This window comes from Dicentrarchus labrax, unplaced genomic scaffold (assembly GCF_905237075.1).
Source record: "Dicentrarchus labrax unplaced genomic scaffold, dlabrax2021, whole genome shotgun sequence".
NCBI lineage: Eukaryota > Metazoa > Chordata > Actinopteri > Moronidae > Dicentrarchus > Dicentrarchus labrax.
Genome location: NW_026136708.1, coordinates 15,630,686 through 15,919,043, shown reverse-complemented (window position 1 = coordinate 15,919,043; position 288,358 = coordinate 15,630,686). Strand labels below are relative to the sequence as shown.

General features: G+C 39.4%; 13 protein-coding genes and 2 long non-coding RNA genes across 26 annotated transcripts; 9 read left to right on the top strand and 6 right to left on the bottom strand.

Moving 5' to 3' along the window:
- The first annotated feature begins 14,576 nt into the window (after positions 1 to 14,576).
- On the top strand, positions 14,577 to 48,839 carry kcnk3a (potassium channel, subfamily K, member 3a). The gene is made up of 2 exons (XM_051409621.1): positions 14,577 to 14,982; positions 46,225 to 48,839. The coding sequence occupies exons 1-2, from the start codon at positions 14,700 to 14,702 to the stop codon at positions 47,133 to 47,135; spliced, it is 1,194 nt and encodes a 397-aa protein (XP_051265581.1). The 5' UTR covers positions 14,577 to 14,699; the 3' UTR covers positions 47,136 to 48,839.
- Positions 48,840 to 65,684: 16,845 nt separating this feature from the next.
- Positions 65,685 to 72,568, top strand: slc35f6 (solute carrier family 35 member F6). Its single transcript, XM_051409346.1, has 6 exons — positions 65,685 to 65,885; positions 68,024 to 68,096; positions 68,601 to 68,772; positions 69,144 to 69,359; positions 69,891 to 70,001; positions 71,107 to 72,568. The coding sequence occupies exons 1-6, from the start codon at positions 65,809 to 65,811 to the stop codon at positions 71,595 to 71,597; spliced, it is 1,140 nt and encodes a 379-aa protein (XP_051265306.1). The 5' UTR covers positions 65,685 to 65,808; the 3' UTR covers positions 71,598 to 72,568.
- LOC127368490 (uncharacterized) lies at positions 69,245 to 69,891 on the bottom strand. The gene is made up of 2 exons (XR_007885839.1): positions 69,485 to 69,891; positions 69,245 to 69,388 (listed from the first exon to the last, which is right to left on the bottom strand). It is a non-coding gene; the product is annotated as an uncharacterized LOC127368490 (long non-coding RNA).
- Positions 72,569 to 81,635: 9,067 nt separating the features above from the next.
- hlx1 (H2.0-like homeo box 1 (Drosophila)) lies at positions 81,636 to 85,947 on the top strand. Of its 2 annotated transcripts, XM_051409550.1 has the most exons (4): positions 81,745 to 82,427; positions 82,967 to 83,149; positions 83,309 to 83,493; positions 84,990 to 85,947. In XM_051409550.1, the coding sequence occupies exons 1-4, from the start codon at positions 81,983 to 81,985 to the stop codon at positions 85,314 to 85,316; spliced, it is 1,140 nt and encodes a 379-aa protein (XP_051265510.1). In that variant the 5' UTR covers positions 81,745 to 81,982; the 3' UTR covers positions 85,317 to 85,947. The 2 variants fall into 2 exon arrangements, with proteins under 2 accessions (XP_051265512.1, XP_051265510.1); XM_051409552.1 differs by lacking the exon at positions 82,967 to 83,149 and having other exon boundaries at positions 81,636 to 82,427.
- Positions 85,948 to 110,408: 24,461 nt separating this feature from the next.
- Positions 110,409 to 183,373, top strand: LOC127368083 (uncharacterized). Its single transcript, XR_007885582.1, has 3 exons — positions 110,409 to 110,710; positions 138,125 to 138,233; positions 174,545 to 183,373. It is a non-coding gene; the product is annotated as an uncharacterized LOC127368083 (long non-coding RNA).
- On the bottom strand, positions 162,774 to 174,480 carry dusp10 (dual specificity phosphatase 10). Of its 3 annotated transcripts, none has more exons than XM_051408530.1 (4): positions 174,271 to 174,476; positions 172,268 to 173,097; positions 168,562 to 168,930; positions 162,774 to 166,933 (listed from the first exon to the last, which is right to left on the bottom strand). In XM_051408530.1, the coding sequence occupies exons 2-4, from the start codon at positions 173,049 to 173,051 to the stop codon at positions 166,668 to 166,670; spliced, it is 1,419 nt and encodes a 472-aa protein (XP_051264490.1). In that variant the 5' UTR covers positions 173,052 to 173,097; positions 174,271 to 174,476; the 3' UTR covers positions 162,774 to 166,667. The 3 variants fall into 3 exon arrangements, with proteins under 3 accessions (XP_051264490.1, XP_051264488.1, XP_051264491.1); XM_051408528.1 differs by having other exon boundaries at positions 174,282 to 174,476; XM_051408531.1 differs by having other exon boundaries at positions 166,861 to 166,933; positions 168,512 to 168,930; positions 174,282 to 174,480.
- A 9,290-nt stretch (positions 183,374 to 192,663) lies between the features above and the next one.
- taf1a (TATA box binding protein (TBP)-associated factor, RNA polymerase I, A) lies at positions 192,664 to 197,957 on the bottom strand. Of its 2 annotated transcripts, none has more exons than XM_051408533.1 (11): positions 197,850 to 197,957; positions 197,152 to 197,333; positions 196,625 to 196,788; positions 196,112 to 196,225; positions 195,805 to 196,003; positions 195,464 to 195,585; positions 194,927 to 195,085; positions 194,642 to 194,708; positions 194,417 to 194,540; positions 194,161 to 194,315; positions 192,664 to 193,656 (listed from the first exon to the last, which is right to left on the bottom strand). In XM_051408533.1, the coding sequence occupies exons 2-11, from the start codon at positions 197,276 to 197,278 to the stop codon at positions 193,604 to 193,606; spliced, it is 1,284 nt and encodes a 427-aa protein (XP_051264493.1). In that variant the 5' UTR covers positions 197,279 to 197,333; positions 197,850 to 197,957; the 3' UTR covers positions 192,664 to 193,603. The 2 variants fall into 2 exon arrangements, with proteins under 2 accessions (XP_051264493.1, XP_051264492.1); XM_051408532.1 differs by lacking the exon at positions 192,664 to 193,656 and adding an exon at positions 193,714 to 194,075.
- Positions 197,958 to 198,861: 904 nt separating this feature from the next.
- mia3 (MIA SH3 domain ER export factor 3) lies at positions 198,862 to 216,744 on the top strand. Of its 3 annotated transcripts, none has more exons than XM_051408264.1 (28): positions 198,862 to 199,077; positions 202,030 to 202,163; positions 202,263 to 202,349; positions 202,475 to 204,620; positions 205,561 to 205,890; positions 206,043 to 206,173; positions 209,110 to 209,241; positions 209,598 to 209,619; positions 209,729 to 209,817; positions 209,934 to 210,011; positions 210,197 to 210,307; positions 210,391 to 210,462; positions 210,558 to 210,662; positions 210,811 to 210,933; positions 211,060 to 211,144; positions 211,305 to 211,357; positions 211,454 to 211,544; positions 211,663 to 211,801; positions 212,030 to 212,192; positions 212,290 to 212,325; positions 212,444 to 212,511; positions 212,757 to 212,842; positions 213,067 to 213,180; positions 213,833 to 213,895; positions 213,982 to 214,028; positions 214,149 to 214,217; positions 214,699 to 215,101; positions 215,968 to 216,744. In XM_051408264.1, the coding sequence occupies exons 1-28, from the start codon at positions 198,957 to 198,959 to the stop codon at positions 216,222 to 216,224; spliced, it is 5,355 nt and encodes a 1,784-aa protein (XP_051264224.1). In that variant the 5' UTR covers positions 198,862 to 198,956; the 3' UTR covers positions 216,225 to 216,744. The 3 variants fall into 3 exon arrangements, with proteins under 3 accessions (XP_051264224.1, XP_051264222.1, XP_051264223.1); XM_051408262.1 differs by having other exon boundaries at positions 198,866 to 199,077; positions 211,060 to 211,108; XM_051408263.1 differs by lacking the exon at positions 214,149 to 214,217 and having other exon boundaries at positions 198,867 to 199,077.
- Positions 216,745 to 217,259: 515 nt separating this feature from the next.
- aida (axin interactor, dorsalization associated) lies at positions 217,260 to 224,133 on the bottom strand. 2 transcript variants are annotated; one of them, XM_051408270.1, is made up of 11 exons: positions 223,821 to 224,133; positions 222,941 to 223,007; positions 222,794 to 222,847; positions 221,754 to 221,808; positions 221,596 to 221,659; positions 220,932 to 221,035; positions 220,756 to 220,764; positions 219,508 to 219,630; positions 219,172 to 219,294; positions 218,541 to 218,658; positions 217,260 to 218,453 (listed from the first exon to the last, which is right to left on the bottom strand). In XM_051408270.1, exons 1-11 carry the CDS (start codon positions 223,925 to 223,927, stop codon positions 218,354 to 218,356), a joined length of 924 nt encoding a protein of 307 aa, XP_051264230.1. In that variant the 5' UTR covers positions 223,928 to 224,133; the 3' UTR covers positions 217,260 to 218,353. The 2 variants fall into 2 exon arrangements, with proteins under 2 accessions (XP_051264230.1, XP_051264231.1); XM_051408271.1 differs by lacking the exon at positions 220,756 to 220,764 and having other exon boundaries at positions 223,821 to 224,132.
- Positions 224,134 to 225,029: 896 nt separating this feature from the next.
- Positions 225,030 to 233,044, top strand: rnf8 (ring finger protein 8, E3 ubiquitin protein ligase). 4 transcript variants are annotated; one of them, XM_051408266.1, is made up of 9 exons: positions 225,030 to 225,270; positions 225,559 to 225,687; positions 226,997 to 227,436; positions 228,742 to 228,949; positions 229,635 to 229,697; positions 229,821 to 229,910; positions 230,001 to 230,108; positions 230,230 to 230,434; positions 232,666 to 233,044. In XM_051408266.1, the coding sequence occupies exons 1-9, from the start codon at positions 225,148 to 225,150 to the stop codon at positions 232,857 to 232,859; spliced, it is 1,560 nt and encodes a 519-aa protein (XP_051264226.1). In that variant the 5' UTR covers positions 225,030 to 225,147; the 3' UTR covers positions 232,860 to 233,044. The 4 variants fall into 4 exon arrangements, with proteins under 4 accessions (XP_051264226.1, XP_051264225.1, XP_051264228.1 ...); XM_051408265.1 differs by having other exon boundaries at positions 232,663 to 233,044; XM_051408268.1 differs by having other exon boundaries at positions 230,230 to 230,441; positions 232,666 to 232,704.
- Positions 233,045 to 238,229: 5,185 nt separating this feature from the next.
- tcte1 (t-complex-associated-testis-expressed 1) lies at positions 238,230 to 242,918 on the top strand. Its single transcript, XM_051408647.1, has 5 exons — positions 238,230 to 238,317; positions 238,598 to 238,741; positions 238,825 to 239,393; positions 240,498 to 240,947; positions 242,060 to 242,918. Exons 2-5 carry the CDS (start codon positions 238,645 to 238,647, stop codon positions 242,228 to 242,230), a joined length of 1,287 nt encoding a protein of 428 aa, XP_051264607.1. The 5' UTR covers positions 238,230 to 238,317; positions 238,598 to 238,644; the 3' UTR covers positions 242,231 to 242,918.
- Positions 242,696 to 252,502, bottom strand: tmem151ba (transmembrane protein 151Ba). 2 transcript variants are annotated; one of them, XM_051408646.1, is made up of 2 exons: positions 251,944 to 252,502; positions 242,696 to 248,784 (listed from the first exon to the last, which is right to left on the bottom strand). In XM_051408646.1, exons 1-2 carry the CDS (start codon positions 252,025 to 252,027, stop codon positions 247,345 to 247,347), a joined length of 1,524 nt encoding a protein of 507 aa, XP_051264606.1. In that variant the 5' UTR covers positions 252,028 to 252,502; the 3' UTR covers positions 242,696 to 247,344. The 2 variants fall into 2 exon arrangements, with proteins under 2 accessions (XP_051264606.1, XP_051264605.1); XM_051408645.1 differs by having other exon boundaries at positions 242,696 to 248,787; positions 251,944 to 252,501.
- Positions 252,503 to 255,972: 3,470 nt separating this feature from the next.
- On the top strand, positions 255,973 to 264,779 carry nfkbie (nuclear factor of kappa light polypeptide gene enhancer in B-cells inhibitor, epsilon). The gene is made up of 6 exons (XM_051408650.1): positions 255,973 to 256,757; positions 260,082 to 260,184; positions 261,387 to 261,597; positions 261,860 to 261,948; positions 263,082 to 263,330; positions 263,900 to 264,779. The coding sequence occupies exons 1-6, from the start codon at positions 256,438 to 256,440 to the stop codon at positions 263,966 to 263,968; spliced, it is 1,041 nt and encodes a 346-aa protein (XP_051264610.1). The 5' UTR covers positions 255,973 to 256,437; the 3' UTR covers positions 263,969 to 264,779.
- A 2,165-nt stretch (positions 264,780 to 266,944) lies between these two features.
- slc35b2 (solute carrier family 35 member B2) lies at positions 266,945 to 272,408 on the top strand. The gene is made up of 4 exons (XM_051409356.1): positions 266,945 to 267,211; positions 268,915 to 269,102; positions 269,224 to 269,384; positions 270,332 to 272,408. Exons 1-4 carry the CDS (start codon positions 267,192 to 267,194, stop codon positions 271,262 to 271,264), a joined length of 1,302 nt encoding a protein of 433 aa, XP_051265316.1. The 5' UTR covers positions 266,945 to 267,191; the 3' UTR covers positions 271,265 to 272,408.
- A 6,204-nt stretch (positions 272,409 to 278,612) lies between these two features.
- Positions 278,613 to 286,299, bottom strand: hsp90ab1 (heat shock protein 90, alpha (cytosolic), class B member 1). Its single transcript, XM_051409352.1, has 12 exons — positions 286,159 to 286,299; positions 284,821 to 284,964; positions 284,445 to 284,651; positions 283,868 to 284,027; positions 283,457 to 283,590; positions 283,060 to 283,365; positions 282,790 to 282,955; positions 282,469 to 282,659; positions 280,611 to 280,758; positions 280,174 to 280,442; positions 279,266 to 279,599; positions 278,613 to 279,168 (listed from the first exon to the last, which is right to left on the bottom strand). Exons 2-12 carry the CDS (start codon positions 284,962 to 284,964, stop codon positions 279,050 to 279,052), a joined length of 2,178 nt encoding a protein of 725 aa, XP_051265312.1. The 5' UTR covers positions 286,159 to 286,299; the 3' UTR covers positions 278,613 to 279,049.
- Positions 286,300 to 288,358: the final 2,059 nt, after the last annotated feature.

Here is a 288,358-nt window from a genome sequence, read left to right as displayed (position 1 = left end):
GAATAATTGAGAACATTGAAGGTTAAGAGGTTAAATAACATCTTAAAAGAATGTTTTAACAGACTGACTTTGTGATTGTATGTTTTACTGCATGTTTATTTTATTCTTGAAATATTTGCATTTACATTTTCTCTTCCACTACTGCGTGTTTATTTATCTCCTGTATAGACCAGAATAAATCCATTATTAACCAGACAACCCATAACAAACACATTAAACTGAACCTTTCTCTTATCGGCAACAAGTGACAGCAACAAGTGATGCAGGTCTTTTTTTTATATCACTTTTACAGTCTCTGCTGTCTGAGTATGGTGCTCTAAAATCAATTTGGCGTCACTGTTGGAACAATTCAAAGCCCCCGGCGACACTTGAAGTGAAGTGCAGTGTGTCTTGAACCCAGGCCGAGCTGTGACTTATGAATAACACATCGAGGGAGAGCAGCAGTAGGTGTGCTTAAAGAATTCATCAGCTGACAGTTATGTTTCCCATGAGATTTTTCTGTAGGCGCGTGTAAATCTTCCATGAATTATTCATACAACACGACGCAATCCTCAGCACGTTATACTGAAAGCTTCTGTCTTCTCAGACATATCTGTCACTACCTGTCAACCAGGATTTACAGTAGAGCTGAATGTCTTCGGTCTGCTATTTTTTGTTGTTGTTGTCCTGGAATAATGAGCACCTTTCAAAGCTTTTGATATACCGTCACCCACAACCGGAAAATAAAATAGTGCTTCCCACCTACTGAGTTTGTGTATATATTTTTTTCTTTTCACTGTTTTTGACACTTATTGAGCTCTTAAGGGTTGACAGCATAAACTAAGACTTTGACATGTACAAATGTTTGCTTTCTGGTTGTTATATTTGTAAAAGTCAGTACTAATCTAACCTGTATGTTTTAGAAATATATTCCATACAGTGGTCGGAATAATGGGAGACTAAGCCTAAAAAAAAATAAGCTTATTCACGCCTCCATCAGTCTGTTCGAGAACAGAATGGGGGAGTGAATTCTGGTGCATGCAGTTTACAGCTTCAAGATTAAATATTATCCTTGCTAATGATGCTGTGAATATGCTGAGATGGCATTTGACAGTTAAAAAAAGACTGTGGATGTTGTCAAATTTGCTCTTTTATAACTGTGAGAATTTCCAGCAGGTGTCCTTTAAAAGTTTCTGTACTTGCTTCTGTTTTATCAGAATACGACTCTGGGCAGGTTCCTGCGGAGGGCCCCCCCGGGGGCTAAGCTGAGTAAAAAAAAGAGCCGTGTGTAAATCTGTACTCTCATCAAATCCAAAGGATGTGACACTGTGACATCCCGAGTGCCTTTTTCTCTCCGCCTCCCTACAGTGTCAGCAGGGTGCAACATGAGCGAATGTTAGCTTATAAATGGAGTCTGCTAACGTAATGTCATCACTGTAATCCAATACAGAGTTGAAAAAGTCAGAGCTAACATTACTTTAAAGCTTGTGATTATATTGTGATATTGTGGTTTAAGATGGTTAACTTTAGCTTTGATTGATTGATTGATTGGCACTGGATAACATAATTCATAACATTATAACATATTATTTAATGTTGCTAGGTTGCAGCTGGCTGACTAATATTATCGTTAGCAAAATACTGTTGTCTATATCAGTTAATATGTTTATGTTTTAGCCAACAATAAATGATGTAAAGATACAAAGCAAACAGTTTCTACTATCCAAGATACAAAGCAAACAGTTTCTACTATCCAAGAGTGAATCAATGCATGAGCAGCCAACTCGGTAACTGTAACCTAAACTAGCTGGCTGTGGCTTGGCTGCGTGGTGCGGGTCTGGCGTTGGTTGCTCATATAAAATAAAGGTATATTGCAGTTAGTAATGTTATTGATTATGATAATGTAAATTTTTTTTGTATGTCACTTTTGGCCGATACCCAGGATGATGTTGTGCCTACGACTGTTAACGAAGTGCAAGCGAGAGCAACAGGACACAACTGCAGTTCACTTAATGGCCACTGGTGTCAACAAGTTAACAACAGTTCTCTAAAATGTACATACAGAACCTTTAATTATAAGCCACGTATTAAGAATTAGCAGTAAATTGTACTTAAAGTATCAAATGTAAAAGTGCTTATTATGCAGATTGGTCCTAGTCAGTGTTTTACTATCATACGTGATATTTTGTGATTAAAACTTCTAGTGCATTAAGGTATGTTGTATTTTACTGCTGTATTTGTTTAATGTGGTTTTTATATTACTTTATATACTGCTAGGCAATTTAATCCACATTATTGCATCATATTTTATAAGATCATCATGTATTTATAGTGTAATTTCAGGTATATACTGTTTTATAGCAGAATAACTAAACTAAAAGAAAAAAATCTTGGTGAATGTCACTAGAGCTTTCTACCACTGAACAAGATATATTTTGGGAAATGTACCCCAGTGCAGAGAGAACAGCAGGACACCACGTCTACAGTGCACAGTGACAGGTTGGGACACATACTAACAGACAGTGGTATGCTCACATCTCTCCACACATAAACGTATCTGTGGAGGAGTTATGGTCAGTGTCTGCAGCAACATTTTCAGCCCAGGAATAAATTCTATCATGCGGTCTGCCAACTCTGATCAGTAATAGTAACAGTTTTTTTACACCTTGCAGTCAGACTCAGTGTTCCTTTTCTTAGTATAGTTTCTTCAGTCCTCTGTCTGCTGAACCTGAACCTGCAACTCCTTCCATCAGATTTCCTTAAAGAAAACAGCAGTGGCCTTAAGGTCACATGAGGCTTTTACTGCTGAGAACGCGATCAGAATATCAACAAAATGCAGTATTATTATTTCTAGAGAAACCCAAAGAACACGCCTGACTGAGTGTTGTACAGTATTGCTGTTGAAGTAAGTTTTTCCATGTGAGAAAAACAAACCAACATGTCTCTTTAATGCAACCTCTGAACATTTGGCTATTAAAAAAGTGACGTGTTGAACTTGTTTGCCACGAGGGGGGAACAGAACAGCAGTTCAATCAATAGCAGACAGAAATCAAGCCAACAAGTGTGACTCACTCACACAGTCCCTCATGGCCAGTGCATGTGGGATATTAAAGAGTAAAGAACATGCAAGAAGATTGACAGCCAGATGGTGGGAACAGAGGTCAGTTCACGAAAAGAAATCCCTTTCTCTGAACATAAAGTGAGTGTCGAACAGTCCAATTTTACTGGAGAAATGTATCTGGTTTTACTTTTCTCTAGTTTACTTCACATCTAGCAAGTGAATACTGCTCATTCTCCAAGCGTGTCGAAAGGTGGCCTTAAATAACACAAATCAACTGTCTACTATAAAGCCAGTGTTTGGTTTGTCTGTCCTGGGCTACTGTAGTAACATGGTGGTTCAAGATGGCGGACTCTGTAGATAAAAAAAGACTCATCCTAAGATAACATTAATATAATATTTCATTTCTGCCAACAGATCTTCCTAAATGTTAAACACTGGACTTGTGAGGTTTGCTTGGCTACAATGACGCTTTTTGACTGTAATGCCGAAGGTAACCACTCGCTTCCTCTTATTTATTCTGGGCAGTTTTTGCTGCCATTGGAAAAATAATGTCAAAGGCAGAAGTTGTAACAGATTTTTTCTGCTGGATCCTGTTTAGAGGAGGATACGTCATTGTGCTGAAAGACAACTCAACATATCTTTCAGAAAAATGTGGAAATGAGACAAAAGTGAAACAGCTGACAGTACAGGGATTTCTGAAATTCAATACAATGTTGGAAACATTGACCAAATAAGTCCAACTTGAGTCCAACTTGTGTCCACTCACTTGGGGCTCACTCTTTTCATTTTAATGAAGTTAATTGTGGAAGTTGCTTTCAGTCAAGTAAAGTGCTTATGTCAGTGGTTTCTAACCTTTTCTCTAATGTACCCTCAGCCCTGTCTGATGAGTACTCATCACCGGGACGGCTGTGGCGCAGAGGTAGAGCAGGTTGTCCACTAATCGGAAGGTTGTTGGTTCGACCCCTGGCTCCCCCCAGCACGTTGAAGTATCATTGAGCAAGATACTGAACCAATGCTGTGTGAATGAGTTAGTTTCTGTTTGATGGGCTTTGCCATCACTGTGCAAATGTGGCACGTAGTGGACTGTGAGTGGTCAAAAGACTAGAAAAGCGCTGTACAAGGTCCATTTACTATCAACACCATCCGTCATGTTCTAAATGTGTTCATTTAAACTGGGTGTTATAATTTTATACAGCTGAACTGTAAATCTTTATGGATAGGTTTACGTTTTTCACGGCCACCGTAGTTTCCATTACTTTGCAGTCATTTATAGTCCAGGTGCTGCAGACAAATAGCTGATTTACAGCAGTGTTTATTATGTTCTCTGTCCCAGTTAAATAAACCAATAAACATAATTCAAGAAAGAAAAGTGTATTCTTTGTCAACTCTTTGAGGCAATATATCTTTTATAAACACTGAAGAGGAAGAGACTTGTAGTTTGAGTCCGCAGTTGGACACAAGACAAACTCTTTAAGTGCAGTCATCAATTAATGAAAATCACCTTGATTAACCTGAAATCTTATCTCTGATATTTAATAAAATTGTGCTGATAACCTCTCAACAAGAACTGTCTGAGGAACATCTAATCAGGAGTAAACATTTTTGTTAGTCTGAAAGACAGATGACCTGAGAGATGCTCTAACAGGCAGCCAGACAGACAGACAGTTTCATGTCCAGTCGACGGGAAGCTCAGCTGGAAATCTAAGGAGCTGTTAAGTGTCTCATTACCGTGTGTCAGATGTGTCACTCAGTGGGACGCTGAACTGCGGCAAGAACCCCAAGTTTACTCTCTCAATCATTAGCATCCATCAATATTACACAGGAGGGTCAGCCGATCGAACAATGTAACCTCAGAGTACCTTACGAGGCGGTGAAAAGGTTGTCACTCACTGTCTTGTACCTTTATTCTCTTTTTCTTATTAGATTTAACTCTATCAAACTTCAGCTTTGAATGTAGAAAAATATCAACAGCAGCATCTCAAGACCTTCAATATCAAAAGGTTTAATGAGGGAAATGAATAGACGATAATGGCTATGAAAAGATAAAGTATTGCTAATAATTTGTTTCAACAAGTATTTATAGTACATAAGCAGGCTTATAGCTTTTCAATTCCATGAAATATATAGTAGAATAAAGTAATGATTCTTGTTGTAATTTGTATTTCCCTCAGTAATATCTAATTGCATAATAAACTATACTTTCTTTGTTGTTTTCCTGAAGATATCTCCTGGTGTCCTCATCTACTCATGATTTACAAATATAGCCCTGGTATTTCCTGTGTCATTGATCTATTTCAAGATACATCAATAACAGAGCCAATACGTGACCTTTCACATTTTAGGTTTAATGAGGGTCATGCTGTCAATGTTTATTGTGGATCTACAGGAAGAAAAGCTGGTGACAGTGTGGGTAATCACTCCTGAAATATATATGTAGAGAGACAAGTGTTATGTAATAACACATCAGACATGTGACAGTGTTCATTAGAGTGGATGGTGTAATGCGGGCAGCAGGGACGACTTGTTAGGAAGGACAGAGACTGAAACAGACTGTGGGATGACAGGTCAGTGTTTATATAAAAGTAGATCTTCTATGTGAAACAAATGCATCCTTAGAGCAGCAGAGGAGTAGATGTTGACAGAAAATGTATTTTGATCAATACTTATTTAGCGGATTCTTTAAAGGTCCAGTGTGTTACATTTAAGAGGATCTATTGGCATAAATGACTGTAGGCTATATGGTTTATCATACTCACTAACTTAGTTTAGCATCTAAGCATGCTAACATTTGCAAATCAGCACTAAACAGAAAGTACAGCTGAGGCTGATGATGATGTCATACGTTGATGGGTCTTTGTTATAAACCAAAGTATTGGACAAATTAAAAGTTTTAACCAATGATGGTATCAGCAAGGAATCAATGTTTGGGAACTATAAAGGTCTATACTACCTAATTTGTGTCAAACCTATCCAGAAGATGTCAAATTATATCACTGAATAAGTGAAGAGTTTGACCTGCTGGTGGCACTAGAGGAGAGGTCAGAGGCTCACCAGAGTCATTGGGTTTCATCTTCTGGAGACCATGAATGTATGTGCTAAACAATACATATCAAAATATTTAATTCTGGATGAAAGTGGAAGAACTGCTGGTTAATAATTGTTAAGCAAATTTCTTGTAAATTAACTGCAGAATTAGGCACCACCATGATTAATAAATACTAGTATACTTAGTATACTTGTTAGTATTTCATATATATTACAGTATAGAATGGGGAAAGTGATACTGTGATGTTAAGAATGTGTCAGATGGAATAATCAATTCTGAAATTACCCAATTTTGCGTGTAATGATTTTAGGTTCGACCCAGGGTCACATGGTTCAGTGGAACGACTCAACCATGACAAAATACCAAAGGTCTTCAGGTTAGAGGTGAAGACTCATGAACCAGAATCTTCTGACCAGTCAGCTTACTGCTGCTCTCCTACTTTCCAAGTTCAAAAAAAAAATCCACAACATCTACATCACAGTACATCTGGCATCCTCTCATCCTGAAGAGCAGGGCAGGTGCGTCACCCCACTGAGGTGCGGAGGCTAATAAATAGATTCACCTCTAATTGGAGGGATGTTTGGAATAATTATCAAATGACAGCAGGAGCAGCAGCAGAGTTACGAAGGCAGAGCAAATGATGGGAGAATGAAAGACTTTAATTGAATGTCAGCGGGAAGCTGCAGGCCACGTTGAACCTCGTGTAATGAGATGTGGGCAGCTGAAGGGCACCCCTCCCAGGATGCTTTGCTGGTAGGGACAAGACAAGGGTGCAGATGGGGGAGGGGGGTGTTTGGGATGGCTCCTGTTTCCCAGGCTTTGCCTTAATGATGTCCTCATATCATAGCATTATGTAATGTGCTCTCCAGTGATGTTTAGTCAGCCTTATACACCCCAAGCCCTGCCAAGCTAACATGCTAGCGGTGTGTTTGTGTGTGTTTGTGGAGGACTTTATGTATTTATATATGTGTGTGTGTGTGTGTGTGCATGTACACATATGTTGGCTATAGAGTTGGAGTTATTTCACCTGGATGGTCTCAAAAATCAGTGGTCATCATTTCTACATGTGGTATGGATTTTTTGTTTTACCTCTCAGTTTTTTCAGTTTGCAAAGTATTCAAGAAAGTGAACTGGGAATTTGAGAGTGGGACATTTATGACAGAACATGTCACAAGAGAATTGATCAATTGTCAGTGAAAATGTAGAATTATTCTGCAGAAGAGACTCAACTGCAGCTCACTGGTTGCATGCAGTGGCACAGCAACCATTAATCCACTCCATCTGTTCATGAGTGTTACACAAAAATCATTCTTTAACAAAAATCTAATAATTTTTATTTTTACTGCACAAAATCGCAAATGTGCCTCTGTACAGCATCTAGACTGATGCAGGGAAACACTGGGAAAAAAGAACAACAGATGCGACAGAGACATTCAATCGATGTTGTACACAATAAACAGTTTTACTAATGGTGTGAAAGGTTGGATTATCCAGTGGGCAAAACTGGCAGCTGTCCCAGGACTCAAGACCTTCAGGGGCTCTGAAACCCCCAGGTTCACTGTGTGTCAGTCTGTTTTGTTAATTTAATGATGAGAATATGCACAAAATTAGGATATCAACAGAAAACACTCTTATCTGGGTCATATAACTAGCAGGGGCGGATCTAGAGGGGTGACATTGGAGGTGGCCCCCCTAAAAAATGCCTTGCCAGCCCAGTTTGTTAATTTAGATTAATTAAAAAAAGGAAATGAACAGATAATTTAAAGATCTGTTATGACCATATTTTAGATTCAGATATAGTCTTAAGTTCAATCAAATTTAACATGTGAGGCATATTAGGAAAAATGTCTGAAGATTTAGAAATCAAACAATTTATTGATGCCACCTTTATACATTTCTATTCATTGGTTTAATATAAAAATAAGAATATGAAAATCATTTTATAAATATCTTAATTCAGGGGCTTTTCCAAGCAAATATTCATACATGTAATTGTTCAAGATTTAATCTATTTTTCTTTCACCTCTGAAAGTCTCCATGCCACCCTCTGGCCACAACATGAATATTTCTCTAGATCTGCCCCGGATTACTAAGGCTAGAAATTCATATTTTCTTAAAACATTAATGTGTTTACAGATTGTGTAATTAATCGAATAATGATTTAGTCTATAAAATAGTGAAAACACCGTGCATTTTGAGCCCTATGTGACTTATATAAAACCCCTAAGAAAATCAAAACTGCAACCGGTGAATATTTGGCATTTTTGTTTAAAAGATTATCAAAACTCTTGTCAGCTACTTTTCTGTTATGCGATGGATAATTTCAAACCCACATGTTACTGAATACATTATCAGTATGTTTATTTGCGTGGGCATCCTAGTGACCCCAGTTTACTTCCAGCTGGGGACCTTTGTTTCATGTCATTCCTCATCTCCCTCTCCCCTCATTTCCTGTCTACTCTCAGCTGTGTAATAAAGGCATAAAATGTACAGAAATACTACTAATACTAATATGTTTACTTAAAGAAGACACAATGCACTGAGAAGATGGGGGGGTTAATGATGCCACGTTGATGTAATGTTAATGTGTTTTGACCCACAGCATCTGTCACAAACCAGGAGGGAAATGTCATGTAAAGTAAAGATAAGGTTTGCTAACTTTGCTGCGAGGTCACACAGTTAGAGTCACACGTTGGTGCCTGGTGACCTGCCTGCATCCATTCTCCTCCTAAACTTTCAGCTGAGTGCCTTATTATCTGAGTGTCTCTGCATATCACAGAGGACACATTTCAAAGAGTATGTCATCAAACCGAAGGCCTGTTCATGTGAGAGGGGATGAATCACAGATAAATCACAGTTTAGAGAAGCACAGCAAATACACTTTGACACTTATTATGTCTGCTGGGTTTTTCTGTTTACTTGACTTAGCTCTAGAGATCAAATAAATATTGCACAGGCATTTAGTTTTGCAATTAGTAAATGCCATTTTGCAGTGTTGTACAATTTACAGCGTGCAGTCTGGAGATTTGCTCTCAGTTGAGTCATTAAAAATTTATATTTGGTTTTCAGACGCCTATTTTAAAGCACCAGAGTATAAATAAAACAACAATAAAGTCAAAATCTAACCTAGTTATTTATTATTTTTGCTCAGAGGATCCTCACAAGTTTTAACTTTAGTTATGCAGCAGTGTACTTTTTGGAGGTTTTTCATTCTGAACACCCACGAGGTTCAAAGTACATCAAAGCTCTGACTGCAGTGTGGACTTTGCAGCCTCTCCAAAATTGCAGTAATGAGGGTCCAGGCTCGATCCCCTACTCAAACCGCCGGGGGTCAGAACTTGCCACCGGAAAATTTTGTCTGATGGGTCAGTGGCTGCAGGAAGTGCTCGGCCTCATGAGGATGTATTGGTGATTACGCAGTGGAGGGTACGCAGGGAGCTGAGCGGCCTGCAGCTGAAGCCCTCCAGGTTTGCAGAACGCTACAGCTGAGACCCAACCTGAGAGATAAATACCACGCACAAAACAAAGCAGCATATTAAACACATTTGTTTTTGTTTCTGTTGGTCTGTCAGCTTGTCAAGTGGTTTCTCATTTGCCTTTTACCACCTTGGCATCGCAGGGCGGCTCTCATAACTTCAATACCTGTCACCTCCGTTAACGGGTTGCAACTGTAACAATTAAAGGTCCAGTGTGTAACATTTATAAGGATCTACTGGTAGAAATGGAAAATAATATTCATAGGTATGTTTTCATTAGTGTATAATCACCTGAATAAAGGAATCGTTATGTTTTTTTACTTTAGATTGAGTCAGTTTTATCTTGTTGGACCGCCATATTTCTACAGTAGCCCAGAATGGTCAAACCAAACACTGGCTCTAGATATGGCCGTTTGCATTGCTGGCGAGTTTCTCCTACACACTTTTCAGTCCACTCTCATTCCCAGGTTGTCAAATACCGACGCGAGAGGTGTTCAGTTAGTTGCAATTTGCAACTTTGTCACTAGATGCCACTAAATCCTACACACTGGTCCTTTAAAAGTAGGATGGAGTGATATTTATATATTTTTCTTATTGTCAACAAATCCTTTTGAAAGACCATAACTAACAATGAATTGACTTTACTAACAAGCATTATCTGTTTTTCTAGTCTGTTATATCTTATTCCTCTGTGTCATAGAGCTCCATTGTGAGCTTCTCTTGTTTTTAAGTTTATCCTACATACACTCTCCCACCACCAAATGTGTATTAATCCTCAGCTGAAAGTAGTCCCCAACAAATGTACTTTTTACTCCTGTTTCAGTAACATTTGTTAATACCTACACTGACGAGAAAATTACTGAGCCTTTTTAAAAATTAAAGTATATATATTCTGTCCTGTTTTTAAAGATGTATGTCTTCAGTAGGAACCAATTGGCTTGGGACTAGGAGCCACAGAAAGGCTGCATAAGTTAGAAAATATTGAGAGATGGACTAATACATGGTTGTTTTTTTTGTCTTTCTGTGGAATATGTTGACAAAGTAGTCATTTAATCATGCGTGTTTACTGTCTGTGATGTTTGTAAAATGTGTGTCAACCGGCAACCAAATCATTTAATGTTTTATTATACAATACCACTGTAACCTTTCATTCATAAAGACATGATTTTTCATACAGTGCACTGTACATTAAAAAGCCTTTGTAGACATGAAAATGGTATAGATGCCATGTATTAAACGTCTTTGTTCTTTACCTTCCAAAGAGGATTTTTTGAAAGGTCACATTTTGGATCAAAGTGTGATGGATTAATTGACGTATTGATCGGGCCGAGGCATGCAGCACTTCAGTTTGTGAAGGGAGGATTTATGCAGGCTCAGTCACGGTTGACTTGACTGACCTGGTTACTGAAGCCAGAGCTATTTTGGGCCCAGCTCACAGTGTGGAACTTAAGATTGTCCAGGATCTATCAGTTAATGATAAAGCAGGTGAGGTGCAGTACAGATGACATCGTCTATTGCAGGTTGGTAGAGGTGCGGTTATACTGTAGATATATCTTAGACAGAGAGGATGTTTTTTGAAGATCAGCAATAATTAAGGAATAAAAAAGCGATGAAATATGATCGGGATTGCCTTGACCTCTTATAGCGTCCTCGCCAAGTAGAGCCGTCTCCCACTGACGTACAACACATCAGGGAACCACCGACTGGAAACCAGTGACACTGGAGGTCATCAAATTTGGCCCCAGTTAGACTTTCACTTGACATTTTGTCTCTCTGCATCAAATCATCATCATCATGTGTTTCTCTCTCAGCTTAAACACATTAAATCCACTCCAGACACACATGCCACTCATGCTACTAAACGTCCAGTCAATGTAAACAGGCAATATTTTAACAAGGTTGGAAAGTTTCATATGCGGTTTATATACTCTTAAGTTTGAAAGAAATCTTCTGGTATTGCCTTGTTGCGCAGGGGAAAGAAAAAGGTCAAAGAGCAGACATTTGAGTTTTTCTTGGAGCCAAAGTAACAGCTGGATTCTGTAGAAGTTTTGTGGTGAGTCATGTTGAGAGCATCGCTCATAAATGGAGAAGTTTCCTTTCATTTGAAAAAAAAAACCAACCCCTCTGACAGCAGTGAATGTGAATGAATAACGGGCTTTTTACCCCCAGCTGCTCTGCTGAAGTAGCTCAGTGGTCACCAAAAAAAGGCTGCCCTAGTCTACATAGTCTCATAGGAATGTACATGATTTCCCCCCAAAATAGCAAACAATTTTATGTTACAGCCTCTGAACACCCTGCTATGTGATACTCTTTAGGGAGTTACAGTTAGTTAAACGTCTGTTTGGTCAGTCGTTATAGTCTGGGATAAATGTTCAAGGTGACACCTCAAAATGTTTTAATTCAGTTTACAGTTATATAAAACACAGCAGCAAATCCTCAGATTTGAGAAACTGGAACATTTCTGTCAATCGACTAATTGATGAATCAACTAATTGTTTCAGCTCTAGTTCATTCATTTGTAGCATTCAGGCTCATTTGCCGACACAGTTTGTGCACACAGCTTTGCACAAACACTGGTGTGATCCTTCATATGAGACTGTGAATGAAATAGGACTAAGTACGTTTACTCAAGTACTGTCCTTAAATATTTGAGTTTTCCAGTTTCTGAAACAGTAAACGTTTATTCCATCACATTTCAGCAAAAAAATGTTGTATTGTTTATTCCACTATATTTATCTGACAGATTAAGTTTTACCGCCAAAATTATGATGCATTGTTACAATATTAAACTTCCAAATGGTTTATAAAGTACTTAAATTTTTCTCCTATCTGCCACAACATTCAAATACTTCAGTGCATCAGTAACAATAATTAATAATCATAATCCAAGACTGTGCTATGGCAGTGGAATGTAACTAAGTAAATTTACTCAAGTACTAAAAAGGTAATTTACAACTTTATGCTTTATTCCACTATATCTCAGAGGCAAATATTGTAGTTTTTACTGCACTACATTTACAGATTACTCTACAGTTCCTGAATGTTTTCTGATAAACAGAAAGATAAATAAATTGACTATTTAAAAACCATCTTGGATTACCTGGAAATTAGCTGTTTATTTTTTGTTACTTTTTAGAGATATGTGGTTCTTACAGAACAGCAGCTGGTTTGGAAGGGGAGGGTAAAGTGAGGAAGTTGAGACAACCCTAGACACCATTAAATCCTGCACACTGGACCTTTAATGCAGCAGTAATATTAATCCAAATATACAATAGTAAAACACTGACAGTCATCATTTTACTGCCTGATAATAATTAAGTAAGGTTTTAAAGGCAAGACCTTTACTTGTAGTAGAGTATTCCCACAGTGTGGTATAGGTACTTTTACTTTTAACTTTTACTTCCTCCTCCATTCAAAAATCAGTTTTTCTTCTTGTTCCTACAGTTTGATGTTTGACCTTCACTGTGCAGGATGATGTATGTGCAGAGTCTGACACTCAAAGGATGTTTCCAAATTCATCTGCTGAATGTGGAAAGTTTCTCTGTGCTCCGTTCAAAAGCAGATTTTACGGGGTGGGACCTACAAGCATGATTTGTGACATCACAAATATCCATCCTGGTTCAGTTTGAAACTTATTAAAGGGTGATGTAGAAACTTAAAGCCACCAGCGCACACATACACGGAGAATGGACTTTACAGTGAAGACTTGTGCATATTCATAGATTCTGGACATTTTAATAAGGTAGAAGATGATTTAAGGGTTTTAATGTGGAAATTATATTTTAATAATGTGTGTCTGAAAAAACAGACACATCATTGTTCCAAGCATACTATTTGTAAATGTATTAATCAGTGCTCGTGGTGCCTGGAGAAGTGGGTATACTAACTGATGCCTGTCCCACAAAGGATTAACGCACTGTGCTATGTAAGATAACTCTTGCATATTTAGTTCACCCAAAAATGGGCCAGTAATGTTTAGTGTAGTGTCCTAACTTCTGCTGTTTGATCATTATGAACTGATGCTCCTCTGATGCTGCTCAGATGACAAACAAAGCCCCAGACAGCCTGCTAGCCGAGCTGCTGCTAATGTTAGCTGAATGTGTTCCTCTGAAAACCAAAAGATCCAAATTTACCAGAGGTTTTTACTGGAGCCGAATTATCCACTCAGGTCTCCTCTTCTCTAAAACAAACCGCAGATTAAACCTGTAAGAGCACTCACAGTGCCCTGGTAGGTCACCTGGTAGAGCCGGCACCTCACGTACTAAGGCTGAGTCCAATCTGACCTGTGGCCCTTTGTTGCATGTCATCCCCTCTTTCTCTCTCTCTCTCTCCCTGTCGCTGTTCAGCTCTCACTGTCAATTTAATGTGATAAAAGCAGAGAGAACCTGTAAAAACACTCAATAAAGCAATTTCAATTTGTTTCTCAGTGTTTCTCTGATAATGTTTGGCCAAGCTGCTGCTAACCTTAGCTCAGTTTTTCCTGATCCAAATGTCCGATGATTAAAAATCCTTCATCCGGTAGAAAAATATAGTTAACACTGACCAGGATCTAAAAAGTGTATCGTAAAACTGGATAAAAAAACAACAGTGCTGTAAACACACAGAGAGGATATGACGCCATTGACAGGCGACTGGTGAAGCCTGAATAAAAATATAGATTTCTTTGGGTTTGAACTTTGTCGGAAACATTTGGGATAATGAAAGAACACAACTCTACAAAATGCACAACATAGATCCAGTGTTCATAGACACTTTAATGTGGAAATGTTACATAATATATCTTCTATTAAAAGATGTAAATACAGAAATATGACACATGCAAAAAATAAAGAGAGCCCTCAGTAATTTGCATTGAGGGTTAAACTAGGATACACACAAATTTTTGTCTTGAGATGGGAGGGAGAAGGGAGAGAGATAGGGGGGCGGATGGATGGACGTAGGGGGAGGATTCCTGTGGTGGGAGGGAGGGTGAGGGTGGGGGGGTTAGGGAGGTGTGGTGCTGAATGAACAGCTCCTCTGCTCATAAAGTAATCAGAGAGCTTCTCTGCTCCGTCAGAGCAGCACAGCCATGAGCCAGCCGAGCTCCCCGTCCTCCAGACCCGCGCTGACACTCCGCCCGTCCCCCTGACACACCACCATGAAGAGGCAAAACGTGAGGACCCTCGCCCTCATCATCTGCACCTTCACCTACCTGATAGTCGGCGCCGCGATCTTCGACGCGCTGGAATCCCAGAAGGAGACGACCCAGAGGAGGGAGCTGGATCTGAGGAAAGCGGAGCTGCTCAAGACGTTCAACTTGTCCACGGAGGACTTTGACGAGCTGGAGAAGGTGGTGCTGCAGCTGAAGCCGCACAAAGCCGGGATGCAGTGGACATTCGCCGGCTCGTTTTACTTCGCCATCACTGTGATCACGACCATAGGTAAGAGAGCATCACTGAGAGATCATCAACTTTGACTCTTATTTTACTGAGGGGGAAGAAAAGTTTATATATTGGGGTTTCAATCATTTTCTGTTTAACCTGAGGGGAGATCCTTCACTGTTAATCTTTATTAAATGAAGTGTAGACTCCAAATCCTAAAGGGAATATTGCAGCAGATACCTCAAAATAATTAGGCTTAAAATGAAAGAACATTATATTATTATTTGAGTAATAACCAGAGGTTGAGCATATTCATAAACTCAGTATTAAGTACAACAAGGTGAAAAGTGACTATAACTATTAAGAATATACAGAGGTGAAGGAAGAATTCAGATAGATACTTAATATAAATATTTACTTGAGTAAAAGTAGGAATGCTACACTTAGTACTCCATTAAAAGTTAAAGGTCTGCATTAAAAATGTAGCTAAAGGTATTATTATATAAATATTTTAATCAAAATATAATTAGCAAAATGTACTAAATGTATTAATAATAAAAGTACTCATAATGCAAAAGGTTTTATTATTACATATTATTATTTTTTTTGTGATGCAATCATGTGTATTTTACTGCAGAGGTTTATTGTTGTTCCATTTGCAGTCCACTTTTTAATATACTAGGTAAATTATAACAGTAGATCTTATTTTAAGATTTGTTTGGTGTGTAAAATCTGAATCTGCAGAGAAAGTAGTAACTTAAGCTGTCAATTAAAGGTATAAAGGGAATAAAAAAGAGTATATAAAATATAAATAAAACAAATATAAAATAAATATAAAGTAGCATGAAATGGGAATACTTAGTATAAGTAGTAAATGTATTCAGTTGCTGAGGACATAGAAAACATTCTTATAGGTACATAACACAATATGATGTATTATAATGATACAACAGATGGAGGAAAAAACATATAATCATTATTTATACATTTATAATATAGTGTTAAATCCAACAGGTGGGCACTGAATCCCCTTCAACAATAATTTAAGAATATGGTCCTCATACTATAAAAAAATATCCCATTAAGTCTTACAATATCTTCTTTATTTACATACATTATAGCGGCAGTAAAGGTTAAATATACCATAAATGGGTTAAGCTTATATAATCTAAATGCTGAACATCACTTTCACAAGTCTTTTTCATATCCGCATGAGGTGTTGCTGGCAGCCTGAAACCCCATTACTGCAGTATAAACATTGTATGTGTTGTTTCACACAGAAACAGAGAGGACACCTTTCTTTAAACTGAACACAAAGAAAACTGTATAAAACAAGTCTTTTATACTTGAGCATCTGCAGCAGCCAAGTGAAGGACGATTATCTCAGTATATGAAATCCTGCTGCTCATAACCAAAGGTTGTCATTAGGAAACTTAAGTTATGAGACATTCATTTTCCTCTTCTCTCTTGTGCTCTTACTCATTATTCCTGCTCCAAAATGCCCTACAACAGTACACTGCTCCCAGCTCTTTACTCACTTTATTACACAGCCTTCAACATTAGCCTCGTTGCTCAGCTCTTTGCATAACACTCTGCTTTAAGGCCTAGCTCACAACACAGACATTATAAATATTAGAAAATTAAACTAAAACAAATAAAGGATGCATTGTTTACCTCTTATAATTGGTCACTTTTAAACACATAGTATGTCTGCCTCTAGGGGTCTCTCACATCAAAACAATAACAAAAGACATAATTTTAAATGACTTGAGATCATTGTTAAACAAACTGGTGAAAATCTATCCGACATGGCTCAGGCAGAAATCATGCTCACAGACGAGGTAATGTATTAAAGTTTTATTCAAGTTCGACAACTTCCTCCCTCACTCTCCGTGTCCTTTGATAAAATTACGTATTTCTCTGGGTTTGAACATCGTTGGAAACGTTTAAGACAATGTAGCTTAAGTTCAAAACTCAACAAAAATTTATAACATAGGTCTGGCGTTTTTAGACATTTTTATGCAAAAATATAACATATTGTACTTTTAAGACCGTGTTGTGGCCACAAGTGGTAATTACAGGACATTGGCATATTGAATTCACCTTCATTTTTCTTAGATCAGCTGCTTTAAAGACACCATGTTAAGCTGTGATGTACAATAACAGTGTAACAGAAGCACAAACTTAATGACAGTTATCCAGCATCTACCTAAAGTTTGCTAGCACTGGCTAACTTAACCTGAACCATAAGTTACCAGACCCTATAAGGATGTAGTGGCAAAACATTTGAGTGTGTTGAATAGAGACATTGGGTGTCCAATTGCTTTTAAATTCAACTTCTCATTTGTAAGAGAGATATTGTGTTATTTGTCACACAGTCTCTCTACAACGTCTTCTTTTCATCTATTTACTAGCCGTCCTTATCACCATCTCCTATCTGAATCTTCCTCCGGTATTTAGTGACCGGGACAGTTGTCAGTGGTGACCTGTGACTTGTAACCCTATCAGATGCAGGCAACTAATTGCACACCAACCCAACCCCGGGTGTCTGTAACCGCATTCTGTAATTGTGAGCCCAGAGGCTGCTACAAACACAGTTATTGGCGTTCCAGCCTGCCATTAAGTATTAATGACAACACCAGACCCTTGCTGTTCCATTGGCCTCCTGGCACACAACATTAACACTCTAGATACTGTACTGTAAACACGATATCATGCAGCCATGACTTACAGTTAAGCCCAAATTCTGAACCACAATACGAGGGTGAAACATCTAATTTATCATATTAAGCTAAATCTGAGGTAAAGCTGTGGTATATTACTTTTCTTCTGATGATAAAAGAGAGGCTAAAACTATTTCTGTCACCAACTGAATGCATAAAAATAGACCTCTTATTTCCTGTCGTATTCTTTGAAATTATAATTAAAGTCATTTTAGAAATGAGGACTCAGGACACTCAGATCCAACACAGGACACCCCCAAGGACCAGGGTTCTATGTGAAAACAGTGTTCTCTGCATGAAAAATCAAGCTGACAAAAAGAGCAGAAGAGGCAATGAGTCAGTCTGAAGGCGACTATTTTGAAATTCATATTGTCGCCTGTCGATTCTATGAGGGCAAATAACGTCCTGAAAAGCTATGAATAAATATACACTTCAATTCACATTTCTACACGGCACAACCAACGGTGAAAAACACTGAACACATGATAAAATCTGGCCCCGGCATGCTCTACTAATAATTAAACATAAGTGAAGAAGGGAGGAGAAGCTACAATCAGCAATCAGTCATCACTTTCCACAGAGGAAAGGGGAGGCAGAGGGCAGGGTGTCCATTTACTCCCCAACTGCGGGGGCAAAGGGTTGAAACGTTGTGAGAAACATCACGTGGGGAGAAATATATGAGCTTTGAGCGAGAAAGCGCTCTCAAGATGGTGGGAGTTTGAGGGAGCTCCTCTGCACTGTTGTGAACCACCTCCAGGGGTGCACATCATGTCACTGCAACGTCAGTGTGTATGACCGCAGCACTCACTGCTCGTGCTGCAGTTCAAAGTCATGCAGACCACGTAGAGGTCAAACACACAACAAGAAAAACACACAACACGAAAAACACTGTCGTACAAAATGAGACACGGCTCATGTCCTCTGTGTGTTATCTGATGTGCTGTGTGACAACATGTGAAGCGGTTATGTGTTGTTCTTCTCGGACAATTGGCTTTTTAAACACACGCTGACATACAGTAGCCTCTGTGTGACATGCAATATGATATCACGGTGTGTTTATAGAAGCTATATTGAAGGATCGGCTCACACAAACCATATTTAGTAACAAAATAAAGTTTGGATTTTATTTGGCCAGGTTTTAACATTTCTTCTTTCACCCCAACGCAGTGGAGGTGGGTTGAATTTCATTTGTGGCGCTCACAGCAATGAGAACTTGTAATAATCCCAGACCACGCTGCAAAAAAAGATTGTACTTTCTACGAAAACATAATAGCCCTTAAAAAGAATTGTGTTCTGTCCAGATTAATGAGGACGCTGTTTCTGGAATGACACATTGCATTTTTTTTTAACCTAATCTCAGTCACATATCCCAAAAAACAAACCTCACCAGAAGAGAGGCAGTTTGTTGTTGTTTTTGTGTAATTTGAGTGAACTGACCCTTTAACCACTAACTGGAATGTTCTTTTTTTTTTGCCTTTTCAGCAAATAGTTTTGTAAAAGTTGTGGAGAATTAATACATTTTGACTTGGACCTTTTGTCTAATATCTAATCTCTGAAGTCATTAATCTTCCTGTTAGGCTCATAAACAAAAGAAGAATAAGGACTGTTTTAAGTCGCCATATGGTTGTAGTTAGAAAAACATTCCTTCAAAATCACCTGCTTTGCTTGGATTTTTATTATTGTGAATCACCTCTTGTTAAATAGTTTTTGTTCAAAGATCATTTGGCTGTTTGCCTCTTGTTGATTCGGTAGACATGAGCTCAGCGTTTCGCTCATCGTTTCGCTCATCGTCTGTCGTCTATGAACAGATTATGGAATCTGTTGTAGGGAAAGGAAGTGAATAGAAATGCATTCAGGGCATGCAATCTGTATGAGACGCTATAATCCCAAAAGATAGCATCCAGTGAGTGTTAAAGCCTTGGACTGGTGAGGGAAATCTGCTGGTTGCAGGCAACGCTCTTCCATCACATTAAAAGTGGCTTGGATCAGAGAACTGAAGCCCTTCCAGCTCTCGGTTTAGTTACTCTGTCACCACCAGTACATCAGTTGTTGATGTACTGGGAAGCTACCGAGTGTGGAAGCACATTAGTGTGTGAATGTGAAGCAGGCTGTCGCTGAAAAAGAGCAGGCGTGTTCAGTAAATCCTCTCTGGGTCAGTGAATCTAATTTTTCTATATGTGGACTAACAATGAATAAAATATCGAATCATTTTTCTATTTTCAGCGCTGACATAGACTTTGGTTTGGCACCAGGCGTGAATCCATTTCCAGCAGTTGCATAATTAGAGGGCACATCCTGAATTATTAATGGTAATTACTTACATTAGTATCATCATTATTATTCAGTCAGCTTAAGAGGTTAGTGCAGTAAGTGGTTGAGTGCGCAAAGAATATAACTCTCACCAGCTATTGCACATGGGCACCTATCATCATCAGACAGACAGAGGAAGATGGATACTTCAGCACTTCTCACAGGAGAGGTGGGAGAGTGTCGGCATTGAAAAGATAAAAAAAAAAGGTGACAGTACAAATAAAAATACAGCTGTGAGAGAGTCACCTGTCAGCAGTGAGACGACTTTTAATGGATTCATCTGCAGCGTTCATTTCTTAGTGATATAGGACGAATGGGCCATCTCAGACATTTTTTATCATCCTGTACTCCTTCTACAGATATTCATTGTTCCCATAAGATGTATCCTCATGACTTTGACTTGTAATTTTTCCTCTAGCGCCACCATGAGGTTCACAGTTATGGTTCAGAGTGCAATGTCTCAATGACATCAATTTCCATGAAAGACCCCTAAGAAGGAGTTTCAATAACTTTGGTGATCTTTTAACTTTTCATGTGGTGCCGCCATCAGGTCAACATTTTAATTTGTCCACTCCTGCCTGAAAAACATACCAATTATCTTATCAAATGCACTTTAGATTTAGTTCTAATTGGAAAATATTATATGCTAATGCTAAACTAAGATGGTAAACAAGATTGTACATGATAAACATCAGCACATTATCATTGTCAGTGTGAGCCTGTTGCCGTGCTAGTGTTACCATTTAGCACAAAGTGCAGCCGGCATCAGGGCTGCAGCGGTAATACTGATACCATTGATGGTTTTCATACTGTTTGCAATTGTTTATTTACAGCATCGAATTCTACTGTATTAGTGTAAAAATATAGGACATGCCTTCTCACTTAAAGCTCATGTATTGAATATTTTGTGAAATTATAATAAATTGTTTGTTCAACCAAAGAGAAAAGCCCTCTGTTTTAATAATAATTATTATGTAATACCATACATGTGACACTGGGATATTTCTCTCTCTCTCTGTGTCTATATATATATATATATATATATATATATATATATATATATTCTGAGACCATTATCGTACCGTGAAAATCTCATTACAAGCCTAGCTAGCATGACTTTGTCTTGTTTTCTTAAGTTCCCTGTGCAGTTTGTTGTGGTGCTCCATGACGAGGACCAGAGCTTGGCTTGTCGTTGAGATTGTTATGTTCATTTGAACTAGCCAAGAAATACTGTGAAGGCTTTTGATTGTTTTTTCTTTCATGAAACTTTCTTTCTCACAGTGACACTTCTCAAAACTCAGTGTTTAAAATTGCTCAGAAACTAAAAAAACAGATGTGAGAATGCTTCATGTAGCCCATGTGTAATGAATCATTTGAGAATGAATGGTTTATAATCAACCAGAGCGGTTTCGGTTTACTGTTTAATTGAATTGGGGGTGAATTGATCCCAGCCTGGGTGCGGAGCTGCTGCTGTGTTGGTTTTAAATGATTTGGGAGATAAGGTGACTGTAACTCTCCCTGGTGCTTGCATAAAAGGACCCCAAAACAAAGCAAATTACCTTGCATAACCCAGTGTCGTGCATTGCAGAGAGGACGCCCTCCGCACTCCTCATGCAGACACACTGAGATGTAATGTGACATAGAGCTGTTTGCAGAAATTTTTGTTTGTAATTGATGCCATTGTATTTTTTTTAATTATACAACAGACTTTAAACAGCATTTAAGCTCCCAAAGGCCACAGGACAAACTGTGCATGAAATATACATACATGTCTTTAAATCAGTGCTGCTGCAGGGTTGTCACTGAAAACCTTGAAGAGCTAAAAGGATGACTAAGCTCTCTTTGTTTTTGATGCCCAGCTCTATTTCACTAGAAGATCACTGACTTCAAAACAAAGACAGATATAAGTGTGCAGCTGAATAAGACACACTGGTTGTGGGAGGAGAAGAGGTCAGGGAGCGAGGTGTCCACAAAAAAGTTGAAAGAGAAATATCAGCACATAAATGCATCTCTGCACTGCAGGTTGTTCTGTGGTTTTGCAGGAGTTATTTTAAAAAAGCTCAGAGCAAGTTGACATGCTGGTAGGCCTGGATAAATGTACTAAAGTGACAGTAAATGTCACCGCACACAACATGCACATACATAAGAGATCATAAAGGTTAAGAGGTCTAGTTTTGTTGATAAGTCCGCTAATCCACTGTTTAGGACAGTTGTTCCCAACCGTTTTGACTTGTGACCCTCATTAAAGGTGACGTAAAGTTTTTTTTCCCCCAAGAGATGTTATTAGCACTTCAAGAAAGAAAAGAGCGATTATTTTGTTGAAGTAAAACTGTTTACCAAAGAGGAACAACAGCATCAGAACGTTGTTTACGTTCAAGTGACAATTGAAGCCCTCTAGTGGCCGTAATAAATATGACAGGAACAAAGGAAGAAGTCCTGTTGACGGAGGTGTCTTTGTTAAAGAGCCCAAGGACAAACAATGTATCTTGTTGTTTAATTTGCTAACTTGTAGAAAGCTATACTACAAAAAACCCAAGAAAAATACATTTCCTAAAAATATTGTTCTTCTTCCCTTACTTGTTTATCATCTTGTGACACCTTGTGATTATTCCGTAACTTTTTCTGTTTGGCCCTTTGGTCAAGTTGATCGATACATTCTGTGTCTCCAATGGATGATCCCTTTTGCATGTTAACACTATATACAATATGATATTTAATAGAAGGCAAAAAGTGAGGAAGTGAGACTAACAGTTTCAAAGATTGAGAGGTTTAGACAGTTTAATTAGACATAAACATAAAGATGTCTCCTGCTGACTCTGTTTTGATGTGGTAAATGTTGTTCTATTGATTTAATGGACATATCATGAAGACGGATGTTTTGCTCTCAGGAGGCCAGAAACCATTGATGATTTAGATAACTAATGCATCATCTTCACACTGTGGACACTGCTAATTGTCTGTGATTACTCAAGGCTCCACTGTATAAGCTGAAGTGGCACAGAGATAAATTTGATGTCTGTCCTCTCATCATGTATTGGTTAAAGTTACCAACTGGCCAAAGTCCCAGAAATTAGGTGCAATTTTACTTCTTTACACCTGTAACAAAAACCCACCTGTACAGGCTTCTTATGCTCTAATGGTTTGCAGTCTTCTTATTTTGTTTTATCTATCTATATGTTTGACCATTTGCTGAAATTTGTGTTATATACATGGCATTTTATATGACGTGTGCACCTGTGAAGCAGCTTTTAACTCTGGTTTTGAAGGTGCTCTAGACATCAGTTTACTCACACATTGACAAAAAAAGATATTAATTAGAGGAGAAGCTCTTATCTGTTCACATGACATTATAGAGAGTGTAATTATAAAATAAATTATTGCTCCTCCATTCGTATGGTAACTTTGTTGATTAGTTTGTTGGAAGTTCACTAAAGTTTCTGTGTTTATTAAGTGGACATGAATGAGCAACAGACTTTAATGATGACAGCAGCGCTCCAAGAAAATGGATTTTAATAGTTGGCTGTTTGTTTTGTCATCATAATTATTGTATTTATTAAATAGGGTAAATATTACAGAGCCACCGGGGAAAGTTAAACACACCATAACTCAACAGTTGTATAAATAATTAGACTCAAAGCAAACAATGTGTTTAATGACTTTGCATGCAATTTCCAACACTTGCAACATCCAGTCTCTTTAATTAAAAGCATTTTAACAATAATGCTGAAATCTTTAGCATCACTGGTCCCAAATTGCACTGAGTTGTAGGTACAAGAAAAGACATCCACAGCTATTATTGGCTGAGAGAGCTTGTTGCTGTTCTGGATCTGAAGGACTAATGTCTGAGAAAGTTGATAGAAGTGACTCTCATTGCTGCTGCTGCTCCGTTCACATGACCAGCGAATGTTTACCTATTGTACGTCTGCTTTATGCTCCGCTTGCTCAATGGAAAGTTGAGTGCTGGCCTGACTCACTAAACAAAACATGACTTTGTATTTATTAGACTTCATAATCCAGCGGGGGCTGCCTGGAGTTTAACCAAATAAAATAGTACACAGTAGTGTGATCTGAATCTCTTTCACTTGAAGTTTCCTACTGATTCTCGTCCAGAGTATAAATAGACACTGCAGGACATGTAAAGTCTCAGCTACACTGTGGCAAACTGACTCGTGTGAGGTTTATTTGATTAGAAATGAGAACTCTTTCCTCTGTTTTTTCTCAGAATTGAAGAATGCTATAATCTCACGTCCTGGAATATTGAATTATGTGGCTTTTTACAACCCAGAGCTTTTAGTGACTGCTGGACACAGCCGCTCGATTAATGTCCTAATCCTTCCAGTGGAAATTTGAGATTAACTGAGATGTGCCCTGGCACTCCAGACCCTAAATATGTGTTACAACTCCATCAACACTCTAACAGCATAAAGGAAATATACTGGCTCAGTTTACATGAGAAAGAATTTGTACAATTACATCAGGATATTTCTGGTGTTATTCTACATTTCTCTTGGTGTCAAGCGTGAAACTAACAAAGTGTTGGTCCGTCTCTTAGTACTTTCTGACTTGCCTACCTTGTCTGCTAGCACATTTGGTTCATACTGAAGACGTAAATATTTAAAAATGAGTCACAAATATATAGTTGAATTTTCTGACAAATCTAAACAGTTTTGTAAAACAGCTGGGATGTCTGTAGTTTTTAGCAAACAATACTAAAACTGGAGTTAAATAGCACTTTGTTGTGGACTATTTTTAGCAGTGGATTAACACACATTTGGTGCTCCTGTGAGTATTTACAGCAGCAGTATGGTGTTTGTGGGATTAACTCCAAATAAACTACAGTGCACATGTTTATAGATATTGAAAGAACAAAGCAGAATCATATTTCATATTGGTGTTTGGACAATAACGGAGCTGTATGCAACAGTATAGCATATATCAGGCTTTGACGACACATACAGTGCTGATGGTAGGATCAAGTCATTGATGGACAAATATAAAATATCTCCAGACTTATACTGCATGCTGGGATGTATGATCTATTATATATTATTTAAAAAATAGTTATCTTAGTTTAAACTGTCATCAAAACCTTTTTCTCTGATCAGTAACAAAGATCCTCAGCGTGCACTGACTGACTGAGACACAGAAAATGAGTAATGTGTAATGTGCTCCTCTGTGCAGATGGGACTGAGAATGTCATGGGGCTGTCTCTTGAATAAGGCTGTGTCACTGTGTTGCTCCTCTCTTGACCTGAAAAGGAAAGGTATTGGAAACTGTGCAGATAGTTCTGCTGGTATGTGGAACAATGCTGGTTATAAAGCTGCGGCTACTGTGGCTCTTTGCTTTCGCAGAGGAGTACGCTGCAGAGAGAAAGGGAAAGTTTATATAAACCTTTTCTACAGGCAGTGTTGCCAGATTGGACACTTTTTATTTGATTTGGCATGTAAAAATGTTTTTGGGCAGTTTTTGATAATCTGGGCTACTCTTTGTGCCATTTGGGTGGTTTTCACCAATTAATGTTTGGCTTCATTCTTATTGATTGGCTGCTCTCTTATAATAAACCCCGTTTGGACATTAATCTGATTGCCATCAGTCTCATGTCTGAATAAACAACCTCTTCACTTTTATGTGTATGTCTGGCGTAAAGGCTGCAGAACAAGAGAGATCAAGTGTGTGTCTTGTAATGAGAGTGCCTTCTAAAATTATTATACTGTATGTAAAAAACACTATAATAGATATATTATCTCAATCTTCAACTCGCAAAAAGAAAATAAGAACAGTTATCAGAAACTCGGAAACATTGTGAAAGAGCCAATTTGAGGTTTTGGAGAAGATTTTTTCTCAAATCAGATCAGTAAAATATGTTTTCCCTTCGCAATGCGACCAGGGCAAAAGAAAAAAACCTCTTACAACCACAGTAATAACATCTCAGCATTCAATGCTTGTGCTCTGATGGATATTGTATAACAGGCAGCTGAGCTTGCCCTCTAATAAATTAATGAATGAAAGTGATAAAAAAATTCTAAGTTGATTCACTGCGAGGAGCAGTGGGGAGCTCACAATCATCATTAAGGCTTCAACGGCAAAACAAATGTAAAAATCTATTACTGATACAGCCAGTGAAAGAACAAAAAACTTCTTCCTCCTTATCATAACATTTCTTACTCATATTAAATATGGAACAAGGATGCAGATCTTTTCAAAAATGTGCTGTCATGTCTAATGGAAGCTGTAAGGAACATTAACGTAAACGACACCTACAGTATGTCTGAATGAAAAAATCATGTATTCTATGTCTGAAAAAGGCTTAAATATCACAGAGATAAACAGGGAACTAGTGCATTTAACAGACAATGACTGACAACTGATAACCTTTGAGAATGAATTGCATCTCACTTAAACAAAACTAGCCTGAAATTATTATTGTTGATGAAATCTGAGGCACCCAAGAAGGCTCTTACAAAATGGTTGCCCTTGGGCTGCTTCTTTTAACTAATGCCATGTAGTCACATGATCAGTATGGACAAGTAAGTAGTCACATGATTAGTGTAGACAGGCCATGTTTAGCAGAGGAACACACATTAAAAATCCGACACAGTGGGTGCTTTTCATTATGTAAACGTGTCTCTTCCCTCGCTCGCTTCCCTTCCTAGTGTCTTAGCTCCTCCCAGCGAGGAGGTGAGAGAGATGTGAGAAAGCATGAGTTAGCATAATGAAAATAACCCAGTGCCAGGACAAAACAGCAATGACAAACAGAGAACTATAAACAAAACATCTTAAAACTCTAAAATATTATTTATATTATATATATGTATTATATATATATATATATATATATATATATATATATATATATATATATATATATATATATATTGTTTTGTGACTAGCCTGAAACTATTGAGCCCTGTCAAAGTATTGCCTAGTCACACCAAAGTGTCACATCTGTTTATATAAGTGAAGACTACTACTATTATCACAAAATATCATCATACCAAAGTGTAGACGTGGAGATAAAAACCTTTACGACAGTTGGACGGGTTGAGGTTCTGATGTGGTGTCAGTCAAATCTAGCAGCAGTGCCTATGGGCCACCAATCAAACTCACACTCATGACATTCAACAATATGTCTTCCCAGAGATTTAGTCTCTCAGAAATGAAATGCATTTGTTGCAGCTGTTCGTAGGCTATGTGAGCATAGAAAGCCATTTCATATGAGCCGACTGAAAGGACATGTATTGTGTTTAGTAAATTATGCAGAAATGTGGGGAGAAGGCGCTGATAAAAGCATCTAGACATCTTCCTAAATGATGCTTAAGAGACACAATGTTAGCCGCAAATTGTCTGCATTTATTTAATCGAGAAGCATCAGAAGGCTGATGGGAAATTTGTGCTGAGAAGCTCATTATTTGTACATTGGGGTAAGTGTGGTGTGTATCTGTGGGTCCTTGTATATTCTTTACTGTCTGAACTCTTTTTACCCCCTTCGATAAGCATTAGAGCTTTTCTATAGAGCCACAGAAGCTATATATAATCCCTCAACACAATACATGCAAACAGCTCAGTGTACCAAAGACAATTAAAGCCAATTAAAGTAAAATATTATTTTTTTAAAAACACAAATTATCGTCAGCTGCTTCAAATTAGGAATTTAATTAAAATTGCAGTTCTATGAAGGCTGCATCTCGGGGCACAAAAAAAAAAAAACAGAAACAAATTACAACTAGCCTCTGCTGCTATAAAAAGCAGATACACAGCTAGTCACACGACACACAGCAGAGAAACTCTCCCTGAGGAACACACAATGTCATGAAACGCAGCTCTCACACACATTTCTGTCAGACAGGAGTGTGTGTGTGTGTGTGTGTGTGTGTGGGGGGGGGGGGGGTTATACCAGCCAGCTGACTGTTGATTATATGCCCAAAGCACTGAGCTGTCTCCCCAGTGCCCAGAGATGGTGGAGCCTCAGTAGCCTTTCTGCCTCAGTACATACATGTGCCAAAAAAAAAGGGGGAAAAGAATCTTTCCACATCAAGCATGGTAGGCTCCTCAGCAGTGTGGAAAGTGTCTAAACACTGAGGTGAGAGGTGAGAAGCTAACACTGTATGTTTATGGTTCACAGACAAAATGAAGCGCTCTCATTGCCGTCCTTATCATAACAACCTGAAGTGATTTTCTCACAACTCAGTGGCTGCTGACGGCTCCAACCTTCTCCAGCTCCAGTGAGGGGGGATTGTGTTGAATGCTTTGGTAACCCGCGTGTTGTATTAGCTTTACGCTACTCCGACTGGTTCAGAGCACTGGAATGATTCAGTCCGACAGCGCCAAGCGACTGTAGCTATCCTGGCATATATACTGTGTCCCAGGGGAATTTGTTTTCCAATTTGTTTCCAGCATCTGCTTAATCTCTGAACAAGCCAACCTGGATGAAGTGGACTGTCACACACTTGGGCCTAATGATAATAACAATAACAGTGATAGGTGAGCCGTGTTTACCCCCGAGGGCCGTGATCGAAGCGCAAGCTTATGAGTACGCATTTAATATCCATGCAAAAAAAAAAATCACCCTGTGACAACCTTGGGCTAAAACAACAGGCTGCCAACCTATTTTCTCTGGAATAATCCTAATATCACAGCTGTCAGCGGTGATGTGTTTGCTCCCCATCCACATGCTGGATGTGTGATGGTGGAAAACACTGCCAGAGTATTTATTGTTCATGGTAATTTACACCAATGGGTACTGAAGCAATCTGATTGGTCAAAGATGCATTTCAAGCATTCCAGCTGTGCTGATAATCCCAATAATGACACCGGCTGCCATGCTTTCTTCTGTAATCACCAAGTAGTGAGGTGGTTGTCATGTTCCTTCTCCTGTTTTTATACACAACAGAGAAAGGCTTTTAGTTTTCAGAATTATGTTGATATTGGACGATTCTGGACTTCACAAATTACATCCAAGGCCAACATTTGGTGGCAGTGAAGTAAACAGTGTGCCCCGTGTGATGTAACAAAGCGGAAAGTCAGTGTGCGTTAAAATGGGCTACGTTGGTGGGGGAGTGTTGTTTCAGGTACAGAGGCATGAAATATGATCCAGGAAGCACACAGATGAGTGACAGACTAACACATTTGACACCAAAAACATTGCACAGAGATTTGTAATATTATAAATAAAAGCATTTTCAAATTATCATGGCGGAGACCATTTTATCTTTTGTTGCAACATTTATGTTTTTATAAACAGTAGAACTGCAAGGTTTGCCTTTAAAGTATTTCTTAGTGTGCAAATTGAAACTATTATTGTGTCTTCCTAAATGACAGCAAGCTTTTCTCCCTGCCTTCCTGTGTAGTTGAACAACACGTCATATAAACTAGATCTTTTCTAATATAACCCGACTATAACGGCGTGTAGGCGCCCGTGGTGAACGGGCGTGTAGTGCAGGTTTCGTGCAGTAGACTAAAGTTCATGTTGTATCACACATTTGGAATTAACGTTTGCCTTTTTATTGACCATATCCACAATATTTCTCTAAACTCAAGTGTTATAGTTGTCTATACTTACCTTAACAATAGTTAATTTGCCATAACCACAATCTTCCCTAACCCGAACCATGTCAGAGTTGCCAGATCTCATAAAACAAGGATTTAAAAAAACGTTGTTGTTGAATGTAATCCAGAGTTTTTCAGAATTGTCCAATATCCACGTTATTGTCTGGTAATAGGGTTGCAGCAACACAAGCATTTCATAAAAGGCAATAAATCATAACAATGAGGAACCATTCTTATTTGTGATTCTGGGAATGCTGATTATTTTTATTCCCATCAGGAAAGTAAAGAATGTCCTCACTGGGTATATAAAGTCCACTCATTCCTGCCCAGCATTGGTTCACTATGTCTGTCCCTGTAAACTGCAGATTGATAAAGAGATGAAGGGATTTTTACTGTAAAAAAAATTGCTCAAGAGTAACAGGATACTTTTTCCTCTGTCCAATTTTGGTCAAATTTGCTTGATAAAGCCTCTGAGTAATCCTATGTATTTGTTTTTACTACACTACACTAATGAGGCAGCGCCTCCCACTTTGGAGTGATCCAAATACAAAGCAGAGAGCTTTTGAACTCCTTCTTTGGTGCTGGAACAAAAAGACATTTACACTGGCTTGCCAGTAAACCTACCAGCTATCATTGCAACATTTAAAAGTAATGGCTAGAGATATTTATGGACTTTGGTTACTGTGCTCTGTGTCACCCACCCAAAAAGCTAATGACAAGATGCGAGTTCATGGTGTAATATAACTCACTGTAGGCTTCATGTACATATGTCCCTACACAAACTCATCTACAAGGGTTTTGCCTTATAGAAACTGCAAATAATAACTGGTGTGTGCCACAAGACGAGTTTGAACACTGTCTTTTGTCATCATCTGGTGAAACAGTGGGACAGTCTGGCTGTTTGGGCTCCTAATGAGTATGATACTGGAATATGTGACAGTTCTGTGTCCTTATTATAATGCTTTAGGTCTCTGTCTCAAATTGTCTGAGTTTGCCACATAAAAAATATCACTGAATAACAGAAAGTTAAGACATCCTTTAAAACAGAAGAAGCCAATTACACCCACATTTCTGACACTACTGTATATACAAGATTCACAACAATACTTTTTGAATTAAATGACCTGCTTGGTACATGTGGTAATCCTAAAATTGATTAAATCACGATGATATAATAAAGCTCATCCACCCAGTTTTACAAGTAGGTTAAAACAAATGCTACGGATGGATTTGCAGGTACTGTGCGACCCAGGTCTGGTAAGGTGAATCTGCAGATTGAGCGGAGGTGGAGCTGATGCACTGCTCCCTGTCTGTCTGCTCCCGCCATATGGGCAGCCCGAGGCAGTGGTTACCTCACCAAGGTGACAAGGAGACCCGACACACAGTTAAAACTGGATGGTCATTCAGTAATAGTTTGGACAAAGTTATGCTGTAACACACTACGTAGTGTAATTAGGAACTTGTCGGATTATGTTTGCATGTAACATTATGGGCTGAAAGGCAGAACAAATAGCGGCTTCAAGGTCACTTCAGGAATGAACACTCATAGTGCACATAGCAACTACAAGGAACCTTCATTTTGTGTGGATTTTGGTGGCCCCTGTGGACAAAAGTGCTAGTGTTTCACCGCCTTGTTTCATTGATTTAGGGGGAAATCTGACCCAGTGGCAGGCCTCACAGCGCTGAGAATAACTAAATAGAAATTGCAATCTTCTTGCTGTTGGTCTTGTTTGTTTATGTAGGTCATATAGAGCAGTTGTTCCCAACCTGGGGCTCGCCAAAGCTTCATACGGGGTTGTGAGGCCTTCTTGATTTTAAGGGGTGTAAGAAAACTTTTGAAATATACATAGTAGGCCTATATCTCAGAATTTCAATATTTTTTGTGAAGAAAACTACATTAACTTATTTTAAAAGTTTAGATTATTATTTGAGATCTAAACTTTGAAGACATGAACACAAGCTGCAGTCACAGAGCCTTCACTCTCTGCTATACAGCATGCATTAGAAAAGTACGCAGTTAAAACAACCAAAGAGCTAATACAACAATGCCCAAGCGTTAGGGAGAAGAAAACACAAATTGCTCGTTTTACAAAAACGTCCTGCAGTTTCGTGTTCACTATTTGGGTACATTGAACAGTTTGTCAGTTGTTCTGTACTGTTTTTATGCATTGAATGTAATATAAAATGTCGCCACTTTGCTCAATGATAGAAAAAGGGTCCCTTAAGGAGGAAGGTTGGGAACCACTGATATAGAGGCATCAGTATTAAATTCAGAGTGTTTCATAACCAGTTAAAAACTCCTTGCAGTAGAGTGAATTCGACATTATAGAAATTTGGGAAAGCACAGAAAATGCAATAAATATGTTGCACTTGAAAAAGCAATTTGTTGCTATTGCAGACGCTTATGTTGCTGTGATTTTTTAACGTTTCTCAGCTTTTACAGCCAATTCAATCAAGGCATTGAGTCCATGCTGTGAAAGACAGTCGAAGCTCTCTTATAAAACCGTATTAAGTCAAATAGCTTATTGCTATTTTGTTCAGATTGCTCTGTCAATTTTGCTCCAACAAATAAAATAATCAGAAAATAAACAACAGACAAAATGTTCAGTACAAAGGACGAAGGAAGGAGGATCGGGGCAGCAGACAGTGCTGTTAGGGGTTCATATAACACCTTAATAAGATCCATTACTTAATTTAATTGCATCTGGTCATTAAGCCAGGTGCCAGCATGCATCACATGACATGACATATGATAGCTTTACAATGTGGCAACGAGCCCAGTCAGACAGCTCAGACGGGACGTCGATGGGCACTCATGTCTCCAGTAGAAAGCCATTGTCAAAGGACCACACACACTCCTGCCTTTGTGAGAGCATTGATGTGTGCGCTGTGTGTTGCAAAGCACCCACACATCTCTTCATGTGGGTTTGTGCTTGTGTCTGTATCTTCAGTAAGAGTTTATGTAACCAAATCTAACCGTATTTCATGGTTAAATTTTCTCGACTTTACATAGGAGAGAAGCTATTAAAAAGTTGAAACTTGAAAACAAACAAAACTATTCACTCAAATAAATGTACAGTATTCATTGTAACGAGAGGCCTTATTTAGATTTTTGCCAAATTTTTTAAAACCACAGATAGAGAGCAGTGATAATAAAAAGTCATACTGACTTTGTTAAAGGAATAGTTTTACATTTAAGTAAGTGTTGTATATTAAGTAGCGATGATGTGAAGATGTATTGAAGAGAAGTCCGCTGACACCGTCTTGATTGTATATAAAAAGGTTTATTACAAAAAAGTCCAGCATCAATACAAGCAACCGGTAGCTTGGAGAGCATTCAGCCAAATGAATAACTCTCACTAAACGTGTCTCAAGTAGACTTTTATAGGGAAGGAACATCTGATTCTAAAGGGAGAGTTCAAAGGGCATTGAGAGGCCCCTAACATTTCCAAAAAAAATTTTATATGATCCTCATGGACTACTGACCCTGCTTATTTTGAAAACTTGTTACATATCTTATAACCTTTAGATACCACAGAAGTGCACTTCATCTGGTCAAATACTGTAGCTTGGTCAGTGACCCTTCTAGCATCATGTCTGGACACGCATGGTTGCGTCGTCAAGTTAGCATCAATACATTTGCAACGTCCTGTTACACTTACAAAATACAGCTTGTGTGGTTAACGTTGTGAAAGGTTTGTAGGTTTAGACACAAAAATACTTGGTTAGAATTAGGAAAAGGTTGTAAGTTATGTTACATAGCTGATGTAATTTAAGTACATAAATCAAATTTGAGTTACGTAATGTACCTGATGTGACTTACTTCAAAGAAATTGTTTAGTTTTAGTTTCACATGGGACACAAACAGCGGCCTCCTGGGTTAAAGTCCTTTTGACTTTGATGGCGCATAAAGAAATAAGCTAGATATACCTACCTTTTTCTCCCATATATTGAAACTGACGGTAGTATTTGACAAATGGGACTGGAGTGACACTGGGTCTCAGTACCACTCTCATAATTGTCCATTATGAAGTTACCACCAGGAGACCATTAGCTTAGCTTAATATAAATGCTGGAAGAAGGGGGGAACAGCTAGCCTGGTTTTGTCCAAAGGTAACAAATCCACCAAGATCTAAAGCTCATTATTTCCATGTTTCATCTTGTTTTTACATACAAACGGCCCAGTTGTGGTTTTAAGGAGTGATGTTACCTTTCAGCAGAGCTAAGCTAGCTGTTTCCCCCAGTTTTCAGTCTTTATGCTTTAGAAGTGAACTATCTCCGGTTCCAGCTTCACATGTACTGTACCCACGACACAAGAGTAGTATCGATCTTCTTGTCTAACTCTCAGTTAGGAAAAAAATGTCCCACTATTTCTTAAGGATCCCTTAAATTTCTTTATTAATTGTGACCAGGGTTTGAGCCGAGTGCAACATTAGTGTCAGGTCTCTTTGGTGGATAAAGCATGTAGTTGTGCACACTGTTTCTAAATTTCCTTAAACATATCTCCGCTGCACTGCAGTTTCATGTTTTACAAATTGGGATTAAGAACAACAATAACATAATAATGACAAGGGTATACTTTACCTTGCAATATGTACAAGATGTACTTTCTGGTTGCAATTTCAATTAAAATTCTTTGTGTAACCAGGCACTGATGTTTATCATTGTGCCTCCGTGTGTTCCTCTGTCCTCTCATTTAATCCAGGGTTTTTCCATATTGTCTTCCTTTTTGCTGAGTAAACTGATCTGTGTGTGTTGTGTGCCAGACTAAGCATGCCTCCCCTTCGCCCGCACATGTCAGTTTAGGACAGCATCTGCTCCCTGAGAGCAGCTGAATGAGCTGAACGGGGGCTAGAGCGTGGACGCATATATCAGTGGAATCAGGTGACAGAGGCAGGTGACTGAGAGCAAAATACAGCAAATACATTCTCTTTGAATTAGAGACTAGGAGGACAGAGAAACAGAGAAAGAGGAGGGTGGAAAGTCAGAACTGGAAAGTAAATAAATGTGAGTGAGGGAAAAGAGGAACAAGATAGCAAGAGAAGCAGCAGCTATTTTTAAAAAGAGCATTCGACTGAATAAAACATTACCAGGCTGCAGTCCAAATGACCAGAAATCACAAGGCAGGTGAGAAATAACCATGTCAAATTATAGCAGGCTTGTCACATATGTTTTGTTTATTATTGACACCAATCTGGACTATTTTCGCATGCAATTTCTCATATGCTGGACCAGAGAGACCCCCTCCTGTGCGTCAGGAGCAGCGACCGCAAAATTGTTATTTATGTTCTACAGTATCGGCTGGCTCTTCAGCGTCATGTGTGGCAAAAACAAAAAGCTGTTAGCAGAGCAAATGGATCAAAGGCAGTTAATAGCGTGTGAATGTTAGCAATCGTCTCCTGATTCACACTTGGCCCAGTTCCTAGCCTAGATGTAAGTGTGTCTCTGCTCTTTTTATACTCCACAGAAAATTATCCTCGTCATCCTCAACACCATCATCAGCAGTGACATCTGTGACTAATTATGCATACTGTATTCTAGGCAAGTGCTTCCCAGACGTTTTTGTCTGACGTATCCCCCACAGTCCTGTCAGCTCCTTCACAGTGTCGCCAAATCTTTTCCAATGAAAGACGTGCACAGATATTTTTGGGGGCAGGGGCTCAAGCAATAAATAGGAGCACTCAGCCCATCTTCAATGATGCCAAATCGCCATTCATTCATAATGATACTATTCCTAACAAGCCTTGTTCAAACATTTTACTACTTGAACCACAAGTTTGACATGTTTTTCAAGATTAATTAATTAATATTTCAGTTGTTTAGACCAGTTCATTCACTCCCAAGAGGAGAGGGAGAGACCCCAATGTTTTAGACCCCTTTCACAGCAGATATTTTGACTTGCCAAAGCAGGAAAAGTAGAGGTGGAATTAATAATAATAACATGAATGATGGCTGCAATCCATATAGGTGAGCCAGTTCCAGGGTTCTGGTCTTCTGCACGCTCACTCACTGACAATGACTTACAGGGCCCCTTAATGGAAAGCAGCCATTGTTAGTATTATTAGTGAAACCTGTGCTTTTCCTGGTTTCACAAGACATAATGTCCGCCATGAAAATGGCTGTTGGTAGAAGAGCCATGGACTGCGACATGCATGGGAATGAATTACAATATAGTTTAATATATTTCTCACCTTTTCGTGATGGTCTGGATAAGTCGCTAAATTTGTTGCTATAGTTACTTCTTAGAAATAATTGCTAAGAGTGTCTGAAAAGTAAAGTAATTTCCTTGATTGGCACCACATCATGTTCCTAATTTGTTCTTTTGAATGTTTTTTAAACTGATCAGGGGCAGAGAGAGACTCTCAGCACAGAAGGGGCGGAGCATTCTCGACGGGCCCTTCTGATAAAGTCAAAAAACTTCCGGTTGCGTTCAAATGTTTGATCACTGAGAACAGTACACGGTGCTCTATGTGCATCAGTTGACCAATGGTTCAGCACCACTGCTGATAGACAGCGTCAGCGTGTTGCACATGGGAGAGGTTTGCCCTCAGGGACCAAAACCTCCTTGGTTAAGTTTAAGAAAGGCAAACAAAAAAGCCTTTCTGCCAGAAAGGCCTTAAGGCAAATGTCTCCCGCGTGCCAGCCTGTCGCTTGTCGCTGTCTATCGACGGTGGTGCTGAATGCCGACAGGCCAGGTGCACTGTCTCAGTACCATTTCTTTCTTACATGGGAATTGCATAAATATAGAAAGACAGAGGATTTTACAACATTCGGACGGAATTCTTCATAACCAAAATTAAGTTAATAAAAAGTTTTTTTATATATATTTTTATTATAAGGCTTCAATAATCTGTGCAATGTTCCATCAATCGTATCTGTATAAAAAAGACACATAGAGTGTATATATAGCATATACTTGTACATATAAGTTCTTATCTATTATGCTGTGTCGTGTATATTGAGCTGCTGTAACAAGCGAATATTTGTGGGATCAATAAAGTCGATCTTATCTTATCCTATGTACGTGTTTTTCTTTCTCGTGTTTTAATGCATATGGTTTGTACTTTCTCTATATTTTACTGCCTAGCAAGATTTAAAAAGACACATCAGTCACACGGTATTTGGCTGATGGTGTAACTTCATCTCTCAGTCAGTCAGTTATTGGGGGACAAGCATCCACTGTTGCAGTCCAACCAGAAAGTAGCACAGTAAGGGCTATTAGTTTATTTTAACAGTATACGCTATTTAGCTAACTGTTTAATCATTATGCCTATTTAATGTATCTATTTCAACAGTGTATTCATTTAACTGGCCTATAGGCTCTTTATGAAGACAGCAGTCAGATAATGGGGCACACTGGCTCAGCAATCATGTCATTCTGTCTGTGTATTTCTGCTTTGACCTAATGTGTTATCATTGTCGTCAGTGATATGAAAATATGTTTTGCACTCCTGCCAGCTGATTACCACAGGGAATAAGCATCTATTCCCTAAAGAAACTATTTGAAATTCCAGTATCATATTACACAACATGTTCTCGCTTTCTCCTCACTCTTTCTCTCTTTGTGCCCACACAGGCACACTTTCAAAGCAGATAGCCCAAATGGAGCACTTGAAACAGATACGTCTGTTATTTGAGTTGACCTCCTAAAAGCCTGGAAAGAAATCCCAACTCAGAGTTCCTACATTAGCAATGACTACAAATTAAAGACTTCCTACCATTTAACTTAAGTTTTAAAGCTTTAAATGTGTCTTGCCTTCTTTAATGGATCTTTTTATAGATTTACTACAGTGTAGAGTTTTGTATTCAATATCCGTGTTTCCCCTTCAGTTTTATTTCTTTCATCTTCTTGCTATATTTCCCTTTATATTTCATCCCTCCTGTCCTCTCCTACTCCCCCCCCCTTCCTCCCTGTGCTCCCCCGTTGTGTACAGTATCTGCCTCTGTGAACCCCATTTTAGTCCAGCTGTGTTGTGAGTTTTAAAACAAATCCGTATCAACTGTGTATCAGGTACATAAATCACGTGATTTATTTAATTAGCCAACCCTCCCAGAGATCTCACACTCTGCTTGGAATGCCTTGCTTACTGACCTCATGGAAAACTGCGGCCTGCCAAGGTTTCCTCTCATATCCCCTAAAAAGGAACCTAAGGAGTACTTTTGGAAATAGACCCTGATAGGGTTTTTTTTTTTTTTTTTCACAGCGAAAAAACAAAACATAAGATCGGTCAGACACACACAGGCACAGATTGGTCCTTTTGATGGAGGATAAAGTGCTTCCAACGATAACGTGTGAATGTTGTGGGTGTATTGCATGATGATGAGAGGATTTTACTGCAACGTAGGTACATTCGGAGCGCTGGCAACCGAGTCGCAGCTCTCTGATCTAACCGCTGGTCACTTTGGTCTTCAGGCTTGTGATGCTTTAGTGTTTGGGCCTCAGCTGTGAGCTGGATGAGAGCACATGCTCCCAGGCCCGATTTGGAGCCCACACGGGGTAACCGAGTTAAAGTGAACCCAGACAGACGCTTTGCCAATGTGCTGTCTCCTCTGGCATTACATCAGATTGCTTGTGATGAATACATCCCGTATCCCCCACTTTCTCTCTCTGTGTTTCTCTTTCTCTCTTGTACTGGCTGGCAGGCTCATTGTTCTCTGTCGGGGCCTATAATGAAAGTTTGATTAGAGAGATTATTCTTACTATTTTACAGTCTGCTGACAGCAATGACGGAATAATGTAGAAGTTGACATAGCTGACATCATTACAAGTGTTGAATATAACAAAGTACATCCTTGCAAATATTCTGAAAAGCAGATATAATATAGTGCCAAAATGACTGATGTCCAGTCTCATTTAAAGGTATTACCCGTAAAATGTGCTTTTATCCAAAGCTCTTTACACTTATTCATCTCTTCACTCACACACTGATGACAGTGAGCTACCAGACGACACTGATCTAACCATCCACCATATATGTTTTATATTGTAAACTTTAACTGTGAATGTGAAACTTTTGTGTTCAACTTCCTTGTCCACCAGTGCATCCCTTATCTTCATTTGCATGAAGTTAAAAATTAACAACTTGACCCCTCCCGTTTTCCGTGTAGCTCATGTCGCGTATGGAAAACAAATAGTGGTGAACTTTGTGCCACGTTGTATCACGTTCAGTAATTCTTCACTGTTATGTAAAAGACCAGGGTTGTAGAGTTAACAAGTGACGAGAGAGCACTGCTTGCTTTTAACTATGACCAGTGTCATGCATGAACACGCTAAAAGAGCAGCATCCATTGAACCTGCTCATGTTTTTGGTAAACGGTGAACGTATCAGTTTACAACTAATAAATGTGTACCTGAGCATTGGTAACAGGTGATAATGACACTCATGCATTATTAAAACTCAATATAAACTACCAAAATAATAGAGAGGAGTACACATTATGAAGTAAGGTAGTGAAAGGGCCAGTGCTTGGTTTGTCCATTCTGTAGAAACATGGCGGTTCAACATAGTCGTCTCCACAGAAGGCGACCAACGGCGTCTGTAGATACAAAAGGCTCCTTCTAAGGTAACAACAACATAACGATTCTTATTTTCAGGTGATTATACACTAATGAAAACATACCTATGAATATTATATTTCATTTCTGCCAATACAGTTGTATCCGAAGTCTTGGCCACCCTTTGACAAATTTTGTTGATCTTTTCATTAAAAAGATGTAAGACTGAAAGTGTTATTTTTGTTCAATTTATGAAATAAATGAGGCTGTGTTTACATATTTTTAATGAAGAAATCAACAAAATGGGTTATTTATCAAGGGGTGGCCAATTCGCATATAACTGTAGATCCTCCTAAATGTTACACACTGGACTTTTAACTGATGGCACTAAAAATGTTCTGTATATTGCTACTCACCTCCGCATGAATACTTCCCTACTGAATACTGCACTGAAGTCATTAAAACAGCAGATAGGCTTTCTCTCAAATCCATAACTCATTGAAAGCAAATGAAGCAAGTATGCTTCTTTCGTTTTTCATGATTGCACTCATTGACTTTAAATATTGATATTTTCAAATAGAATTCTTTGCTTTCACACACATGGACATTACACAGCAGCTGTCAGCAAGGCCTTGTGGGTCAAAAGCCGGACGGAGTAATGGAGGGAGGTGGGAGGACCAGAGCTGTGTTTTAGTGCCTGAATAAACAATCAAGGGGTCATCTGGAGTTTGAGGTGTCTGTGACTGAGAATTGATGGAGGTCTGCGGGTCCACATCTTAGATAGAGATGGGACATAATTCGTGGGAAATACGGCATCATAGTCGACTTTCAATGTAACATCTCTGGTTGTCATCCATGGAAATGCTTGATGCTTACAAGTGGACAAGAGTTACAGTTTGTCGGGTCGTGTAATGATATCTTTGGCCAGACGCAGCTGGAGATGAAAGCGAGCTGTGGAGAAGGCATGCTGGGAAGTGGAGTGGGCTGCTGCTCAAAGACAGGCTGTACCAAACGGATGACATGATCTGTGTTTATTTGCACAGTTGTACAGAACATTCCCCCCAATCTGCGCAGCATTTCAGGGATGGCGTAAACGCAGATAAGAGTGACGTCACGCTGGGATGGCTGTTGGGGCCACCTGTATGTTGAAGAACTAGGCTAACCATATACGGCTGAATATTGTGATATCTGTGTAACACCTCCGAGCACACTTCAGCATTGCAGAAGGAATTTGTTTACTGCCTACTACAGTGAGACACACGGACAGTCATGTCCTCTTAGTAGAGCTGTAAATTATTACAACCACTCGGCTTCAGAATGAGTTTTTAAGGAGCTGCTGATGTGAGGATATTCAACACCCTGAATGTTTGTATCCTATATTTTTGTGAAGTGTTCTGTTCATCAGCATTTATCCTTCAAGGTCATAATTTGTCCCCATCTTTTTTTTAGATTTTAGTTTGATTGAATCACTTTAGTCTCTTAAACAGTGTCCCCATGGTGTATAACTGCCATTACCCAGATGAGAGAAGCTCTGAGTTGATCAAAATGTTGAAAATTGAGTTGCATTCAGTTATTGCCATGCATTCACAGCGATGAGATTTACAAGAAGCAGGGAATGTTTTACCATAACCAAAAGCACAGCAAGCTATTTCATCATAATTTGCATATATGCTAGATCACTTGTGTCCAGTATGTTACAGTTTTTATGTTCTCGTTTGTTTGTTGTCTTTTTTGATTTTCATTTCAGTTAATACTTCTGTCTAATAGATTTTAAACAGTGTTAGAATACCAATTAACTCCACATTATCAAGCCTGCACACACATTTTATAGTCAATTTGTGTGATACAGTGGGCAAGGACAGTTTATTTATATAGCATCATTTATACAGTTTGTGTAGGAAGTTATTAACAACAACAACAACAACATAAATTAAACATTAATCCTTATTTTGCTGTTGGGGGGGGGTGTCAACATTATCCGTTGCATTTCATATCAGCTTGTTTCAGCTCTTTACTGCAGCGTTATGATGCTCACTAAGTGACATATATTCCAACCAAAGACTCAATGGCTTTCAATGGTTGCACCATTCAATCACATTGCTCATCATTTATAAAACTGTCCCCAAACTTCATCCTGATATATGTATTTGGAAAGATTTTAAATCTACTTAAGTTATTTGGTTTCAATGATGTTTATGTGCAGAGCATGCATTTGTAATGGGTTTAAGGCAGAAGAATGAAAGAGGGCATTTACATAAGAGTGATTGTTAAAACACCAAACAAAAGAATAATGTCAATAAGCTTCACATACAAGGAATCACTTGTTTGCCCTTCCCTTTGATGCAGCAAACAATGATTTTTTTCCAAAAGTAATTTGCAACATGAGATGCTATCCTTTCATTATACAATTATGCAAAGACAACAGGATCCAGCAGGCTACTGTTTTCACCTGTGCCTCTCAGTCTGGAGTGAAACCTTGCACCACACACACACACACACACACACACACACACACACACACACTGATGAGTGTATTATACGGCGTGGCACTGGCTGGTCTCCAGGGTGCAGAGATGTCTGAGGACATTATCAGTCACCACTGAACCCCAGAGAACAATCCTGCCACCAGCTTTTTTGTTACGAGTCCACATCCTGGAAGTTTCCTCCATAGAGACTCCAGAAACTCTACATACTCTAGATAACATGCCATGTTTTATAACATAAAACCCGCTGCTGTGCACATACTGGCACCTTTGTGGTCTATTGTTTGCATGTTGTGGACATTTTAATTTATTTTTATTTTTCACACCTGGGTTCCAACGGCTTCTTCTTTTTCTTTTTTTTACGTATTCCTGATTCCTGATAAATTAGCCTCTGATAAATGCACCACCTCTTTGAGAATCCTGCCCCATTAGGTGAGGTGATGTGCTGGATGAATAGGTCGTGCTCCTCATCTTGTTTGGTGAGAACAAAATGTGCCTGGTAATCAATGAAAATTTAATTGAGTGACAGAGAACTGGAGCCCTAACAGGCACATTATGCCATTCTTTGATGTATTTTCAAAGCCTGTTTGTGTCCCTACCTAATTAATCAGGATAATGATAACTATGGATACAGTGGTGTTTTAGAGGTAGGGGAAGGAAGCTGTCATCTTCAGAGACAAAAGTAGCAATCACAGAAACAAAAGGTGAAACATCAATTATATTGTTTGCATTGTTACCAATGAGCAGTGTCGGAAGATAACACACATCTAATTCAGAAAATGTAAGTGAGGGTTAACGTGACACTGAAAAAAGCTGCACGGCCATCTGCTAAAATGAATACGGGATAATTCAAAGTTGTGAAATTAATTATAGAGGACAAAAAAATGTGTTTGAAGACTTGAAATTGAATCTACAAATTACAAAATATTGGCAGTGATTTAGAATGCCAACAATATCACAAGGGGATATTTATCTCCTCTGTGAAATGATTTGTTTAGAAGCATTTAAATTAGGACTAGCCTGTTGCTAGAGGCTTTAGCTTAAATGATTGGCTGTAAATTATGATTTCCTAATGAGAGGCAGCAGCGAGGAGGGAATGAGAGTTTAGAGTATGGTGCACCTGTGTTCTGCTGACATTTATAAGCCTCCCCTGCTTGTTAGTTTTGCCTAATAAGTCTCTTAAAGGCTCTTATCGCCTTTCAATGTTATGCAATTTTCATATTTTCTTTCACATGATAATTACAGAAATTAGGTTATGAGAAAATCAGCCCCGGGTTGCGGTAAAGTCTTTGATATTCCTTTTATATATTACAACAATACTTACACAAATTGAGAAACTGAGCTAATTTTAGAGGGAATTACTGTTTCCTTAGGAAAAACCTGATAGCCTGTAATTTCCCAGATGTCTCCTCTGTGTTTTTCCCCGTCTATCCATGAAATATGTGTAAATAGTTGCAGCTATACGTGTTCAGTATAAATGCTTCAGCTTCAGACAGCCGGTGCAATAGTCTGCAGTTCTTCAGATGTCACTCAAACCTCTTTGGTCCATTGTTTTTTTCACCTTTCAGAGCGGTGAGGCTGCACTTTTCCTCTGCCAGTGGCAATGACTGTAATCCGTGTAAACAGAGCGAGTGGCCCTGGTAGCTTTATCCCCTGCGTGCCAGGACAAGCCGTGGAGACGTCCTGTCTCATGATAACTTTGTCACTGTTGTAGGGAGCGCGAGAGGAGAGGGGAGGAGAGGGGAGGAGAGGGGAGGATGAGCTTGTCATGCGGGCCTCTCCACTCTCTCACACAGCGGCGGGACTGCTGGCCTTGTCGCCTCCAGCTCCTGCGTCTGCTGTTGACGAGCGCCACTGTCACTCTGGTCGTCCCCATGTCTCAATAAGCTGCTCCCTGCTGCTGACAGCTCCTGACAGGCCTGCAGCTAAGCCTCTGTGCTCACCTGAACACACTGCCCCACTCTTTCTGTAATGAATGGTTAAGTGTGTTTACCTTATTAGGTTTCAGGCATGGACATAAAATATACTTCTTAAAGTGAGGCTAGAGTAACCTTTTAATAAGAAATAACGCAATCTTCCACGTAGAATTCAAAAGTTCAATTCAAAGGGGATGAAGCTCACCTTTGCTCAAGTTAATACACTTAATACAGTTCATACAGGGGTTTGTCCCTACAACCTCACTTAGTCTGGTATTACCAGTAGCTTATGTTAGCAAGGGTTAACTAATGTTAGCAAAACTTTTATGTAACTCTGTGTTATGTTTTAGCCTTCATCAGGTAAACTTCATGCCAACAAACCAGAAATATCATAAATAAAGTAAGTGCATATCATCAACAATGTGCAGTTTCTTTTTGGTTCTTTCACAGACAGACTTCGATCCACTGCACCTTTCTCATTCAAAAAGTAAAGGTTTTTTTAATGTAATTTGTATTAAACGGGAGGAGGACTTTAACCCTACTCAAATATGCCATGGCCTTAACCAAAATGTCTCCTGACCTATGCTAAGCTTAGCAACACATTTGAAGTTTCTTTGAAATCAGAACAAATGGTTGAAAAAGACAGCCAAAAGTAATGGATAAAGCGTTCAAATAAGTATTTAAAAGTAATGTATAAACCGTTAAAGAAACAGAAATATTTGAGTAATTAAAGTTATACTATACATGGTGAATAGTTAGCTGATGTTAAGTGGTAGAAACAGAAGAAATGGACAAGCGGCTGAAACTGTAAACTAAAGTAATGGATAAATGGTTAGCTAAAGATTAGAGAAAAATGGTTCAAGTACATTTAGCTAGCGTTCAACTCCATTAAACAATTCAAAGGTAAATAATGGTTGAATAATGGTTGAAACTGATAGAAGTAATCGACATGGTTACAATAGCTAAAAGTATTGAGTAAACAATCAAAATAACTATCTTAACACAGATAATATGGATAAACAGTTCAACTCCATTAAACAATTTTCAATGAGGAAGCAGGAGTAAAAAACAGATATTAATGTGGAATTTATACACATAATTATTCCAAGCATACTTTTTCTATATGTTGTAATACATGTATGGACGGGATCCTTAAGAAATGGACAAATGGATGAAATGTCCGGTTTAGTAGTAGTAGTATGAAAGCAAACTCCTGACAGACCAATCTGACACATTAATTAACATTAGTACAATAATAAAAAAAATAGTTGAAACAATTGAACTAACTTGATAACATCTAATATCATCCTCTTAAAAATCAGTTCAAATGAACAAATTAGGAACATAATGGTGTGTTGATGAAGGGTGCTTGAGTTCATTTAACAACAAAATTATGTTGAGAGGCACATCTACAGATACCCAGATCATCTTTAAGGTCTTAAACTGGCCAGAGAATCATTCTCTTTGGTAAAATGAACTGCAATAAATCAACTACTAATCAGAACAGAGTACTCGTCAGTCATCTCTCATAAGAAAATGGGATAATTTCATTGTGGGTATAAGACTTTAAAAAAAAAGCCAATGCCACCAAGAAGCACAGTGTCTCTTTGCTTGCTGAATGGGTCAGGTTTTTCCTTCCACAATGAGATACATCAGTTGTAATGGCTCTCATTTTGGCGGCACAACTGGGAAAGCTTTAAACAGATTTGGCACCAGACAGACAGATGGCTCAACCACACGGATCAGCGTGACAATAAAACCAGAGCCCAAAGAATTAAATCAACCCCAGGAGTAATTACATTCAAACTATTGGTCAACCTTTTCCATTTGCTGATCCCAGTGTTATCAGGGACATCGCCTCTCAGCTCCTGTGTGCAACAGGTCCACGTGTGGAGAATATATTTCAGGCGTTAATGATGTTGCATGCAAGGGCACCATATCCTGTGGGACAAAAGGGGTGAGAAGATGACGTAATCAGACAAAAGGTTGACACTTAACCTGAAATGTGCTGGAAAGAAGCTCAAATCCATTCTGAAATCCATGAACTCTGCAGTGAGTGCACACAGAATCATTCAGTTTCAGTATGAGTCATGCAATATCTGAAATTGGCTTGTGGTGAGAACTCAGCAGTGTTCTCCATGCAGCCCGTGTCACCGACTATACCGTATGTCTGTATAGCAAATGCTTTATTGGCCATTGTAATAAAAAGGTCCTCATTTAAATGACATGTTCTGTGCCATGGAGCTGCTTAATTAACTGAGCTTTGTGAGGATCTTTTGGGCTGTGACACTGTTCAGACGACTCAGTGGAGCACACACACACAAACCGCACTGCTGACTTTTTCTGTTGGGACAGAGGAGTTTTATAATCTGAGGGTTCACAGAACTGCAGGACAAAGAATGATTTTATTACATAAATAGGGGCCGACATTTGCAACTACCTTATGCTGTCCTGTTTATTTGATCTGGAAAAATGTAGAGGACTAATTAGGTGCAAGTGTACTCATTAGCTGGAGCCACTCCACAGAGACCAATTGTCAATGAATTATTCAAGCTCTCTCTCCCATACACGACATCAATACTCGGCCATTCCCACCGCACTGCTGTGCATTCTCATCTTCAATTGCATTCTGCCACTGTGAAATGAAGAGTCTTTGAATTTATCAGTAGTGCTGCTCAAAGAATACAAATCATTTGTATCTGTCTACTCCAGGTTTGACTATCTTTCCCAGCCTCCAGCCTTTCTTTTCTCCGACCCCTGTCCTCTGCTCTGTAGATTTAATTAGTTCTGCCCCAGTAACCCTGCTCCTTTCTCCTTCTTCCCCTCAGGATATGGCCATGCAGCCCCCAGCACAGATGGAGGGAAGGTGTTCTGCATGCTCTACGCCCTCCTGGGCATCCCTCTCACCTTGGTGATGTTCCAGAGCGTGGGTGAGCGGATCAACACCTTTGTCAGGTACCTGCTCCACCGCCTGAAGAAGTGCCTTGGCATGAGGCGCACTGAGGTCTCCATGGCGAATATGGTGAGCATCGGCTTCATCTCTTGCATGAGCACGCTGTGCGTCGGGGCACTGGCCTTCTCCCACTTTGAGAGATGGAGCTTCTTTCATGCTTACTACTACTGCTTCATTACGCTCACCACCATCGGCTTCGGGGACTATGTAGCGCTGCAGAATGATCACGCTCTGCAGACCAAGCCGGAGTACGTGGCCTTCAGCTTCATCTACATCCTGACGGGCCTGGCTGTGATCGGAGCCTTCCTCAACTTAGCAGTGCTGCGCTTCATGACCATGAACGCCGAGGACGAGAAGCGGGATGCTGAGCAGAGGGCTCTCCTCGCTCATAACGGTCAGGCGGGTGGACACATCCACTGTTCAGTAGACCCGGCCTCCACCTCCTCCACGCCGTCTGGGTGCGGCGCAGTTGGAGGCAGCGGGGGAGGGGCAGCGAGCAGGGGTCTACGTAACGTTTACGCTGAGGTGCTCCACTTTCAATCCATGTGTTCCTGCCTTTGGTACAAGAGTAGAGAGAAGCTGCAATACTCCATACCCATGATCATCCCACGTGACCTCTCCACCTCGGACACCTACATGGAGCAGGGAGAGGCTTTTTCCAACCCCCTGCACTCTAACGGCTGCGTGTGCAGCCTGCAGCGCCACTCGGGCATCAGCTCAGTTTCCACTGGTCTGCACAGCATCAACACCTACAGAAGACTCAATAAACGCAGAAGCTCCATCTAAACCAGGAGGAGGTCATGACTCAAGGTCAAGTCTCCATTGTGTGTACCATGTGGTGAGGGAGGGTCCCTCTACTGTGGTACTAGATTAGCTGTGGACATCAGGGGAACACGACTCCAGTCCTAAAGAGACTCCTGATGTTTGCTTCTTTCTGGCACTGAAGAGCCTGGTGCTGCAGCCTCCAGACTCCAGCTGTGTATTTAGCTCCCATTAGCTAAGCACAAACCATTTAGGACTAACATCGTTACTGATGTCACTGCGAAATAACGCTAATGGTTGTTTAAGAAGCATTTGTTACACAAACTCTGAAACTGTTGCTGTTAGAAGACAGGTGGGGGGAAAAAAACACATGTGCAGCTCTCTCTGCACCTCTGAATTCCAATGTTAGATATCGTAATGTTGAATTCAGTATTTTCTTTGTTCATAAGACAGAATTTCATGTTCTAATATGAAAAAGGGACAAAAGTACACTGTGAGATATGTTTTTAAGAGGGTGTGTTAATTGTATATAATGCCTCCGCTAAGAAATATTTTATGGAATAATTTCAAATCCACTTTTTTCCAAAAAAAGACTTTCCAAAAGGAATCTTTGGTTGTAAGTATTACACTCAGTTCAGTGAAATTAAAATGTGTATATATTTGGACACTTCACTAGTAGGAGTCATTGAGGGAAAGCCTATTTTTTCAGTGGAAATTTACAAAACAGTTTTCAGTGTCTTCTCCTGTGTGTCTGTAACTAAAGTTCAGGTTCAAGCCAAACTTTCTGATCTGTTTAATCATATTAACGGCATTTGAATGATTGATTGTTTCGATCGAGAATGATTGAGTAGGTTTGGCTTTAATGTCTTGCTGAAGGACGGGACACTTGTTACTGTTGGATCAAACTTGTGACAGCGTCTCTAACCACTAGGCCTCCCTGCCGACCCTCTCAGACCTCACTGTTTTGTATAAATCACTATGAATTTATTTTTCATAGTTTCTTCCTGTACATCAAACTATTTTATTTACTTGTTGCTCATCATTTGTTTTCATATAGCACAACTATATTCTGATAGTTTAATTAAGAGCATGCAAGCTCACTTTGTGCATAGTAGAGAGTCATATCTTATTCACTGCTGCACCTTAGAATACTGTTGTATATGCTTTAGGACACTGGAATTCAGTGCACTACTTTTATTTTATTTTTTATTTAATGGAATCACATAATGTTTTATTATGTAAATTATACGCCCTAATTAATTCTTTCTTGTGTTATCAGTCTGAGTTTGACTTGATACTCTGTGTTATTAATGATTGAGAATAATAGCAGTACACCTCACTCATAAATGGCCTCAGAGTTTGCACCTCATGCACTTAGGGGGTGTTTGCTCCAGCCCCACCTAAACACACACTTGATTCAGCCAACTGAGGTCTTTATGCAGTGTTTGTTATTGTTTTAGATCGCTGAAGGAGTTTTCTTACATAATCTTTATTTTATTTTTGTAGTTTCACTTTACTATGTCTCAATATTTTAGTCATATCACATTCTTTTCACATTTTCATCTTTTTTTTTCTACTGGAACATTCTTATTAATTGCAATATGCCTGTTAAAATTGTTCAGCATCTCTCATGAACTGAAAGAGAGACTGCAGTTGGCTATGTGTGTGGCTATACATTTACAGTATGTTTTTTCTTTAATCAATAAAACCTGATTTAATTTAAGACAATAGTTTATTCATTTGAATGTCAACTGGTTGAATCATTTTGATCATCTTCTTATAGACCAGGAACGCTTCTGGAACACGCCACTAGGAGGGATAAGGATAGAGATAAGGCTACCAGGGTACTCATGCGCATGTAAAATTGTTTTGTAGAAAAAGGTGTTTCATATTATAAACAGCACTCTGGCTGTGTCTAGCTCTCCTCTGGCTTTAGCAATAAAGAGAATCATCCCCTCGTTTGCACACATACACACACAGTCTTCAACATCATCAATAGTGGTTCAGTAATAGCAGACGGTATTAAGGACTGCTGATTGCGGTGTATGTCATGTTACATTTAATGTTTATTACATTCAATGCTAAGATTGCAGGTGCAGTGAGCAATCTCAGATGCCTTCAACAGTATTTAAGAAACAACATTAATTTGGCAGAAAATTGGAGTTCTGGGGAGTTTGTAACAGGAGAAAACAAAGGAAGAATTTTTTTTTTTTCATGCTGCAGAGGTGAAGGTGCTTTGGTGCGGAATTGCTTTATAAAAAGATGAATTTGATTAAACTTTCCAACAAACTTGGGTGGTATAATATTTGCTCTACAGAACTGTTTACGTCAAAGAAGTCATAATTTTACTAACCTTAAACTTCTTTCACTACTTTGTGACCTATTTGTTTCCACCAGAAAAGTTTCTGCTTCTGTTTCTACTTCCCTTTTTCATCAAATCTATAAAAAACACTTTAAATAACTATAAATGAAGCTTAAAACTTTTAGGGAAATCTATCTCCCTATATGAACACATACCCTACATGTGGCCTGTTCAGACACGGTTGCAGCAAACCTCTAGATTTACATTCGACTGTGTCATCCCTGCTTTCATCATGGCTAACTTTTCAGCGAGGCCTCCATGCTGCATTACATAACCAAAGTTAAGATGGGGTGAGTAAGGGATAAGTTTACTCACCCCTGTTATGATATTTATTATATAACTGTCACAGTCGCACCTTTATAGCTGCAAACCATAAACTCTTCTGCTCCACTTCCCAGGAGAAAGTTCCCCTGATGTTCAGTTGAGATCTCAATGTCCTAAATTACCTTTCATCGTTCACTCTGTGAGGCCTGACATATAGCAACACTCTGCAAATCAGCAGCTACAGCACCTGTCACTCTGATTTATATGACAACGACACACATATAACCACGGAGGAGTAACAATCTTCTAGTCTAGTCTTTCTCACATGTAGCTGGAGGAGCCAGGAATCGAACCACTAACCTTCTGATTAGTGGACAACCTGCTCTATTATATTATAATAATATTCTTCTTATTATTAGCTTTTTTCATGTCTTGCAGGACAAATGTTTTTGTTTTTTTAGTTGATTACATATTGCAGACACTTAATACTGATGATGGAGTTCCTCAAGGGAGTATTTTTGGCCCTATTCTATTTTCTTTATACAGCGGATTCTCCATCTTGCCAGCAATATCATGCATCAGATTTTTTAATTACCCCTGTTATGCAGATGTCCAACAATTGTATATTTCAGTTTCAGAAGACAACTCCACTGCTGATGAAATGATGGCCTGCAGTCTATTCCTTTAAACAAATGAGAACATCCTGTCCTCTGTGTCCTCAGTGGTGGCTACAGCTCTGATCCTAAGCATCTTTTTTGTTTATTTAATCTCTGATGTGTTCAGTCACTTTTGTGTCTGCGCTATTAAGCCAGGTGTTGCAAAGCCATTCAAACACTTATGAAACTGCACAAAATGACAGGGAAAAAAATGCATGGATCTATGGGTTTAAGGACGCAAATGACATCTGACAGGCTGCAGTTCTTCATGCTTGGATGATCAAGCATTACACAATGAACTGAGGAAAAATTCAATCTGAAGTGATGCTTACAATAAACCACTTTTGCTGTGCTTTTAACTTGTATAAACACCAGAAAAGGTTAATGACAAATTAATATAAATTGCAAAGACAAATTGATATATTTCCTGTTTTCTTGTATGAGGCTTTTCTTCACTTTTCCAGCGTAATTAGAGAGAAGCCACAGTATATGGATCACTCTCTGCTACAGTATGGCTGCTAAAACTTTGACTTAAAAAGCATTTCTATCACTCAAGAAACCAGCTGGAAAGAGTCATCTTTACCATGTCTTGTTAGTGGAACACTGACTAATCAGCTTGCTGTCAAATCAAGGCATTGATTTTGAGAGAAGAAGCAACACAAGTGTTTGTAACTTAACAAGAAGGCTTGAAAGGGGCTGGCAGAAGAAACACCACATTCCTCATCAACAAGGCCATCTCTCAAAACATGTGAGATACCTGAGGTGCCTGAAAATGTGTGAATTCTCATTTTCTTTTATTAATTCTTTCTTTGTAAGTGACCAACCAACATTTGCAAACAAACAATCACCTCTTCCTTCATTATCTTCATGCTTTTCCTGTCACTCTTTTGTCTCCTGAGATTGGCAACTTGTAGAATACACTGTCATTATTCCACAGAATAATCTCTGGATGAGTCCTGCTCAGAGGTGGCAGAGCATATTCAAAGGAATAAATGACAGTGGAGAGGATGACAGTGGTTGTTTAGTGGGTGATGGGTTTTCTAATCTTTCCAGAGCCCCCAACTCTGAATGTCCAATATTCAGCTCCTCTCACATCTCAGTACCATTGCATTGCATTAAGCAAACTAATTTTTCACAGGAAACTGAAAATACGCCTGTCTGCCAGGACCTTTATCTCACGAGCAGAGAATGCCATTAATGGCCCGCTCCACTCTCTGTTGTTAATCACATAGAGAGGAAATGTCTTTTTATGTGCTGAAAACCATCTCTCCTGAGGAAAGCAACAAGAGTTGTGTATTATGAACTGACATGTCAGTGTCATAATTACAAATTGCAAGCTTTCCAGTGCTGTTTTTTTCTCGTCAGTCAGTATGTGGTATTTGATCTTTTAAGCACCCAGCCACTTTATTTGCTTTCCTGAGGTTGATAGCAAAGAAACACTTAAATATCACACTAATTGTTGCCACTTACAAAAAAAAACAAATCAGCAAGATGTCAGCCATCAAACAGATCTGCACACGTCTGTAAAGTGGACATTTCTCTTTCTCTTTGTCCTTTCTTTTTATTTCTCATTGGCTAGAAAGTTTTTGATTTCTTTTTTATGTTGTATTCTCTTTATTGTAGTTTTTCTCACCATTCTTTTAATTAATTGGGATTGGTTTAATTTGTGTTAATTGTTGCGATCGCAACATTGCAAATTCATGAAGGGACCAAATTTGTATTTATTTATTAAGCTTGAAGATTCAGCAGCTTCACACAAAAACACAAACTCGTCACTGTAAGCACAAGACCCAAATTCCATACTTAAGTCACATCATAACTAAACCGTCACCATGACTCCACCTGCCAAGGAAGATCACAAGATGTGGTTGAAAGCTCTCGAAAGTGGTCAGTTGGTAAGTGGTTAGTTGAGTTTTTTTCCCCCAACAATTGTAGAAATACACCAATTAATGTTTCTTGCAGACATGAGAAGATTGATGCCAATTTCATGTTTTTTCTGTTCAATATAGAGACATTCTATCTGTTTCCCCCATTTCCAGCTTCATATTTACCGTACAGATACAAGAGTGGTATCGATCTTCTCATCTAACTCTAGGCAAGAAAGCAAATATGCATATGAAAAAAATGTGGAACTGTTCCTTTAATTGAAGCTGCATTGTTTAGCAATGATGATAGAAGGGTTAGCTTCACTGTTCAGTGTGATCATTTTACTGTCTGCTGGCAGCAAGCTCAGACAGTTGACTGATGCTGGCGTAACATTTTGATGGTGTCCAGATGTTGATTCAACACCAACTCTCATTAACACTGAAAGCCAATGTAAATAAAACAAAATCAAAATTGAGATAATGAACATAATCATCCATTGTTGGTCCTTGTATCTTCTTGTGAAATCAGGATGTGAATGTCTTCTGTTCCTGATATCAGAACAGTTTCCAAAGCTGCTCTAATGGGATTTTTTTTTTTACTATGCAGTGACACCTCTCTTGTTCTCCTTCACCAAAGCAAAGTAGCTGCTGCGAATGTTTCCTTTCTCGACAGAAAGAAGATGTAGCCAAAATGCTCCTTTTCCTGGTCTCTTTGTTGTTAGTCTGCCTGTCTTTGAATTTAAATTCTATTCAGTTCAGAAGGCTTCACTGGCAAGAGTTATGAGAAGAATCTATGATGGCAAAAACATGATTTAAAACAATGAAATCTACTAATTGAGTTATAATGTCTTTAAATAATACAGTTAATGGACTTGCAACTAAAATCAGTTTATAATAACAAAGGATGTCAGAGGGAAGCAACGCTTTGTTTTATAAGAAGTGAAAAAATTAGGCAAAATTTGATGTGTTGCCAGTGGGGATGATTTCTCTCCTCTTTGGTGACATTTAAAGACCAAGATTTCAGAAAGATTGACGTTTTAATTTTCTCCCACTAGCACCTGGAGCTTTTCTCTTTCTGTCGGCAGATGAAATTTTGGGATACTTGTCATAATGGCATGTACTGTAAGTAGACAACTCTGACTTCCTCACTCTCGCTCCTCTCATCTGATTTCTTGTTTTTTCTTTTTATGTTAAAGCAATCACAAGAGGAATCTATGTGCCGATGCTTTTCATGTGCCATACAACTGAGTGTGTCAGAAATAGGCTCGACAGAAAGGAAAGACAGGACTTAATGGCACACTTTTAGAAAAATAAAACATTTCTAATGAAGTCAGAACAGAGTGACCCTGTTACATCTTTATTTTACACCTAAACCAACACTGGTTTGAAGCAGCTGGCTTGCACATTTCAGACCGACTGTAATGTGATTACTTTAACTGATGTAAAGACAAAATGGCATCCAGCAACAGGGATGCTGGGGAGGGTCTCATCTTATGTGATGGTCTGACATTAGTGGTGTTACATAACTGTGACCGCCGGCAAAGGCTTCGCTGCCTCCTCACCCCTCCCACCACCCCTCCTCCTCCCTGCGACCTCCCATCTCCTCTGTAATCATTCTGCTTGCATGGCTTCAGACATGAACCCAGCTCTGTAGCCAAACAAGCTGTTGGCACTTGCCGAGATGTTCTTCAGATCAGTTGATGCCGTCAGCTGAGACAAGAACAAGCGGGAACACTAGCCAGAGCATGCAGAATTGGACCAGGAGCCATGTTACTGATTTCACAAAAAATTCTGATATGCTACAGTGAAACTGTAAAGCTGGGTGAACTAAGAAGTGAAGCTGCTACCATTATTAGTTCATGTTTAGTAAAGAAAATGCTGGATGGTTCATTTTACTTGCGCGCTGTTACTGATTTTTTTTTGTTAAAATAAGATAAAATAATGTTTGACTCATTCACACACTGGTGTTGGTGGAGCTGGGATGCAATTTGGTGTTCAGTATCTTCACCCTCAGAGACACTTAGACACGTGCACTGGAGGACTTGAACCAGAAACTATAAGAAATACAAGACCTATCTGAGCCACAGCTGCCCCTAATTAATCTTGCAAGAGCTGGACTCCATCTTGAGATCCATCTTGTCGTATCAGTATTATCACAACTGAAGAGCAAAGAACAGTACTGAAGACTTTTCTCAATGGAAAGGATGCTTTTGCTCTTCTCCCGATTGACTCCCAGCTGAAGTGAGACGGTGATAGACTAATGGTTCATCCAATCACCTGCAAAGTATTTTTTGAAAGTGCCTGCACTGTTCCGAACACTTTCCAATGACACCTTCTCAGATTGTTCTGTTTAACAGTCAGGTTAGCCCCTAATGTGTTTGCTATACCCTCTAACACCATGGTTCCCTTCCTCTCTGCTAACCACCAAAAGGAGGTTGCACAAGAGGACTCTTTCCTCTAATTTAGCCTTTTTTCGTGCGAATAACTGGATCATGTTACCACTGGAAATTATTCAAATAAATCAGTTTTTGGTGGAACTGGTCATAGCCAGTAGACATATGCAATCAGTGACAAGTGGGTCGACATTGCTTCATATTAAAGGGTCACAGGCCAAAAGGTTATTGAACCACTGCTCTAATATATTCCGAGAAAGCCTTGAAAAACCCCAAATCAACTGCAAAATATCTAAACTTCTTAAAAGACTAAAAACGTGTACGCACCAGGGAACAACCAATTAAACTGTTGCTTTCTGTTTCCTCTGCTCTCTTTTCTCCATGTTCACTAATCTTTTATTTATACTAAACTGTGTTGTTTCTCTGTCTGTAAATGTGCTTCTCCTGTCTCGGCCAAGTAAGACAACCCTTTGTCTCAACACACCAAAACGTGCAGAAAAGCTGAGTAAATAGTGGAAAACTAAACCTGTTGTGGGTTTGTTGTGGGTCACATGAGTCCCATGTGAGACTTTTGCTGATTGAAGTATCTGGTGTTGGATCATCACCGGGTCTGTGTGTAGTCAGCTAATACATGAATAATGGGGAGGTCTACCAGGTTGATTTGATAGAGCAGCACTGCAGAGGGATGATCAAAAGAGAGAGTCACAGCCACCAGACAACAGACAGCATGTACCTGCTGTATTAACACAATGAATCTACATCTACTGTTCCTTCCAAAAGTCACAGCTGACTTACTGTAAGCAATGTATGTAAGTTGTCTTATGTAGCTTAATTAACTTACGACAGGTACATGATGTAAGTTGCGATCTTTTTCTTAACCTAAGTAGTTTTGTTGTCTTACCCTAATGAAACTGCAACCTACAACAGATAACAGCCACTTAATCGGCTGATAACATTCAAAGCAGGTGCTGGAAGTGATGATGCTGCTAGCCTAATTTTACTACTACTGCTACTAAAAACAAAACATTTTATCTCTTATTTATATCCAATCTTAATATATTTCTTCCTATCAATTCCTTCTGAGACATTTTTCTTTCTCCAGTGTCACAGTGCATTGAATTCAAAACTTAAAAAAGCAACACCCTTATTTGCAAGAGTAGACAGAGCTTCAGGGAGGCTCTGTCACATGTCAACCTCGGAACCTCAACTCTGCTTTGACAGCCAAAAAAATAGTTCATTGCCACGTCTTACTATTATAATGTAGAAACAAATTTGCATAGATTTAGGTGAGGCTTCTTGAGGACCTTATATTGCAACAACATTGTAAAACAACCTCATATTGAACAGCAAGTAGAGCGACACTTGCCAGCACAACAGGGAAACCCTGCAGATACAAGCTTCTGTGTGTTGTGGCAGATTTAAAAGTTAAGCAGTAAATTCCTTGGATGCATATAGCCCAGTTTTTTTTTACTCCTTATTCCAAGCCCATGGTGTGTGTAAATGATTGAAATAGGTATCACATCACAGCCTTCATGGAACAATTTCAATTGTGCCATTTTATCTAGAAAGAACCGCTGAGAGCCTCGGAAATGTTTCTGACTTCAGCATGGATTAGCATCAAATCTGCAGCGCTGCCCCGGTGTCACTTGTGATTAGGTGTCCTCCAAGAAGATGTGCAGGAAAATTTGCCAGGCCCTCCGTACCCCCGCACACCCAAGCCCTGTTGCGAAGCTCCTCGAAGGTTAGATAATCAGCCCAGATGTGAGCTGAAGTGATTGTTATGAAATCCATACACAGAGCTTGTGCAAGATCAACAACAAGGAATGTGACCTGTGGAGGGATTAATGGCGACGTTGATACTACTAATAATCATCGTATGTTATAATACTCAAAAATATTATTTTAAGAACAAGAATCATTATTGAGCTTTCTGTTGCATATCACATCAATATGTGACACAAAATTGTATACTGTATTAGAAAATACCAATTAACTAAAAACTTAATAAACCCGTTTAGAAATCATTTGGATGGTTAAATGGCCTGTTCCGGTGTTAATGGTGACTTTCCCCGCTCCCCCTAGTGTCCCCAGGCGGAAAACCAACCTTGCAACTTTGGGACTACCGTCCCGTTAAGTTGGAAATAGGAAGTATCGTGAGAAGCGAGAAATACGAACTGCTTTACGGCAATGCCACATAAACGCACATGCGCCCCTCAATACCAGTTAGCCACACCGGCTATAAGAACAAGGGACGATGAATGTATTACCCACCTCGGTAGACATTGCTGCACACGAAAAAGTTGCCCGGCAAAAAATGCACATCAGCAGCGGTAGAAATGTGATTGTGCTGGAATTAGATCAATGGCTAAATTTCACTCATAGTCACAACTAAAAACAGACAAAAACACTAAAAAAAAACGTTTCAAAAGAGGTTGAGGTGGAAAAAAATGTTGAACTGTATGTTCCACTTAAAAAACAAAAAGCAAGACCTCCCACAACTTAAATTAGGAGAAGCGTTTAAATGATGTACCCAATTTAAAAATTTCATGTGAATGGTTTACATGTTCACAAAATGTTCTGGCCGCTCTTTATGTTTAAAAGAAGAAAAACCTTTCCAGTAAGCTCTTGTTTTATGCTTGAGAGAGTTGGTGACTTCAGATGTATCATGTATTGTAAATGTAAATGTGTTTAAATGTGCAGAAGTGGCAGACATAAAAGCGATATTTTTTGTATAACTAATTTGATCTCTTTTTAATAAATCTCACAAGGGAAGGACGCAGGCAGAAGAAAACAATAAAATACTCTCCCCTCTCTCCCTTAAACAAAATGAAAAGTTACAATACCCTCCCCCTTTTCTGATCCCTAGGCTAACACATTGCTCTAACAATCTTAAACAAACAATACAGTCAAACTTGTATAAAACACTACATAAAGGTTAGACTTCATCAGTGTGAATGTATCTGCTACCAGCCAGGAGTAGGGTGTTAAATGGGTTTCAAAGGGTCATGTTTAATGGTGAGTGCCATACTACTGATAGCCCTGTTATTGAGATTTGAGAGGTTAGGAGAACAATGAATATCACACTTCTGAGTTCTTAACATTAATACTGAGTGGCCTCAGTGTGAAAGAAAGGTGAATGATAAACAAGTGCAACCCCCAGGTGGGCATCAGAAGGTGGATTTTATTTTCCGTGTCAAGAATACTTTACATTTCAATTCTCCTCTTACGGAAATCTCTCAAAGGGACGAGCTACTTGATAATTTTTCTAAAGCCTTGTGTGTTTGATGGCCTCTTCAGGCCACGCAGGGACTGCAGGAGAGCACCGGTTCTGGCTATTACCACACTGAGCACCACTGGAGAGCGATTGCGTAACCAATGACAGCCCTCAGCGGCTGATGCATAATCATGACAACTGTCCTTGTGTGCTGCTGATACATTAGATGATAGTTAGAGAGAAGACGAGTGGACAGGGTAGACAGTGGGTCACAGGTCAGGCGTGTATGCGTCAGAGATTTTGTTATATTTTAAAATGCACGACATTCTGCATTTTATTAACATTCTGCACAGACAACAGTAAAGTTGCTGAATGAGACAAAAGGTCGCAGTTTGTGTCAAAGATTAAAGAACAAGAAATTAAGCAAGATTTTGGGACACAGAGACTGATTGTTATGCCTTACCTGGAATTATTTCCATTTGATAGTTGTATTTGTTTTAATTCAACATTGAACACACTAGTTATTTTTCATTATTTGTACATAAAACAGCATTAAAATGTAACCAGTTTTTGGAGGCTACAAAGTTTTAGCAGAGACAGATTTATAGTCCAGCTGATTATGGTGATCTGATCCTCGCACAAAGAGAATCTGTCCTTCTGTTACCATTACCAAATATGGACTTGAGCTTCTGCCCTTACGTATGTTGCTGCAAGCGCTGCTGTGTCATGGAACAATTGTGAATAATTTCTCAAGCATTTGAATTTCAAACATCCTCAAAAATGTGAGTTTTCCATATATATATATATATATATATATATAGTTTGGGTACAGATTTGCAATCCTAATTTTTACCTTTATTCCTGAATTAACTACACTCCTGTTTTAATATAATCTTTCACTTACAGCTAAGATTTCCAAAATGGAAAGAATGATATTTAAAGGAATAGCTCTGCCCTGAAGTTGTGCTTTGTGTCTGCAGAGTTTATAGTAACTTTTGTTTATTCTATTATGGTGTTTAAAGCTCATGCAATAAATTTCAGTCCAGTAAAATAACAGTGCCAGTAAAGGTAAGCCACGTTTTCAACAAGGCCATACTGCAGTTACACGATGACTGTAAACATCTGAAAGTTAACTCACAAACCTGACAATACTGAAAATTTCTGATTTCTTTTTTCATTAATGATGATACAACTTCAATATTTACGAGTGATTTCGAGCCAGGGGGACCCCCAGAGGGTACTTCTACAGTTGCCAGAGGGTACTTGGAAAGCTCAACTATGCTCAGCTACAAAAATTATTTGATTAAAGAAATATATTCACATATTTGTGTGAAGGAGGAAAATAACCAGACCAATCAGACAAGTCAGTTGTAATATTAACACCACATGTTGCAGTTAAGAGTGCATGAAAACTCGTTGTGTGCAGACAAGTTGTTATAGTTAGGTAAAAGAAACAAATGGATAAACTGTTTTAAAATAGCTACCAAAAAGTATGAATTAACAGTTAAATAGTCAGCTAAACATAATGGACAAACTATTGAAATAATTAGCTAAAAGTGATATTAGTTATATTAATATTAATGCAATACCTAAACATTGACAATTGTATGACAATAATAACAGTTTATAATGAGTTAAGTCGCCTGTATACAATGCAATCATCTAATATGAATTTTTGCACTAATATATTTACTGTATATTCTGAGTACAAAACAGAATTTTTATATATACTTCATAATAACCCTGCCTCTCCCTGCTTAATGGACAATCATTGCTACTGTTCCATTAGATAAAATGACCTCTAGATCAACCATTACTTCAACAATAGGGTACATTTTTGACTTTCAAATGAGAAAGCAGCTGGCATCACAACACATTTCATTCTTATAACCCCCAAAATATTGAATATAATGTAGAATATTTAAGACATTTGCATCGTTGTGCATTATCTGACATTTGGGCCTCTGCACTTACTAGCTAGTGTACTAACGGAGTCTCAGAGTGGTTAATCAACTGATGTTTAGGACTAAAATGTTTTTTTAAATACTGGCCAATAAAATAAGTGTATTGCATTGCTTCTATTGGAAAATATTGCACAACCACTGATTCTGCTGAACCTAATCGTTAATTAACTTATTTGCTCATTAACTCAACATGGCTCCGGCTCTCCAGTGACCTCCAGGTTATTTGCTTAAAAGCGAATGCATGAGGGTATTCAGTGGTCAACAGTACCAGAGGGCTGAGATGAATAATTACATTACATAAGCACGTCAGGATCATGCCAAATTAATGTATAGGCATAAAACGTTAACCACAGTGCTTTAATGCCGTTGTGTGGTGGTAACGGTCAACAGCAGCACAAATGCAAACACGCTGCATTTTTTCTGTGTTTTTCTAACAGAAAGGGACTTGTCTTTCAGTTAAATTGGTAAAAAAAAATAATGTTGAGTATGCCAATATGGTTGAAATAACTGAAAAGGAACTGAGTGCTGCCACCAGATGCTTACTTTCCACATCCAGCAGAAATCATGTGCCAATCCCTGGACCCCCCGACTGCACCAAGCTCCTCTTAATGTTCCTTCTTTTTTGCCTTCTTTCCACTCTAATCTTTGCTCTACCCTGAAGCTACAAGGTCATCATCAACCACAAACCTGCATTTAATCTGCATGGTACTATTTTAGTCTTTTGAAATGGAATTGAATAGGTTTTGTTGGGTTTTGTTGTGTTGTATGTAAGGGCACTGACAGAACGGATTACAGTAAAATAAAATGCAGAACCACAAAAATAAAATGTAGTTGAGACTTTCAGTAGTATTGCTGTGGAGGTGTTCATGATAAGGTGACCAGTCAGTAAATACTGTATATGGTAGAAAACAATTACGTTGATTACAGAGGCTGGAAAAGTCATGCAACAGGTCTGGCAAGATGTAGCTTAGCAACAGAGTTATGGTTAAAGCCACAGAAAGGTACCTGCGGCCGGGTGCATGTGTCCTTGTGTGTGTGTGTGTGTGTGTGTGTGTGTGTGTGTGTGTGTGTGTGTGTGTGCAAGACACAATCAGAAACCTGGACCCACTAATAAAAAAAAAACGTCCCCATAGCGCTACTAGGGGACAAAAACTCTGCAGGGACCCTTTAACTACCATCTGTTTTAACCCTTATCTGACCAGGCACGCTTAACACCAGCGACAATTGTGACAGCTGATTTTGAAGGGGCTTGTCAATTCCTGATGTGTGAATGCTTTCAATCTTTACAAGCCAATCTGCTCCCCAGTGTGCCATTACTGCTTCATTTATAGAGCTGGTGCAATCAGTATGAAGAATTTAACAGCTTGTTAGAGGCTAAACTAATGCCAGGACTGCATACAGTAAGCAACAATAAACCTTCAAATGAAGTGTTTAGACATACATTTTACAATAATTTATAAGTGGAACTGTACCCAAACAACCAACCTTCATCATTTAGTGTAACAGGACTGCTGCCATGTTATTACAAAACTATTTAAAGGTGGTCAAAGTCAGTCATTCTGGAGAACGATAGTTGATTGTTGAGTCTCATTCCCAGGTTGTCAAATACCGACTGTATGAAGTCAGTGAGTGAACACACTCATCCAGGTCATTATATATATGTATACTGCTGTAGATGTCAAAGGTAACTGGTAACAGTTATTGTTATAGCATTAATAAGCCCCTAATAAGCACTTAATAAATTGACATAAGACATTATAATGGAGTTCTAAGCAAATAATACAGTTGCACAGTGCACACTTCAAGAGGCTACATTAAAGTTATTAAAATCGATACAATGTACATGCTTGACAATTAGTCATGTATTGCATGTAGTCTGTATTGCATTCAGAAACAAAATGCCTGCATCAAAGCCGTTCCTTAATGTTAACTAGGCCGGTGTTTCTCAAAGTTTTTACACAAAATATTAGGCTCTCCAAGTACCAACATTAAAATACAGTAGCATAGACTGACACTGTTCTGCTACGGACAGTTCACACAGGAGGCAGGTTTATTCCTAATAAGAAGATTATTTTTTGTTGACTGTTGTTAAATCTTGAATGGAACCAGTTTAAGAACCAGAGCTGATTTGGTGGAAAAGGGGAACTTCTGGTCCACACTTCTCTTCCAGTTCTAGCCATCACATTTTAACTCGTAAGATGACTGGGAAGCAGGCCGATATTGAAACTAACTACAATTACGAGAAATGCAAAACATTATAGTTTCATACCTAATACATTTCAACGATCTCACATTTTGAATTAAAAATATTGTTTATTTCAGTTTTTTTAATATATATCAGAGATTCCTCTGTGCTCCAGTAGAGGTACACACACCATAGTTTGAGAACCAGTTAACTAGGCTATTTATAAACAATAACTAGAAGGGGTTACAAAAAAGAATGAACTCAGCACTTCTACATTTAATTAACTACTACAATAAAATACATATAAAATACTTTTTAGTTGCGTTGCTTATATTTGAAAGATAGCTATGTATTTTTGGATTGCAAGAATAAAACGTATTTTGTGATATATAGTATATAGCTTTCTTTGTCATATAATACACCATCTTTACAATAAAGAAACAAGCTCTAAATATAGACTCAAGATCAGTCACAAGTAATTAAAGATAATCAGATTATAGGAGAGATTTAAAGCCTCCTTAAGTCACTGATTACATTTGTCAGCAGGTGATCTTTGATCTGAACAGCCCTGCGTTTTGCTCTGCACAGTGCAGATGTACATGTTATATAACAGCACAGAGTCACGAGGGTCACCAGTGATATCTGTGTATGCACAGGTGAGCGCTGCTGAGCGATGATCATGAATAATTCTGTGTTCAGTTCGGTTTGGACTGTTGAACTGCAGTGCAGAAAGGTAGACATGCAGCTCTTTAACAAGCTGTGACCAGTCTGCTCGGCTGCCATGTGACATTTCAGTGTCCTCAGATGAGCTGCGTGTACATAAAGTGCTCCCCCGTCACCTTTCCTCTCCCGCAGGTCCAACCTCACACCCCTGGAGGTTAGGCTGTCAATCAAATGTTTCCAGGCCATTCAGCGTGAAATGATAATGCTCCTGGGCACTCATATTTTTTTCATGGCTGCCACAGATGTTGTGACTCTTGCAGGGCTCATTTAAAGAAATACAGGTTCACAGTAGATTGTGTTCAGCTTATGTCCTGCAGTACATGAATTCAATGGTCATTGTAGCACGTAGAAGCTGATCTTTTACTTACTTTAGTCTGCTGTTGCAGGTTTGGATGGTCCAGTGGAAGACATCTTGATATCTGCGGCCAGACTGCCTTTGAATTTGCTGTCCTTCTTTAACACCATTGGGTTCTTTTGTGCTACCTTCAGGTCAAACTGTCAACTTTGCACATGTGATAGCTCACAATATAATTAAGTTTACATTAAATTTCACTATCCCTAAAGGACAAACCATTTAGATTAGTTTCTATAGATGGCCCACCACTTTGGTCCAGATTAACTATTTCATAAGTTGCCATAACAATCATAATCGTCATGTTCCCCAGAGGATGTATCCTAATGACTTTAGTGATCTTTTCCTCTTGCAGCACAGGCAAGTTGACATTTGTGTTTCTGAAAGCTCTATTCAATCGATGGCTTTCCAAACCCTAAATCTTTTCCAATTTGGCAGAGACATCATGCCCAGAGTATGAAGCCTGTAGACTAACTTAAACATACAATATGTAATTTCTGCCACTAGATCATTGGCTCTAATTTCCAGTTGAAACACTGAATAAACAGTTTTACCTTAAAAATCAGTGTTTCTCCAATGCTGTGCAGAGGGCATGTCAGACGAGCTACTGCTAACATTAGCCCGGCCTGTTTCTCTGATAACTAAAGATCCAAATGTCCGATGACTAAAATCGGTCATCCAGTTAAAAAATATAGTTAAAAAAATATCTAAAAAGTTCAGAACAAGTCAATTTATGACTTCTGGCAGACAACAACAACGCTGACGCATATGCAAAGGTAATATAATGCCATTGACAGGCGACCATTACTGAAATAAAATGACAGAAACTGAAACATCTGTGGGGCTTTACAGTAAAATTTATACTTAGTTTTATTTCCTCATTTTGCATTACTTGAAAAGATGTAAACTGCAAAAGTTTCACCGGTCCTGCTGCAGTAAAGTCTAATTTCCAGGTGATTTCCTTCCCAAGTACGTCCCAGTTCGTAGGAAAAGACAGTCCCAGTTTTCTTTTTACCTTCATGACAGCACTTGAACAGAGTTATGATAGCTGAAATGTTAAGTGGCAAGAGCCAAGAGGTTTTACTGCTGTCTGCAATGAGAGGAAAGATGAGACACAAAGAGTCACTGAGCAGATGACTTCTTGATCTCATCAACAGTTTGGGAAGTCACCAAGAATCTGTTTAGCACCCTGTTTAGCACAGAGTGAAACAAGGTCAATGGCTCATAAGCCCATTTCCTCAGCAAAGAAAACTCTGTGTATGATATCTTCCCTTCCTCCAGCTCTGTGTGTGCTGTGCCACAGAGAATCAAAGGTGTTGCAGTTTAATTTTCTTTTTTTCAGGTTCGTGTGGTAACAAGATCGTGGATTAACCTGTAATACACATCCCTGAGTGCACTTGGAACCAGATTTTTCTTTCACTTTTCATTTGTAGGTTTTGAAAAGCCTAAATTTGACCTCTTAAGCGTTAAGGGACAGCATCCTCGTGGAAAGTGGAGTGCATGTTCTAATTTTAAGCAATGTGAGGCCACAGAGGGGAAAATTTACTGTGGTCCCACTTTCAAAATCCAAGATGCTCTATCTGGTCTTTGACTCCCTCTGCTGTTTGTCCAGGATGCATGTCCTGCTGCCTTTAAGGTCGCATCTTAAACTCCTATTGTATTTATCTACAGAAATTTAAATAATTTGTATTTGTGCATTTGGAAATACCATGTAACACCTACTGTAGTATTTTTACTGCAACAACACTAACAAAACTTTTTCTACTCAGGCTGCAGACATAAAGGCTCACTATTACTGCAGTTTTCCACATCAGTTACTAACAGTTTTATCCCTGAATATGGTTATTTAAGGTGGATTTAATGTAGTTATGGTCCAGGTGAGGATCTGGTTGTGTCTTAGTTGTGATCCAAGGCCATCATAACAGTTTGTTTGTCAGTCAGTAAGTTAGTTTGTCTGCGAAATAAATCAATTATCTGCAAATAACAAATCAAATTTCACAAATAGTACATTATTTCAGCACAATGTCCATTTAGTTGCTATTCTGGAGCTTTTGATCATGATATCAATCAGCAGATTGAGTTTGTCAACAGTTTTAAATGGAATTGTTCATCTTCATATTCCCATTGTTTTGTGAGCACTTTCAGAAGTTAATGGACCTTAATGGAATCAATTACAATGAATTAAAATTAATTGAACATCTATGACTCCATGGCAACTGGGCAAAGTCATCTGCTGATGAAGATCAGAGCCCCAGAACATTTGGTATCCTACTGAATGGACAATGTTTTAGTGTCAGCTGCTGTTGTTCATTTCTTAATTGTTAGAGCTGATTAAACATTGTATATTTTACAAACTATGTAGAGTTATAAAGGGGGGTGGCAAATAGAGCTTAAGATACATGAATTAACACCAAGGTTGCAAATAAGCCTCAAAATTTCTTATCTGTATCGTATCAAGATCTTTTTCTTTCTTTCTTTTCACATTATACGGGAAGAGGCCTGGATTTGCTGAGCCAACATTCGTGTAAAATGTGACCATTTGGTCGATTCCGTCATTTCCGACCGGACCTGAAGGCAGCGTCTGCGCGGTCAGCTGACTCTGAGTTGTCATGTGGCGTTTACAGGCAGAGCAGCAACAACAACCGAGGTCCCTTTCAACGAAACAACAGCCCGGTGGTCGCGTGTACCCTGCTTTGTTTGCCCCACTCGCTCGTGCAGCATGGCTTGGACTAAATACCAGCTGTTCCTCGCGGGACTGATGCTCACAACTGGCTCCATCAACACATTATCGGCTAAGTGAGTAGATTGAATTGTGTTTATCCACTGGTGTGTTTATAGTTAATGTCACTGGAGGAGAACAATTTAACAAAAAAAAACAAAAAACTGTACCTGTAGTGTACTAATACTACTAAATATCTCATTATTAAAGCTCAGTCGCTTATTATGTGTTTTATTTCAGAGTATTAGCCTGTAATCCAGTTGTAGATGTGTCTAGAGGCTTGTTAGCTGGTTAGCTTTGGCGGCTAATACACACTCTTGGTAAGCTGCTGGTGTGATGAGAAACTACAGTTAAACTACAGGAAGCTCATTTGCATGTGAGGACATTTGAATGTTAATGACAACCTTGATAAGGCTGCAAACAGGAAGCAAAATGTTGATAGATTGCAAATACAAACAGTTTTATCTAAAGTCAGATGTTACAGTGTGTGTGTGTGTGTGTGTGTGTGTGTGTGTGTGTGTGTAATGTAGTTATCATGGAATGTCTGTGTTATCTGTGTGGTTTGATGGGACCTGACTGTGGCATTCATGTTCTGTCAGAGGTTTATTTAATAGCCTAGTTCAGCCGTGTTAAAATACAGCAGCTGGCATCATTTTCAGGATCGTTTCGTCGTGAAAACATCAGAAAGTAATGCAGAATTATTAGAATATAACTTCCTAGATGTTCAGATGGTTTGTTTTCTCCAACCAATAGTCCAAAATCCAAAGAGATCTAATTTACAGAAGCAGCAAACAGTGAATCTGTAGCATTTCCTCTGATAAGCAGTTAACTGATGGCAATTCAATATTGATATCTCTGCAACTAACAACTATTATTTTCCTATTAATCCTTTAAAGCATATGAAAACATGTGAAATAAGTCCCTTTACATCTTCCTACGCCATAAGAAACGCCTTCAAATTGCTTGTTTTGGTCGACAATCAGTTTAAAAACCCAAATATTTTTAATGTAAAGTTACATAAAACTGGAAAGGTCTCCACATTTGAATATTTGGTATTTATTAATATATTTTTGTGACGATAGGAAGAGCTTTCAGAAATTCAATTCAGCTTCTTCTTTCTTTTTTTTTTTTTTTACTTCTCCATTAATCTGTGATGTCAGCTCTCTGCTGCCGGTCACACACTTCTCCGTCCTTTTTGTGGGTTTTGTCAGCAGAACAAATTTAAAACCTATGAATCACAGTTTTAATGCACTTTGTAGTGCTAATGTGTCAAACAAAACAAGCTGTGTCATGTTGCTCAGAGGAGCATAAAGCGGCAACTAACAGGTAAGGTTTCACTGCAGCGCCGCCTCACTGGTTTTAAAGCCCTACAGCTGAGATCAGTTACAGGTTGTACAGTTCCCTCTTTCCTTTCATAGGCAAACATGCACCATATGAAGGTATTTAATCCAAAACAGTCACCACAAATAAACAGGGTAAGTTTGATTCAGTCGCTGCGTTTTAAAGGAAGTGCAGTGTCATCGTCTTTACGGATCCACATTCCCTTGTCTTGCATTTTTTTAATGCAGACACGACGCTCACATGCCAGTCACGCTTCCTCTTAATGTCTGATTGTAAAAGTCAGTGGTTCATTATGTGCGCTTAAGTACTCATTGACTTCGCAAGTGGCTTCATCAAATTGTACGAAGTATAATAGGAGCAGAAATCCTCTTCACACCAATATGTGTCAGTTGGTTGCTGGTCACACACAGAATAATGGAAAATAATTCAAATATTTGAGCTCAGCTCTATACCAACTTAGTTTTCACTGAAATCTGAAACAAATGAAGTGAGTGCAGACCTGAGTTGTGCTATGTAAAGTTGCAAACTTACAATTATTTTCATTATTAACTAATATGCTGTTTTCTTTTCTCAATTAATCGGTTACTTGTCTGTAAAATAGCAGAAACATCAACATTTAAAAAAAAAAAAAAACCTCAAACATGTTGAGTTGATTGTTAAATGTGACAAAGAAAAGCAGCAAATCCCCACATTTGAGAATTTGGAACCAGCAAAAGTTTGGAAACGACAACGAATCAATTATTAATAATTTGACTAATCTTTGCTGCTCTAGCTGTCTGACAACACCCCCTCTCTCATTGAGGTGTTTTCTATGTATATTTGTTTTTGTAAAATATCCATAATTGAGTTGTAATAATGTCTTCTTGTCGAACAGATGGGCTGACTTGTTCTCGGCGAAGGGCTGCCGCGATGTCCCTGATCATGCGTTCTCTCACCCATTTGTACAGGTAAAGTAATAAACTGCAGGTGACAGCATCGTAGAGCACTTTAATGTATCCTGATGTTTCCTGACTCTTTTATTAGATACTTCCTGATTTAAATCAACGTTTTGCATATTTTAGTTGTGACGCAGCTGCCCTGATCCCCTGTTAACCACACGCACATGCATGTCTGTGGATTTTAACTAACACATTCAAGTTGTTTAAACGTACTGCAATAGGTTTTTAACTCAATTTAATACTGATGCCTCTATTTGACCTACATTAACAACAAGACCATCAGCGAGAACACTGGCTACTTCTATATAGTTATTCGTAATGCCTGGAAACACTTTTGTCCACAGGGGCTGTCAGAATCAACACAAAATGAAAGTTCCTTGTTGCTGCTTTAAATAATTATTTAAATATATGTTTTAAAGTGCTGTTGACTTGTCAGGATCTTTCTGAAAACAAGACGAAGCATCAGAATTGACTTGTTCTGTTTCCCCTCTTTCTCCCGCTCCACCTCTCCAGGCGGTCGGTATGTTCCTGGGCGAGTTGAGCTGTCTTGCAGTCTTCTACATCTTACTTTGCCATGACAGACGTAGCCCAGAGCCCAAGATGAACCCGGGCCAGAGCTTCAACCCTCTCCTCTTCTTCCCACCCGCCATGTGTGACATGACGGCCACCTCCATCATGTATGTTGGTAAGTGACTTTATCTTCTTTAAATGTTCAGAAAACGGAAAACATATTTTGCTCACAGATTTGGTTAAAGTTGTTTAAAATGCTCATATGTTGTTTTTATGGTGCTCATGGTGTACGTGAGCTTTTGAAACATCTATTCCACCCTTCAAAGGTCAAATATAATGACTTAAGTCCCATTGGTGCAGCCAAACAGAAGAGATTATCTGCTGTTTAAAGAATCCTTTTGTCAGGAAAAGAGATAATGAAGTCAAAGATAATGTTGTTTTTCTCAGGCCACTGCCTTTCAGCTTTATTAGGCAGTATGAATTGTTTGTTTACATGTAAATAAAATGTCAGTTTCTATTAAACCCCTTTATTTTTAATGTTTCCAGCTCTCAACATGACCAGCGCTTCCAGCTTCCAGATGCTGCGTGGAGCGGTCATCATCTTCACCGGTCTGCTCTCTGTGGCATTCCTGGGGCGACGCCTGGCCCCCAGTCAGTGGATCGGCATCCTCATCACCATTCTGGGCCTGGTGATAGTGGGCCTCGCCGACTTCTTCAGCGGACACAAAGACGACGCGCACAAACTCAGTGACATCCTCACAGGTGTGTTTTATTTTCTGCTACCATCAGCTCTGTAATCGATCGACAACAAGAAAGGTACAACTGATAAGACAATGCGTAGTCATTATCTGGTTGAATGTTTACTTATGATACCGTTAGGGCCGTACCTCAATCAGGTTAGACTATTTGTTCCTCTTTTTTCCAGATCAGTGCCGCATTAAACTCCTGTATCAGCAGTTCCTGTGGTGGAAAGACATGAGTCTCATGTTTTAATGCTTTTTCTTCATCATCAGTGATGTGAAAACATCTGATCTCCACACAGTCAGAGAAAGTAAAAGTGTGTATCCTGCTCATAGAGTCACTCACAGAGGACGGCAGTAGAGGAGGTTGTATCACCGTCTGGTTCAGAAGAGGTTCGGCTGACTTTACTGACAGTCCTCACTGGAGCAGTTAGTGACGGAGCAGCCGCTAGATAGATACACTAGCTACTTATTAACCCCGAGCTCCGTATGAAATGAAACTACTACAATTGGTAAATTAAACATCACTGCTCTCTTTCTGTCTGTCCTGCAGGAGACCTTCTGATCATCATGGCCCAGATCATTGTGTCAGTGCAGATGGTCCTGGAGGAAAAGTTTGTCTACAAACATGACGTCCATCCTCTTCGGGCTGTTGGTACTGAAGGTACATCAGCTGTCTTATCTGCAGTTACATGTATTATGTGTTTAGTTTACACTCATGGAAGAACACCAACAGGAACATTTTGACCTAAAATTCATTGGGTATTGAGGTTGAACCTCTGAGGGTGGATTTATTTTGTAACCCCTCAACCCACAAACACACAAAAGTCAATGTTAAAAGAAGTAAATAATAGGGAGGCAAAGGTCAAATGTCCAAAAAAACAACATTGTCATTGTTTTCTAACAGTTACAGAAGTCTATAAAAGAGGATTGTAGTGTTTTGAATATCTTTTCACATGTTAACAACGAGTTGTACTGAGGGACGAACACAGGAACTTTCCACAGTGTACAAAGAGTTTGTCCAAATTAATTAAAGATTATTAAATTCATAAATTAGATGATTCAATCTGGACTAATCAGCATTTTAAATGAACAACACACAGATCTCCTGACATTTTTTATCTTTTAGTTTTAAAGGCTGCAGCTTTACTGTTTTGGTTCACTCTCAGCACTCTCTTATCGTTGTTTCTACCAACATCAAGCACCCGAGTTTAGTGAAATTGCTCTAAAGAAAACCGCTGTACGCTTCCTGCTCAGCACCAAGTGGAAGACAGACAAAGTTAGCGACAAGCTAGTGAACATTTTGAAGGATTTAGCAGCTAAATGAGACCAATATTCCCTTTCATTTAACTCTGTTCTGGAGTTAGATTCATTAAGTGCCCAGAAACACAAACTGCAACTACACTTTATATGGTAATAATGTGTCAGTGACCATGAAAGATCAAGTAGTGCAGCTAAGGCGTCTCTGTTAGTGAGAGTGATAAAGACATAGGACTTCACACACAGAGACAAGTGTAACAAGATAAATCTGAGGGTTTGTGAGGATATTTACAACAGAAGAAAGCAGGAAAAACATATTTCTGCTGACAGATTTTTTCAGACTTTGCTCTAATCTTCACTTTTGCCTCATGAATGAGTGTTTTTGAGTTTTACTAATTCAGGACTCAACAAATGAGTCAAATACAGCAAAGTAGATCATTGTTTGGTAAAACTGGTCACGTGATTAAAAAAGGTTGTTATAAATCCTAATCAATTCTCCCTATTTCCAGGTTTCTTTGGGTTCTTCGTCCTGTCGCTGCTTCTCATCCCGATGTATTTCATCCACGTTGGTGACTTCGCCGACAACCCCCGCCACGTCCTGGAGGATGCCCTGGACGCCTTCTGTCAGATCGGCCACCAGCCTCTCATCCTGTTGGCTCTGCTGGGAAACACCGTCAGCATCGCCTTCTTCAACTTCGCCGGCATCAGTGTCACTAAAGAGATCAGCGCCACCACCCGCATGGTGCTGGACAGCCTGCGTACGCTGGTCATCTGGGTGGTGAGCCTGGCGCTGGGCTGGGAGCAGTTTCACGGTCTGCAGGTGTTGGGCTTCCTGGTCCTGCTGGTGGGTACGGCGCTCTATAATGGACTGCACCGCCCCCTGCTGGCCAGGATACCGTGCTGCGCCGCGATGGTGAGCACAGAGGAGGAGGAGAACAGCCCGGAGGAAAGGGAGAGACTGCTGGGTGACGGCAGGGTGCAGAACGGTGACGAGAGCTGAAACCTGTTGATACACTGAGCGCAGGCGACGTCCCAGTGTAATGGACTGTCGGTCAGAGACACTGCACCTTTCATGTATGCTGTCAGTGAAAGTCTTCAAAAATATTGTTTTGTTCACGCCTCAGATTTTAACTGACCTCACACAATGCTGTTATATTTGGGAGTGTACAAAGTCTTTTAAAGGAATTTCAGAGAGGAGAGTCTGAATCTCACCATTTGCTCCTGACCCTCTTACATTACATATTGTATGTGATGGATTTAAAAAAAAGAACTTAAACTGACTTAGTATTAAACCACTAAAGCAAATGGTTATGAACGTGACTGTCACACTAGATAAAAAAAAAACATCTTTTTGAAGTTTTATGCATATTTTCTGAAAATATGTATTATTGTCACATTGTTTCTGATCATGATTTTAATATCTCGTGAAAATTGTGCAATTTTTACATCTCATGGACTGTAAGAATGAGGTTTTATTTTGAAAATGTTGCTGACTGTGCAGTATGATTGTGCCAAAGTGTTTTTAATGTGTGCACTGTTAGCCAGTTCACTACCTTGGACACTAGTTCAACATCTCCTTTGTAATCACTCTGAGTCTTTGTATCAATCTCAGTTTAATTAAATACAGGGTGTAACATATGCAGAAAAGCCGTTATCAAAGGATGCGTTTGTATATTTGCTCTCTGATTTGTGCTTATGTATGTGTACAGATGGATGTGTATCTAAAAGTCTGAGCTCCTACAAGGGATTTGCACTTGTTATTGTAAATCCTGCTTCTCCTTCTCTGTTAGGGTGTTGGCTGTAACGTACAAAACCAAAAAAAAGGGAACCGTAATTAAATCACACTTGTTGAATGGTGTAATGGCATTTTTACTCAGGCCTCTGTTGACCTGCAGAAAACTACAGTCAGTGGATGTGATGTAATGTAACAACAAAGAGAGACATTAAAAACAAAATACACTTCTGAAACAACCCAAGTCTTTAAACGTGTTTGCACTGCATGATTAGACAGGTACAATATTTTGTTTAGGGCTGAAACGACTTCTTGATTAATGGATTAGTCATCACAGTTGTTAGATTAACCAAATTCGGCAAATATTTTGTTTCCAGCTTCTCGAATGTGAAGATTTGCTGCTTTTCTGAGCTTTTTTATCTTTGTAAAGTGAAAATCTTTGGTGTTTTGGACTGTTGGTGGCACAAAACAAGATATTTGAAGATGTGAGACGTCAACATGAACTCTCAGAACTTGTGGTGGTTAATTGTTTTTTACCAATATATGACTTTATATACACTGTAATGCAGTAAGTTATTTTAACTCAAAACAAATTGTTGAAACAGATTTCATTCATGAAAATTTTAAGTAAGATTAACTCAGTTTTTTAAGTTAAAAAGATTCTTGATTAAGCAGCTTTTACTAGTAATTTTAAGAGGCACTAACTTAGTTTAATAAGTTAAAGAAACTTTCCTGATTAAGAACTTTTTACTTGTTTTTTTTTTGTACAATTAGAAATTACAAAATTAAATCAGTGTCACTTAAAATTACTAAAAGTACTTGAATGTTTTTTAACTTACAAAATTTAGTTTGTTTTATTTAAAAACTAAACTGATATAATAGATTTCAATGATTTTTTGAGTTAAATTGACTTACAGTGTACTAAATGATCAATATGTTGATGATCAGCTGCTCAAATTATATCATAATCATTATGATTATTATTATTGTTATGACAGACCTCAATTTTGTTTCTTAATACAGTTTGGATCTTGAAGGATTGACAAAGATGATACGCTGATATAATGAACACTATGAAATACATATGTTAAATATACTTAACCCTTATCTTGAAATAACAGGTTTTTTTACACTGACTCTAAATAAGGTGAAAATTGTGATGAACATGCAACAAATGTCTTACTTTGAAGTTCAGCTCAGTGAAGTGATCAGCCAGTAAAGGGTCCAGTGTCACCAGTTCTAACACCAACAGCTGACACCTGCCTTCACTTCCTGAGTCAGCCCGACATCCTCCCTAAAGACCGCTCTTACGCTTTACTGGAGGTCAAAGGTTAAACTCTGGAGTCCCCTGAGATCTACACACACGACCCCGTCCAGGAACAGGAGCAGGATGGAGGAAAACGTGTTAATTGAGAAAATACACATTGATTTATGTTAGATAACCACCTGAACACATTAAGAAGTCAGTGCCAGTGCAGATAAATAATGAACGAGTTATCAGTCGTTTTTAATTGATAGGTCTGTGTAAAGAGTGTCTACCTTTATAACATATATATTTACAGGGTCCAAACTATTCCAACAAAATAAAGTAAAACATAATCTTATGTAACGTATTTAATTCAATAATTAGATACATTACATAAGAATTGGTGGACTGTTTGCTGTATTAATAGAAAAGAACCATTGTTGTTTTTTCTTAATTTCATTTACATTTTATTCAGCTGTATTTTATTTAAATGCAGGCTATTTTTTGTTACTGCGCTTTATGTTTCTGCCCAAAATCAATGCACACACACACACACACACACACACACACACACACACACACACACACACACACACACACACTCACGCAGGCACGCACACACACACCACACGCCATAGACCAGCTTTGAGTTTGTCACAGTAAAGCACAACATGGCCACTAGATGGCAGCCATCTGCTAGAAAAGGAAACCCAGCTCTTTATGGTGTGTGTGGCTGGTTTTGTGTTCTGCTACCTTTTAATATAGTGAGTAAAAAAGACATCACATTATGTTGTCTACAGAAACATTCTGGTATTTATATATATTTATATATATAAATATGCTACAGTCTAAACAATAAGCAAGGAATGTTGAGACAATGTCTACATATTTGATTATAGCACACTGCAATTCAGAGTAATAGGACAAAGTCTCTTTATAATTATGTTGCTACCTCTGGCTAATCAAATATTATATCATATTTCCTATGAATTTGTTGTTTTATTTTATTTTTTGGGGGGTGAGACAGTTTGACGAACCAATTTTAAAGATGTGAAGCAAATTTTGTTTCAGGGGAATCTGTTTATAGTGCAGCTTTCTGGATGAAGATCTACAGGCTCTGACATAAAAAAAAATAAGATAAGACAACATAAAATAAAATGAGTGAAAGCAGTGCAGAAGATGCTCCTGGGACAGCGTGGAAAAACATTTCCAGTAGCTGTTTTTTGGACAAATCTGTCCCCTGAGACAAACCCAAAAATAAGGCTGTGAGATAAATAGATAGATAGATAGATAGATAGATAGATAGATAGATAGATAGATAGATAGATAGATAGATAGATAGATAGATAGATAGATAGATAGATAGATAGATAGATAGATAGATAATTTAAATTGTCATGTTGTCTTTAATGTGTATATAATTTCTTGATCTGCACATTCAGACCTGCTGCTGTTTGGAGTTTCTCGGCTGATGAATTGTATTTTTCCACCGCAGCAGTTAAACAGCGGCGGACCGAATGTGAACTATTAAAGCTGCAGGGTGAGATGCTCTGCTCTGCATCAGCCTGCTGTGAACATACAGCCTCACTGACCTTAATGCAACTCATTTCAAGTCATATTTAACTCTGCATGCACACACATGCTCGTCTTTTGAAGCTTTTTGCCTCATTTGTTTCAGAATGAAGTAAAATTAATAATGCTTTATTTTTCCTGGACTACAAACTCCTCAGTTGTTGAGACAAAATCAGCTATACGGCTCTTCTTCACTTAATTATAAAAAGATATTTCAAACATATCTGACGTAAATGACTTTATGTTTGGATGTTTTGGGGGGGTTGCAGTTGGTTTATGGCAGCTCGCCACCCCACTGGAGAAGCAGCAGCAGGCCTAATGGTTTGTTATTATGACCTTTTGTGTTTCCATTAGTCTCTCCTCCCGCAGAATTTGGCTTACAGTATGTGATTTAACCGTGTGTACATTTGCACACTGGAGCTGCAGAGAGGCCCTGAACCTGCCGCACAAGAGGCGCTTTTAATCTGTTTTAATGTAAACAGATGGCTTTGCTCAAAGGCACTGAGTCACCATCATATTTAAAAGCTTCCATTAAAGCAGCTCCTTTAGGTTGTTTACAGCTGAGGGCAGGCCGGGGTGAGTGTGATTAGTCTAGCACTCCAATGTCCAGCTAATGACCACTTAATGTTTTAAACTCTGACTCTATAGAGCAAAGAGTAAAACAAGAAACCTGGAACCACAAAAGGAAACGCAGGGTTGTGATGGGATTTATTCACTCATATGATTCCAGTGGACTAATTTTTAGCTGCAATATTATTCTGAAGTGGAGTTAAAGAAAAGTTCTATAATTTGGGTTATTATCTGGTTGTTAGTGTGCAAAGAAATGCAATAATTTACCACTGACTGTTTATAAATCACCACCTGTGGAAGTCAACCAACACCAAACTCCATAAAACTTGACAACTGTAGAATTTATATAGTTTCCCCTGAAAGAGTTGTGCAATTTGGAAGTCATGTTACTATTTTTTCTGTCTGCAACACAGACACAAAAACAAACACAGTGGTAGAAAGTAACCGAGTACATTTACTCAAGTATTGCACTGAAGTAAAATTATGTGGTACTTGAGTATTTACATTTTATTTGCCGCTTTATTCTACAAATATTGTACTTTTTTCCTTCACTCCATTTATTCTTTAACACGAGTTTACACTAATAAAACCCCACACATATAAGCTTATAAAATGCAATAAATGTTACAAAATTAACCAGCGGTTTACCTTTTTTGGCTTGTGACCTCTTAGTTGTTAAAAGTTCCACCAAATAGACATTTTACCTTTAAAATTCTTAGATGGTTTTGTTTAAATATCTGTTTTATGTTCATCCAAAATTCCCCATAAAAAGAACAAAGAGTCAAACAAAGTCCAGAAGATGAAAACAAATTTAGCAGAACTTCTTGTTCTTTCTTCTCCCGTTAATCATCTTACGACTGTCCGGACCCCTCGGCTGGAAACCAGTGCACTAAAAGTGTAAATAAAGTAGTTAAAAGTTGCTCCACCTTGACCAGCTGTAACAATAAAATGCTACTTTTAATATTATTATTAATGCATCAGTATTACAGTATTAGTAATGGCCTATTTGTTATTTAACACTGAGGCAGTTTTTCAGTTACTTTTGATACTTTAAGTACATTTTGTTTATGATACTTTTATCACTTTGTGTGTTCATCTCTCTACTAACACCATGATTCTTATTTTCATATAATTTAATTATCTTATTGTTTCATTGAAGATTTATTTGTAGTTTGTTCCAATCAAAGTAAAAACTACAGTTGTAAAAAGAAACAATCAATAAACAAAAAGAGAGAGGTTTTGTCACTGGGGGGAGCTGCTTGTACATTTAGTGTCGTCATGTGCTCATTAATGCTTTATTAGAATTATCAGTTATTCTCTTTAACTATATTGATGATATTGGAAAATGTGCATTTAGGCCTAATACTTAAAGGCTTGAAACATGACATAATGAGTACTGTTTTATAGTACTTTACTCCATTTCAGAGAGAAATATTGTACTTTTTACTCCACAATTTTACAGCTTTAGTTATTTTATATATTGATATTTTACTTCTTTTACACAAATATTTGCACTTATTTATTTATGGTCAAAGGTATTGTAAAGTATATATTGTATATAGCTTTTTAATGTCTCTCATTTCATTTAATTATTTCATTTATTTCATTAAAACAGCTCTTTTTCTATTTTCTCTGTGCTGCTGTAACAGGTGGATGTCTCCTCATGATCAATACATTCTTATCTCTTATCTTAATTTCAACATAAACATAAAATTTGATGCATTATTATAGATTAAACTAAGAGTATAGGCCTAAAATGTAAAACACAATTACTTATGAATGTGACAGTAATATTGATTTAATACTAAGGAATCCAATAATATTACTCACATTATCTGCATAACGATGCTTTTGATACTAATAGTTACATTTTGCTGATAATGTTATAATATATTTTATTTAAGTAAAGTTTTGAATGCAGCACTTTAATTTGTAGTAAAGTATTTTTACTCAAGTAAAATTATACTCATTCCACCACTACCCAGTAGATGCTTAATCTGATCAAAGATGTTTACATTTTACAGCTAACAACATAAAGTCATCCATGTTTCAGTAAAGATACACAAAGTAGGACAAGACAAGGCCACGCAGCTCCTGCATGCAGATTAAAAATCAGTTCATCTCCACCTCAGAGAGAGTTCAATGTTTGAAATATATTGGATGCATTCAGGATCACATAAACGAGACAGTCTTGTTTTGAATTGACTTTAGACGACATCCCTCCGTTCTTTTTTTTTTCTCCCACTCTTCTCTGTGGAAATGATGGCAGAGTGCCATACAGAAGGCTGTGTACAATGGCCCAGGTCCCATTAAATCTGCGAAAGTTCCTTCCTGAGGCAAACATTGCCAGAAATAGTAATCTTGGCTTAGAGCTGGAGTCTTACAGAGGGGGAGCAATAATTCTCAGTGTAATAATGGAAATCATTTAATTCTGTCCTGCAGCCTCTGATCCAGCACAGCTACAGTCCGAGGTGCTCGTTCAGTTTTCCTCCGCCTGATAAGGCTTCCTGAAAAACACACAGCGAGCAATCAGGCGACAACAATAGGGTCTGTCAGACGCTGTAAACGTCAGGTAGTCAACAGTGCACAGCAGCACAGCTCTGTTTTCATCCACAGTGAGCATGTGACTCGTAAATGCTTTTCATTTTCATGCTGTTTGTTTAAGCTGTGATTAGCTGCAGAGTGTTTGGGTATCTGTAGCTGCTGCCTCCTCTGAGATGATTAGGCGACTAATCAGTTATTAGTGCTCAGTTAGTCATTTTTATCATGTTTTAACAGGGACGTATCTGTTTTGAATGGAAATTGATCAAATCTCTTACACAACAAAGTGTTTTTGGTCTTTAAGACACACTATATTTGAAATACATTACAACAATTTAAAGTAAAGGTACTCATTCTGCAAAAATAGTCCCCTTTTACTGTAATATTGTTAAATATGACTTTATTTTACTGATGTATATAACGTTTCTGTAGGTAGATTAGTACAGTAGCTTCCAACATAGGTGTGAGGTCCCTCCAGTAGGTCACATGATAAATCTTGGGGGTTGTGAGGTGATTAAATGTGGTAGGAAAGACCATTCATTTTTTGGTTTCCTGCAAAATATTGTATCATTTTTCCTCTTTGGGCCTAAAACTGTTAGTTAAATAAAACCAAGTTAGACGTTTAGCAGAGAAATGTGGAAATTACTTTATCTTTAGAAATGCAATTTATCATGTTTTAATGTAAAACCTTAATCTCAAAGGTATAGTAACTAACAAATAAATGTAGTAGAAAATATCCAATTTCCCTGTTTGTAGGAGTCGAAGTAAAAGGTAGCATCAAGTGGAAAAACTCAAGTAAAGTACAAGTATCTCAGCATTGTACTTAAATACCTAAGTAAATGTACTCTACACTACCAAACTGCATGACTATGTTTATCTATAAAGGGACAATAATACTGGAAAAACACAGCAATTAAAGTACTAAAACTTTGAGGTTACTCACAATTTATCATGTCAAAAACAATATTCAGAAAAAGAGAATCAGACTTTTTTTAGGTTGAACTTTGAATTTTCTGTTGATGAAGACAGATTCAGGTCTTGAGTACTCGCAGTCCCTTAACCAGAGACAGGAGTCGCTGGCACTGGCAGTAATCCCACCTGCCATCATTTATACGGCCCCACAGAGGACCGGCTTGGAAAAGAGAAATAAAGGTGAATAATAGTATCCAGCAGGGCTGTGGCTGAAGAAGTAATATTTCAATTTTTACAGGTGATTTGTGGATCAAACGTGTGCTTTTTTTTTAGGATATTAAAGTTTCAGACCTGAACTTGAACAGTCTGCATTGATGTGGAGTCAGAAGCAAGTTTCAAAATGTATTCTTATATTACAAAACTACACCATACACTACACTGTGCTACAGGTTTTGATGCCATGAAAGGGCTCTCTGCTCTTAAGAGCTCATATACAAATCAAGTGCAGGGTGCATTAAAAGGAATAGGTATATATAATATAAAAACAAGGAAAGGATCATTCATTTTAACAACAATAAAACAATAACTGCATGAAACAACTGTAGGATCACTGAGTGGCTCCAAAAACTGGCTGTTTCCATTCTGCATCCTCCGTACCTCTGCAGCCTTCACTGTGATTCTACAAAGAGATCGTCTGTCCCAAACTGTAGAAACGTTCAGCTCTCTTTCCTTTTTTTATGTCTAAATGCTCTTCTGGGTGTTAAACTCAAGTCGCTCAGCAATTCTATTAATTTTAATGTGCATTTTAAAGTAGAGAAATGGCACCATTTTACAGCAGGAAACAATACAATGTTTGTTCCATTTTAGTCAGGATAAAGTCTGTGTATTCAAATTGTAGAGTGGAGGAAATTATACACTTTATCCTCATGTTATATTGTTTTAATAGTGTGTGTGTGTGTGTGTGTGTGTGTGTGTGTGTGTGTGTGTGTGTGTGTGTGTGTGTGAAAAAACAAAAAAAACAGAGAGTTAAAGGAAATCTGTGCTCCTCTGATTCCTTTCAAATCTTAATAGATGTAATATATATGTATCTCTTAGTGCCCCGTTTATTGTGTGACATGTTTTTAATTCTTAATACAGTGAAACAACAATTTCACAATTTAAAACAGCCATAAAAAATATAATAATAAAATATATTAATGACTGCAAACAGCTAAAATCTTCCCACTGAAAAGCTCATCAGCACCTGAAATAACTCGAGGCGTGCTGCGCCTGCTACATCCTCTTCCCTGGATTGTTTTGACTGCATGATGGAGGGCAAACGTTAAAAAATCTCATTTCTAATTTTAACCCGGAAAAGTGTCACTCGAAAACAGCATGATAGGAGGCAGTCAGGGTCATCGGCCCTTCCGCCCGCATGAATCAAGACTAAATGAACGCGGGGCCTTCAGAAGCCATTGTTTCAACACACATGCAAGAGAAACATGCGATCGGAGGGTTTTTTCTTTTTGGGAGGGGGGAGATGAGGGAGGAGGAGGAGGAGGGAGACCTAAACAGTATGAAGACAGGGGGGGAGAAAGCGAGAGAGAGTACATTTTAATTGACAGTTAAAAAAAGATATAGAAAGTATATGAACGGTCAGGTTAAAACAGGTTATAAAAGCTGCTTATTATTGCAGATATTAAACTTCATTTGAGCCAAATCAGCTCATGAAAATAATTCCCTTTTTTTATTTTCTATTTTTCTTCTTTTTTTTTTTTTTACAATTGAAATACGTGATTATAAAATCTTATTGGCCAGAACCCAACGTGTGAATCTTGAGGGGGCCTTGCGGATGAAGTATCGCCTCTGAAGTTAATTGTGTTTTCGTTTTGGAGGGGAATAGGTTTCCTCTGTTTATTATGAGCATGGGGACGGATTTGCGTCACCGTGCAACTTGCAGGTCGAGATAAAGTTGCACAAATATTGAAAAAGGGAAGTTCTAACAGTCATTATAAAGTCTCCCCCCTCTGCTCCGGAAGAAATAAGGATTTCTGCTGTATCCTAAAATACTAAAACAGGTTCTATTTCGGGGGCAAATCTAGCAGGAATATCCGCTCATTTAACACGAATCACAGCCCATCAAAAACAGGATGAGTTGGAGCTAATAGAGACTCTCCTGGGCTCGGGGTTATATGATTACACGTCGACTTTTGGACGGTTGATTATTAAATATGAATTATTTCCCATTTTACTTTTTTATATAACCGTGCGGCCTTTTTTCTCCGATTTGATTTGTAATTATTTGCAGGTTAATATATGTTGAAAAATAACAGATCAAAGTATTTCCTGAAAATATTTGTATTCCTCTGCTCGCCTTTGGAGGAAGATATCATCTGTTTCCACAAAGAAAAATCAAAATTAACACGAGAGTTAATGGGTAGTCTGTAATGTTTTTGTGTGTGCGGTGATGGGCTGAGGTTCTCTTTAAGTGATCAATCCATCATCTCAGGATCAAAATTGCTCTAAAGTGTCCGGGCCGTGTGTGTGTGTGTGTGTGTGTGTGTGTGTGTGTTACACATCATCCTCATTTACAAGGGCGTGATGTGAGCAAATGCAAAACATCCATTGGCTAAGAAAGCAACCAATCAGTGTCAGCGGAGGAACTTCAGAGTGGAACAGCAGGGTTTGGATTTCAGAGTTGGGAGAGCGATTTTGGCACTGACACAAAGAGGACGGTCATCTATCCCCCTAAAACGCAATCCCTGCTTTTTTTACATGCCTGTCCGTTTAAACCCTCTTCTGAGAAACAATAAGACGCATTAGAGGCTGCGGGATGTACACGGCCGGGCTCAACCCGTTTTACGCATCAAATTTTAGCCTCTGGTCCGCGTACTGCGCAGGGGGCTTCGCTGTGGATACGATGAAGAAACCCTCGTTTTGCATTGCAGACATTTTGCAGGCTGGAGATGCAGAGAACATCCCGGGGTCTTCGACCCTCATGGTGCATATGGGACACCACCACCGCGCGCAACAGGGGCACTCCGGCAGCTCGCCGCTGCGCCCTTCTCCCGTCGCGCCGGAGCCGTCCGTGTACGCTGCGAGGGTGAGTCCGGCGTCTCCTTACCACAGACACGGACTACAGCTAACATCAGTCTCCAGAACTGCATTTAACTCCCAACAGGCTCCCCCGCCCTCAAGCAAAGACCTCAAATTCGGAATTGATCGGATATTGTCGACAGACTTTGATCCAAAGGGCAGAGAAAAGTCGTCGTTAAGAGGTGAGAGGAGATATTTCCTTACGCACTGAATTTCTAAAAAACATATGTGGTGTTTATAGAGAAGCTTCCTGTCATGTCAGCCAAAGAAAAGAATAAATAGGGGTTTGTTTTATGGCCTTAAAGTTATATATTTTTTAATGATATCATGAAATACATGTCCAAGCTTTAGAAACTGAAAGCAACAAGACCAGAAACAGCTGTAAACTTTTCTTATGTGTAAAGTGAGTCATCTTCCAGTTTATAACGGTGACACTGAGCAGTAAGAGCGCAAACAGCCTCATAATGTGCACTTTATAGAGCTCTGTGGGGGGAAATCCTCTCACTCCCCCCCCCAACCACAGAGGTCAGAGGTCAGGATCAAGCTACAAACAGCAGCAATGTAGCTCAAAGACTCTCTAGCAGTCACACTTGAACCCTGTAGGCTATGAGCTTTGTAGAATGGTCTCTCTAAATACGAGACCATCTTTGCCGCCCCCCCCCCCACACACACACACAGGTTGTCTCACTGCGATAACTCATCATCTCTCGCTCTGTAACAGATCTCACATCCATCGTTAGCTCGAACCGTCAGTCAGGGATCCACATCCCCGTTCAGCCTCCGGCCAGCCAGTACTTCTCCTCCATAGAGCCCGGGATGAGCGACGCGTCCTCCATGATGAGTTCACTAGGCAGCAGCAGCAGCAGGCAATCAGGCCAGCATCAGTTTCAGGACACCTTCCCAGGTAGACACCACATGTAGGACTGTAACAGACAGGAAGCTGGCCCAGTCCAGCTCTCTGTTTGGAGGTGTGTGAGACACCTGCTGTGAATGTTCTCTCTGGTTTCTGTTCTCCTTTTTTTTTTTCTTGTGTTAAACCTCATGTCCTCTTCGTGTCTTTCAGGTCCATATGCCGTCCTCACAAAAGACACGATGCCACAGACGTACAAGAGGAAAAGGTCGTGGTCGAGGGCGGTGTTTTCGAACCTGCAGAGAAAAGGACTCGAAAAGAGATTTGAGATTCAGAAATATGTCACCAAGCCGGACAGAAAGCAGCTGGCTGCGATGCTCGGGCTGACAGACGCTCAGGTAAGACGCAGTGTTTGACTCCAGAAGGAATGGTTAAGCTTACATGAAGGATTCAAGGTTTTACTGTTATTTTATGGCACAAATTACATCTACAAGAGACAGCTGAAGACGTCATTGTTGCAGGCAAAATAAACACGTTTCTTTTAATGTCTTGGTGTGGATGTTCAAATTAACAGCCTATTGTTTTTATCCCATTTAAACTGCTTCATGTTTTTTGTATGTTTAGATGTAATCTTATTGTTGGGTGATGGAGGAATGAACAATAAAACAATAAAACCACAAGTCCCCCCCTTCTTCAAAAAAAATTGACAGACAACAAAAAGACGATTTTTTCTTCTTATCATTTGTATTTTTTCATATTTAATAATTCTGTTTTTATTAATTACCTTTATATGATTAATTCCCTACATTGCATTAAATCCAACCCTCTTCACTCTTCCAGCTTCTACTTGAACACAAAAAACCTACTATGATTAAATTTAACCCCAAGTCCCAAAAACCCTTCAAATCCCAGAAATAAATCAGTGGACAATGACCTCTGTGTCCTCAGCTCTGACAAACCAATGAAATGATATAAAATGGAAATGTGTGCTTCCATATTTGAGGGACAGTTGCAGTCTCAATATTTCTGGTCCATAATACCACAAATAGGCCTGAAGGAACTAAAATAGACTATTTTTATATATAAAACACTCAACTGTTTGCAACCTGCATCCATTGAGTCCAGATTCAGGACAATAAATGTTCATATTCATAATAACTGACAACAGATCTATAAGAGCTCTTGACCCAGACCTTTAACTGAAGTTGGCAAAGCAGCATCATGACTGTATGGTCGTGCCTGATTGGCTGAGAGATGTCCTAGTGAATGACAAATCTCACCATATCTTGAGCAACACTTGACTATTGCTGTTTATATTTCATCACAGGTTGCATCAGTTAATCTACAAGCGTCACTCACAGAGGAAACAACATGAATGAACTCTGACACAGATGATCTTACTTTAATGTTGTTTATGAATAATATTTTTTTTTTCCTGTCATCTGCTAGTGGTTAATAAACTTTTCCGCACCACATCTACACTTTTTATACAGATGTCTCAGCCAGATCTCCCTTGAAACGTAAATCTCACACCTAAATGAGGTTTAAATAAAGGTTAAATGAACTATTCCTGGGCACTGGTTAGATTTGGTAGCTTCAAAATATATGTGAAGTAGGTTACTTAACATATGAGCCTTTAATGCCTATTTTTCTTTATAACAAGGGAAAGGGAAGACAAAAAAAAAGAGTTTTGGAAGCATTATATATAAAAGATTTAAAAGAGTGTGACTTAGACTTAATGTACCATCTTATTCATAATGTTACCTGGAAAACTAGAGAAGTTTTAAGGAAATTAAACACAGTGACTATGCAAAAAGGTTGAAGTGTGTCACTAAAATATGCATAAGGGGGGAAAAACCAGTCTAATAAACAGTGTCTGCATGTGTGTTTTCAGGTGAAAGTGTGGTTCCAGAACAGACGCATGAAGTGGAGGCACTCCAAAGAGGCCCAGGCTCAGAAGGACAAGGAGAAGGAGCAGCCGGACAAGAGTGTGTCTGAGGCCGGCAGCGGGGAGCCCAAAGAGCCGGCGGAGTCCGAGTGTGAGAGCGAGGGCAGGAGCGAGTGTGACTCCGACGAGGCTCAGGAGGAAAACTCTGACGGACAATTGGACGTTTCCGAGCTCAACAAAACCAGCGTGATCATGAGCGGGAGCGGGCCGGCGAGCAGCGCGGAGGCAGCGGCCACAGTCACAGACACGACGGCCTCACAGATACTAATATGAAGGCTGCAGCGTGGAGATTTTAGTTTATGAACTATATAAGAACGAGTTGTTTTTATTTTTTATTTTTATTGTGTTGACAGAAGAACGACAGTGATATTAAAACGCACCCTGGAGTGGCATCTTAATTCAATAACCCATGAGGAAATCCCAGACTGCAGCATTTAGTCAGCGCCCCCCCCACCCCCCCTTTAATTCCTGGGAACAAGTGGAGCAACAACACAATATTATTTGTTCAATATGAGAGATTATTCTAGCCCAGACACAAGGACCATAGGTCGCAGTTTATTGGGGAATTTTACTAGATTGTTTTTCTAAATGTTACGGACTCTTTATAATGATAAAAGCACAGGCTATTATTATTTAAATTAAATTTAAAAAAACAGGACTTCCGGTCACTTCCAGTGTCTCCTTACTGTCGTTTTCCTCTCAAGAGCTTTCGTGTGCATCATGTTTTCCTCATCTGAAGGAAATATGGCGGTTGTGAATTTTAATTCTAGGTTATTAACCACTCGTTTCACGTGTTCATGTATTATTATTTGTTTTTGTTGGTCTGGATATATAGTTGTGCTATTTTGTTAATAATAATTTGCACTGAAAATATTGTAAATAAAATGTTTCTTACTTTGAAAAATCGGATTATTATTATTATTATTATTATTATTATTATTATTATTAAATCAGCAAGTTGCTCCCTCATCAGGAGTCAGTCAATTATTTGTTGTGAACCGGTTTAGTTGAATTTAGGTGTTAAAAATAACATATTTAGAATTTTATTTTGTTTGTATTTTTGCTTTTGCATTTAAAATAGGAGAAATAAAAGCAACAATAAAACAATGAAAAAAAAACATTAAAAAAGGAATTCATGGAGTAGTGGCCTGCCCGTACTGTGATTATGCAACAAAACACATAAATGAAAGTACAACTTTAGAAGAAACCGGAAACTGAGAGTAGCTGCTGTCCAAAATGTGTGCTTTTATCCATAAAAATAAAAAAGACAAGCTATTTGCATATATGCAAATAGATCAATAAATATCATTTGTAGCCTATACAGGAGTCTGGATTGGATTGAACTGATTTTCAGTTGTGTGTAACAGCCCTAAAACAACAAAATATTGTTTTGATAATTAGGATATAAAAAATTCTGAAGTTATTGAAATAAAATTAAATCAAATCGAGAAAAAAAAAGTAGATTTTTATTTTTTTTATTTTGCTCATCGGACACGGTCTAAACGGTTGAATCATACCTCCATTATAAATGTGAGCATCTTCATCTCCTATAAGCACACATATAAGCACACGGCTCTGGCAGCGCACAAAGCGAAAGAGAAGAAGAAGAGGGAAGAAGAAGAGGGTAATTTATAGCTTGTGTACATTTACTGGCTCCAGATAGCAGCGACGACCCGGATGAGTATATTTTATGTATCCAGACACAGATACAATCAACATCTCCTCCATTTATAGTGCTGCTCATAACCTCCCTCTGCAGCCACCTCAGATCTGCTCCTTTTTTTGTTATTATGACTAACATCAGTCAACTCAGAGACTAATGCAAGAGGACAGTACAGTGTTGAAATATAATTTCCCAATCAGCCTTATCATGACGGTCAACGGTGACTGCTCAAGATTTATAAGATAGAAATCCACGTTATTGCAGCATCCAAACTCACATGCAGCACGAGTAAACCGAGTTTAAAAGGTTGTTTAATGACATGATGTAATGATACACTCCCTCCCTTTTACATGTCTATGAAGTCTACCTGTGTCTGTCAGAGTAATTATATTTTATAAGAGCCTCATAAATCTGGAATAACATGATGGTTTCTACTCAAGAGCAAAATTTCATTGTCATTCCTCAAACTATGCTGGAGCTTACTGACTAACAGTCAGCATCAATATTCATTCTTGTGTAGTCATCATGCATGCATCAGCAATGTCAAAGTATTTTTGGTGCAAAAGCATGAATACTTATCCAGAAAATTCCTTCTGAATAAGTGTTTTCCAAACGCAGCTGCAGCCCGCTGTCAACATATAGACTGTGTGAGAGGTCTGAGTCAGACTATTGTTTATTAATGTGTGTATGCATATATGTAAGAGCTCCACTGGCTCATACAGAATATTACGCATCCTTTACAATCGGCCACAGCAGTCAGGAGGTTTAATGATGGGAAGGTGGAGTTTGGTGCAGCTTTCACTCAATTTTATTCAGGTTTACTTCAAATAAACAAACATTTCAGGGCTTCAACATGCATACATTTAACACCAGTGGTGGAAGAAGTATGTAGATTTACTTCAGTAAAAAATAACAATACCACACTGAAATAAATATTCGTCATAAATAGTCATGCATTCATATTTTTACTTAACAGTATGAAACTTCTGGAAATGTGTATAAAGTATGGAATGTAAAAGTAAATGTAGAAACGTATTTGCAACAAAAATGTAAAGTTAAAGTATTAAAAGTACTCATTAAACAGTCTGCAGTACTTAAATGTTGTAGCAGGTAAAAGTAGAGATAATTTGACTTTTTGGTATTTATTCTGTAACAATTCATCATATATTATAAACACATCATGTATTTTTATGTAAAATATATTGTAAACATTAACTAGTAACCACAGCTGGGAATAATATAATAAAAAGTACACCAAACATCATTCAGCTATTAAATAATGTAATTTCTTATCACCTAAACATAAACATATAGCCCAGTGATGTGATGTTAAATAAAGGACTATATTTTATCCTTTACTTTTTTATAGCATTACATCTCAGTCAGGAAACTCAAAGCCCTTTTGGTATTTGTTGTCATGTTAGCAGTAACATCATAGTGAGTGACCCAAAAAACCGGACCACCGCAAACCCTCTCTACTATGGGGTCCACTTTCCTCTCCTCCGGAAAGAGGACTGACCCCCAGAGAGCTGCAGTTTTTCCGTTTTAGCTTAGCATCTTGAATTTCACTTTTCATTTCCCCCTCTCCTGGCTGTATACCTGCTGCTGCCTTTTGTTTCTTTTCCACGCAGGAGATATTTTACCCCTGAACTCCAGCTCAGCTTCTCATGAACCACTGGCTGCTGACGGTTAATGAAGTGGATAGCACTCATCATCTTAATCTTCAGCTTTAATTCCTGCTGGATGAAAAGTTGTCAGAGTTATGATAGCCAGTTTCCATGGAAGGCAGTAAAAGCCCCGGGCACTTTATCAACCCAATATTAACTGTTAAACGCTCACATATTAAATGTCTGGGTGGGTTGAGTCTCGAATTATGCTCGAAAAGCTATAAATTACATTAGTATTTGCAAATGTACAATAACAATAACAATCCAAACGCTTAACATAATACTGAGAGGCCTTGATTTGTGAACTGTCCTAAGAACTTTTATGAGCAGGATAGGAGAAAGTCCATCTGGCCTGTATTTAATGTCAGCCTTTCCCCCTCCATTAAAAGCTGTCCTATACGTCCCTCTTGGCAACCCAGGACAGGGCAACCCATAAAACAAACCAGCCTTTGCAGATTTCGCCAATATCTAACGCTTTGAAAAAGTAACTGTGTAAAACAAATTACGTCTGTGGGAGCAGAGGAGGGGGTTTCTGTCTGCAGTGGTTGAGGGATTAACGTGACTAAAAGCTGTGACGTCTCCGGTGCTTTGAGGCATTATCTGTGAAGTTGTTTGATAGGCTGATGGAGATTTCTCCTCCATTGGCGTAATGCATGAGAGGAGGCCTTAGAGTCTGTGGCCCTGCCGGAGGAAAGAGGAGTGGGGTGGGGGGGTTAATGAAGCTTCAGCATAACTCAACAAGTGCTTGAGAAACTGCAGCCGACAAATGCAGCGCCCACAAAGGTGGAGGTTCAGCTTAGTAACTCTGCTTCTTCCTCGTTCGTGATGATATTGTCAGTAATTGTCACGATGATAATGATAATTGTCATAAGAAGAATATGATTAGAGGAAGAAGTACTCAGATCCTTTACTGAAGTCAAAGTTGCAATAACACAGTGTAGAAATACTCCATTATAACCCTGCACAAAAAAAAAAAAACACTTAAAGGTTCAGTGTGTAACATTTAGGAGGATTTATAGGCAGAAATGGAATATAATATTCATTGGTATGTTTTCAGTGTATAATCATTTTCATTTCCTTAGAATGAGCAGTTTTTATCTACAGAGGCTACCATGTTGAACTGATGTTGAATTTTCTACGGCAGCCCAGAAAGGACAAACCAATCACTGGCTCTTGATGAGGCCCTTTTGCATGTGTGCTTGGAAGGCTGCGCTGTATTCAAATGGTTGCAATCTGCAACTTCACCGCTAGATGCCGCTTAATCCAACACACCGGTCCTTTAAGTAAAAGTATAGAAGCAAAATGTGCTTTAAAAAGTCAAACTACACATTATCCATCAGGATGATCCCTTTAAAATATATTATTGTGTGTCATATTACTGGATTATGATTCACAAATAAGTATGAAGCATAAAATGTACAATATTTGGCCCTGAAAATGTAGTGGAGTAGAAGTGTAAAGTATGAAATGGAAATACCAAAGTAAAGTATAAGTACTTCAAAACTGTGCTTAAGTACAGTACTTTAATGTAAGGTAAATGTCCTGTATGAAAGTATTATCAAGCAAAATGAACTTTAAGTATTAAGTATATTTTTTATGTAACAAATGTATTACTAGTTGTGCTTATCACATTCAAAACTGCAACAATGATACATTAAACTGTCACAAATAGTGACCCAGTTTAGGTTGACATCTGGGTTAATAGTAGCGTTGAAAACCACCCAAGACAGGGGTGTTGTGACCCTGCGTTAGAGTTCAGTTTTGAATTTCATATGCCCATTGTTTTGTTCTAAATTAGTTAACCAGTTTGGATAAATAGCCCAGCAAATGAAAAATAATGCAAACACTGTGTCAACACAACCTCTTATCTTCAGTGGTTTTCTACCCAGAGATAACCCAGTTACTGCATGTAGTTTATATTCTGTAGTTTAACCCAGTGTTTGGTGGTGCACATTCCCCTAGGGGTTCTTTGGAGTATTGCAGGGAGTACGCGACACATTTAAAAAAATGTTAATTAAAACTTCATCACTTATGCATAATTCCTAAAATAATTATACTATAATTTCAATAAAAAAAGTTATATTAGTTCTATATTCATTATTTATATTTTCAATGCAATCCTTAACTGCCGTAAACTGTCAGCTGCAGCAAAACTTTTGGAAAAGAGTTTCTGTTCCTGCCACAACGAAAGACAAACATCCTCAGTGAAGCACAAGCTCATGTTTCTCATTAAATTTTAAGTGCACTTATAAAAAAAGACTTGGTTCAATGCATCTTCAATGCCGTCTTAGCGTTAATGCACGATAACAAAAAATTGGTTTGCCATGAATTTAGTGACAGATTCTGAACATTGGAAATTAGGCATTTAAGTGTTTTTCTTCCAAAATCCAACACTGATGGCACAACGCTGTATTGTACCTCTTTATGTAAGCATTTCTTACAATGTTTTGCATTGGTCGGGGGGCACTTGGCTGAAAAATATTTCAAAGGAGGAACATTAATGAAAGAAGTTCGAGAACCACTGGTTTAACCTATAATAATTCATTGTAATTTATAAAGTAATCATGTGTTTTTTATGTAAAAGTAGAATAAGCAAAGTAACTACAGCTGGCAAATAGAGGAGTAAAAAGTACATTTCCCTCTAAAATGCAGAAGTACAAGTACCTCAGAACTGTATATAAGTACATCACTTGAGGAAATGTACTGAGGTAGGTTCAACAGTTTTAATGCATTTCTAAATTACACCCTAGCTTTTCTTTTTGCCAACAATTCTAATCTCTATGACACAAATGAAGGTTTTATGGCACCCGCTGCAAGCAGAGGTGTTAACTTTTGGCTAATGTACATTACACTCCAAAGCCAGAAAATGTGTTCGTCATCAGTGGAGCATTTTATTCAGTCATTGTAGCTACATGAGTGAGTGTCGATGCTCTGGAGGTGGTTCTGTTTCCTTCAGAGGTATGTTTGTTCCATCAAACACTGATTTATGAGATCGGCTGGATGCTCTTTTCCTAAATGAGCTCTGAATCATCGGCATGAGAGATGACTTCCTCCTGAGACTAGCAAAATATTATTACATGGTAAGAACCTTTAATTTGATAGCAGGCCAAAATGTTTCCAGCCGCCCCCATCATTTTAGTCCAATTCACTGGAATAACCAGTATCAAGTCTTTTATTTATAGCCTTTTATTCCAAACACAGTTGGGACGTTTCTCCCTGAACAGGATTAGAAGAGAGTGTGTCTGAAGTTGATATGGAGAGAAATGCACATTCAACACCACAAGAGAGTTTATATTTGATGTACTGCCTGTGAAACTGAAATATCAGCAAAACAATCTGCATATTTAAGTGATATTCTTCCCTAGACCTCATATTAACCCTCAGTAAATATACCTTCAAGTGTTTTTTTTCTGAACATGTATATACAGAAGACTGTTCTGCAGCTGCACACGTACCAAACATGTTCACCAACGCTGAAAGCTGAGCCCCTCATACAGAAGCTGTCGCCACATTTCCAAAAAGCCACATTATTGAGTGCTTTTTTAACATGGTCGCAGTTTCCAAGCATCTTGGCCTAGCTTTCAAAACCAGGTCCTTGCCAGCAGTTGGGAGTGGAAGAAGAAGGAAAAAAAAAAAGACATCTCAAGTTAAATTTAAAGATGTGTTTCTCTTGGAAGCCAGGCTGCGCTGCCATAAACCAAGGGAGACATTTTCATGCTCCACATTTTTCATGGTTTCTCTCAGAGTTTCCTCCCTTCCTTTCTCACTCCACCTTGGCTCCAGAGTTACCTACTGCTGCACTGGCTGCGGACCACAGCCAGCGGGGCACTGTGGGGTGGCCAGTTCCTCCCTCGTCCCGAACAGAAGCCCTTCCCTTCCCCCACCCCCACTAAAAAAAAGTTCTCCCGGTTGTCCTTGGATGGCTCTCACAGTGGAGAATCCCTGAGAGAATCCGCCACCTGGACAGCACTACTTAAGTTCTCTTTCACCACCCTTCTGCAATAATACACGGCCTACACACTCTGAGCTGATGGCCAACAGTAATCAGTTACAAGCTAAAAGTCCTCTGACCTACCGCCCTGTTTTTAATGTGGCCATGAAGGAACCGTTTTATTGCAGACTGCAGACTGTTGTCTTGAGCCAACCCTGTGTGGTATACGCTGTAATTTGTGAAGGGTGCAGAGGTTTGGTATTAATTAGGGCTGTGAAATGGCAGCGGTCCGACCGCCTGCCCGTTTCCATAGAGGCTGAATTCATTGAGTGATGTACACACATGGGAGGGGGATTATGGCCGAGCTCTGGCTGCCCGCTGAGATGCAAACACAAAAGAGAGGATGTAAAAAGCACTTTCATTTCACATGACCTGTCATCAGCAGCAAATTTTCACTCTCGCTCTCTGAAACCGGGGTGAACTGCCTGCGGCTTTCAGACTAACCGTATGTTAGGTCCAAGCATCAGATCGAGTTGACGTTATGTGCGTGCAAATGAGAGAGTTGCTTGCATATTCAACCTCAGCCCTGGCTTTCAAGAGCATGAAATTATTATTCCTCTCGGTGATGAGAATATCATATTATGAGGTTAGATTTTAGGCTTTATGTACAAATTTCAAAGTGGGGACACTTGAAATTGGGTTATATTCAAAGTACACTGTAAAACTGTTTAAGCTGGTTCAACCTAAGTTCCTCTGCTGCCTTAAAAACGCTTGTTAACTAAACTAAAGCTGAATAATTAGTTCAAAGTCACCTCATAAGTTGCAAACATGTAAAACCAGCTGACTGAAGGTCACTGAACTTGAAAGGACAACGACTGACAGACATTACAGTTACATTTCCACAGTCTGAGGAGTCAGTTCTTCATTTGCCACAAAGACTGCTTCCAGTATGTCTGTTGAACAATGCAAGCTGAAGTCATGATTCTTTAAGAACTTAATATAATGAATTTAGTCAATTCTGATGAACTTCCTGCACACTGTCCATCACAACTTTATTAACTACGTTTCAGCCCTCAAACCTCCATCAGGCAAAGCTGATACTGACAAACCACACCGGACATATATATCAGTATATATAGTCTATAGGATCTTACCTGAGACAAACTTGCCAATCAAACGCCAACAAAACTGTCTTATTTGCCTACGAATTAAGGTCAATAAACTCTTCAAATATAAAAACATAGTCAAGGTAAATAATATCTAAATAAATAACTCCGTCTAGGGACATTAGACAACATTTTTATCAGATCTGTCCCATCCGTCGCATAATTACACAATCTATTATAGTTTTCAAAGGGTAGAAAAAGACACCAATAGAAATACATAAAATACTGATATCAGGAAGAAATGTGTATTAAAACTAGGGTTGGTAATGTTGGCAAAACTAGCAAGACACAGCTAGATTTTGAATGTTATCAGCGGAAAAAATCCCACCCCCTCCCACGAGAGAGCGTTGGGGAGAGGAGAACAGAGCATCATTGTCATTGCTAACCGCGTCCACCTCGTGTCTCATTCATACATATTTCTAACGTTATACATTAATAATTTAAGAAAATAAAAAATTGCTCCCAAAACCAAACAGACCAGGTAATTACATGTCCAACAGAAATAAAGCAACATTTCATTCAGTCTGAAAGAGATGGTTGGCTGGGCTTATTACAGGCCTGCGACAGCCACAGATACCAGATCTGGTTTATTGATTTATGTCGGGATGTGAAGAGAATTAAAAAAAAAAAACAAGAGAAATATATCTTAACAAGGACACCTTAAAGTACATTTAGGAGATAGAAAAGGAACATAATATCCTTAGGTATATTTTAATTAGTAAATAATCATCCGAATAGAGGAATCCTTGTGTTTTTGTTACCTTAGAAAGTCCACCATGCTGAACCACCATGTTCCAGCCCAGAAGGGACAAACCAAACACTCGCTCTAAACCGCGTGTTTGTATTTTTCATGCATTTTGTGGCCACCGTAGTTTCTCCTTTGCCCTCGGAGAGGGATGTCACTATATCCTACACACTGGACCTTTAAATTAATCCCTTATGGTTTCATCCCAGTCCAGAGCTTTGGATCTTGTGCACCTCAAACGTCACACAAGAACCTTTTTGAAACTGAAAGTTGAATTAACTTGACTACTGAATTAATATTTGTTGATTCCACGGTGTACATCACAAACAAACTGTGTTACAGTCAGACCGAACCTGATACATGATGCAACTGAGGTCACCTGCATGGCCTCTGTGAAGATACATTTTAGCTCTGCTGAGTATAGTTTGAGGTTTCCTCATTTCCCCTTTTTCGGTGCTTATCGTGGCTCACAGATGCCGTTTTATGGAGAACAGCTAAAACGAAACACCCCTCACTGAATAACAAGATGAACTACATGTCCGCTTATCATGATGTCAAATGACTAACAATGTTTTTGTCTCTCTGTTCAGTAGTAACATGTTCTCTCTCATTATCAGTTCAGATGTTATCATTTAAAGGGAAAATTCTCGCTTATGTTCCATAACGTTTTATTCAACCAGCAACATGCAGTGGAAAATAACACCCTTTGAAGTGCAACTTTTCCCAGATGTGACAATAATAAGCCACATTTTGCAGTTCTGCAAAATACTTGCACAAACTGAGAATGACAAAAAAAGCAATGAGGATAAAGAACAGCCACACAAGCATGCTGACAGATGGCTATTTATAACATTAGAATACTTTGAAGTACTACATTGAAGTCATGTTTCCTTTGGTGTGAGACCACCAGTGGACCACCCCAGGGACCAATCAAGCATGTCACTTTGCTCATTGCTCATGCCCTTTTATCTGATAGTGCCCCTTATTATCTGACACTGACTTGTAGCATTAGACCTGGTCACACTCCATTATATATCTACGTGTGTGTGTGTGTGGTGTCAACACTCCAGAGGACACACACACTTTAGACTGATACTGATGGATTATTGAGGAATTCTTCTTCACGACTCCGCTTGTTAAGGGGAGGAGAGGGCAAGAGCGGGAAAATAAATAAGACGTCACTTCGGTTTATCTTGTTCTTGTTCCAAAATAAACAGAGTGATGGCGGAGAGAACTGCATGGGCTTTCAGGGCTGCTGAGTATTACACAGCCCCTTTGATCAAAACAATTTGGATCGAGAAAGAGCCACACACTCGTCACCACAGCAACCAGAGAGGAGACACGCAAGTGAGAGTGAACAGGTGATTTATAGAAAGCGCTGCTCAGTTTCACATCCTTCCCACTTCCTTTTAACTGATTTAGCAGACAGATTTAGATGTGGGTGAGAGATCATAATTACTGTCCTTCTTTGCATCAATGTGGTCACAGCAAAGCCATTTCTAAGACTGTAACCTTAATACACTTTAACGTAGGATATGATTTATACTGCTTTAACAAGGGTCACATAGTCTAAGCTTTCGTGCAAGCCTGGTCTTGGTGTGTGTGTGTGTGTGTGTGTGTGTGCGCATAATGTTTGCAAGTATTTAAGTGCATGAACAAGAGCGTGAGTGTGAGCCCTGTAACCCATATGTGCAAGGGGTGAGAGTTCAGTTCCTGCAGGGTTTGTTTAGGAATATATGACACTGCACAGCTGGCCTAATCATCTGTGCATATCTGACTATAAAACTTTACTGAGCGTCACCAGAGCCAGCTGCCTTTATCAGTGGAAATGGAGTTATTCCCACTCCGGACGAACTGAGGCCTCAACCCCAGATCTGCTGCTGCTCTCCCAGCGGCCCTCATCAGGAACTGACCTGCTCACTCTGTTTGCGGAGCAGTTAGATAGTAGTTTATATTTGTATGTGTTAGGGCTGGACGATATGGTAAAAAAAACAAAACGTATTGCAATTATTTTAACAGATACTGCGATTCACAATTAGTGGGATACATCACTTTTGCATCACATTTTTCATTTTCACTGAAAAAATATTAAAATCATGTTGATGTGACAATTGTTGGGATTTGAACACAGGCCAGAGCCTCTCTGCAGCACTACTTCATTATGATCCAAAAAAGATAAGATGTGCCTTTATTGATCCCCTGTGGAAAAAATTCAAGTCAGACACAGCAGAACAAGGGAAATGTAGTGCAAATAGTACAGAAGTATTGCAGTTGGCCACATTGGGAGTTCGATAATATTTCTATTAATTGTGCAGCCCCAGTAGGCGTACAAAGTCACTTTGAATAAACTGCAAAACAAAAAAAATGTGAGTGAAAACAATCAGAAATTAAAGTTGACACCTACCAAAAAGTGAAATTATTACCCAAACTGTTCATTCACCATTGTTTGCAGACAGAATTCCTGCAACTTTGACCTCCCCTACTCACTACATCGTGCACACACAGTTAATATTACCAACACCTTTGGTGCGTTCACTTTTAGTTTTACCTCCAAATGAAGTAGTTTAGATAATCTGGCTAAACTACTGTAGTGGTTTGTTTACAACCTGCTTGTGTTTCTGCTTCCTACTTAACTGTAGCGATGTCTCTGTATTGCACATTCTCAGTTACATTGGTGAGTACAATGTTATCATTAAAAAGACCCAAATTTGTAACGAATCTGAAATCCTTTTTAAATCTGCTCTCCTTGCACGCTTTAGTAGTGACTGCTCCATCTTTTTTATTGTATCTTTACCAGGACAGTTTATGCTGAGCTGTATACTAAACATTACTGATAAAAGCTAGTGGGGTTTGATAATGGTCACACATTTCAAGGTTTCTGTTTGGCCCTCTGTAACATGTTTAGCCAGACTTACTGTATTTGGATCAGCTTGTTAAGGAAGTAATCGAAAACTTTCTGTCTTGTTTTGGATCCATATTTAGAACTAAGCACTCATGAAATCATGTGTGTTTGGTGCTGCAAAAATAACTTCTCAGCAACTCTTTTCTTTAGATTTTCTTTTGTTGACAGTGGTTTTCTGTAGTTATGTACTTATAACCACTATTTCTTAAGTGTTGGTTAAAAAAAGATAAAAACATTAACATGTCAGAGGGAGTTTTTGTTTGCAAAAAACTAAAATGTGGAGAAAAGCAAATGGAAACACTTTTCTCATTCCTGATGGTGTCATACGAGTCAGCAAATAAAGTTCTGTTTAAAGTCTTTCCACAGTACAGTAGACTGAGACATCCTGACCAAGCATAACTGCCCGCCACTCTACTTCCCTCTACCCGTCCTGCTCTCCTCTGACACATGTTTGACCTCAGGCTCACAACATCCATCAGGTGATCATTACAAGTTGGAGGTCACGACCTGCACACTCCAATCACCACACCTCTGCCTCTTCCTGCAGTAACCCTGTGCTGTATACATACCCCTCCACTTCCCCTTATACTGAAAAAAAAAAGTCATCTGCTTCATAATGTTTCCCCCGGCACAAGCTCATGGATTGAGATATAAAGTGATCCTGTCTGACTGCAGGAAACAGTCACAGGAAATGGCAATGCACTGCGTCACTTTGAGTGCCACTTCAGGTTATTTATTTGGACGGATTTTTCTCTCTTTTTTTTTTTCATGGGAATCCCCTTCCCTCCATCTCTGTTGGAATCCCAGAGTTGATGTCTGGTAGTTGGAGGAACAAGCCTTCAGTGTCATGTAGCTTGTTGAGGCTACAGGGAGGGATCGCTTCCCTTCCCTCGCACCCCCGCCACATCTACCCCCCCACCGACCCTCCTCCCCCAAACAAAAACTCATGTGGGGAATCCAATTAGTTAATCTCACTCTTGACACACTTCCACTTGTTTGCAGCACAGACATGCCAGTCCCTCGCAGATCCTCTCATAACAAGCTGTCGAAGAGGAGAGAGAGGGAGAGAAAGTCCGAGCTGCTCTGAGTGAGGCTATTGATTATGAGCCTTAAACAGACAGGGAGACATCTGGCTTCCATTACAGCCTGTGATGGGATGCAGGGCTCCTCGGCAGCCGGCAGCACAGGCCACACGACGTACAGACACAAGCTATGCAGCCTGTAATTACTGCCTATGGGATGGTCCAGGGGGAAAGGAGTATGTCATCTAAAGCTGAAACAGGTTTATTGTGGATTTTCCATTATTCGAAAGAGCTTGACTGTTCAATTTATCTTAACCTGTCCAACTGGTGAATGACTTAATTTGGACATTATGAAACATGACGGTGTACTGTACAGTGAGCTATATAGCAGGACTCAAGCTATAAGGTAATTTCATCATCGATCAATATGCCATTTATTTAGATCGATTAACTGTTTGGCCAGTAAATGTCAGAAAATAGTGAAAAATACGGTCAAGCTGACGTCTTCAAATTGCTTCAGTTGTCTAACCAACAATGAAAAACCCAATGATACTGAATTCATTATCATTAAAGACTGACTGAAGCTGGTAGATATTAACATCTGAGAATCTAAAACCAGAGAATATTTGAAATTTTAGCTTGAAAATTATTTATTTATCAAAACAGTTGTAGATTAATTTTCTGTGAATCAATGAAAAAACTAATTGTTCAATCTCAAGAACACCAGAACGCTCCAAGATTGCCTGAAATGCATGAATAAAGAATATCTTTTAAATAAAATAATAATGATAGAATGATAGAATTTGATATAATCACAGGCTGAATTTAAATCTGGAAGTCAGAGATCAAATGCAGCATAAAAACACATTGCACACTATATTTTCCCTGCAGAAGACAATGTCTAAACCTTTGACATTAATTATTAAAAATATCAAAAACATCTGTGACAAGATAGATGATATGTTACAGCTGCAGCTCCAATTTAATGTTGCATGAGGAATTTAATACCATATGAATGCTATAAATTAAAAATGTGTCACAGATATTTCTGGAGATATTTACATCTACATGATTCTGAAATGTGCCCATGGTTTATGGCAACAGGTTTGGTGCATTTGCAGCATTGATGTTGGACCAGTCTGCAAAACCTGTCATTACCTGGGCAACGGCGAAACAATTTACACACAATGACAACAATTTTTCAACTGTGTGCTGCTTTCTGGTAACCACAGCATGGTTAAGGTTAGGGAAAGATTTTGGTCATGGCAAATGGTTAAGGTATGGTTAAGATTAAGAAAGGATCATAGTTGAATTCATTAAAAAATCATACTTCCTGCAGTAACAATAAATATTGGCATTGGACTGTGAGGTGAAAACCATCCAATATGAACAAATACTGACTTGATATCTTTTTAAAATTCAATGACACGAAGTGTGAACCTATCATGACGTCACCCATTGGTTTGTCGAGTACCACTTTGAAGCCTTGAGTGTGGCATCGCAGTTGTTGCCATGACAGTTTCTAGGAGCCAGCGGAGGTGAAGCTCATTGGCTGCACAGTTTCTAATCGTCCGTAGCAGGAAACAATGGAGGCTCGCCTGATCACACACGATCTCGTATAACAGATTAACAATACACGAAAATATGTTTCTGAAACAAAGATATAGGCAACGCAGCAACAGAATCTTGATTCATATTTGATCAGCACTGCCTAGTTTGAGCTGAGTTTCATGTGGCGCTCTGCATGAACTCACTGATACACTCCCACACTGGCTTTACTTCACAGACCCGGAAGCTCTGTCCATTACATGAACTGTCAATGGTTGAACACTCTGTTGACAGTAGCAACTGGCACTGTCACAGGTCTTTAACTGTTTAACTAACATTGTTACATCTGCCATTTTGTCTTCGCTGTGACCTTTACCTGTTGCCCATTATACTGGCAGTCTGAGGCTAACGTGTCCCACCTGGTATGGGGGAAAGCGTAACTAATTTGACTGTTAATACTTTTGTGAACCCAGTTTCCTTGTTACTACATGCTTGATTTTACGTTTTTCTAAGCCTGGTCCAGATATGTTTTAGAGTCAAGATCCTTAAAGGTCCAATGTGCAGGATTTAGTGGCATCTATTGGTATAGTTACAGAGTGCAACCCCCCCACTTCACCCTCACCTTCCAAGCACAACGGAGACATTAGGATGGCTGTGAAATCCATGACAAAACGCAAAGGGCCCTATATAGAGCCAAGTTTGCCCATTCTTGGCTACTGTAAAAACATGGCGGTTCAACATGCCAGCATCCATGGCCGGCATCTGTAGATAAAAACAGCTCATTCTAAGGTAACGGAAATGTAACCATTATTATTTTCAGGTGATTATACACTAATTAAAACATAGTTATGAATATCATATTCCATTTCTGCCAACAGATCCTCCTAAACGTTACAAATGTTACGTTACACGTGCCTTTAAAGTGGACTGTTTTAGGTCAGAAACATACAATGTAATAGGTTGGTATTTGTGCCATTGTGGAAAAGGCTTTAACAGAGTATTTAAATTGTGTGGAGAAAATCTGGATGGTTAAATATTTCTTATGGTGGAGGACTCTTGACCTCAGTATTACTAAAATCTTAGTTACAGCCCTGGATCTAAATCTTGTTTATGGTAAAGGAATTTTTAAAATATAATTACATTTGTTGTGTTTTCACAAGTGCTTTCAGTAAAAAGTTCAAAGGCCAACACTTCTGTCTTCAGCCTTTATTAGAAGTGTGTTTAGCTCTCTGCATAGCTTTACACATATTGATGGCCGAAGTTTTATTTCAGTTCTATAGTAGAGGCCAGAATGTGCATTGAAGTTACTGGAATATTCATGTATATATTAAGTATAAAGGTTTCACTTTTAAGAAAGAGCAGTACTGTATACATCTTTATCTAGTTTCATCACATTGCTCTTGTGGCCAGGCAGTGTATTTGTAAAGTCAGGAAAGACTTCCCTTTACTGCTTATTAACCACTTGACCAAAGAGTTTGCATTCTCTTTAACCAGCAACACTCATTAAGTTTCTCACGGTCCTGTTGCCCTCATCTTGCAACACAGACTGTCCATCTTTTGCAGACATCTCTATAACCACTTGGTAAAACAGACATTGTCTCCTGTAACTGTGAATTGCAAAAGCGAAAAGACTGAAATGCAATTTGCCACATTGTTCTTTTACTTTCAAAGGTACTTCTCCCTCAGGGCCAATTACTCAGAACACATGGTCCGACTGATGTTTTTGCTATAAGAAAACTCAAACTGCCACAGAGAAGTAATGGTAAAGAGTCTCCCTGCAATATCACTTATCACTGTTGCGAGATGGAGATTATTGACTTAACTGGTCTAAACATCAACAATGAGTGATTTAAGTCTGACATTTGTGTATTTTACTTAACTGGAGCTGGAAGAGAAATCTGTATTTATTCTTTTAAGACGAAAATGCAGATTGTGAGCTGCAAAATCATGTCATCTCTACGGAACAAGACGAAAAGCTGTTGTGACTTTAATGTGCTTGTTTGGGGTTGCGGGGGCGCGTTGATGAGGTGGGAGCGGGTCATGTCATGGTAGTGAGTAACACTAACAGCACTAAATCACCTTAAAAGTTAAACTAATCAGAGAGAAATATGTGTGTGTGTGTGTGTGTGTGTGTGTGTGTGTGTGTGTGTGTGTGTGTGTGTGTGTGCAGAAGATAAGTTTGTTTGTTTGTGCAAAGAGAGAGGCCCAGATTTTAGGTGATAGTCCTCATACAGGACATATATTTATTCAGAAATTTTACATTAGAAGCTCCACAGAGTTAGTATTTATTGCTGGGTTTTTATTCTGGATTGCATTTTATTCTACAGGTGTTGCTTTTATGTGTTCTTGACTTACAGCTCTGCAGAATTTGACTGCAATGAGCTACTCCAACATGTATCAGACTGCTGGTTTTACTACAGTGTCTCATCTCATCTATCAGTTCTCCCATAAATAAATGTCTCAAGTATGTAAGTGCATGCACATACTTGTGTGCGTTTGTGTGTTCACTTCTTGTGCGCTCTGTGACATGACAGACACTAAAGCTAAACCAAAAGGCAATAATTTACTAATGCACTCCTCAGCCGTGCTCCCTGGGCCTGTCTGCAGCTCCTGATGGATGCTGACGGCTCCAGAGATGGACTGCTGCTGATAGGGAGTGACCAGAGAGGAGCCTGATTAAAAGTAGTGGAGCACGGCGGAGGGCGATAACCCCAATCCAGTGGTGATGAATCCACTCTGGACAGGCTGCTGTCTCATTAGGGTCTAACCTCAGCCAGGCACTGTGAGTCCAAATAAACTTTGAAACAATCCTGCTTTTATCAGCAGGATTACGCTTGTTTTCCTTTCCACGGCTTTCCTTGTGTGGGCTCATATAGAGCGTCCTCCCCCTCTGTCGGTCTCTATAAACTGAAGGTGTGATTCACCAGCCCTGACTTCACTGTGTTTACACAATTCTGGGTCTATCTTCTTGAATTAATGAGCCCAACAGCACCATTAGACAACTATTTGCCTGACTAATCTGGAGAAAATATGAAATAGTGAGAAAAAGTTGAAATAATCTGCCCTTTATTTGTGATAACATAAACAGTGGAGTTGTTTTAAAGGATGATAACATTAAATATTGGGCCTGGGGAGGGGGACAGAAAGAGGTAGTTTACATTCTCACTGGAGTAGTCTTGATAACAGGCCAGAGGGAATATGAGCCCCTTTAAATGTGTGCATTAGTGTAATTTATTGGGCTTCCCTCTCAGCCCTGCTGTTCCTCCAGCTCCTTTTTCCCAAACAAAAGACAGGCCAAGGCTCCAGAATGGATGGGAGTGAAAAATCATTCACAGTTGATAATCACATAAAACAATGCCATATTTGCTGCCTAATAAGCAAATCCATCGGCCTCCTCCCTCCGATCAGGATTAGGAGACTCCTCCGAACAGACCTGTGTGATTTACACCGGGGCGATTTGGAAATGCTTTGGTTTTGGAGTGGGTACGAGGAGCGCCAGGGAGGGTGGGGTAAGGCCAGAGATTTCATAATTCTTTGTGTATGTCTGGAAGTCGTCCACGCGTTCCGATTTTTAACCAATTTATGTCCGAACAGAATGACCCTGGGAATTAATGAGGTTCTGGTCGTGAGTTCCAGCACTGTAAGGTCAAGTAAATCATGCTTTAGGGCTCCAGTCCTCCTCACTCTGCTCCCTCACTCTCCCTCGACTCCACATCCTGCGATAACGGAAAGACAAGGGCCTGAGAAATACCACCTCATCGACACTTGTGTCCATCCAGTAGAACATATTTTAGAGAACAAGCGCCAACCAGCTGTAAAGCCTGCTTTTAGTGGAGACTAGAAGCTGATGAATGGGAGTGGGCCAAGAGCAGCGGGACCAGAGGTCACTTTCTTCATTTCACATTTCACAGCAGATTGTTGATGTTATGCACATTTCTCTCTCCAGAGGTGACTTTTTTCAATCCAGACCTGTGTTTTATTGGGGCATTATAAAGAGTTTATACTTGATTTAGCTGTGTCATTTCCCTTTAAATGAATATGTGGCGGAGCACGTTCACATGAGGGAAAAGTTGACATCATTAGACATAATACCATGAAACCTAATAGAGTAACACCTAAGTAACGAGCACTGCAAATCAATCAGCTCTTTTTATGCAGAAAAATAATTTGTCCTTTCATTTAATAGCTGTTAAAATGCTATAATTTTTACACATGTGTTTAGTGTTTCATATTTAAGAGGAAAAAAGGGTGACAACATTGTCAAACAAGCATGAAACTGGAGCACAGTTCACCACTCATGGAACATTGTGGAAAAGGACTGCCAAGTCCTGCTTGGATGTGTTTTTTATCCTACTGTAACCAACAAGGCAACATTTATCACCTAAATTAATTCCTCCTGAACAAAAAGTCTGCAAAAAGATGACTAGTTTTCATTTTTGCCAATATTTTTTAAAGAGCCATCAATAGGGAATACCAAAATGTCCAAAAGTTTCCAGGTCTTATTTTTTTGTCAATGAGATTTTTTTTCCTTCATTAAACTTTTTTTCCTTCATTAAACTTCATCAAAACAGGAAGTTGACAAGCTTGAATAAATATATGCATTTAACCTGCTTTTCTGCATCGACATCAGAAAATTTGTGTTTGCAATCCTTGCAGCTCAGTCGGTAAATGCTGCCTATAGATGTAATCTGATCCTCATGAATCCAACCATAAAGCAAAATAACCATAAATTTTGTCCATACTACTGTATATCAGTATGGATGGAACTGGATGGTTGCCAATTCAAAGCTCTGGACTGGCTCAGAAAGTCTGGCAGGGAGAGCGAATGACTAATGCTTTGTCCTGCCTGCAGTGCTACTATCGGGGTGCCCTTGAGCAAGGTACTTAACCTCTAAGAGTCCAGCAAAGCTATAATCCAACCATCCTGAAACACTGTAACATCCGTCCTGTCAGTTTGGTTTTGTCATTAGTTTAAAAAATCTTCTTCCTGAAAATAAGTTTAAAGTTATGCAGATATCCTGGTCCAAGCTTTTTTTTTTTTTTTTACTTCTTTGTTTCTCAACATGTTGAAATAAACTGATCAGAATATAAAAAATAAAATAGTGCAGGTAAATGCAGTTAACATAAAATAGTAACTGGGTCCAATATGATGACAGCACAGATTTAACACACCTCCTCCTCTGAGAGACAGATTTAAAATAAATAAATAAATAAATAAATAAAATAAAATAAAAAAAGGTTCAAATAGAAACAGAAGAGATTCTGACATTTAGTCCCTGGTATGGGTCAAGCACCCAAAAAGGCTGGATCCTACATTTCCCATAATGCAGCTCACTACAGTTTTTCATTAGGCCCTCTCTGCCTCCTAAATACCCTATCAAACCCCACAAAACCCAAGTTGAGGCAACCATGAAGACATCACATGTGTTTAAGTCAGAGAAGACATAAAACAGTTTTCACAGGCTGCAGTCCTCCTCACGACAAGTAAACTGAACTTCCCGTGTAAAATCAATGCCTGTATCCATGTATCACTGATATGATTTCAGACGGAAAACTCCCTTTATGACCATTTCACAACTGAAGTTTATCCACACGCATTCCTTCCTCTGGCTAATACTTTACCTTGTTTATAAGATTATCCTCCCAGTAACATTTAACTTAATGTATGAATTAGACCGGGGCGACAACTGAGAATAAATCTGGGCTGTCTGCGATTATCGCCATTACATACTTCAGGCTCTGTTAAAACAAACGGAGCGGTGATGTCAGAAGTCCATGTCGGACCAGCTGAGGAGAAGCAGTCTCCACACTCTTGGCTGATGGCTCCAGACAAGCACCTTGATGGCTGTAATTACTGTCATGTTCCAAAAGAGATGAGAGATACCAGAGGCCCAAATAAAACCTAAAACGGTTTTGATATGATGGATTTCTCCAACTTTGTTTAAAAATTCCTGAAGCTATCTGTCTGGATTCTCGAGGAGATGATGACTCGAGCACTACAGTCGCTCCTCGGCGCACAAAAGCTTTATAGTGTTTAAATCAATAAGGTCGGTCAGATTCAGGGTTCGCACGCGGCTACAATTGCTGCCTGTTTGCTCCACGAGTAAGTATGCAGACTGGTTTCAGTAAATGTCTGCTGTGGGTGTTTACATTCTACCTAATGCACTCAGATGACACTGAATCTAAACACATTCACACAGAGACTCTCCACTGCTCAGCTTTACTGGCACATTCCACGTATGTCCATCTTTATGAGTCCAGCTGTCTTTAAGCTGAGGTTTCTCACTGCTAAGCATCTAAACATAAGCAGTCTCTCACTAAGTCAACAAATGAATTGAATTATGTTGAGTTTTAAAACAAGGAATTTTTATTGTTTGAGTATTTACCAGGGGTGGACCATTTATTTCTAATGTAAAAATACTCCACTTACAAGAAAAAGGCCTGAATACTGAGTGCATAAAAATGGCACCTGTGAATGTTGTTATGTATTATATTAGTAGATTAATAATTCTGTTTCATGCACATAAGGGATAATGCCTGGTGAGGGATCCATTATCAGGAATTAATGGACAATGAAGTGGTTGAGTCCATTAATTCTTTATTATGGACACCTTGAAGGGCATTATTCCGCTAATACCATGGTCACTTGCCAAAGAAAAAGATCATTAGTTTATATTTTCATGTGTTTTGCAATCAAACTCTAAAGTTAACACCTGAGATTCTGACTAATGCCTGGATGAATCATTACTATCCCATAAGGTTCTTATGCAATGGAAACAACTTCATGATTCCAGTAAATAGGATGATCCTTAGATACGATTTGGGAGATATTTCTAATACACGTTTCACACTACATGTTTTAATTGGTCCACGACTTTTATGCACACACTGTATGAATCAGCTAACCAGCTGGGACATGGTGCTCACACTGAACATAAGACTGGAACCACTGGTCGGTTGTTATTTAATTGTCAATTGATCCCCTTCAAACTGCATGTTAAAGCAGAACATAGAAATTTGTCCCATTTCAATTAATTAGTCAGGGGTTAAAATCAGGCTTAATAAGTACAGTGTCTGTCCTGCTATAGTGTAATGTGTGCTAAGTAATGCAGTGGACACTCAAGTAGTGTACCAGTGCCTTCACATTTGTACTAAAGTCAGCTACATACATTCCACAGCTGGTATTTAGCGTTGTCTTCAAACTTCTTCTTCTTATGAATTTTCATTTTTCTGCACAACCCATTACCGCTCCTCTGATCCCTATCAGCTCTGTACTTATTATCCCTTACAGTTGTGTTCTGATGGACTCCAGTCAAGTAAATGCGTCACAGCGGGAGCTGCCACATCCTCGCAGTGAGCATGCCAGAAACTTAAAAATGAATGACTCCAGCAATCACTTGAGGTTTCACAGGCAGTTTCTCCCTCCCTCCGTGCTGCCAGGACTTAACACACCGGGGAGATAAAAATCTAATTTTTGCAAATGGGATTAAGGCACATAGAATAACAAAAAGAGGAATGAATGGGCTTACTGTATTAAACAAAAGATGTACCTGATAGTCCCTGTGTGGTTTCTGCTCAACATATTTCTATAAATGGTGGACGGTTTGGAGACTGCTTCAACGTAGATCCATTTAGCTCTGCAGGAGGATTATTCCTTTGTGTGCCAAGCTACCGTTTAAAGTTGTCAGAATAAAAGTCTCTATTTTGAGACAGGAGTGCCCACAATGGGTGAAACATTTTCAGGGAATACAGTTTATGCTGGCACACGACATGCAGCTTTGTGCATATATCAATAGCTAACCACACAACTTTAATTTGTGCATCAAATATCTATCTCAATCAGCTTTATTTTCACATGTACAGGCTCATATACTGTGCGGTTGGCCATAGTGCTGAAATGTGAAAGGGCAAAAATATCTCCCACAACCTTGAAATTCCTCCAAGCTTCATGAATCAGAAAGAACCAAAGGAATTAAAATTTGCTGAAATATGTTGTGTTTTCTTTTCTTTTCTTTTCTTTTTATTTTGCTTTGGTCGAAAAAAATAAAATCATCAGCTGCATTATTGTTGAGCCCGATCCTTAAAGAGCAGTGAAGTGAACCTTCGAGTATGCCTCTAACAGCCTCCCTAACCCTGCTGTTAAACCTTGTGTGTCTGTTTTATATTGAGTTGAGAGGGGGAATACTCCATGTGCCTCCTCTGCTTAAGATGAAGGGCAAAGGGTGTTATGGGTTGCCAGTTCTCACCACAGTTTCCTCTCTTAAGTAGCTCTGATGCTGCAATAACACAAAGGCGCCAAAAACAAGATGATACTAAAGGAAGGGATAAAGGGCACTTTCAACTCATCCAGACCCTTTTTTTAAACTTGAACCCAAATGTCACATGCCTGAATCTCAATACCCTTTCAGGACTATATCACATGTATGGGCTGCATTGTAAGTGACAAGCATAAGCTCTTGGATAACTAGATGGATTAGCAGATGGAGAGAAAGACAGACAATGAGCAGACCATCATGAATTAGAGAGAGAAGACAGAAGAGACCCATCGGCCCTTCCTAAACCACAGGTATGATTTACAGAGCAGGGTTGGTCGCCTGCGTAAAATTAATAATAGGAAATGCAAGGGTAGTCCGGTGACTTGTCCAAGATATACTTTCCCTGGCTCTCCAGACCCCAGGAAAACCTGGGTGGCCTGCAACCGGGCTTCCTCTGGTGTCTGATGTTAATGTCATTGCTTTTGCTGGTATGACAGGAGCTTCACCACAAGTGTGGTTTGGGTCAGACAAAAGGGACAAGCTGTGATAGCAGGATACAGCTCCATAATTCAGACAAAAACAAAAAAAAAAGAGAGAAAGAGAGAAAGAAGAAATTCACTCTCACTGTTTATCGATGTATTTTTGTCCCACGGTGGAGTTTGTTGCCACAGAGAGGGAAGGAATGACGAGGAGGATGAAATTTTTCAAATCCGATTGTTTTTAAGTACTTCACTTTTCCAGAAATCAGAAACCACACGGTGTATTATGGTTAGTGGATGTTTTGAATTACTTCAGCTACTTAATGGTTCCTCCTTACCCAGCCCACAGAATTGTTTCATAGTGGTTTTAAAACTTTGCTTAAGTCATTGAGTTGGATGTTGAGTAATCTGCTTTCTAAACCTACCCTTCACACTGAAGTACGTAGGTTGTCCGCTTTATTTTAATGTATTTCATATGACGTCAAATTAAGGGCAAAAAAAAGAGAAGCATATTAGGTAAAGACCAAAATGTCCGAAATGTCAACTTTTGGAGGAATTTAAAAGAGAGCCTTGTCTTTAGGTTGATGGAATTTTATGTTTCCGGTGGAGTTTTTAACCACAAAATGAAGAGATTTCTTTAATTTTCATTGACATGAAAATGTGAAACTCAGTGTGTACATATATTTTACAAGGGTCATAAATAAGTTTAAATTAAGCTCTTTTGCTCTCCTTACAAAAAGTGCAGTGTGTCCTTAAAGTCCTGGCTGTCAAAGTAAGTGAGAACAGCCCTGCTGGTATGGGTCTCCGTGTTAACTCCTCTCAAGTTGGCACCATTTTGAGAATCCCCTGTTTTCTGAAATAACAGAGGATCTAAGGCCCATTACTCTATATACAGAGTATTGTAACGAGGTAAGTGGAGGCGGGTGGAACATTTTGTAAATCTTGTGTCACCAAAACCGCCGCAAGCAGGATGAATGCGTTTACTTCGCCAACAGGATATCCCTTCAGACTTGCTCACTGCGTCGCTGATGAGGATAACAGAGGGGGCATTATTTTTGCTCAACAGCTCGGGAAGGTGATAAAGGGCTCCCAGATCCTCTCACAGGGGTGCAGCGGTACACACACACACACACACACACACACATCCATTCACGTTGACGCAACATTTCATCCACCCAACTATAAGGAGCTTCTCTGGATTTAACCCCTAAATCAGGGTCATGGCCAACCTGACTGGGGTCAGGAGGAAAAGACACAGCTATCTATAGACATCCCTTATAAAAGAAATTTCTTCATAATAACATGATTTGGCTAAGGTTAGAGATGCATTGGGGAGTTTTGAACAGTACTGAAATGTGTCTGTATTTTCCATTAGCTCTGATGTTCTTGTAAGACTGTGGTCATATATTTTCCTGTTTATAGATAATAAAGTGCAATGCTGATGAATAGATATTTATTGAGTGTACTTGATCATTTCCAATGCAGCTGTAATGGTTGTGTGGTGTGCATGAAGACACTGTTTTATTAACATCCTGCATTGTGCTATTTTTATTGAATTAATTTATTAGCCTAGTTCAACTTCATTGAGCTAATTTGCAAAGCCAAGTTGCCTACTTGTCCTCAATACAAACAAACAAACATGGATAAATATATATGTAATTGATTTATATTTAATAAAATATAATTAAATAAAGATGAGTCAGATACAGTTTATCACAATATGCAGCAGAATAGATTACCATAAATTACCATCAGAACGTGGAATAAACAGATATACAAAATAAAACAAGAGGTTAGACTAGTTAGTGTTAAACTGTTAAACCAGTTTAGTCCCTTGTTTCCATGTGACAAGATATAAACAAAAAAAGCTATTTTAAATCCATCAAAATGTAGATATTTTAAAGAATATTAAAACAATTGACAGGAAGTGAGTAAAAGTCACCCAATCACTGATTGGCTGTGGGGAAGAGGTACCAGCAGGTGTGTGAGAGGCAGCCAATCAAATGATGACCTGAGGAACGATTACCGTCAGTGTTTTACAGACTGTTTGGAGTTCATAGAGTTTACGAGCTGACCTTGCGATAGTGCCAACGCCAAGCTAGTGTCAGCCATTGACTGTGTATGTAGTGTCACTGTTAGCTGCAGTGCTAACGTGAAGCTAGCGGGGGTACAAGACCAACGGGCGGATCCGGACAGGTTGCTCTGACAACTGGACCACCGTTGCTAAGGAGCTGTATCTAAGCAACCAGAGCAGGAGACTGCGAGAAACTTAACTGTAACCGCTGTAAGGTGAGTAACCCACTTTGTATCGACGGTTATGCGTTTTATTTGTTGTTGTTGTTCATATTTAAAAGTCTACAGTTATCATGAGTGTGTTGCGTTGTTGCTGATTTTATATTGGTGACTCTTAAAGTGGAGTTTTTATTTGTTTTGTGTGTTTATTTACCGTAGGTAGAGGTTACAGTAAACTGTGTGAGTAAGTTGCCAAAGCTGTAACAGATAATCAGGTTGAATTGTGTATTTCCTCCACCTCCTCTGGATGTGTTGCCTCTTTTCTGTCTTCAACCTGTCTTATTATAAACCTGTTGTTTATAATACGTGTGGGGTTTTATATTGTTGTTGAGTAATGTAGTGAGAGTGAAGCCCTATAGCCTACACACAGTGAGAGAGATTACATTTTTCCTGCCAATAATTTGTCACCAACTCAGTATTTAGAATAGTGAAAATAAAAGGTCAAAAGTAATTTAGAGAGATATTATTTTTGCATTGATAGTAAACAACCTGCTGTCTATAAGGCCAGTAAGAGCAGGAACTGAGCCTCTTTCTGTTGTGTCCATATGGGCTGTGAAAGTCTGAACATTTTAAAACTGTCTCAGCACCAATGACAACACGACAAACTCTATTGTCTCTTGCGCTCGGTGATTAAAATGAATGATTCCTGTTATGACTGGTCGCCCCGTTTTACTTCCCTTCCATCCACTAACAAGTGCGAATACTTTCATTGTGGGGAGCAGTTCTCAGTCTCAATCAGCGCTGGATGCATGCAGTAGTTACAGTAACCAAACTTCCCCATGTGTTTATTCTTTTTGGCTTATGGTCAAGATTATATTACTTAGAATATGCGTATGGTGGTGCAGGTTTCATTTGTTAGAAAAAGGCTTGTGGAACCAAGAGGAACATGTTGTTTTTTTTGTGGTGACGACTTTGTGGCATAGGTTGACGTATTTTGTGGTCAAAGTTGACTTTTTTAATTTGCTCATATATATATATTTTTTTATCACAGATCTTTTGATTCTTAACATGATTTGCTCTTTGCTTGCCCTGTAGTAGAGCAACCATTTTGCTGCTTTAAAGCTTTGGACTCTGGATAGGGTTTAGGCTTGATTATTTTGAAATGTCATTTAATAAGACATATTTCCCTTAATTTCTCTGACCATGTCATGTGTTGCAAGTAGATACGTAAAACCAAGTGGGAAGGGAGAAAGAGAACGCCAATACGTTGCATTCAAGTGTGAACCTATTGTGACATCACCCATTGCTTTGTGGAGTACCGTTTTCAAGCCTTGAGTTTGGCTTTTTAGCTGTCGCCAAAGAGATTTGATCAGCACTGCCTAGTTTGACAGTTTTTTTAAAATGTATTTTTTAAAGTATTTTTGGGGCTTTTATTGCCTTTTTTATTGATAGTAACAGCTGATGATAGACAGGAAAGGGGGGGCAGAGAGAGAGGACGACACGCAGCAAAGGGCTGCAGGTCGGATTCGAACCCTTGGCCACTGCAGCAAGGACTCAGCCTCAGTACATGGGGCGCCCCCTAATTTGATCTGAGTTTCGTGCGTGGACAGACTCACTGACAGTGACCTGTCAATCATAAGATAGCCACGCCCAAAAGCATACGCAGCTTTATTGTCTATTTTACTAAATTAAATTGGACCATAATTTACTAAATGAATTGAATGAATCATAATGTATGGAAGAAGACTTGAAATAAGCGATTGAGACCATAAACTCGTTAGGAAACTGCTTACTGAGCTCATAAATCAAGTGAGAAGTCAGCTCATTCTCCATTAATGTGAATGGTAAATGTTTGTTACTGCAGCCAGTGGGAGCTGCATGGAGCTCCCCTGCTGGCCTTTACATAGACCGCAGGTTTTAAGACACTTCCGCGATGGCTTCACTTTTCAGACCCAGAAGCTCTGTCCATTATATACTGTCAGTGGTTGTATTAGACCAGCTAATGGTCAGTAAAGGGTGGAACTGAGAAAGTATAACCAGGTCGGGTTTAAGTCTGAAATATTTGCAGAACAACTTGGGTTTGGTCGGGTCCAAATGGGCTAAGATCAGGTCTCACTGTTAGGCCTTTTACAGAACCCGTTAGCTGTTGTACACTCATATCAGGTTACACAGAGCATCACTTGTACAGTAAGAACTACAGCTGCAATCAAAATTAATCTGGAATTAAACAAGCTAGCTAACATTGTTTCAAAGGTCTCTATTATCTTTTAGGCAAATTGCTAATTACTCCGAGTCCACATGTCTTCTCTATGTGTCTTTAAAATTAAACTTCCACAGTGCACACAACTGTACTGGCACAATTAATCACACTGGATCTCTTCAGTGAGCATTTAGACTGGTGCACTTTCTACATTTTAAAATGACTTAACTGTAGAAACTTCAGCACTGATTTACTAAAAGTTCAATAATGAGGCCTCTCCATCATTGCCATAACTCACATGACTTGTTGAAGGGAGCTGCTCTCAATTATAGTGAAGGTGGTAGAACATAACGCTTCCTTTATAGCTCTGAAATCATTTCACAGGCTCTGGTAGCGCTGGCATAATTTTAAAAAGCTCGGGTCTGAGGTAGCCCATTAAAAATACTCATAAACATTAATTTTGCCAGTGGGATGTGAGATTGTGTTACCCTCTTGGCAGAATTGAGTATGAAATATGTGGTTTTGCATTGGCCAGAAAAGTTCCCTGCCCTCGTTTCCTTTGAAAAGTGTATAATCTAGACTGTGACTGTTTGTCAACTGGGTCTGAAGAAATTGGACACAACCCATTCACCATGTGCCTTGTCATGATGGTGATGGCGGTCGTGTCAACCTAAAACCCTGAAAATCTGAAGGAGGTTACCAAGCCAGAGAAATGTGCTGACTGATTAGTGCAGCACATTTCATATATAGTAAAGCCAAAAGATAAATAAAACTTGAGTAATTAGGGGTGGAAAGTTATTGAGATGTCTCCAGTACAATGACCTGTTTGAATATGGTTTTCAACCATTATTGTTTTAGGTTTTGGCTTTTTGAGAACTTTCTTAGAGTGGAAATTCATAATAAAAATACCCTTCTGTCCCTCACATTAATCTAATATCTGCAGTTACTTGTAGAAAACAGTAAGAACTGTTTTGCATGTATAAGCACACACTCTAACCTTTACCACAATACACATTTTTAGTTCAGTCATCCAATAACCAGATTGAAAATGAAATAACCAAGTCAAGTCAAATCACTGCCCACATCAACGTTTTTTGTTGAGCGAGTTCTCATGTTGTGCTCATCGACAGCTATTTCAGCCAGCTGGAAAAAAAGTTAACCAGTCAGAGATCTGACTGAAGAATGCACATTATCGTCCTCTTACTGATCTCTTGCTAGCTAGCTGCTGAGCTACGTCCATTAAAAATAGCGACAGAAGACTGGCCTCAAAGATAACAACTCTTAAATACACATATGTAATTTTATCGACTGAAAAACCTTTTATCTGCCACTAGCAACTGCTACCACAACTTCTGCATCATCTGAGAATCACATAGGCTGATGGAGTATGTCTGATGTCACTTGCTACTGATTGGTTGGGACAAAATTAAATGTTAACTATAGTTATACAAATAAACAAATTAGACCAAAGACTGGCAGCATGCACATTTTACATGATTTTCTGCAACTCAGATTTTGAGAGCAGTTAGGTAGCGGTCAGTGGGATCAAGTAATAGTATTATCTTTGGGGTAATGCTCGCTTAATTTTGACAACACGCAGCACCGGCAATATCTATTTACTCTAATAGCACCCTTGTATCATGAAAAATTTGACAAAGACATGTTGAAATGTTATGTTTTCAGCATTTCACCGCAATCTTAAAATACACTTGGTAATTTCAATTTCAGGTGCTGCGACCATGTGGAGAGCGGGTCAGAATGATGTGAGGAGTCGGATATATGAGCAGTTCTGTGGTAAAAGGGGCTTGGCTTCCTGGCACACACTAGGTACACCCTATTGATGCTCAGCCAGCAGCCTGACCCACACCGGGTCAAATTTATGGGTAGATATTTAGCTTGTCTCTGCCACTCTGTAGGGCAGAAAGAATAACATTGCGCGTCTTTACTGGTTGCGCTTCGAGCCTGGTGATGTTTCCCCTCAGAGGAACCAGCCTGGCTGCACATCACAGAACTGCTGAGAGTAAACTGAAAATGTCAAAAACACTCTCAGTCTCCTCTTCAAAGTTAGCGTGTGGTCTATAGCCTCATTTTATCATTAGGTTTGTGAACAGTTTAGGTTTAAGACCTGAGTTTTGAATCTTGGTTGCCACGGCAACACCATGCTTGTCCCTCTGATCAACCCAGTAAAATTATTTCCATATATGTCTGTAGAATCAACATGACCATTTTATAATTATTAACATATCATTGACGTAAAGTTTTTTAGTATTTAAAAGAACTTTTCTGGGTTGTTTGCCTTGATCTTTCTTCGTCTGTCTTTGTCAGCCTGTAACGCTGATAATAAAACAGGAAACAGTCACAATGTGTCATTGTCAGAATGAGGAAGTAAAGATGCTGCGGTATCAATATAGTTTTCTGGAGAAATTATGAGTTACTAGTCACCAGTTAAATGACCTTAAGAATGATCTTGTTTTATGGCCAACACAGGAAGGCGTTAAGTACTTGTGCAAACATAAAACGTTGAGACACATCATTGCTAACTTCTCAACATGTTATAGATCATACTTTTACCATCCACCTCTTTTTTTATTTAGTATGAAATTACATATAGTATAAAAATGGGGAAGTACCGTTTTTATTTTCCTGTTACATGAACCTTGGAACATGTTGCCTTCCAGCTGCTCCAGCAGCTCAACCCCAAAAGTAGTTTCACTTCTCTATGGCTCAAGTTTTTCGTTTAAATTGCAAAATACCTAGTGAGTTGTTGGTACAATCACTCTCTCCTAAACCACGTTAACTCTGCCTGCAGGATTTGAAATCACTGACATGAGGGATCTGGCTTACTTACTTTCAAAGAACTTGCTTAAACCTGAACTACAGTTTATTCTGAAATTCCAACACATAATTACAATTACTTCTAATACCTGAAGTGGAAATCCTCAATTATGTGTAATGCATTAAGTGGAAATCCCTTTCTGTTAAGCATTTACCGTCACTGCTGTTGTGTTTTCCACTGTACTTCCTAGAGTGAACAATTACTGTGACTGGACCTTTCCTATGATTTTCTGCTTGACTTTCATGACTTCCATTGTTGCTTTTTGTTCATCCATGGTGGATGTGGTGGTGGTTTGTTACACAGAACCATATGGGAAGCCTTCCTTGGATATTTTTTGGAAAAGGGCAGCCACATTAAAAAAATACTTGGCTTGTGATTGTCTATCACCATCTATCATGGGCTTAATTCAACTAATCAGATCAATTAAGCCAGCCAGGGGAAGAGCAAAAACATCTATTCTATTGAGAAAAACTTTGAATGAAGAAATACTCTCCAGTTCTGATATAACTGATGCTAACAGCATTTACACTAACCTCTTTAGGAGCGCCGTTGCTTCTGAACAAACTTCCTTTTCTCACAGCATCACACCTACACATACCTGCCAGTAGTTCCTCATAGGATGCTCATTGATCAGAACCACTGCGGTGCAGACGCAAGTGCAAAACTTCAAGCCTGGCAGGATGGATTCTAACGTGATTCTGTGATCTTGCGAATCCAGAACTACCTAGGCTAATTTCCATTTTAACTAACCTGCTCCTCCACAGTGTGTCCACGATTGTTTGCTGTTGTCTCTGACTGAATGATTATCTTGTCTCACCCTTGTCTATGGCGGCAGGCTTTTAACCCCACCTTCATGTGTGGCCATTTAGAACAGCTAAAAACACTTAGACGTGGTTGGACAATACTTCAAACATACCTTAAGACCACCATTGCGTTGACACAGCAGGGGTGCAGAAGCAGACTCTGGCAAAGAAATAAAGGGTCGTCCCTAACACCACAATTATCGCAACAGAAAATAAAAGGATTGTTGCCAAAATAATTGTTAGAAATTGTAATAACTTCCAACCATAGTTGTAAAGCCCTTCCTTGTACTACTTTACGCTCTTATGCAGTGTCGTCAAACTCATGGTCCTGTCACTCAAGCTGGCCTTCCTGCACTGTATTGCATTCTCTCACCATTACCTGAAACACTCCTCCACCAACAGAGCAGAGCTGTTTTCAGTCTGAATGCCTGGTAATCTTAATTTCCCAAACTGCAAATAAAAATATAAAACTGGCCATTAAGTAGTTCCCATCCACAAACTGTCTGGTATCTCAAACCCTAGTTCACGATGTGTGATAAAAATGTGTGCTCACACACTCAGTAGTAACCAAATATTACTTTTACGCTCTCACAAAATACTGCTAAGATTGGTTTTCAACATGCTTTTAAATCAGTCGGCATATGAAGTTGAATTTATTTCATACTTAGTCACTTGACACATGACAGCTGTCTCTCAACAATAGATATTGTGTTGCACAACGCTCTGCATTTGTACTTTGGCAACACTAAGTAGATTGACAGACAGATGATTAACTGGAGTGATCACACACAGAGAACCTCTATTACCCTACCTCTTCTGCCAAGTGCATGCATTTCAGATGTATTTATTGTGTGTGTGTGTGTGTGTGTGTGTGTGTGTGTGTGTGTGTGTGTGTGTGTGTGAGTGGGGTGGTTAGGTGTCCGTGCTGGGAAGGTGGGCAAGAACAGAGAGCTTGGGAACCGCCAGGCTTCTACAGAGTCCAAGCAGCACATTTGTCAATGTCACCGAGCTTACTAATTTGTAGTACAGCTGTTTCTCTATATGATGTGTTGAAACACTCGATCAGAAAAATTGGGCTGGACCAGCTCGTGTCTCCAGCTCATAATAATGCCCCATTCACAAGGTAACCAGCCTGGGCCGGGCCTCCCATGGCAGCACCGGCCTGTATGAAGTAGCTGTAAACCTCAGCTGCTCTAATTTGTAAACTAGGCGAGAGAAAACGACTCGGAGAGAGAGTGTGTGTGTGTGTGTGTGTGGCACTGGACACAGTGGCGATGACGGTGGTGGAGGTGGTGGGCAGGAGAGGGGGTAGACAGGCAAGAAACACCACATATGTTCCTGATGACAATGATTGAATCAAGTGCAGTAGCAGGGAGAAAGTGTTTTTCAGCTAGTGAGAAATTTGTGCGCACTGAGGCATTTGACAGAGGGACAGGGAGATCTCACTGGAGCTTAAACAGGCAGGACGAATCGATTAGTGATGACCCATTACTCCAAAGAGTGTGTGGAAATGCTCCTACATTTTCAACTGCAGTATTGCTCTCCTGGAAAATGTTCTTGACACGGAAATACATAAATCTCACCATGCATGACTTTGTCTCAACTTTTTATTTTGAAGGAAGAGTCATTTTTATATTGGTGTCATAAAATTATGACTAAAAAAACAGCTTCTGGGATGCCTTTTGAGCAGGCAACAAAATCTGATCCTCTCCCCAATGTCAAAGCTACAGAAAGATATGAAAGAGAAATTTGGGTGAAAAAACTCAACCTTGAACTTCCTCAAAATTCTGGCCTGTGACATGATGGCCTCTAGTGGTACACTGGCGATTGACACAGACAGCTCAATCATTTCCTTATAGGCGTGTGCTGCCAGGTCCAGCTGGCTTTGACATTAACACCAGTCTCTGACTGACAGAGGCCCTGGCCTTGGGCCGGGCTCCCGGGGCCTCCACAGTACATTCAGCTCTCCTTTTAGCCTGTTGATTTACTGTCCCCGGTGGCCGCTCGTTGATCCATTTCCCCTCTCAGTTTGCTCACAGGGCACCCCGAAAACCGTCCTCCAGCAATATATTTGCTTTATGATTTCCTGAGGAGCCAATGAAGAAAAACAAGCCCCCGCTCACTGCACCTGTTCCAGTTAATGTGCAGCAGGCCGGTCGGCCTCCTCTGGTCTCGGTGACTGGGGAAAAGCAGAGGGCCGCGGTGTCACAAGCTCCATGTGGATCTTCCATTTCCCCCAACTGGCCCAGTCGGGACCAAGCAGCGTGGGGAACAGAGGGGATAGATGGCGTATTATATGTGTGTCAGTTTAACACACGCAGGTCAAATGGGGCCCACATAGCGTCTTGCTGCGTGTGCATTATTAACATGTGTGTGGGTGTTTATGTAGCTCAGCGCCCAACATGGAGCTGACATTAATAAGGGAAAGTGATGGGAACTTGCTTACATCATTTTGGACGACATGCAGATGTGACTGAATGGAAGGTCTTAGCCATCTTCCATTTTCACGATGATGTGACCAACGTGGTATTTACATTTTCCAAAATAGGAAAAAAAATAACAATAAAATCGATGGATTTATTTGCCCTGCAAGTGAATTTTATAATAAAACCCCCTGCCTTGTGATCCAAGTTAAAATGACAAGTAACACGGAAATGTGTTTTGGAAAAGCAGGAGTAGTGTGATTCAGGGTCGTGGGTGAAGACAGCAGGGTGAGCAGCTATGAAGTCCAAGGCCTGCTGGGTAACAGCCATTGACTCGGGGGCACTGTGTCCATTTTACAGCGGAGAGGCTCTTATTTGACAACCGGTTCCTGTTTTTTCAGCCATGCATGTTTCCTCAAGTGTTAATGGATGCTTGAGCTATTTCATGACCCCTCTTTGACCTTTGCCACTGTCTAAACTCATAGGTAGATATATACTGTACTGTCAGTAATCCAAAGTAAAAGACGTGATATATCTAATACAGCGGGCAGAGTTTTTTACTCATTATATCAACTTCTTAAGTGGAAGACCAGGCAGAAATCCCCCGGCCTGAAAATGTGATCCATTTATTTCACGGTCTGATATTTCCATTGATAGAAATGGAATATATATTTTCCAAGTCAAAAGAGAGTGAATGATATTGTCAATAAATTGCCAGAAAATCCAACTCATAACTCAAACTCATAATTCAGGCAAGTTCCTTTTTTATTGTTAAAGGTCAGTATCTATATTGGGTCAGACCTTTTTTTCTTCCTTCACCGCCATTATTAGCTGACAGCAAGAAAATTTGGTTTGACAATTATGAGGCTCATGTCTGGGTAATTGCATTCTGGGAACAGCCCTGACTTCCTCACTGTAAGCCTCTGAACATGGTAGATATCACCAATAGTCCATCTGAAAGCTGTCAACTGCCTCGCTGGCCCAGTTCTTCCTGTTTCCTTGGAAGTGGCCCAGTGGTAAAGTGGCCCAGTGGCTTTTAGGTCAAGAAGAGAGGTGAACAGAATTATGAGAGGAAGCATGCATGTGGCAGTGTCTGCTTTTCTCAGTCATGTGTGTTTAAGTAGTAACCTGACAGAGTAAATGTATTCCAGGGTGCTTTTCCTTTTTCTTTTTTTCCATCTTAACTCACGTTGTCTTCCTGATGGCAGATGCATTGGAGCTCACCCTTGCGTGTAGTTGGTGAGTGTGTGTGAGTCCTTGTGCTTTTCCTTATGTTGTTTTTTCCCCCCTTTTTTTTTTCTCCGGGCTTAAATAGTGTGTTAACCACCAGATCCCATCGCTATCAATCTTAATGGTGGTGGGTCAATGTAAACGCACACATGTGTAGGCTCTTTCTGCAAGCCACAGTTTAAGAATAATTCCCCCCCAAAAGAAGAGAGAGGGAAAAATATTCTGGCCCCATTAACAAAATAGGTGCTCAGAAAACACCCCAGCCGGCCCAGAGTGATAGCTACTTCCTCAGCTTTTCCACTTCATTGATGGTTATGTGAGTTAAAACAACGAGCTTAATGGAGACTCCGGGCCCTCAGGGGACTAATCATAGCCACGTGACTTCCTCCGGGGCTTCCATGAAAATAACTCCATTACAATGGCCTGTGATATTAATATCGGCTTTGGGAAAGTCAGGCACGGGATCCGCAGGGAGAGCTCAGTATGAGCAAACAAAGAGGAATGCACGGCATTCGAGGGAGCGAGGGAAGGAAAGAGAGAAGGAGAAACAGAGCAAAATGTAGAGAGAAAGAAAATAGTGAGCCATTTGTGATGAGTGATTGCATATTGCACAGTCATGATGTTCGCTTTTCTTTTTGTGAGCTTCTGCACTGTGTTTTTCTTGAGCCGAAATAATTGGTAGAAACTAATAGGTAGTTCCTGTCTCATGTGCCACTTGTACAGACAGATAATCACTTCCTTACTACAGCTCCAAATTTAAACATGCAAAAAAGGCTCACAAATATGATGCATTTATGTATTTTAAACCGCTCAGAAGTATAAGGTATAATCCAGCCAATACTTGACGTTTGAGGCCAATCACAATATCAATGTTTGAGAGTTTTAAAAATCCAATAATGATACACTGATGTCTTTTTTTACTTTTTACTTTTTACTTACTTTACTTTTTACCCTAACGTTTTGACAAGAATCTCTTAAATTGAAGAATTAACCTAAGTGTGTAGGGTGTAGGGATTGTAACCAACTCACCTCACCTTCCCTGTCCAAGTCTAGAGCCAGTGTTTGATTTGTCCATTCTGGGCTACTGTAGAAACGTGCGATTCAACATGGCGGACTCTGTAGAAGAAGACCCTCTGTAGATAAAAACAGCTCATTCTAAGGGAATGAAAACATATATTCAGTTTCTGACAATAGATCCTCCTAAATGTTACACACTGGACCTTTAACTCTCTCCAGTCAATAAGCTATGTAATGGAGAGAGACACTGTTTCCAAACTAGATAAAATACATCTTTTGCATGTCTGTACTGACATTTTTTGCTGCTTATCACCTAACAACATATAGATATATAGAAGATGTATCGGCCCAGTTGCAATGCAGAATCAGAATCAGAAATACTTTGATCCCCGAAGGGGAAATGTATTCGTTACAGCTGCTCAAGGTGCTCACACGAAAAACAGCGGTTGCACACTGCATTATGTGGCCCATGCACAGCACTGAGATACTTACTTTATTTCTTATACATGCAATGTTGGAAAGTAGTTCTAGTGAAAAGTGTTCACATGTGTGTGGATTATTGGTTACAGGGACACTGATTCTGGAGAGAAATGTTGCTGTTGAATTTTTAAATGTAATTTTCCAATGCTGTGAGCACCACAAACAAAATTTCAAAACCTGCACAATCTATCTGCGTGACTAGATGTACCATTTACAGGTACATTAACGAGTAACTAGTTTACCATTTACCATTTACAAGCATAAAAGATTTAACTGTCATGTCAGTTGTCAGTTTGAGGAGACAGTGTGTATGTAAGTGAGCGACGGGAAGTGTTTCAAAGACATGTCAGATAGTCCCTGCAGATGATTTTTTGGCCAGACCTCCATTTTACCATCTTCTCCTCCCCCCTGTAAAACTGCCATGCTGTCATTCTCCTGTCTGTACAGGCAATAACTCGTCGCCAGCTGCATTCAGAACAATTAAACCTCAATGATCGCAGCGAGGAGAAGTCGCCCACCTCAGAGTTCAGTACCCGTTGAAGACTCCCAGGCCTCCTCCGCTTCCTCCTATTCAAATGGACACGTGCGTTAGCTCCTCCAACCAAACGGGACATCTTATAGAGCAGCTGAACTCTTGTATAAGCCGTCACTTGTAAAGAAATACTTCACTGGATCATAAGCCAGACACTTTTTTCTCCAGTTCCTCCTGTTGTGGGAGATTTATTGAATGAAATAACACTGGCTTCACGTTTACCCCTTGCTTTTATGAATATATATATTGTTTTAACAGCGCTTTTAAATTCCTCCTACACTCCCGTTAGGGTCATGGCTGGGCCTTCATCTCTTTGAGGATTCAACATGATAAAAGATTTCAAACATTATCATAAACTATTTGTTTTGGACAGACCCGTGCATCTTCTGCTGAGATGATATGGGCAGAAAAATACTGAGTGGTATGTAAACTTTAAAGTGTAAATTTTCAAGTCTTTTGCTGTTTTGTCTAATCAGAATCTTTTGATTTAGATCTTTATTGATATCAAACAAAATCATCTGTATGTGAAGGAGATTTAATTGAGCTAACAGAAGCACATGTCAAATGTAATAGAGTGAAAACAATGAATTGATTTCAACAGAAAATTACTTAAGGTCTACTTAAAATCTCCTGAGTTGAAGTGGAATATTTTATCATTTCATTTTAAAATTCCGTAGGACGAAGAAATCCTGACACCACAGTGGAGTTTTTAAAATTAATGATAATTGGTAGAATTACAGTGAGTGGGGAATAAATTTGCAAGAAGATTTAGGAATTTCCAGCAGCGTACTTACACCACAAGTAGTGATATGGCTTTCACATCTTTCAAGTGAAATATTAGATGGCAGTAGCCAAGCCAAAGAAAAGGTCCTCCTCCAGGGTCCAAATAATTATAAGAGTGCCATAACAGATCAAACATTATTTCCTTGACCTTGTCTCCAGCTTGAGGAACAGCTCAGACTTTTTGGCTGAAAGCTCAGGGAGCAAAAATCTCTCTGTCTGCAGGAGCTCTCGCTACACGGACCTGACGTTTACACAGGATTAGAGATTCATTCACCATTAAGTAAATGACCCTCTGCTGGCCAGGAGTAACACTTCCCTGGCTGTTTGGATTCTGTGGTACAGAATTCACACTGGGATTAGTTTAGAGCATAAATCAGCTGCTTTGGCAAAGTTAGAATAGTACGGGCCAAAAGAATCCTTGCTTACGTTTGTTAATGTCAACTACCTGACAAAATAACTTTTTTCCCACTGACAAGTTCTTTGAAGTGTCAGCTATGTCGATGGTCTTGCTTTTCAGCCACAGTTAGGATGTAGGATATTGCATATTTCAGAAAACAATGTGTTATTCAGCTGCACAGATGCAGTGTGGGCTGCACACCACATCTGAGAAAACACTGATTGTTGTGTCACGTCCATTTTATTAATAGAATCTAAGGAAGCAGGTCGATGAAAGCCAACGTCATGACATTAGGTTAAGTTTTCTTGGAATGATGTAACACTTTGCTTTAAAGGGGTGACAATGTCACTTTGAAGTTTGAAAAATTAAACAAAAATCAAACAACTTGAATACATTTATTTTTTTTATGAAACAAATGAGCTGAGGTTGCTGGGAGCACAGCCCCACGTCTCTTGTTTTTGTGTTGAGTCTGTTGCCTCAGGCTTTCCTGTCAGGTGTAACCTCATCAGCTCTATTGCATGTAATGACTTAATTTCAGGAAATGCAGTCAGTTAAGAATTCAAAACTTCCAATTGTTGATCCTTCCCTTCTTAGAGAGTTTGCAGTGTGGGAATTGAAAGTGAGCCCTATAATTCACCCTGATGCACCCCACTTACTTGGTTTAAACACGCCGCTGAATTTAGTCATTTTGGCCTACAGGCAATCACACCTTCTGCCACTTAACTAAAGACCACAGAAAGAAGCATAAAACTTAACCTGGTCAACTGCTTACAGCTGGATGAAACAGTCCAGATTACTGGGATATACACATTCATGTATTTGAACCTTGTATCCGTTTGAGGAAGCACCGCTATAACACTAAACTAATTTTACCAGCAAATTATGGTCTTATACAACCTAACAGCTGGGGGCAATTTTGAAAGTAGTGAGGCAGGACCAATGTACACTTAGAAAGAGAAGCAGACACAGTATGTCCTTGTATTTTCACAAATATTAATTTGGCCTTTACATAAATCTTTTTTTTTAATTTATTTTTGTATGGGATAAGTAAACATTTATTATTATAATTATTTTTTCAGGGCTACATTATCATTGCATAAACTCATGTTGATGTGAACACGTTCATCCATCTATTGGAAAGCTCCAATATCTTTCTATATTCTATTTTTATTACTGATTATTCTGTCACGTATGTTTTCGATTAACCATTTAGTCTTTAAAACATCAGAAATACTGTGCCCAGGGTGGCTTCTTTAAATGTCTTGTCTTGTCCAACAAACAGTTTAAATACTTATATAAAACAGAGAAAAATACAAAGTCCACTTATAGAAATATTGCTGCATAGCGCTACACTATGACTACCATACACAAACCCAGCACTTTCAACTGCATTATCACTCAAGTGTAATGTCTCTTTTTTTTTTAAATAAGAAGACATGATAGATAGTCCTTCGTCAAGTATATTTCATGCCTAAAAAGTAAATTTTCATACTTAATGGAAAAGACAGAAACAATTGACTGTTTGGAAAGAAATGCATTCAGAAACTGAAGACCCCACAGTACATTATGTTTTGTCTACAGAACTGTAATGTATATTTGAGTTTATAAATATACTTTATGGTTGTGATTTGTTGTAAAATATCATGCATAACATAACAAAAATTCCTTTATGAGCCTTTACCTATAGTGTTTGACGCTTACATAAACTTAAACCTTGAGCCATTATTAAGCTGTTTAGTGTACAGTGTCACGATGTGATGTTTTGCATATGGCTCCCACAACTCCATCATCACTTCAGCCACCTGTCAGCTGAGCACCATCAGCATCTGAACTTGGCTCACAAATAACCCCCTTATTCACTGGGGATATGACAGATGCATGCTTTAATGTTGATGCTGATACATAGTTGTCCCATACAGACTTGCGTCTATTCAGTGTTCAATATTAACAGCCAAAACTCTGGAGAGGAAAGTCAGAGAAGCCAGTGGTGTTATGGTGAGTGATTTAGGATGGAGCTAAGGCTCACTCTATTTCTTCCTTTTTTTGAAATGAGAGCTTTTCTTCTATGCCACCCTTTAGAGTTGGGGTTTAATTGTCAGGAAGGGGATAGATTTATTTCCCCATAAATTACACAACTTTTCTGTGGTAGGACCCAGCGCATAATGTAATCTGCACATGTGCACACATGTGCATTGTGAGCTGCTCTATTTCTCCTCACTCCATTCAGCAAAACTAAGATCTTTGTATTGTAAGTCTCTGTTTAAGCATTTGCTTTAATATTACATTATGGTGAATAAAAAACATCTTGATAACAGTGCAAGAAATCACTCTTACCAAAAGGTTAAACTTCATCTTTATTTTGATAGATGTGTAATTTGGTATATTATGTTAGAAGAAAAGCTATTGAAATATTCATGTTTGATCCAGAATCTTAGCATGAATTAAGCATGATAACCGCAGCAAAAAGTATTTATGATATCCTTTCTAGATGTGGACAAGGAATTCATCTTATTGAGTGACTCACTCTTTCCTGTAACAAAGCTTTTATCCCTCAATGTTTTCAATTCTCAATTCAGAATCTGCACAAAATTTATAACATTTCCAAGTAATTACAGCAAGGAGAGCAAGAAGCTTGATTGATGCTCCATATGAAACTGAATTGCGGACAATTTGCCAGGGTTTTTGGAATATCCTCTCTTTTTTTCTGCAAATTGGTTGGTTTTCCTCCCTGACCTTACAGAGTCGCCACTGCATCATGAGGAAGCTTCTGCAGGGAGCCATTACTGCCGTCAAAGGCCTTTTAAATCCTCGATTTGATGGCTTGAGGATTCAGCAGGAGGATTTGAAAGGGATGAGGAGAAGAAAATTGCACATCCTTAAGAAAACAAAGAGCATTTCCTTCCCTGTGTCAGGATGAAAAAGGGAGACGAAAAAAATTGAAATACCTACTAATTCATCATTGGCTTTTACTGCTCCTTGATGGTCCATAACTCACTCTGACCATGATTCCCTTTTCCCCTTCATACTGTCGGATTCACAGTCCACTACGCCATGTTTTAATGATCTTTATTATAGGCAATCCTACACTGTCCAATAAAAAGTTTACACTTTGAACTGTGATCCATAGTATGACTAACATATTTTTATAATATCTCATGAATTATACAGTAATGGAATAATGAAGAAAAGAGCCCAAAAGTCGCTGAAACGGAGAGAATGAGGAAATCACACGCAGCCTGAGTGATGAAATGACTCGACTTTGTCCTCCAATACCAAAATGATGACTCTGGTCTTCTCAATTGTTCTGTTAATCTTCTTATATTAACCCGATGCATGAAGGTTTTATCAAAGTTTTAATAGCAATTCAATGTAGCTGACCGACATGACATATGAGTTCATGCTGTAACCTGTCTCGAGGCAACATTTAAGCACCGCTGCCATATGGCAACTCGATTTTGGAAGCGCTTCTTCAGTGGATTCCTCAAAGTTGTCTGGTACTGTCATTGCTCATCCTACAGACAGGAGAGTGTATCTTCCCCAACCTCTATTCCTTGTGGACGGTATGGAATTGACTGAATAGAGAGGCAGAGCAGCAGATGGATACATAGATGGATAGATGCATAAATGCATGCATACATTATATTCATACTCTATCTACAGGCTTCAATATTTATATTCTAAAACCTCAGAGAAAGGTTGAATCATAAATCAAAATCTGAAACAATGGTAGCATTTACAGCCACTTTCGTAGAGATGAACTTCACTGGCAGTATCCTTTGGAAACTGGAGCCATAAATTTTATTACTATTAAATGTTTCTAAAGGGAGTTGACAAATAGTTGAATGGAGTTGATTTTCCCCTCCTGCTCTTGGCAGGGCTGCAGGGAGGAAAATTCCCTGTCTTGAAAAGAAAAAAAATGCACTCACATCAGTGCTGCCAATCCATTCATCTTGATGCTGTTTGAGTGTAATTTAAGCCTTTTTAAAACGCCTGCTGAAAATACAATGTGCTTAAGGGCAGTTGCGAGCATTTTATGAGCACAATAAAATTGTCACTGCATATGGATTAGATGAATGTTGATATACGGGTATGACGTTTTTCATGTGCATGGTGTTTACAGCTGAGTGTTAATATGTCTGCTGCTGAAGGAGTAACTGTAGGCTGAAATTACTCGAATTTAGCCCTCATTGGCATTAATCATATATATATATTTTTTTTTAAACAGAAAAAACCCTAAGAGAAATTTTGGTTTAAACATTTCTGTTTGAATCCCAGATGAAGATCTTAAAAGAAAACTGTGAGGATTAAAATAGAACATACTCTTGTCTGTCCAATAATTGCTAGTTTAGCAACTGTAACTTCAACCAATCAGATCAACGAACCATATAACGTAGTAAAACTCTTAACATCGAGAAAAGCCTTCGGTGACGCACTTTTTAGAAATACTCTCCACTTCTGATATGACTGATAGCAGCATCTATGCTAACCTCTACGGGAGTCGCTATTGTGGGTTATTGAACAGTGGCTTCTCGCTGCCTGGCAAGATGGATTCTTGCCTTATTTCACGAGTCCATCTGCCTCAAAAGGTTAACATGCAGCATCTACATGAATGGTCAACTGAGGAGGATTACTTTATGTCTGGGACCTGAAGCATTAGCCAGTCCCTACAGGAAGTTATGATGTTGCAATCGCAACAATTTACACAAATTCAACCGATCCTTGTGAATTCTGCTGAACCTTGCAATTTTGTCCAGTCACCAACAATTGGAGTTTCCTGCACAAAACATTGAGACATACATCCCCAAACTCAGTTCTTTGTTTTTTCATGTTGAAGATGCAGACCATGCAGACATGTGCGGTGCTAAAGTCTCAAGTTTACCCTGTCTAAACAGTGCAATTTTAGTCTCACTGGATCAAGTTGCCTTTGACTTTTAATGAATTATATGAATGGGAAAAAAAATCCCAAACTATTTTTGCAATTTTTACTTTCTCCCACAATTCAAATCACAAATCCCCCAAAAGATCCTGGAGGGACTGATTTTTTTTAGCTTTTAGCATTATACAGTCTATAGAATTCATAGTAGGGCATATTTAAGACCCCTTTACATGGTTCTTGTTTTCAAATGATTTGGCTATAAACATTAAAAAGACAGTTTACAGCCAATTTACCGAGTAGCGCTTGGCAGTCATAGTAACTGTAAGTAAGGGGCCCAGTGAAGTTCAGCCACAACAGTTTATATCAAGCATCAGAACATTTCTACATTGAAATATCTTTTCATAGCACACTCCATCTGTCTTGTCAAACTAATTTCTGTTGCCATTTTCACTCAGTAACAGTAAAGCTGACTATGGTCCTCCCTGCTAACATTTGGCCGACCAAGCTGCCGTGGGTGGAAAAGTTATGACAATTGTAGTTATTGATGCCAAGAGCGATGTACCATATTTAAATCCAGATATGAATTTAAAAATGAGATGTAACATTTTCTGACCTACAATCCAAACATTTCTAACCATTCTCTGCTAAACACTGATCTAAAATTACACCAAGCATTCGCCCTCAAAAATCCAGGTTTGTAACAGGTGAGTTCGGGTGGAGCTTACACCTGATTTAGCCTCAGTTTGCAGGAAACGGTTGTCGCACCGACTGTACTGTTGTGTAAACTAATTGTTTGCTTGTTTAAAAAAATGAATAATTACTTGCGAGGTCACTGAAAGGACAAGCTCTCATAATTCATACAGACCAAAACATCAAGAATCTGGGAATAGCCTTAACATCGTCCTGCCGCCAGCCTTGTACTCATCCAACCACAAGATTATTTTGTGGAGAGACTTTTCCTACCATTGCTTTGGGTCAGTGTGATTTACACACATGTTTACTGATGTCTTTCAGATGGTCCCTCTCGCTGGTTATTGTCTTCCTCTATTAGTTCCCAGATGAATCACCAGTGGACAAATTGGGGGATGTCTCTGTGGATTTGCAATATTTATTGAGGTTACGCATCACTGTGGACCTCTCCATTGGCTTCCCAATGTAACGAGGGAAAAACAGATGGTCCGTGGTCATGGCATGTTTGGACATTGAAACACTTAGGTTTCATGGTGCTTTTTATGCTTTTCTGCACATTTGGTTTATATCTTGTTCAGAGATTATGGCAGGCCTCCTTTTGTCCTTCAGGATGTTAAATATATATTGTCATAATGTTATTCTGAACTTTTGTAAGATTTCTGGATCCCTCCTGTTCTGTGAGACCTTTGAATCATGATCTATTAACCCCTGCAAAATTGCTGATATGTAACATCCTCCTGAAGATATACTATTTCTAAATACATTGCTCTCTGGCCCTGTACTGGAATAGCTTGCTGTCAATTGTATTTGGGTAGAAATTCCTCATACCAAAGCAATTCACTGTTTCTGAGTTTATACTGCAGTTTCTTTTTAATTCCCCATTCTATTAGCCAGCTGGTAATACTCCAGCATGTTTATTGTAATAGGGTAAAAATAAATGAACCGCAATGATTAAAGCAGATATGTAAATATTGGGTCATGCAATTCATGGAGGCAGGGAGCTCCACTGATTACCTTTAAGTAAAGAATAATGGACTCAAATTTAAGATGACAATGAAACTATTCCATTAATGCATCCGTGCACAGGTCTGTACACACACATGCTGCGAGTTTCAAGTTTTATTAGTTTGCATACCACTGTAGTGAGCGAATAAGTTGCTACAATACACACATTTCATCAAATTAAAATGAGGCTTTTATGGCCAACGGTATACAGAATTCATACAAGTGTAACAGACTTGTTGGAAATTGCTTGTCTGAAACAGTTTATTTCCCAACTTTTATCTATTTATTACGTTGTCAGTTGGATTCTAAGTAGATGACTCCATAAACCGCTCACTGATGTTTTGGATACCATCTACACACTACTACACTGTAGTATTCATCTTACCATGACAAGCACTTGGAGCAGAGCAGATGGTGGATGTTTTATCCCCTTAACAGACACACCCTGGTAGTGATTACTAACTTACAGCATCTTAGAAACACAATAATAGAGCTGTGGAAAGAAAGCTCTCGAGATCTGTTAAAAGCATGGCATATCATTTTCAATTGCATGGTTGTCAATAAGAACATAAGCAGTTATTCAAATGCATGTTTCTCTCCAGTGGCTTAAATTGGGGCAGTTGAAGTGAAGCAAAAAAATGTAGCAAAAGTAAAAAAAGATACGTAACATAACTTGACTGTCTTTAAATGACGATACCGGAGTTTGGTTCAAATCTTGAAAACATATGGAAACCCCTTTGAAGCGCACTGGGAGCAGCTGAGGCGGCTGCAGAACTTCTCATTGTTTACCTTTCAACCCCCAACCTCCTTCCTCCAAATAAAAAGGTAAAATGTTAAACCTTACAGGGGTGCACATCGGCTCAGTTCATTACACCCAGCTAAGTGAAGACTTCCTAATTCACCTACCACCCCACAACCCCCACGGGCCTCTCTTGTGTGGTTTTAAATGTTCTCAGTTACTTTCTCCCAATTAAATGCTACAAATTGGCGTAAAAACCCAGAAACCTCCATCCACCAGACAGGGTTATCTAAAAAACAGCCATGTAATGCAAGTTTTTAATCAAAATAAATTATGTTTTCAAAAGTGAGTAAGTGTTATTTCATCGTTACAGCTTCCTCTCTGGCTAAATTTAAACCAAACGCCTGTGCCATTATATTGTGTGGCTGGGAGATGACCCTCTGGAGAGAAACACTACGGGCGAGGGGCCTGGATGTATTTATCTTCCAGTTTTTCACCTGTCTTCAGATACCGTTTCCTTTTTAAGTCGAGCAGTAGGGATTTACTGGGCTGCTTCCTTCCGGGACCCAGTGGAATACAACATTAAACTGCAGGGAGGAGAGAAAACCTGTAGCGCACTAAAATAAAGTTATGTCAAAACCATTCTGCTCTTCCTGTAGTCTTTCCTCAACCTTGCAAGTATCCTCCAAGGGCCTGAGAACATTACAAGCCATTCAGTTTATATGAATGGGCACTAACAGACTTTTTCGCCATTTTGATATGTCTAAATTTTGCAGGCATATCCTGTGGTCCATCAGGCACAGCCTTAGTTTCAATTTAGTGTCTCCCGGTGGACCCCTGTCTTCCTATTTCATGTGGAAATTGTATAGAGTTTTTATCCCTGTGCACTTTCAGCTGCTTCAAAGCTGGGGATCATTTTTTTCACCAGGGAGATGTACAAGCTAGAATTTTAATGTTTGGAAAAGATTGGCGAATCATTCACAAACAGCAAGGAAAGGACCTGGGAGTGGATGTCCTAACATTGTCTGTCTCCTCCGCCAGATCAGTCAAAGAATAAATAAATGATATATCACCGTTTAGCTGTAATTGAACAGAAGTCTGCAAAAGTCCTTGAAAGAGGGAGAAAAGCACCTGTATTTTTATTAGGGCAGGCTTGCCTTATACTACTCTATAAAGTTTGGACACTACCATGGGAATCATTTCTGATGATCTTTAGAACAGCAGTGCGCCTTACTTCACACAAACTTGGCCCAAAAGGATTGTATCCGGAAGAAATGTTCGAAAATGATGTCAATGAAAAGAATTCACTTGATGGGGCAATTAGAGATAGTTATTTTATTTCATAGAAATTCTCTGCAATGGCCATTTAATGAAAAGAACCCTCAGTTTGCCTTGAAATGTGTTAACCATAACAACTAACACTTAGCTGTCCCACGTGGCATGTATCAGTGAACGGTCACAGATTTCTAAAAGCAGGAAGAGAATAATGTGGCAGCATAGAGAGTTCAGTGCAGCCATGTCACACTGTGAGGAGCATTTTCTGGTCTTATATCTGAACTGGACAAACTCTTTGTAGTCTTTTATCTATAAAATGTCAGACAATAATGAGAGCTTGTTATAATTTCCAAGAGATGGTCACACCTTCCAGATCCTTGTTTTATCTGACCAACTTTCCAAAGCCCCAAAATATATAATTTACTGTCATATTTTAAAAAGGAACTCATCAAATGTAATCAGCTGAAACCAGAGAATATTAAAATGACTGAAATTGTTTAATTGATTATCAGAATGATTCAGATCAGTTCATATCAACCAATTGATTGACTGTTTCGGCTCTGGTTTAAAGCAGTTTATATCACATACTGTGCTTTCTAAGCATTGAACTACATTTGCTTCTTGCTACTATTTTCACTCTTCTACGTGACAACAAGGCACTGGAAAATCTTTATCCACTGTAATGTTTCCTGTTGGATGAGGTTATTTCCCACCAGTAATACCACATGAAGGTTTGACGACAAATACTGAGGATGTGATGCATTAGCTATTTAGTCAGACTAACTGTAACTGTAAGATGGGGGTATTTTTCCGCAGAATATTTTATCAGTAATGTAGTTATATAGACAAACGAACAAATGAACCAAGCATGACTTTTCACTCAGTGACTTATTTACTTTGTAATGATGCATAAGATGGAAGTTAAGTGACCAGGATCAAACATATGATTGGTTTGTATTTGTCATTATTCACCCTCCAACTGTTTATGCAATAGAATTTTTTAAAATAGATAATAGATCTTAACATCCTGTTATATGATTTGATCTAATCTAAAGCAGAGTGTAAATGCAGTGACAAGGCTTTGGTTCAGAACTTCAGGCCAGCCTCCAGTTTCTGCCCAGTTGTAGTAATCATATCTGCCACAGCTGCCACTTTATCGGACATCTTGAGGACAAATAGATTCCTGAAAGTAAACAGGCCGCTGTGGCAGCTTTCGCTGAGTGACAATTCGGTCACTCGTGGTATAAATGAACTATGTATAATCTTTTAAAAGCAGTCAAAGGAAATTATGTGTACAGTATGTCCACAAAAACAAAAAAGTTTAGTTCAGAATAAACTGAACTGTAGCATCAAGCTGTGAGCTTATTGAAATGTGTCGTGTGATGTCTTAATAATGTAGACCTACAAGCTACCAAAGACGCACAGAATTAGTCCAACAGCTTTTAGAGATGACCTCACGTCATCTTATTACATACCGTCCGTGTTTCCCTGCACATCCATGTCAGATCCCTTTCAGCAATTAGCCTTGAACTAGGAAAGACGATCAGCTCCGGTTTCCCATCGCTGCGTCCCTCGTCATCTTGGAGTACTTTGAATCTTTCCCCCTGCGTCCTAATTAAGACCTTAATGCTACCTCCCACGGGGATCTGGATGCCCCGCTCCCACCCACCACATTCCCTCTGTAGCCATCAAAACTGTTATGATAATAGTCAGCTTTGCACAGGTGCAAATTGCTTACATTTAGTCTACGTTTGCTCTCAATCACGGGCTATCATCAAAGCTTAACTCTGCCCGACTTTAGCATTTGTTCACAAGAGGCAAAATTGCTTGGATGTTATTTTAAAGTTACACTTGTTTAAAGTAGAAAATTAGACTTGTTTCCATGCATTGGACTATTGAAAACTCTACAAGAACTTTGCTGCTGTGTTAGAGACCACCATCCTTCTTCGGTACGACTTTCAAGCAGACCTATATTTTCTTTAAAAATGGAACCCAGTTGTCATCATGAACCTCAACACTTTCACATGACGGTAATTTATTCAGACCAGGTACAGCAATAAATCCGCATACTTATTCCATTAAACCTCTCCTTGACCTTCTAACTATTGCGCTGGACTGGTGCCACATAATGTGTATAAGCTACCCAGGGCAATTACAAAGACCTGGGATTGAAAGAGAGCTGTCATTAGGATGTGCTTTCACATACCAGCCTGCAGAGTTTGGCTGCAGGCCAGGCTGGCAAATGGGACCAGAGTCGGGGGCCAGGCCAGAGGCCGTGGGGGATAATTAGACAGTTTTATCCCAGCTTGTTGATATAAATGTGGCCAGCTTAGCCCCCTATGCCTTGCTTCGTGGTAATGATCATGTCTAACAGGTGGCAGGCAAACAGACGGGGGCATGAAATGGATACCTCGCTTCCTGGCTGCGTCTCCTTTTTTGTTTTGTTTTGCTTTCCGGCCCAATCGGAGCTGCGTTCTCCTCCATTGTGGTTGCGTTTGGGATTGTTGATGCGGGGGAGTGTTGGATATTTGTCACCATCTCGTCACATTCTAGCTAATCTCAACCTCCCCAGGGACCCTCATACTGAGGGCCAGCCTCGCAGAGGGTAAAACAAAACACATCAATGTGTTTAACTCAAGTGGGTTTTAGAGACTAATGCAAAAGAAAGTTGACAATCCTCTTAAATAGAGACATAGTGTTGTTAAAAATGTTTACATTTTTTCTTCCTCATGTAGTCTTTGGAACAGTCTGGTCTTGTAGTCTACTTTATGACTGACATGTGCATGAGAATACTTTTATCTAATAGAGAAAACATGTTTATGGAGGCATGGAAACAAATTCCTTCTACTCCTTTCCTCCCATTTCGCCTCCATTCAGGAGCTCCAAGATGTGTTTTGGAGTTACAAGCTTTTGGATTGAGTCATCTCTGACATCAGGGGCTGAGCACAGCTCTGCTCATCCAAATCTCTTGTATCCTGTGCAGGAGGGGGGCCTGTGCTATTGAGGTATGCATGTGAAGAGGCATTGGAGACCATTCAACTGCAGGCTCCTGATTCACTGTCATATAATGGATCATTCGGGTCAAAAAGAACCAGAAAAAATGATGCATGTATTGAAATTTACTACCTTCCCAGAAATGTGTGGAATAGATCCGGGCCAGTGGACAGTGCTTATTTTCTCCGACAAATGCTTTTTTAATTCGGACGGCCTGTTGAGCAGAAATGTGTGATCTAGATTTCTGTGTGGATAACTGATGTGTCAATCGTCTGTCCTGTGGCCGAGGAGAGCCTTCAGTAAAACATCCACATGGCTCTCAGTGCCCCGGCTTGCGGTCGGTTGTGTCCAGCTGATTGCGGAGGCGAGGCTCCAGATTTAGGAGCCTGATCCTTTCTGGCCGGGCTGCAACGTTGGATTTTGTTATAATTTTCACCTAGCAAGTTGTTTTTAAAGCTTACCCTAACCTTAACCCTAATCTTACTCTCATCGGAGGCTTAAAGCCTAACCCTGGCTTTAAATAGAGTTGAAAAATAGGTTTTATGATTGCAAATTTTCTAACGATATAACATCTTTTTTTTTTTTTTTCCTTCTTTGTGGTTTGGCACTGCAAAGTGAAAACCGATTTAGGGTGTTTTGTGGGGGAGTTGGGCTTTCACTGGGTTGCCTGGCGTGACGTCCTCAGACCTTTGGGTCACTCCGCCTGTTGGTGGTGAGGATTTGGTATTTTTGTAAGAATTACCATGTGCTCAAATCTACGAATTGAGTGATATATGGATGTAGGGACCTGGTGAAAAAGCCGGAGGAGGACGAGGACAGGACAGCACAGTGGAGACATCAACTGGTGGAGACATCAACTCCTCCTGGCAACATTCACAGTTCATTATCCAACACTCTATATTTGTTTGATTGCCCGCCACAGCTGACAACAGGTCATCTGCCTCTTTTGAGACAACAAGAGCTGTGACGGAGGCCCTCATTAATAGCAAGGGAATCTGTTCAGTATTTTTAGGGTCATGTTGCAGACGTTTACAGAACATTTCTCTCACCTCGTTGCGTCTCCAGAAGAATTTTTCCTCCTTGCTCATGTGCTTTTTGAAAGGAACTTGGCTCATTTTGTCAGCGACGGAGCTGGTTCACCGGCTACAGGTCATGGCGGCTGTAACAGAGCCGCTGTGAAGCTCCATTGCACTGCACATTGAGCGTCCTATCTAACATTTGTGTTATGAAGCATTGAGCTTAAGTGATGCAAGCATACCCTGGGATCACAGTGAGGACTTTTGTGTAAGATGCACTGAAGCAAATAACTAGTTGTTTTATATAATTCTTTTTTTACAAAGCTTTATACCCCTTATGTCTAGCTTTATTGGTTTTCAGGGCTACCTGAAACATTTGAAGTTCATTCAGAACCAGTTTAACATTTGATCTTTCCAGTTTGGCTGAGGGTTGCTTTTAATACTTATAGTATAGTGTTTAAACATTTTGATGTCAAAATTAAAGTGAAATTCAGTGGTGCAGGTGCTTGCATAGCACTAATGGTGGTACGCAAGCTGCCTCTAGTGGTACGCAGAGGAATCTCCAATTGAAAATACTTGAGATTGCTGAAATGTAATTTCAAATAAGTTTTGCATTTTATTTCATTGCAATCAGCCTGCTACGTAGTCACGTTCATGGAAATAGCGCACACATCCATCTATAATTAGTTAAGAGCTAAATGTGATTGCAAGATGTGTGGGCCCCATTTCTTTTTTAGATCTGGTTCTTGAACCAGTTCCGTTCAGGATTCAACTACAGTCAACAATAAATAATCTTCTGCGTGAACTGTCCGTAGCTGAATAGAGTCGGACTATGCTTTTGTATTTTAACATCAGTCATAATGGAGATACTTGAAGAGCCTAATATTTTCTGAGATGGTACACGGTGTAAAAAGTTTGAGAAACAATGACCTACACCATTGGCAGATAAGGAGTGTTTTAAAAATCCAGTTTGAATAAATGAGAATTAACCTAATTGGTTTTAATTAATTTGAACACATTGCATTCTGCATATAAAATGTGTTGTAGAATTTATATTAATCTGTTCTAACAAGCTATCAGGTGATATGTTGTGGTGGTATACTGTATAACTGTTATAATTCCCCACAAACCGTTCTCAGATGTCTTGTTTTTTCCAACTAACTGTGCAATACCCAAAAGATGTTCAGTTTACTATCACGTATGACAAAGAAAAGCTGGAACCAGTAAATGTTTGTCATTTTTCCTTAAAAATTCACTAATGATTATTCAAAAACTCTTTTGTTGAAGAATGTTCCCGGCTGGATAGCTTGTTAGCGGCAGTTCAGCTACAGTAGTTCTGCAACTAATTTTGCCGCGACTTTCTGGTGTACACGGTCTTCAGAGTGCATTTTATGAACTCCCCCTGCTGGAGTACATCAGCAGATCATTACAGATTGAATATTTATTTTCCTTTCCATAATCAAACAGTTGTTAGAATTTAAATAAAAGGTGGCCAAGTGTTTCTAGACTCTTCAGTCACAGGCAGCGAGAGAGAGAGAGAGAGAGAGAGAGAGAGAGATAAAGGAGGTAAAGAACATGGATCTATGCTCAGTGTCTTGGCTCACAAGCATGAGAAAACATAAATAAATATTATATTTTATCTTCTAGTTGTTTGTTTATAGGGGATTGTTTATACAGGACAGTAATTAATATCAACATTTTAAGAACTTGCAGTCTCAACTAACCAAAAACATACATAAAACATACAGAAGGGTACACAAATAAATCTACCGAGGGCAATAAAATGCATACAATTGAAATGTGAAGTGTAAATGTCTTTTCACAATTTGTTTGACGAAAATGTTGAGCCATTTATACTTCATCATGTAAATATTAACTTGCAGTACATACAGCTGTTGATGATGTGTCAACCTCAGCTTTCCACACAGAGCCAACCTCCATAAATGCACATTTTCCCACAAGCCCACTGGTGTCTGAACGCCTCTTGCATGCATTTTTTTGGCATAGGTGAGACATGCGCTCTATTCCTCCCTCTGTTTGTTTCTTTATTCAGTGCGTGTCTGTGTTGATTGAAATATCTCTGACCCACAGGTGACGAATGTCATTCCCACTCAGGCAACTAACCAAAGGTCTAAATTTGTCTCTTTGTCTTTGTGTCTGAATCCTGTCCAACAGCTCTGACGTCCTCAACCTCTGAAGAATATTGCCCTGTCATTGTCTGAAGCTACTGGCAAGATATTTATTTTTAGCAGACTTCTCCCCCTGCGCACACATAAACACACACGTAAGTACATCTGCCTTTATACGCACAAACCCCACATTTTTCAACCTTTTCTTGCCTGTTTTTACATCGCACAATCGTCATGACGTCACATGAAGTAGGTTTTAAAGAAAAAATATGACACATTCACTGTATTCTGCTTTTCCAATTGCGATGATTTACTGTTTTTCTCTGTTTTTATATAATTGTAGGTGATGTGTTTTTGTGTTTTGGGCTGTTGGTTAGACAAAACATGCAATCTTTTAAATCTGACCTTTGGTTCTTTGAATCTGCGATCATCCTTTTTCACAGTTTTCTTACGTATTGTTGACTAAACAATGAATTGATTAATCATAAAAATAATCATCAGATTAAGTGATAATGAAAAAGTTTTTTAGCTGCATTTGTTGCAAGCTCGTATTTTCAAATATTTGTTGTATTTTAAATAAATGTTAGAAATCATCCACCAGTGTGGGGATCTGTATGAAGTTAATATTGCCCAAATATAAAAACACAAAGAAATATGGCATTCAAACCAAAACTATTATCATCACAAAATATGACATACAGCTAAAATTACAGCATCAGTGTGACTGTATTGCATGTCATTTGATTTTTATTTTAAATTTTTTTGGTTTGTGTTTCTCATTTGTAGTCCTGACTAACTAACTTTAACCGTTACAACCTGAACTTTACCCTCACCAGTGACCTTCACTTTGCAAAATGTTCTAGAATTATATTCTAAAACTCAACATGTTATTGAATTAAGCCATTCAATCCTAAATAATGAAGTGATAAAGTGTCAATGACCCATCAATGCAGCTGTTTAAGTGCCATCCACAGCCATATTAATCAGTGATGTTAATTTAAATCTGTGTTGTGCAGTTGACTCACATGTGCTTAAAATACAGCACCGGTCCCATTAGCATGTCTGCGGTGGGAAAGGTCCTTGTGGAGAGGCTCTATTATTACAGCCATTATTATACTTCATCAAAATCCAAAGGCCAAACTGGAGATGTTGTTTCATCCACTCACGGAGAGAGAATCACTGTGCCTTTGGCCAAAAGGAGGTTAACAAAGACAGGAAGATTAAATAATACATTCATCACATTCAGAGAGGCCGGGGGCCAAGTTCATGTCAAATCCATAACAAGCAAAGTATCCTCGGCCCAGCTCATTTCCCCACACGCACGTCACACACTGCTGGAAATCTACGTAGAGGATGTATTGATCTTACTGGTGCTTCCTTTCTCACAAGCGCACAAACAGAGCCGCCGTATCACAGGCAGCGCCGCAAAACAACCTCCCCCTCCTCCCAGCCCCATAAAACAAAATAATAAACTCACTGCTTGCCAAAATAATCCAAGCACCTTTGTGTGTGCAAGCGCTTTTGTGTGCGTGCAGCCTGTGATAATGTACTGTTATTTGCTTCCTTTCACTTCAGTAGATGAAAATAGCCAGTGTGTGTATGTGCAGTACGTGTGTTACAAGTGGGATGTGCCCGAAAATTAGGTGACATGACATTTTACCTTCTTCTCTTAGTTACTAACAACCAGGTGATCTTCTGTTCGTGTTTACTAGCTTTTGTTTGTTTGGGGTATTTTTTTGTTTGTTTTTTCACACAGAATTTTATTATTAAAGGCCCATGAAGTTCATTATGTATCTTGCATTAACATCGTGGTATACATGTAGTGTTGGTCCTATATAGTTATTCCTCTTTTATTTGCCTGTGTTATTATGTTATAGTATTTCCATTGGTAGAGGAAGTAGCCTGATTTTTCTCTAGAATAAAAGTAGCAATACTGTAATGTACAAGTTCACTGTAATGCATAGCAGTTTATATGCTCATTAAGTATCTAGTGACCATAATTCTCAGACAAATGAAGGGAATTAAAAAGTGCAGTCTAGGTCTGCAACAGTTATTTTCTATAGAGGCTAATCCTCTGATTATTTTCTTAATTAATCGGTGGATTGTTTGGTCTATTAAATGTCAGAAAAGCAGCAAATTCTCACCGTTAAGAAGCTGGAATTAAGTAAATAATTGCAAATAATATAAATAAAATAACTGTTCAGTTGACTAATTGTTTCAATATTAGTCTAAAGTACCATTAAATTGAGATGCTCGAGTTAAGTATACGCATGTCATTTCAGTACTTTCCACCACTGATTACTTCCTGTATCATCATCATGTCTTACTGAAGCTCTATTATTTCACAAATAAGCAAACTATTAGCTTGTATGAATTATCTGTGATGGTACAAGCATCTAGTTGATTCATTTACACCTCAGGTGACACAACACCACTGTAACAGTAACTGACACAGCAAGTGATCTTAAATGACCCGGAGCACACCAGTTGTTCAAAACTAAATTTATATCACCATCAAAGCTATAAAAATATTTGGAAATGCTTGAGTGAATACTTGTATGCTGTAAATTCTCTGTAGTTTTCATTGTGTGTTTTGTTTCCCTTGAAGCAGTCACACTGCCTCTGATTATTATGATTGTCCTCAAACAGGAAAATAGCATGTTGTTTACCTCTCTTGATTATTACCTTGTTTGTCCAGCCTCTAATTGCAATTCTGATGTCAACATAATTGACTGAGTGATAATTAACTGATGTACTGTAGGATAATCAACTATGAGACATGGGAAGTCAGACAATATGCCACGTTAACTACTGTAAATTCATCAAACATAAAATTAAGATTAACATTATTCAGGACAACTTTTACTGTAAAGTGAAACTGTATAATTCATTATCACACATCTCCTCTTCTTTCTAATTATCCCCATCATCATCATCATCATCATCATTATAGAAGCTATTTAAAAAGTACTATACTTTTTATATCTCCCTTCTGAAATGTGTGTTAATGTATTTGATAAGAAAAACTGACTCCTAGTGGATCTAGAAAGCTACTGCATTTGTGACTGTTTGTTTAGTGTTTTGGCCTAAAAGTATCATGTGGTGGAAGTAACCAAATATATTTATATATATTTGGAGTTTATCCCACTTCTTACTTACTTCTACTTCTACACCACTATATTCAGATGGAAAAGTACTTAATATTCCCCCATATTTCTTTTACAGCTATAGTTGCTTTTAAAATCATAATTGTTTTCCAAAACATGTCATCAACTTTTTAGAATAGGTTTTGTGTTGTTCTAGCTAACTACCCAGCAGTTTATAAACTAGTTAAAATTAGCTCCCCCTTGAGTACAACAACATTAAAAACCTACTTATACATTAATGCATCAGTGATCATAATCCAAGAATGTGATATAGGTAATAATTAAACTCTATTAAAGAGGGCAGAAAGAGGTGCATAATGATCCCTTTACATATATTACGTCAAGTACAGAAATATCCATGTCCTGTAATAGTAGTGGCACATTATACATACACAACATACACCAATCAGCCGTAACTTACAACCACCTGGGCACCCTGAGTGGTCTGCGGCTACGCAGCCCCCCTATGTGACAAACTGTGATGCACTGTGTGTTCTGACACTTTTCTATCAGAACCAGCATGAACTTCCAGCCTTTGCTCCCCACATGCATCAGTTAGCCTCGGCCACCCATGACCCTGTCTGTTCTTTTCCTTCCTTGGACCACTTTTGATAGGTACTGACCATTGCAGACTGGGAACACCCCACAAGAGCTGCAGTTTTGGAGATGCTCTAACCCAGTCGTCTACCTATCACAATGTGGCTCATGTCAAAGTCGCTCAAATCCTCACGCTGCTGATTTTTCTTGCTTCTAACACATCAACTTTGAGGATTAAATGTTTACTTCCTGCCTAATAAATGCCACCCACTGACAGGTGCCATGATAACCAGATAATTCACTTATTATTCTTATTATTCCCTTCACCTGTCAGTACTCATAATGTTATGGCTGATTGGTGTACCATGCATGTTCATATCTATATATAGTATATATACACATGCCCATATACAGTACATACTATACATATTTCTGTGTATGCATGTGTGTGTATACATATTTTACCAATATACGTCCATACTTCATTACAACTCTGAATACAGGACCTGAAACAGAGGGTTTGTACTATAATGTACAAATTACATTGTATGCATTACATTATATTACTACTTTACCTCAGTAAAGGATCTGAATACTATTTCCAGCACACTACATGTGTGTTACATATACAGTACACAGTTTTGTCCCTCCTCTTTATGATCATACATGAAAATTAAAACTTTGCCAAACTAACTCTGGTAGTTGGAAGGTTTGGTGATGTGACAGATCAGTGAGGTCACCTTTCTGCTTTGGACACTTTATGTACCAAATGTAAAGACTGCCGTGTGGGTATTTTTTGAAAAACGCTCCTGATTACAATCGCAGAGAGCTCCTGAAACACGACTCCAGGAGCGACAGAGAGGAAAAGAGAGAGATTTAAAGGGTGAGTAAAAGTGTTTGCTGACTAGGTGACTTTTTGCTCTCTCTCTCTCTCTCTCTCTCTCTCTCTCTCTCTCTCTCTCTCTCTCTCTCTGGTCAGTGCCTCAAGACACCTGACTGAAGCTCTGGCTGGTGCCTTTTAAACTTTGCTGCGTAAAAAACACTTTGCATTTCAGGTGTTGGGTGAATTTCACATCCCCTGAGTGCTTGAACATGGTTAACATTAAGTTTAAGAATGTCAGAAATACATTTGGAGTCACTGAGGAATTTAAGAGTTACTTTTTTCTACATTTGTGAAAACAAAAAAGCATATTTCTGCAGATGCAAGTGCTTTTGTTTTCCAACAGCATCATTTTGACAGTTTAACAGCAGCCAGCCTCGGCTCTGACTCAACCTTTCCACCTCGTCTCTCTGAGCTCCAAATACACTAGTAGCCATCGCCAAGCCGAAGCCCCCCGGCACTGCAGAAGGTCGAGGCAGCTGTGTGTGGCCTTCTATCCTTGCTAGGCCTACCAACTGGTTAATTATCCTGCCACTTGGGGCAGGAGGCGGATTCTGGGAAGAGAGGGTTCGGTTAGCTATCGGTTGTAATTCAACACAGTTAGTTTTGATCCTGGACTCTGATTGGAGCTGTGTTCAGATCTGTGTGCGCATTTATGTGAATGTCAGTGACCTAAAGTTACACTCCTATATTGTGAGCCACTTAGCCGGCCCTTTTTGTACCACCAATAGGCCGTGGTTTTGAAGGTTGTCTGTCCGTGTGCACAAGAGATTTACATGAAACAGCGCTCAAACTGGTGTCCCAACATTTACTATCCTATTCTTTTTTACTTTTTTACGCTTCATTATAACAGCGTAATGCGACAAATCCTCTCAGCATGCAACTTGTGTAAACAGATGCACAAGTTGCTTTTATTCTTCTGTTGTATTTCTAAAAGAGAAGTTGCTCAGGTTAAGGCTTGTGGGCCGTGGCTACACAAGCCACTACAAGCTAACTGCATTGTGGGTGACGTAGGCGGCAGGTTTTGACAAGGAAGAAGAACGTGTGAAATAAGAAAGACGATCTTTGATTCAGCTGCATCAGTTTTGATTCTTTTGTTTTTGTCCATTTGTTCAACTGAGCCCGACAATGTTATAGGAGTGCAATGCCAAACAACTTGTTGTTTAAAAAGTAAACCCGCTGTTGTTTACTGTAATTTTAGCACGGCTTTGGGTTGCGTCGTGCCTAACAACGCCTCACAGCTATTCTAAATCACTGCAAGCCCACAGCCTCGAGTGGCTTGTTGCTTAAATGAAAACGGAGTAGTGAGTTATTTGCTGTCCTAATGAGCTCTAATAAAAAAAAAGCAGGACCCATATAGCATCCACCACCTCCACTACCCCTCCTTCTCTTATTCTCCTGCACACACACACAAACACACACACACACACACATCATCTGTACTTCACTGCATCTGCTGCAGTAGAATCCCATCGGCTATCCAGTTACAGCCCGCCTGGCCAGGGGCTTGCATTAGTGGCGTAGGAGAGCTGTGAACAGGGAGTATCAGGTGCTGTAATATGGAAATTCCTCTGTAATGCAGAGACTGCGGGATTGTGCGATTACTTAATTCATTTAGCTGAGTAAATGTTACTGGTCTGCCAAAGCACAGAGGGGATAGGGGGTTAGAGTGTGTGTGTGTGTGTGTGTGTGTGTGTGTGTGTGTGTGTGTGTGTGTGTGTGTGTGTGTGTGTGTGTGTGTGTGTGTGTGTGGGAGTCAATCTGTGTTGGGGAGAGATGGTCGTACTGAGTGTGTTAGCTTGTGTGTGAGCATGTAATGGCATGCATGTGTGGTTGTGGGTGCATGTGCTTGTGTGCTACGGGTAGATGGGAGTACAAATGGGGCCTCAGTAACAACAGGTCAGGTTTAAGGCTCCAGTTTCATGCGTCCAGGGAACAAACCATTAAGAAAGAGCGCCGAGCCCACCAAGCCCACACTCTTCCTCCAGTACCCACATGACCTATCCCAGACGCTGATTTGTGGCTCCTGACACTTTAATTCATTGGAAAACACTAGTCAGGACCCAGGAGTTAAGTAAGTCCATTAACACTATGCAGAAGTAATGCTTTCCAGTGCGGTGCCAGCCCTGCCACCCAGTGTGATCAAGCATGGAGACCCAGTTATTTCACAGTGGGTGAATATTTCCTGGAAGTTTTACGCTGAGGTTGCTGACAACATGATATAAAACTATAGTATTTTTAGGTGAATTTACCAGCAATAAAAAATCATATTATCATGGTACCTTATTCCTATTTTATTTTACTCCTTTGATCATTTATAATAAATGAATTACTGACCACTCTATGTATTTTCGATTGAGAAAGGCCATGTGCTACACAACAAAGTAAAAGGTACATTATAAGCAGTAGTATGTGGATAAAAAGTTTTCAGAAATTATACTATGGATGTCACTGTGAGTTGTTTTGACACTCATATGTTGACAAGTAAGACCACTACAGAGTACCATTAAAATGGATACAGATGCTAAATAATGTAAACATTACAATATAAGATTCAGATTTTGCTTCACACAGTCTATCTGACATATTTAGAATATTTTGTGTGCATGTATAGTAAGTCTTATATTAGTGTAACAAATGCCACAATGTCATTGTTCAAAAGTTACTCCACAATTCAAATTCTGACTCTTATAATGAATTTGTTGTTTAAAATGCAGCAATGGCACAACGCATTAGCTATACAGCTGACAGAAGAATAAAATTCAGTGCACAGGAACTCTTTCTTTTACTGTATTTACACTTAATTGAGTAATGAAGTTGTGATCTTCCGTCACACTCAATCTCTGTCTAGATTTTCAACACAATATAAAGTCAAATATGCATTTTATCAGCTGTTGTATCCCCCAAATCCATCATTTCCCCAAAGACGTCTCTCAAAAAATGATTTCATTGTCCTCTAATCCATTATATGGAGCAGCTATGTCAGCTGAGCTGTAAATGACTCAAAACACAGCTGCTGGGGAATGGAAAACAGGGAGCCAAATTCAACTCAAGCAAAATGGAAAAAGGTGGAGTCGAAAAGCTGTTAAAACTATCTGACAGATTCGATACGCTCTGCAATGTGGAACAGAATTATTAATTTGGGAACTGGGCCTGTTAAATCCATCATTCCATTATTCTAACAGGAATCCAAAGGACATTTGCAGCCTCCAGTTCAGCGGCCAGTGAGCCCGATCTGTTGTTTTAACAGTTAAAAGTCGGTTTATCTTCCATTTTAAGACAAGGAAGTGTTACCACACTGTACAGCCCGTGTTCAGTTGGAAACTTTGCAGTGCCACCCCATGGCCACTCTGTAGATTTTCTGCATTAGAATTACAGCTGTGAGGTTTTAAAAGCATCTGACCTCTTCATCGTCATCACAATTACATCCAGTCACAATGCACCGGAGACATAGAATCTCACTTTTTAAGCATTAGCAATAGCTACCATATGCTTTAATATGCTGCTTTATTCTGGGATACTTTTTACGCTTTCACACTTTGGTGAAATCACTCTTGGCATTCCTCTTTCTTCTTGTCCTCTTTTTCCTCATTATCATCATTTTTAAGTGAGCAGCCCGTTAGCTGTTTTTTTCTCCTTCTAAATAAAACACTTGTAAGGCTGAATAGAGGACCCAGAGGAGGATCAAGGTTCAATTTATCCATCCATAAAATCATGGAAATTACAGCATTCCCATCCTAATCAAAGAAAAGCGAGAGAATTCTTGTAGGATTCCAGATATATGGAAGTCCCAGACATTCTTGCGCTGTGTATAAGTATATGGAAAGTTAGTGACAACTGGCGTCAAATTCCAGCGTACTTCGCCAATTAAGAGGTTTCTTATTCTTTTTTTCCCAGAGGCGTGAGTATAAACCCTTTCAGTCCCTTGCTAAAAAGTCTTATTTCTATTTATCTATGTCATCAGCTCCAAATATACAGCGACTGCACATTTTCTTTTTCAGAATATTTTGCTCATAAGCATCAGAACTATCAATATGTTGACTGATGGCAAAATCCACCAACAGGTTATATTCAGTCCTCACTTAAACAGTGAGCAGACGGGCATCCTGGTAGCTCACCTGGTAGAGGATGTGCCCTATGTACTAAGGCCTAGTCTTGCCACAGCGGCCCAAGTTGGAATCCAACCTGTGGCCCTTTGCTGTAGGTCATCCCCTCTCTTTCTCCACATCTCTTCAACTGTTCATTAAAGGCATTGAAGCCCAAAAAGAAGGTCAGAATGAAGTGTTCATCATTATATTCTTTATTCCCTTGCAGTATTTTCTATTTTAAAAGTGCTTAAAATTATCAGGAATTCAAACCACAATATTTATGGCCTTGGTTATTTAATATTCAGTGTATTTATATTCTGTAATTACTTCACGTTACAGATCCAATACCAATACTTTGATAGTGGCAGAGTCTGCCAGTATTCTGGGACCTCTAGTATCAAATCTCGCTGTAATCACAGATAACTTTAAAACCACTGCAAGGAGTTTTAATTGGTTATGAAACAAATTTAATACAGATACCTCTATATGACCTACATAAGCACACAAGACCATCAGCAAGAAAATGAACTATTTCTGTTTAGTTATTATTAATCCCTGCCACCAGGTCGGATTTGGGCAGATTCCCCTAGAAATCAATGAAACAGGGCAGTGGAAATAATTTCTCTTTGGTCCACAGTTGCCAAAAGTTTCTTGTTGCTGCTTTAATAAAATTTACTTCTGACTTCTTCCCATGGTCATATTGTTGTCCTCTGGTTTATGAACCTGTTACTGTTATTGGACCTGTTTCAGATAATGAAGGCCTTGTGAGATCTGTTTTGATTTAAAAAGACATTTAGTATGAGATATTACAAACCATGTCTCAAAAATCTTTGTCAACAGCTTTTGATCAATTCTGGAAAATAAAATTGAAACTGAAATACTATGTAGATAGAATAAGTAATAAATCTCATAAAAGTTGACATCTATAGCTCTTCAAAAGCTGTTGTTAAAGTTAAGCTCCTGAAACTGGTCTCTCTAAAGCCTAAGCGTGGCCCTGATCGTATTACTTTCAGAATAGACTTCAAAAAGAGCCCAGAGCGTCTTGCCTGTGCGTTGTGGTCCAGGCTGTGAGGTTGTGGGGTCTCACGGCAATGCCAGCGGGAATAGAAGGGGGCACAGGAGCCTTGGAGGTCCTGGTTTTACAGCGCAGCAGTTCACAACGTACACACCGGCCCCCGCTCTGCCACGACTGGAGTTTGTCACTTGCAGATTTATATTCCTCTCTATTAAAGCTCCTTTACAAGCCCGCCGAGATTCCTGGAGATGTAGAGAGCGAGTGGGAAACACATAAGGAGAGGCATGAAATGAAAGAATAAAGCAAGTGAGACACCAGGAACAAAGCAAAGTTTAATGACTGTGAGAGAGCTGGGGAAAGTGCGTGTCAATGCCAGTTCACCATAATGTTGAGTCTGAGCCTTACAGATCCATTTAGAGGCAGTTCAATCAGTGTGCAACTAAATCATTGATGTTTAAAGGAGAATATAATTATGTGCTACTATCTGGTGATTTTAGGATATTCAGTCTGGATCTTTGAAGTAAGTTTGGATAGCTTTAAAGTAACTAAATAACAGCTATAAATGCAGATTTAAAGCAGACATATTTAAGGCAGTATGTAGTCTTTAAAACAAGAGGTCACCATTTATGTTTTAGGGTTTTTACCCCAAAACTTAATTGTCCAACAAACCATCCAAAACCTTTTTGGACATGCTTGTTTAAAATGAAACTGTGCCCCAGATACATTAAATATAAATATTCCACATATATGTAAATATACATAAACCACAGATACACAAATGCCTTCCTGAAGAGAAACACAGCCTGTGTGACTGGAGTACAGAGAATCTAAAAATACTTTAATGTCAGAATGTAATCAAGATGCCTTTTATTACTATAGTAACTTTAACATTGCTTCCTTTTAAAAACAAAATATTTTAAAATAGATGTATTTACATTATAAATTGACATTAAATACTCATTGTTTAAGTATTCAGAGAGATATTTCTCAAATATTCTACTGCACAAGTTGTGTGCCATGGTGTTTTGCCCTGTTAAAGAGAGTAAGTTGTGGGTTATTAATTGTTGTGTTATGCAGTTATAAGCATTAGTAAGAAGGGTTTGCCGTTAGTAGGGTTCCCCCCTGAATCCTCTGCACACAGGTTGTCCCGACTGTGGCGCTGCAGAAACAATGTTGTTGCCTATTGAAGAGTTACAGTAGTTGTTCCAGGTGTGCACTTGTATGGCAGAGAATATACAAATCGTATCATTGTATATCGATTAATACATTTTTCTCAGATTTTTCCATTTGCGGTTCTTCTTCTGACTATTTAGGATCCAGTATGACAGCAATTAAGAAGATAAGTCTTCATATAGAGTTCAGTGTCCCTTACCCTGCAGCACTCGTGCTGTAAAATAAGTAGTTTTCATTAGAGTCTGACTTATACAAATGAAATCTAATTTATGTGGTATTCTGTGGTAGCCTGAACCCAGAAGTATCCACATCCTCATAAAATCACCCTGGGAGCTTTCACAATCCTGTTTTCCATCCAATCCAATCATTTCTTAGTGGTCCTATACATCTCTGTCACTGCAGACTGAGGAGAGGAGAAAAGCTTCTTTCTTCCTCAACAGCACTGGAGTGAAGGCTCTCGCTTGGATTAGATTCACTTCTTCATTTCAGACTTTAATAAAAACAAATACATTTACAGTATATTGTACAAGACCTATTGCGCTACAGTAGCAATATGACTAGCTCCTATTCCTGACCACAAAATGTAGTTAAGCTTATTTCAGTCTACTAAAAAATGATCTAAAGGACTCATTTGCATTGTGGTCCTGGGATGTAAACAGAGTTGATTATTCACAAACAAAACATTTCAGTTAATTAGTAGATCAGAGAAAGTAGATGAGAGGAAAAGACCTCTCTTGTAAAAATGTTTGTTATATTTTAGATTAGATGCTATTACTTTATGTAGTATTTATGAGCCATACATGAACATTTAAATTCTTTATAACACACTATAATGTAGTTATACATAAATATAAGAACTTTTTTAAGTGTTCGTTAATGGGGCAGTATTTGTCAACAATTATCTCCTATTTATATAATTGCCATGGTCATGGTTTATACACCTGTGTCCACTTATAAGTGCCCTCAGGAGGAACTATAGTTGTTGGCAAATACATTAATAAACACTTTTTCTGCTTACAACTACATTAAAGTATGTTTTAAGCCGTTTATTAATTATTTATATATACTCCTATGAAAGTTAAACAGGGGGATTTCAAGTAGTTGCCAAGAATTATAAAAAAAATGACCCACAAGCCATAAATCAACCTCCTTGTTTAGAATTGTTGTGATTACTTTATTTTATTTTAAGAAAGGTAACTTATTCCACTTCCTGACACCAACCTAAAACCTAAAGGAACAAGAGCACGGGGTAGTATAGTGTCCATGCAGTGCTTCTTTTGTACACAAGAGGGCGTTGTGTCCATTTCTAACCTAATCATCATTGCAAAGCAGTCACAGGCCTGTTTTGGCTTTCTCTGTGCAGGAGATTAATGAAAGGTGTATAAATTCACAATGCATCACCGCCGCCTATGTGAAGAGAGGTGGACATGCGCTGCATGCATATGGAGGAGAGGCGCAGTGAGCATATGGAGGGGAGGTGTCTCACCATCTCCTCCTCCTCTCCTTTCACTCCCTCGTTCCCTCTGTCCTTTCATCCTCTTGAAGCCAGCCACCTGCATTATGACAAAAATCTGCATCCCTGTCCAAAGGGCAGGCGGGCAGGTTCTTCTTGAGGGCTGCAACTTCAGTGAGGTGGACTTTGTTTTTTTTATCAGCTTGTATCTAAAACAGGCAGTTTGTGTAGGAACAGCATGGGAGACACAAACCCCATGCCGTCATCTGAGTCACATCAGACACTTTCCCCCACATTCATGCAGCCTCTCTGCCTCAATCCTGTCGCGATCTGAGTCGCCATGCTGAATCATTGCGTCTAAAGATAGATGCTCATTTGCTGCAACAGCATGGGTCAAGCAGTGCAAGATAAAGGTGACTCAAAAGTCACGCAGCAGAGTTAAAAAGTTCAACAGCCTGTTTTGCAAAGCAAAAGAGGCAGGCATATGGCTGTCTTGTCCTCCCACCTCAGCCCTCTTGAGAAATGGTGTTTGTCAAAGTAATAAAGCTGTCCCATAACCCCATAACCTCTGCAATATTCATGATCCAAAGTTTGTGCCTCACAAGACAGCTTGATAAGTGTTAGAGCCGAGTCTGTTCCCAGACTCAACCATAACAAGTACATTGTCTACCTGGGTTACCATGGGACGAGCTAGTCCAGACTCCCAACAACCCACGCCGGCTTGTTAAAACACACTCCTCATTGGTACAGCCCAGACGCTCACATAGCTGTCCTGCTCTGTTTACTGATGTCACAGGCTGGACGGAGCCCATAATAGGCAATGGCTCATCTCAACATTACGAGCTGTTTATGAACGAGGTGAAAAATGACACTTTTATTGCCCGCTGCTGCGTCCCTCTGTCCTGCCGTGCCCCGGCCTGTCCTACCTTGTCCCATCCTATCGGTGGAGCACTTTTGGGAGAAAATATATCATCAAGAGACGGAGAGAGAGAATGCACACAACAGAGAGAGAGAAGGAGGGAGGCTATCTGGACAATGACAGGTTTAATGCAATATCTCATAAACATGCATTAATCAGAGCAGAGGGCTGGTTTAACTGCTGTGGCATACAAATCAAGACAGGGAGAGGAAGAGACAGAGACTGTTGGAGCGATGATTCACACTTTGTGCTCTGGTCAAGTTCTGTCTCCTCCAGAGTCATCCGGTGTGGTTTTGACAACTAAGACAGCAGCAACAGCAAGCATCATCATCAGAATTAATCAATTCTTGAGGAAATGAAAATGACAGATTTTAGTCAAACATCTTCAGTCTGCTGGATAGACCTGATTTATAGTCAGCACTGCAAAATTATGTCTCATTCATATATACATATATATGTATGTGACTGGCTACGATTAAACATAACTACCTGATCATAATGAATTTTGTTCAAATGTTCAAAGGAGAAAAAAAAGACATACTTTATGTAATTTTAGGACGGCAGTTCTGTGCTACCGCTGTCAACTGTTTACTTTTTGTGAAACAGATTTTAGTATTTTTGTGTGGCAGTAATAAGAGACAGGAAATACAGAGAGAGAGCGGGAATGATGACATGACAAGGTTCCTGGCTGAAAATTGAACTGGGAACGTCACAGTTACATGGTAGTCCAACATACGTTTTTTTTTTTTTAACTCACTTTATAAATTAATCGGACAATTACTTCACAATGTCAGTTTGAATTACATATTTGTGTGTATCCCTGCACATCCTGTCTCATAACTGCCATACAAAAATACAAAATCTTGTTTTACAAAAAGTAAACAGTTGACAGCGGTAGCACAAAACTGCCGTCCTAAAATTACATAAAGTGATGTCTTTTTTTCTCCATATCTTTCTTTTGAACATGAAAATTAATTATGATCAGGTAGTTCTGTGCAGTCATAGCCAGTCAGCTGTCTAAACGATTTTCTGGACTTTGATGTTTAGGTTAAATTCAGTCAGAAATAATCTGGAGACAAAAACTCTTTTATACATGATATTAAATGGTCTGCAATATAATGTGGTGCCAACTGGTGTAGTTCTTTACAAATGTCTTATAACACAGTGAGATTTATTCTGAAATACATTATATGCAGTTTTCCAAATGTGCTATTAACTACAGTAATATGTTAATGTTTAAATGTAAGTACTAGTAAGTATTTATATATATATTTGAAAATTACACCTACAGTTGGTGCTTAGGATTTAGGAAGAGTCCTTTTATGAACATACCCTTACCGAGATGTTTGTTCTGCCTAAACCTCACCAAACCTTTATTTATATATATAACAGTTAATAATTATTTGTGCAACCCTTGTCAACACATAAATAAGACACATGAACCACACAAAACATTTGAAAGGGACGAGAACTGGAGCTGTGGTCGCATCAAATGTGTAAGTCTGTTTCAAACAGCAGCTGTCAGACTAACTAAGAACAAAGTCTTCTACAATCAGTCATCTAAGCCCCTTTGGTGTTTCCATTGATTGTATTTGTACCGACAGAGCTGAGAGGTTGCGAGCGATCATGTGAGGGGGATGTATTCTTCCTTAGAACATGATTAGTGTCAATAGAAGATCATATTACAGGGTAATAGATTCATTTTCTGTCCACCAGAGTGCAGCATTCATTCATTCAGCATCCCTCATTTCTATACAGTATGAGTGTGGCTGCAGGGAGCTTCAGCAGCCCCACTGAGAAGCTCTGTTATGTTATCATAGTCTGTGCTATTTATAAAAGTCCTGATTCAGCTCCACTTATGTTTCCATTCTGAAAAAAAAAGAACCTGAAGGAACAAAGCACGCTCAAAGTCACTCTTGGAGTAGATACCAGATTAGATTAGTTCTTACACACTTGCCACTGCTTATGCAGATGATCATCATGAAGGAATCTACTGTCGTAGCAGTTGATGGTTATCAAAACAAAAATTATGTTGAATTAAATATCTGTATTTTGTGTATGTAGAGTGCAATGTGTTGTTTGCATTGTCAGAGTAGTTGCTCCTGCTTTGAGGGAGTGAGGTGAGAAGGGTTCTGGCCACGATAGAGTCTGGAGCAAAATGCCGTCTGTTGTTCATTTTCTTATGATTTCAGTGTGTGAACATGTTTCATTTTATACTGAAGGGTTATATTGTTACAAAATAAATTCCAGGAAAATACTGTAACACTACCCATACCATGTTTGTTTTCACACATGTTTTTCATGAGTTGCTGATGTGCAAAAGAAAAATGCTGAACATGCCCAAACGGATATAAAACACCCATTCACAATGAACTTGAACACCTAATAGGTTATGTTTCCGAGTTCATCGATGAGCATCACCAGTTCTTATTTGTGTCCAGTGTCCATCTTGTTCATCACATTTCATTTTTCTGTCTGAATTAATCTTGCTAATCTGAACACTGGAAGCATCAGAGTACTCTCCTATTTGTGAAATTGGATTCATTCAACTTTAGGTCCACTATACATCCTTCACCTCGTTGTCTTCCTCCCCCCCAAAGTGGTAACAAATCCTCTGAAAGGACCAAAAACAACCATGCAACTAACAAAAATTGTCTTTGCAGCCAAAGCCCAATATAGCTTCTTTCTCTTTGCCAAAGAGCTTCACTGTTGCCCAAAAACTATTAACAACACATGATAGAGCCACACTGTTGTACTGGTTGACAAGTTCCTTCATTACAATGAACGTGGGCTCTGTAGTTCTTTCAGTCCCACATGAATTCACACACCACGTACTGCTGCTATAGATACTCACGAGCACACCAATGTCGTAGCAGAAAATCATCCCCAACAAATACACTTCTTTTTAATTTTAATTAATGTATTCATTTTTGACCTGTTTTTGAAGATTTAGGTCTTCGATAAGGATGAACTGACTTCGGGTTGAGTGTACCACACAGGTTGGAAAGTATTAATGAGCTGACACATTATTGGCTTCTTTTAGTCTCATTGCTTGGGCGTCCACGTTTCCCACCGCTGTTTAAAAAAATCTTAATTTTGCATTACTCATTCTCCATATTTAATATGTCATTATGTTTCAACCAAAGTGCTTACAACCATAGAAAACCCTCTGAAAACCCTCTGCCCCCACACCTTTTCAACACCAGAATTTGGGCAGCTCACTGAAACCATCTGTCATTCACGCCCACTTTACACAGCAATTGGTCAGGTGAGAAAATAAGCAGCTTCTCTTTTCTTACACTGTTACTTCTTTTACTTTTCATCTGTGTAACAAGTGAAATGCCATGAATGCCCGTGGTCAAACGGTTAACTAAATTAGGCCTGGTTATAAAACAATAGCAACCAGTCCCTCCGAGATTTCACAGACTTTATCTGTTTTTTGGATTATTACGGTCAATAGACACTTCTTCAATAGCAATATTAAAACGGTTCAATAGAATATAGGAACTTTCACTTTAATGCAAGAAATGAAAACTGCCATGATCCCTTGTTGACGATCCCTTGATAACGATCCCTTGATAATAGAGCCCGATATGAGTGAATCACCATAGCCACTTCAACTCTTCGGAGTACACAACATGTTGTCAATCATGACTTTCATCTGTCTCAAGAAACCATCCCCAGGCAGTCCACGATGGAAAAATACTTAACAAACAATACCGTATGGCCAAATTGACATTTAAAATGATTCCCTGTGTGTCTTGATCAAAAAAGTGTTTAAATTAAACATTTTAATCTGTCATTAACAGTTATCAATAATTATCAATATTGACTGGAATGAAACATTCTGTTTAAATCAATGCCTCTGGAGCTCTCGTAAAGATCAGTTTGTTTTGTTCATTCTCAGATTTACTCATACAGTAACGCCACAAATCTGGAAACATGTGGGGGTTTTGCCTCTTTTCTAAATGCCACTTCAGTTCAGTTCACTCTGGTGCCAGTCAATTCGGTAAATGAGTTTTGTGATGGAATAAGTATGAATGTAATCTGCTACATCAGTAAGTGTAGACAGTTTTTACACCCTCTGTTTCCTGTCCCCTTCATCACATACTGTCCTTACTGCCTCCTCATTTCTTAATTTGCCTACCATCCACACGTACAGTCATACTTTCACAATTATTTTCCATTTTAAATTGTTTGGCATTGTTGTTTTTCTGCTTCCTTTTCCTGTTTGTGATTCCACATTTAGAGCTCTTTAGGGAGGATCCTTATAAGCATATATATACACAGCTGTCCTGCTTTTTTAGCTTTATTTTTATACTTTTTTCCATGCAGATAATGAAGTAAGTAAAGACCTGAGCTGGCACACGTGTTGAACCAGTGACTCAAATTCAGTCTAAAAGAAGAGAGTCGCTCTCATATCTATTCAAGGACAGAGTTTTGAATGAGGTTCCAGTTACCATGGAAAAAATGTACCTCTGTCCCACAACCAAAAATGAAGCCTGCAGCAACCTAATACCTCGATGCCAAGCAACATGCCATGTTACAGTGTGTCATTTCGAAAACACGGGTAGTCTCAGATGAAACAACAAAGGGTTTGAGAATACTGATCAATTTTCCGACAGCGTACACGTGTTTTACAAGGTCTTTGTATGAGACAAATGAAGCCATGACAACAAGAGGAACCTACTTTCATCATCCTGCTGGTTTTCAGGCTTCATGATATTTTAGCCCCTGTGATTGAGTTGCATAGCTAGTTTATTAAACTCTGCAGCTGTTGTTTGTGGAGGCACCTAGGAAACAGAGGTAATTGATGGACCTATTGAGTTACACTCGCTGCATATGAAACCTCCATTGCTCAGAAAGTCAAGGATACTAATACGAGCTCAACTTTACACCTTAGCGCGCTGTCTACACACAGAACAGTTAGTGACAAGTTACTACGAGTTGCTATGACTTATCGCATGCATGTGTATGCGCTCATGTACATGTACCGTACATACATGTACAAATGTACTCTCGTGCATGCCTGACTGAAAGGTCAGACTCTATTAATACTCAGATTGTTGAACTTGATGTCTTCAGTTGGACACTGAACAGTGGACCATTTACAAACTTGACATTTTCTCACTGCAGCGAGAATAAAAGAGCATTAAAGATTTGACTCCCACCTGGGGAAATTGTGATGTACTTGTTAGGTATCTTTTAACACCACGCAGGCTTAAAATGACACTCAATGTATAAAACTGGTGGAAACTTTTTATTCAAAGCTCTGTTATGTTTTTCCTTTTTATTAACTAGAGGAATATTTATCATGTACCAGTGTATTCACTTATTAACACATTATATCTTTTTTGGTCTAACTGTTACAGAATCCGAAATAAAAACATCAATTTGTGCTGTTTAAGTGAGTTATGAGGTCTAATAGTTTCCTGACGAGCAGCCTCTGTTTTAGGTTCTCCGTCTGCCTGAACAGTGGACCATTCACCAACTTAGAGCTGACATCTTCTCACTGCAGTGAGCATAAAAGAGCATAAAGGATTTGACTCTGACTTTGGAAAGGGTGATGTACTGTTATGTATCTTTTAACACCTAAAGGTTGTTTAAAAATAGCACCGCGCACTGAAATAAAAATAACTAAAAGTTCACATATATGTAGATGTATAAGGAGGTTTTGGGAAACTTCAAACTCAGAGTAAGAGCATCTTTGTGTAAAAATTCTTTCAAGCTGAACATGAGACTCGATCACGCATCCAAATTTGTCAACATTATAACCGTGTGTGGCTTTGACTGCTTGTGTGAGCACTTAGCAGATAAGTGCTCCAGTAAAACGGGGTCTAAATTATTGTTTGGGTTTGCCGGGCCCCCCACAGTGCAATATAATAGGTGGGTTGAATGTGTCATGAACACTGTGGCTGGGGGTTTCCCAGGATAAAAAGTAAATGGAAAGATGAGGAGGAAGGGTGGGGGGGGCTGCTTTCTCTCTCTAGTTGTAAGAAGAGAGGAGGGTACCGAGCAGGACCAGACAGCTTTCATGATACCTACAGACAGTGCAGGTTCAAACTTCCACTGGGTTACTTTTAGATGAGCGATGGCACAACAGGAAGTTGCCTGGGGGCGTCTAAAGAGGACAAAAACCTCAGGATAGTGAAATTAAATGTGTGAATGTACTGTAAATGAAAAAGGATAAACAACCTGCATGTCTGGGTAAAAGTTGTTAATTTTGGTGTCCTAATCTTGCAGAAATACCTTTTTAAATACTTATATACTATAAGTGTTTTAAAATGTTTAAATTGTAGTCAAGGAAGTTACTTCATAGTATTCCCCCCTGAGGCATAAATATAGACCAGGAAGTCCATGGTTTACACGTATTACATGGTAATACAGATTTGGTGTGACAAACTTCTTAATAAAAAGGTGTCTGGTTTCAGAATGTAATGTTCATGTCCTATTTTTAATCTGGTGAAATGACACAACTCACAAACCTTCAACGAATTCCCCCTCAGGCCGGTGGCGTAACCAGCCTGAGCTACCATCCTTCATGTGTGTGATTTGTGGGTATATAGCAAAACGAGGCCAGCAATTAAAAGAACTTATCTGGACCAGAAGAAAGAGAAGAGTAGCAAAAGAGAGACAGCTCAGCTGCACACATCACCCAAATTCACTGGTGTGTCTTCAAATTTTGGGACACACTCTGCTTTGTGCAGCAGCAACCGTGATATTGTCAGTGCTTGACAAGCGGTATCAATATTTCAAAAACCAACAGAACTTTCAGTCTTAGAGGTTGTATTGCAAACAAAAAAAAGAGTCAAAGTAGGCAGCAGCCGAACGGTGACGTAGCTGCCGATGTTCTCTGTACCAATCAAAACACTTTTAAACACTTTTTAAATCATTATATTTAAATTTGACTACTTTTAAGGTAAATAAATAAAATAGTAAACATTCTCTAGCTAGATTTTTACTCTTGGCGGTGTAATAAAAATAAAATTCACAAAATGTGGACAGTTGGTCTTTTAAGGAAAGACTCATGACCTCAGTACATCCTGTTAATCATGGGAATGACCCTGCAGCAGAACCTTACAGCAGCACAGCACTTCATCTTAATATCAGAAAGCTTTATTTTTAAATTTGACACTAGATTTCCTGTAGATATAATCTTTAAAATTTCCATGTAAACCACTGTAGCTGGAAAAAGTAGGGCTGGCTATCTATAGCCTAGTTTGGTAAACCACTACAGTCGCCTACAGGAACTGTATCATGAACTAGTACAAGTCATAATGAAACAAAAAACACAAAGAAAAGGAGAAAGAACATCTTTATGAAGTCATTACTTTATGAAGTAACAATGATTGCGTGCTGGCTCACTGGAAAAACTTACTGCGACATTTAATATAATGGAAGCGAGCCAGCGTTAATGTCGTTAAATCCACCTGTGCTTTTACTGCTATGACAACTCAAAGCCTGCTGTGAAAAAGGTCTGTACATGTACAGCACAGAAAAAGAAATACATGACAGAAGCCCATTAGGTCAGTAGGCTGCCAGAAATATCCCTCATCACGAACTCACAGTCACTTGAGACTTGTATTACTTACTTTACATTAGTCATATCTGAATGTATTTGGGCTGTAATTGCATTAGAGTGGATCTGACTTTATGATACAGCTATGCACATGGGTAAGCTGTTATTTAAATCAAAGCTTAGTGTGTGTGTTTCCCATTTAGAAATCGGCTGTCTCAAGTGTCCATAATTACATTGTACAATCACTGCATGTGAATCATGAGGCAAATTAGAGTTATTACAGTACAAATACATAAATAAAAATGATTAAAGTGACTGATGAAGTGACTCTCTGGTGGAGGAGTAGCTTTGCCTCAAGCCACCAAATCCCAAACACTGCCTCTGAGTCTCCACGCAGACACTGTACGACATATGTCTTGGCGTAACCACACTGAGCCCTGGCCTGTCTCTTGCGCAGTGGTCAGTGTGCGGCTAATATGTAACAAGACATGACACTTCAAAAGTCCAACATGTGCCACAAGCGATAACAAACCGCCTACAGTACGCTCACTCTGCAAGCTTGTGGACTCAGCAGCTCCCAATGACAGCGTGTTTGTTATCTCGCCTACGCGCGGAGCTGGCGTCGTCGTTTGATATCATTTTGATCTCACAGAATGAAATGTTTCTTCATTTGTGTCCTCTCTGCGAGCTCCTTGTCCTCCCCCCGTCCACAGCTCCTCTGCAGGTGGCATATTCGAATCTGCTTATTTGCAGAGACATCACCATGGCACCTGTGTCATGCCCGGAGACCTCCTGTAATCTCCTCAGAGCGCTGTGTGAAATGGGCCGTGACCTCTTCTTCTCTATTTCTCTGTCTTACTCCATCCTTCACTGCTCTGCTTGTCCTACACTCCTGTCTGTCTGTGACGCAGGAGGATAATTCATACTCACCAACTAAGAGCTGACGGCAGACTCACAGGCCAGAACTAATTTACAGCAAGAATACATTACAGTGAGCGGGACAGCAGATACAGCTCATCCTGACTAATCTACATAACAGGAATATATGACGTGTGGTCAAATGTGGACACCCAAACATAACACCCGTATGTGACTGTTAAAAGGCTTATTCCAAAACTAATAGGCTGCTATAACAGCCTCCAATCTTCTTTAAAGGCTTTCCACAAGATTTTGGATTTGCTCCCATTCAGACACAAGAGCATTAGGGAGGTCAAACACTGATGTTTGGCTATGAGGTCTGGCTCTCCGTCAGCGCTCCGGTTCATCCCAAAGGTGCTGGATGGAGTTGAGTCCAAGTTCCCTCACACACTCCAAACCTGACCTGTGCACAGGGACATAGATATGTTGAATTAAAGGAAGGAAACAAGGTTGGAAGCACACTATTTTCTAAAATGTATGTAATTGTATGCAGCCTGTAGCATTAACATTTCCTTTCACTGCCAAAAGTACACAAAAGTATGAGGACGTGGGTTTAATCTGCTACTGACTCATCTACATCACAGGTATAAACTTGTGTTTGTCACACAAAAATAAACGTTCTTAAGAGAAAAGGCATATTAAAAGCCTTTATTCAGTCAATCATAATAAAGTAAGTATCTTTCTGGATTCTTGTTGTCACTGAGAGGTTGCTGGGCAACTAGCGGAGACTCCACAAATCAATATTGATTACACCCGGTATTCTCGATAGACAAGTGGTTTCCAACTGTTTAAGCTTGTGAGCCCTTAAAATGAAGACATGCCGATTTATTTACCCTCATCACAAGTTATGGCCTCAGTATGGACATTAGCTGTTGAGCTATTGAGGGTTGAGTTTCCCTTCCCTAGACTGTTTCATGTAAAAGAAGAAATGGATAGAAGTAAAACAAAACTTTGTGGAACAGAAATATAATTGTCTTTTCTTATCCCTTTTAATAATTATTCTTGAGACTCTCTTGTGGTTGGGAGCCACTGACATAGAGAGTAAACTGGGAGCAAACATTATTCTATCACGTAGTCAGATTATCAACAGGAAGACATACTGAAACAATAACCATACAAATCATATAACTCCTGTTTTATTTGTGTTTCCATTTTACCTCTCATTAACCTAAATCTATGTCATCCTTTTGGCATATTTTGTTATGATGTTTGCTCAATACGAGAAGCATTATTTTATGCATCACTTGAAAGTGCAAAGTGCTGCAGTAGTGGCATTTAGTGAAGCCTTGGTGGGATGACGTGCGAGTGCATCTTCCTGTGACAAAGGGAGCAGCTTTGATGTTAACCAGTGCAGGAATCCTCAGGCTCAGAGATCCTCTCTGTTTTATTTCACCACCTCCTCTGACTGGGAAGTATGCACACACTTCATTACGTGTATGTGTGTACGTGCACCTGTTTGTGTGTGTGTGTGTGTGTGTGTGTGTGTGTGTGTGTGTGTGTGTGTGTGTGTGTGTGTGTGTGTGTGTGTGTGTGTGTGTGTGTGTGTGTGTGCGTGTGTGTGTGTGGAAAAGGTAGTTCCTCCTCCTCTCGACTCCTGCTTTGCCTAATACGTCCATGCAGGGCTCGCTGGAGAGCGGCGTGCAGCAGCACAAAGATCAGGGCTATTCTGGTGCTGCCAGCCTGCCCGGTGCTGATAGGAAAGGATTAATGAGGCGGGGCACTCATCACTTGTAATTAGAAACAACGCTAAAACTATTTTTGTGCTTGTTCCTATGGAGAGATCTTGACCCTCAGGCCAGCTCCCCCCCAACACCCCTTCACTGCTAGCCATGAGGCGGTAGACGCCTGAGAAGCTGAAGTAAATATAGGCCCATAACTCCTGCAGCTATGTGACACATGGTTCAATGGAGGGGAGTGCAGATAATTCACAACGTTGGCTGTGTACTCCACTGGATGCTCAAATGTCAAGAGGCTGAGAGAGGCTGTCTCTTAAAATGCGCCCTGTAAGGCTTGTTTTGTTGTTATTGATCCCAATAATTAGGCAGTCTCTGAGCTTCTGTTGTTTCCTGGCTTTGATTGTATTATGAGGCCTTGATCACGTGAAATTCTTCTTTCCCTCTTTATCCCTTCATCTGTTGTTTGTCTTTTAACATCCAGATGGTTTCTCACAAATGTGTTTGATGTACCACAGTCTCTCGTATAGCTGAAGCAGTGACTTAATTAATTCATTAGTCAATCGTCAGAACTGATTGTAATTTTTCAGGCAAACTGGAAAAATTCCAGCTTCTCTAATGTGACATTTTTCTACTTTTCTCTGTTTTATGTCTTTGTTAAATGAATATCTTTGTTTTTTTTGGATGGTTAGCTATGAAACATTTTAATGAAAACATTTCACTATCTGACTTTTTATAGACTAAACTATTGATTGATTAAAAATCACAGTGGTTAGGTGCATCCCATGTCTCTCATGTCATTTAAACCTGCATTTTTTTCTTTCTCTTTTGGCCTCTCTGGGACAGCCAACACAACACTGACATACTGTATCATCACCTTTTAAGTTGATATGAACTTGTTAGCAAAAACTTGCTTATTTGCAAATCTAGCAGTTAAGGAGCAACATCATCATTCAAGTCCTTTTAGGACTATGTTCACGAGCTAGTCACTAAATTTGTCTGCTGGTGCTGGGCAGTCTGTGGTTTTATCAGAGCTTTTTTGTTGAAAACAGCTGGAAACAAGATGATGAGAACGACAACAATAAAATTGCCATTTGCCATAAAACCAAAGCAGTGAACCAAAAGACTACCTGCGTAAAGTTGATAATTCAATTGGTCCGTCACTTCAAACGACCACTTTTACATTGCACATAGTGATTTGATCCAATGGTACAACAGGAGTACAACATGTGACATCTGGTTGTTCATCATGTGTCCGAAAAACAGAGAAACAAATTAGAAACATATTTCTACTCTGTTGTCTCAGTGGCCAAAGAAAGGAGTTCCTCCATGTGGGAAGAAACCGAGAGAAAATAAACCTCCAGGACGCCAAACCAAACTTGAAGCCTCCCTGTTTATTTCAAAGCTCACAAGTAGGGATTACAAAATTACAGTGCTTCAATTGCAACAGTTCAAGGAGTAGTAGGAGAAGAGTAGGAGAGATGACAGACAAGTTGAGGAATTTTGAGCAAGTCATGCAAAAAGGTGTGGGAGAAGGCCTCCGTTATAATAGCACCCTTTGTGGAAAAAAATAAATCCATCTGTCCGTAGGTCAGTGCAAAAATAGTAATGAATATATGCATACAAAGAAAATAGATATATATTTATATACTGTATATACTTGACCGTTGACTACAGACACAAAGAAAGATACAGAGACTTGTAGAGCGAAGCCCATTTCCACCGGAGCCTCTGAGCCCAAAGCAGAGACTCTTAAACAAGTCTAGTCATAAGGAGGGCACATCAAATATGACAGCTTTGATATTGTTCTATTACAGAACCATGTTTCCAAATAAAAGGGAACAGATACCCAGATGCCTCTTGGAGCTGTCAATCAGGCTATGACCTCTACAGAAAGAGCAGTGTGGGAAAGACAGACAGCACCATAATGACTGCGAGTGTCCCTCACAGACCAGGAGCACACAGCATGCTTCGTTTTCCAACCAGAGAGTAATGTACAGTACGACGGTTACATTGTTCAGTCAAATAGATCATTACATACAAAAGCCATGTGCCGCTGCGGTTGTAGGAACCAGCAGATGGGACGAAAAGGTACATTATTCTTATATAACATTGGCTCAGATGATAAGCACTCTTTTTTTTTTTTTTTGCAAATCACTGAATATAAATGCACAAGCTACAAACGTGTGGTAAATTGTTATTATATACCTTTTTATCATATTCAAATATATTTGTGGAGCACCAGTAGACACCAATGACAACAGCAACAAAAATACAAGTGAGGACACGTTGCCACACAATGTTTTTGTTTTTTTAAACTTCTTTGTTGATAAGTCACACGTAAAAAAACAAACAAAACTCGATCTGAGGCTGCGAACTGGTATTCATGCTCGAAATGTTCGCAAAGACCTCACTGAACAATTTCCATGACAGTTGGGTAAAGACACAACCTGTTACAATTTAATTTGCATAGCATGGATTTTCACATGAGGGATTTTTAGAAGCTTATTGTCGTGAATGTCGGTGTTGTAAAGCCTTTAAGAGTGCACTGTGTGTTTGTATTCACTATGCCATGAATTCTCCTTGCATTCTCCTTCATCTCGCTGACAGAGACACGCGATCACTTCCAAAAAAAACGTTTGGGTTCAGATGTACTTTTGAAGATTTAATGGTCTCACAGAGGCTGTACTGCAAAATAAATGTTGTTGTTTTGGTGCTTTGACAATGATACTGTTAGCCCTGTGCTTCATTTTATGCCTTTATTTTCATGCAAACAATGGAGAGCTGAACACAAACCAGAAGAACATGTGAACATAAACAGAACAGGAGGCATAACTTGTGAGGGAAAGCTGCTTCAAGAACTACAAAATACTGGATGGAGACCTTGTACTCTTTGTTTTTTGGTCTGAATCTCATGTTTAAACTTAAACTGAAGGACAACAGGCTCTTTTATGTGTTGGAAACTTTGACAGCCCTTGGGTTTATCAAATCAAAACCAATTAGATCAAAGATGTGTGGTTGTGTGATGTGTCCGTCTCAGTCTGAAACAAAGCTATTTTTCTTTGTTTGAAGTGGAAAATTAATATTTTGGAGATTCGCTGATCTCTAAAATATAATTTAAACTGTCGCTTTTTATATGGTCATGCCCACAGTCATCTCAACAAGATGAGGTCTTTATACTGTGTGCTAAGGTGGTTAAAAAGGCAAGTAAACTTACCTGAAAAACACACGTGTCCCACCCGGGTACAAAAATTTCCATTTATCATTCCCACTATAACTGTCAACAGCTGAGTCAGTCAAATGTGTGAAAACTGACAAGACAGAGATGCAAATTTTTGATTTTGTTCGGCAACAATGCAAAAATCTGTGGTTTGGATCATGAAGGCATGAAGAAGTAGCAAGTTGAGTTTTTTTTGCTCTTTTCATAGCTATCTACATGTAATTTCTGTAATGTGAGTCAGAAGTGAGTATACTCAGATAAACAGGATGAGGGTAAACTGTGTGTGTGCGCTACTATTTTGTGCGGCCTTGATTTACAATTCATGGTGGTGTTCAGATTCTCCTTCAAATGCCACCATGAGATCAGAGTTACATAAGGAGCATTTTTACCTCAAGGCTTTTTAGCATCTTTAAAAGCAATTTTCCAAAATTCTGCATATGAATCAGGAACAGCAGAAATTATCAGTGTGTCACATGGAGACCAAGAGGAGCTTTAGTCTGGGAGTTAAAGTTCAACCTCGGTGTGTTCTGCATCCGTCTGCACGTGATGGTGTACCATGCGCAGGCCCAGTGGTGACACATGAATTAAGGCATCGATAGAGGCACTATAACAGCACGTGACAGCAGCGCTCGCCTATGCAAGGCAAAAGAGCTCACTTAACTGTAGCTTAGTGTCAGCGACGGGGAGTTGCAAAGGAATAGACGAGGGTCACACTGCTCCTACTGTACCACCACCGTCACATGACACCGCAACGCACAGGAGAAAGTGAATGTTTGCTTGTACCTCAATTCTGCTACCTTTCAATGGACTAAATCATAGCTCAGAACTTGGGGCATCGACACACACACACACACACACACACACACACACACACACACACACACATAGCTACGCAAGGGACTGGGTAGAGTGCATTACAACAGAGCTGGCTCATGAATGAATGGGAGCAAAAAGAACAGAGGAGACAAAAGAAGCAGGCAGTGAAATTCCTCCGTTCTGTTACATTAAACATTACCAGTAGCCCTGTTTTACAATATTCACTGATTATTTCAAAGTGTTCTTTCCTCTGCCAGCAGCCATGCATAAAAAAAGCTCTTTATGGCTGTCTGGTAATATATATATTGCTAAAATATATGCATATGTGAATGCAGGAATGGCAAAACGAAGAAGCAAACACACAAAATATGAATTTGTGGTTCTGTGTATTTTGGAAATACACAGATGACAGACATTAACCCACAAGCAGCACTCAAAAAAATAAAACCCCATTTTTTCTGTCTCTTGTACACATCTGCGCCAAATATTACAGCATAACTGTGTGCACCATAAACATATAGAACTGAACAACAGTAATTACATTAACATCAAAATGGCATCTCAGCAAAGAGCTGGAAATGTTTTGTAATCATTACCCATATATACACATAAGTTCAAGGTCTCAGTTGCATTCCACTCTGAAATTATTGCACAGTAAGCCGCTGTGGGCTCGTCATGGTCACCCCCATAAACCCCTGTATAAAAATAGAACAACAACATTAACACACCAAACAAGTCTTCATCTTTTTTGTTTGTTTTTTTGTTTGTTTTTTTTTGACAGGCACTGCCGTGGCCAACCCCGCCTGAGTCCGCAAACATAAACTGTGTGCCACAGTGTGAGCTTTAAAAGTTTATCTTCTCAGTAATTGCCCCTAAGCATATAGAGTAACGTTTCCAAACCGATTTCCTTTTCCCTCATGTTTGCTCCTCTGCAGTCACAAATGGAAAGCTTCCCACTGACCGCTTCCCCCTTCCCCTATCGCTCTATCTCTATCGCTCTAACTCATCTTCTCCTCCGGGACTTCGGCCAGGTCCAAACAGTAGGGATTTTTGGCATTTCTCATCACCACTGACCCAGAGCTTTGGCACTCCAGAGAGTCCAAGATGAGCATGAGGAGATTCAAGAAGAATACAGCAGCTCTCACACTCCAAACCGGCTCACGGGGCAGCCGGTCTCTCTTAAAAAACAGTGAGAGTGAGTACAAGTGTGAGCGTCGAGTCGAAGGGTTCGCTTAGACGACGGTTTCCACACCAATCAGCTTTGGTGTGAGGATTCGCGGCGTTATTCCATTGTTGAGGTCCTCCTCGAACTCCAACAGCTGGCCCATGAAGTTGAGGTTCGGGGAGATGATGGGCCTCCTGGTTTTGACAAACTTGTAGGCGTCTGTCATGGTCATCCAGGTGTGCTTCATCAGGTAGGCAATCACGATGGTGGCTGAACGAGATACGCCTGCCTGGCAGTGGATCAGAAGGCCCATACCTGCTTGATGTGCTTCCTCTGCAGAGAGGAACATGGAAACAGTCAGAACACCATACAATAAATGCTTTGTTCCTGCAGGGGAAGTTCAGTTATCACACATGATAAGATATTAACGTCCTTTGTGACCAGGCATCTATCTAGGTCTGGTTATCGATCTAAAATATTTCTTTGGTACCGACTGAAATGTTTCTGTAGATTATTGGAAACAAGTGCTGATAATTGGCATCACACGTTTGGTCATATTCACAGTACTTATTCTGGAGTCAGATATTTCATCATTAATAGGAACATTTTGTTTTTGGGCAAAGAGCTTTCTGAAATCTACAACTGGCAAAAGTAGTATGGTAGTAGGGGTGCTTGTGTCTATATTTAACATTTATAGTTTATTTTTCTAATTCAGAGACAGAGAAACATACACAGCACTGTACAGTACTTTTAGACAACTTGTAATCTTAAGTTTAACTAGGTTTAAAAAATCCAAAATAACATTCAAACTCCAGAATGGACCAGGGACAAGAGTCAGACCAAGACCTTCTTGCCATGAAGCAATACTGCTAACCAATGAGACGCCATTAGGGATGCCAGATCATTATCTGGACTACCACTGATGACTTATCCACCTTAAATACAGGCTGAGACTGTGCCATAACTGCTACTGAGTAATTTAAATACATATGTCTCAAAAATCAATCATTTCAATCTACACAACTTCTACTTCTAGTCAAAAACGTTCTCAAATTAAATCAACTGTATTCAGAGGACTTCAAGAATTACGGATTCTAAAAACAATTGTTTCATCATTAAATTAATCGACCCCTTTATCATTCTTCATAATGGACCCTTCTTTTTAACCAATAGTAGTGCTTCCCAACCTGGAGGTCGAAAGTTAAATCTTATAGGTCACAAGAATCATATTTCTGCCACTGTAATATGTATGTAGTCTCTGTGAGGTCAGCCTTAGGATTCTGAGGAGCCATTGCCCAGCATTGGCTTGGCAGTCCTGACTGAAAATGTGCAAGATGTGGAGCGTGGGTAGAGCTGAGGAGGGCTGAATGAAGCCTGGTTGTTAAAACCAGCCGTCTGTGGCAGCACCCACCTGTCACTCAAAGTGGCCTTTAATTATACATAACTTTATGCCTTAATGTAATTTAAATGAGAGAGTTATGTGACGATCCACCCGCGTACAGTTGTCATGAACAAAGAAATTAGCTATAGAGCCTGAAACATTTTTTGTTTTTAGTACCAGGACGTAAACATGTTTATTTCTGCTGTAAGATGGACATTGGGCTTTTTAATACGGGTCCTTATGGAGACTGATTTCTGGTGCCAGCCTCAAAGTGGCCAGCCGACGAATTGCAGCTTTTGTTTCTTCCGTTGGCTTCGTTTGCCAACGATGGAGGTTGATGCCTGATTTCTGCTGGCTACAATTGACAAAATAATGTATTTATTTTAAAATATTTTTTTTAAATTAGCTCCTTTCCCATAAAACAAAGGATTACTGCTTCAGGCTTACAAAAACTCTTTGGTTTAATTGCTCCCGAGCAGCCATTACATCATCACAAGACAAAAGGTTTGGGAGCCACTGTGTTAGCTTACACTTCTGCAGTGAAAACTTCTATTGCTGAACTTGGTGAAAGTTTTCATACCGATGAATTCAAACGCCTCCTCGAAGTACTGCCGCAGGTTCTGCTTGTTGCTGTCTGTGGCGGGCAGGCGCTTGTAGATAAAGAGGCCCGTGTCATAGTGGTAGAGCGGCAGGTGGGTGGTCACGTTCAGGATGTAGCCGATGTTGAAGCGCTGCAGCAGGTTGATGTCCTGAGCGTCTTGCTCGTTCCCCAGATAGAGGAAGGGCAGGATTGGTGTTAGTTCTGCATTCTCTATGTCCGGGGTGGAGGGCAGGGAGTGAGGTAGCGCCCCCGTCAGGCCAGCAGCTGCACCGGTGTCCAAGCCCTCGTGAAGGTGCAGCGAGTGCTCACACAGGTTCTCATGGCTCTGCCTGAAGCAGCTAAGGCCTCCTATGAACAGAAAAGATTGTGACGTGAATACAGTGCTACGCTTCGTGTTTGGTTGATGGGGAGAACAGGAAGTCAAAATATTCAGAAAAAAATTTATAAAACTGTCAAACTGTCATTTTTCTGTTTATTTAAATTTCACCCCCATCCTAACTGTAAACTGGACCTTGTTGGTCTCCCTTGGATAGAACACGAAGCTAACACTGCCAGGGTTAAGGGTTCAATTCCCACTGGAGCCCTCCATGCTAAAAATACATGCTTCTGCCCGCCACATGGCACACGTTTCATCTGGGTAGGACAAGCTTTGCATACACTACTCTGATAAAAGCAACGACAACTCGCTTTAAACAACACTAAAACATTACAGAAATCTCTCAACACTGTTACATTTGGTTATAATTTGAATGTCTGTCTCCATTTGAATATTAAATCAATATGAAGGGATTGTTAGTGTTTCCATTTAAAACAACTGACAGTTAACTCCATTTTAAGAAGGAGGGAAATGGCTACCACTGGCTAAACAACATGAGAAATCCCCCTTGTTAATCTGCAGCTAAATAGACTACTACTAAATGTTTAATATACTGTACTTCTCACTGGACATCTGCACTTCTCCAAATAACAGGTTTGCACCTGTTGCCAGTGATGCCATCGGCCAAAGTTTCCCTTCAGCAGAGTTGAGACTTGTGAAGAGGGGGTGGGTGGGTGGAAAGTGTCGGACACTCAAACCCAGTATCAGTTCGTGTATTGTTCACATTGCATGAGTTGACATCATGCCATGGGAGGTCATCGCACAACTTCCCCTTGGTGACCTGGCAGGTGGGGATCTCCTGTCAACTGTCAGGAGAGTGTTTTTACCATAAAACAGCCCGACTGTTGACCATGAAGAGAAAAGATTCATGTAATGATGTGCTGGTACAGTTCTCACTATGGTAGGGTGTCATGGTAATAATTACACTACAGTAAATAAAAGAAAGGGAAGTCTTTATAGGCGCTGCACCAGTGTCAACAAGACGTTAGAGGGAATTTCCACCTATACTGATGTTTTTCTTTCATGTTTAAAGATTCTGAGCTCATAAGACAGAACTGTGTTGAACATCTGTATTTTTAAAAACCTTTTATCACACATACATCTTTGTTTAAAATGCCAACATTTAAATGATTTACAAGATCAGAATTATTGATCAGACTATTTTACCAGACTGTGTTTATCTTGCATCTTACATCTTTATGTCTAAATGTAAAGCAGCATTCATTTTTTTGGTACTTAAGGGCAGTGAAACAAGCTGTAAACACGATATTTACATATTATCACATTTATAAATATACTGTTGTGTTAGCAAATCTTTTGACAGCATTCATATGTAGTGTAAATCCCAAATTCACTCTCTTTCTAGCTCTGTTTTGGTCTCCACCAACTTTGGAGGGAAACATCTGTCTCTTTAGTTGCTAATAACTCCACTATGTTCACCAGCTACTGTACAATTTATCAGAGCTTTTTCTCAGAAAATTAGGTTAAAGAGAGCAGTGAGACTGAAACGAAAATAATATATTTGTCGGTTTTAAAACCCAAACCCACCGACCACAATGGAAAAATCCTATGAGTTAATATCCGCTGATTTAGGGGAAGCCAACATATTTTGACTAGGACCAACAAACAGTCAAGAGGCTAAACTAACCACGCAGTGAACTGTGAAAACCTCTTTCTATTTTGGCTCAAACTGGCCCAAAGACTTTCTTTTCTGGTCAAACTCAGCTGATAAATAGTAAACAGAGAATAACAGAACCTCCAGAAGCAGCACATTGCTGTGAGATGAAATCTGTCGAGTGTGACCGTCTGTTATTATCTCTAAACTAAACTCACGGAGGAAAACATGAAAACTGTGTATCACTTTCATAGGCCACAGGCTCAGTTCCTGCTTAGAAAATACCGCTTCTGCCTCGCAAGGCCCCCTCGCCACAGATCTGCTGTTTCCAGTGCTTACCCTAAACCTTCCAACACCACTGACATGTTGTTTATGGCAATTCTGACGGATTAAATGTAACCTATTACTGCTTTAAGCTGCAGCGGGGCAGCGATGGAAGATTTTTTGTGTTTCCAGCAAAGCAGAGAAGCACACAACGACCACGTTACGATAAAGCATGACTAAGACATGAGCGAATATGAGTAAATTATTCAGCAGCGTTGGTGCAAACATGTTCCAAATATGTCAACTACTGTTTATAATAATAACATTCCCCTGCCTACTTCCTCGACTTATAACAGCTCATATATTTTAAGGAAGTGAAGAATTAGTCAACGCTACATTTAGAAAGAAGTAAAAGCATATTATTATTAATTAGGGCTGGTTTTGTTCATGTTTTGGTAAAATATCCACCATTAAATCACACATCCAAAGTATTGTATTATATAGGAGGGAATATAGGCTACAATCAAACATAGTGTGTGAGATCCTGACCATCCATGATATGAAAAAGGATGTGTAATGCAGATAGAAAAAGTCAGGCTGAGCCATTTGGTTCCCTCAGCCGAGAGGATGTCTTGCATTTTGCAAGAATTAAACCCGGGGAAGAAAGAACAAGACAGTCTGCCTGTTCCTCCCACTGAGGCGAGCTTCAGACAGACACCGACGCAGGATGAGAGACTGGACGAGTCTCGTCCATCAAAGTACACGAGAGGACGACGAGAAGAGATCAAGGTGCTGTGATCTCACGGCTAGACGGTGACTCTGAGGCATTCAGGAAACACTCACAGCCCAGCCCCCAACACGACATGCTGCTCCAGCTTCAAACACACACACACACACACACACACACCAAAGATAGAAAACATGGCAGCGACCCAGGGACTGCTATCTCAGCAGGCTGCCTTATTTACTAACAGCTGCTTCTAACTCTCTGCAAAATGTGTAATATGTGTCATATAGAAAGCCGGTGAAGAGTGTGTGCGTATGTTTAATGTACACAGAGTGAGCGTTGGCTCGATTATACGTGCAAAAAGCTGTTGTTTGTTGTTTTATAAGTGCTGACAGGATGATACAACTACAACCGATGTGTTTACAGGCAATATCAGCTGACCAAAACAATAAAGGTTTGTTTAACAGGCTTTACACACACAGCACACATTGTTATGCAAACACACTAGTTTCTTATTAGTTTATATCGCCACTAAGCTTCTACCACTGTTCAACTGGACATTGCTTTCAGATGTCTGAACTGATTTACTCCCTCCAGACTCAAACTTAAGCCCATGAAATTGTGGTTTCTATCCCATTTTTTATGCTGGAAAAGCCTTATTTCCTTCTTCCCCCAAGCCTTGACCAACCCACTTAGGTGTTACCTTTGAGGATGATGGGGTCCTTGCCCTCCCTCCTCAGTGACTCCAGGACCACATGCAGTGGCTGGGAGAATGTCAGCCTGTTGGGGTCCATGGTGCTCTCATCGTAAACCACAATCTCTTTGGAGAAGATGCCCTTATAAGAGTCCTTGCCCTCGCGGCAGGAGATCAGGTCCAGCACAGTGATCTTGCCCTGCTGCAGCCGCCGCCGGCTGATCTTGTCAGAGCAGTTGATGTGCACGGCCCCCCGGATGTGGCTCTTGTTGTACTCCATGAAGGGCCGGCAGTCGATGATGACCGGCACGGGCCCTACGGGGTGCCCCATGGGGCAGCAGGTCATCCGTTTGGCCAGTTCATTGGGTTGGATGACCCTCACAGCTGACAGGGCCTTCGGGGTCCCTGGGGTGAGACTGGGGGCGCTTAATGCTTCATGGTTACTGACCATAGGAGTGGGGGGCCCGGCATAGCTGAGGTTGGGGCTGCTGGCGCTCACCTGGCTGTGGTTGAGGCTCTGGCTGTCCTTCTCATAGGTAGTCACAGAGCAGCAGCTGGCACTGCTGCATCCACACGACAACGAGCGCGTGGAGCCCTTGGATGAGGGCATATACGTTACAAGATTGGCCGTCGCCCGGATCTTCACCACGGTGGTGCTGATGACTGTCTTGCTGCTGCTGCTGGTGGTGATGGAGTCCAGGTAGCTGGTGTCCAGGCGCAGTTGGAGTTCCTGAGGTCGGATCGGCCTTGGCAGCGCCACCACAATTCTGTCGTCGAGAGGAGATGGAGGCATGGGGAGGCTGAGGGCTGGACGTTTACGGAGAAGTCAACAAGCCGCTCTGTGGGGACAGAGAGGAGCAAAAATATGAGGCAAGGAGAAAGAACTAGTTTGGTTCAATCAATTGTGCATCCAGTGATTCAGATCCAGGCTGCGAATGAACGAGCGGAGAGTAGAAAGGCTGACCTCCTGTCTGTTTGATCAACATGCAAACTAGAAGACGGCTGCTGAGGCCAAATATTAGTAGTGTCAACACCTGCAGGGCTACACCCAACTTGGTGGGACATTTTTAGACATGACAGGCTGGCCACTAATAATAAACACTGAAATCATCATCACAGAGTCCGGTGTAACTGAATCACTTTGTAATTAAAATGACTGATCCTCCAGATACTGTACATGTGTTTGTGTCTGTGTGTGTGATGTTGAATGTTTCATCCCAACTCCGGTCTGCCTGATCCAAAGCTTTTATAACAAGAGAGAGGGAAAAAAAGAGAAAAAGATAAAATACTGCATCAACGCTACGCCGCAGTTTGGTCTCTCCCCCAAATGGAAAGTCGGGGTACAAAAAAAACACACACACACAGAGAGAGAGAGGGAGAGAGAGGAGGGGGTGAGGTTGGTGGTGGTGGGGGGGGGCAATTCCTTTTGATCACCAGCCTGAGCATTTTAAAAGCATGTCATCCTGGCATATTATGTAAAGACACCCGCCGAGCACTGCCTGTCCCGGCCATTGCCATCCCTTCACGGTGCAGCTCCAGCTTTTAAAAAAAAAAACAGAAATCATTCATGGCCAAATTCATTGAAGAAACCGGCATGAGAACGTGCCGAGAATGTGATATGGCTCTCAGGACGAGACTAACTGATCAGATGAGCTGAACGCGGAAGGAAATTCAATTTCACGCCGCCGTATATAAAAGAAAATAAAATAATAAAAGGGATAAAAAAAAAAAAAAAACGGTTGCATTGTAAAGGTTTGTGGAATATAACTTTGTCGCAACGGTGGGATATAATAAAAGATAACATCTGTAATTAAAAATAATAATAATAATAATTCATGTAATAAAAATAATTACACAGCGACAATAAAAAAAAAAAAAAACACTAATAAGCCTCTAAAGTGGTCGCAGCAATTTACATTCCTTCTTCATTAATTAGAAAATCGCGTGAAATCTCTATGACTGTGCATTTCAACAACAACTTGGACACTTCATTTTCCCCCAAAAAAACTTGCCTTCTGCTTACCGGTGTGTGTCGCGGTTCACTGTAGACGGATTTATTATCTCCGCTCGCTGACAACGTTGCCTCCATTCAGTCCGTCCCAGTGTTGTGGAGCGGCAACATTGTATTATTTTTTTTGCGGGGTACTTTTTTTACCCTGCTCTCCACAGAAATAATATTGAAGGAAGTCTGCCAGCCTACAGAAGTCCTGCAGCGGGATTGACGCGACTGTGAGCCAATGCGCGACTTCATTAATATTAAATTTGATCTTTTTTTTTTTTGTACAGTGAGGTCCGGCCCTGCGGTGGGAGGGGTTTGGGCCGGGGCTGTCTGCCGTCTGTGGCTGGCTGTCGCTTGAACTGCCTTCAGTCCCTCCACGTACCAGCGAGGATGATGTCACTGGCAGCCAATCAAAAGTCTCTCCAGGAGGCTCGAGGAAGAAGACGCGGTGCCTTCACGTGCTGCTCGTTAAAAAAAAATTTTTAAAAACCCCTTAAGGTACAGTAAAAAAAAAAAAAAAGGGAAGTGGAGCCACCGAAAAGGAGATAAGAGCTACTTTTGTGCTGCAGTGGTAGAAGAAAGGCAAGTAAAAGCGAATTAGATATATTAATAGTGTGTTCATTTAATATTAACTTAATTATACATCATTTTAAAAAAGCAGGTGTGCAAATTAATATTTTTTTTAGAATTTCAACACATTGGTAGAAAAACTTGAGCCATTCAAAAAAAATAAGCCGTCCATTCACAGATAGACATCATTGAAGAGCAGCGGTGCAGTTTTTGATTCAGTGTTGCTTATGATAAGATACAAGTGAAATAACTGTGCAGCAGTACAATGCAGTGAAGAGTGCAAATATAAAGTATCAATAAAGGTACAATTCCACTAAATACAATGTTCATAACTTGAGTTGCTTCTTGAAGAGCTATTGATACTAATTCCTGTGAAATTATTATATTATTGTCAACTGGTACAGGTAAGTCTTTGCATGAATCACATGACATGAGCTGACTTAAAAGGCAGTCGCAGTAAGAAAAGCACAGGTGGAAATAATAAATGATGGCTGAATTTTGTTCAGTGTCCTCATGCTGGCTCGCTGTCACTGTCGTGGCTTACTGGGACGTTTGAGTGCCATCGTTAGTGTTCTTTAATGTTTCTTGTTCCTTGGTCAATGGACTAGCCTTCCACCAAATGTCATTTAAAGCTGACATGTTTTTAAGATATCCTGCCAACTAATAGATAAAGAAACAGACCAAAACTGTGACCTCCTTAGAAGAGGTGATCAACAAAATAAAAATTCCAGTAGTAGTATCCTGCCTACAAAAGGTCTACAAACCTGTGTGTCTTTATATTGAAATGTCTCCGTATCCTGTATCTTTTCATTTCCTCACTCATCTTTCTGGCCAGCGTTTTTTCAAATGAATCATTTGAAGGCCTGCTGAGCTCGCCGGACGATATCTGCACTTTTATGAACAAACAAACCGCTTTCTCACATTTTCATTTTGCTTCAGCTGCACTTCTCCTGATGTTTTTTGCCTTTCTAGTTTTCCTCAGGCTACAGTACAAATCCAGTCTCTTGTGAGGAGCTTGAACATGTATGAACATTGTCACACACACTCTCCCAGTTTTCCTGCAATACGTGGATTTTTCCCACAGCACTTGAAGGCAGTATTACCTCTATGACAAAACCATGAAACAAACCTGACAATACCAGTTCAATCTTGCTAATATCTACAATAAAAACAGTTAACCAGAGTGAGGTTATTAGACACTTTAAAAGGCCAATGTGTAGGATTCAGTGGCATCTGCAGATTGCAACCATCTGAATACAGCTCAGCCTTCTAAGTAGGAGGAACATCTCTCCTCTGTAGATAAAAACATCTCATTCTAAGATAAAGAAAACATACCTATGAATATTATACTCTTTTCCTGCCAGTAAATCCTCCTAAATGTTACACACTGGACCTTTAAGACAGCTGTGCCTGTGTAATTTACTTGGACATGTCATTTTGTTCTAATTGTGACTAATCTGTATTTTTGGTCTGAGTCACACATGTCTGACAGGTTGCATAAGTTATCGCTTCATTTCCTCACTTACTTAAAAATATCAATTGACCTTAAAGCGTGGAGAAGTACAGAAAGCGAGCTAACTGTAGTGTAACATAATGAAAGAACTAAAATGCATAATAAGCTTGTGTAAGACAACAAGTGACCTGTGTGAGAGAAAAGGAGGTAGCATTATTGGTGGTAATAAGTAGGTGTCTTTGGCAGGAGTGCTATTGAGCAAGTGCCAAGTTGGCTGACTGCAAAGTCCCATATGACAGGACCCATGTTGCAGTGAAAGGGTCTCGCTGGCTTCAAACCCCAAATATAATCTGAGCTCTCTATTTATCCTCATTGGCAACCTGAAACAATGCGGGGCATGTGTCATTGCTTCTATTATTAGCCCCCTGTACAGTTATTTATAAATGGACACAGCTGATCAAAGCCTATTCGGATTGGATTCCCAGTTACTCCTGTTTCACTTGTGATAAAGGGTAAGTGAACGAGCACCCCGGGCCTTCAGAAGAGACCCAAAGTGGTCTTGTTTTGTCTTGTGAGATTTAAAGGTCCAGTGTGTAACATTCAGGAGGCACTATTGACAGAAACTGAATGTAATATTCATATGTTTTCATTAAAATTGTGTTTTTTCTTTCCCTAGAATGAGCAGTTTTTATCTACAGACACCCGCAGGTCATCTTCCGTGAAGGCTGCCATGTTTCTACAGTAGCCCAGAACGGACAAACCAAACACTGGCTCTATATAGGGATGTTCACGTTTTGGTAGCGACAAGTTTCTCCTTCATGCTTGGAAAAGGGAGGGTGAAGCGAGTGAGTTGCAATCTGCAACTACACGGCTAGATGCCAGTAAATCCTACACACTGGTCCTTTGATGAAATGGCAAAATCATTTAAAATGTTTGTGTTTATTCATGTAAAATCCAAAACATTGTAAAATTGATCCTTTTAAAGGACAAAAATAAAAACCAAAGAGGTAAATTTGTTATATAAACCTCTTTTAAATTAAACAAATAACACATCATCACTCTCTAGTGAAAACTGTATCTCCAAATTTGGTGATTTAATTTTTTATTAGATAAACTGAAGGATTAAGTGTTGTTTTATACAGTAATGGAACATTTACTCACTTACTTAATACTTTATGCTACTTTATACAATATCTGACAGCTGTTACTTTTCAGTTATTACACACAAAACATATAATCAGTCTATAAAATACTCAAAAACTCAAAAATTAATAATAATATAGTAATAAAATAATATCTAAACATGTGAGACAGTGAACAGTCTTTTAAAATGAGAAGCTTGTACGAGACCTGTTGGGAATTCAAACACTGCAAGCAGTGTGACCAGTTATGTAAATTGAACCACCAGTTCTGCCTGAATGACTGGTTTCATAAGGTCAAATGTTTGTTGAGCTGACACTGATATTCTCTCTTACTGTTGTCAGAGTTTATAGATCTACAGTAATATATGGGCTCTTTTTCAGGACATGAATGAACGTCTGCACCAGAAGATAAGAGGGATTACGAAGTTTGCACCATATAAACTGTGATAACGATCAGATAAGAGATCAGTGTTTTTGATTAAGAGTTTGCAGTTATCACGTTGACATGTTAGTGATGATGATAGGGGACAGTGTAGAAGAATTTAACAGGTTACCTGGAAGTCATGCGGGTTCCTAAAAGCACTCATCTATTTAACTGTAGATGAATAGATGAACTAAAACAACCTTATGTCAACCCGGTCTCCTAGAAGTTACATTTATATTCTGCTGATTAGCTTTTCAAAGTGCAATTGCTGCCTTATGTTCATTTGCAACTTTGGGTAATGTAGGAAGAGCTCTGTTTGTCTACGGTGGGCTGAGTGTTTGGACAAGGTTTGAGGGAGATGGTGGGCGTACAAAGCGCAGCACTGTAAGACTTAAATTTACATTCTGGGTCCCACGTGTGGTGAGGTTAAGGCAACAAAAGCACTTTGGTTGAGGTTTGGGGATTGATCAGCGTTTTGGTTAAATGTTAATGAAGTTAAATACTCCCTGTCTTGTGCTTCAAGTCACTTTATATACGTTTAATCATGCTACAGTTTCTACAAGTGGATACAATCTGAACGAGCAGATATTGTCACAACATGTAAATGATTAATTTAAAAAGTTTCCTCGTTACAAACAAGAATTATACAATCTAGAAATAAAACACATCGGACTCAGTGTGTAAGGTGTCTGTACGTAATTTTAATCAGATGATGGATTAAAAAAAACTCATATAGACTTAAAGGCCTTAAGAGGGTATAAGTTTACCATGTTCACCATCGGACTGACAGGCTGACAGACTGACATTGCCACCCCCAGTAAGCTAAAAGTGTAATTCAGGTTGCATTATGTTTCTCTCAAAACATATTTTCTGGGGCGCTCACCTGGTAGAGCAGGTGCCCTACATAGGAGAGTCCTTAGCGCAGCACCCCAGGTTCGACTGCAACCTGTGGCCCTTTGCTGCGTGTTGCCCTCCCCCTTCCTATCAATCTACATCTGTCATATCGAATAAAGCCCCAATATGTATATATGTATAAATGTATAAATATATAGTGAGTGATATCAGGTGATATTTAATATTATTAGATTGTTATTGACAATTGAACATCGTGCTTTAACACATTGCTAAATATATATATATAAACTAACCACAGTGTCTAATATATATTTTTATATGTACTTGAGGTAAAACATTTGTCCTCAGAGTGGAAAAACTTGTTTTTGTGTGAGATGTTTATTTCCTTTTTGTGCTGCTTGATTTAACCATTTGTGTTGTCACATTTACAGGAAAATTGAGGGATGCCAACATTACATTAACACCAGTAATCTCTCAATTCTGTTGTCATAGGAAACTGTGTGCAGGTGGATGTTGATTGCTGCTGATGAAGGGTTTTCAGATGTCATAGGCTTTTTATTATTTCATTTTCTCGACAGGATGAGAAACCTCGTTTTACAACCATTTTCTTCCTTCTGCGAGATCTTGAACTGGATTGAGCCGTCAATCTTCCTTTTATAAATGTCAGCCCGTGGAAAACATGACAGAGTGTGGCTTTGTGTATCTGTTTAGAGATCACACACATGGTATGAGATAATGTCAAACTTTGATGTGAAACACAGGCAAGTGGTTAGCCTTATTCTTTCAGCATGGAAAAAATGACAGATCATGGGGCGGTATTCGCTGGCCCAGATGAAAGACCTAAACCACTTCCTGACTTCAGCAAAGGTGCAGACTCAATGTCACATTCAGAGAAGCACAGTAAGATCTCAACCTTATGTAACCTTGGAAACCAGTTGTCATACGTGCATTCATTTAGCAAAGACCCAGGAGACACTGTTTGAATTACAAATTAGCCCATTTACTAATTGCTGTTTTTAGTCTTTAATATGCAAAATACTGCCCCACTCGCTCCCAGTACTTCATCCCATCTGGCCATTATCTTCATTTCTCTCTCAATGCTGAGGATTTAAGAAATGGAAAAATGTTGCTACTGATGGTTTCTAAGAGGGAATGGGCACAGATGGGCCTACTGCAGACTCAACAGCTTGAAAAGCAACATGTCCAGCGATAGCAAAGAGGGACACTGCCAAAGATTCAACAGCCTGTCGACCTATGCCCCTTTACTTTCTGCATATTTATCAGCTCCCAGCCCGTCAGGCTGTAACACAACACACACCGTTCAAAACGTGTCTAACCTCTTGAAACTTGATGGGTTGATTATCTCTCTGACTGTCATTTGAAATCTATTTCATTAGCTTCATTTGGCAACTTAATTGAATGAGCGAGACCTTAACCGAGGACTGACACAGCTTTCCAAAATAACATTCTGTTCATCATTAATGCTCGGGCTGTGTGACTATCATTGTGCAAACTATTGGAGCTTTGAGAGCCCAAAAAAAAAAAAAAAAAGATTGTCAGCCCAGTCTGTCGATGCATTATGGTGCCTCCCTCTGAAATACTGTCACACCATGACTGCACGTCTTTGTTTATTTTCTGATTTATTGGATGGAAAGTCGATTTCCTGTCTAAACTTTTGTAAGTACTGACAGTATGTGACAAACAGGAGTTTCAGAGTTTGACATGGAGTTTAGATTTGAAACATCACATGGTGACAAAACTCCCCCAAATACTAAATGTAATATCTGAAGGTCTGATGAGATCAGTGACTGTATCCAACATGTAAATTGGGAAACACATCTTCGATTTCATCTCCACACAGAGAGGGGCATTGTTAGTCAACATTACACCGATAAATAAATAATCATGTTGAAATGGGACAGAAGCCAAAAAAATAAATTGATAACAACTTGTAAATATTTGTTTTAAACAAAACAGTGTTTACTTTTCATGTTTGGATACTATTCTACAACAGATGAAAGTCTGGATGTAATAATAATAATGAGTCATAAACATAAACCAGATAACACAAAATATGCCACAAAATCTGAACTAAACAGAAATAACAGAAGCTGACATTCAACTGACATTTCAACTACTTTCAGTGGTTACACTTCGATTGACTTTTAACCTTTTGAACAACACAAAAAAAATCTTCTTTGCCTCTTCTGACTTGCACCACTTGCACTGGTCAAACACAGTTTACTCCAACTGCTTTCAGTGTTTACGCTTCACTCTACACTTCAACTGACTTATTCTCTTGGTTACACGCACACTAATTCCTCTCAGGACTTCACTTTACTTTAACTGACATTTTGAGGTCAATTTCTCACCGAGGCTTCGACTGACATTTCAACTCCTTTCAGCACTTTCGCCTCAACTGATACCCAAACTTCATTTAGGGATCACACTTAAATTTAAACATCAACTTTTTTTAGCACTGCCATTTTACAGTAACTGTCATTTTAACTGCTTTCTGTAATTAATAAAAATCTAACTCAAACTGGTTCAGTATTTTAACTATTTAAAATGTTTCAACTGTGAGCAGCTAGCACACACAAATTTCTCCGGAAAATGTATATTTTAATTTTCTTTTAATTTATTTAACTAAATGAGATTAAAAATCTTCTTTTCAAGAGCGTCCTGGGTAAGGTAGGTAGCAATTCACACAATACGCCACAAAATTAATCAGAAATGACAGAAATTAACATTTTAACTGCTTTTATCTTTAACTTATCAACTGCAATTTCAGCTCCATTTAATGATTAAAAGTCAACCGACACTAAAAACCCTTTCAGCTCTCTCGTCTTCACCTTTGAATATCAACAAAAAACACCTTAACTTTCACAACTTTCACTGTTCATACACAATTAATACAACTACTTCAGTGTTCACACTTCAACTGAGCTCTTCCGTTTAAACTGAAACATCCAGCTCTATTTATCGCCTACACTTTGGTTGACAATACAACACCTTTGACTTAAATTGCAACTTTGAAACTACTTTCAGAACTTCTTCTTCAACTGTCCATATTTGATCTGTTTAAAATGTGTCTTGCTGCTTATTCTTCAGCTGACATTTTAACTGTATTCATCTTGTTCTCTTACACTGACATTTAAACTCGTTTCAAGAATACTCTTCAACTGACACTTCAAACCCGTTCAGGCCTTGGGTCTTCACATTTGAACAACAGTAAGAAAATGTCTTCACCTCCACTGACTTCCACAGTCATTATAAACTCAAGAATGTTATTCCAAATTATGAAATCATATAAAATATTGCATTGTAAATATGCAAAATTGCACCTTAATACAAACCTGAGCTGTCTAAAGTCAAAGAAACACCAATAAAGACAATCAATGTATTACTGTATCTGTGTGTTAAGAAGGATACATTAGTATTAGTAATACATTTCATAAGTCATCTTGTGATACCCACCTCCACTAAAACCATCTCACAACCCTGAGGCGAGTTCCAACTGAAGACTGAGAACGACTGAAATTAGCTTGAAGGCAGTGAAAATAAAATAGAAAACTTTTTTTTTAAATTACTAAAAGGACAAATGTCTCTGTTAAGTGTTGCCTGTGCGAGGAGGCCAGTGGCTGTGACAGATTACCGGGTGAAGTATGGTTTACACCTAACAATAACATCTACATCCCTGAACTCATAACAACCCTATTTTCTCTGAGTTGGGCTAGTCTGCTCAGTATTATTCATTCAAGTTGGCATGTCCCTTCGCCTGAGGAGGGGTGAATCATCCCCGCGGTCACTTAGCAACAACCAAATATTGTCTAGTTAACGATCACAAAATTTAAACATTCACTCTCACTTGCTCGCATGTACACTCACGCTTATAGCGCATAAAGTCAGTGATGAAGCGTCACTAATCCTGATATACGGTGGTGCTTGACGTACATATGGCTGTACGTTGCACTCACAGATTTTTGGTTTACCTCATGCTTTGATGAAGTCTGAGATAATGATCTCAAGAATAGCAAATACTGTCATTCTCCCTGCAGTGGGAGCCCAATTTAATTCTGACCTTATCCCAGAATGGAAGCATATCATACACATGGACGGATTTACACGACTGAGGGTATTAGATGATGTCCCCTGATATTAATACCCATCGCCCACAGCGAGTGTCTGTTTATTAGGCGTTTGTGTCTTCTTAGAGGTTATAAACCAAACTTCTCAGCCGTGACCCTCGAGTGGAGCAACTTATCAGAACTACTCGCTCGCCCTCGACCTCTGAAACAAACACAGGGATAACACAATATAAATAACAATGACTCTCTCTGCACTCGCCGCTAATCATGTCTAAATAGCAACTGTTTCTAGGACAGGGGGTCACCTGCTGCATGGCTGTGTGGGAGCCAGGGCCTTTTAGCTCTGCATGGCTGTCCCAGAGGGGGATGAGGTTTAACCTCTGTTGGCAGCTGCTCTGGACTATAACTGCAATAAATAATACTGTAAATGAGTGAGAGATAATGTATAACAAGTCAGGAACTACAGGATCATGCTGAAACCCTAGTTCACAGTTATCTGGCATCGTTTGAATGTGAAACTATGAGATTTTGTGTCTTTATTGAAGGAGATTTTTTTTTAATAAAGTGAGTTTCTGTCTACACGTTTCCTGGAGTTGGCGGTAGTGTTAGCTGTTAATGCTTGTCTCCTTTCCTTTGTCTCTTCAGACACAGTTGCTAACGCCTCAGTTTCCCTACATTATTCTACACAAGCTGTGGCGGCTGTCAGAAATGTAAAACGCTTCACTTCCCGTATGACAGAGGATGATTTTGCAAGGAAAAACCAGACACCAGGTGTATGGAATAGCAAATGTAAAACCTTTTGTGAATCACCTATTGAATTACAGATGTGCTCAGTTATTGAATAGTGAATAGTAAATCAATATATTTTATTTCTTCTATAGCTACTGGACACATAAATATGACTTTTTGGAGCACTTACTGAAACTTTTAAAACCTTTTGCAATCATAAAGTTTATAAACTTCAACTAAAACCAACCTGGGTTTTCAGTTATAAAAGGTTAAGAAAGTTTATTCATGTAGTGGAATTTACTCCTTTAATCAACACTGTGTCAACTGGCTTATCATGATAACATCAGACTGATATCATTACAGCTACAGGTAGTAGCACAAATAGAGATAGTGTAAACCGTCATATGCTGATATGACCGTTAACTGACGTACTGGTGGTTCGCCTTCAGCTGCCTCAATTATATTCTGGTGTCAGTTAGGTGTGTTATGCAAACAGGAAGTGATTAACAGGATGTGATGAACACATGAAACGTAGACGAGGAGCAAAGTAAACAAACACTCAACTGACCAACTTCAGACCATTTGCATCTCTGGTGCCTTTAGTTTGTTTTAGGTATTATTAGATATATTATACTAGGTATTTATTATTAGTATGCAAACTCACTGGATAAGAAAGTGTACATTTTAATGCTTTAATTGATGTAAAGTTGTTATAAAGGTGGTACAACCACTATTATCATTTTGACAAAAAAAGGCCACTCACTCACTTTTTTCCAGAGCTTTCAACTGCTCTTATGATCTTCAAATAGAGTTTGCCGTTTACAATTTTGAATATTATTACAATATTACTGTACATTACTGTTGAAGCGTTGTATTAATGACACCAGGTACTAATTTGTTATAATCTGCTACAGGAACTACAGATGAAAATGAGCTCATTAGTTAACTCTGACATATTTACATCGATGTGTAAACTGTTGATTAATGTGAGTTGTCCCTGGTAAACGAATAAGTAAATACAATTAAATTAACGTAATCAAAAATGTTATAAACTGTGTATCATAGCTCTCCTGTGAAAACGATTTTTGCCATAACATCAGCTGTTCATGAGCTAAGAAAAACAGCTCTGTGACTGTGGCATTTTACTATAAACTATATTCTAAAAGGGTTTTTGTAGAAGAATATTTTTAATCCATAAAAGGAAAACTTAATTCTTTCAGTCACCACATTTGGACAACGATGATGTGTTGATCATATAACCTGCATCCAAAACACAGATGTTCCCTGTTTTCAATTTAAAACAATACTTTGTGTTATTCTGCTATCTGCGGCCCACATCAGCAACTACTTTAAAACATATTGTACTCTATTAGAAAAAGAGTCCTCCTGGGAGCACATCATGTGACCCAACGATCTTTGTCCTCAGATTTTCTCTCCCTTTATCTGAGTCTCCTTGGAAAACTAATGATGTCCTTTCATGCTCTTCTCCTCCTTGTTCACAGACTGACAAAGTGGAAGCCCACAATGCAGGAAAGCTGATGAGTATGCAAATGACTGGCGACAGAGAGAGAGAGAGAGAGAGAGAGAGAGAGAGAGAGAGAGAGAGAGAGAGAGAGAGAGAGAGAGAGACAAAGGGAGAGAAATGAAAGCAAAGAGGCAATAGTGGAGAGTGATATGTGTCATTTGGTGATGTCATGCATCCAAGCGTCCAGGGTGACAGCGGCGGTGGTAACGGCCTGAGTCAGAGGATGACATCAACGCTACAAGCTGTCAGACAGGTTGTGAAAGGGCTTAGTCCCACGCTCCCATTGTTCTCTGGTTAATGCTGTTATTCAGCCTGCCACCGGCCTTACCATTTGTTAATCTGACCTAACACACAGTTAAACACAGGACAAAGACACACAAACAGCAAATTTAAAGGCCAGCATAGAAAAAAGGCCAGCGGCGAAATGTCAGCCTGTAATACACCATCACAGCTTTTTGAATACAAAAGAAGAAGCACACAGTTTTGAGTGAGGTCAGGCAATGAAAATTTACTAGCAGACAGATTCAACAGAGGTTACAAAGCTTTAATTGATTAGCTCAGTGTTTGGCTTCTATATCATGTAGATTAATGCTGAATTTGAAGTGTATAAAAGCATAGATTCATTAGAGGATAAGTCTGGGGGTATTCTATATTTTACTTATCTTCAAAAAGACAAAAATAAAAGTCTGTGTGGCCAAAAGTCTGATGTAGCGTATTCCTCTGTGCCATAGAGCTCCATTGTTGTCCAAAAACTATTAAAATCACTCATCAATGAGCCACACTGTTGCACTGGGTGACATGCTCCCTCATTACAATGAGGGGCACTGTAGTTTATTTTGAGTGGATCACATACACAGCGCTGCTATAAATCCTCACTAGGGCACAACATGTGTATTAAACCACAACTCAAAATAGTCCAAACTCACAAAGTCGCTCTGTTTGAGTAACATTTACCAAAACTTACAGTGACCGACTGTTTTAGAAAACTACTGAGCATTTCTTAAAATAAGGTCTAGTTTGTAACATTTAAGAGGACCTATTGGCAACAATGGAATATAATATTCATAGGTATGTTTTCATTAGTGTATAATCACCTGAAAATAGGAATCATTATGTTTTGGTTACTTTAGAATGACACGTTTTTATCTACAGATCGTCTTCCATGGAGGCTGCCAGGTTTCTACAGTAGCCCAGAACAAACAAACCAAACATTGGCTCTAGTTGGCGTTATTAGTTCCTCCTTCGTTTGGAAAGGGAGGGTGAAGCAAGTGAGTTGCAATCTGCAACTTCACTGCTAGATGCCACTAAATCCTACACACTCCTCCTTAAGAACATAACCAGTGCTTTGAGCTGAATGCTAACATCAGTATGCTAATATGCTCACAATGTTTAGCAGGTGTAATGTTTACAAACATACTAACATTTAACAAGTAGCACTTAGCAAAAAGTACAAATGGATAAGATGAAAAATCAGTAGTAGATCATCACCAAAGGGGGAAACATAAAAATTATAAAATGACACTCCATCCAGGTGTTGTTGAGACATTTCTTTCAAATGTTAAACTCTTGTGGCTCTAGAGAAAAGTCAGGGGATCACCAAAGTCAACCTCAGGAGAACATGTCTATGACAATCCATCCAGTAGTTTTTGACATATTTCAGATGGACCGAACTGGTGGAATAAAAAGAATAGACCCAAATACCTGTGGATCTGGATGACAAAGACCGGATCAGCTTTGTTTCCACAATTTGCTTATAAAGGCTTAAAAGCTTTTTCACTGCATTTAATAACCTCTCACTCTTTAGGCATTAAATACCCAAATGACAGATTTTAACTGATAAGTTACATCATATAGTTCAACCACATTATCTCCATCCAGAAATAGAAGGGGGGGGGTTTGAGATGAAGTGCTGATTCAGATCAGGATGAGTAAAGGCGGAAATGTAGAGCCAGACAGACAGACATAAAGACAGACATACAGACATACAGACAGACAGGCAGGCAGGCAGGCCACGTTCTCCAGCTCCCACATTCGTTCAAAATGCACCAGGCTTTGTTGTATTTTCCAACCACACAACCCCCCACTATGGAGACACACAAGGCTTTCTTTGGGGTCAGGTCGAGTTCGCTCTTTGTTAGTTGCTCACTGTACTTACACAGAATTACAGATAAGTAGAGACAGCATGAGTCAGTGGGCACATATATGCTTACGTGAGTCATTGTGGTGTAGGTAGTTAACAGGTTGATGTCAGGAAAACCATTTCAAAGAATCATCCAACCTACCTGGTATTATACCTGTAGAGTTTCAGAGGATTGCATCGAGTGTGAAATATGCCTCATTTGCAGACTGCAGATTTGATAAGTTAATGTGTGAGTGTGTCAGTGGATGATATCACCTCTCAAATGGTATAAATATCCATTATGTTTTCTTTATAGTTGAAAATCTGAGATTACATGTTTACTAAAAAGAGTCATTATCCCCCTCCTGTATAGTCATAACACTCACCAGTGGGACAAGAAAAGGGCATAAATTAAAAGATTACATCATGTGAATCCACACAAAAGAGGCCCACATGTTGAATAAAAGCAAATTATATCTTTCAGAGGCTCCATTCATGCACTCAGACTCTTTAGCATTACAAATAAAAACCTGTTAAAGCTGAGATAAAGACACATTAAATACATGCAGTATGTTGCAGGTGGCTGCAGTGCCCCCTGCAGGAAAGTGCTATTATAACATATAAAGTATAAAAGAGATACTTAAAGGTTCAGTGTGTAACATTTAGGAGGATCTATTGGCAGTAATGAAATATATTGTGCATAACTACGTTTTAATTTGTGTATAATCATCATTATGGTTTTGTTATCTTAGCAGAGCCTTTCATATCTACAGACGCTGCGGGTCGCCTTCCACAGAGTCCTCTATGTTGAACCACCATGTTGCTACAGTAGCCCAGAATGAACAAACCAAACACTGGCTATAGATAGGGCTGCTTGTGTTTCTCTGCTTTGCACTTAGAAGGGAAGGGTGAAGCGAGGGAGTTGCAATCTGCAACTACACCACTAAATGCCAACACACTGGTCCTTTAATTTATATGACACTTTTCAAACACAACGCGGTTCAAAGTTATTCAAAAAAAGCCGAAAAAAGAATAAACAGAAAGAAAACATTTGAATAAATTAAAGATAAACAAGATTGTTCAAAGCATAAATTGGGTCAAGAAAGCAACAATAAAACATGTTTGAGGGAATAAATACACAACACTTGGGGCACTGCATCATATCAGAAAAACACACGCTCCTGATCACCAATATTTAAATATAAGTCCAATATTAACTCTCCTTTTACAGAGGTTTTGGAGTCTATTTTAGGTCTCCACCAGAGACAATATCTGGCTCTTTAGCTGGTTAATGCTCCAATATGTTCTAGTTGCTAACTGTGTCTGTCTGCTGTTTGGTGCTGGGTAGGTGGTGTTTAGTCGCGATTTATCAAAGCTCTTCTGCTAAAAACATCCAAAAATTAGTTGGTAAGAGCGAACTAAAACAGTTAAGTTGTGGGCCAGAAAACCAAAACATTGAGCTGAAAGTCACTTAAAAGAACGCAGGTCATTTGACCCGTTCTTTGAAAAGATTAGAGCAGCTTTAATATGGGATTTAAAGCCCTCCACAAAGTTTGGTGAAAAACCTCAGTTCTTCAGTATCTTCAAATCTTAAACTCAAGTATGAATGTCACTTTGTTAAAATATTCACTTCTAGATGCCATATTTCATTCTGAGTCAAACCACCCAAAACACTGTCAAGCAAACCAAAAAAAAAAAAAAAAAGAAAACAGCCTCCAAAGGTATCATCTGTAGATTGTGTCACTGCTGTCTTGCTTGTCTTAATAATTGATGCCTGCCTGGAATTCTGTTGTTCTCCTTTCTTCAAATTTCAGATCGTTCAGGGTTTTTATTCCCCCCGCCTCCACTTGTGCTCCACTTGGCTGGCCTCCACAGAGCTTGAAGGAAAGTCACAACATTTGGATTGCCACTTATCACACTCAGGCACGCAAGAAATTAAACCTCCGTGGCCTCAGGTGAATGCTCTGTTGGTCAGGGCACTTTGCATTTCAGACTCATTACATTGCTGTTCTGCTCTGCTTGTCTTCCACTCGGGGGGCAGCAGTGGTTGTCGGTGCAACACATGAGCAACATTTCAGGAATGAGGTCCAGAGTAATTATCCTGTTCCAGTGATTGTCCAGTCCCCGCTGAAGATATGAGATCAGCTGTAAATATACGTAGGGAGGATGAGCTGTTTATTCCAGGGCCAAGATTTTATACCACGCTGGATAAGTAGAGCAATCTTAGAAGTCGAGAGGATCAGTTTGTGTTCACCAGCCTGATCTTTTCTCACAGTCGGTGCACAGCAGAGAAAGCTCCTGGTCTTGGCGCATACAGAGCTGAGCGCCGTCTCCCCAGAAATCAGCTCACAGTCTTTATTCTCCTAATACATTATTGAAAGCTATTTTTGCAGCTGCACTCCAAGAACAAAGGTATTGCGGTTGTCACTTTCAACTTCACAGACTGGGAGGATATTTTGGGAATCTTTTTTCTTTTCTCTTTTTTCCTCTCCCTGAAGTTCCCCAAGACTTGACTCCCCTCAAGCAATTTTTGTCTGAGAATCTGCCAGTATCATGAGTGTGTGTCGAAAGCCTTTTGTTATCATGCAGTTCAAAAAGGGCCATCACAGGTTTGGAATACACCCATTATACTCTGGCCATTTTTGCACCAAAAGCAAATTTAATTATGAAGACTTTCATTTTCATTCATGAGTTTGATTTTTTATTTCCCTTTCATTTTTTTTGTTTTGTTGGATCTTCAGTTGCATTTTAAAAGATGGTTCGGACTCCAGCCGCATGTTTTCCTATTTTATCTCCTCCCTGCTTGTAGCATGCAGCACTGGCAAACACATCAGTATGTTAAATCCAAATTGCATGGCTGAATTACCACACACACACACACACACACACACACACACACACACACACACACACACACACACACACACACACACACACACACACACACAGAGACACACTCTCAAACCATACCAGACTTCAAATGTCTTGCAGAGTTACTGAGATGTTACACTGTGACTGTGCAAGTCTGGATTTTAGGTTACAAATCCTCAGAGCCCTGCAGACCAACCAAGCGAGACCCTGAGTCACCAACTGCATTGTGTGTGTGTGTGCATGTGTGTGTGCTAGGAGGGAGTGAGACTGTAAGTGAAGTGAAAACTCAATTAATGTCAGCCTCACACAACAAAGCAACATCCAGCGCCTTTCTACACCAGGCATAAAATTAAAACATCTCTCCCAACACAATTTGTTTGTTTTTTTCTCCACAGCAAATAGATTCAGTCTGGAACCTGCGCTCATGATTAATTGCACAACAATTATTATGCCTGTCAGTTCACAGTGGGGTTATGCCGAAGACGTTGGTAAATTTCTCCCTGAGCTAGAGGATGCCTGAAGAGCCTGTTAGAGTCGTCAGATTAGCCCGCAGAGAAAGGATGTTACCTGATAGATTTTACAGTACAGTACGTTCCAACAACCTTGGGGTGCATTCCCAGATGAACATACATCATTGCATTTCCCTCTCAGACTGAACACTGACCAAGCTGGTGGAACCAGTGGAGCCGCTCAGGGGCCAGTAGCACCAGTGGATTTACTCAGCAGCTTGCAAACGTGTAAACACACCCTCCACCTGCCATTATTCTCCCAGACTGTGACGGAAAAACAAGTGTGATCTACAGTAAGTGAACAGGAAAAATAAAGGTTACAGGAAATATACAATCATCCTTTTCAGGAAAAGAGCTGGTGGCTACGTGCATTGTTGCATTGTCTGTGAACGGATGTTTGTGTTTATGCTGAATTTGACCTCACTCGATCCAGGATGTTTAAGGACAATACCAATAATGACATTTGAGCTAAAGAAATGGTTTTTGTTTACATATTCACTTTCAGTCAGAGTTAGATGAGAAGATCAATCAACACTCATCTGTACCCTAAATATAAGCAGCCGATTAGCTTAGCATTAGCCCCCACGACACACTTACACTTTTACAGTTTGGATTTACAGATTAAACAAGCAAGAAATTAGTTAACAAGCTTTAGAGGTTGCCTGATGTTGTTACTTTCTGTCCCCATTTAAAGGTCCAGTGTGTAACATTTAGGAGGATCTATTGGAAGAAAGGCAATATAATATATGGTATGTTTTCATTCGTGTATAATCACCTGAAAATTAGAATGAGCCATTTTTATCTACAGAGGGAGTGGGTCATCTTCCGTGGAGGCCGCTATGTTTCTGCAGTAGCCCAGAAGGGACAAACCAAACACTGGCTGTAGCCTTTTGTGTTTTGCGCGGGTTTCACAGACACTGTAGTTTCTTCTACATGCTTGGAAAGCTGAGTTGTATTCATATGGTTGCAATTTGCAACTCCACCACTAGATGCCACCAAATCAGGTGATGACTTCACCATCCTGGGGGGAGAAATTTCACATCCTGTTACAAGCAAGTAAGAGTAGAGTGGCTGTGAAATTCCCTATCTACAGCCAGTGTTTGTCTGTTCTATTCCTGTCTTTATTTTTCAACAAACTAAATTCTAAATAGACTTTTCAAAAATGTTATTATATCTTGATTTGGACTGATATGCATATACTGTGACTGAGGATTTTATCCATATTTCCCTCTACTACCTCAGTGTCTTGACCAAGCACAGGCAACAAAGCCGCAAATACATTTCTAGTTAGTTTTCTTAACAGCGAGGACACCCTGCTCCAGACTCTTGCTGCTGCCTCAGGAGGCAACAAAAAGCTAATGGATGCATTAGCTACACTTTTTGTTGTTTGTGTGTCTCGATGATCCTCAATAGGTGATTACATCTACCTCTGAGGTCGGGCTGTTCTCCTGTTCGTCTGCTGCGGTTGGGGAGAAATTAAAACCCAAACAAGCCAGATGTTTGTTGACATATTTGGTGAGAAAAAAATGACAAGAATCAAATTGTTCAAGCTTAAAATCTCTAGTGATCGAGTGAGGAACAGAAAATCGGTTTCCCATGAAGCTCGTCGGTGGAGTGGTCTTCGAGTGGGTTAAAGTATAAGAGGGCCTAAGACAGGAGAGTCTCCATTTTAAATCCCTGGACAAAAAGAAAATAGCTCCAAGGTGCCCTTGAGGAACAAAACAAACCCCCAACAGAGCCACTCCATGACCGAGGGAACAGTGCAATGATTGCCTCAACTGTGAGCATCTGTGTAGGTGATTAAAAAATTCAAAGCCCTGAAAAAAAACAAAAAAAAGCTTTAAAAAGGTCACAACCAGGACACAATAGAAAGCAGTGACCAGCTCCTAACTCCATCCTCTTCACTGCTCTCTGAGTTTTGAAATTTTCAATCGACATGTGTTGTGTATTCCCAGATCCCTTCTGCAGCTGCTCCTGTGGTCGGGCAAGTGCTTTGGGCTTTGGTTTATGTAATGACTGCAAAGCAACACACACACGCATACACATACAGTACGGCTGACTGAGTTGCTGCATGGCCAACATTGTGGCGAGCCGAAACAGAATCATTACAAACACTTTCGCTTATTAAATTGGCATGCTGCTGGATGCAAGAATTTATTTCATGGTCGGGTCTACAGGAGAGTAATCAGTGTTTGAAGGCCAGGATACTGTTATTAGAAACATTCTTAGGACAAAAATATCTCATTTGTTAGAGAAAATTAATAAATTCTTTACTACACGGCACGCTGAAATGTGAAAACACTGGACAGTGATGGATTTAGTGTGTGCAAAATATTAGCACATATAATAATTGACCACAAATGAATTATGATCTTTTACTGAAGGCACCTCTCACATTAAAAGGGAAAAAGGACTAATATTACAGAAAACATCGCAATATGTCAGCAAGCACCTGTCCCACTTACTTGAACCTCTGCACATCATGTTGCTTAAAGGTCTGTGTTGACTATTCTGACATGACAATAGATTTGACAGAGAGAAAATCCCTCAGGCTGCGCGTTGTGTACACTCACTTGTGACCTTTAAACTCCTCCCTACAGCGGTCAAAGGTCAGCTAAAGGCAGAATGAAGCTCTACTTCCATTAAAACGTTTACTGGAACCATGAAACTAACATGAGCACTGACATTGAGAGCTACACTCAAAATGAGTTGGTCATACTCTCCAGATACTCACTAAACTAAACTAAAGAACAACAGCTCCACATAGTGGACAATCTAAACTGTGCCTTGATAATAAAGCTCAAGGCGCAATTTACCAAACATGAAGGAACAATGTTTAAAAAAAGAAATTGAGGACACATCTGTACACACACGTATCTTTAAACACCCAAATAAAAAGCAATCTTGTTGAAGTAAACTTTATGTAAAAAGTGGTTATGACGGCTCTTGCTCTTCATCAAGACGCCTTTGCCGGGGAGGTTTTCAGTTGTTTCTGACGGCATATCGGCCCTGTTCTTGATTGTGAATTGTGAAGACACATTTTTCTCTTTCAGTGCTTCTCTCAAGTCTGCTCTCCGCTGGGTCCCTGTCCTGCTGTGTACTTAAGCGTTAGGTCTGTAGGAAGAAAGACTTTAAATCAGCTGTGATGCAACCCTATATTAAGATTTACAATAAATGTGGAAGTTTTATTTAGAATTTCACAAAATTTCAGGGTTTCCTTTAATGCAAGAAACTAGTGCTTCAAAATCTAATTGTACATCTTGTAAAATGTAACTTGTTGTCCTTTTACATCAGTTTTTTATGTGATTACAGCATTTTTCAAATATATACAGGTGCATTGTTGTCTGCTGCACTCTTTTTTGATTTTACCACTAACAGTAAAGAGGAGGTAACTTCTGTTGTCTATTTGCTTCATTAACTGGTGTCTTAGTCTATAACTGCAGTCAGATGAAAGAGTAAAACTTACAAATAAGTACAGATTATTGTAGGACAGTAAGTGTTCCCGATGTTGTGTCTTCGATCAATCTTTGTCACTATAATTACAAGTAACATTCAGGTTTGGCATAACATCCACAGTAGTTATGTGATTTTATGCGCATGTACAGTACACCTGCTTACCTGGGCAAAGGATTTTTGTCAGTGATGCCTTCACTTCCATGAGCTCCGGGTTCTCCTCAGAGTCCTTACTGGCGTGGAAGCTTGTGAAGTGCAGCGCAGGCCACCAGTCTTTTCTCGCAGCCATTTTTAGAGAGACGACGTCCTTCCAGTCTTCTCTGTTTTAATACATAAATACACACAACTGTTAGTGACATACCATAAACAGTTTCTTTAAAGTTGAATCAAATATAGAACTTCAAATACTTTTTATACGTACTGTAACTGTAACTTTTGAATAATGGCCTTTAAACGCTTCCACGCGTCCAGGTTGCTCCTCCAGCAGGCGAAGTCCAACATCTCCAGAACAACTCCTAAAGCTTTCTGGAGGTCACTTTTTTTCTCTAGAAACAAAAAAACACGTCAATAATTGATATTATGGAACAGATAATCATTAATTATCTGGTAAGACTGTGAACCTTTATGAGATCAAATCTGCTTTTACCTGACTGAAGCAGGAAAGAGCTGTAGTCCAACATCATCTCGTGGCTTGGGACTATTACATGGAGGTTCTATGACATAAGGACGTGATGTTTTAAGGACACATTAGACACAGTGTGCTTTTGTGTTAATATCATAATGTGTGCATAGTTTCACAGGGATCATTCCAGTTTCATATTTCTCTTTATAATATGAAGTTAATACAAACAAAAAATACATTAATACATAAACATGTTAAGTACTTAAGTACAATATTTTTAGCTTCAGTGCTTTCAATATACAGTTATACCTTCAATACTTTCATCAGTTTCCTGTCAGAGGTACCATGCTGCTTTAAGTACTGGTACAGAAAGACATGCGCGTTAGGATTGGGTGGAAAGGTGTTGTCATAAGCGTAGTCATTCAGGATTTGTAAAGCTTCCTCATGATCCTCGTAGAACTCCAGCATCTGTTAAAATAAAACAACAGTTATACAATTAGTGGGACGTATCACTTGAATTGGGCCTGAAATTGAACAATAATAAGCCTGACAAGAAAAAAAGAAACAAACACTTTATCTCTTAAGTGAAATGCTACTTATTTAATGATCAATTAATCATTTAATATCAACTTTTTTCATAATTTAGGTGTAATATCAAAGAACACCAAAATATATAACATGAAGCAGTTAATTTTTGACATGTTTCCTTAAAAAAAAAGAAACAATCGATTATCAAGATTGTTGCCGATTAATTTTCTGTCAAACAACTAATTTTTAGCAGCTATAGTTTCATCTTGTGATGTTATATATGCATCTTTAATTATATCAGGCAGAATGAGTGCTTACCTCAACATAACTCAGTATGAAAGAATCCCACACGCCAGGACTTTTCAAAATCTCCTTTAGGTTCACAGAGGCCTGTCTGAAGTAGTTTTGCAGTTCTTGGCTGTCACGAGGGTCTGAGAGATCTGAAAGTTTACCGTTTACATCATATTTTAAACATTCGATCACACTAGAGGGCGTTTAGTGGAAAGTTTATACACCCAAATAGGTTTCCTACAGCCTTTAGTTCCTGGGTCTGACCTCTAGGTGGCAGTATGACATTACACAAGAGCTTGCAGCATGTCTGTGTAATGGATACAAGTAAATAATAGATGCTTTGGGTGTTTAGATAAGTATCACCTTACCAGTGTTGCAGTGTGTAACCTTTTTGTCACACCAGATGATATAATCCAGTAAACCCCTGTAGGCGTGGATCAGTTTAGTCCTCTGATACTGAGCTGCTGACTCCTTCCCATGCCTCCAACCTTCAGCAAGAGACAGCTGACGCTTTGCATCCTCAATGTGACCACTAAGCATCAGGTGGAATGAATGTTCCAGACAGATCTAGAAACACAAAGGGACAGGTCGCCACTGTGTTTCAGCAATGTAGGAAAAAAAAAGGAGGGGAATCAACATGAAACACTGTGTAGTCGGGTCTGCTCGCTAACATACCATCAGGTAGTGTTTAACCCCTGAGTGTTTCATTCGTTCGTAGATGTTGTTGTAGTCTTCGATCTTTGAGTTGGGGTGATGGTGAAGGATCTCAGTGCTGATTCTCCAAATAACCTGAGTTGAAAAGTGTAAAAAGAGGGTTAATATCAAGGACGTGCAACCTTGCATAGAGTGCTCTATCAAATAATACATTATTTTTGACCACCCCCTTTCTTTCCATCTTCACCTGACCTATCAAATAAAGGCATAAAAAGCCCAAAAACAACTATTTTTAAAAAATGTATGAAATCTCTTTAAGACAGAGAGAGAGAGAGAGAGAGAGAGAGAGAGAGAGAGACCCACAGGTTGGAGCCCCAAAGTATTGTCTGTCCATGCTCTACTGTGTGTAGGAAGTTTTGTTGATATGTAAGACATTTTCTCTCGTAGTTGAAATTGTATAATTGGTTTCCTGGAGCCACGTGGGCTGGACACTGTCTGCATGAAAAACATGCGAACATACTAATGCAGACTTACCTCCTTATTCTGCTGAGCCTTGGAGTGGCTTGTGTTTTCTAAAATTTGTGGGTAATACGCCATATATTCTGCTGCCTCTTGCCATCTATGATGCAGCAGAGCTTCTCTGATCTGCTCCAGACAGATTCTGGTAGTTTGCTGAAACCCAGTTTCCATAGGTTTCTCTTTAGATGAAAAAACAAGCTATTACTTGATGACAGGAATGCATTTGTCATAAACATTATTAATTATTATAAGGTCTCTGGCTTGACTGACTAGATTTTTGAGGCTGACACCTATATAATATATATATATATATATTTGAGAGCGCTTTCTGGTAACAATCTATGTAATGGAGACAATTATCTCTAACATTTCTATGGTGTTTCTGTAATGTAATCTTTTATTTATCCGCCAATATTTACACCGATATATCTGTAAAACATTATCATTGGCCGATATATAAGCGCAGACGATTTGCCAGTCTAGTTCTAATTGTTCTACATTGTAAATATAACTATGTATTAGGAACATACTGTACAACTCACCTACAAACATGGGCTTAACCAGAAGGAGGTTTGATTTTTTCCTGCGTTTTGTAGAGTTGTCATCCGAGGAATCATTGTCATCCTCCAAGTCTTCAGGGCACCTTGTCTCTGTTTCCAAGTCCTCCATGATCAGTTAAGACTCAGGTAGGACTTTTATCTTTTGTTCAGTGTTTAGTTTCCACCTGCAGAGAGAAAAACAGTGTGTTCAGAAGGCAGCTTTCCTACAAGACATGAAGATTGCTACGCTCTAAGTGTCACAAGTCATGTCTTTTAACTAATGATTGATTTGCTGATTCATCATTTGTTTTATTTAAAAAAGTAAAAAAGTGACATTGTCCAGTCCAAGCTGATATCTTGCATGGTACCACCAACTATATAAAACCCAAATAGATTTTATTTACAGTGATGTAAAAGAGGGAAAAGCAGTTCAATTGAGAAAACTAAATATGTAATGGCTCCAGCTTCTCGTGAGAAATGACTGAAATGTTTCTACAATTAAACAAATAGCTGGATCGATTAATCGTAAGTAGTATCAACTAGTAGTCACTACGGACAGACACACATTAATACACCAGTAATATTATTCTTACAGTCTTTTAGACTCTCTTAGACCTAAACGGTAACTTTATTTTAACTACACCTATATTAGAACAGCTTCCCCCTCATTATATAGAAGGTTTACATTAAGGTGAGGTTACCTGCTCGGTCGACTTGAATAAATATATATAATATTATCCGGTTGTATTGTTGATTACTGTGACTTCCACATGTTGTTGCTTTTAGCGGAAGTAGAGAGAAAAAAGCTACACGCTTATTGGTTGCTGCGACCGGAAGAGGCGGGGCAAAGAGTTTCTTCTTCGCTTGTTTTTTTTCCCTCCTCTGAGCAGAGCTGATGTTTTGATAAAGACTCTGGTGTCAGAAATGTGACTTGTGTTTACAATTATTTCTGCTTTTGTGTTACGTTTCACATTTTGTATTTCTAAAGCTCTCTTTGTTAATTATAAGAAACCAGTTTAATATACAATATACAATTATTATTCAGTGTATTATTTAAGTATTAAGTTACATTTGTGGTACAAACACATGGAACATATATAATATTTAAATTAGAATAGAATAAATACCTTAGTGGTTGTATTCAACAGTGTATAGCATTGATCTATCTATTTATCTATCTTTTGACAGTTATTGGTTTTTAAAACCATAAAATTTGCAATTTTGATTGTGTTTTGTTTTTGTGTTGTTTATTGTCTCATAAGGTTGTTGCCTATTGTTTGTTGTGTGGTGATGTTGATCATGCATATACTGCTGGCTGTACAACAAATTGCCCTTCGGGTATATAATAATAAAATATAATAAAGCCCCCTTGAAGCTGGAAAAATAATTGATGGCAATAAGATGATTTCTATTTCTTTTTGTTTTTGTTTTTCTGGCTATAGAGCTCAACTATATTCATATAAAGTTGCCTCCGGGGTAGATTACAATGCACTTTCCTCCATAATGTAAATGCCCTTGGATGAACTCTACAAACCAAATGATGAGGGGCTGATTTCTTGTGCAGTCTTTCATCTAATGTGAGATTGTTTCCCCCCCCTGCAGTCACATGAAGCAGCCTGATCTCTCTCTCTCTCTCTCTCTCTCTCTCTCTCTCTCTCTCTCTCTCTCTCTCTCTCTCACACACACACACACACACACACACACACCCTCTCCACCCAGCCGGATCTGATCTGCTGACGTGTCGGCTCCTTCTGCCCAGTGCTCATGCTCCGGCAGCGGAATCAAGTCAGTCAACAAAAACTGCCAGCATGGCAGCAAAACACTTTTACCGACAAGGCTTTTTATTACTTTTATTCAATTTTATTTCAACCGCAGCCCTGGAGAAAAGGTTCTCCGACTTTAAAAGATGCGCCGATGAGGAGTGCAGCAGTAAGTTTCTCAAGGATGCCTCCTTCCTTCCTTCCTTCCCCTCCTCCTGATCCTACAGCTAGCTTTAGAAACTGCGCCTTATCCTTCAGACCTGTTGCCAGTCGATACGACCTGGACAACCTCCCCGCCAGGTGTTACTGGTGTTGCTCAAGCTCAGTGCTGCTGGTTTTAAAACAGGACTTGTTACCATTAGTCGCCGGTGTTGTTTTTGGGGGGGAGGTTGTTCGTTCAGAGGCAGTCTGTGTGTTGGCCGGTTGCCTGGCAGCTCCGGCCTGGATAGTGGAGGCTAACGTTAGCAGCTAACTAGCCACCGGCCGGCTTATTAAAAGCTAATGTTTGTACCTGAAATAAACAATAGGTAACATTAGCGGACAAAGCGCAAACCTTCGCTTGCTCTTGTGTTAAGCAGCATTAAGCTTTTGGTTGTTGCTTCTCACTAACGTTACTCTGGATAACATTTTAACGTTAGCTTCAGGCGACGAGCTAATGGGGAATTCAAAATAACTCATGTTTACATGTTAGTTTGTGTTAGATTTAAGGTATCACAGGTCCATGCCTGTTGTTTACCTGAATGTAATCACCAAAAAAAGTGTTATCCACAAACCACAACCTGGTGTAGGTGATAAGAAAGTGTTATATTGGTGACTTATCATCTGGGGAAGCTTGTCTTCACTCATAAAACAGTAAAGATTAAACTCATTAAGACATCAAACAAAGTCACAACCAGTGAGAGAGGAAAGAAACTGGATCCGTTACTGTGCTCCTCTTCTTCACATTTTAATTTTAATTCCTACAGTGGCACCATCACCACAATGCAGATAGTTAACTCTAAACCTGTTTGTCATTTCTTTTAGTTACATTAGTTTCAGTCTCGTTTTGGGTTATATATTGTAGAGCTGAAACAATCAGTGGATTGACAAAACAGTCACATTTACACAGCATTTTATTTTTGTTAAATCAGTTAAATAATTATAAATAATAAAAAAAAAAGCATTGGTCCCAGTTTTTAAAATGTGAATATGTGCTGCCTTTCTTTATCTTATATTACACTAAACCATATATCTTTTTAGACCGTTGACTGGAGAAAACAACACATTTGAATATGTTAACTTGGGCTTTGGGAAATTGTAATGAGCTTTTTTTTGCTCTTATATACAGGTACTACTCGGAAAATTAGAATATCCTGAAAAAGTGCATGTATTTCTGTAACTCAACTTTAAAGGTGAAATTTACATATTATATAGACAAATAGTATGCAAATCAATATATTTCAAGCTTTTATTTGTTTTGATTTTGCTGATTAGGACTTGCAGCTTCAGAAAACCTCAAATTCAAAAACTCAGAAAATTAGAATACTGCTTGAAATCAATAAAATAAAAAGGATTTTAAATACAAAAATGTCAGGCCTCTGAATGTAAAATCTTGCATCTGTACTTAGTACTTGGTTGGGGCCCCTTTTGCACGAATGACTGCCTTAATCCGGCGTGGCATGGATGCTACCATCTTGTGGCATATCTCAGGTGTTATGGAAGACCAACATGCTTCAATCGCGGCCTTGAGCTCTTCTTTATTGTTTGGTCTTTCTCCGTTAAACTTTCTCTTGGCAATGCCCCACAGATTTTCTATGGGGTTTAGGTCAGGTGAGTTTGCGGGCCAGTCAAGCACCGTAATCCCATGGTTGTTGAACCAGGATTTTGTACTTTTGGCAGTGTGGGCAGGTGCCAAGTCCTGCTGGAAGATGAAGTACGCATCCCCATAAAGCTGGTCCACTGAAGCAAGCATGAAGTGCTCTAAAATGTCCTGGTTGACAGCTGCGTTTATGGTGGACTTGATAAAGCACAGAGGACCAACACCAGCAGCTGACATGGATCCCCAAGCCATCACAGACTGGGGAAACTTAACACTGGGCTTCATGCATCTTCCATTTTGCGCCTCTCCGGTCTTCCTCCAGACTCTGGGACCTTTGTTGCCAAATGAGATGCAAAACTTGCTCTCATCAGACAAGAGGACTTTGGACCACTGGCCAACAGTCCAGTCTTTCTTCTCTCTAGCCTAGCTAAGGCGCCTCTGGCGTTGCTTGCTCATGAGGAGCGGCTTGACAACAGGAATTCGACATTTGAAGCCTGAGTCCACTCCTTATAAAGTTCCCCCACACTTTTGAATGGCCCTTTCCTGACCATCTTCTCCAGGCTGCGGTCATCCCTCCGGCTTGTACACCGTTTTCTTCCACACTTCTGCCTTCCACTTAACTGTCCATTAATGTGCTTTGAGACAGCACTCTGAGAACACCCAGCTTCTTTTGCTATCACTTTTTGTGTCTTACCCACCTTGTGCAGGGAGTCAATGATGGTTTTCTGCACAACTGTGAGATCAGCAGTCTTCCCCATGATTGTGAATTCTTCTAAACCAAACCAGACACACCAAACAGACTTTTTAAAGGCTCAGGACCCTTTTGCAGGTGTTTTGGATTACTTACCTGATTAGTGTGTGACGCTTTGAGCCTACAATACTGAAGCTTTTCACAGTATTCTAATTTTCTGAGTTTTTGGTTTTGAGGTTTTAATAAGCTGTAAATCATAATCAGCAGAATTACAACAAAGAAATGCTTGAGATATCTCACTTTGCATGTAATGAGTCTATAGAATGTATTGGTTTCACCTTTTATGTTGAATTGCCTGAATAAAACAACTTTTACACGATATTCTAATTTTCCGAGTAGTACCTGTACTCGGACCAAAAGCTAAACCAAGAAAAAATAAATGACAGATTAAATGATGATGAAAATAACGGATAATATCACTGAAACCAAAAATGGATGCATATTTCCTGTTTGTCTAAATGCATCTTGGAAGAGCAGCTGCCGTTTTTTAAATGAGCTCTATGTGAAAAATAACCTTGATAAAAGCTTTTTTTTAAAAAACAATTTTAATGCTTCATATTTTGTTTCCAAAGTGCTTTTGTGTCGGGGAAAAGCTGTGGAAGATTTCACAGGACCAGACTGTCGGTTCCTGTCTTTCAAGAAATCCGAAACTATCTATGTTTACTACAAATTGGCAGGAAGAAGGGCCGACTTATGGGCCGGAAGTGTAAGTATACTGTGGTTAATATTTAATCGGTACTGGATAACATCTAGGTTTGGCTATGTAGTAATCCTCAACATGTTCTCTTCTTGTATTTGTCAATAGGTTGGAAATAACTTTGGTTATTTCCCAAAGCACCTTCTTGCTCTTAACCACATTTATACTGAGAAAGAATTTCAAATTCCAGCAGAGGTATGAAAATATGTTGCAAGATGCAAGCTGAAATACAATTATCACTTTGAAACTATGAACATATTAGCATTTATATATTTCTCATGCATATTCACTACATTTTTTATACTTTGTCATCTTTTCAGGAAACAGATTTTGTCTGTTTTGACACTGGATATGATAAGTTCAACAATTACGACATAGATTCACTGTTAGGCTCCTCGCTGGAAGAGAATGAGAGCGAGAATAAGGGAACACCTGACCAAATCCAAGTGTCAGAAGATACACCGAAAGAAACACAGCCATCACCAGATGAGGTCACTGACAGTGAAAAACTAACTGAGCATCATGATAGCTCTGATGATCAAAGTGCCTCTTTACCTGAACTTGACGTAGCAACTGAATCACCTTCTACAACAGAAGAAGAGTATGATACGGCAGCTACACATGATGCTACTAAAAGAGCTGCGGAAGACACAGAAATTGAGCAGAAACACGCAGTGGAGTCAGAAAAGAGTGAAACCAAAGATACACCCGCAAAATCTGAAGTGGAATCTGTGGCCGAAGAAGATTTTGTTTCAGAAAACGAACCGGTGTCGATTTCTGAAGGAGTGCAAATACCTGAGTTAAAAACTACACTTGGAACGACATTTGATGCCGTCGCCACCGATGAAGAAATGACTAAGAATGTTACCCCATATGAAGAGGAAGAGAGTGAGTATGAGGAGGATCCTCCCAAAGATGACATTGATGTTAACGTAGAAACTCCACTGCTGTCTTTCTCTAAAGAAACCGTGAACACTCCAGCCTCCGATCCCCTCAAAGAGCTTGAAAGTCCTTCAGCGGCACACGATGATAAACCAGGCACTGTACCGGAGAAGAACATGTGGACAACATTTGGAGATGCTGTTTTTTCAGTTGTCACCGGAGGAGAGACAACAGCGCATGATTTGAGTTCAGAGGAAGATGATGAAGACGAGGACGAGGAAGAAGCTGCTGTTCCAAAAACCCCTCCGAGATTTGAGCAGATGAAGAAAGACGCTGAAGAACCAATATCAGTAAAATCACCAAAGGAGCCAGAGAACATAGAGCCAGTTCTTCTAGATCCACCTTCCAGCGCTGTACAAACAGACAATAAAGGAACAGACAATAACTCTGAGAAACTCTTGGTTGTTGATGAGGATGATGATGAGGATGATGATGATGATGATGAGAGTTATGGAGAAGTGATCGGACCCGAGGACGCTTGGGAGGGAACATTACAACCAACTGAGGAGCCAGTGCACAGTAAAACAGAAGCAAGTACAAAGTCAGTGGATCCGTTATCACAAGATGATACTTCTGTCGTTCAAGAGGCTCAAAAATCTGATCCCCAAATGGCAGATGAACCTATTGAGCACGGAGAGGAAGAGGAGGAAGAGACAGAGATCAGTAATGATAATGCAGGTGTACAGGACAGTCGCGTTGCAATGGATCATAGCGAGGATTTAGACCACGAAATGGCCGAAAACAAAACAGGGACCGATCAAGAATTAGCCAGTACCGAACCTGAAACAGATCAGGACCCGTCCAATGAGGAGGAGCAGTCAGAGGATTCAGATGTCAAAGATGATGATGGCAGCCTACCTAATCAGATACATCAGCGTTTAATGGCCGATGTAGAGAGTAATAACAGTCAACCAGAATTATCTGTGGAGGAACCAGAGGTTCAGCTCCTTACAGAGGAGCTGGAAGATGAAAAAGATACAGAGATAGAGGAAGAGAAAGAAGAGGAGACAGAAGAATTACTTGAAGATGAAAATGCACTTCCTGTCTCACAATCAGACGACACAGACGAACACTCGCCTGAAACAACTCCAGAGCCAGAATATAACGATAGCGTGATGAGACTGACTCTGCTTCGAGCCCACTTCACAGAGGAGGACATGGAGCGGATCCAAAAGCTTCTGGGTCTCAAGAATCTCTTCAAAGTAGAGGCCATGTTCTCTGACTTGGACACAGAATTGCAGGCTACCCGTCTCTCACACACAGGTAACACGCAAGACATTGAAAATGCACTAGAGGGCATCCTGGAAGCCTCTGAGAACTCTATCCTGGACGAGATTGAGAAGATGTTGGATAGCCAGGGCAAAAAACGCAGTTATGACCAAAACATGGACACTAATAGTTTGGATGAGGAGACTGAAATACTGGATGACTTCCAGGAGCTTGCATTCAGCCTGCGACAGAAGTATTCAACAGCCAGCGACAGCACGCCTCTGTCAACAGAGAAATCATCAGATATTGACGGAAGTAGGTTTTTACTATTTTATTGCTTTAATTTGAGTATCTGGTATAGATAAAGGTTGTATAAGTGACTCCTCTGTGATTAGAAGAGTAAATTCTTACTATTGCATATTCAGTTTTAACCACTGATTTGAGGCTTTCACTGACAAGTACGATATATTGCATCAGCTTATTCTTCGCAGATAAAGTGAATGCAGAATTTGATACTGTGGCACAGCAGATATGCAGCCCTGAATTGTCCTATCAGGCACTGTCCAGACGAGTATCTTCTTTCCAGATATATCCAGATTGTTTCTTCATCCAGTTAAAAGGGATTGTAGTTGACACCTGGGATCAGAATTTGTCTCAAGTGACCATTTGTGTTAGAATTTCGCCTCCCTGCCACCAGGGAATCGGGGCTAAAAAGAAAAACATTTTTATGCTTGGCCCTACAGTTCAAGAAGATCTCTGTTACTATTCAATGCCTCACCCTTTTTTCTTGTCCTAGTTGTGAGTCGTAGTCAGTGTGGCTGTTCAGAAGTTGAATATGGGGACTCTGGACTTTGGTAGCTAGTATGTGGCTCAAGTTATTTGATCCAGCTGTATCCTCAGAGTGCTTTGGCAGAGTGCAAAGTGTGAACGCGGCCTAATTTCAACCTTGAATAACTACGTTTGTCCTTCATCATGTAATTCGTTGACGAGTTGAAGAAATGTCTCCGTCTCCATATTGAAACGTGTACAGCCCTTGTACCAACCCCTAGCTCTGCTAACTTCACATTAAAGAGTCATACTGACTAAGCAAATATCAACTTCTTAACAAAGCAATAGACCACACCTGCTTTCATTAGATCAAATATGGAATACAATCCTTTCCAACTATAATCTTGTTAAACAGATCTGGAAGTTTACCTCCTTGATTAATACCTAATTACTCATTAGTTTTTGTTTTTTAATGTTTTCCTTGTAGATAAACTTGAATTAAATGTAAAAGATGACACACCCCACACTGTTGAAGAAGAAAAAGTCGACAGCGTCCCTGAGGCTGAGAGTGATGATAACGTCACAGTAACAGATCTTGGGGAAAGCGCAGCAGAGACTAAAGAAGAGCAGATAGTTTCAGACGAGGCGCGCGGTGGACCAGATGTCAGTGTGGAGGAAGATGGCGGATACTTTAACAGAAACAAAGACAATCAGCCGAGCTTCAGCGCATCAGAAGAGATGCCAAAAGTTCCTCAAGCCAGCCTGGAAAAGCCCTTAGATATGGGCCTTGGTGTCGAGGTTGAGCACTCACCCTCAGGTTGGTAATCTTAGCTTTCCCCGGTTTCTGATTGATTGAACTGTTTGATACTCATATGATCCTACAGTTATCTCTGTACTACTTCTGCTTGAGATGACAAACTGTGAAGGAAGTCACATAAACTGACTAAAGGGTACATCTTCTTCCACCAGGACCTTTGGACTCCATGGAACCAGTGTCTGAAATGCACGAAGAAGAAGTGGGATTATTCACAACTGGAATTGTTTACATGGGCTGCATCCTTTCGATAATCAAGAATAAAATTGCTGAGTGGACCATTGTGGTAAGTCTGAGAATTGTAAGCTACTGTATACACTAACTTTGTCAGCTTTGTTACCTTTGCTGTGCATGTTATATGTGAAACATTTAAATCCATGAAATCAGTAATGCAGAAGAATGCTTATTAATCAGTTGTTCCCAACCATCGGGCTGTGTGGACCAGTACCAGGCTACAAGGCAGGTTTGCAAAAAAGTCTTTGGTTTAATAATTACAATTTTACAAATAACATGTTTCTTAAAATTATAAATATAAAACACTTGGGAAAACAACTTATTGCTCATTTTGCACCCTCCTGCATTTAGACAGCATGTCGATCAGTTTGAAGGTCCAATGTGTAGGATTTGGTTCTATCTACCTGTGAAGTTGCAGACTGCAATCTTTTGAATACTGCTGGCCTTCCTAGCATTTAGAAGAAACTATGGTGGCCACAAAACTCGAAAAACGCGAATGGCCTTATCTAGAGCCAGTGTTTGTATGTCCGCTCTAGCCCACTATACAAACACAGGGGACTCAGTAGAAGAGCAGGAACCCAGAAGTTAGCCAGCTAAGCCAGGGAAAGTCTCTAGTGCATCTTATATGGGCAATTTGTATTAATCCTGGGTAATTTCTTAGCAGCGCAAAGTGGCTTTTTTGTCTTCATGCGCCACTGAGCAGCTTTCATAGGAATGAACGGAGCACCGCCTCGAACACTGTACCCAGCTCTCTTACCACATCCATACACCCGCTCCCTCTGTAGATTAAAAAACTGCTCCTTCTAATGTTACAAAACTGTACGTACACAGACTAAGCATAAATAAACAGGACAACAAGCTCAGCTAAATAGACATAAACTACTATGTACAGTTATTTATATATGAACATTTGTAAGAAAGTAGACAAAGTGCAAAGGATGCTGAAATCAATATTTACATGCAGGTTTATTCCTTTATGTACATGAGGTAGGTGGATATGACAGTGTACACAGAATATACAGCATGGGTAGATGTTTGCCAATAGATCCTCCTAAATGTTACCCACTGGACCTTTTTTTTTTTTTAAGTAACAGGCGTTAGTGCCTACAGGGTGGAAATCGGGACCTCCTGTGTGAGGAACACAAATGTCCGAGTTTCCCTGAACGTCCCGCGGCCCTCCCCCCCCCCCCCCCGTCTTGTTGACGGTGTAGGCTGAAGTTCAACACAGCCGGTGCTGAGCTGGCTACGAGCACAACCGGCGGGCCTTAGTTTGGCACGGAAAGCCAGATAATTATCACGAGATGGACTCTGTGCTGTGTAGTTGAACTGAAGCCTCTCAATCGCAATACAAAATGTTTGTTCTGTAAATTGTTATTATTGGATATTTGAAGCTCAGCTGACATCTGGACGGTGAATGGGGAGCCGACGACTCGTCTGTAATTTCCGTTAGCCGACTGTTGTTGCCAAGTTAGCGCCTGTCTCGTCTATAACGTTGTCAGTGTTTGTAAAGACTTGTTTTCTTTGAGTTTTGGTTTTGTTTTTAAGACTCCAGTCTTCACATAAGCCAGCGGCTAACGTTAGCTCAGCTGTCCAGTTTACGTAGAGAACAGCTAACGTGCTAATAGCTGTCAAACTAGCTTTCTTTAGGCTGGTTCCGTTCTTGTTTTGAAAAGCCTGGCATGGACACCGATACTCTATCCCGTCCGGTAATGGAACCGGATCACGTTTACATGTTTTTTCTAAAGGAGCTGCAACATGTAAGTGTAAAACTGAGTGAGTCTGACTCCTGTGTAGAGTGTGTGTTGTGCTATCGTGGCCTGCTGACGTGTTAATGAGCATAATGCTTGATGTACATTCACTTCCACGTTAACTTACTCCTCAGTTTACTCCCCAAACTACCAGATACAGCTGATCCTACCTCCTTAGAAGGTGTCTGAAGATCTACAACTAACATATGTGTGTTTTTAATGTGTTGTTTTCTGTGTAGAATAGTTGAGAGTTTGAATACATTTTAATCATAACATGGTTGCAGCGCTGCTTTCTGTGCGTTGTTGTATTGAAATAGTAGACTTTGGCTGAAGAGAATATGTTAATCCTTTTCAGGTAATGCGGCGCGTTAATTTATTTGTAATCCCTGCATTTCATTAGAGCCCCGAGTGTGTTTGTTCCTGTCTGAACTGCCTCATGTTAAGTTCAAAGGTTACTTTGTGGTTGGAGCGGTTCCTCTTAGTATGACTGGACATTAATGGAAACCTGTGGCCCATTTTGGTTATTTATACAATTACAATACAACAAATACTTTAGTATTTTGGCAGCAAACAACCACTGTATGATTATTGGTGTAAGTGTGAAATAATCTCCACCTGGCTTGTGGTATTAAATGGTTGTTTTGTGTGTTTGGGTGTACCAGATTAATTCATAAATTGCTTTCCTGACCCACTGAAGCACTTTAACATCAACCCTTTGTAATACTCTCAGTAATACCTTCAAAAGAGCAATACATCTAAATTATTTATCAGTGTCCAAATGCATATTCAAAACAGGATTGAGTTCAGCATTCTTGGTTTTGACATAAGGACGCTGCTTGGTGCAGTACTTATACTATTATTGTATGGTAATTCTCTGATATCTTGATAATGTCTCTTCTCAGTGGTGTGAATAGAGTAACAGACCACTAATTTCTCTTGTTGTTCATCAGATTTAAGTTAATGAATATCTCAATCTAAGGGGTACGTGTAATTGTTGGAAGTTGCTTTGAGAGTGTCTGAATGTACTTTGACAAATATTTCTGTCTCTATTTTTAGTCTTGTCATTATATTATTGAAGTTTAGTAAGGAGGGTAAAAGGTGAATTCGCACCCTCATTTATTGTACGCCATGAGACATTCAATAATTATATTTAACCAGGTTTTTTTTAGCTTTATTCTATTATTCTTATTGTGTGTCTGATCATGCCTTTAATATTGTGGTTGTGTTTGTGTGCCATCAGATTATTTCACTCCTCCCAGAAGAGTGGAAGCCAGGGGAAACCTTGTTTGGCTGTCCTTGGCAAGCTGTTGTCATCACGGCTTTGGTTGGAGTAGTGACCTTCACCCTCTTCTTCTGGAGGACCGTGTTGGCAGTAAGTGTTGTACTACTGCTTCTCTCATCTCTGCTCAAATGATGTGTTATGATTTGCCAACAATGAAGGGAGGAGAATGGTATTATCTTAGATTTAATTAGGTTTTGACTCCCTGCATTAAAACGTTTGTCTTAATTGTCCGTCTCTGCTTAACTACCTATAGTATGAGATCAACATAATATCTAATCTGGATAACTGTTGGACACTATTTATACTTATATTTATACAGTATTATATTTAGTATTTATACATATTCCTGATAGCTACATAAAGCTACTTTACTACTTGTACATGATGCTGTGACAATTATTTCAAACCGTGTTAATCAGACTGATCTTTACTTATTGCTTTACTAGGTAAAGAAGAGGGAATACCTGGGTATGTTTTTACGTATTTTTCCATATTACACAACATTACAAATTGCAGTAAAATCTAAGTGTAACATGTAGCTGATTGGGTACTTTCTGTTGAACTTCTATGGACACAGTGGATGAAAAAAAGCTGACCGAGCAAATTCAGGCCCTGAAAAAAGAGAAGAATGATGCTCTCACCAAAATGTCTGAACTCCAGAAACAGGTGAGTTACGAATATAATGGGATCAAATATCATAAACAAACTACTGTTGAAGAAGTATCAATGTTTTTTGTTTCTGGGATGTTTTTAATTGTTTGTTCTCCTTTTTTTTTTTTAAGACTGAACAATTGAAAGAAAATCAAAAACAGTCTAAAGAAACAGTTAGTAGTACAATGAAAAGGTTGCAAGACCTGGAGGTAAGCACCAAGGATCATTTCTGTCTTTGATCATATTGTGTGTTTTTTCTTAAAAAAGAGATTTAAAGAATGGGGAAGTGTACCTGTTGTACTTGTAAATGGCTCATGGAGATTGTGTGACATTAAATAAAATGGCTTCCCATTGTGAAGGGCTGTCTGTGAAGTTTCTCATTAAATTTTTGCAGAGTAAGGTTTTGGAGGCAGAAACACTGAATGGAAACATGGCTAAGGAAAAGAACAAATATGCAAAACTACTCGAAGAAGAGAAGGCAAACGCTCTGCAAAATGAAACCAGGGTAATTATTTAAATATTTTCTTCTTCCTGTTGTATCTTAAACTCCCGTCTCAGATTCATGACCCTTAATGGTTTCTTTAACAGATTGAGAAATTGGAGAAGTCAAACGAGAAGCTGCAGCTGAGCAGGAAAAAGATTCAGGAAGCTCTCGCTAAGGTACAAGGCCTTGCATAATCCTCTGAACATTGCAAGATTATATGAAGCTTGTTGTTTTTCAGCTTCTCTTATGAACTGCATTGTATTTGCCACAGACTACCGTCCTCCTGGATGAGGCCAAGATTCGGGAAGATGCCCGAAATGTTCAGCACAAATGTCTTGAGAAAGAATATGGAGCGCTAAAAGAAGAAAATAAAACTGTAAGTCAATATGTAAACCTTTGGGATATTTTGACAGAGGTCTGAATTGGTGGCTATTGTAATCTGTTTTTGTAAATCATTTCATTAGATAATTTTAGATACATACTGTTTTACCGAGGCTCTCTCCTGACTTTGTCTTTTCTTACAGCTTAAAACTACTATTAAGGGCTGGGAGGACAAACACAAGGAGCTAAACGAGAAGATTAAAGTCTATCAGAAGTCCCAGAAAGAGCTGGAGGACTCTGTGGTGCTCAAAGATCACAATGTGGAGGTCAGGATTTTTATTTTTATTGTTTTTAAACTACGGTCACAATTTTTCTTGGTTATTAGCTGTACACATTAGTCCTTCATTCGCATGAAATTGTCAACTTACCCCTTACAATAATGCTTCCTGCAGGTGCTGTCTGAACTTCTGGCAGACCTAGACGCTTGTGATTCACAAAAAGGTGACAAAGTTTTAGCCAATGGAGAAGTTGCACCTGGTTAGTCCAACTGTTATTAATTTATTAAAATGAATAATACACATAAAAATAGATTCAGTAGTTCTTAATGCACATATTGTTTTGTCACACATGTCACACATTTATAAATAATATTCAGCTTCACACCAAGTGATTGATGGTCTTTCAATGTCTTTTTTAGATAAGAAGACAGCCATAAAGAACAGGATCAAACAGATGATGGATGTTTCTCGGGTAAGATGTCAAGATAATATTAAAGCTCACTGTATAGTTATACCTGGAAGTCAAAGGTTAAAACTGATCTACCTTTTATAATGTTGACCTTTCCAGGTCCAGACCACTCTCACTGTGGTTGAAGAAGAGCGCGATCGCTTCATGACAAAACTGCTGAATGAAGAAAAGACTAGAAAGTCTCTGGAAGGTATGTTGGTTTCTTTTGATGAAAAGTGTTTTTACCCCAATTGCATAAGCATGTTGCCTTTTGAAAACGACTTTCTTCCTGCAACCACCTTTAAACATACCCTTGTATTTTGCAACAGAACAACACCAGGAACTGGAGCACTCCATTGCAACCCTAAAAAGTGAGAAGAGCCACGTTGAAAACCAGTTTAAGATCCTCCAGCAGAAAAATGAAATCATGGTTGAAATGTATCAGCAGAAGGAAAACGCTCTGCAGCAGTAAGTGAAGCCACAACCGTTAACCAACACCTTTTTTTTATTAGCTGCTGTAACACACTGCAGGAAATCTGCTCAAATGACACCGATGAATATGAATAAGATGTACTGTGTTAGCATAATCTAGTCAAACATCTCATGAATAAAAAGCATGTGTCTTTGAAATGGAAAACATGTTTAGGAAACCTGTGTTGCTGTTATTTGAAGAAGGGTGTTTCTGTGGCTTAACAGGAGATTAACAAAGGAAGAGTTGGAGCGACGCAGCAAAGAGAGTATGCTGTCTGAAGTGGGAGGAAAAGCTCTTGAGGCTGAGGAGCAAGTTAAAGTGTTAAGACAACGCATTAATGAAATGGAGGAGCAGATGAAGAAGACAGAGGAAGTCTATAAAGACCAGGTAGACTCTTGTTAAGCTTTATTCATTCTTAAATGAGCAAGTACAGAAAGAAATCTTTGTGAAACCTGACATGACTTTTTTTCTTTCTCTCTTCTAGATAAAAGAACAGGAAAACAAAACTCACTCAAACTGGGTATGTTGCACAATTTATTCACATATAACAGGCTTAAATATCCATTTATAGCACACTGTTTGATATTAATAACAAGCAGCTGAGCCAGTTGCACACTAAGTCTCCATTATGTTTCCAGGTAAATGCTCGTAATGCAGAGAGAGCTCTGAATCAAGAGAAGCTTGAATCATCAAAGCTCCGTGAAAAGTAAGTGATAGTAGAATGAGTAAAAATAGTTTCAAGTGTTTCCTGTGGCTGGAGCAGAAATAACAAACATTTATTTGTTTCAGCTCCTCAAATGTGAAGATTTGCTATTTTACCTTCATTATTTATTGAGTATTGTTAGATTTTGGACTGTTGGTTGGACAAAAGGAGCAACTTCATGGTGTCACAGACAGACTACCCCATGATACTTATTTGTATCTAACATGTTTTCTTAAACCCATTAACAGACTGGGTGTACTGACCTCCCAACTGAATGAGCGCCGTGCTCCTCTCTTCAGACCGAACTCTGGACAACCGGCAGGTCCTCGCCAAGGTGAGCAGGCCGCCAACTAGTCTGCTGTTTTCTTTCCTTCGGGACAGTTGTCATCCCACAGAGCCCTGAGAAGAGGATGCTGCATTTTGTTTTTGCTAAATGAGAATGTTTGATTTCAGTTGGCTTTACTTTCTCAGTGAGCCTGGAATGAGGAGCTGCTCTTTGCATAGATTGTGGTGTGTTGTCAGCTGTCTGTTGTTAAATGGATGGTTTAATCGTAACAGGTGATTCTTACGGGCCCTCTCCTGTGAGTGGGGGTGCACCATCCCCTCCACTAATGATAGAGGGTCCCAGGCGCCCTCCGTCTGCCCCAGTGGGGCGAAGAAATGACCCGTATGGTGAGTCCCAGTGGAATACTTCACCTTCTTTGATCTTCACCACAGTTGGACGTCTTCCCTCCACTACAACCGTGTGTCCTTCAATCTTTCTCCTCTTGCACACCTGACTTCCTTTTTCTTTTTAGCTCCATCACCTTCTTTAGTTATTCCTTTTTATTTCTTCCCAGTGTGTATTACATCCTTCATCTCCTGGTACCTCTGTCTGAACTTCCTTTTTCATCTTCTTGCTTTGTTTCTTTTAGTTGAATCATTTAGAAATGTTCTTTTTTCTGTGGAGGATTTTAATGCGTTGCTGTTGAAATTTTGTTTTTTAAAGGCCCTAAAAACATGTTTTTTCAATCAGCTTCTTGCTGTAAGCAACATGGTTCAGATGAAGCTGAATTTTGAGTTCAATTCTTAATAAATAAAACAGAATGTTTGGATGTTTTCCCCTCCAAAATGTTAGGGAATTCACTTTGAAGTTTTCAGGGGCTTTAAATTCAGAGTGCTTCATTCCTCTCAGATGATTGTCCTCATTGAGTAACCTTTTCCCATGTTGTAATAGTTTGTTTCCTCTTTGTTTACAACCATGTCTTCCCTGGAAAAGTGCTATAGGCAGAGTCATGAGGGATTTAATTCTTCATTGTGTTGTTTTGTTTTTTTCTCCCCTCAGGTCCACGACCTCCATCAGACCCACATGGCCGTTATGCTGAAAACAAACACATCTCTGGGATGGGTATGTCCTCTGTAGTCTCTGTATTTCAAAGGGCTGACCTTTGCTTTGAACCGTCTTTTAACACTGTGCTGTTTCCCCTCTTGCAGACATGATGGGCCCCCGTAGCTCCTCACCTGCCAACATGGATGCATCTGTAAGTGCTTTTCTAATGAGATCAGACTCATTTTTTAACAGTACCTTTCCCTCCCGTTCTACCTGAACAGCTAGAGCTCCTGCCTACATGTCTGTTGTGTATGTCCTTACTCTAAAACAGACACAAGCAGTAGATCCACAGATAAAAGCAGAGACACAGGCTGAGGCCTCCACAGACAGTCCAGAGCCAGTGAGTATAGAGGCTGTCCGGACCAGGTGTGAAGGTGTATGCAAGCCCCTCTTCCCTAAAGCTGGATTTGGATTTGGGAAGAATTTTAAGGCATTTTGCTTCACTGGGGCTGATTTAACTTTGTGGGCTGCGTGTGTGGTTTCACCTGTTCTCACAGCACTGAACGAAGCAGAGAGTCTTTTCATCAAGTCTGAGCTTCAGCTAAAATGTGTTTTGGAAAATAAGATTTCCAAAAGTATGTGTGTCAAGAGTATTTGTGAACGTGGTTTTATTTCTCATCCAAATAATCATGGTGTGTGGTTGCTGGTCATGTGATTGAGCTCTGGGAGTAAATTGTGTGGTTTGTGGATCTGTTCACTGCATGACTAAAAATGTAATCCATCTATACTCACTTACAGGACCAAGTCAAATTCTAATCGCTACATTCGAGAACACAGCCGACGACCCTTCTTCATTATCTCCCTTCATCTGTCTTTTTCAGGGTCCTGGATCCTTCCTAGCATCTCCAATCAGGGACTCACCAGGTCCCATGGTTCAAGGACCTCCACCTGGTCCCGGACCCCATGACCCGCTCCTCCATCCCGGACCCCACGGCCGTCTGCCACCTCCTGGAGCATACAGACCACCACGACCTGGACTCTACCACCTCCCACCAGGTCCTCATGGTCCTCCTCTTCCTCATGGCCCACCACTACCGGCCAACGGACACCCAGGTATGCCCCTGCCTGGACCAATGGGAGGAGAGTTTGGACCTCGACCCACCAATGGACATGCATTCCACCCCAGGCCAGGCCCTGGACATGTCATTGATCCTCGGGGTCCACCACCGCCACACTTCCGTCCCCCACCACCTCATCACTTTGGACCGATTCCTCCGCCACATGGTGCGTTATCATCGGTTTGTCCTGTCACTGAGTCGTGCAGAGACGTTGTGTTATGTTGGTAAATACACAAAGGTGTAGGGCTCACCAACAGGATGTGCTGGTCGTGATTAAAAGTAACAAATACTTTATTATCCTTCCAAAAAATTGTAGGGTACATTGTAGTGATAAAAGTAATAATAATACAAAGTAATCTATCAACCAAACTACAGCCGTGAGTCTGACTCTGGTACAAGATCAAATCTAGCGAGCCCTGAAGCCCTCAAGCAGCTGTATTTGCAGTATTCTCCAAGTAACAGTTCAGCATGACAATGGTAAATTTGCCTGAAAGGCGACTATTGTGGCCAGAATTAATGTTGAATATTTAAACGCTGTGTAGCAGCAGCACAACTAGAGAAGAGTTGTATGGTGAATAAAATTCAGCTACCCAGCAGTATCTATCTCAAGTTTGCTAGAATGCTTTTCCTTGACTGTTCATAAATTGATTGAAATTGCAAAGTTGTGTTTTATATTATATTTATTTAACTTTTCATTTTTAAAAAGGGTAAATTGTTTTATTTCTTCTTTCAAATGTTAAATGTAAGCTTAAGTTTTTTTGCACAGTCCTTGAGCGAGTTCTTGTTTACGGTTGTAATTCTTCCATTTCGATCACAGGCAGTTAGTTTAGTGATGTATAAAAGCTGAGTAGATGAAAGAAGGCACAAGCTTTTGTTGTGAGTGCAAGCCTGTGGCTGTTTCCTGAAAGCAGCACATAACACTGCACAGCCGTACATACATAAGAACTTCAAAACATCTTGCACTATAACGCAGTATTCTGGAAGTTGTTCGGTCTCATCATTAATATTTCCTTTTTCAATTGTTCCCTTTAGGTATTCGTGGACCTATGGGACCACGTCCACCCATCCCCCATGACATGCGCTTCCCAGGACCGCGTGACCACACCGGCCCACCAATGAACCTTCCTCCGGGTGTCTCTTCCCATCCTGCACTTGGTGATGCTTACGGTCAGGCTCCACCCGATGCCCTCCAGAACTCAGCGGGAGCTCTCACCGGCCCCGGACAGGACCTGCATGTGAAGCAGGAGGCCCCTCAGGACTCAGCGAGGCCAGCGATGGTCAAGCCTTAAAAATGCCAGCATTTTACGGCAGAGGACTTGAACTTACCCCCGAAACTATCACATTAACGACCCAGATCCAGTCCAAACATCAGTCATGATTATTTTCATATTTCACTTATAAAATAAAAACTGCAAATGTTTAGTATAAAAAAAAACATGGTCCTTAAATTAAAGCATCATCAATAATTATGTGTCTGAATGAATATGAGTTAAAGAGGGTTGCCACTTTTTTAAACAGCTTAATTGTGCAATAATAATTCATTTATGCCAGAGGATTTCATTTTTGTTCTTTTGAAAAAAAATATAGCAATGATTTTTAAGGGGCTAATTTTTAAATGTCATTTCCTGTGGAAATTATTTTAAAAAAACAGGGAGGGAGGTTTAGCTTCTAGCATTTCAGGAATACTATAATTTTCCCAAAGCTGTGGCTTTAGAACCAACGGTAAAGCAAATGTGTAATTTGATGGCCAGATGTATAACTTATTTTACTATGTTGGTAGAACTTTTAATAATAAAGATTGTAAAAGCTGTCGGTGTTATGTTGTCAACAGGCTACATCTGCTTTTCAACGTGTGTCTTAAGGCGCTTGCTTTATTTGGAAAAAATAAGGCATACATCTGTGCTGCTGAGACAAACATGAGCTTAAGTTCTGTTCATGTTCATTAAAAGTCCGTTGATGTTTTTTATTATCCTATTGTAATTTATCCAAAAACTGCATGTACCGTATTTTAACAGAGGGAACTGAAAATGTTTCTTTGTGATCTGAGTGAAGTGAGCTTTTAATACTAGATTTACGTTAGGCCTAAAGCCTAAAAAAAATTTTTGAGAAAGGAATACATCAGATTGAGGAATTTAGGGAGTATGGAAAACAACTCGGCTCTTTGTGAAGAAGACTCTTGACTACAAGTTTGCAATGCAAGTTAATGTAGGAGTGCATTATAAGAATTTAGTAACATTCAAAGGCTTCATGTTTGCATAAATCATGTATGATTTATGCAAATAAAACTTCACTATATGATGCTCTGGATGAAACGGTCCACAAAACTGCTTCATTTGTAGTTTATTAGAAATTAAAAGCATTGTAAATGATACAATTCCCCTCAGTCTGTCATCGAAACTAAAACATTCCACAGGTCTCAGTCCTACCACATCGTAGTGCTTCATACAGACACAGTTACTGTATATTCATCAGTTAGTGTATCTTACAGTTAATTTACAGTCCTGAATATTGTGACATTACAAAAATAAAATCTAAAATCAAATATTACAATGTAGATGTTTTTAGTGACGAAGAACATCTGCAAAGTCAGAATGAAAACAAAGTTACATGCAACTTCATTTAAAAAAAAAACAAAAAAAGCCCTTTAAAAACAGGGTGATGTGAAATTTCAAAATAAAAGTAGTGGGCTTTTTTGAGTAACAATACAAGAGAGAGACGATTCTTAAAAAAGTCAGTCCGAGATCGTTGTTCTTTGACTGCCAATAAAGACGAATCCTCTGGACTCTGTAAGCACCGGTCAAATACAGCTGCATACATAAAGATCTGCAAAGTAACACTAGATTAAAATAAACACTTCCTGGCAGGTGATAAACGTCTGAATAATCCAACACTGTAACAAACTGGTATTCAAACATCTGGCCCGCGACCAAACACTCACACTGAATACGCTCGTGAGCAAATACAACAACTGCATTAAAAACACCTGCAACAACACAAGTCGCGTCCCCTGTTTCCCTCCCTCCGACATCAGTTAAGGAAGACTGGAGATGAGATGGTTTAACTGCTTTAACAATCCTGCTGTAATAAGAAAGCCCTGCATCTGCAACCAATCAAAACTGACTTTTTTTTTTTTTTTTTTTAAGGGTTTTAGCAACAGAACGGACACATGTTCGACAACAAAATCAAAGAATATTAAAAAAATGCAAAACTAATTTGGCGTTCTGAGCTGAGCTGACTAATGTTTGGCTCATTTCTCTTTATGTTCTTCATATACTCGTGGATAAAAATAAAAAATAAAAAGACTACAACCTCGATTTAGTATTGCTGGATGCGATGAGGTGGAACACCACATTTTGCTGGATGTGGATGTAAGAGAGAGATTAAAAGAGGTGGTTTAAAGTTCGAGGCGTGCTCCGACTTAGCTGTCCTTGTGTAACGTCTGATGAAGATGGAGATAGAGTTGTTTCTTTGTTAGAAGCTGCAGTTTCTTTCTCTTGAAGTCTGTGGGCTTCTTGTAGCTGAAATTCAAGAGGGTACGGTTAGAGACTTAATGTTTTAAAAAAAACATAATTTAGACAAAAAAAGATGAAAGTCAGTCGACTCACAGCTCAATTACGATGGGGCCGGGTTTGATCTCGTCCATTTCCATGAAGGCGAAACATTTTGTGCTGGTGAACCTCTTTTTAGGTTTGTAGTGCTTAAATTCAAAGAAGATAGCTGCTCCTGGAAGAAAGAACAACAGGTGTAAACATGAATAGGAGGGTTAACGTCGGCTGTGAGACTGAATAATCACCCTCCAAACAAGGCAGTAAAGGGTGTAAATAGCCTTATTCTATATATGTTTTACTGTCAACAACTGAAGATAAATCTTAAAAAAAAAAAAAGTCATATAGTTTTGTAAAGTAGTAATTTCCTAAAACTTCTGAGCATTGTAGCCAATAAAGCCAGTATTTTAATTTCTTCTTTTAACTTGGATTTTGATGTTACATCCGTCTGTCTCTCACTGCTCCGATCCAAACTCCCTCTGTTTTAGCGTTACTAGCTCATACAAATTTAAATGATTGGTTAACACATCCATTTCCAGCATAACAGCATTAAGCCATGGCTGCAAAGTTGCAAGCATTCCCTACACATGTATACTGTATTGTATGTATTTACACAATTAATTGTAGGTTTGGGGCTCTTCGTGGGATTTGTTAGTTGCGTTTATAGTATGTCACTTCGTACTAACTGTACCTTTGGGTAATTTCTCCACATGTCTCTGGATCTCCACATCCACACTGAAGTGAATGTAGGTATCTTCCTTCCTGGTGGCCACGGGGGTGTCCTGCACTGGGTTCAAGTCTACACCGTTCATATCTGCAGGCAGAGAAACACAGAAAAGGTGTTTTTTGCTGCTGTAACAAACTCTGTTTTGGCGGACTGTCGGCTTTCAGGTGACGCACTTTGGCAGCATTTTCAAAGCATTTGAGTATCTTTTCTCTTTAGTGAGGCATTAGGAGGAACCGCCACAGCAGAGAGAAAAGGGCCGTGGCTGTAATCCGAGACCAGCAGCAGAGGTGAGATCGTTACCTTTGACACTAATGGTCATGTAGGGATCAATGCATTGACCGGCATCCTTCAGCCCAATTTTTTCAATCTTGATTGTAAGCAGTGACATCCCGGGCTCAGAGGGTAACCGTGGCAACAAGGTACCTGTAGAGGACAAAGGTTACAGACATTAACAGTTACCATAACGATAGGTGGTGACATCACCTCGGACCAAAGATTAGCCAGCAGCAGACATCATTTGCAGTCGCATGTTTCTTTACCACCAGGCCTCCGTGTTATTTAACCATTTAAATAAAAAATTAAAATTAAAATTAAAAAGTTATATAGAGGTTAAGTCCCACCCCAGTCCATGGTTCTGCTAGCTTTCTGTGCTCGATGTTTCAGTTCTTTCATTAGTATTTCTGAAAAGCTAAAACCTCATAATGGGGTTTTTGATCATATACTAAAAAGACCACTTACAACACAACTTATGACATAAAATCACCTTAAAGTTATGTCAAACCTGTTAGCAAACACTTCCCTATTTACACATCCTGCAGACATGAAACATCATTCATTGGGAGTCATGTTTCTGCCCACCAGATATTCAATATTCACTCTTTTTTTTTTTAGCTCTGTTTTTGGTCTCCACCAGCTCCAGAGGGAAATATCTGGCTCTTAAGCTGCTAAATGTTCCACTACGTTCACCAGCTAGTCGCTAACTTCATTGTTCTGCTGCTTGGCACTGGGCTGGTTGCATACAGTAGCTTTATAGAGCTTTTGCAACTGGAAAAGTTGTAGGCTGTGAAACCAGGCGAGCTGAAAGACGCAGAGTCAGGTGATAATTCTCTCTCTGGGTTTGTCGCTATAAGTGACACCTTTCACGTTTCTACTGTGTAAAAAAGCTGTAAAATATGAGTCTTTGGGGCACTGCCGTCAGTGGAGTTTCTGTTGAATGTTAACAGAATAATAGTGAGTTTGAAGGTTCATTATTGACCTTGGACATCGCATCTTATCAAGATAGTATTTCTGCCATAATAGTAGATATACAATTATTATATAGGCTTTCAGGAATATCAGTAAAATATATTTAATTTGGATAGAGTGTATTGTTTGAGGGAAGGGAAGTCTGAAGGTATCTGCAGTCAAAAAGAAGCATACAATTCTAAAATTAACTCTGAATGATACACTTTTCTCATTTTTGTCAATTCAGCAACAAGCTGTGTATTTCCACTGAGAAGAGAAAAAAAACCTGTCATGCAGTAGAGAACAAATTCAGACGATGCGTACCTTGCGAAGCTGCAAATGAAGCAGGCAGGAATGAGCGATGAAGCCATGCACAGCACCGACAGAGAGAACAAAAAAGACACACAGTCAAGCAGACAATGTGACAACATGACACCACAAATCAAACACCCCAAACAGTGGGTGCGTTTGATTAACTGTTATCAACGGGTGCACAGTACCAGGGGCTCGTGGGGGGAAAGCTTCCGTAGAACCTGCTCCTGCTGCAGCATCCTCCTCCTCTTCCAGCTCCAGGTTCTCCTCCTCACCTGGAGCGAGGATTTTCCTGACAGAGAGAAATGGCAAGTTTGAGTACTTTATTATGCATTATGCAAGCAATATGCAAATCAAAGGGCTGTAATGTTCTGATAAAAAGGTAAAATGTGCATTATAATGAAGCACTGGAGTGCTGCAGAGGCACCCTGGTCTACAAATGTCATTCTCCAGATTTAAGAAAACATGTTTGTTTGGTATAAACCCCTAAAATTTCACATCATCCTGATTTTAATAGTTTTTTTTTTTAGCAAAAATTCAATTTGTGATGCAAAAACGATCATTCCCACATAATTGTGACTCACAATATCTGTCAAAATAATCACAATATGATGTTTTCACCATATCGTGCAGCCCTAAGTGTGTGAACATTTAAATATGCACCAGGAGCTGTTCACATGATCCACATAGATCTATTAGAAATCTGTCCAGATGCCCAAAAAAGTGCACTATAAACTTTCTCAGTAGAAAATAAAAGCACAATTTACACACGATCCCAAGTTAATGAACAAACCTCAGAGCTCCAGCAGGATATACTGTAAAATACAAACAGTAATAACGTGAGATATTTACCTTAAGGGCACTGGCTGGACATCAAAGGGAAATTCTTTGTTGTAGGTCAGTATATTTTGAATTACTGTTGACAAAAGGAAGAAGTAGTGAGTGGTGGACCCAGTCGTGACAGGAGACTTAACAGCTTAATTAAATCAATTCCCAGTCAGTACACTCACTGGTTTCCAGTTTCTTCAGTTCCTCCAACTTGAACTCCTCCTTTGACTGTGTGCACTACAGAAGAGACACACAAATGACACATTTAATACTGTACACCTTTAGAAAAGTTAATTTACATGGAAATGTGCCTTTCATTGACCGATAAAGAAACAGACTGCAGACTACAGTGAGTAGACTGTACCGGGGTCACAGGTACCACTGAGGTCTTCTGTATTGTATCTGGGAATTTGGTGACTTTAATGACGTGAAGACGAGCACATGTTCTCCAGTTTTTAAGGCAGATTCTGCTTTGGACTCTATATATTAGGAATTTGTCTGTTTGTATAAAATACGAATTATTAAATTATGGATTTCAATTAAATAAAGAAAGATCTTTCTCGTACAGAATTATATTCCTGTGAATCAGCATTTAAACTATCATATATATATATAAATATGGAAACACTTCACATAAGATTGTCACCTATCTCGCCTTTATCGTGTGGTTGATGAAGGCTAAATACCCCAAAACTTGAATTAAGTATATTGTACTGCAGAGGAGTTACGCAACGTTTTTAATACTCAATATTTTACACCCTTTTTTGGTGGCTAATGACCTCACTATTTCACTTACTGATCCTCATAATTATTTTAATTTGATTGTAATTTTCAGCTCTCTGTAAAGTGCTTTGGTCAAACACTTGTTGTTTTTAAAATGTGCTCTATAATTGACATGACAGGATTTCTAAAATCCCAGATATAACTCATCAGAGGTGGCAAACGTACACATTCTTTACTCAAAGAAAGGAAGAAGAAAAGACTCAAAAGTAAAAAGTACTCAGGATATTTCTAACTTATGTTTATATGCAAAGCTAAAACAAGTAGTCGACGTCTGTCATGCATGATATGCACCAGTCTTGATGTTGGGAAGGAGTGTGATGATGGAAGAGTGGAAGAGTAATGAGCCTAATTTTAAAAATATAAGGAGTAGAAATACAGATGTACAAATGTAGGGAGTAAAACATACTTTGGTCCTGTCATATTTCATACAGACACAAACCTGCAAACTGCCACTTCTCATCTCCAGACATGTTGCAATCTTTCCTAAAGTTTTCTTTAAAAAAAAAAAAAAGGGAGAAAAGAGTTTAGTTTATGCAAAATACTCAATTTCTCTGTGCAGAGGTTGAAGAGACGTGTAAATAAATACCTTCTGCTCCTCTGTGAAGTCTGATGAATTTGTAGACTGGACCTCCTTCTGCAGTTGTCTCGCCAGACTACAAAACAACAACACAGAAGTGCGTTAAAGCTCTGCAGTAAAACTTGTAATGCAAGGTGGCTGAATTGTGTACATATGCGCCCCCTTGCGGCCAATAAAAGAGGCTGTCGAGGATCTAGATTTTGCATTATTAGTGCAATTACAGATAAAAACATTAATAATCTGACAAAGCAGATCGCATTCTTTAAACATCTGTAAAAGACACTGATGCTGTCTAAGAGGCAGGAAACGCTCCTCACTGCAGACAGATGAAAACCCACCCTTAACAATGAGAGGGTGTGGCTGACTATTTCTCAATACTCTCAGGAATATTGGCCCATTTTCTGCACTGCATGACACATAATGAAACACACTGCAACGCGAGACTGTTTCATTTTTCTCATGCAAAAAAAAAAAAAAACAGGGGGGACTCCTTCCTCCCCCTCAACTCAAAACTGGTGGTGGGGGAATCTAAAGGCGGGGGGGATGCAAACCAATGCACACATCGACCTCCGCTCCCTCTGCAACAACTGCCACATCACGTCATGGATGGGTAGGGTTTGTTTACTGCTGTGGGAGCTGACTGACAGCTCAGAGGCTAAACTTCTTCTTGTGAAGCACCATGCATGCACACACTCTCTCTCTCTCTCTCTCTCTCTCTCTCTCTCTCTCTATCCTTGCATGCTCCCTGCAGATCTAAGGACAAACGAATTGAAAGGAAGAGGAGAAGAAGCATGCGCTCAGGATAAACCCAGCTGTGTGTGTGTGTGTGTGTGTGTGTGTGTGTGTGTGTGTGGAGAGAGAGAGGACACACATGTTGAATGCAACTTACATTTGGTACTCGTCTATAGCCTCCACTAATTGTCCCCACGAGTCAAAGTCTGTGCCTTTCCTAAAACTGGCGTGCCATTTCTGAATAGTCTTGTTGACATCAGACATGTTGGCGGGGCGGATACTCGCGGCGCTCTCAGGGCAGCATAGCCGAGGAGGAGGTTCATCTACGGGGGCTTCAGCGGCGGCGGTAGCGGCGGCGTCGTCAGCCCGGTTATCTGCCGTCCAGAGGCGCACAGATAGACCAGTGACACCCCGACCAAGCCCTTTCTGCCTGCTGCTCACCCTAATATCGCATCCGCAACAGAGAGGAAGTCCCGCCTGGAGCGCGGGGTGCGCGCGTTTTGGGACGCGGGGTCGCACGAGTGAACGGCAACAGGCTGCCTGGTGTTTGTGTTAGTGTTGTTTTATTTGTGTATTATTTTAGATTTTATCTTATAAAAGTATAAAATGATGCTACTGCAAGTGGTGTTTAAATTTACAGGTGAATTTAGGCATTTTATAAATATATAATGTAATAAATGTGAGGTATAAATTAGGTACAGTTTACATGCTGCATGTAAGAGGAGTTATGGTGGAAGAAGTATTAACATCATTTATTTTATAGTAATAGTTTATTGAAGTATCAGTGTCAAAATACTGCATTCACAGTTTTACTGATAATACTAAACTATTATTTTTACTTATTTTCTTTTTCATCACGATATGTTTTTATTTTTGAAATAAATAATAAATGCTTTAAAATGTATTTATTTATTGCTAAATTAATTTAAACTGCACAATAACAAAACATCTCTTCATAATTGGGCTCTATTAAATATTGTTTTTGACCATTTTGATTTTTGACACGTAAGTTTAAACCATAAATAAAGTATATGTGAATTATTTTACACCTTGTCAACTTGTCAAGTTATTGATTATTAGGTGATCAGGTCACTCAATAGATCAGCTGCAGGTTGCTATGTTTTGAATATTTGTTGTCATGGCTCTTTGTTTTCGTTTGAACAGTAGATAACGGTGAGTTTATGACAAGAAAATGTAATTAAATTTAAATAATTTACCGCAGCTTGTATTTGCTACAACAAGTTTAATTTATTTAAACAGCTCATTTTTTTGGTTTAACAAGCGAAGACCCAAACATCTTCATAATAATTAAAAAAAGCGCTTTTATTTTGAAAAAAAAACAAATCCCAACGTGTTCCGGTCCGGTGTCACTCTCCACATTGACGCTGCTGCTAACAGGCTGCTCACGTTAGCTATGGACGGAGGAACAACACAACAAGTGATGTGTTTCAGGTCCTATTAGCCGCTGACAGAATGAGATAGAGATGGAGGCTGTCACGACGGACTCGTCTGCGGCCGAGGAGGATGAATGTTCGGACTCTGAGGTTTTATGTTTGATGAGAGTCGGCAGAAATTCAGACTGGCTTCGTTTGTTCGACAACACTGAGGTGCAGTTTGCTAATGCTAGCTAAGTTAGCTAAAGAAAAACAAAAAAACAAACAAGTAAAACTTAAGCTCAAGTTCGCTGTAGTTTTTTTGGGGGGGGGATAAATTATATAATGTATCATTTTTTTAAATATATATATATAAAATATATTCTTCATTCGTGGCTCAGCTTTCTGTTTTTTGTAGCTTGTTGTTATTAAAGAGTATCCATGTGTTTTAATGTGCTCAGTACATAGCGAGCTAACTGTTTTGGGGTTGTTTGTTTTGTTTTGTTGTTGTTGACTCTCCAGATCACCATTGGACGAGGTGTGGATGTTACCTACCAGCTGTTGTCTCCAACTTGTCCTCTCATGATCTCCAGACTGCACTGTACTTTCAAGCAAAGGGAGGACGGACACTGGACTGTGACAGACAAGAAGGTAGCCAGGTTTCTGATTATTGATTAATAATGAGTGTTTTATTCTCTTTTATGAGGCATAGTTCATTCATTTTGCTATGTAAACAAATGCAGGTGATATCTAATAAGCACATCATCAAATATGTAAACAAAATACAACCAAAAAAATAATATAGGGAAGAGAAAAATGATAAGAAATGACTTTTAATTTCTATATTTGTAAGAAGCCATGTGGAAATCCTGCTGTTTCAAAACATACCAGTTGATATAATACAGATGTGGTATGTTAAGCATATTAAATGAGTGCAGTCTGCGCAGGGAAAGCTACATATAACAATCTGTGTCAAAACAGGATCTGCTTATCTGCTACACAGCGTCGTTAAAATAAAAGCACACCCGTTTGTGTAACAATGTAACGCCATCAGTCTGCAGTGCACCTTTATCAGTTGTCACCAAGTCCCACACTGAAACTCTACAGACGTGCATCAAACCGATAACCTATGCATTGATCATACTAGCCTGATAAATGTCTACAATATTCATTAAACAGTCATACACATTTAATAACATTGTGATCTGTCTTATCGTTAACCAGGACATTCTTCCTCCTCAGTTTCTGAACAAAACTATCCACCACCTTATTAAAATCCAGAGAGCTGAGCAGAGTGCTAGACACTGATGGGTTGTTATGTGCTCTGAGCTGAAAGGGAGGCGATTGAACAAAATTATAATTTGACCTTCCACCAATAAGTCTGAACTAAACTAAAGGGCATTCCCAAAGAATAAGTAAGTGCGCCTTCAGATGTCCAACAATCGGCATTATCTCTCAGCTTAAAACAGTTAGGATGGTTTTAGGAGCTTAAACTGAATTAATCAGATTTTTAAATCTAGATGCTCCCTGGTCACTTTATTAGGCACACCTAATTACAGTGTTTGCAATCCAATACAACAGATCTGCCACAAATTCTACATTTCTCAACATGATAATCAGTTTTTGTTAAAACTTTTAGAGAGCTGTTAATTCAACTGTATGTTTACTACTAAGGACACATTAATGTTCTACTGGACTGCAAAAACTTTGAAATGTGATTCTAATATTCTTCCCCTCTCAAGTTTGTAAATGCATTTCTAAAATACTAGAAATATGAAGCTCAACACTACCACAAACTACAACCTAAATGATAAAATTAGATACACATAGATAACACTTCTATTGTCAACCAAAATTGACCATTATTATCTTTATAAATCTATTTTCTTTGTATATGAATATTATATTCAGCTGCAGCTGAAAAAGACAATGTTCCTGAATTTCATTTCTTTTATTCCAGAGTCTCAACGGTGTGTGGGTGAATGGGAACCGGATACCCGTTGAAGAAGCCCATCAGCTGAGGCTTGGAGACTCCATACAACTTGGGGTTCCTGTAATTGGAAACAAAGTGGAGTTTGACTACATCCTCGTCCAGCGGCCCCTCAGAGACATTAGACTCAACCTAGCAAAGGGACACAGAGAGGGAGCCAAAGCAGCCCATGTTCCCAAGAAGCCCAAGAGGAAGTTGAATGCGGAAGAAGTTGAGCCGTCTACCTCAAAGCCCAAACTCTACCGCTGCTCTTCTGCAGACAAGTCATTTGCACAGCCCTGCCCTCTGTCACCAGTGAAACACCAGCAGAGGCTCAGCCAGCCAGAAACTGGACCCAGCCGACAGGTCCAGGAAGTAGACTGGCCCTCAGATGGCTGCAGCACACCGTGTGATCTGGACAACTTGCAGATGTAAGACTCAGTGTGTGTCTGTTATGCATTACCATTACATTCGAGTCACAGAGTTAAGCATCAGTTTTTCTAGATACATCCATCGCAATCTTTTAAAAACTCCAGAAGATCGTTTGACAACCCCTATCATAGTTCTCAAGGTTTTTTCAGATCCATCTGGATCACAAAGAAGGACTGCAAATTAAAATTATTTTCATTATTGAATAATCTCTAGAATTTTTTTATTAAAAAAAAGTTAAAAATAGCCATCACATGTTCTTCAAAACTGCTTGTATTGTTTAATCAACAATCCAAAACCCAGAGATATTCAAATTACGGTGACATAAAATAGTAAATCTTATTTTAAGATAAATAACTTTTTAGATAGATCATTTTTTAACACATTAATTTCTGGATCACAAATTAATTTTCTGTGTCAGAAAGGATTGTTACACAACATAAAATATTTTTGAACTTTTTTTTTAAATTTTTGTTTAGATGTCCCAAAATTAATTTAATCTTTGTCTGAAATATAGTGTTGATAAATGAGAGCTACAAACTGTGGCTATGACATAATTCCTTTGTGTTGTAACCAGCAAGTTAAAAGATCTTCACGTTTGTTATGAATTAGTGCTGTCAGTTAAACGCGTTATTAACGGCGTTAACGCAAACCCATTTTAACAGCGTCAATTTTTTATCGTAAGATTAATGTTCTTTTTGGCCTAGCACACTTTGGAGGTTTTTTCACATGCTGTTGCAACAACTACTAACGTTAGAAAAACTACAACACCACACCGGATCTAGCTAGACCAGAAACAAAACAACAGGCACGCCGCACACACTTGTTTAAGAGCAGTAGACGTTACGTTTTGAGTGGATGGCGAGCGTGAGACGCTGAAATGGATGCCAATAATATTCTGAATGGAAAGTTTACTTTTAAATAGTTGCCAAATGGTTCCATTGACAAGACCAAAGGGATCTGTGTGTTTTGTCGTTGTGAACTGAGCTATCATCGCAGCACGTCCAGTCTGAAATACCACTTGATGGCCAAGCACACAGCTGATGCGAATTCTCCGCCCCCTCGTCAAAGCCAGGCGACAAAAGATGATTTTTCAATAAAAACAACATTTGCACAAAGCAAGCTGATCCACTTTTCCATGTTGATAATTAAAATGAGATAAAATAATGGGACAAAAAGAAATCAAGGGACATTTAGAATAGATAAAAATGTGCGATTAATTGTTAACTATGACATTAAGTATTTTAATCGTTTGACAGCACTACTATGAATACAAAGTGTGATGACCCTTTTATTTATGTTTGCAGGTACAGCCAGAACATTCTGATGCTGAGGGAGCAGGTGGATGACACAGAGAGACAGGTAGCCTCGCTGGGGGGAGAGCCCCAGAGGACTGACCCGCTCAAAGAGGAGCAGGTCAAGGAGCTGCAGGGTCAGCTGGAGACGCTCCGAGCAAAGATGCACCGGATGGAGACGTTAGAGAGGTCATTCAGTGAAACTAAGAGGCAGTTGGAGGTGAGCGAGAGGTTTCCCTGTAGCTTCTTTCATACATGAAATACACATCACCAAAAAACGCTTCCAGTGTGCTGAATTGAAAATGGTTCCTCTCTGTTATTGAATCTGTAGAGCAGTTCAAAGCGTTTGCGAGGTATGCATCATGTTTGTCATAATATATATATACGGTTTTAAATCTGATCAATTTAAAGTTCAAATGTAAATTTAAATGTTTTGAGCAGCACGCTTGAAATTCTGTTTCGCACAAAAAAAACGTTTCAGTTTTCAGAGACTTCGATATCTTGAAAACTTGGCACATAAAACTGAAACTTATCTGCAAGGCTGACAGCTTGTGTCAGAACGTGAGAAAATGTTAAAACTCTCACAGTTTTAACTGCAGAGAACTTTATCTTTTATTTTGATGTCAAACTTGTATGTTGCTTTTGCTAAGTTGTTTGTTTTTCACTTATTTATGTGATGATAATAATGTAAAATAAGTTTCTTCTTGCTCATACTGCACCAAAGGTCTAAGGTTTCTGTTCCGTTTGTGGTGTGAGCCAACAGATTGTCCAGAAATGAAAAACAAATGTTACAGTGCAGTATTTTATGATGCATGTATTATCTGTAATAACACAGTTTTTGTATGAATGACTGCTTGGTACAAAATAAGTCACTTTAATGAAAGTGTGACTCTTTATTTACTTAGGCACAGAAAACACAGCAACAAGAGGAGCTTCTAAAGAAACAGTTGGAAGAAGCCTTGCAAGAGGTATGTAGCATAAAACTGGAGCTTTTATTTATTGTTACACCACCAGCAAAAGCAACCAGACACAGAATTTTCAGCATAAAATTGACTCATATTTTTTATTTTTTTTATTTTCAATGTCATTAGCAAAAGAAAGTGATAGGCGAACTTGCCCTTTCTCGGCAAGGTTTTGAAGAGATTCTCTTGGCCAAAAACAAAGAGCTGGAAGTGACAAAGGTACGATTATATTTGTGGTTATTTACACATGATGTTTGCATTGTTTGTCATGGCATCAGCAAAGCTTAATCTTTTAATTTACTTTTGCAGAAAGAGAAAGAAAAGGCGAGAGCCCAAAAAGAGGAAGTAGTCACACAGGTGACCGAAGTTCTGGAGAACGAGCTTCAGTGCATCATCTGCTCTGAGCTCTTCATTGAGGTAAGATTAATGGTCACTTCAGCATGTTTGTTGAAAATAATCTCTCAACCTATATAAAGACTGAACACAGCAGTTATGGCACAGACATAAACGTTTTCATCTGTGTTGGTAATGTCTACAGGCAGTCATCCTGAATTGCGCTCACAGCTTCTGCTGTCATTGCATCAAGCAGTGGCGCAAAAAGAAAGACGAGTGTCCCATCTGCCGACAGGCCATCCAGTCCCAGACCCGCTGTCTGGCCTTGGACAACTGCATCAACAGCATGGTGGAAAACCTGAGTCTGGACATGAAGGCGAGGCGGCAGACACTCATCACTGAGAGGAAAGGTGAGAGGTGCGTTACACACACCGTCATTACAGTTAATACAGTTAGGTTGTTGTTGTTTTAAAAGAAAATTGTGAACAGGACACATAAATAAAAGGCAGTAAATTACAGATAGGAGTCAGTCTGCTCATTCAGCAGAGAGAAGTTCAATGATATATCATCCTCTTTTAGGGTGGTGGGGTGGTGTATTTTAAATCACAGATCATGGGTCTCGTCCTCACACTAAAGACTGTAAATAATCTTGCATGAAATTCTGTCAGGTCGTATGTATCGGGTTGGGCATTAGTTGATGGATATTTCTTGTTGCTTCTTTATGTGATTATGTTATCAGAATACTCTACCTTGATCTACATTTCTGGTGTCGTGTCAAAGAATATCAAGTGAAATTTGTCCAAAATCTGCCCCTGCTGAAGGTCTTTAATACTCAACAAATGCTTTTACTACAACTAAAACACTGGCGATTTGACTCAATTAGACAACCTTAGAATATTTAAATAAGTATGTTGACATACTAATATCAAGATAGTGATTTGCTAATTAGTAATTATGTATCACCCTATATAATAATTTTCCCTCAAATTTCAGTTACAGAGCATACATCCAACTACGGTATGTGACAGTAATGTAGCAGGATCACACACACATTACCACGTGGATGACCCATATAGTATTAATCTAACTGACAGTGTACTTACTAGCAATGGTGTCAAGATCAAAGGACTGGAGAGCCTTGACGTGTCTGGGTGAGCTCAGTGACTTAACGTTCCTCTCGCCCTCAGCCGTAACCGCTGAGTAAAGACCTCAACCTTCAGCTGGTGTGGTGAAGCTGCTCAGAGGCTGTCGAGCAGTGAAAGAAATGTGGTTTTTAAGGTTTTTAAAGAGTATTAACACTCTCTGCTGCTTCATCCTTTCCCTAGTTAATAGATGTGGAGTGAGGGAAGAAGGGGAAGCGGTGGGTCGTCCAGAGTGAGGAGCGCAGTGACAATTTCAAACACAAGGTGGCAGCATAGTGAGGCCGATACCTGTCTTTTCTTTCTGGTGTATGGTGTTATTTTAGAAATGGTGAAATGACTGCTTAAATAAATTTTAATTCTACATAAAAAGCTAAAAAAAAAAGCAGTATGTAGCATTGATACTGTGATGGTGCTGAAATTGAACTTGCATTCCCGAATATATTCAAGGTTATTGATCAGATACAAAACGTATACAAAAAGTAATAAGGTCAGTAAATTTCACTTCTGCAGCACCACAGTTACAACATGCTTCACAAATATAAATAAATACAATTTGAAACATAAAGAATTAAAAACAAAAGAAAATACAAAAACAATGTGGCACTGATTCAGCTAATAGGATTTTTTCTTCTACATTTTCTTGAGTTAAAACAGTAAAAACTAAACATCCTGAGTCTTTGTCTGTGGAACTTCTAACAGGATTTGTTTGCCAGACTTGACAAATAGTTGTGTAGGAAGAAAAAACACATTTGTTTTTGCACTATGATTACAAATCAATAACAGCAAGTAATGTGGTCTGATTGATCTCAGTCATGGTGCACCAGCTGGTCGTTCCTGACTCTCAGAAACACAGCGGGAAATTTTTGATTTTATGTTTGTTTTAGTGTAAAAATCACTTAGAGGACTCAACTAGAGGACAGCACACGTATAGCCACCGCAAAAAGGCCCGGAAGGATCCGCCTGTCTAGATTTTTGTTACTGTCGATGAATCCCATTAAAAGATCAAACCAGCTTTGAACTGATTCTGCTGTGCAGCCAAAGTCTGTGATAGCTTAGCCCACTGCGCCATAGAGCCCAGTTGTTGTCCAAAAAGCTATTAAAAACACTTCAATGAGCCACATTGTTGCACTAGGTGACATTACAGTGAAAATGTGTGTTGTATTTTAATTTGAGTCCCACCTACTCAGCAGTGAGCACCATATGTGTATTCATCTGCAGCTGGAAATAGTCCCCAATAAATACACTATTTACTGCTTTACAGTACATTGTCCAGCTGTTCTAGAGCAAATGAAACCACATGTTTCACGTATTCAGCGGGATCAAATAGTTTCTAGGCTAAGAGCCACAGACAGGGTAGGGAAGTCAGAAGGATATAGAAAAGATATATTTCAGCCTTTTTCTTTAAAGTCATATATGATTTGAAAGTGTTTCAGAGGGAAGATTCTGCTCTCTCAAATGTGTAAAAAGAAACTGTTTTCTCTTCGTGTGTTTTCCAGCAGCTGACTCTGCTCAGGTGATGGTGATCCATGATGACGACAGCAGCAGGAGCAGTGACAGTGACGGCAGTATGGTGTCCATAGACAGTAGCCTGAGCTCAGTGGTCTCTGTGGACACAGACAGTAGCATCCACTTGGACTCCAGTCCGCCATACAGTGGTTACTCTGATGAAAGCGTTGATGAGTTTGAGGATTAGCCCCCTTTCTCCTGTGGGCTGTATAATGTGAAATGGACTTCTTGGTGTTGATAAGGTAGTATGCAAGGTTTGGTCTCAAGAGTTCAGCAAAGTTTTGTTTTTCTTTTTGTAAAATTATCTGTTGTGTTATTGTCTTTCTTTTCAAAAAAAGGAATAAAGTTTCTTCCTATGCATTTTCACATTTACTCCTTCTTGTATGTTATGATTCATATGTTGTCTTTGTCCAAGCATTGATTCAGTGTTTATAGACGTCTCATCTGCTACAAATAGTAAAAGTGTTCTTTGGTGATTCCTGATTTCATAAGTTGTGACTGCTGGAAGCATGACCTTTTTAATCAGAGAGACAGAGAAGGGCAGGCAGAAACACTCTGGTCCAGACTGAAATATCTCAGGAAGCATCAGAAGGATTAAGATGAGATAAGATAAGATAGTGCTCAGAGGAGGAATCTGAATAATTCTGATGATCCTCTGACTTTTGGTGTTGTGCCACCAGCAGGTTAAAGTTTTTATTTATTCTGTGAACTCTGGGCCTTCAACAGGGGGTTCATGACCCCTAGGGGGTCCTCAGAGTTACTGCAGGAGAGCTGCCAAATTATAGTTTGATAACTTGAAAGTTTGTATTTTTTAAAATTTAAATATGTCTGAAAATACACAGAAAAAAATTTAAAACATAATTATATGATTCTGTCAATAATTATTATTTGAATAGCTTATTGTATGCACAATAACAAAGTACATTCACACGTGGCACTATACGGCTGCCCAACACAATTTTATACCACTGGTCTATTAGCTAAAGGGTCTTTGACCTGATAAACGTTTAAGATCCCTGCTGTGATGTACATCTTTTAATTTGCTGTATGACCAAATATCTGCACAACTAATGACATTCTCATCAGCTTCAGCTGTACTTTGATTCGTGTGAATGAACATTTGCTTTTATCATGCTAATAAGTTGTTAGCATTTAGCTTAAAGCAGCACTGTGTCTAAACATTACTTTCCATGGCTTTAAGTCAGTGATTGGTGCAATTTAATTTTCAATATAAATTAAATTGTAGACTTAAAATCGGTCTTTACTTGTTACCATATAGCATTATTGTGGCTTTGACAACAACTAAAGCATACATGATGAAGTCCTACAAAGTATCTAAAAACTACTGATAGATCCCAATAAATGTGATTTAATAGAGTAAAGTTTTGATCTAACAGAGGTTTTCATACATGGTCAACCTTTGTTTTAAATCTCTTCATATCTAAAAAAACAAGCAAAGACATCACCGAGTATTTTGCAAAAACAGGTACGTTCTCACTTTAAGAATACATGAGTTAAGGTGGACTTCCCTTAAATCTCTTAATCTAGGAACAACCTGTCATGTCTCATGTTAGAAACACATAAAATAAGACCAGCTTTGTAAGAAAAATAAACCGTAATATGACAATACTGTAATTCCTCAAACAAAACTGATTCACCAAAAAGGATCACATTGTTGTTGTTTTATGTTTCATTCAGCAATGCCCTACTTTCTATTCATCCACATGCCCACCTGGGAGTTGCCTGCCTGGCACACAAGCTGTGTAGTGCTTTGCTGAAAAAAAAAAAAAGGAGGAGCATTAATCACTCCCACTGGCAACACACAGAGTTTACCTCATATCACGCTGGTAGTGACTTACATAAACAAACAACTGCAAACAAAATGCTTTTACCTCGTAAGATACTGGGAGAAATGTTCAGAAATGTTAACTTTAATAAGCTGAGTTCTTTAGCTTTTATTTTCTCTATAAGGCTGTTTAATTAGGCCAATAATAGCCAAAGTGTGCCAGTATCACTTTGAAAAAGGTTTGTGATTCATGCCACAGCTCTGATGCTGTGTGATTATATCTGTAAACAGTCTCCTGGAAACATACTGGCAATGACTTCAACAATATCACACTTACATCTGCATGTCAACAATCACCACCGGAGTGGGTGTCACATTCAAAAATAGATCTCCATCTCTGAAAGAAACTCTTCTTCATTTTTTGCTAAATCCTTCCATCTTTTGGTAATCACACACATGCTGCGTTGCCTAGCAACTAATGCAACAGCTCCTTGGGCTCTGAAAAGCAAATGGAAGTGTGATGGCAGCAGCCTCAACAGTGAGGCAGAAGGTGAAGCACGCCGTCTTCACGCTGCGGATAGACGATGATGGAGTGTTAGGGGCATTGATTGTGACATAAATAATTACTGCTTGTATTCAGTACTCTAATGTCCAAATGAAAGAGCCTGAGAGAGCCAGCATCCTGCTGCTGTTGGGATATTTGTTGGCATGCTATCAAGGAGCACTCTGAACTCCTGGTGACATACATTAAACATTCAAAGCTTGTTATTTCTTAACAATGTGCTAGAGTGGCTATGTAATGTGGCCACTATGGGGAAAACAGAGTTATAGTTTGTTGTGTTTTCTAAGCAGTTGTTGATATCCAAAGGAATAGGCCTCTCTGACAGAAGACAGTAAATGATTAAATGAATGATGGCTGAGTTCCATTTAGCTGCTTCGGTGTCGGGGTCCTGGTAACGCTGTCAGGACTTACTGGGAATAGAACTGTTAATGTTGATAAGAAGACTTTTCCTGCTATGACAAGTCAAACAGTCTATTTATGTGGAAAAAGCTACTCCACTTAGTCTCAACTGGATTAAACTGAACATGGGATGACTGGTTTCCAGCATTGTTTACTTCTCAATAATACACACTGAAGTTAGAGACATAAATCTGTCTAAGGGAGTAGGGTTCCTAATAAACCTTCCTGGATAAATTCAGTTCAATTACATTTTATTTGTAAATCATAAAGGAAGTCACACTTCTCATAGAGCAGGTCTAGACTCCTTTTAAAATCATTTACAGAGACCCAACAATTCCCACCATGAGCAAGGACTTCTTGTGAAATGTCTTGTGAATGTTTTTATGTGAGACAAAATATCAACATTATATAAAACAGGACAAGGTGTAATGTGCTACATGTTAGTAAACTGTTATTTTCTGCCCACAGTCCCTGGGCAGGTAAGTACAATAATAAAATAATAAAATAGTGTCTGCTTAGAAAACTCTTTATACATAATATTTGGAAACGTCACTCTTTATTTATGTTGGATTATACGCTATCTTGTTGTTGTTTCTTTGTTCAACTGACCTGCACTGACTAAAAGACATATAATCCATTTAGTCAGAGCTGTAGCTATTGAATACACAGAGCTCATGTACACAGAATTTCTTCTGGGAATTTGGGGATTTTAGGGGGAGTTTATATTCTACTATTACAAAACTGGAGGGGTTTTTTAATGCCTTTTTCCCCACTATTTATACAATATATATATTAAAATGTAGGCCAACAAAACAAATAAAGTAAGCATTCACCCACAGAAAGTGTATTCCTGGCATTATAAGTGAGGCTTTAAACTTGTATTTGGGGCTTCGTTGTCAACATTTCTGGGGACTTGTATTTATATATTTATATAATGCTGGCCCTGTGTTTATAATTAGCTGAAAATGTCCTTTCTTTTCCAGGTACTTTCATCTTAGTTTACTGTCACATGCAGGTATCAATCATAAATAATATTTGACAGCTGAGTCATGCTGCCTCATGCCAAGACAAGGAATTACCCAGCTGATCGGTGAACCTGCATACAGTTCTTGTTTGGTGCAGATTCAGGGACACCCAACACGGTGATTCATCCCACACTGACTACCCAGAGTGCACTGTAGCTCACAGAGGGAGCGTCCTGTGCTGTGGATGGCTGATGTCACCCCAGTCCATTAAAGCCAGAGTATGAGGGAAGCGTGTGTCTGTCAGGCCGTATTACATGAGGACGACAGTGATGGACTGCCTCAGGGATACAGTTGGAGCCTCTCATTCCTCCATCCAACCCTCCTTCCGACTCTTGGAGCAACCTTATGATGCCAGTAACAGCCCTCTCTCTCTCTCTCTCTCTCTCTCTCTCTCTCTCTCTCTCTGCCCTTCCTCTTCCCAGGAGGGGAACACAGTCAGTTTTTGCTGCATCATGTGCCTGCCTCTATCCATGTGTGGTCATGTGAAAATGTTACCCAGATAATTAAGCTACATTATTGATGAAAGTAACTTGAGCCCTAACTATAGTCTATTAAAGATTTCGTGTTTTCAAGCAAAAAATGTGAAAAAGTTGAAATTATTTTTGGGTTCTGGGAAGTTATAATGGGGATTTTTCATTATTTTATGATATTTATTGGATACTGGATATACAAAAGACTAGGAAGAAGAATATAAATGTATCTCAGTATGCAGCAGATGTGATTAGGGAATAGGGTAAACCACATTTACTGTACTTCTTCTGTGTTATTTTAAAAACGGCCAGGATTCTCTTAAGGTGATATTTACTGATTTCTAAAATCCTACACTGTAGCCATCCACCTGCTTTGTGTTGTTGTTTGTTAGACTGATGGATTCACTCCAGCATGCTCTGTCCAAAAGGCTCATGGTCCGTATCCGTGGTCCATCTGCCAGTTTTGTAGAATCCAAATGTTCTTCACAGCATGATCAGGCTGAACACTGCAGCAGCTCCAGCACGCAGCCTCCTGCAACACCGATGTCACACACAGACCTAAACACACTCACTCAGATCACCATTTATGTACACCTGTTAACATATTACTGTAACTGAGAAACTATTAGACAGTCTTATGTTAATTTTATGACCTTCCCCGGGATGCTCTTATTATTCTTGCATTTAATAAATAGACAACAGTGCCTTTAAGGTTATTTGTAATGAATGGTTAAGAGAATTAACTGGTATTTGCAAAATACTGAAAATCTGCGTTTACAGTTTACAGTGCCTCTGAAGATATGCAGTATTAAAGTTAAACAGCATATGAATGTGTTTTGTCTTCTAAACTGTATCAATGTGTGACATTACATTCAAATGTGTATCAAATTAATTAGTTAATCTAATATATCTGCTGCACTGCAACAACAGTTTCCTATTGTGTCTGTACCACTGGCAGTTTATATAAAGGGCTGTATCTTCAGTATACTGTCAGTGAACCCATCAGAAAGTCTTTGAACACTCCTTGAGGAAACAAATGTTGCATTCCATGAGTGTCGGAAATTCCCCTTTTCCCTATTGTAAATACACACAAAGATACCATTGACTCTGACAAGGAAACTCACGATATCTCAAGGATCAGATTTTTTCTTTTTTTCTTTTTTGTCTTCTAAATATAGCGACACACACACACACACACACACACACACACACACACACTGTAAACATTACCTTGTAACCGCTTGTTAATCCTCCAAGTACACCGCTCTTCCTTCAGGTGCTGAGAACTCAAATGTCCCGGGTTGACAAAATAAGCCGCGAGCGTTCTGTTACCATGGAGACGGATGAAGCCCGGAGCAGCGCACTGTAGCTAAACGTTAACTTTTGAACCGTTTTGTGTGTGTGTAAGTAAACTAAATGGTACAAAACACATGTTAAAAGTTGTTTTACCACTGTGAAGATGTCTTACGGTGCGGTAGTGAGCTGGTCGTCTACTTGCTCTAAACTTATCGCTACTTCAGAGACAGTTTTAACGAACAGCTGAATGTGTGGCAGCATGTTGACGTTAGCATTAGCTGTAATGCCCGTAGATAATTATATATTCTGTAGTTTATTTCAGGCGTTAAAAAGCAAGAATCTATCTACAATTTCTAACTTTTAATTGAATGTTTCCTCTAATTGCAGACCACCTCTTATCGTCCAGGAGCTAACCCAGCTAAGACTACAGAAAGATGAGGAGGATCATAGCTGAAGATCCAGACTGGTCCCTGGTTGTAGTCCCTTGTTTGTCAAACCTCTGTCTGCAAAGCATTGTCAGAAACTTTGAGGGTATGGCTCTTGTTTCTAGTTCCATTATTACACACACTTTTACACACTCACTTATACTATGAATCAAACTTTATATGTTACAGAAAAGCCAATATTTAGAGCCTTGACACCCGTCCAGAAAGCCTTTGTGCAGGAGAGATTGTCTACTTCCGTGCCACTGCATGTGACAGCCAACTTGATTGGTGATGGTGTCTACTGGAAGCGGTGCTGTGAGCAGCGGTGGGACCTTTGTGACGTCTCCCTTTATGGCAACAGCTGGAAACAGATGTTCTTCGAGAGGCAAATGGAGCACATCATTGAGCTTTTTATCCCGGATGTAACAGAGTCAAGTGCCGTCCTGGGGATGGTACCTCTTTGTAAGAACTATGTCAAAAGGCTGGAGATCTCCCAACTCCTGCCGCCTATCAAGGAGCCCCAGAAAGAGGAAGATGAATATGGCTCAGAGTTGGCAAGTGAAAATGAGTACGACGGACCGTCTATGGACCACTTTGACTTTAACATCCTGCTCAACAAGCTGACAAACCTGGAAGAGCTCCATTTGGTGTACAGTGTCAAACAGTGTGGTATGAACTTTGAATGGGAGATGTTTGAGATGACTGACAGAGATTGTGAGTCCCTCGCCAAGGCCCTTAAGTCCTGTAAGACTTTGAAGGTGAATATTGATTCCTCCTCAGCTACTTACACAAAAGAAAAAAGGAAAAGTCCTTTTGTACCTCTGACTGTCTGGAGCATGTTTGTTTCTCGTAATTCAGTTACAAAGCATCCTTTACTAACATTTTACAGCCCCTGGTGTCATGAAACAGGAAAATTGTTGTTTGCACTACCCAAACATTAAATTCATGCTCTATTTACATCAAAGAAAGGACAGCAGAGCCGCTGGCTGCAACCTAAATAAGTCACTATTTGACACAACATTTTTGGCATGTATCTGCTACTGCTTCTGTGCACAATATGGGACATGTACAAGAGATTATTGGAGTTGATATCAGGGCGGCAACTAACTAACGTTACGTAACAATTTTTTTGATTAATAATTTTTCTATAATGTATCAGAAAATAATGAAAACTGCCCAGCAAAATTTCTCAGAGCGTGAGGCGACAATCTTGCTTGTTTTGTCCGACCAACAGTCCAAAACCCAAAAATATTTCATTCACAATGATGTAACAGAGAAAAAGCACATTTGAGAAGCTAGGAACAGTGAACGACTACTTCATTATCAAAATAGTTGGCAATTGATTTTCTGTCAGCTGATTAACTGATTAATCAGCTAATTGTTTCAGCACTAGTTAATATTTCTTTGATTTACTTACTTAATTTTACATATATAAAGCATAGTCCCTGGTGGTAAATACAATAGCATTTAAGATAAGATAAGATATTCCTTTATTTGTCCCACAATGGGGAAATTCCAATGTTGCAGCAGCAAAGTGGATAGAGAAAAAACAGTATAAAAAACATTTAAGAGTAGGGAAATAATAAATGAAATAAAAACACTACGTACAAGAGAAAAAACAATAAGAATTCACAAACAACAGATAACACAAATAGTAGCAGCAGCAGTTGCACATGGGCAATAGATTGCACAGTGAATATGGAATGGTATTTTCATGTGTGGGCGAGTTCATACTGTCAAAAAACAGAAAAAGGGAGTTATTTTATAAATCTATGACATTATATGTGCTCCTAATAACTAAGTATTTTGTGCTACCTACAACACAATCTTGCTAATCTTCACAATATACTGTTTTTCTACAGCTTCTAAGGCTCCATCAAAGCCACATTGAGGATAAAAAGTGCCGTATGCTGGTGAAATGCCTTTTGGACCACCCGTCCCTCAGGGAGCTCGACTTCTCTCACAACCTGATCGGAGACAAAGGAGCCAGAGCCATCGGCAAACTGCTCACCAGGAATAAACTGGAGACACTGAACATGTGCGACAACGATATTAGAGGCCCGGGAGCCAAAGCTATAGCTCATGCCCTGTCCAACAACTCCACCCTTGTGTCACTCAACCTGCGTCTCAACCGTTTGAGGGACGAGGGGGGCGAGGCTATTGGCAAGGCCTTGCTGAACAACAACAGTCTGCGTCATCTGCACCTGGGAGGCAATGAGGTGACGCGGCCTACTGCCATTGCTCTGTCTAAAGTGCTAGTTCAGAATAACACCCTGAAGAGCATCAACCTCTCCTGTAACAACCTGGGTGTGGTAAGTAAATTACTGTTCTTAGAGCCTTTACCTGAGGGTGGTGCCATAGAAAAGGCCACTTATATCAAAAAGGTCCAAACTCTGTGCAGCAGATTCAGGATGTTGCAGGCTCGGCTCATCAATCTCAATTTGGCACGAATGTAATTAGTCGAACATGTATTGAACAAAAACACAACAGTTCTTATTTTCAGGTGATTATACACTAAAGAACACATACCTATGAATATTATATTAAATTTCTGCCAATAGATACTCCTAATAATTCAGGGACTTTAGACTGTTGATCGGACAAAACAAGCTTTTCAAATATGTCTACCTGGGCCCCAAAACGTAATGGGAATGTTTCATAACTTTCTGACATTTTATAGTATTTCACTGACACTGTCATCCCTAATGCTGCATCCCTAGTGTGAGTCTATTTTTCCAAAAAGGAAAAAAACAAACAAAAACATTGCAAGTTATCCTTTAAAATTGGTTTTGTACCATAAGAATGTGTAAAGTCTTATTAGGGGAAGTACTTTGAAATACTGGGCTGTTTTGAAACGCTGCATTTAATTCACCCCAAGCGTGCTGTTGCCCATACAGACATAGTACAGTGAAAAGTACAACAGACAAAATAGCTTTAAAGTGCAAGGTCATTCAATTATTCATGTGTGTTGAAAACATGCAATAATGGGAAGCTGAATAAGTGAGAGGGAGATCAGATTTTCCTCCTCGCATGCACTCTCCTCTTCAAAATTTCATTGTACAGTATATCTCAGACCAGAATACACGACGGAGGATCAAAAATCACCCACATAGCAGAAAAGGCAATGTGCAGTAACATCAATATCTGTGACCTTGGTCTACTCTTCACCAAAATAGAAACGGCTGTTTCAGACATAACAATAAAACACTGCCGACACTCACAGCAAGCAGTTTGTGAAAGTGTGGGCTATGTCGGACAGCAAGAGTAGCCGAGGGGTGATTTTTCAAGGTTGTCTCCTCAGACCTTTACAGAACAGCCGTCCTGTGATATGTTCAACATGGACATGCATCAGTACCAAATGTGTTTGTTTCTCTCTCTCTCTCTCTCTCTCTCTCTCTCTCTCCCTACCTGTTTGTATGTGCAGGATGGAGGTAGAGCTCTGGAGGAGGCGATGTCTCACAACACCGGCATAACAGAATGCGATCTCCGTCTGACGGAGGTTGACGAACAGAGCGTTTCTTTCATCAACCAGGTGGTTTGGACCAACCAGAGTTTAGAACAAAAGAGACGTGCTCAGGAGAGTAAAGCAAAGTAGACATCAGCAGCTCCTTTTTTTTAATACAATACACCCCTCTTTGTTAGTTATTGATCAGCACTCCTCTTGTATTCATTTAGGCATGTTGCACGACCACTTTATGCCAGCTCTGCATCTCAAATTAAAGTAGATGAACAGAATTATTAAAAAAAAAACACAAAATAATATTTTTGTTCTTAGTAAAAAACACTATAAAAAACAAATTTTTATATTTTATGGTATGTATTTCTGATGCCACAAATAATTATCAAAAAGGATGTCCCTTAATGCTACTTAAAAAAACATTTTAGTCTTTTAAGCCTTTACTACAACCATAACTTTAAACACAACAAGAACAAAAACAAGAAGCATATTTCTCACATATTAAGATGTAGACCATATATCCAGTAAACAATACACAAAGCATTGCATAGTGAAGTTCTTTGGGATGTGGCAACCATTGTGGGAAGTAATTTCTGACACATATTTTAGTGAGCATTTCAGTTTATTGAGGAGCTTTTTTTTCCCATTTTGATTTTGACACAGATTTGGTATTCAGTCCTTATGTAACATCAAGGCAACGTTGTGGTGATGTTGGAATACATACAGACTTGTGTTTAGTGTTTTTTTTTTTACCTATATCTACTGGCTAATAGTATGGTAGTAACACCTTTGCTAGGCAGCAATAAAACATCTTAAGTGTAATTAATGTCACATTTTTCCAGTTTTTAATCTTGCAAAATCACTTGTTTTCTAGAATCATACAAAAAGAGGTGAACCTATTCTGTAAATTGATGGTGGACGAGTACATAAAGCAAACTACACACGATAGAATACTGATATTCTTTACATCAGTAATCACTATCAATAATCACCCAATCATGTTCTTTAAAAAAGATGTGTTTGTGTGTATGTGTGACATTATTAGTTAAATAAAGGTGTATCAAATATGATTTTAAAAAAATGTAAAAATGGGTTTAAAGGGAAACACAAATCATTCAAACTAGTAAATGAAAAGCAGCACAAAGATGCTGCCGGCTGTAAAACATTTTACAGTTTGTATTTGTATTGCCATTTGTGACTTACCAAACTCACCATTTAACATCTGCACATCAAAAAATGTCCCTGCTTCAGCTACCTCTAAGTGTGCGTGACACATTCAGCTAAGCACAAGCGCCACATCGACAGTCATTCTAGTCATTCCGGCCTCTCGCCTCTATTGTTTTATTTACAGTACAAATCCTTTTCTTGCCCTACAGTCTTGAAAATCCACAAAAATGATTGGAATATAAAAAGACGAACCCCAGAGCGTTCTTGAGTGAAAGAGTACGTATCATAACAACCTAATCTACTTAATACACATGATAAAGGGTTCAGTGCTTTGCATGACAAAAGCCTTTATGCTAACAGTCATCTATGGAGGAAAAATGTCTCGTTATGAACCTTCCAATTAGATTTATAACCATTTTGAACGCCCCCAAATATTTTTTTTGTCACCGCTGTTACGTAAACATTGCACTGGTAAACACATTGTTCTATTCTTACACATGACTATGTATGGATATCACAGTGAAGCCATCTGAAAGGCTTGTTGGCTAATGATGAATGAGAGAATGTGATGACTTCAGTATAAAACAGTGACTAAAATCCCGAAATTATATACTCAATAGATGGTTTAGTACATTTTTTAATCCCTTGTGGAGTTTGCATGCTCGTCCTTGTGGTTTCTTTACCCTTTACATGGACGGTACATGATTCCCTATATATAAATATGTGGTTGAAGAAATTTAATTAATTCATTTCAATCCCTGCGTCTCATTTGGTTTCCTGCTGTTTAAAAAAATGTCGATGTTGTTCATGTTGCTCAAAAAGGTTTGCGTTGTTCACCACCCATAAACCCTAAACGGGATAGTTTGACATTTTAGGAAATACACTTATTTGTCTTCTTGCTGAGAGTTAGATGAGAAGATCTTAACAACGCTCGTATCTGTCCAGTAAATATAAGGCTAATACAGCCAAAAGCCCGCTTGTTTTTAGCTTAGCATAGACTGGAAGCAGGTGGAGTACAGCCACAAGGGAAGGAAACACTTTATATTCCAGCACACACACCCTGTAAAATCACAACTTCTTTTTACGTTTCTGCTTTTGTTCAGAATAAACTAACGAAATAAAACGTGGTGATTGGTGAGTTTTAGAGGTGCTGATAGTTGGATTTTGTTCAGACAGAGCTAGTTTAGCTGTGGCTGTGTAAGCTAAGATAACAGGTGTTCTAACAGTTTATGCTGCTCGAATCAATAGTCTAACATTAACCCACATGCATGTGCAGAACCGCGACGTAGCACATCTCGATAGGTCGCACTTTATCTACTCATCTAATTCTCAGCAAGGCAAATAAGCATAATTTCTAAGTTTCTACACGTGAACTATTTCTTAAACTTTATAAGAAGATAACCTAATACAATGATCTCTTTATATTGATATTGATATGGTCAACATATATGACCTGACACTTGATTGAAATGCTGTTTAATGATGGAGTATTAATAACATGTAACACATTACTTCCTAAGACATTTCTTAAGTTCTAATGGTGCATTTCAGTTTAGTAAATCACCGGTTGGAAACTAATGTTCCCTTTGTTATCTGGAATGAGAACATTAGTCATGTTATGTTTGGTTGTAAAACCCCACATTTAAAAACTGGTTATTACATAGCTGGTCCTTGCTGAATCCTTTAAAAAAAGCAAAATAAACCGTGTATATAACTGCTTCCTAAACCTAAAGTTCAGAGAGAAAGGAGGGATAAACAGGTTTTTGGATGTTGTTGCAAAGCAGAATCTTTGCCCTGAATACTATCCTGAGTTCTAGGGGCTTGCATAGATGACCTGTGAGTTGTGAAAAGAGTTTACAGAATGATTTCTTCCTAAACTGTCCTCTGTTGAATGAAATGTGAGGTTTGATAGACTCATCGTTTTTATCATCGCTCACCCCGGTTGACTATTTTCAGTGTATTCTCTCGTATTGCTGTAAAGATAAAGTCTGCAACACCACACGTGGAATGTACTGAATATGGCTAATTGGTCAAAATTTACAATACAGGCTCATTATTGTGAAGACAAGCTGTAACAAGAAGTAACACAAAATGTCCGACCACAGGAAAGATTTTGATATTTACTATTTTTAGACATTCTAATGATCTTAATGGTCTTAATGGTGGAAAACGATCCACGCCAGTTTATCTTTCACTGCAGGTCTCATGAGATGAAGGCTGGCTGGTTTGTATATAAATAACTCTTGAATAAGATCTGTGCTTATTTTCATCTATCAGGATTAAGAACGTTTGCAAAGAAGAAATAAAGCAGACTTTGAGTGATGATGAGTTGTGCTGTGGGATTTTACAGTTATTTTTCAAATTAATATTAATAATTAGCTACTTTGTTACATTTTGGAAACCTATTCCTACATAATGTTAAGTTCTGGCGTGCCTGATTGTCGTCATCCATTAAACATTTATTGTTGTGCATGGCTTGGCTGCAAAAGAAAATTCACCAGGACTAAAATACTGCATGCACTCATTTGAGAGGAAGTTTTTTTTTTTTTAGTTCTTTAAAGTAATCCTGTCATATTATTAAATCTGACACTATCAGTAGTGAATCCAGGCCTCTGCCTATTTCTAGCGTCTGTGATGGCCAGCTCTCTGGCTGTCTCTCTGATATGCATCAGCAGCAGCAGCAGCAGTCGGCTATACAGGAGCTGTGTTATATCATGAGGAGAATCGTCTAAGAACCGTGCAGGGCCTGATTCTTAAAACCTTGTGTGTTTTAAACAATAATGAGATCGGGTTCTCTCCAGTGCATTACCTTGTGCTATTATGAGTGTAAAGTCGAGTTGTTTTTAATGAGACGATGTTGAGATGAGATGACTAGAGTTATAATAGCTTATGCTTTGTCAGTAACAGTTGATCGCTAGGCACTTAAATAAAGAGGTAGGCTGAATACAAATATTGCCAAATATGAAATAAAATGGATCTTTGAGATTTTAAACTAGCTGACTTGACACTGATCTATAAATATTTTGTGAGGTTTATTAGTATTCAGTTGGCCATTATACAAAATGTACAGTTTATAGTTATTAGGAAACTGTTTGAAGAAGTGTTGTAGATTCAGTTTGAAGTTCTTGTGTCCTTTAGCCCACCTGTGCTAAATTATTCATCGACTGTGTTGCTATATTCAGCAACCCAGGAAGTATAATGTCATTGCATCCAAGCCAATTCCAGCAAACTTGATATTTTATTTATTTCAGCATCTGCACTATTTTTATACTATGGAAATGTGTTATTTTTTTAAATGGATTTCCTTGAGCATTGACTTTGCATGAACAGATTTAAATCATGCAGCATCAAAAGGTTTCACATGCAGACGTTAAGCTGCTAGATTTGAGTTAACTCCACTTTATAGGAGCCGTAAGACATGTATTTTATTTCAGCAAAACTATTTAGTCTCATTTATACGTTGACAAGGAGGCTGATATCTTTGCATTTCCCCTCATAATTCACCCAATTCACAGGACTCACGTGATGTGTGTGTGAGATTTTCTCAATATTTCTTCATTTCTCATTCAGGCATCCGTTAATTGTCATATTCCTTTGATTTCTTGGCAATTTCTTAGGCTACCGCTGAGTCAAAACCTACATTAGGCTTCAAATACTAGAAAGTGTTACTCACGTCCTTGTAAATTGTCTGTGACTAAGATTTACAAATATGGCATTTACAGTAGGATGTGACTCCTGTTGGTATTCCTTGGTTATTTGACTCGCTGCAGGAGAGTACGCGACACTTTGGCAGTTTGGTCCTTTAAAGCGGCGTTGTATTTTAAACAGTCTCAACAATGGCATCAAGTCTGTTTTTCCCTGACCTATTGACTGTACTGTGAGGACTTTCCCAGATATAGTTGGCTTCCTCTTTATTTGAGGCTACAGTATATTTAAAAACTTGAGCAAATCCTTGTTTGTGGGAACTTGTAGGTGACTGAGTCTCAAGGGAGAAGCAGAAGTCAATGTTAGCCCAACCTTGGTCTAAAGAGTCTCTGTTCCTGTGTCATTATATTCCTCGCTCAGATAAGTCTGGCAGCTGTGGGTCATAGAGAAGTCTCCACACAGGAGCCATTTCTGTGCAGGGAGCGGTGGTCGTGGTTGAGGCAGCCTTCGTTACGATGTACAATGAGCACTGGGAAGTACAGAGCGTCCTGGTAGGCTGGAGGGTTCTCCTCACTGGTCTGCTGGCCTGACAGACAGCGCGTGCTCTCTGTAGGGCAGGACTGCTCATTCAGGCTTCCACTGCTCCTCCACAGGCAGCTCCGCCTGGAGCCATACAACCGACCCAGCGAGAAGCGGCTTGCACTGAAGGGGATGCGGGGGCTCCCCGTGTTGCAGATGCTGAGGGCGCTGCGAGAGAAGATGGAGGAGCTACTGATGGCGCGGTGGCAGCGTTCACAGTTCTGCCTGTAGCTACCGTAGCCTCCACATACGGAGTAGCTGTTACAGCTCCCCGAGAGCTGGGACAGGTCCATGAGAACTGCCTCTGAGTAACTGGGCACCAGCTGCTGGTTGGATCGGATGTGCCACTCCAGCTCTGTGCTGTCGATTGTGTTGACTCGCGGGATGTGTCTGCAATACGGCCGCTCCTCAGATGGTGTTGCTGGAACATAGTCAAAGCCAAACAGCTTCTCTACGTGGTAGTGTACACAAGCAGTACGGTACTCTGTCAGCACCCGCAGAGGCCAGGAAAGAGTGAAAGCAGCTGCTGCCCAGAAAGTGGAGTTTAATGCGTACCAGGGGAGTTGGTTAGGGTCAGAAAAGGCAATCATATACTCTTTAAAGTCTACATTCTTCAGATGCATCCCCTCACGGGCCTCCATGTAGTCATCCAGGCCCTCATTCTCTGTGAAGAACCTGGCCCGCTGGGTCAGGTAGGAGTTCTCTGACTCCACATTGGCAAAGCTAAAGCACTTAGTGAACCTCAGCCTGGTGATGGGGAAGTCCTCAAGGCCCAGCAGGTGCTTAGAGATGTCCTTAACCCCACAGTTCCCATAGTCAAACTCTGCCTCAGCCACGTGGGTGTTGACTCGCTCGTGGTAGACCTGCGTGGTGGTATAGGCATCTCCGTTGCGGTAGCGCGTCACCTGCCGCGTCCTCCTGACATAATGATAGCTAATGGCCTTCCACCAGATGCACGGCGTAGCCCCCTGCATTCGCTGGATGCGCTCTGCCACACTGTCCACATCCACCTTGTACTGCAGCTCATTCCTGGTGTAGCAGTGCCAGCACTCCACCAGGTAGACCACATAGAGCATGACCAGGAAGGCCAAAGGGATGTAGATGTAGCCGTTAGAGCAGGGACTGTCGTGGTACATCATAGATTTTCCCTTGTAAGCACTGTCGAAGGAGAGGCGTGTGACCTTGGTCACCTGGCACCAGGCCATCACCCCGACGCAGCTGTACATCAGCAGGGACAGCAGCAGGCATTTCCAGTGAGTTTCCTGACACAAGGATTTCGTCAGGGACTGTTTGTGGGGCCGCTGCTACAAAGAAGATGAGAAAACAGCAATAAGTCAACTGAACAATACTGGAATTATTTTAACATAACATAGTTTGTGAACATAATCAAATACTGTCCATATGCTGTCCTAGAAGTAAATGGTATTGACATAATCATTTCTCAATAATACTCAGACCTCAAAGCAATTAGGAACATAAATGTATTACCAGTAATTACACTAAAATTGTATTTTAATTGGTGGACATAAGTATGACCTAAATATCTGTTAGGTACAAAGTTAGGAACAGTTAGTAGCCCATGCATATTAAATATTTAAGGAAATATTCCGCAATGTAAGTGCTTTTGCATAGTTTATACATGAGCCTTGAGCCAGTTTCTCATATCTTGCTCTGTGCTTGTTATAATCAAAAAACTCTCTTATACTCAAATTCAATAAAAATGTCTGATTAAAAAAAAGAAAAAGTACAATGTTAAGTATATACCTTGTTGTCAGTACGGAGCACTGTGAGCTTCTGTCTGACTGGTGTGTGGGTGTCAACATGGTCACAGTGCATGTGTTTATATAAATATGATACGGAATAAAAGAGCAGAAATATTCTGAGGGGTATAGACTCCACATTTAATGTCAGGCCAGCCAGAAAAAAAGGAGTCGTTTGACTCTGGCAGCATAAAGCTGGTGCCATCCTTTATCACCACGGGGCACAGCAACCCCCAGTGCATCAAGAGCTAGTCACGCCTTTTGGGAGCACTGCCACACAAACCTGGCAGAGATTCAAAAGCCCCAGGATGGACGAATTATAACAAAACAAAACTCATTCAAACAATTTGCATAACAGACATTGCACCAGGGTATAGACATAAGAAGCACTAAATCCGTGCTGCACCGGATTGTATAGCAGCACTTCATTCAGCTCAACAACAATGGATATCTTCTCCGTCTCTTACATAGGTCAGCCCCTGCATACGAGTGACCACAACAGTCAAACAACCAGCATCACTGCATTGATGTATTGAATTCAATATGTCAGCTATGTGCTCTTCGAGTGACAGACTGGCATAAATAATAGATGTTCTTTCTCCGTAATTATCTTCGCCACCTTGGTCACATGGTCCCCAAGTCCCTTACCAAGCCAAGGCTACACCCCGTGGGGTAAAAGGGATTAACATTGAAATTCCCCATTGAGATGAACCTACTGCAGAAGGAGTATTTACTCACTCGCATCCTGCACATGCTCGACAACTATAATCAATATAACATGACATACTTTGTGGCTTATGTTACACATTACAGCTTCTGTTTAAGCAGCAGGAATAATGATAAACAGTTGTGTAGAAGGAAACATCACACTGCATAAGAACTAGTTAATTTACATGTGTACGCCTTTTAATTGAAAGCGAATATGAGGCAATATTTGATTAAAAACTTGCGAACAAAAAGGCAAATATAATCTTGAAACAGCAGCATGTATAAATGTAGATATGCCATTGAACAAAAATCTATTACACACCAGTTTCATCCATGATTTAAAGAATTGTAGCAGAGATAATAACTAGGCGCTTCAGGTGCAGGGAGTTTTATTAATGGAAACTTTAAAATACCACCAAGATTTTCGCAAACAGATGACATTTCAATTAAAAACTCCCTGGCTGACACTGTAACAGAGCTGTTAATTAGACCCATGGATAGCAGAAAAGGAAGGAAGTGAGTCACCACAAACATAGTCGTGTTGACATGTTTGATATATTAGACAAAGAAATTCCTCCGGCCTGGTTGAATAGCAAGAATGGTCTCTTCAAGCAAACGGGGGGAAATACCTCAGATATTTGTCATGCAGGGAAACCCAATGTAGCTGAGACAAAATATGAAGAAAATGATTTAAACTGCTGTAAATTAAGTTTATGAAATAGGTTTCATTACTGTGTGATTTTAATGTGTGAATTAAAAGCTGCTTCTAAATTGTACTGATACAGATTTACCGTATATTTGATACAATTATGGTGTAAAATTGTGTAAAAAGCTTCAAAAAGGTTCAGTCAGCTGGAGGCTCTATCATTATTATTATTATTGTTGTTGTTGTTAACATTTGGTTGCAATTATGTTGTATGTATTTTACTGTTCGTTCACACAAAAACACAAATAATTTATATCCAGGCTACAAAATGTACAACTAAACATATCAGGAATAGAAAACAACATATTTTTGGGATATTTACCGCACAATCCTGCATGTTTATGTCCCAATTTTACCTTTATGGTTTACAGTAATGGCCTGTAAACGTCTGTAGGTTGCCATGATTGTGGCTTTGACTAAAGCACTTTGCATTATATAGATGCTTTAACACTAAATCTCTGAAATAAAAGAGCCTCAGAATGGGATAAAATATGTAGTTTCATCAGGAAGGATAAAATCCATAAAACACCCCGTTGTAAAATGTAATTAATATTTTAGAAAGCAAATGTTTCAGTCAGAACCTTCAAGACCGGAGAAGCTTCACAATTCATGAGGCCGCTGTGGCGCCTTTAACTAAGTGCCTCTCATAGTCATGGACACTTTCTTTTGACATAATAAGACCAGCTAGGTTATATAAAAACCCTCTTGTGTAATGGATATGTAACTTGTCCAACATGTGTGTTTGTAGGGGAAGTCTACACAGTGACACCGTGACTGTCCTCACATTGTCTGGAGCCAGATTTATTTGTCTTTAAACTAACAAACAAGTGGATGAGTTTTCTTATTGGAAAATAACATTCTTCTAACCTTTCATTGTAACAGTGGCAGTGATTGTTTGTGTCATTTTCCTGAAGACTCGTTTGGGCCCTTTTCAGGCGCCATAAGTGGTCCCCAAACCTCATTTTGGAAACCACTTGTCTGGAGAGGAGACAAACAGGGGTGCATCCGTGCACTTTCACACTCTCGGGTGCGCGCTTGGACGCACAGGTTCATAAATTACTGCATTTTAACTGTAATCACATAAGAAATTCACTTCAATTCCCAAGCTTCCCGTGCACATTGGACCCAATTAAACCCTAATCTTCAAAATCTGATTATCATAGTGAGATTATTTTCCACTGTGATATCAATGAAATATGTCACATCATTAAAGGCTCAATTTGCACCCCCCGTGCATTTTGGGTGAGAAAACGGTCCTGCACACTATATAAACAATGTGATCTCACCTCCTCTCTGGGGCTGTCCGACTCCTCTTCGGGGACGGTGGTGGTGCTGCTTTCACTGGCCGTTGCAGCCGATGCTGGGGACATGATGATGACAACGGAGCAAAAACCGGGGCATGGATCTCCTGGTGGGATGGGGGTTTTCCAAATCAGGGTCAAACATAAAGACACCGAGAACCCCCCCTGCGCATCATCCAGCAGAAACCAACCCGGCCGGAGCCCAAATGCAAACGCTCAAAAGCTCCATCCTCCTCATCCCAGCATCTTCCAGGTAGCCAGGCAGACGTCGCTGGGTATCGCCTACGGGAATCGGGTCATTGTGCCTCGGAAGACGCGCAAAATAGACTAGAGACTCCTCCCGCAGTGCAATGACTGGATGCTGGTGGATACTGCTGCGAGGGATGCAATGTTAGGAAAGGCGGCAGTCAGCTCCTCTCCCTGTGGGCAGTGCCCATGGCAGCCAGTGGAGCTGAGAAGCAGGACAAAGGCGACAGACAGCGGCACGTGTGAGCAGCCAGCCCCGACACCACAATGTAAATAACACACACACACACACACACACACACACACACACACACATCCCTGTTCAAGTGCATCCCAACTGCACACAGAGGCGGTGCTGCAGAGAGAAACCCACCCCCTGCATAATGTATGACCATGTCTGTATGGACCAATTATGATACAAACATCCCCTTTAAAACATATTAGGCTATAATACTGGAACAAATAATAACAGCAGCTGGTTACTGCAGATATATGCAGCTAAGTCGTCAGTATAGATGAAAACATATTAGTCAACCTACACAGTAAACTCACAGACAAATAATACAGGGGGAAAAACATACAGTGCATATGATACAATAGGCCTGCAGCAACGTTGTGGTGTTCCTGTTTTGGTTGAGAGTGTTGGTGAAAGTACGGTAAGTTATGAGGACATAGTTTGTTTATTGTTGAACTGAATGGCATTAAGATAAATTATTAATACATAATTATAGAGAGATAATAATTTACAGTGAGATAGTGAAGATGTTGGAGGCTTTCATAGCTCTGGTTGACATAATGCCAAATTGATTATCGATTTATGGTCCAAACACTGAAGTATTTTTTTCTTTTAGTGATATCTTTGATGCTGTAGGTGATAAGTGATACGTTTAAGTGGTGGTCACTTAGTAATGACCCCAAAGTAATGATCCCCTATCAGTGAAACATAGAATCACGTTATGATGGGATTTGTGCAGTTTTTTAATCCATAAACTGAATTTGTTGAGCTCTGTGTTCTGCTGTTTCTTCACATAAACAATAATGAATCTTGCTGTATTCTGACAAATCTTAAAAGATTGTAACATGTCAACAGACTTTTCCTTTTCCTTTTGAAGACAAGCTTTAATGAGAAAGCATAAGCTGATGCACTCATGCTTTTTTTTTTAAATTAGTGTGAAATACAAGAACACATAATATGAAGATTAATAATGTATAAAAGACTATTCTACATTCTTGCTGTTTCAGTTTTTTCCTTTTTTAAACAGCTCTGTTTGCACAGGAAGCCTTCAGCTTACAATCCTGGCACACCAGTTCTTGTTTATCATAGCCCACAGTATGGACATTGGACTGGACTGCTGCTGACATAAAATGGAATAAGTAAACGTAACAGTAGCTGACAGTAAAACAGATGGCAGCTCTTGGCAGAAGTGAAGGTTTCTCTCTGACAGTCGCTATTGTTTTATAGACTATATTTATGATGGATATGGCCCTCTCAGAGCAAAGAGCTGCAGTGAACTCTCTGACGGCTAAACCACAACAAACATTTTCATGATGGTAAAGGAAACAAGAAACGATAGCTGGGTTATTCCTGAACTCTCAGGAGGTCAAACAAATTGTAACTTTAAACTCTGCTTACATGTATCATCTCTTCTTGTATACGGGTCTTGACCCGGGACAGAAAATAGTGGACAAATAGGAGTATTTTGTCCCTCTTGTTCTGGTTGTTGTTTGAATATATCAATGGAAAAACACTGGAGCTCCCACACAAGTATGCAAAACTACTATGCATATTGTTGCGTTATGTAATACTGTAAGTCAAAGTGCAGATTGCCATTGGAGTCACTCCGAAGCACACGCAGCTCACATTGCAGCACTAATGATTATTCACTGTCACTGTCAAATTAAATTGGACAAGATTAATGCAAACCAAATTAAGCTTCTAAGAAAATGGCCTGAAATCGCTTTAATAATAGTGTTTGTCGACCGGTGACAAGCCTACTGCTGTAAAGGTTAGGACTTCTGGTTAGGACTTAAGAACATAAAGGAGTTTAATGAAAGGAGAAATGATTTGTGTTATTTTGGTGAACAAATGAGTTGATACTTGGATTTGAATCAGACTTAGTTGAGGCTTGACAGCAACAAGTATTGACTTGGTAAAATCCTTAAAGGGACATATCAGTGTGCTTTCAAGGTTTAGCTCTTTAACTACAAATCATGTATACTTAATATTTTTGCTGAGCATTTTGATTATGAGTTGAGTCTTTTATGTCAGTGTTACATTATTGGTGCAGGTAGTGCAGCTTTTTTTTATATATATTTTTTATATTACTTTTTGTCTTTATTAGACAGCTGAAGATCGACAGGAAAGAGGAAGAGAGATAAAGGGGATGACATGCAGCAAAGTGGTCGGATATGAATGGTAATGCAGTTTAACACTGATCTGAGAAGTCTGCACTGTGTGACCTCTTAACAATACATAACAATGTACCGGTAACTCTGACGAACATTATTACACTTGATCACTGTGATGGATTACACAACTGAAGCGGGGTTTTATAAATGCTGACGTCATGAGTTCATTGTCTCTATTTTTTTATTTTTTATTTAATCAGTTAACCGTTTAGTTATGTGTTGCGTAATATGAGGATCTACATGTTGTTTCAAAGCTTTCTCCACACGGTCATGACAAGAGTTGGGGGGTTATTTATTTAATTATATTTTTTGTTAGGAATCAGAATATAAATCTGTGTTAGTTTTTAGTTGTAGAATGTAGACTAAAGCCCCCAGATTCCCAGAAACAATACAAACCCAAGTATGATTGTTAAAAATTATTTAAAAAATACATAATACAGACAGAAAATAGTATAAAAAGTCCCCCATAACAGGAAATAGTCTGCTCAAAATTCATCCAAATTACTAAACTTAAACTAAACTTCCCACAGTTACTGAGTTCACTATTTGAGTTCATTGTACAGTTTTACGTTGTTTATATATATATATATATATATGGGGGTCCCTTAAAGAAAAAGGCTGGGAACCACTGCCGTATAGAAATTAATGGAAATTAATTGCTGCCAAAAATGTCTTGCAAAATGTTTATTTTAAGTCATTTTTACTGAATTACAACTGAAATTAACCCCACTCACCGTAGGTCATGGTCACAGTTTTATTTTGAAAATATATCACTTCCGTGTTTAGGTTACTTAATGTTTTTTTTTTTTAACTTTATTAAACTTCTTCAAGTAACAAACAGGCATCAATGGATTATTGGAGTATACCTAACTACCTGCTATCTTCAAGGCATTTATAAATGCCACAAAGCTTGGAGCAACTTAAGAAAAATCTACACTAGTGAATCTGAACTGTACCTACAATTAAAATATAATAATTATTATTATTATTATTATTATTATTATTATTATTATTAATTTTACATCTTTGTTTTGGAGAAAAACACCAACATTATCCCCCCCAAAAAAAAAACAGGCTCAACAAGACTCAGTATCCTGTTGACAAACTGCGCTATACATTACTATCTTCAGTTCAATCTCACTCTTTAAGAATCCACTGCGTCGTTAATTGTTTTGAAATTGAACCTCAGACTTTTGATTTGTCTGCCTCGCTCAAAGTTTGTTGAAGTTTGCGCGTGCGTCGTGTGTGTGTGTGTCTGTGTGTGTGTGTGTCTGTGTGTGTGTGTTAGTCCACGCGCACTGGGGATTCCCCGCGTGACAGAAACAGCTTCGCCTTTCACATGTCAGTTCTTCCCCTTATCGCCTTTCATTGCTCATATGCTCTCCGCCAGGAGCTCATGCTGTTACCGGATATAGACGACGAAGCTGCTGTTTTTCGCTTCATTTACTTGGGTTTTTTTTTTTTTTTTTTTTTTAAACCCATTTCACGAATGGCTGGAATGGCCGCATATTAAAACTTTTTTTAAAAACAGCAGGAAAAAAAATCTATAATCGATAGAAAAACTTTAAAGAAAGGGGGCCTGTTGCTGCTGTGAGATAGTGTGTTAGTCGGTTAGTGGCATGAAACGCTCATTCCTCTGGTTTCACAAAGGAGCGGTGGTTTCCTCAGGTGTCAGCAGGCTGTCCTCGGAGTCCGGTCACATCACCGAGCACCGGGCTTTGTAGCCTTTAAAAAATCCTCGGGGGGAAGGCGGGAGGGGGAAACCCAGAGAGGGAGAGAGAGAGAGAGAGAGAGAGAGGGAGAGAGAGAGAGGCCACCGCCACCATGGCAAGCGACGACTGCAGGAAAGATGATTTGCTGGAGGATAACCGCACAGACTCGGGCATTGACTCGTACCGCTCCATACTGAAGCCGGAGGAGCCCCGGGAGCCGAGCAGCGACTTCACCGGGCCGAGGGACAAGTTTTCCACCGTGGAGGAGCGCCTGGACTCAGCCTACGGCTCCTCGTCCATCACGGTGGAGAGTCTGACAGATATAGTCGGGGACTGCACGATTTCCAACGCCAATGAGGAGCAAGAACACATCTCTGAACTCTCTGAACAGGAGGAGAACTTGCTCACGACTATTACTGAAGATGGAGACACGTATGTTTTTTTTTTTTTAGTTTATCTTTCTCAGTTTCTCAGTGTAAAAGAAAAAAGAAAACTATTTTCTGTGCTTGCTTTTGGGTCTCTGCTGAAAGGCCCACTGTTGCACACTGGTGGGTGAAGTTCAAACATGGTGCCTTGCATTTCTTCTAGAGTTTCTTGAGCAACTTTTTCACCAATAATGTTTCTCATTTAGTAGTCTGCAGTGTCACATTCACTATAACTGTTGTGTTCATTTGCCAGAGTAATTAACACTGTCAACACACAGGTGATTGTTTTTTTTAAACATGAGTAGCTCTGGTGGCTATGGCTGCAACTTGTAATCATTTAAACATCAGTTGATCTGCTTGGTCTATAAAATGAATAGAAAATAGTGAGAAATGCTCATCACAAGTTCCCAAAGATACCTTCAGATGTCTTTTGAGGAGCATTTGAGGAGCTGGAACCAGACAATATTTGTCATTTTGGCTTGAGAAACAGTGATTAACTGATTAAATTATCAACTCACTGAATAGACTTAATAGTTTGAGCTCTACTGTGTGTACTGTGTTAGTGCAAGCAGCTAATAATAAATAACGTTTTCTTCCACCGGAGCTAGTAGAACCTTAAAACACTTATAAATGGCAACGTATGTGTAAATCCGTTCTTCCCATGACTCTGGTTTTGAAGGGGATTTCATGGCGGCGTTGTGCTGCAGACTCTTTTAATGAACTTTGTCATGAATGCGGACGGGCCTCTCTAGTCAGAAAACAGAAGTGAAACAGATAGGCCTGGACTTCCCCATGCAGCACAGACAAAGCACATGCTGTGAGGCAGCAGTGTGGACGGCTTTTGATCCAAGAAACTTGTTCATCAGGATGGGACAGTGTGTGTGTGCACATGCTTTTTAAATTGGTGGATCCCATCATTCACTAGCTGCTCGCTCTCTCTCTCTCTCTCTCTCTCTTTTTTTCCTACCAGACTAGACATCTAGAAATGTCAGTTAGTTCCCTGTGCCTGTGGCTGTTTGCTGCCGTTCATTTCTCAGTTTGACTAAATGAAAGTGCTTTTTTTGTGTGTGCACACAATCCAAACACCTCAGCCTCCACACAGTCTTTATCAGCGCCGTGCCTTCTCTTGCGTGTGACCCACTCATCTTTTGTTGCTATGTCATCACGTCTGTTTTGACGTGAAAGCGCGAGGGCCCTGCTAATGACAACTGCAGCCACTGCTGGGATCCGGCAAATGATGTAGTCACAGCATTGTAGAAGTATTGTTGTGTCTCTGACCTCTTTTCATTTCCGCCTGCCGATTGTTGGGGCCACATGGTTTCATTATCACACTTATAGATACCTGGGATGGGAAAAAAACACCTGAGACATGCACCACACTCACTCACTGGGCTGCTCAGACTGTGAGAGAATCATGCAAACATAATTTTTCCCCCAACCGTGGGATTTTTTTTTTTTTTTTATTCATTCAAGTCTTACTCAAACCAGGAAGTCCCTTTCATACTAAGACGTTTGCTCACAGGGTAGATCCATTAATCTGGAGACATTTTAAGGTGGGATAAAGAACTGATTCTGCTTCATTTATCGTAGATATTTTAATCAGAAAACTGTTCAGTCAGTTCTTTTTCCAGTTTCTGGAAAGTCTCACTGGTTCATATTAACGGCTGCCATTAAGGATGAATCATTGTCTGGATTAGTTGATCAGCTGTTTGGTCTATAAAACATCAGGAAATACTGGAAATGCTCATCGCGTTTCCCTAAAACCAAAAGTAACATTAAAATTGCTTTATCTGTCCATAAAACAGTCCAAGATATTTAGTTTACTGTAATTTTAAGACAAGGCAAAGCAGCAAATCATCACATTTTAGAAGCTGGAACCATCTAATGTTTAAAAAATGACTTAAACAATCAATCACTAATGAAAAGAGTTGCTGATACATTTGTTTTGTCAATCGACTAATTGTAGTGCTCTAGCTATATTTAGTAATACAGTCCATAGATACAGTATGACCAGTTCTTTTTTTTATAGGCTTGTCATATCACAACATTACCTTCAACCCATAATATCATTCTTTATATTTTCACTTTATTCTGCTTTAAAGTTTTTAAGTTTACCTTTAAAATGAGCATATTTGCAATTTTGCAAGTGAAAGTTTTTGTGAAGATTTCTTTATTCCTCTTTTCTTTATTCATCATCATTGTTGAGTCCCCTGGTTATTTTTCTAGTTTTTATTTAAAAAAAACAACAGAGAATTTGTTCTGGATGTGAAAAATGGAAAGAAAGTGTGATGCAAGATAATACAAGAAAGTTTTATTGATCATCCAGCTAAAAAGTACAAGTGATGTGTCATCCATTGTGCTAGAATTTTAGACATGTCTGTGTTAAAGCAACCACTTTAACTATGATTCACTTGGTATTATTTTGGGTAATGATTCATGTCAATTATATAGTTGCATTTAACAGTTTTTTTTAAGGCTTAAATGTTAATAAAGAATAACAAGATCACACTGAACCACCAAAGTACAGATGAAACTAAAGTGTATAATATTTAACTTGAGATTTGTCATTGACTTCCTCAAAGCAGACGGCTGAATGAAATGTCTGCAGCAAGATTTTGTGGGAACGTTTGATCCCACACTGTCTGTCTCTGAATGGTTAAATGACATTTAATCTGAAATAAGAAAACCTCATTGGCGACCTTCAAGAGAGCGCAGTAACCGCCGTGTTATACGCTCGACAGCACACTTTATTCTTCAATGGGAAAAAAACATCCTTGTGCTGTTTTGTGACTAGAAATCAGGTTCAGCTTTAGCATTATTACAATCTTTCTACAGATGAGGCTGTCTTTGTGTGTTTTGGGTTTAGTCTAAATTAAGCACTAATGCTCTGTTCCATTTCCTGCTTTCTGCACACATTTGTTTGCTACAACTTCCCACTCACTTTGAGGTTGCTGTGTTTTCGTTTTGTTTTGTCATTGCTTAAAGGTTTTAAATGAGGACGCACCTGCTGGTAGGCTGTTTTAACACACCCCTTTCACTTACTTTAACTGCTTACTGTGTTATCTTTTACTACAAATGTTGGTATAGCTGAATACCCCAACTGCTAGATTTTGCCATTCTGCCCACTAAATGGGACATTTCAAGGTTTTCTCTTGAGATGAATAAAAAGGAAAAATAGTGAGGCAACATTTTCGGGCTCTTGTGAAATGTAGTCTTTTCTTTTTTTTCCCTCTTGCTTCTTATGTGTCTTAATTACTCAATTCAAGTAAGCCAGCATGTTTTTGCAAGCATAATAGATAAAGATGTTTATTTTCTTTTGCCACTTCTGTAGAATCCTGCACTTAGCAATCATCCATGAAGAAGAGTTCATTGCTCAACAGTTAATACAGCTATTCCCAAGAGAAGTCCTGGACATCCAAAACAATTTATACCAGGTAAGTGCAACATTGGTCTTTCCAGTACACCGGCATACTGCAGCTTCTGTTGGAATTTTTCAATCCAAAGCCACTTCCCCTTCATCAGTATCTAGATTTAGGAAACGGCAGCATTATTTATATCTTGTGTACTTCCAGAGAACTGTTGTTCCTCTTTATTTGCAGTCCGTCCTCTCTCAGGGACGTCACTGTGGGTGGTTCTAGCGTTAGCTCGTGAGGGACTTTGAATGGAAACTCCCCTCCTCTACCTCCCATAGAAATAGAACCACAGGGAGCTGTGGAGTGTATCCTTGTGTGGATGTGGGTGGAGGAATTGTTCCAGTCCTTCAAAATTACTCTTGCAAGTGCAGAAACCAAAGTGAAGAGGAAACGGACAGACTGTCAAAAGGAAACCTCAGAAGTTAAGACTCAGCACTTCATGTAGTGACTCAGTTTGAGTTGCCTAATTTGCTCTCAGTAGTCATTCTAAGACCTCACATTTGGAGACATTACCAAGAAGAATTGTTCTTCACCCAGGGAATCCACCCTCAGATATCTGCACGCTGATTAACAACCAATGATGTCGCATTTGTGGGCCATTTTTGTAGTTTTGTTGTGTTGCACTGATGTGATTCAGCCTCACTGCAGATTCTGATGTTGAATTAAAAACATCAAATCCATCATAGATAAGAAGCTGAGGTAACAAACCAGAATGCAATGCAAACACAAGATTTTGTTTTAGATAGAAGGTGCCACTCTCACTTTCTCAGCTGGATCAGTGCTCTGTCGGTCTCTTTATTCTTTAACCGTGTAACAGCTGAAAGCAACAGGTACAGGCCTGTTCTCTGGAGTTTGTTCAGAGGCATTCTGGGAAATGCAGGAGAATAGTGACTGAAGTAGAAACAGCAGGGCTACAAAAACACTACTTAAATGGAGCTGCAAGAAACTTATTATTTTCCTTTTTATAGAATATTATTTTTGATTAATTACTTATAGATTGTGAAAATGTCTTTAAATGGTTTGTTTTCTCCAACAATATTTGGAATTTACAATTTTATAAATCAGATGAAAACAGCAAATCCTCACATTGAAGAAGCTTATTAATCGTATTAGTCAGTCCATGAATTGACTTCATGCACTGGTTATGATGAATAAATAGTATTGAACTTGAGACATGCAGTTATGAGTGTATCACACATCATTTTTCCTTTGGTGATCCTCAGAGCCCCTTGCATCTGGCCACCTACCTAAACCTTACAGATGTTGTGAAGGGTTTGTTGGAGAAAGGGGCGGGCCTGGAGCTGCAGGACCAGGACGGGAACACAGCGCTCCATGTGGCCTGCCAGCATGGGCAGACAGAGTGCGCCAACGAGATGACCTGTGGGTTTTCCCCTAGCAAGTTGGCGCCGGTCCTGGAGACCCAGAATTGGAGAGGTGAAGAATAAGACTAACAATTTATTGTTATTTACATTTCTATGTCTCTGCCTCATCTTTGTGATTATTTGTCAGCTTTAAAGCATGTTTATTCTTATTTGTCTGCAGTTGCAAGGGTAACACAGATGTTTCTGTGGCTGTAGATTTGTAGTTGATCTATGTCTTCATGGTCTCAGATTTAAAAACAATGCATTTTTTTAATCACTGTTGACCTCAAAATGAGCTCCATGTTCCACATTTCAAACAAAATGTGTACTTGCAGGTCTTGCCTGTCTTCACTTGGCTGCACTGAACAGGCAACATCAGATTATGAACCTCCTGACGGAAAAGGGAGCAGACTTGAATATCCAGGTTAGTCTGTGAAATGACTTATTACTGCATCATCTTGGTTATTATAGATATTATTATAAAGGGTTAATCTGTACTGAAACCTTCCACTCACAGAACAGAAAGCAAAAGCTTTTTGTCCTCCTGTAATTCTCTGTGAAACTGCCTTTAAAATAAGCTTCAAGCTGTAAACCTGCAGCCAGCTGACCCTGACTCTGACCTGTAAGATTTAAGATACACATCAAATATTATCTCTTTTGAACACGTGAATCAAGTTTAATTAATCTGAGTAGGGTTGCCCTGCAGTATCTTATAATTTGATCCAGTAATGTTCCAGTATTTATAATCACACTTATCCCTTTCAAACTGTTTACTGCGCCCGGCCTTATGTTGTGATCCTGTCTATAAATCTGCTGCACCTGTGCAATGCTGATAGTGATATGAGCTGAGCTCAGAGCTTCCTGCAGGATTCACGGAGACATAATTAGATTTGAGATATGATTAGGCCGGGCCGGCCAGCCACTCTTAACTTTCTATTGATGGAAGGGGACATGGTTGGTCCGTCCAGAAAGTACCCCAGACATTCCTCTCAGTTTAAATCACCACCCAAACATATCACTCTGCCTCACATCCGGTTTCTTCTTCTTCTTCTTGTTCTTCTACCTCTTATTATTGTTATTATTATTATTATTATTATTATTATTATTATAAGTAGTAGTACTAGAATTATTATTATTATTATTATTATTGTTGTTGTTGTTATTATTAATATTATTATTAGTAGTAGTAGTAGAATTATTATTATTATTAGTAGTAGTAGTAGTAGAATTATTTTTACCATTCTTATTATTATTTGTATTATTATTGTTATTATTAGTAGAATTTGTATAATTCTTATTTTTTTTATTGTTATTAGTATTATTATTAGTGTTCTTCTTCTTCTTCTCCTCCTTAGTATTATTGTTGTTGTTGTTGTTGTTGTTACTGTGTGATTTTTTTTCCCCAAGCTTTCAGAATGTAAAATTAAAAGTAAAATATAGATAGATAGATATCAAACTAACAGAATTATTAAAATTAGATAGTCTTACTTTATTGTATGGTGTTTGTGTAACTCTGGAATGTGTCTCATTACTATTTTCCATCTCCACCCCTCGCAGGAAGGAACGAGTGGCAAAACAGCTCTTCATCTCGCCGTTGAGCTGCACGACATCACGTCAGTGAAGCTGCTGCTCAACAGGGGAGCCAATGTGGACGCTGCCATGTTTAATGGCTGCACACCTCTGCATCTCGCCGTGGGCAGACAGGACGCAGACATTGCCAACCTCCTCTGCCAGTCTGGCGCTGACACAATGCTGCGAAACATGGAGGACGAAACGGCGCTGGATCTGGCTGACGGCAATGATGATGTAAGTTTTTGTGACTAACAGTTACAGGTACATCTACTAACAGGTACAGGGATGGACCACTATACATATTTTATAGCTTCTTATTCTGTGCCATAGAGCTCCACTGTATTATAAAACAGGAGTTCCCAAACTTTTTCATGCCTAGGCCCCCCCACAAAAGATGCACATTAGAGAACAGACCCCCAATTTGCCTTGAGGAATCTCCTCTGCGTAATTAGTTTTTAGGTCTGAAGATATAAAAAGTCTTCATTGCCAATTAATTAATTTGTTAGAAACTGCAGTACCCAGCTCTTTGAGGAAATTACTCAGCCCTTTTAGAACATGTAACTGTATATTTGTGACTTGTTTTTTTAAAGATTTATAGATCCAGTAGAAAGAGCTTGGGACTGTAAAAGATGGGACTATAACATATTGGTGGTTTTTGGTCCTAGAAAATATAGAATAACAAGTATTGTGAGTTCTACTTTCCTCTTGCACTAACACTGGATGTCAGATATTTAGCTTTTCCTATAATCTGACCGCAATGAACAATTAGTAAAAACTTGACCTTGTGTATCCTTTTCTTTCAGATTCTGGCTCTATTTCCTTTTGACGACATCCAGATTTCTGGGAGGTCGGTGGTCAGTGTGAAGTTTTGAGCTGAGTCATAGGCTGAACAACAATCTTAACATTGTCTGGAGCCTCAGTGCGGATGGAACCTTTTTTGATAAAAAAAAAAAAAAAATGTATTTGAGCTGACGTTTTGTAGTAAGTTCTGATTTGATCTGTATTTAGCCATTGTCTAGTCAAATATGCGCACGAGATAAATCTGAGTGATTCTGCTTAACTGAACACTGATAAATCTATTGGCTCAGTTACTTTGCTTCCTTTCGCATGCCTCCCTGGAGGGGTTGCAACAAAAAGCCACCTCAATGTAAGTGCCAAGCTTTCTGTCAACATTTTCAACGTCCATAAGAAATTCTACCTCTTGATGACATTAACCTAATTTTAATGGCTAAGAATGGAACATTCAGATCGCATTGTTTCATGATTTTTCAAACTTTAGCAGTGCTACCATTGCATTTGTATCATAACATGTTTATATCTCTGAAAATGTGGCCTTTCATTGTGCAGAAAGAACTCGATCCGAGGCTAAATTAATCTTCCATTTACTAACAGTGTGCTGCCAAAAAAGGCCTGCAAACTTATGAAGACAAACTAGTCACCCCCTCGCTATTTGTTAAGAAACCAGTTGCCCACATAGATATGTAATATGTAACGCACAGTGCAGCTTCACCTTTTAGATTTTCTGGGTTTGCTTCTTCATATTGTGAAACAGTTTTCTCTATTTATCTCATCTTTAATCTGCAATAAACTGTTAATGTTCTTTGAGGTGTAATAACACTGCTGATTCTAGTTAATATAAGCAGTTCATTTATTTTGTAATAAAATAAAAACAAAAAAACTCAACACATATTGTGCTCTCTTCTGGGTTTAAATTTTCAACCTTTTTGTTTACGTGTGTCAGTGGTATGAGTAATATCTGTACACTCCCAAACTCAAGATAATAAGTGTTTGTGTGCTTCATAAAAAATATTTCAGACATGCAAACAGACAGTCATGTGATGAGTATGATATGTTTAGGGTAAACTGTAATGAGCAGACTTCATGACAAAGCTCTCTCATAAAAAACCCCCTAGTTCTTTTATTTATTTCCTGTTAGTTGCTTTTGTAAGGTGCATCTTTTGTTTCCCTGTAAGTGGTTTCTTCCTGATGGCTCCTTTTAATACAATGACTGTGGAGCGTCTGGAAATTCCACTGTGCCGTATCTCCTATAAGCACGTGCCCGGAGCATGACGGGTTGAATAATAAACTGGCCAAACCTCCTCACTTCATGTTCATATTGGATATTAGCCAAACTAACTCTCAACGCTTCACTTAATCTGAGGCAATTAACAGTTTCCTCTGGACAGGTAAGCGGTGTTGTAAGGGCGTGACAGTGGCCGCTTTATATTCACAAACAGAACTTATTATGGTGTCAGCTTCTGACTGTTGACCACAGACTGTGGTCAACAGCTAGAACAGAGAGTTTTGAAACTTTGGCTACTTCCCCATTGAGCCTATAGCATGGAGCTATTTGTGTTATATATATATATATAGTGTAGGTCATGCTGGTGTTGCCATAGGCTACGTTAAGAACTGAAAGGTGTTGTGAAATCTTAGATAAGTCAGTTTCACCTATTATGAAGTACTCTCCTGCATACTATATATATATATATATATATATATATATATATATATATATATATAGTGATACACAGTTAAGACTGATGGTGGCATTAGTTGTGTCCTTTTTAAAGGAACTCTGTTGTTATTAGTAGTAAAATGTATATCAATGTTCAAAATAGAAGAGATTTAATCATTTTCTTGTTTAATAAAACTGCCATGCAGATCAAATGTTGCTTTCAGGTAAGTTTGAAATAACATAATTGGACAACAATGTCTGAATTTCCATCATTACAGAGCGAAAGTAGGTAAATGTGTCATTATATATGAAGTGCTGTAATATATTATAACTTTAACATGCTGTAGCAAAGTCGCCAGCCAAGAGCACAAGTGTAATTAACAACAATAATGATGGCTGCGTTCCAATTAATGTGTCAGCTATTAAATGAAACAGACCCATAGTTAACATTATTAACTCCACCTCACAGTGTCCTCTGTGCGGTAACAATACTCATTATGCAGAATGGCCCCTTTCATACTGTTGTATTTATTATGTGTATTATGTTATTTTATCATTAAATTAAGGCATGAGAATTCAATCCTATAGCTAGTAATGGTTGGGTAGTTTCATTTAGAGTTGGAGTAGATTTCTATCACAACTTCACCTTCTTCCAAGGTGCATGGAGAGAACTTGTGCAGGCCACGAGCCAAAGAAGTGCTGGTCTCTCAATAAAGTTGCTCTTTATCCTCCCAAGTTTTCCTGGAGCGTTGAGCTTTGCTTTACTGCTTTATCTCACTATGGCTACGTCCATACTGCCAGCCTTAACGCTCAATTCTGTTATTTTTAGATCTTTTAGACAATTATTGCTTAGATCTTTTTTTTTTTTGTTCACATTACTTTTTTAAATGTGGCCCATATCAGAGTCTGGTGTGAACAGGTCACAGTCCTGAAGTGACCCGCATGAAAAATGTCAAGTCTGTGAGAGAGTGATGTAAAAAAGTCATGTGAATTCTGATATGATTCACACTTGAGGTCACACTGCAAAAAAAAAATCTGACTTGTATCTGAAAGTGATCTGAATCAGAATTGAAAATATCAGATTGCAGCTGATTTGTCATGTAGAAAAATCAAGATCCGACTCACATATGAGCAAATAAAATCAGTTTAGGGACAGTTTAAACGTGACCTTCACATCATCATCTACCTAGTCTTTATTTATCTGATTTATTCTAACTCTTCTCACATAATTTTATGCTGTATTTCCTTTCTTGAATGTATTAAAGCATCACGCACAGCACTTTTTGTGTACCCAATATACTCTACCAATAAACACGCCCGGCCCTTGCAGTTACTCCTCCACACCGATAGGGGCAGGGCCGCCGGGAGGGCGCTGTTCTCTGCCTCCGGCATCCTCTGGTGTCGCGTAAAGCGGAGGGGTTGCCTTTCCTGCTCAAGTGAACACATCGGCCATTGAGGATAAGTTGAAGATATCAAAGCTAAAGGCGGCTAGTCCGAAGAGAAGACGGTCCCTAATTATTAAAACGCCGTTAACCTGCCGGATCCGTGCGGCTTCATGCTCTGTTACAGCGGGGACGTTTGAGTCTGTCGGCGGGTGTGTTGCGCCAGGTGTCGGGGCCAAGGAGTGTGGAGGGACAATGCCATCTTTTTCATGGAGGTAACGCTTTGAGAGGAAGCTAACTGGGAAAAAAAAAACAAACCAATATGTGATGTTAAAGACGAGTTTTAGGTTGTGTGTGTGTGTGTGTGTGTGTGTGTGTGTGTGTGTGTGTGTGTGTGTGTGTGTGTGTGTGTGTGTGTGTGTGTAAACAACTTGCTGGTTAAAGTAAAACTCTTTTATGTTTTGTGCACATGAACCAGTGTTATAGGGCTTTAAGTTACCTTTTTTTTATATTGTTAAAGAATGCTAAAGTGTTTTTATGTCTTACTTTGTGTTTTGTTAGGTGTTTACAGAAATGGCTGTTCCCTTAAGGGTGACATAACATTAACTGACCTCATTATATTCAGATATTTTAGATATGGAGTCACTTAATTTGATAGCTGTGTAAGTTTACAGCATCGTCTAGAGAGCTTTAACATCTTTAAATACTACTGAGGACGCCATATGTTGTTGTTGTTGTTGTTTATCAAAATACTGCGTGTATTAACATAATATGATGTATTTAAATCCCTATATAGGTAATAGAGTCTAATGGGTCACTAAATTTGATGCAAACCCAGTCCAGAGTCCTCCCTTTACACTGATGTGTTTCCTATATAAATATAGGTTGAATATTATATTTAATAATATGTAAATTAATTTGTCCACACCACACCCTTCCAGCACTTTATTTGAGGGATTAGGCCATCCTTATTCACTCTTTTAACTAGGGATTGCTGTGTTATTTCAGTTTAAGCCCACATAATCTGCTGTCATATACTCATACGAGACACATGCACTCGTTCTCTTCTCAGGTACATGTTGGCAGCTCTCTCTCTCTCTCTCTCTCTCTCTCTCTCTCTCTCTGTGCCTGTGGTGTAGCATCATGTGGGTTGGCTGCCCAGTCAGCGCAGTGCATTCCTCCATGTAATAAGCTGCTTGTTCAGAGCCCAGGTCTTGCTGCAGTGGGCTACTGGCTGGCCACAGCAGAGTCCCACACAAAGAGGCTCTGTGTGAGTCAGCTCACAGGCCCCCCTGGGAGGAGGCCCAGCCCCACTTTGAATGGGATACACACTCTGTGCCACGACAGCAAGGAGCACACCTTTTTCATAGGAAGCTAGGGTTTCAGGTGTGATGAGTCATCGATGTTACTTAAGGTATATGTGGATGTGGGCTACAACGCTTATCTCATTTCTTCCCAGCTAGTTGAACAGGTTGGTTTACGTGATCCAAACTATCCCCCACACCTTCTTTTCTGTAGGTAGGTTCATGTATACATGAAGATGGGTTTTACTGCTCAGCTTGTGAAAACCAAATCAAACTGTGGTGCGAAATGTCTGGATATCTTGGCCCCTGAGTCCTTTCACTCTCACCGTAATTATTCATCTCATTGCAAAATGTCTGGCTTTTCAGTTGCTTCTGCTTCAAGGCCTCAGTTTTGAAGCAAGATGACACTGCATTCCTCTGTTCAAGTGATGGGTCCCAGTCCAAAAAAACCCTTTAAATTATGATGATGTGACTAACAGAACAAGATTTGGGGGCCTGGGCATCTCTGCAGCACTACAGTACATTTGTCTTGTCACACATTTTGCCTGTATACTCGGCAGAGACACACATACCTTGCTTGTCAAACACAGTATATATTATTGTAGTCTTCAGGGTGATTTGTTGTTGTGTACTTCACAATGTGGCCTGATGTACCATTCTGTGTTACCCCGTAGGGTTTGGCCTGCACTTGTGTTGCTTCTCTTCCCTTCCACTGTGGCTGCCGAAGAGTCATCACTCCTGGAAGGCTGGCACGATGTCTGGGTCTTCCGTTTCCTCGTCAACATGCTGGGATACTCCACCATCATCATCCCTGGCTACCTCCTCATTAGCTACTTCAAGCGCACCAATTACTTAGAAACAGGTTTGGGCTCGTGTGATACTGACATCTCTTTTGTAAATGTATGCTGGTTAAAGAAGATAAAGCTGATGTTCCTGACCACCTTGATAAGAAGTTAATTCATTATTTTCTGCCTTTCTTTCAGGTAGTGGCATTTGCTTCCCTATGATAAAGACCTGTGTGTTTGGCAGTGAGGCCAAAACAGGCCTGTTGGATGACGTGTCAGTTGCACCCAGGAACGAGGGGGATTCAGGCTCGTCAGTCAGACAGGTCATCAAATTAATCTTCTGTGCTGCTGGACTTCAGGTGGGGATCCTTCCAGAAAATGCAGTCATTAAATACACAAGGCTACCTGTGGTCTAATCCCAGTAATACCGTCATGCAATGTTTTTTCTGTTTGTGCAACTTTAGGGAGGGTGTTTTTATGTTTATTTTACTCAAGTGTGATTCCACTCACCGTCTGTTCCCAGCTCATGCTATTTGCTATTTTAGAAGAGCTTCAGTGGTGTTTGTATAAAGGGAGGTGCTAGTAAGAAACCAGTAAGCATCTATGTAAATCAGTCTCTACATTAAAGGATAGACATCTCGGCCCTCAGCTCTAGCGTTTTTTTGTAGCACCACCTGCCTCACACCAGTAGCAGACACACAAAGGTAGTGACTGACTCATGAACATTGAGCAGCTAAGGAGCCAGATAGGAGAAGGAATGATGATGATCCTTGCAGAGTAGTGGCAGAGGCATACATCCTGGTAGTTACGTGTAAAATTGTTGCCAGGACACAACACCCACAATAAACCAACATGCAGTTACCAAGATTAAGATACCTTCTTGATTATAATGTAGTAGGTGCTGCTTCACAGCCTGTATGGAGAAGGGGGAGTGATTATGACGACCAATAACTTTCCTATGGTACAAATAGCATATGAGTATTGCAGTAGAACAGACTTAAATAAATCCAGACCTACTGTATGTAGAGCTGGGCGATATGCTGTCCTTGCGATTTATATGCCTGCATTATAAATTTTTTAGTTCAGATCTCAGTTTTGTGATTTAACCATTTTTACAAAGCGTAAATTCGAATGTAATAAATGTATCACCCATCATAGTGACATAGAATAGAAATACCCAAAAGAAAGCTGAACCACCCAATGCAACAAAATGATCTAAGCTCAAAAGTCAGGAATCAACTTCAGTGTTCAGATCAAGTATAACATGAAGTCTACCCCTGAAGAGCTAAAGTTTTCTTATTCTTAGGTATCGTACCTGACATGGGGAGTCCTGCAGGAGAGGGTGATGACGCGTTCGTACGGAGCGACAACTCCAGAAGACGAGGGTGAGAAATTCAAGGACTCTCAGTTCTTGGTCTTCATGAACCGTATCCTGGCTCTGACCGTGTCAGGCCTGTGGTGCATGCTGTTCAAGCAACCTCGCCACGGAGCACCCATGTACAAGTACTCCTTCGCCTCGCTCTCCAACATCCTGAGCAGCTGGTGCCAGTACGAGGCCCTCAAGTACATCAGTTTCCCCACTCAAGTCCTGGCCAAGGCCTCCAAAGTCATTCCTGTCATGCTCATGGGTAAAATCGTCTCCCACAAGAGCTACGAATACTGGGAGTACTTCACCGCAGTGCTGATCTCAGTGGGTGTCAGCATGTTCCTGCTGTCCAGCACTCCCAGCAAGCACCCGTCTACCGTCACCACCTTCAGCGGGATCGTCATCCTCATCGGCTACATCGTCTTCGACAGCTTCACCTCCAACTGGCAGGATAACCTGTTCAAGTACAAGATGTCGTCAGTGCAGATGATGTTCGGGGTTAACCTGTTCTCCTGCCTCTTCACAGTCGGCTCGCTGCTAGAGCAGGGTGCCTTCTTCGACTCTCTGGCCTTCATGACACGCCACTCCGAGTTTGCCTTTCATGCCGTGTTGCTGTCCGTGTGCTCGGCATGCGGCCAGCTCTTCATCTTCTACACCATCAACCAGTTCGGTGCTGCGGTCTTCACTATCATCATGACCCTGCGGCAGGCCATTGCCATTCTCCTCTCCTGTTTCCTCTACGGTCATGCCGTCACCTTAGTAGGTGGCTTTGGTGTTGCTGTAGTTTTCTTGGCACTTTTCCTACGGGTGTATGCACGCAGCCGCATGAAGTCAGGCCGGCGGCCAGCACAGCCAGTCGGACAAAAGGTGTAACACTCAGAAGTCGCACCAACCTGGGAACTGAGACCACGTTTTCTGTGGTGCTTTTTGTCTATTTGTGAAACTGTTTGTTTTGTTTGTTTTCATTTTTACGGTTCCTTTTCATTTGTTTTTTATTTTGTCAGCAATGGTACAGAAAGGGATTCTGCAGTTTTGACTCTTACACCAAGATGCCCCTAAGGGGTCCATGTGATTTGTCAGGTGAGCAGTCACAGACGTTTTGAGTGCCTGTAAGATTGTCTAATACACGAGTCCCAAACCATAAACCGTGCAAACTGCCTCCTCACCTCATTCACAGTTTAGCAGTAGAATATTGTTTTCCTAAACCGTGGCTTGTGCAGCCAATGAACGGTTACTGTGACCATGAAAAATGTATGTGAGCTGTATGGCTAAGCATTAATTTACGAGCATTAATGACATTGCCCCTTACTTAACCTAACCCAAATATTTGAACAAGACTGTCACCTTCTGTAAAGACTTTGTCGGTTAAGGTATCTTTCAGTCACAATACCCAGATGCTTATCTCACAGTCCTCCATGTTGGAGAGCAGGGGCCTTTTTATGTGTCTTAATGTGGGATTTTATCTTGTAAAGCTGTAACCATAGCCTGAACACATGGTGCATATTTTACTGTTATTATTGTTAACATGTTTCAGAGGCTACGGTCTGTAATGGAGGGTGGTAAGACTATGGTTTGAATAATAAAGAGCGCACTACTTACAAATTGTACAATTTACAGCCACTGAAGCAGATGCTGATGTTGGTATTTTTTGCACCGCATTATTTTAAATATTTGTTTTAGCTCTCTCCACACAGATTTTACTTAATGTTTTAAAATTGGGCTAAAAACCTTGTAAATATATCAATTATGTCATTGTTTTTTTTCCCAACCAACTTGTCTGTTGTATACTTTTGTAAAAGGACTGCTTCATGTATTTTACTGTTACATGTGAATGTTTGAAAGAATACTGAATGGATGATGATGATGATGCTCATTGCTGTCATAAGGATGTGAAAATACTGTTGCAGAACAGAATGCATACAAGGGAAATGCAATGTTACTGGTACCTTGTTTTTATCATTCTACTATTTCTTCTGGTTACTGGATTAATAATAAAACATATTAAATTAACTTAAAATTATGAAGTGAAGAGGTTTGATTTGACTGTTTCACATTGTGCCAAAGGATTTGCCTCGTGGTCAGTGCTAACTTATTGTGTTGTAATGTAACACAGGTAATACAATAAGAATATAAATAATAAACTTTATTTATGCAGCAGTTTTCATACACAAAATAAATGCAACTCATTTTGATTAATGACTATGCAAAAGAGCAGACAAAGTTATTAACAGAAAATACATCCTAAATTAAGCTATAAAAACAACTATAATATAACTTATGTAATAATACATTTTGCAAAAGTATACACAGTCATTCTGGCAGCTCTGGCTGTATAGGTACATTGAAGGAAACCAAACTGTTGGACAGATAAACCAATGTATTGGGCATTGACCTGATGGTGGTGCAAAATGAAAAGTCAGGGGATCTGCAGGGGAAGTCATTAGGATTTATCTTGGACCAAGAAAGTATGTACAAAATGTTAGGGCAGTCCATCCAATAGATGTTGAGATATTTCAGTTCGGATCAAAGTGGGATGATCCAACAGACTGTTGACGCCAATGTAGCTGGAGATCGCAGCATAGAAGTAGGGATTTTAGCTGTACTTGATTTACTGTGTTGAGCCTACTTCTAATAAAAGCATGCATAGGGTTCTCTCTAAGATAAGATGTTCCTTTATTGATCCCCCTTAGGAGAAATTAGATATTAGATAGATAAAACACAATACAAACACAATGTGGCCTCTAGGGTTCCTTTCCAGTGGACAAAACACAATAAAGTGCCCTCTAGGGTGCTAATCCTAACCTTGACTAAACTGTTTCACCATAGATTTATCACAACTGGTCCACCACTGCCACTGCTCCTTATAATGGCTGGAAAGTTAAATCAAAGTCGATTAAAGCACCAGGATTCCTTGAGGTGTAATGTGCTGAGATGTTGGAACATTTGTGTTATAATTGCTGTCAAAAATGCAGTTTTCAAGGGAGTAAAAGGAGCTTTGGTCAACAAGATGAACAGCTATATAGAGATGAGTGTCATCTGCATATGTTTTAATGGTGAGTATATACACTTAAGCAACCTGGTTCTGTCCTGATCAAAGTTGTCTGCAGCTGTCATGTATCAGGAGATACTCCAGTGCCATTACTTGTAGATTTTCAGTTCAAATCACATTAAATTAGCAATTTAATTCTCTTGCTCTCTACCATCTCTCCATATTCCTTCCACTCTCTCCAGTCGCATCTAAAAAAAGGACAGTAGATGTTAATTTCGAAACAGACATCGGCTGGGCTGCTCTTTGCCTTCTACACTGATTCATAAACCAGACCACTATTATGATTCACTGAACATCAAACTGAAGACCGTGTTTGACTGTGAAGTGCGAGAAAACATTTCCCCCTGGTTTATCAGTCTCACAGCTGCTCAGTGGGGGAATTTCCCCGCACCTCTCATTTCACAACGTCCTACACCCCAGTTTGAAGTAGTGCGTCACAATGTCAACGTCTCCAGTCCTCTTTTCAATAATGCAAATGACAAACAGGAGAGGACGGGGGGTGAAAGAGGCCACAGACATGCAGACCTCTGATTTCAGCCCCCAGCCAGTCACTCTGGGCTCTCGCTCTGACTGCAGTAATGCCACAGGTTGAGTTTTGTATTGTAACTTTTATTAGCCGGCATGAGTATCTGACTGTTTTTCGCAATGCCCGGAATCACTCGGGAGCTTCCCGAAACAATCAGATATTCTGTTCACGCTTCACAGAGCAGCTGAACTGGAAGAGGGTGCCTGGCTTTGTCAGGGATGCATAGAAGCCTTTAAAAGGAAAAGATATGGTTAATGCGCATATTTTCTTTTCCTGCTTTCTTACTTTCATGTCTTTACAGTAAAAATTAGGCATATTAGAACAAAGACTGGAAGCAGATAGCCGGGTTCTGTCCAGAGCAAACACAATCTGCTGACTGTCCAAAAACAAGGGTCAGGCTGAAAATTTAAGGTTATGTGCCGGACTACTTATTGGCAATAGTCCAGCGCACACTTTTTGTATGGATTAAACAAATGCGGTACAGTGTGTCAGTAGACCTTTTTCATGTAGACAGACGGGTGTTACCAGTGATACTAATTAAGGTTCTGTGTTCATTTGTGCCAACATGCACAATAACAGCAGCCCGACTCTGTTTGACCTGAAACAAAACCTAGTATCAATGATAACATCTGTGTTTACCATACTATTTCATATCAACATGGCTGTTGTGAAAGAGGGCTGTATAGTGAGATTTATAGATGCTGAGAATAGATATTGTTATCTAGGCTAACTATCCCCCTTTTTCCAGTCTTTGTGCTAAGCTAAGTTAGCCAGCTGCTGTCTGTGGCTTCCTATTTACCGCACAGACACAGGAGAGGTGTAAATCTTAAATAAAAAAGAAACGGAATAAGCATATTTCCCCAAATGTATAACTTTTCCTTTAAATTGGACCTGAACTAGCAGCTTCCTTTTTGTTTTACTACAAAGCAGCCTCTCTAACCTTTAGGCCAACACCTTGCACTCCTTTACTGTACGTGTGGAACACAAACAGTGTGAGAGACCATGTGTGATGCTCCACTCTCTTACACCTAGTCATAAAGGTTATCATTTTTGTGGGTTTTATACTTCATGATAGAAGGTTTTATTTCTTGTGTAGGCATTTTATCTGCACATCTTGCTTCCTTCCTACTCAGTGTGGGTGTTAATCCTGTTCCTGTCTCTTGTATTTACCAAGTGCAAGTCAAAAATGAGAAGTAACGCTATGTTTAATGTGTGTAACAAAAATGTTTCAGATCATGAGTAGTAGTTGTGTTTTCTCTGGCAACTGGCATTATAAACGTCATGGAAACTTAATTGCGCCACTTTGCAACCGACCTGCAGGATCCTGTGGTTGCAGCATATACTGTTATGTCAAGCTACACCTTTGTGTCTAATGTTATCTGCAGATTCTTCAGTGATACAGAAGCCGCACTTCTCAGTGGTGGCCTGTTATCATCGCTGAGGCACCAATTAAAGTATCTATTCACTGACGTCCGCATGAGACACATAGAGACAGGCATATATATACACATTTTGTTAAATTGGTCCAGAATCTAAACCCAGCATTTATGCAGCCGAAGGAACAAGTCAGCGAGACCAAACAGGAACTCTTTCTAAGTAGGGCATGCAGTCTTCCAGTCAACTTGTTTTAAGCAGAATTCTTGGCATTTCTGCACTGACAGCGTGCAGTGGAGCGAGTTCCACAATACAGAGAAAAGCGATGACTGGTTACAAAGGTCACAAGAACAGTAACACTGCGAGCAAATGTTAACGCCCCAGCCCACTCAAAAACCAGGAACCCCCCCCCAACCCGCCCCCTCAATTAATGCAGTCAGCATTTGTGGTTTGATTTACACAAGGGAGTCAAATGTTTCCACAGGAAGTCTTTTGTTGAAAGAAGACCGAGCAGAAGTACCTTTCAACTTCGTGAGGGAAACCTGCGCTGACTCTTGAACTTAACCAGGAAGGTTCCACCAGCTGAACCCGACTGGGGCCCCTTCTACAAACTCAAGCAGCTCTTTACAGTCACCAATCAGGATATGTTCTGCATGTTTAATTAGCATTTTCCTTTTCTTTTTTTTTAATCTAGACCCAATATTCTATAAAACACTTATCTACAACCTTTGATTAAACGAGTCTCCTCAGTTACTCTTAAATTTTAATTCACTGCAGATAACAATATCAGTAATCTCAATATCGAGTCAACGTATGAAAACGCTATCGCACAACAATCAGTTACATAATTAGAGGATAACAGTCTGTTACACTCGATGGAGGTACATCCTCAATGTTCGGACACTTGAGAGACAACAGCATCCTGTGTCTAATCAGCATTGTAACCACCAAAGGTTGCATCAGTGCCTCGTTCTTAAAAGGCACAATTTAGTAATTTAGGTCAATGAGTGTTTTCTTTTTTAAAACTTACATTTATATCATTTTTTTTTATATTATAATAGCGTTGGTAGCAATTAAACTTACAATATATGGCCTAAAGTATGCATGTGGACACTTCTGTACCCAAAAAAACACAATGATTGACAAAACAGACTCCATTTAGTAGCTGTTCTGGAGTTTTTTATCAGTTCTTTATTAGAAGCTGGCAACCTGTCCAGTTGTCACAAAAAATAAAGATTTAAGGACTTATCATCCATGTTGGCCAAAATGTTTTATGTCAAATGAACTTTGGAGCTTGATATAAATACGTTTTTTTCATACAATAGAGTGTTTTCAACCTTGTGGTCAAAATTTCTGTTTCAGTGTGACAATGCCCACCTGGACCAAGCAGAGTAAAAAAAGAAATGTTTTACATGTCATTATTTTTTGCATTAATTTCCATAATGTAGTGAGTACTCATAACTCAATGAATATAACTTGTTACATTTTCTTCCATAATACTAAGCAGCAGCAGCAGCAGATTAAGAAGGTGGTCAAATGAAGGCGTTAGGTGTCACAAAAACACTGTAGCCTTCAGCCTGTTTCTGAATGACACAGCTGAAGTTCCCCACTATCGCTCTGACTGGAGCAAGTGTGTGAGTGAGTGCTCAGGAGGGACAGACACCCACGCTTCACTGTTTTTACTGATGAAAGCAGAAAAGCTGCTGCCGCCCCCTCAAAGTTTGAACAAAACACCTGACTTCCAGGAAAACTACTTACTTTACATTTCCCCCAAAGAGTTCAGCTGATGATGCCTCACACTTTCAAGAAACCCCGCGTATCCAGTTTATGGCTTTATTTTACAATCTGATTCCGTCCACGTGCTCTTGTGATTAACAAAGTAAAGATTCTTGACCATTTTTTCCTTCTTTATTAACTAATTTACTGTGTGACGTTTTGCTTTAGTCACAGGGTGCTGGTAACACTTCACTCAAAACAATTTTTTCCCCTGATAAGATGTGTGACAGCTGTGTAGCAGGTTTACATGACACCAGATTCTAATGTCACACATAATTCAGATTAAACTTCCTCTGAAGCCAGTGGGGCCTGACAATGGAGGCACAATGCGGTATAAGGCATGATTCAGCAGCTGCTCTCTGTTTGGTCAAGAAGAAATAAGAGGTTAACACATTATTTGACATTTATTCTAGGCTTCACACAACTTTTGGCACATCTTTACCACGTGTAATATTAAATAGTATAATCATAAGGTTTCTTAAGATCCATTTAAAGGTTATTTTGGCAGAGCTTTTCCCCTTTACACTAATGGTTCTCAAACCTTTTCTGGCACGCCCACCTTCAGAGGTCAAAAACATTCACACCCCACTTTTTTTTTTTTTATCAATGCTAGGGTAAGAAACTAATAAAAGAGGTATTTCTCATAAATCACATTGCTTTAACTTGGTTTCACTCCATCTCTTTTCCCTGGTCATCCACTGTAGGGCATAGAGCCACTGCAGAGAACCACTGCCTTACATAAACTAACAATCTAAGGATAAGAGGGTGTTGTAAATTGTAAAGCTCTTTGAGGCAAATGTGAATTTGGGACTATATAAAAAGGGACTTGCCTTCCTCATCTGGCTTAGATCGCTCTGCTGTCATGGGATTGCATTCATGCCCTCTTGGATGCCTCTGGGGCAGAAAGACATGATTGAGTGCCCTCTATGGTTGCCCAGTGATGTGACCTTCTTGTGGAGAAAATGTGTGATGCAAAAATGCAATGCAGTGCCCTCTAGGGTTCACTTCCAGTGGAGAAAATGTAGTGACATATGCCAATAGTCACTTATTTTTTATTGCAGAGGCATAGTAGTTATACTTCCAAATATTAACTAGGGTTTGGAACTGTTATATGCAACATGACTTTTTACCAATGAATTGTGACCCAATTACATACTAGTTCGACAAGGTATGTACTACACAAGTGCAGTTGCATTAAAATAGTGGCCAAATGGTCACTTTTGCAGTGTGAATCACTTTGCTTTAGTGTTTTGTATGGAATTTGAACACAACTTTCTCCACCTGATATAAATATAGAGGGACATTTCTGTAAGGACTTTACATAAAAAGGTCACTTGTGATACTAATTGTAACTTATGGAGCATGTCCCCATCTAGTGGTCACCTTAAGTTATTCAGTCCTACAAGCTTCAAGTCCAAACATCCCAAAGACTTCATATACTTTTGTTTATATGAAAACACTGATTTAAAGCCATAAATAGAACAAAGACAAAAACATAAGGTATTACATCTTTAATTTTTTGCAAAACAAGACTTGGAATACAGACAAGCCTGGACTCAGGCAAAGGAATCATACAGTCCTCTCTCTCCATGCAGCGTGCAGTGTTGCACATGAGCAGAACGTCCCCAAACCCTCCACCAGACCTGATCTGATAATGGAATGTACCATTCCCATGTTCACACATTTACCACTCCAACATTTAAAACTCAGTGCAACAGGGTACTCGTTAAAACATATGTGCTGTCACCATGAACGCAAAAACCAAAACTGCTTTTCTTAAAAAGGTCTTGCAGAGTAATGCTCTAAACACGAGAGCAACACTGGTCCACCACACAACATGAATGACTATTTGTTTTGCAGTTACTGCAGTTTTAAAGGATGAACAATTGAAAAGTGAGGCTAAAGTGTTAGAAATCTGGGAGGGGGGGTTGGTTTAATCAACTTCTTCCATGCGCGAAGCATCATCTTCACCGTCTCCTTCTAGGGGAGGGATCTCATCTGGGACGGCTGTAGAGGTGGCCTCCTCTGTGGGGACATCGTCGTCATCGATACCTAGAGATACAAGGATTACGTTAGATAAAGACAACTGACAATCGCGTAAAGAAAAAAAAAAAAAAAAATTATATTTTAATCTGCAGCGTCTCCTTACCCAGTCCGAGTTTGATCATTCTGTAGATGCGGTTGGAGTGGGTCTGTGGGTCGTCCAGGGAGAAGCCTGAGGACAGCAGGGCGGTTTCGAAGAGGAGGATGACGAGGTCCTTCACAGCCTTGTCGTTCTTGTCAGCATCTGCCTTCTGCCTGAGAGTCTCCACGATGGGGTGGTCAGGGTTGATCTCCAGGTGCTTCTTAGCCATCATGTATCCCATGGTGGAGTTGTCCCTGAGTGCCTGGGCCTTCATGATCCTCTCCATGTTGGCCGTCCAGCCGTAAGTGCTCGTCACAATGCAGCAGGGTGAAGACACCAGTCTGTTGGACACTGTCACCTGGTACAGACCATTGGACAGAGGACATTAAGACTTAAAAAAAAAAAAACACAATATGGACAGTGTCTGAATGGCAGGCTGACACATTTTAAAGTTTAAGTTAATAAAGCATGCAGAACAGTCCTGTTAGAAATGCTCAACACACCAGCACGTCCAAGGCTACTGTTGGTTTGCCAATTCCACAACACATTACACGCACATTCTGGTCAATATATTTAGACCAACCGGATAAACTTCAGCTCATGTCAATTTCACATTCTGTTAAACGAAACTGTCAAAAAACGGGCAACTGTTAGATCACACTCGGGGACATTTGCTATGGTTCTACACTTCAGATATGCACAATCATTTGGTACCAAAACACACCTGTCAAAAACTCATTCACACAAGGATTTAAGGGGCCTCCTTACACCTTTATAAAAACTCACCAGAATACAAGTTAGGACCATTTAGGACACCTGTTACCAAACAAAACACTGTCAACTGTAGTTGTGAATTCTTAAGAACCTAAATCCTAAAAGGTATGAAGGGAAACTGATGTCAACATGAATTCTCAGCTCATTAGATCACTGACCTTCTCCACTTTCTTGTCAAGGATCTCCTTCATGAGCTTGCAGAGGCTCTCAAATTTGGCCTTATCCTCCTCCATCTTTTTCTTCTCCTCCTCATCTTCTGGCAGCTCCAGACCCTCTTTGGTGACAGAGACCAGGCTCTTGCCATCAAACTCCTTCAACTGCTGGACACAGTATTCGTCAATGGGCTCTGTCATGTACAGGACCTCGAAGCCACGCTTGCGGACGCGCTCGACGAAGGCGGAGTTGGCCACCTGATCCTTGCTCTCACCTGAAGAGAAATAAACATTCAGCATTACAATTAGCACAGATTTAACATTTGCTTATAAGTAAACCACTAAATATTTGTTATGTTTAGGTGTACAGCAATTTTATATTTAAATCTACTTAAAGATAGATCTAAATATAAAAGGGTTTATCAGGAAAAACTCAAACTCACCAGTGATGTAGTAGATGGACTTCTGGTTTTCCTTCATGCGGGTCAGGTACTCTGTGAGGGAGGTTGTCTCATCTCCAGACTGGGAGCTGTGGTAGCGCAGCAGCTCAGATAGCTTCTTGCGGTTCTGGGAGTCCTCATGGATGCCCAGCTACAGACAGATAATGAATTGTGATTACATGCTCAGTCAAAACAATCCCCACACACACCTGTAGCAAAGATCTCCACATTAGAATTTTTTGGACACGACTTATTAAATACAACTGTTCATCTTGTGTGTGATTGTCTTGTAATTAAACTCATCTCTTCCAAGTGAATATTCTCTTAGTAGAATCCAAGATACCATCTTCCCGTTAATTTTTATCCAAGAAAACCACGGTTAGGCTCAGTAAAGCCAGAGGGCTGTACTACGAAGGGAGTTGAACATACTTAGTTGACAAACTGATTGCCAACACTGGTGTTAAACGGTACTGTGACAGTAATTAAGATATTACTTGAGTCGGCGTCAACTTAATCTGAGATCGTGCGCGTTTCCATGAAAAAGGGGCATGTTCTGCAGCACAGGTTTTTCCTAAATGGCTTATGCGCCACATTTCTCCCAGAAAAAAACAAACAAAAAAAAAGGCTAGTGGCCTAATCCCACTCTAATCAGGACCAAGAACGACAGGGAGAATTGTTGGCAGCGACAATAAATTCATAACATTAGTGTTTATGTAGGTTCTCCATTTCTCTTACACGCTTATTTGTGATTGAATACGACTGCGGTTGAGTTTCCAAGATTAAAGTGGTACATTAAGGAAAAGATACCAAATAGACCCATTAATCAATTGACTGGGATTAAGGCAAGAAAGTGAGCCTGAAACATTATCCGGGAGATGTGTACAATGTATTTTAGTATTATATGAATTTAAAACTGCTCTATGCCTGAAGTCAGACATGGTGTTTGAGAACTTTAAGCCACAAATTAAAATCTACTCCCTAAAGCACCAAGGCTGAAGGTGAAGGGTGTGAATGTAATGCTGTTAAAAGAGTACAGTCAGTCACCTTCTGTGTTCTGTGTATAGGCCTAGTCTATGTATATTAAAGAGAATGTGTATATTGTGAATTACCTGCAACCACAAAAAGCCACTTTGATCTTTACAATTAAAATGGGAACATAAATTAATTCTGGACCTACAAGTTAGTATAGATACTTAATTCCCGCAGATGAGAATTGATATTAGATCATCAGGGGGAAACTAGAGGATTCTGATGGTCCCTGAACACCCTCGCCCTCCGCCAATTTCTTCCAAATCGAGTTAACCATGAAGATAACCTGCTTGGAGCAGTTTAGCAATGAGTGTTAACTGCCATGACAACATACCTGGGGTAAAAACTTACTCCTTTTGTAGTACAGGTTAACCTGGAAGTTGCACCTGACCACAGGGCTACTTCTGGATAAGCCAGTTAGCTTGCTTTGTAGTACAGCCCTCGTGGACCCAAAAACGATACTCAAACAGGAAAATATTTACTCATCATGAAGCATAAGTGACTTCTCTACAGCACGAAGTGACTAGTCTACAGCCCATAAGCACTGTACCATGTGTAGTACACTTAACTAAGCAATGCATAACTACATGAGATTATGTACTTCTACAGACTATTAGTCAGCTTTGTAGTGCATCTTAAAATGTCTACACTGCCTTGGAAAGCTAGAGGATACAGCAACGACTGGATTAAAGAATAAAAAAGGTAAACCTTATGAATCCATGGAGATGCACTGAAGACAAAGGAGTGCAATATAAAAAAGGGAACTTTCATTAAAAAGCTTAACAAAAAAAAATAAAAAAAATCAAGGCAGCAATGTGCTTATTTTAGATACCTTGATGTTCTTGGAGAACCCTTCATAGAACTTTTTGTAGTTCTCCTTGTCCTCAGCCAGTTCGGCGAAGAGCTCGAGACACTTCTTGACGATATTTTTGCGAATGACCTTCAAGATCTTGCTCTGCTGCAGCATTTCTCTGGAGATGTTGAGGGGCAGATCCTCAGAGTCCACCACACCACGGACAAAGTCTGGAGATTAACACAAAATACAGCTTATTGGAACCAATCTGACCCCTTCATTAAGCCTTTGTATCACCATCAGAACAGTGGTGTAGGTGAAGTAACTGCTTCAGTGAAATGCTGGGTTAAGTCAACTTACTGAGGTACTCTGGGATGAGCTCTTCACAGTTGTCCATGATAAAGACTCTCCTGACGTACAGCTTGATGTTATTCTTCTTTTTCTTGTTCTCAAAGAGGTCGAAAGGTGCACGGCGGGGAATAAAGAGCAGGGCCCGGAACTCGAGCTGGCCCTCCACCGAGAAGTGCTGTAATGGGGAAGGATTTCACGTTAGTTTTACTTGTTATTTTAAGCTACAGTGCTGGCTGAGACATCAACATACAACAGCTGCTTCTGCATTGTGCTGTGTACCTTGACAGCCAGGTGATCCTCCCAGTCGTTGGTCAGACTCTTGTAGAACTCGCCATACTCCTCGTTTGTGATGTCATCGGGGTTCCTGGTCCAGATGGGCTTGGTCTTGTTCAGCTCCTCCTGGTCGATGTACTTCTCCTTGATCTTCTTAGTCTTCTTCTTGTCCTTGTCTTTGGAGTCCTCCTCATCATCTGAGCCCACATCCTCGATCTTTGGCTTGTCCTCACCGTCCTCTTTCTCCTCCTTCTCTGGTTTTTCCTCCTCTGCCTCGTCGTCGCTGATCTCCTTGTCACGCTCCTTCTCCACCTGAAAACCAAAATGACTCGAGTTCAACTTCACTGACATGCAAACCGTTCAAAAACTAGCCAAAACTAAAAAAGTCAAATTCAATACTTACAAACAGGGTGATGGGGTAGCCAATGAACTGAGAGTGCTTCTTGACAATTTCCTTGACCCTCTTCTCCTCAATGTACTCTGTCTGGTCCTCCTTCAGGTGCAGGACGATCTTTGTTCCACGGCCCATGGGCTCCCCTGTGAACAGAATACAGCCATGAGCACACTTCGCCCAAAGAAAATTTAATATTCATACAAGTCTAATAGGTTTTAAGTCACTAAAGGATTCAGTGTCATCCCTTTGCAGTTAATGAATGCCAAAGGTTATCCTAAGGAAGTAGGTAACGGCAAATAAAGTTCCACCATTGATGCTGACAAGGTGCCAGGTGTGATTATGACACTAGCATGTCATAATCCTATGTAAACTGTCAAATGTTGCACTGCTTTGATTCTGTAATGGTGCCAGAATACTTACCGGTGTCGACCTTGACTGTGAAAGAACCTCCGGCTGAGGACTCCCAGGCGTACTGCTCATCATCATTGTGTTTGGTGATGACAACCACCTTCTCGGCAACAAGGTAGGCAGAGTAGAAACCCACACCAAACTGACCAATCATGGAAATATCAGCTCCAGCCTAGAGAGATCAAACATTTGAAATTATTCACTCACAACTTTAAAGATATAGCAGTCAAAGTAGTCTGGAACACACTATGGCTGTGAACAATTATTTGATTGCACCTGCCAGTATTTGGTTCAGATAGTGTGTGAAAGTTACAGTATGACAAATTTAAAAAAGGCTACAGATGTTAATTCAATTCAAAAAGATAAATTTACCTAAATGGTAATTCAATGCAAGTATTGATCTGCAGAAAAACCCAATGTATAAGGACCAAAAAAACCCCCAAAAAAACCACACTGATCAGTTATCCATGTTCTTTGCATTGCAAGTGAAACTGTATGTACTATATGGTTACATCAAAGTGGTCTTGTCTTCTGTACCATTTCCAATCATTTTCCACATCCTGCAATGTAGACTGTTCAACTGTAGTACCTGCAGGGCCTCCATGAAGGCCTTGGTGCCAGACTTGGCGATGGTACCCAGGTTGTTAATCAGGTCAGCTTTGGTCATGCCAATTCCAGTGTCGATCAGGGTCAGGGTGCGGTCAGCTTTGTTGGGGATGATGTCAATTTTCAGCTCCTTGCCACTGTCCATCTTGGTGGGCTCAGTCAGGCTTTCATAGCGAATTTTGTCCAAAGCCTGTTTAAAAAAAAAAGCCATCAAAATACATTAGGATTACGGGAAACATTAAAGCATGCATGGTGCTAAAAATCAATTTGATGCACTACCACTAGTATTAATATTAAATGACCTAACAGCTAAATTATTGTGTAGCATGAACTACTAAGGAGAGCTCCTGCAGACTTACATCAGAGGCATTGGAGATCAACTCCCTGAGGAAGATCTCTTTGTTGGAATAGAAGGTGTTGATAATCAGGGACATCAGCTGAGCGATCTCTGCCTGGAAGGCAAAGGTCTCAGCCTCCTCCTCTTGGTGCATTTCTTCAGGCATCTACACAAGAGGGGGGAAAAATGGCTTTTAGCAAACAGTTTTCAGTTTAAATGGTGGAAATGGCTGGCAAAAACAAATTGTACATTTTAGGGGATGATTAAACAAAACAATGACTCAATAGAGACTATTCAAGATATTGAAGCGTTAAAATGGCATATTTTTGATTCGATATTTATTCCACTTCTATCAGCTAACTCTTTCGGTTTCGTCAGCCATAAAACTTAATCATTATTGAACACGTCGTCAAGCCGGTTTCGTACAATTGGATAGCTGCCATCATGTTACCAAAATCGGCGGAAGTAGCCGTTAACCAACATGGCGTCGACCGACAGACAATGGACTCCGCAAACACGTGCTAAAGGACGACTACAGACGAAAATAAGGATACCGTTTGGAAATGCGACAGTTTATCAGTTGCGATTAAAACCTTTATAACCATAAAAAAAACCAGTGGATGGCGACTCAACCTGGCATTAATACAAAGCAATATTATCACATGAGCCGACGAGGAAAAAAAAAAAAAAAAAAAAAAGCCACAACAATGACTTGTCATTAAATCGTAACGTTACAGCCGAACATCAGAAGCGACATATGCCATCAACAACCACATCGGTTTTATTAGTAGCTGCGGAACAGTTTAACATACAATGACACTAAACTAGTCCGAATCAACCGTTACATTAATAACCGTATATTTACTTAATGGTATGAGTTTAAAAAAGGTGGTAAAAGGGATTTGACTGGATGCTCCTGCTCGGTGCTCTGGCCACGCAAGGTCGGCCGAATATCGTTCACCCGGTTGGGTCCGTTATATAAACCGAGTCGGCGTTGTCATCTTCACCACACCTGCCTTGGTGCAACCGGAGCCCTTGGCCTAACAGTGCGGCACGGTGCCGCATTCACGCCGCTCAGCATCACAAATGATCGGCTAGGACACGAAAAAAAAATAAAATAAATAAAATAAAAATCTCTCGTGTTTTTAAAAAGGATTAAATATTACGCAACCGTTACTCGAACAGACGTTAGTGTGCTAACTGTAGCCCACGAGACGGTTATGATGCTAAGGTTGTCGTCGTGACTCATGAGCTTTCACCGTGGATACATCCAACCATAGCGCGGTGATGGGTTCACAAAACGCAATTATTAAAGCAGGATAAGGTGTTCAACGTGCGAGCAAAACACTATTGTACGTACCTTGTTTATTCCGTTGACTTATCTTGAATAAAATGCAACCAATATCTTGTCCCTTCTGCTCTCTGACGCAGGGAAATGGAAAGGGACTTCCTTTTAATAGACCGGAATCTTTATACACAGTCGTTTCAGTGTGCGGCCGTATCCATCCGCGGTGCACCATCCACCACTAAAATCAGTTAGGATCACAGAAAATAGCAATTTCATTCAAGAAAACAAATAAAATGATAAACTCGAGGGTTTGCATGAGCGTTTAAAGAGGTAGTGAATAAACAGAAGTATTGATACAACCAAGTAAGCTTGACATACTGCAATTGACAGCAATGTATTAAATGCCAGTACAATAAATCTCGAATAAATGTTGGAAATGATAATAAACGTCTAAATGTGTTATATGTCTTCCTTACAAGACCAATATAATTTGGTGAGAGTCTTCATTCACAACGCACCTGGTGTTAAAGGTAACCTTGTACCTTGGGAAAGAATAAAGCGTATTGAAATACAGCAATAACAACTAAAAGTCAATCGCCCAGCGCAACATTGATGCCCCCTTGTGGCCCTTTATGTCTAAAAGAATAGTACTAGATGATACACATAGTCCACATTTTTCAAGACGGACAAGTTTTCGTATCTGCCGCTGTATGCTGTCGAGGTAGAAATATCCGCATCAACATAAGACATCTAATCGATCAAAAATCACACGTACACCGCTTAGTTTATAGCAAAAAAAGCGAGGACCTTTTTAATCTGAGGGAAGAATATTTAAAAACCGGGAGGGTGTGCTTCGTTTCTTCTAGCACTTTCCATGAAAAACCCGCCTAAAGTGACGTCACGGCTTGTCAGACGCAGCCCCTCGCGACACAGCTGCTGTCACAGGGAGCCAGTGGCTACAACAGAAGCGCCATGGTAACCGGCCACCTCAACGTTCTGTAGCATAAATAACGTACATGCAGTATAAATGGGGTTCAGCATGGACGGGTGATTGTGTTTGTATTAAAATAAAACGTATAGATACTGCCAGGATTGTAGTGATCGGCAGGGAAATACAATTATTGAATAATAATGTAAATTATTTTAAAGCCTGGATATCTGAGCTCATATGTTTAGATAGATTGATAGCTAGATAGACTTTATTCATCCCCAGAGGGAAATTGGGTCGTCATAGCAGCCAGGTACATTAAAATACAATAAAATACAACAACAGAATAAAATACAGCAATACAATAAAATACAGCAATACAATAAAATACAGCAATACAATAAAATACTTAGATAGAAAAGATAAAAAAAAGATAAATAGGTAGGTAAGGTATAAAGAGTTGTAGTTGCAAGATGGTGGTAATAGTTCTGATGACATGATGGTAGTGTTATTGTTAATAACAGTATATAATAATAACAGTACGTAATGATAATATTAATAATATTTATAAGAATATAATAACAATATGTGTATATAATATGATGACTGGACAGATATACATGTATACACATAGATATTATACATTAATATTGATATGATGTAAACATGTGTCATATATTCAGCCTGTGCAAGGTGTGCATACATACATACATACAGTAATATATATATATACACTATATAATATGTACACATATATATACACACAAGATATGATATGATATATAACATATGTATACTAGATACTTACTATACAACTATACAAGAAGATATACATACAATAGATCTTATATATTGTTTTTGTTATTGTTTAGCTTGTCCAGTGTTGTGTGGAGGGGGTGAGGAAGGGATTGTCCATGATTGCCAGCAGTTTTGCCAGCATCCTCTCCTCCACCACCTCCTCCAGGGTGACAAGCTTCAAGCCAAGCCTTAAAGTTTAGACTCCTAAAAGGACAGAGGCACTGAGCTGATTACTTAGTTACATCAGTTAATGAATGAATCAGTGGTATTTATGAGCTGTTTTTGGTGTTGTTCCTAATCCCTCACTAATGAGAGTTTTCAATTAAAACTAAAAAGATTGAAATTGTCACACTTTCTGGAGGAAATCAGTTGTCGAACATATTAACAGCATACAGAATCAGAATAAGAATCAGAAATACTTTAATAATCCTACTATACTAATACTACTAATAATACTAGCTAGAATAAATAATACAATCATTATTATAGTAGTTATATAAGTTACTAATGTGCTATACATAATATAACCAGTTGTACCTTTTTATT

Bases quoted from the DNA above. Each gene is read 5' to 3' on its own strand.
- kcnk3a (XM_051409621.1), top strand. From the start codon at position 14,700: ATGAAGAGGCAAAACGTGAGGACCCTCGCCCTCATCATCTGCACCTTC. The intron at 14,983-46,224 runs GTAAGAGAGCAT...TCTTCCCCTCAG, and splicing joins CACTGTGATCACGACCATAG to GATATGGCCATGCAGCCCCC.
- slc35f6 (XM_051409346.1), top strand. From the start codon at position 65,809: ATGGCTTGGACTAAATACCAGCTGTTCCTCGCGGGACTGATGCTCACA. The intron at 68,773-69,143 runs GTAAGTGACTTT...TAATGTTTCCAG, and splicing joins CACCTCCATCATGTATGTTG to CTCTCAACATGACCAGCGCT. The intron at 70,002-71,106 runs GTACATCAGCTG...CCCTATTTCCAG, and splicing joins TCGGGCTGTTGGTACTGAAG to GTTTCTTTGGGTTCTTCGTC.
- hlx1 (XM_051409550.1), top strand. From the start codon at position 81,983: ATGTACACGGCCGGGCTCAACCCGTTTTACGCATCAAATTTTAGCCTC. The intron at 82,428-82,966 runs GTGAGAGGAGAT...GCTCTGTAACAG, and splicing joins AGAAAAGTCGTCGTTAAGAG to ATCTCACATCCATCGTTAGC. The intron at 83,150-83,308 runs GTAGACACCACA...CGTGTCTTTCAG, and splicing joins GTTTCAGGACACCTTCCCAG to GTCCATATGCCGTCCTCACA.
- dusp10 (XM_051408530.1), bottom strand. From the start codon at position 173,051: ATGCCTCCATCTCCTCTCGACGACAGAATTGTGGTGGCGCTGCCAAGG. The intron at 168,931-172,267 runs GTAACACCTAAG...TTCTGTTCATAG, and splicing joins GGACCCCATCATCCTCAAAG to GAGGCCTTAGCTGCTTCAGG. The intron at 166,934-168,561 runs GTATGAAAACTT...TCCTCTCTGCAG, and splicing joins GGAGGCGTTTGAATTCATCG to AGGAAGCACATCAAGCAGGT.
- taf1a (XM_051408532.1), bottom strand. From the start codon at position 197,278: ATGGAGGACTTGGAAACAGAGACAAGGTGCCCTGAAGACTTGGAGGAT. The intron at 196,226-196,624 runs GTAAGTCTGCAT...TTTTCAACTCAG, and splicing joins AGGCTCAGCAGAATAAGGAG to GTTATTTGGAGAATCAGCAC. The intron at 194,316-194,416 runs GTACGTATAAAA...GTATTAAAACAG, and splicing joins ATTCAAAAGTTACAGTTACA to AGAAGACTGGAAGGACGTCG.
- mia3 (XM_051408264.1), top strand. From the start codon at position 198,957: ATGGCAGCAAAACACTTTTACCGACAAGGCTTTTTATTACTTTTATTC. The intron at 210,012-210,196 runs GTAAGCACCAAG...AAATTTTTGCAG, and splicing joins AAAGGTTGCAAGACCTGGAG to AGTAAGGTTTTGGAGGCAGA. The intron at 213,896-213,981 runs GTATGTCCTCTG...CCCCTCTTGCAG, and splicing joins CAAACACATCTCTGGGATGG to ACATGATGGGCCCCCGTAGC.
- aida (XM_051408270.1), bottom strand. From the start codon at position 223,927: ATGTCTGATGTCAACAAGACTATTCAGAAATGGCACGCCAGTTTTAGG. The intron at 221,036-221,595 runs GTAAATATCTCA...TCTCTCTGTCAG, and splicing joins GTCCAGCCAGTGCCCTTAAG to GAAAATCCTCGCTCCAGGTG. The intron at 218,454-218,540 runs GTGAGTCGACTG...CTTGAATTTCAG, and splicing joins GGCCCCATCGTAATTGAGCT to CTACAAGAAGCCCACAGACT.
- rnf8 (XM_051408265.1), top strand. From the start codon at position 225,148: ATGGAGGCTGTCACGACGGACTCGTCTGCGGCCGAGGAGGATGAATGT. The intron at 225,688-226,996 runs GTAGCCAGGTTT...CTTTTATTCCAG, and splicing joins GGACTGTGACAGACAAGAAG to AGTCTCAACGGTGTGTGGGT. The intron at 230,435-232,662 runs GTGAGAGGTGCG...TGTGTTTTCCAG, and splicing joins ACTCATCACTGAGAGGAAAG to CAGCTGACTCTGCTCAGGTG.
- tcte1 (XM_051408647.1), top strand. From the start codon at position 238,645: ATGAGGAGGATCATAGCTGAAGATCCAGACTGGTCCCTGGTTGTAGTC. The intron at 238,742-238,824 runs GTATGGCTCTTG...TATATGTTACAG, and splicing joins CATTGTCAGAAACTTTGAGG to AAAAGCCAATATTTAGAGCC. The intron at 240,948-242,059 runs GTAAGTAAATTA...TTGTATGTGCAG, and splicing joins CCTGTAACAACCTGGGTGTG to GATGGAGGTAGAGCTCTGGA.
- tmem151ba (XM_051408645.1), bottom strand. From the start codon at position 252,027: ATGTCCCCAGCATCGGCTGCAACGGCCAGTGAAAGCAGCACCACCACC. The intron at 248,788-251,943 runs GTGAGATCACAT...TCTTCTTTGTAG, and splicing joins CGGACAGCCCCAGAGAGGAG to CAGCGGCCCCACAAACAGTC.
- nfkbie (XM_051408650.1), top strand. From the start codon at position 256,438: ATGGCAAGCGACGACTGCAGGAAAGATGATTTGCTGGAGGATAACCGC. The intron at 260,185-261,386 runs GTAAGTGCAACA...GGTGATCCTCAG, and splicing joins TCCAAAACAATTTATACCAG to AGCCCCTTGCATCTGGCCAC. The intron at 263,331-263,899 runs GTAAGTTTTTGT...CTTTTCTTTCAG, and splicing joins TGGCTGACGGCAATGATGAT to ATTCTGGCTCTATTTCCTTT.
- slc35b2 (XM_051409356.1), top strand. From the start codon at position 267,192: ATGCCATCTTTTTCATGGAG. The intron at 267,212-268,914 runs GTAACGCTTTGA...GTTACCCCGTAG, and splicing joins ATGCCATCTTTTTCATGGAG to GGTTTGGCCTGCACTTGTGT. The intron at 269,103-269,223 runs GTTTGGGCTCGT...CCTTTCTTTCAG, and splicing joins CACCAATTACTTAGAAACAG to GTAGTGGCATTTGCTTCCCT.
- hsp90ab1 (XM_051409352.1), bottom strand. From the start codon at position 284,964: ATGCCTGAAGAAATGCACCAAGAGGAGGAGGCTGAGACCTTTGCCTTC. The intron at 284,028-284,444 runs GTACTACAGTTG...TGATCTCTCTAG, and splicing joins CCTTCATGGAGGCCCTGCAG to GCTGGAGCTGATATTTCCAT. The intron at 282,956-283,059 runs GTACACAGCACA...TCCCCATTACAG, and splicing joins AGGATCACCTGGCTGTCAAG to CACTTCTCGGTGGAGGGCCA.